The sequence below is a fragment of the Schistocerca gregaria genome, unplaced genomic scaffold (genome assembly GCF_023897955.1).
Source record: "Schistocerca gregaria isolate iqSchGreg1 unplaced genomic scaffold, iqSchGreg1.2 ptg000139l, whole genome shotgun sequence".
NCBI classification, from domain to species: Eukaryota; Metazoa; Arthropoda; class Insecta; order Orthoptera; family Acrididae; genus Schistocerca; species Schistocerca gregaria.
In genome coordinates, this window is record NW_026061718.1 from 494,316 (window position 1) to 782,673 (window position 288,358).

The following is a 288,358-nucleotide window of genomic DNA, read 5'->3' on the forward strand; positions in this document are numbered from 1 at the left end:
GAAACGGTTGTACTTATCGCCTGCAAAGCTATGTCGTGTGCTGCGGTAGGCGGAGACACTAAAGGCACCATAGTAGAACACAGATGAAGCTTCTACGTTGATGTAATAGCCGGTAAGAAGTAGTACAATTCCAGATTTAAATATCGATTATTGACTTTTTACCCTTCTTTGGTGCTTTGGACATGAGCTAGGAACTTACGGTTTTGCATAAAAGGGGGACTAACAGCCGGGTTGCAAGGGAGAATGTGAAAACTGTTCATATGTAGTAAAAACCTGAGAAATCCGTCCGTTTTCGTCATTTGTTATCGAATCGACTTAAAGCCAGATCGTCACATTTGCCGCTCTTCTGTCTGATACGAATACATTTACCGTCTGCAAAGCTATGTCGCGTGCTGCGGTATGGGGAGACACTAAAAGCACCATAGTAGAACACAGATGACGCTTCTAAGTTGATGTAATAGCCAGTAGGAAGTAGTACAATTCAAGTTTTAGGTATCGATTATTGACTTTTTACCCTTCTTTGGTGCCTTGGACATGAGCTAGGAACTTAAGATTTTGCATGAAAGGAGGACTAGCAGCAGCGTTGCATGGGAGAATGTGAAAAGTGTCATATGTAGTAAAAACCTTAGAAATCCGTCCGTTATCGTCATTTCTTATCGAATCGACTTAAAGCCATATTGTCACATTGGCCGCTTTCTCTCTGAAACGGTTGTACTTATCGACTGCAAAGCTATGTCGCGAGCTGCGGTATGCGGAGACACTAAACGCACCATAGTAGATCACACATGATGCTTCTAAGTTGATGTAATAGCCAGTAAGAAGTAGTACAATTCAAGTTTTGGGTATCGATTATTGACTTTTTACCCTTCTTTGGTGCCTTGGACATGAGCTAGGAACTTAAGATTTTGCATGAAAGGAGTACTAGCAGCCGCGTTGCATGGGAGAATGTGAAAAGTGTTCATATGTAGTAAAAACCTTAGAAATCCGTCCGTTTTCGTCATATGTTATCGAATCGACTTAAAGCCAGATTGTCACATTGTCCGCTCTTCTCTCTGAATCGGTTGTACTTAAGGTCTGCAAAGCTATGTCGAGTGCTGTGGTATGCGGAGACACTAAAAGCACCATAGTAGAACACAGATGAAGCTTCTAAGTTCGTGTAATATCCAGTAAGAAGTAGTACAATTCAAGTTTTAGGTATCGATTATTGACTTTTTAGCTGGCTTTGGAACCTTGGACATGAGCTAGGACCTTAAGATTCTGCATGAAAGTAGGACTAGCAGCCGAGTTGCACGGGAGGATGTGAAAAGTGTTCAGATGTAGGAAAAACCTGAGAAATCCGTCCGTTTTCGTAATTTGTTATCGAATCAACTTAAAGCCAGATCGTCACATTGGCCGCTCTCCTCTCTGAAACGGTTGTACTTATCGTCTGCAAAACTATGTCGCATGCTGCGGTATGCGGGGACACTAAAAGCACGATAGTAGAATACAGATGAAGCTTCTAAGTTGATGTAATAGCCAGTGGGAAGTAGTACAATGAAAGTTTTAGGTATCGATTATTGAATTTTTAGCTGGCTTTGGTGCCTTGGACATGAGCTAGGAACTTAAGCTTCTGCATGGAAGGAAGACTAGCAGCCGAGTTGAACGGGAGAATGTGAAAAGTGTTCATATGTAGTAAAAACCTGAGAAATCCGTCCGTTTTCGTCATTTGTTATCGAATCGACTTAAAGCCAGATTGTCACATTGGCTGCTCTTCTCTCTGAAACGGTTGTACTTTTCGTCTGCAAAGCTATGTCGTGTGCTGCGGTATGCGGAGACACTAAAAGCACCATAGTAGAACACAGATGATGTTTCTAAGTTGATGTAATAGCCAGTAAGAAGTAGTACAATTCAAGTTTTAGGTATCGATTATTGACTTTTTTGCTGGCTTTGGTGCCTTGGACATGAGCTAGGAACCTAAGATTTTGCGTGAAAGGAGGACTAGCAGCCGCGTTGCATGGGAGAATGTAAAAAGTGTTCAGATGTAGTATAAACGTGAGAAATCCATCCGTTTTCGTCATTTGTTATCGAATCGACTTAAAGCCAGATCGTCACATTGGCCGCTCTCCTCTCTGAAACGGTTGTACTTATCGTCTGCAAAGCTATGTCGCGTGCTGCGGTATGCGGGGACACTAAAAGCACGATTGTAGAACACAGATGAAGCTTCTAAGTTGATGTAATAGCCAGTAGGAAGTAGTACATTTCAAGTTTTATGTATCGATTATTGACTTTTTTGCTGGCTTCAGTGCCTTGGACATGAGCTAGGACCTTAAGCTTTTGCATGGAAGGAAGACTAGCAGCCGAGTTGAACGGGAGAATGTGAAAAGTGTTCAGATGTAGTATAAACGTGAGAAATCCATCCGTTTTCGTCATTTGTTATCGAATCGACTTAAAGCCAGATCGTCACATTGGCCGCTCTCCTCTCTGAAACGGTTGTACTTATCGTCTGCAAAGCTATGTCGCGTGCTGCGGTATGCGGGGACACTAAAAGCACGATTGTAGAACACAGATGAAGCTTCTAAGTTGATGTAATAGCCAGTAGGAAGTAGTACATTTCAAGTTTTATGTATCGATTATTGACTTTTTAGCTGGCTTTGGTGCCTTGGACACGAGCTAGGAACTTAAGATTTTGCATGAAAGGAGGACTAAAAGGCCCCGTTGCATGGGAGAATGTGAAAAGTGTTCATATGTAGTAAAAACCTGAGAAATCCGTCCGTTTTCGTCATTAGTTATCGAATCGACTTAAGGCCAGATCGTCACATTGGCCGCACTTATGTCTGAAACGGTTACATTTGTCGTCTGCAAAGCTATGTCGCGTGCTTTGGTATGCGGAGACACTAAAAGCACCATAGTAGAACACAGATGAAGCTTCTAAGTTGATGTAATAGCCAGTAAGAAGTAGTACAATTCAAGTTTTGGGTATCGATTATTGACTTTTTACCCTTCTTTGGTGCCTTGGACATGAGCTAGGAACTTAAGATTTTGCATGAAAGGAGTACTAGCAGCCGCGTTGCATGGGAGAATGTGAAAAGTGTTCATATGTAGTAAAAACCTTAGAAATCCGTCCGTTTTCGTCATATGTTATCGAATCGACTTAAAGCCAGATTGTCACATTGTCCGCTCTTCTCTCTGAATCGGTTGTACTTAAGGTCTGCAAAGCTATGTCGAGTGCTGTGGTATGCGGAGACACTAAAAGCACCATAGTAGAACACAGATGAAGCTTCTAAGTTCGTGTAATATCCAGTAAGAAGTAGTACAATTCAAGTTTTAGGTATCGATTATTGAATTTTTAGCTGGCTTTGGAACCTTGGACATGAGCTAGGACCTTAAGATTCTGCATGAAAGTAGGACTAGCAGCCGAGTTGCACGGGAGGATGTGAAAAGTGTTCAGATTTAGTAAAAACCTGAGAAATCCGTCCGTTTTCGTCATTTGTTATCGAATCAACTTAAAGCCAGATCGTCACATTGGCCGCTCTCCTCTCTGAAACGGTTGTACTTATCGTCTGCAAAACTATGTCGCATGCTGCGGTATGCGGGGACACTAAAACCACGATAGTAGAACACAGATGAAGCTTCTACGTTGATGTAATAGCCAGTGGGAAGTAGTACAATGAAAGTTTTAGGTATCGATTATTGAATTTTTAGCTGGCTTTGGTGCCTTGGACATGAGCTAGGACCTTAAGCTTCTGCATGGAAGGAAGACTAGCAGCCGAGTTGAACGGGAGAATGTGAAAAGTGTTCATATGTAGTAAAAACCTGAGAAATCCGTCCGTTTTCGTCATTTGTTATCGAATTGACTTAAAGCCAGATCGTCACATTGGCCGCTCTTCTCTCTGAAACGGTTGTAGTTATCGTCTGCAAAGCTATGTTACGTGATGTGGTATGCGGAGACACTAAAAGCACCGTAGTAGAACACAGATGAAGCTTCTACGTTGATGTAATAGCCAGTAAGAAGTAGTACAATTCAAGTTTTAGGTATCGATTATGGACTTTTTAGCTGGCTTTGGTGCCTTGGACATGAGCTAGGACCTTAAGATTTTGCATGAATGGGGGACTAGCAGCGGAGTGGCATGGGTTAATGTGTAAAGTGTTCATATGTAGTAAAAACCTGAGAAATCCGTCCGTTTTCGTCATTTGTTATCGAATCGACTTAAAGCCAGATTGTCACATTGGCTGCTCTTCTCTCTGAAACGGTTGTACTTTTCGTCTGCAAAGCTATGTCGTGTGCTGCGGTATGCGGAGACACTAAAAGCACCATAGTAGGACACAGATGAAGATTCTAAGTTCATGTAATATCCAGTAAGAAGTAGTACAATTCAAGTTTTAGGTATTTATTATTGACTTTTTAGCTGGCTTTGGTGTCTTGGACATGAGCTAGGACCTTAAGAATCAGCATGAACGGAGGACTAGCAGCGAAGTTGCACGGGAGATTGTGAAAAGTGTTCATATGTCGTAAAAACCCGAGAAATCCATCCGTTTTCGTCATTTGTTATCGAATCGACTTAAAGCCAGATCGTCACATTGGCCGCTTTCTCTCTGAAACGGTTGTACTTATCGACTGCAAAGCTATGTCGCGTGCTGCGGTATGCGGAGACACTAATAGCACCATAGTAGAACACAGATGATGTTTCTAAGTTGATGTAATAGCCAGTAAGAAGTAGTACAATTCAAGTTTTAGGTATCGATTATTGAGTTTTTTGCTGGCTTTGGTGCCTTGGACATGAGCTAGGAACTTAAGATTTTGCGTGAAAGGAGGACTAGCAGCCGCGTTGCATGGGAGAATGTAAAAAGTGTTCAGATGTAGTATAAACGTGAGAAATCCATCCGTTTTCGTCATTTGTTACCGAATCGACTTAAAGCCAGATCGTCACATTGGCCGCTCTCCTCTCTGAAACGGTTGTACTTATCGTCTGCAAAGCTATGTCGCGTGCTGCGGTATGCGGAGACACTAAAAGCACCATAGTAGAACACAGATGATGCTTCTAAGTTGATGTAATAGCCAGTAAGACGTGGTACAATTCATGTTTTAGGTATCGATTATTGACTATTTAGCTGGCTTTGGTGCCCTAGACACGAGCTAGGAACTTAAGATTTTGCATGATAGGAGGACTAGCAGCCGGGTTGCATGGGAGGATGTGAAAAGTGTTCATATGTAATAAAAACCTGAGAAATCCGTCCGTTTTCGTCATTTGTTATCAAATCGACTTAAAACCAGATCGTCACATTGGCCGCTCTCCTCTCTGAAACGGTTGTACTTATCGCCTGCAAAGCTATGTCACGTGCTGCGGTAGGCGGAGACACTAAAGGCACCATAGTAGAACACAGATGAATTTTCTACGTTGATGTAATAGCCAGTAAGAAGTAGTACAATTCAAGATTTAAATATCGATTATTGACTTTTTACCCTTCTTTGGTGCTTCGGACATGAGCTAGGAACTTACGGTTTTGCATGAAAGGGGGACTAACAGCCGGGTTGCAAGGGAGAATGTGAAAACTGTTCATATGTAGTAAAAACCTGAGAAATCCGTCCGTTTTCGTCATTTGTTATCGAATCGACTTAAAGCCAGATCGTCACATTTGCCGCTCTTCTGTCTGATACGATTACATTTACCGTCTGCAAAGCTATGTTGCGTGCTGCGGTATGGGGAGACACTAAAAGCACCATAGTAGAACACAGATGACGCTTCTAAGTTGATGTAATAGCCAGTAGGAAGTTGTACAATTAATGTTTTAGGTATCGATTATTGACTTTTTAGCTGGCTTTGGTGCCTTGACATGAGCTAGGACTTTAAGATTCTGCATGAAAGGAGGTTTAGCATCCGCGTTGCAGGGGAGAATGTGAAAAGTGTTCATATGTAGTAAAAACCTGAGAAATCCGTCCGTTTCGGTCATTTCTTATCGAATCGACTGAAAGCCATAATGTCACATTGGCCGCTTTCTCTCTGAAACGGTTGTACTTATCGTCTGCAAAGCTATGTCGCGAGCTGCGGTATGCGGAGACACTAAAAGCACCATAGTAGATCACAGATGATGCTTCTAAGTTGATGTAATAGCCAGTAAGAAGTAGTACAATTCAAGTTTTAGTTATCGATTATTGACTTTTTAGCTGGCTTTGGTGCCCTAGACACGAGCTAGGAACTTAAGATTTTGCATGAAAGGAGGACTAGCAGCCGCGTTGCATGGGAGAATGTGAAAAGTGTTCATATGTAGTAAAAACCTGAGAAATCCGTCCGTTTTCGTCATATGTTGTCGAATCGACTTAAGGCCAGATCGTCACATTGGCCGCACTTATGTCTGAAACGGTTATATTTGTCTTCTGCAAAGCTATGTCGCGGGGTTGAAGCTTTAGTAGTTGATGTAATAGCCAGTAAGAAGTAGTACATTCAAGTTTTGGGTATCGATTATTGACTTTTTACCCTTCTTTGGTGCTTTGGACATGAGCTAGGAACTTAAGATTTTGCATGAAAGGAGTACTAGCAGCCGCGTTGCATGGGAGAATGTGAAAAGTGTTCATATGTAGTAAAAACCTTAGAAATCCGTCCGTTTTCGTCATTCGTTATCGAATCGACTTAAAGCCAGATTGTCACATTGTCCGCTCTTCTTTCTGAAACGGTTGTACTTATCGTCTGCAAAGCTATGTCGAGTGCTGTGGTATGCGGAGACACTAAAAGCACCATTGTAGAACACAGATGAAGCTTCTAAGTTCGTGTAATATCCAGTAAGAAGTAGTACAATTCAAGTTTTAGGTATCGATTATTGACTTTTTAGCTGGCTTTAGAACCTTGGACATGAGCTAGGACCTTAAGATTCTGCATGAAAGTAGGACTAGCAGCCGAGTTGCACGGGAGGATGTGAAAAGTGTTCAGATGTAGTAAAAACTTGAGAAATCCGTCCGTTTTCGTCATTTGTTATCGAATCGACTTAAAGCCAGATCGTCACATTGGCCGCTCTCCTCTCTGAAACGGTTGTACTTATCGTCTGCAAAACTATGTCGCATGCTGCGGTATGCGGGGACACTAAAAGCACGATAGTAGAACACAGATGAAGCTTCTAAGTTGATGTAATAGCCAGTGGGAAGTAGTACAATAAAAGTTTTAGGTATCGATTATTGAATTTTTAGCTGGCTTTGGTGCCTTGGACATGAGCTAGGACCTTAAGATTCTGCATGAAAGGAGGATTAGCAGCCGTGTTGCACGGGAGAATGTGAAAAGTGTTCATATGTAGTAAAAACCTGAGAAATCCGTCCGTTTTCGTCATTTGTTATCGAATCGACTTAAAGCCAGATCGTCACATTGGCCGTTCTTCTCTCTTAAACGGTTGTACTTATCGTCTGCAAAGCTATGTCGCGTGCTGCGGTATGCGGAGACACTAAAAGCACCATAGTAGAACACAGATGATGCTTCTAAGGTGATGTAATAGCCAGTAAGACGTGGTACAATTCAATTTTTAGGTATCGATTATTGACTTTTTAGCTGGCTTTGGTGCCTATGACATGAGGTAGGAACTTAAGATTTTGCATGAAAGGAGGAATAGCAGCCACGTTGCACGTGGGAATGTGAAAAGTGTTCATATGTAGTAAAAACCTGAGAAATCCGTCCGTTTTCTTCATTTGTTATCGAATCGACTTAATGCCAGATCGTCACATTGGCTGCACTTCTGTCTGAAACGGTTACATTTGTCGTCTGCAAAACTATGCGCGTGCTGCGGTATGCGGAGACACTAAAAGCACCATAGTAGAACACAGATGACACTTCTAAGTTGATGTAATAGCCAGTAGGAAGTAGTACAATTCAAGTTTTAGGAATCGATTATTGACTTTTTACCCTTCTTTGGTGACTTTGACATGAGCTAGGAACTTACGATTTTGCATGAAAGGAGGACTAGCAGATGTGTTGCACGGGAGAATGTGAAAAGTGTTCATATGTAGTAAAAACCTGAGAAATCCGTCCGTTTTCGTCATTTGTTATCGAATCGACTTAAAGCCAGATCGTCACATTGGCCGCTCTCCTCTCTGAAACGGTTGTACTTATCGCCTGCAAAGCTATGTCGTGTGCTGCGGTAGGCGGAGACACTAAAGGCACCATAGTAGAACACAGATGAAGCTTCTACGTTGATGTAATAGCCGGTAAGAAGTAGTACAATTCAAGATTTAAATATCGATTATTGACTTTTTACCCTTCTTTGGTGCTTTGGACATGAGCTAGGAACTTACGGTTTTGCATGAAAGGGGGACTAACAGCCGGGTTGCAAGGGAGAATGTGAAAACTATTCATATGTAGTAAAAACCTGAGAAATCCGTCCGTTTTCGTCATTTGTTATCGAATCGACTTAAAGCCAGATCGTCACATTTGCCGCTCTTCTGTCTGATACGATTACATTTACCGTCTGCAAAGCTATGTCGCGTGCTGCGGTATGGGGAGACACTAAAAGCACCATAGTAGAACACAGATGACGCTTCTAAGTTGATGTAATAGCCAGTAGGAAGTTGTAAAATTAATGTTTTAGGTATCGATTATTGACTTTTTAGCTGGCTTTGGTGCCTTGACATGAGCTAGGACTTTAAGATTCTGCATGAAAGGAGGTTTAGCATCCGCGTTGCACGGGAGAATGTGAAAAGTGTTCATATGTAGTAAAAACTTGAGAAATCCGTCCGTTTCGGTCATTTGTTATCGAATCGACTTAAAGGCAGATCGTCACATTGGCCGCACTTCTGTCTGAAACGGTTACATTTATCGTCTGCAAAGCTATGTCGCGTGATGCGGTAAGCGGAGACACTAAAAGCACCATAATAGAACACAGATGTAGCTTCTAAGATGATGTAATAGCTAGTAAGAAGTAGTACAATTCAAGTTTTAGGTATCGATTATTGACTTTTTACACTTCTTTGGTGCCTTGGACATGAGCTAGGAACTTAAGATTTTGCATGAAAGGAGGACTAGCAGCAGCGTTGCATGGGAGAATGTGAAAAGTGTCATATGTAGTAAAAACCTTAGAAATCCGTCCGTTATCGTCATTTCTTATCGAATCGACTTAAAGCCATATTGTCACATTGGCCGCTTCCTCTCTGAATCGGTTGTACTTATCGTCTGCAAAGCTAAGTCGAGTGCTGTGGTATGCGGAGACACTAAAAGCACCATAGTAGAACACAGATGAAGCTTCTAAGTTCGTGTAATATCCAGTAAGAAGTAGTACAATTCAAGTTTTAGGTATCGATTATTGACTTTTTAGCTGGCTTTGGAACCTTGGACATGAGCTAGGACCTTAAGATTTTGCATGAAAGTAGGACTAGCAGCCGAGTTGCACGGGAGGATGTGAAAAGTGTTCAGATGTAGTAAAAACCTGAGAAATCCGTCCGTTTTCGTCATTTGTTATCGAATCAACTTAAAGCCAGATCGTCACATTGGCCGCTCTCCTCTCTGAAACGGTTGTACTTATCGTCTGCAAAACTATGTCGCATGCTGCGGTATGCGGGGACACTAAAAGCACGATAGTAGAACACAGATGAAGCTTCTAAGTTGATGTAATAGCCAGTGGTAAGTAGTACAATAAAAGTTTTAGGTATCGATTATTGAATTTTTAGCTGGCTTTGGTGCCTTGGACATGAGCTAGGACCTTAAGCTTCTGCATGGAAGGAAGACTAGCAGCCGAGTTGAACGGGAGAATGTGAAAAGTGTTCATATGTAGTAAAAACCTGAGAAATCCGTCCGTTTTCGTCATTTGTTATCGAATTGACTTAAAGCCAGAACGTCACATTGGCCGCTCTTCCCTCTGAAACGGTTGTAGTTATCGTCTGCAAAGCTATGTTACGTGCTGTGGTATGCGGAGACACTAAAAGCACCATAGTAGAACACAAATGAAGCTTCTACGTTGATGTAATAGCCAGTAAGAAGTAGTACAATTCAAGTTTTAGGTATCGATTATTGACTTTTTAGCTGGCTTTGGTGCCTTGGACATGAGCTAGGACCTTAAGATTCTGCATGAATGGGGGAGTAGCAGCCGAGTTGCATGGGTTAATGTGTAAAGTGTTCATATGTAGTAAAAACCTGAGAAATCCGTCCGTTTTCGTCATTTGTTATCGAATCGACTTAAAGCCAGATTGTCACATTGGCCGCTCTTCTCTCTGAAACGGTTGTAATTTTCGTCTGCAAAGCTATGTCACGTGCTGCGGTAGGCGGAGACACTAAAGACACCATAGTAGAACACATATGAAGCTTCTACGTTGATGTAATATCCAGTAAGAAGTAGTACAATTCAAGTTTTAGGTATCGATTATTGACTTTTTAGCTGGCTTTGGGGCCTTGGACATGAGCTAGGTACTTAAGATTTTGCATGAAAGGAAGACTAGCAGCCGTGTTGCACGGGAGAATGTGAAAACTGTTCATATGTAGTTAAAACCTGAGAAATGCGTCCGTTTTCGTCATTTGTTATCGAATCGACTTAAAGCCAGATCGTCACATTGGCCGCTCTTCTGTCTGAAACAATTACATTTATCGTCTGAAAAGCTATGTCGAGTCCTGCGGTAAGCGGAGACACTAAAAGCACCATAGTAGAACACAGATGACGCTTCTAAGTTGATGTAACAGCCAGTAGGAAGTAGTACAATTCAAGTTTTAGGTATCGATTATTGACTTTTTAGCTGGCTTTCGTGACTTAAACATGAGCTAGGACCTTAAGATTTTGCATGAAAGGAGGACTAGCAGCCGCGTTGCACGGGAGAATGTGAAAAGTGTTCATATGTAGTAAAAACCTGAGAAATCCGTCCGTTTTCGTCATTTGTTATCGAATCGACTTAAAGCCAGATCGTCACATTGGCCGCTCTTCTCTCTGAAACGGTTGTACTTATCGTCTGCAAAACTATGTCGCGTGCTGCGGTATGCGGAGACACAAAAAGCACCATAGTAGAACACAGATGAAGCTTCTAAGTTGATGTAATAGCCAGTAAGATGTAGTACAATTCAAGTTTTGGGTATCGATTATTGAATTTTTACCCTTCTTTGGTGCCTTGGACATGAGCTAGGAACTTAAGAATTTGCATGAAAGGAGGACTAGCAGCCGTGCTGCACGGGATAATGTGAAAACTGTTCATATGTAGTAAAAACCTGAGAAATCCGTCCGTTTTCGTCATATGTTATCGAATCGACTTAAAGCCAGATCGTCACATTGGCCGCTCTTCTGTCCGAAACGATTACATTTATCATCTGCAAAGCTATGTCGCGTGCTGCGGTATGCGGAGACACTAAAAGCACCATAGTAGATCACAGATGACACTTCTAAGTTGATGTAATAGCCAGTAGGAAGTAGTACAATTCAAGTTTTAGGAATCGATTATTGACTTTTTAGCTGGCTTTGGTGCCTTGGTCATGAGTTAGGACCTTAAGATTCTGCATGAAAGGAGGATTAGCAGCCGTGTTGCACGGGAGAATGTGAAAAGTGTTCATATGTAGTAAAAACCTGAGAAATCCGTCCGTTTTCGTCATTTGTTATCGAATCGACTTAAAGCCAGATCGTCACATTGGCCGTTCTTCTCTCTTAAACGGTTGTACTTATCGTCTGCAAAGCTATGTCGCGTGCTGCGGTATGCGGAGACACTAAAAGCACCATAGTAGAACACAGATGATGCTTCTAAGTTGATGTAATAGCCAGTAAGACGTGGTACAATTCAATTTTTAGGTATCGATTATTGACTTTTTAGCTGGCTTTGGTGCCTATGACATGAGGTAGGAACTTAAGATTTTGCATGAAAGGAGGAATAGCAGCCACGTTGCACGTGGGAATGTGAAAAGTGTTCATATGTAGTAAAAACCTGAGAAATCCGTCCGTTTTCTTCATTTGTTATCGAATCGACTTAATGCCAGATCGTCACATTGGCTGCACTTCTGTCTGAAACGGTTACATTTGTCGTCTGCAAAACTATGCGCGTGCTGCGGTATGCGGAGACACTAAAAGCACCATAGTAGAACACAGATGACACTTCTAAGTTGATGTAATAGCCAGTAGGAAGTAGTACAATTCAAGTTTTAGGAATCGATTATTGACTTTTTACCCTTCTTTGGTGACTTTGACATGAGCTAGGAACTTACGATTTTGCATGAAAGGAGGACTAGCAGATGTGTTGCACGGGAGAATGTGAAAAGTGTTCATATGTAGTAAAAACCTGAGAAATCCGTCCGTTTTCGTCATTTGTTATCGAATCGACTTAAAGCCAGATCGTCACATTGGCCGCTCTCCTCTCTGAAACGGTTGTACTTATCGCCTGCAAAGCTATGTCGTGTGCTGCGGTAGGCGGAGACACTAAAGGCACCATAGTAGAACACAGATGAAGCTTCTACGTTGATGTAATAGCCGGTAAGAAGTAGTACAATTCAAGATTTAAATATCGATTATTGACTTTTTACCCTTCTTTGGTGCTTTGGACATGAGCTAGGAACTTACGGTTTTGCATGAAAGGGGGACTAACAGCCGGGTTGCAAGGGAGAATGTGAAAACTATTCATATGTAGTAAAAACCTGAGAAATCCGTCCGTTTTCGTCATTTGTTATCGAATCGACTTAAAGCCAGATCGTCACATTTGCCGCTCTTCTGTCTGATACGATTACATTTACCGTCTGCAAAGCTATGTCGCGTGCTGCGGTATGGGGAGACACTAAAAGCACCATAGTAGAACACAGATGACGCTTCTAAGTTGATGTAATAGCCAGTAGGAAGTTGTAAAATTAATGTTTTAGGTATCGATTATTGACTTTTTAGCTGGCTTTGGTGCCTTGACATGAGCTAGGACTTTAAGATTCTGCATGAAAGGAGGTTTAGCATCCGCGTTGCACGGGAGAATGTGAAAAGTGTTCATATGTAATAAAAACCTGAGAAATCCGTCCGTTTCGGTCATTTGTTATCGAATCGACTTAAAGGCAGATCGTCACATTGGCCGCACTTCTGTCTGAAACGGTTACATTTATCGTCTGCAAAGCTATGTCGCGTGATGCGGTAAGCGGAGACACTAAAAGCACCATAATAGAACACAGATGTAGCTTCTAAGATGATGTAATAGCTAGTAAGAAGTAGTACAATTCAAGTTTTAGGTATCGATTATTGACTTTTTACACTTCTTTGGTGCCTTGGACATGAGCTAGGAACTTAAGATTTTGCATGAAAGGAGGACTAGCAGCAGCGTTGCATGGGAGAATGTGAAAAGTGTCATATGTAGTAAAAACCTTAGAAATCCGTCCGTTATCGTCATTTCTTATCGAATCGACTTAAAGCCAGATTGTCACATTGTCCGCTCTTCTCTCTGAATCGGTTGTACTTATCGTCTGCAAAGCTATGTCGCATGCTGCGGTATGCGGGGACACTAAAAGCACCATAGTAGAACACAGATGAAGCTTCTAAGTTCGTGTAATATCCAGTAAGAAGTAGTACAATTCAAGTTTTAGGTATCGATTATTGACTTTTTAGCTGGCTTTGGAACCTTGGACATGAGCTAGGACCTTAAGATTTTGCATGAAAGTAGGACTAGCAGCCGAGTTGCACGGGAGGATGTGAAAAGTGTTCAGATGTAGTAAAAACCTGAGAAATCCGTCCGTTTTCGTCATTTGTTATCGAATCAACTTAAAGCCAGATCGTCACATTGGCCGCTCTCCTCTCTGAAACGGTTGTACTTATCGTCTGCAAAACTATGTCGCATGCTGCGGTATGCGGGGACACTAAAAGCACGATAGTAGAACACAGATGAAGCTTCTAAGTTGATGTAATAGCCAGTGGTAAGTAGTACAATAAAAGTTTTAGGTATCGATTATTGAATTTTTAGCTGGCTTTGGTGCCTTGGACATGAGCTAGGACCTTAAGCTTCTGCATGGAAGGAAGACTAGCAGCCGAGTTGAACGGGAGAATGTGAAAAGTGTTCATATGTAGTAAAAACCTGAGAAATCCGTCCGTTTTCGTCATTTGTTATCGAATTGACTTAAAGCCAGAACGTCACATTGGCCGCTCTTCTCTCTGAAACGGTTGTAGTTATCGTCTGCAAAGCTATGTTACGTGCTGTGGTATGCGGAGACACTAAAAGCACCATAGTAGAACACAAATGAAGCTTCTACGTTGATGTAATAGCCAGTAAGAAGTAGTACAATTCAAGTTTTAGGTATCGATTATTGACTTTTTAGCTGGCTTTGGTGCCTTGGACATGAGCTAGGACCTTAAGATTCTGCATGAATGGGGGAGTAGCAGCCGAGTTGCATGGGTTAATGTGTAAAGTGTTCATATGTAGTAAAAACCTGAGAAATCCGTCCGTTTTCGTCATTTGTTATCGAATCGACTTAAAGCCAGATTGTCACATTGGCCGCTCTTCTCTCTGAAACGGTTGTAATTTTCGTCTGCAAAGCTATGTCACGTGCTGCGGTAGGCGGAGACACTAAAGGCACCATAGTAGAACACATATGAAGCTTCTACGTTGATGTAATAGCCAGTAAGAAGTAGTACAATTCAAGTTTTAGGTATCGATTATTGACTTTTTAGCTGGCTTTGGTGCCTTGGACATGAGCTAGGACCTTAAGATTTTGCATGAAAGGAGGACTAGCAGCAGCGTTGCATGGGAGAATGTGAATAGTGTTCATATGTAGTAAGAACCTTAGAAATCCGTCCGTTATCGTCATTTCTTATCGAATCGACTTAAAGCCAGATTGTCACATTGGCCGCTTTCTCTCTGAAACGGTTGTACTTATCGTCTGCAAAGCTATGTCGTGTGCTGCGGTATGCGGAGACACTAAAAGCACCATAGTAGGACACAGATGAAGCTTCTAAGTTCATGTAATATCCAGTAAGAAGTAGTACAATTCAAGTTTTAGGTATTTATTACTGACTTTTTAGCTGGCTTTGGTGTCTTGGACATGAGGTAGGACCTTAAGATTCTGCATGAACGGAGGACTAGCAGCGAAGTTGCACGGGAGATTGTGAAAAGTGTTCATATGTAGTAAAAACCCGAGAAATCCATCCGTTTTCGTCATTTGTTATCGAATCGACTTAAAGCCATATTGTCACATTGGCCGCTTTCTCTCTGAAACGGTTGTACTTATCGACTGCAAAGCTATGTCGCGAGCTGCGGTATGCGGAGACACTAAAAGCACCATAGTAGATCACAGATGATGCTTCTAAGTTGATGTAATAGCCAGTAAGAAGTAGTACAATTCAAGTTTTAGGTATCGATTATTGACTTTTTAGCTGGCTTTGGTGCCTTGGACACGAGCTAGGAACTTAAGATTTAGCATGAAAGGAGGACTAGCAGCCGCGTTGCATGGGAGAATGTGAAAAGTGTTCATATGTAGTAAAAACCTTAGAAATCCGTCCGTTTTCGTCATATGTTATCGAATCGACTGAAGGCCAGATCGTCACATTGGCCGCACTTATGTCTGAATCGGTTGTACTTATCGTCTGCAAAGCTATGTCGAGTGCTGTGGTATGCGGAGACACTAAAAGCACCATAGTAGAACACAGATGAAGCTTCTAAGTTCGTGTAATATCCAGTAAGAAGTAGTACAATTCAAGTTTTAGGTATCGATTATTGACTTTTTAGCTGGCTTTGGAACCTTGGACATGAGCTAGGACCTTAAGATTCTGCATGAAAGTAGGACTAGCAGCCGAGTTGCACGGGAGGATGTGAAAAGTGTTCAGATGTAGTAAAAACCTGAGAAATCCGTCCGTTTTCGTCATTTGTTATCGAATCAACTTAAAGCCAGATCGTCACATTGGCCGCTCTCCTCTCTGAAACGGTTGTACTTATCGTCTGCAAAACTATGTCGCATGCTGCGGTATGCGGGGACACTAAAAGCACGATAGTAGAACACAGATGAAGCTTCTAAGTTGATGTAATAGCCAGTGGTAAGTAGTACAATAAAAGTTTTAGGTATCGATTATTGAATTTTTAGCTGGCTTTGGTGCCTTGGACATGAGCTAGGACCTTAAGCTTCTGCATGGAAGGAAGACTAGCAGCCGAGTTGAACGGGAGAATGTGAAAAGTGTTCATATGTAGTAAAAACCTGAGAAATCCGTCCGTTTTCGTCATTTGTTATCGAATTGACTTAAAGCCAGATCGTCACATTGGCCGCTCTTCTCTCTGAAACGGTTGTAGTTATCGTCTGCAAAGCTATGTTACGTGCTGTGGTATGCGGAGACACTAAAAGCACCATAGTAGAACACAAATGAAGCTTCTACGTTGATGTAATAGCCAGTAAGAAGTAGTACAATTCAAGTTTTAGGTATCGATTATTGACTTTTTAGCTGGCTTTGGTGCCTTGGACATGAGCTAGGACCTTAAGATTCTGCATGAATGGGGGAGTAGCAGCCGAGTTGCATGGGTTAATGTGTAAAGTGTTCATATGTAGTAAAAACCTGAGAAATCCGTCCGTTTTCGTCATTTGTTATCGAATCGACTTAAAGCCAGATTGTCACATTGGCCGCTCTTCTCTCTGAAACGGTTGTAATTTTCGTCTGCAAAGCTATGTCACGTGCTGCGGTAGGCGGAGACACTAAAGGCACCATAGTAGAACACATATGAAGCTTCTACGTTGATGTAATAGCCAGTAAGAAGTAGTACAATTCAAGTTTTAGGTATCGATTATTGACTTTTTAGCTGGCTTTGGTGCCTTGGACATGAGCTAGGACCTTAAGATTTTGCATGAAAGGAGGACTAGCAGCAGCGTTGCTTGGGAGAATGTGAATAGTGTTCATATGTAGTAAGAACCTTAGAAATCCGTCCGTTATCGTCATTTCTTATCGAATCGACTTAAAGCCAGATTGTCACATTGGCCGCTTTCTCTCTGAAACGGTTGTACTTATCGTCTGCAAAGCTATGTCGTGTGCTGCGGTATGCGGAGACACTAAAAGCACCATAGTAGGACACAGATGAAGCTTCTAAGTTCATGTAATATCCAGTAAGAAGTAGTACAATTCAAGTTTTAGGTATTTATTACTGACTTTTTAGCTGGCTTTGGTGTCTTGGACATGAGCTAGGACCTTAAGATTCTGCATGAACGGAGGACTAGCAGCGAAGTTGCACGGGAGATTGTGAAAAGTGTTCATATGTAGTAAAAACCCGAGAAATCCATCCGTTTTCGTCATTTGTTATCGAATCAACTTAAAGCCAGATCGTCACATTGGCCGCTCTCCTCTCTGAAACGGTTGTACTTATCGTCTGAAAAGCTATGTCGCGTGCTGCGGTAAGCGGAGACACTAAAAGCACCATAGTAGAACACAGATGACGCTTCTAAGTTGATGTAACAGCCAGTAGGAAGTAGTACAATTCAAGTTTTAGGTATCGATTATTGACTTTTTAGCTGGCTTTCGTGACTTAAACATGAGCTAGGACCTTAAGATTTTGCATGAAAGGAGGACTAGCAGCCGCGTTGCACGGGAGAATGTGAAACGTGTTCATATGTAGTAAAAACCTGAGAAATCCGTCCGTTTTCGTCATTTGTTATCGAATCGACTTAAAGCCAGATCGTCACATTGGCCGCTCTTCTCTCTGAAACGGTTGTACTTATCGTCTGCAAAACTATGTCGCGTGCTGCGGTATGCGGAGACACAAAAAGCACCATAGTAGAACACAGATGAAGCTTCTAAGTTGATGTAATAGCCAGTAAGATGTAGTACAATTCAAGTTTTGGGTATCGATTATTGAATTTTTACCCTTCTTTGGTGCCTTGGACATGAGCTAGGAACTTAAGAATTTGCATGAAAGGAGGACTAGCAGCCGTGCTGCACGGGATAATGTGAAAACTGTTCATATGTAGTAAAAACCTGAGAAATCCGTCCGTTTTCGTCATATGTTATCGAATCGACTTAAAGCCAGATCGTCACATTGGCCGCTCTTCTGTCCGAAACGATTACATTTATCATCTGCAAAGCTATGTCGCGTGCTGCGGTATGCGGAGACACTAAAAGCACCATAGTAGATCACAGATGACACTTTTAAGTTGATGTAATAGCCAGTAGGAAGTAGTACAATTCAAGTTTTAGGAATCGATTATTGACTTTTTAGCTGGCTTTGGTGCCTTGGTCATGAGTTAGGACCTTAAGATTCTGCATGAAAGGAGGATTAGCAGCCGTGTTGCACGGGAGAATGTGAAAAGTGTTCATATGTAGTAAAAACCTGAGAAATCCGTCCGTTTTCGTCATTTGTTATCGAATCGACTTAAAGCCAGATCGTCACATTGGCCGTTCTTCTCTCTTAAACGGTTGTACTTATCGTCTGCAAAGCTATGTCGCGTGCTGAGGTATGCGGAGACACTAAAAGCACCATAGTAGAACACAGATGATGCTTCTAAGTTGATGTAATAGCCAGTAAGACGTGGTACAATTCAATTTTTAGGTATCGATTATTGACTTTTTAGCTGGCTTTGGTGCCTATGACATGAGGTAGGAACTTAAGATTTTGCATGAAAGGAGGAATAGCAGCCACGTTGCACGTGGGAATGTGAAAAGTGTTCATATGTAGTAAAAACCTGAGAAATCCGTCCGTTTTCTTCATTTGTTATCGAATCGACTTAATGCCAGATCGTCACATTGGCTGCACTTCTGTCTGAAACGGTTACATTTGTCGTCTGCAAAACTATGCGCGTGCTGCGGTATGCGGAGACACTAAAAGCACCATAGTAGAACGCAGATGACACTTCTAAGTTGATGTAATAGCCAGTAGGAAGTAGTACAATTCAAGTTTTAGGAATCGATTATTGACTTTTTACCCTTCTTTGGTGACTTTGACATGAGCTAGGAACTTACGATTTTGCATGAAAGGAGGACTAGCAGATGTGTTGCACGGGAGAATGTGAAAAGTGTTCATATGTAGTAAAAACCTGAGAAATCCGTCCGTTTTCGTCATTTGTTATCGAATCGACTTAAAGCCAGATCGTCACATTGGCCGCTCTCCTCTCTGAAACGGTTGTACTTATCGCCTGCAAAGCTATGTCGTGTGCTGCGGTAGGCGGAGACACTAAAGGCACCATAGTAGAACACAGATGAAGCTTCTACGTTGATGTAATAGCCGGTAAGAAGTAGTACAATTCAAGATTTAAATATCGATTATTGACTTTTTACCCTTCTTTGGTGCTTTGGACATGAGCTAGGAACTTACGGTTTTGCATGAAAGGGGGACTAACAGCCGGGTTGCAAGGGAGAATGTGAAAACTATTCATATGTAGTAAAAACCTGAGAAATCCGTCCGTTTTCGTCATTTGTTATCGAATCGACTTAAAGCCAGATCGTCACATTTGCCGCTCTTCTGTCTGATACGATTACATTTACCGTCTGCAAAGCTATGTCGCGTGCTGCGGTATGGGGAGACACTAAAAGCACCATAGTAGAACACAGATGACGCTTCTAAGTTGATGTAATAGCCAGTATTAAGTTGTAAAATTAATGTTTTAGGTATCTATTATTGACTTTTTAGCTGGCTTTGGTGCCTTGACATGAGCTAGGACTTTAAGATTCTGCATGAAAGGAGGTTTAGCATCCGCGTTGCACGGGAGAATGTGAAAAGTGTTCATATGTAGTAAAAACCTGAGAAATCCGTCCGTTTCGGTCATTTGTTATCGAATCGACTTAAAGGCAGATCGTCACATTGGCCGCACTTCTGTCTGAAACGGTTACATTTATCGTCTGCAAAGCTATGTCGCGTGATGCGGTAAGCGGAGACACTAAAAGCACCATAATAGAACACAGATGTAGCTTCTAAGATGATGTAATAGCTAGTAAGAAGTAGTACAATTCAAGTTTTAGGTATCGATTATTGACTTTTTACACTTCTTTGGTGCCTTGGACATGAGCTAGGAACTTAAGATTTTGCATGAAAGGAGGACTAGCAGCAGCGTTGCATGGGAGAATGTGAAAAGTGTCATATGTAGTAAAAACCTTAGAAATCCGTCCGTTATCGTCATTTCTTATCGAATCGACTTAAAGCCATATTGTCACATTGGCCGCTTTCTCTCTGAATCGGTTGTACTTATCGTCTGCAAAGCTAAGTCGAGTGCTGTGGTATGCGGAGACACTAAAAGCACCATAGTAGAACACAGATGAAGCTTCTAAGTTCGTGTAATATCCAGTAAGAAGTAGTACAATTCAAGTTTTAGGTATCGATTATTGACTTTTTAGCTGGCTTTGGAACCTTGGACATGAGCTAGGACCTTAAGATTTTGCATGAAAGTAGGACTAGCAGCCGAGTTGCACGGGAGGATGTGAAAAGTGTTCAGATGTAGTAAAAACCTGAGAAATCCGTCCGTTTTCGTCATTTGTTATCGAATCAACTTAAAGCCAGATCGTCACATTGGCCGCTCTCCTCTCTGAAACGGTTGTACTTATCGTCTGCAAAACTATGTCGCATGCTGCGGTATGCGGGGACACTAAAAGCACGATAGTAGAACACAGATGAAGCTTCTAAGTTGATGTAATAGCCAGTGGTAAGTAGTACAATAAAAGTTTTAGGTATCGATTATTGAATTTTTAGCTGGCTTTGGTGCCTTGGACATGAGCTAGGACCTTAAGCTTCTGCATGGAAGGAAGACTAGCAGCCGAGTTGAACGGGAGAATGTGAAAAGTGTTCATATGTAGTAAAAACCTGAGAAATCCGTCCGTTTTCGTCATTTGTTATCGAATTGACTTAAAGCCAGAACGTCACATTGGCCGCTCTTCTCTCTGAAACGGTTGTAGTTATCGTCTGCAAAGCTATGTTACGTGCTGTGGTATGCGGAGACACTAAAAGCACCATAGTAGAACACAAATGAAGCTTCTACGTTGATGTAATAGCCAGTAAGAAGTAGTACAATTCAAGTTTTAGGTATCGATTATTGACTTTTTAGCTGGCTTTGGTGCCTTGGACATGAGCTAGGACCTTAAGATTCTGCATGAATGGGGGAGTAGCAGCCGAGTTGCATGGGTTAATGTGTAAAGTGTTCATATGTAGTAAAAACCTGAGAAATCCGTCCGTTTTCGTCATTTGTTATCGAATCGACTTAAAGCCAGATTGTCACATTGGCCGCTCTTCTCTCTGAAACGGTTGTAATTTTCGTCTGCAAAGCTATGTCACGTGCTGCGGTAGGCGGAGACACTAAAGGCACCATAGTAGAACACATATGAAGCTTCTACGTTGATGTAATAGCCAGTAAGAAGTAGTACAATTCAAGTTTTAGGTATCGATTATTGACTTTTTAGCTGGCTTTGGTGTCTTGGACATGAGGTAGGACCTTAAGATTCTGCATGAACGGAGGACTAGCAGCGAAGTTGCACGGGAGATTGTGAAAAGTGTTCATATGTAGTAAAAACCCGAGAAATCCATCCGTTTTCGTCATTTGTTATCGAATCGACTTAAAGCCATATTGTCACATTGGCCGCTTTCTCTCTGAAACGGTTGTACTTATCGACTGCAAAGCTATGTCGCGAGCTGCGGTATGCGGAGACACTAAAAGCACCATAGTAGATCACAGATGATGCTTCTAAGTTGATGTAATAGCCAGTAAGAAGTAGTACAATTCAAGTTTTAGGTATCGATTATTGACTTTTTAGCTGGCTTTGGTGCCTTGGACACGAGCTAGGAACTTAAGATTTAGCATGAAAGGAGGACTAGCAGCCGCGTTGCATGGGAGAATGTGAAAAGTGTTCATATGTAGTAAAAACCTTAGAAATCCGTCCGTTTTCGTCATATGTTATCGAATCGACTGAAGGCCAGATCGTCACATTGGCCGCACTTATGTCTGAATCGGTTGTACTTATCGTCTGCAAAGCTATGTCGAGTGCTGTGGTATGCGGAGACACTAAAAGCACCATAGTAGAACACAGATGAAGCTTCTAAGTTCGTGTAATATCCAGTAAGAAGTAGTACAATTCAAGTTTTAGGTATCGATTATTGACTTTTTAGCTGGCTTTGGAACCTTGGACATGAGCTAGGACCTTAAGATTCTGCATGAAAGTAGGACTAGCAGCCGAGTTGCACGGGAGGATGTGAAAAGTGTTCAGATGTAGTAAAAACCTGAGAAATCCGTCCGTTTTCGTCATTTGTTATCGAATCAACTTAAAGCCAGATCGTCACATTGGCCGCTCTCCTCTCTGAAACGGTTGTACTTATCGTCTGCAAAACTATGTCGCATGCTGCGGTATGCGGGGACACTAAAAGCACGATAGTAGAACACAGATGAAGCTTCTAAGTTGATGTAATAGCCAGTGGTAAGTAGTACAATAAAAGTTTTAGGTATCGATTATTGAATTTTTAGCTGGCTTTGGTGCCTTGGACATGAGCTAGGACCTTAAGCTTCTGCATGGAAGGAAGACTAGCAGCCGAGTTGAACGGGAGAATGTGAAAAGTGTTCATATGTAGTAAAAACCTGAGAAATCCGTCCGTTTTCGTCATTTGTTATCGAATTGACTTAAAGCCAGATCGTCACATTGGCCGCTCTTCTCTCTGAAACGGTTGTAGTTATCGTCTGCAAAGCTATGTTACGTGCTGTGGTATGCGGAGACACTAAAAGCACCATAGTAGAACACAAATGAAGCTTCTACGTTGATGTAATAGCCAGTAAGAAGTAGTACAATTCAAGTTTTAGGTATCGATTATTGACTTTTTAGCTGGCTTTGGTGCCTTGGACATGAGCTAGGACCTTAAGATTTTGCATGAAAGGAGGACTAGCAGCAGCGTTGCTTGGGAGAATGTGAATAGTGTTCATATGTAGTAAGAACCTTAGAAATCCGTCCGTTATCGTCATTTCTTATCGAATCGACTTAAAGCCAGATTGTCACATTGGCCGCTTTCTCTCTGAAACGGTTGTACTTATCGTCTGCAAAGCTATGTCGTGTGCTGCGGTATGCGGAGACACTAAAAGCACCATAGTAGGACACAGATGAAGCTTCTAAGTTCATGTAATATCCAGTAAGAAGTAGTACAATTCAAGTTTTAGGTATTTATTACTGACTTTTTAGCTGGCTTTGGTGTCTTGGACATGAGCTAGGACCTTAAGATTCTGCATGAACGGAGGACTAGCAGCGAAGTTGCACGGGAGATTGTGAAAAGTGTTCATATGTAGTAAAAACCCGAGAAATCCATCCGTTTTCGTCATTTGTTATCGAATCAACTTAAAGCCAGATCGTCACATTGGCCGCTCTCCTCTCTGAAACGGTTGTACTTATCGTCTGAAAAGCTATGTCGCGTGCTGCGGTAAGCGGAGACACTAAAAGCACCATAGTAGAACACAGATGACGCTTCTAAGTTGATGTAACAGCCAGTAGGAAGTAGTACAATTCAAGTTTTAGGTATCGATTATTGACTTTTTAGCTGGCTTTCGTGACTTAAACATGAGCTAGGACCTTAAGATTTTGCATGAAAGGAGGACTAGCAGCCGCGTTGCACGGGAGAATGTGAAAAGTGTTCATATGTAGTAAAAACCTGAGAAATCCGTCCGTTTTCGTCATTTGTTATCGAATCGACTTAAAGCCAGATCGTCACATTGGCCGCTCTTCTCTCTGAAACGGTTGTACTTATCGTCTGCAAAACTATGTCGCGTGCTGCGGTATGCGGAGACACAAAAAGCACCATAGTAGAACACAGATGAAGCTTCTAAGTTGATGTAATAGCCAGTAAGATGTAGTACAATTCAAGTTTTGGGTATCGATTATTGAATTTTTACCCTTCTTTGGTGCCTTGGACATGAGCTAGGAACTTAAGAATTTGCATGAAAGGAGGACTAGCAGCCGTGCTGCACGGGATAATGTGAAAACTGTTCATATGTAGTAAAAACCTGAGAAATCCGTCCGTTTTCGTCATATGTTATCGAATCGACTTAAAGCCAGATCGTCACATTGGCCGCTCTTCTGTCCGGATCGATTACATTTATCATCTGCAAAGCTATGTCGCGTGCTGCGGTATGCGGAGACACTAAAAGCACCATAGTAGATCACAGATGACACTTCTAAGTTGATGTAATAGCCAGTAGGAAGTAGTACAATTCAAGTTTTAGGAATCGATTATTGACTTTTTAGCTGGCTTTGGTGCCTTGGTCATGAGTTAGGACCTTAAGATTCTGCATGAAAGGAGGATTAGCAGCCGTGTTGCACGGGAGAATGTGAAAAGTGTTCATATGTAGTAAAAACCTGAGAAATCCGTCCGTTTTCGTCATTTGTTATCGAATCGACTTAAAGCCAGATCGTCACATTGGCCGTTCTTCTCTCTTAAACGGTTGTACTTATCGTCTGCAAAGCTATGTCGCGTGCTGAGGTATGCGGAGACACTAAAAGCACCATAGTAGAACACAGATGATGCTTCTAAGTTGATGTAATAGCCAGTAAGACGTGGTACAATTCAATTTTTAGGTATCGATTATTGACTTTTTAGCTGGCTTTGGTGCCTATGACATGAGGTAGGAACTTAAGATTTTGCATGAAAGGAGGAATAGCAGCCACGTTGCACGTGGGAATGTGAAAAGTGTTCATATGTAGTAAAAACCTGAGAAATCCGTCCGTTTTCTTCATTTGTTATCGAATCGACTTAATGCCAGATCGTCACATTGGCTGCACTTCTGTCTGAAACGGTTACATTTGTCGTCTGCAAAACTATGCGCGTGCTGCGGTATGCGGAGACACTAAAAGCACCATAGTAGAACGCAGATGACACTTCTAAGTTGATGTAATAGCCAGTAGGAAGTAGTACAATTCAAGTTTTAGGAATCGATTATTGACTTTTTACCCTTCTTTGGTGACTTTGACATGAGCTAGGAACTTACGATTTTGCATGAAAGGAGGACTAGCAGATGTGTTGCACGGGAGAATGTGAAAAGTGTTCATATGTAGTAAAAACCTGAGAAATCCGTCCGTTTTCGTCATTTGTTATCGAATCGACTTAAAGCCAGATCGTCACATTGGCCGCTCTCCTCTCTGAAACGGTTGTACTTATCGCCTGCAAAGCTATGTCGTGTGCTGCGGTAGGCGGAGACACTAAAGGCACCATAGTAGAACACAGATGAAGCTTCTACGTTGATGTAATAGCCGGTAAGAAGTAGTACAATTCAAGATTTAAATATCGATTATTGACTTTTTACCCTTCTTTGGTGCTTTGGACATGAGCTAGGAACTTACGGTTTTGCATGAAAGGGGGACTAACAGCCGGGTTGCAAGGGAGAATGTGAAAACTATTCATATGTAGTAAAAACCTGAGAAATCCGTCCGTTTTCGTCATTTGTTATCGAATCGACTTAAAGCCAGATCGTCACATTTGCCGCTCTTCTGTCTGATACGATTACATTTACCGTCTGCAAAGCTATGTCGCGTGCTGCGGTATGGGGAGACACTAAAAGCACCATAGTAGAACACAGATGACGCTTCTAAGTTGATGTAATAGCCAGTATTAAGTTGTAAAATTAATGTTTTAGGTATCGATTATTGACTTTTTAGCTGGCTTTGGTGCCTTGACATGAGCTAGGACTTTAAGATTCTGCATGAAAGGAGGTTTAGCATCCGCGTTGCACGGGAGAATGTGAAAAGTGTTCATATGTAGTAAAAACCTGAGAAATCCGTCCGTTTCGGTCATTTGTTATCGAATCGACTTAAAGGCAGATCGTCACATTGGCCGCACTTCTGTCTGAAACGGTTACATTTATCGTCTGCAAAGCTATGTCGCGTGATGCGGTAAGCGGAGACACTAAAAGCACCATAATAGAACACAGATGTAGCTTCTAAGATGATGTAATAGCTAGTAAGAAGTAGTACAATTCAAGTTTTAGGTATCGATTATTGACTTTTTACACTTCTTTGGTGCCTTGGACATGAGCTAGGAACTTAAGATTTTGCATGAAAGGAGGACTAGCAGCAGCGTTGCATGGGAGAATGTGAAAAGTGTCATATGTAGTAAAAACCTTAGAAATCCGTCCGTTATCGTCATTTCTTATCGAATCGACTTAAAGCCATATTGTCACATTGGCCGCTTTCTCTCTGAAACGGTTGTACTTATCGACTGCAAAGCTATGTCGCGAGCTGCGGTATGCGGAGACACTAAAAGCACCATAGTAGATCACAGATGATGCTTCTAAGTTGATGTAATAGCCAGTAAGAAGTAGTACAATTCAAGTTTTAGGTATCGATTATTGACTTTTTAGCTGGCTTTGGTGCCTTGGACACGAGCTAGGAACTTAAGATTTAGCATGAAAGGAGGACTAGCAGCCGCGTTGCATGGGAGAATGTGAAAAGTGTTCATATGTAGTAAAAACCTTAGAAATCCGTCCGTTTTCGTCATATGTTATCGAATCGACTGAAGGCCAGATCGTCACATTGGCCGCACTTATGTCTGAATCGGTTGTACTTATCGTCTGCAAAGCTATGTCGAGTGCTGTGGTATGCGGAGACACTAAAAGCACCATAGTAGAACACAGATGAAGCTTCTAAGTTCGTGTAATATCCAGTAAGAAGTAGTACAATTCAAGTTTTAGGTATCGATTATTGACTTTTTAGCTGGCTTTGGAACCTTGGACATGAGCTAGGACCTTAAGATTCTGCATGAAAGTAGGACTAGCAGCCGAGTTGCACGGGAGGATGTGAAAAGTGTTCAGATGTAGTAAAAACCTGAGAAATCCGTCCGTTTTCGTCATTTGTTATCGAATCAACTTAAAGCCAGATCGTCACATTGGCCGCTCTCCTCTCTGAAACGGTTGTACTTATCGTCTGCAAAACTATGTCGCATGCTGCGGTATGCGGGGACACTAAAAGCACGATAGTAGAACACAGATGAAGCTTCTAAGTTGATGTAATAGCCAGTGGTAAGTAGTACAATAAAAGTTTTAGGTATCGATTATTGAATTTTTAGCTGGCTTTGGTGCCTTGGACATGAGCTAGGACCTTAAGCTTCTGCATGGAAGGAAGACTAGCAGCCGAGTTGAACGGGAGAATGTGAAAAGTGTTCATATGTAGTAAAAACCTGAGAAATCCGTCCGTTTTCGTCATATGTTATCGAATCGACTGAAGGCCAGATCGTCACATTGGCCGCACTTATGTCTGAATCGGTTGTACTTATCGTCTGCAAAGCTATGTCACGTGCTGCGGTAGGCGGAGACACTAAAGGCACCATAGTAGAACACATATGAAGCTTCTACGTTGATGTAATAGCCAGTAAGAAGTAGTACAATTCAAGTTTTAGGTATCGATTATTGACTTTTTAGCTGGCTTTGGTGCCTTGGACATGAGCTAGGACCTTAAGATTTTGCATGAAAGGAGGACTAGCAGCAGCGTTGCATGGGAGAATGTGAATAGTGTTCATATGTAGTAAGAACCTTAGAAATCCGTCCGTTATCGTCATTTCTTATCGAATCGACTTAAAGCCAGATTGTCACATTGGCCGCTTTCTCTCTGAAACGGTTGTACTTATCGTCTGCAAAGCTATGTCGTGTGCTACGGTATGCGGAGACACTAAAAGCACCATAGTAGGACACAGATGAAGCTTCTAAGTTCATGTAATATCCAGTAAGAAGTAGTACAATTCAAGTTTTAGGTATTTATTACTGACTTTTTAGCTGGCTTTGGTGTCTTGGACATGAGCTAGGATCTTAAGATTCTGCATGAACGGAGGACTAGCAGCGAAGTTGCACGGGAGATTGTGAAAAGTGTTCATATGTAGTAAAAACCTGAGAAATCCGTCCGTTTTCGTCATTTGTTATCGAATCGACTTAAAGCCAGATCGTCACATTGGCCGCATTCTCTCTGAAACGGTTGTACTTATCGACTGCAAAGCTATGTCGCGTGCTGCGGTATGCGGAGACACTAATAGCACCATAGTAGAACACAGATGATGCTTCTAAGTTGATGTAATAGCCAGTAAGAAGTAGTACAATTCAAGTTTTAGGTATCGATTATTGACTTTTTAGCTGGCTTTGGTGCCTAGGACATGAGCTAGGAACTTAAGATTTTGCATGAAAGGTGGACTAGCAGCCGTGTTGCACGGGAAAATGTGAAAACTGTTCATATGTAGCAAAAACCTGAGAAATCCGTCCGTTTTCGTCATTTGTTATCGAATCGACTTAAAGCCAGATCGTCACATTGGCCGCTCTTCTCTCTGAAACGGTTGTACTTATCGTCTGCAAAACTATGTCTCGTGCTGCGGTATGCGGAGACACAAAAAGCACCATAGTAGAACATAGATGAAGCTTCTAAGTTGATGTAATAGCCAGTAAGATGTAGTACAATTCAAGTTTTGGGTATCGATTATTGAATTTTTACCCTTCTTTGGTGCCTTGGACATGAGCTAGGAACTTAAGAATTTGCATGAAAGGAGGACTAGCAGCCGTGCTGCACGGGATAATGTGAAAACTGTTCATATGTAGTAAAAACCTGAGAAATCCGTCCGTTTTCGTCATATGTTATCGAATCGACTTAAAGCCAGATCGTCACATTGGCCGCTCTTCTGTCCGAAACGATTACATTTATCATCTGCAAAGCTATGTCGCGTGCTGCGGTATGCGGAGAGACTAAAAGCACCATAGTAGATCACAGATGACACTTCTAAGTTGATGTAATAGCCAGTAAGACGTGGTACAATTCAATTTTTCGGTATCGATTATTGACTTTTTAGCTGGCTTTGGTGCCTATGACATGAGGTAGGAACTTAAGATTTTGCATGAAAGGAGGAATAGCAGCCACGTTGCACGTGGGAATGTGAAAAGTGTTCATATGTAGTAAAAACCTGAGAAATCCGTCCGTTTTCTTCATTTGTTTTCGAATCGACTTAATGCCAGATCGTCACATTGGCCGCACTTCTGTCTGAAACGGTTACATTTGTCGTCTGCAAAACTATGCGCGTGCTGCGGTATGCGGAGACACTAAAAGCACCATAGTAGAACACAGATGACACTTCTAAGTTGATGTAATAGCCAGTAGGAAGTAGTACAATTCAAGTTTTAGGAATCGATTATTGACTTTTTACCCTTCTTTGGTGACTTTGACATGAGCTAGGAACTTACGATTTTGCATGAAAGGAGGACTAGCAGATGTGTTGCACGGGAGAATGTGAAAAGTGTTCATATGTAGTAAAAACCTGAGAAATCCGTCCGTTTTCGTCATTTGTTATCGAATCGACTTAAAGCCAGATCGTCACATTGGCCGCTCTCCTCTCTGAAACGGTTGTACTTATCGCCTGCAAAGCTATGTCGTGTGCTGCGGTAGGCGGAGACACTAAAGGCACCATAGTAGAACACAGATGAAGCTTCTACGTTGATGTAATAGCCGGTAAGAAGTAGTACAATTCAAGATTTAAATATCGATTATTTACTTTTTACCCTTCTTTGGTGCTTTGGACATGAGCTAGGAACTTACGGTTTTGCATGAAAGGGGGACTAACAGCCGAGTTGCAAGGGAGAATGTGAAAAGTGTCATATGTAGTAAAAACCTTAGAAATCCGTCCGTTATCGTCATTTCTTATCGAATCGACTTAAAGCCATATTGTCACATTGGCCGCTTTCTCTCTGAAACGGTTGTACTTATCGACTGCAAAGCTATGTCGCGAGCTGCGGTATGCGGAGACACTAAAAGCACCATAGTAGATCACAGATGATGCTTCTAAGTTGATGTAATAGCCAGTAAGAAGTAGTACAATTCAAGTTTTAGGTATCGATTATTGACTTTTTAGCTGGCTTTGGTGCCTTGGACACGAGCTAGGAACTTAAGATTTAGCATGAAAGGAGGACTAGCAGCCGCGTTGCATGGGAGAATGTGAAAAGTGTTCATATGTAGTAAAAACCTGAGAAATCTGTCCGTTTTCGTCATTAGTTATCGAATCGACTGAAGGCCAGATCGTCACATTGGCCGCACTTATGTCTGAAACGGTTACATATTTCGTCTGCAAAGCTATGTCGCGTGCTTTGGTATGCGGAGACACTAAAAGCACCATAGTAGAACACAGATGAAGCTTCTAAGTTGATGTAATAGCCAGTAAGAAGTAGTACAATTCAAGTTTTGGGTATCGATTATTGACTTTTTACCCTTCTTTGGTGCCTTGGACATGAGCTAGGAACTTAAGATTTTGCATGAAAGGAGTACTAGCAGCCGCGTTGCATGGGAGAATGTGAAAAGTGTTCATATGTAGTAAAAACCTTAGAAATCCGTCCGTTTTCGTCATATGTTATCGAATCGACTTAAAGCCAGATTGTCACATTGTCCGCTCTTCTCTCTGAATCGGTTGTACTTATCGTCTGCAAAGCTATGTCGAGTGCTGTGGTATGCGGAGACACTAAAAGCACCATAGTAGAACACAGATGAAGCTTCTAAGTTCGTGTAATATCCAGTAAGAAGTAGTACAATTCAAGTTTTAGGTATCGATTATTGACTTTTTAGCTGGCTTTGGAACCTTGGACATGAGCTAGGACCTTAAGATTCTGCATGAAACTAGGACTAGCAGCCGAGTTGCACGGGAGGATGTGAAAAGTGTTCAGATGTAGTAAAAACCTGAGAAATCCGTCCGTTTTCGTCATTTGTTATCGAATCAACTTAAAGCCAGATCGTCACATTGGCCGCTCTCCTCTCTGAAACGGTTGTACTTATCGTCTGCAAAACTATGTCGCATGCTGCGTTATGCGGGGACACTAAAAGCACGATAGTAGAACACAGATGAAGCTTCTAAGTTGATGTAATAGCCAGTGGTAAGTAGTACAATAAAAGTTTTAGGTATCGATTATTGAATTTTTAGCTGGCTTTGGTGCCTTGGACATGAGCTAGGACCTTAAGCTTCTGCATGGAAGGAAGACTAGCAGCCGAGTTGAACGGGAGAATGTGAAAAGTGTTCATATGTAGTAAAAACCTGAGAAATCCGTCCGTTTTCGTCATTTGTTATCGAATTGACTTAAAGCCAGATCGTCACATTGGCCGCTCTTCCCTCTGAAACGGTTGTAGTTATCGTCTGCAAAGCTATGTTACGTGCTGTGGTATGCGGAGACACTAAAAGCACCATAGTAGAATACAAATGAAGCTTCTACGTTGATGTAATAGCCAGTAAGAAGTAGTACAATTCAAGTTTTAGGTATCGATTATTGACTTTTTAGCTGGCTTTGGTGCCTTGGACATGTGCTAGGACCTTAAGATTCTGCATGAATGGGGGAGTAGCAGCCGAGTTGCATGGGTTAATGTGTAAAGTGTTCATATGTAGTAAAAACCTGAGAAATCCGTCCGTTTTCGTCATTTGTTATCGAATCGACTTAAAGCCAGATTGTCACATTGGCCGCTCTTCTCTCTGAAACGGTTGTAATTTTCGTCTGCAAAGCTATGTCACGTGCTGCGGTAGGCGGAGACACTAAAGGCACCATAGTAGAACACATATGAAGCTTCTACGTTGATGTAATAGCCAGTAAGAAGTAGTACAATTGAAGATTTAAATGTCGATTATTGACTTTTTACCTTTCTTTGGTGCACTGGACGTGAGCTAGGAACTTAAGATTTTGCATGAAAGGAGGACTAGCAGCAGCGTTGCATGGGAGAATGTGAATAGTGTTCATATGTAGTAAGAACCTTAGAAATCCGTCCGTTATCGTCATTTCTTATCGAATCGACTTAAAGCCAGATTGTCACATTGGCCGCTTTCTCTCTGAAACGGTTGTACTTATCGTCTGCAAAGCTATGTCGTGTGCTGCGGTATGCGGAGACACTAAAAGCACCATAGTAGGACACAGATGAAGCTTCTAAGTTCATGTAATATCCAGTAAGAAGTAGTACAATTCAAGTTTTAGGTATTTATTACTGACTTTTTAGCTGGCTTTGGTGTCTTGGACATGAGCTAGGACCTTAAGATTCTGCATGAACGGAGGACTAGCAGCGAAGTTGCACGGGAGATTGTGAAAAGTGTTCATATGTAGTAAAAACCCGAGAAATCCATCCGTTTTCGTCATTTGTTATCGAATCGACTTAAAGCCAGATCGTCACATTGGCCGCTTTCTCTCTGAAACGGTTGTACTTATCGACTGCAAAGCTATGTCGCGTGCTGCGGTATGCGGAGACACTAATAGCACCATAGTAGAACACAGATGATGCTTCTAAGTTGATGTAATAGCCAGTAAGAAGTAGTACAATTCAAGTTTTAGGTATCGATTATTGACTTTTTAGCTGGCTTTGGTGCCTTGTACATGAGCTAGGAACTTAAGATTTTGCGTGAAAGGAGGAATAGCAGCCGCGTTGCATGGGAGAATGTGAAAAGTGTTCAGATGTAGTATAAACGTGAGAAATCCATCCGTTTTCGTCATTTGTTATCGAATCGACTTAAAGCCAGATCGTCACATTGGCCGCTCTCCTCTCTGAAACGGTTGTACTTATCGTCTGCAAAGCTATGTCGCGTGCTGCGGTATGCGGGGACACTAAAAGCACGATTGTAGAACACAGATGAAGCTTCTAAGTTGATGTAATAGCCAGTAGGAAGTAGTACATTTCAAGTTTTAGGTATCGATTATTGACTTTTTTGCTGGCTTCAGTGCCTTGGACATGAGCTAGGACCTTAAGCTGTTGCATGGAAGGAAGACTAGCAGCCGGGTTGAACGGGAGAATGTGAAAAGTGTTCATATGTAGTAAAAACCTGAGAAATCCGTCCGTTTTCGTCATTTGTTATCGAATCGACTTAAAGCCTGATCGTCACATTGGCCGTTCTTCTCTCTGAAACGGTTGTACTTTTCGTCTGCAAAGCTATGTCACGTGCTGCGGTATCCGGAGACACTAAAAGCACCATAGTAGAACACAGATGACACTTCTAAGTTGATGTAATAGCCAGTAGGAAGTAGTACAATTGAAGTTTTTGGAATCGATTATTGACTTTTTAGCTGGCTTTGGTGCCTTTGTCATGAGTTAGGACCTTAAGATTCTGCATGAAAGGAGGATTAGCAGCCGTGTTGCACGGGAGAATGTGAAAAGTGTTCATATGTAGTAAAAACCTGAGAAATCCGTCCGTTTTCGTCATTTGTTATCGAATCGACTTAAAGCCAGATCGTCACATTGGCCGTTCTTCTCTCTTAAACGGTTGTACTTAGCGTCTGCAAAGCTATGTCGCGTGCTGCGGTATGCGGAGACACTAAAAGCACCATAGTAGAACACAGATGATGCTTCTAAGTTGATGTAATAGCCAGTAAGACGTGGTACAATTCAAGTTTTGGGTATCGATTATTGGCTTTTTACCCTTCTTTGGTGCCTTGGACATGAGCTAGGAACTTAAGATTTTGCGTGAAAGGAGTACTAGCAGCCGCGTTGCATGGGAGAATGTGAAAAGTGTTCATATGTAGTAAAAACCTTAGAAATCCGTCCGTTTTCGTCATATGTTATCGAATCGACTTAAAGCCAGATTGTCACATTGTCAGCTCTTCTCTCTGAATCGGTTGTACTTATCGTCTGCAAAGCTATGTCGAGTGCTGCGGTATGCGGGGACACTAAAAGCACGATAGTAGAATACAGATGAAGCTTCTAAGTTGATGTAATAGCCAGTGGGAAGTAGTACAATAAAAGTTTTAGGTATCGATTATTGAATTTTTAGCTGGCTTTGGTGCCTTGGACATGAGCTAGGACCTTAAGCTTCTGCATGGAAGGAAGACTAGCAGCCGAGTTGAACGGGAGAATGTGAAAAGTGTTCATATGTAGTAAAAACCTGAGAAATCCGTCCGTTTTCGTCATTTGTTATCGAATTGACTTAAAGCCAGATCGTCACATTGGCCGCTCTTCTCTCTGAAACGGTTGTAGTTATCGTCTGCAAAGCTATGTTACGTGCTGTGGTATTCGGAGACACTAAAAGCACCATAGTAGAACACAGATGAAGCTTCTACGTTGATGTAATAGCCAGTAAGAAGTAGTACAATTCAAGTTTTAGGTATCGATTATTGACTTTTTAGCTGGCTTTGGTGCCTTGGACATGAGCTAGGACCTTAAGATTCTGCATGAATGGGGGGACTAGCAGCCGAGTTGCATGGGTTAATGTGTAAAGTGTTCATATGTACTAAAAACCTTAGAAATCCGTCCGTTATCGTCATTTCTTATCGAATCGACTTAAAGCCAGATTGTCACATTGGCCGCTTTCTCTCTGAAACGGTTGTACTTATCGTCTGCAAAGCTATGTCGTGTGCTGCGGTATGCGGAGACACTAAAAGCACCATAGTAGGACACAGATGAAGCTTCTAAGTTCATGTAATATCCAGTAAGAAGTAGTACAATTCAAGTTTTAGGTATTTATTACTGCCTTTTTAGCTGGCTTTGGTGTCTTGGACATGAGCTAGGACCTTAAGATTCTGCATGAACGGAGGACTAGCAGCGAAGTTGTACGGGAGATTGTGAAAAGTGTTCATATGTAGTAAAAACCCGAGAAATCCATCCGTTTTCGTCATTTGTTATCGAATCGACTTAAAGCCAGATCGTCACATTGGCCGCTTTCTCTCTGAAACGGTTGTACTTATCGACTGCAAAGCTATGTCGCGTGCTGCGGTATGCGGAGACACAAATAGCACCATAGTAGAACACAGATGATGCTTCTAAGTTGATGTAATAGCCAGTAAGAAGTAGTACAATTCAAGCTTTAGGTATCGATTATTGACTTTTTAGCTGGCTTTGGTGCCTTGTACATGAGCTAGGAACTTAAGATTTTGCGTGAAAGGAGGAATAGCAGCCGCGTTGCATGGGAGAATGTGAAAAGTGTTCAGATGTAGTATAAACGTGAGAAATCCATCCGTTTTCGTCATTTGTTATCGAATCGACTTAAAGCCAGATCGTCACATTGGCCGCTCTCCTCTCTGAAACGGTTGTACTTATCGTCTGCAAAGTTATGTCGCGTGCTGCGGTATGCGGGGACACTAAAAGCACGATTGTAGAACACAGATGAAGCTTCTAAGTTGATGTAATAGCCAGTAGGAAGTAGTACATTTCAAGTTTTAGGTATCGATTATTGACTTTATTGCTGGCTTCAGTGCCTTGGACATGAGCTAGGACCTTAAGCTTTTGCATGGAAGGAAGACTAGCAGCCGGGTTGAACGGGAGAATGTGAAAAGTGTTCATATGTAGTAAAAACCTGAAAAATCCGTCCGTTTTCGTCATTTGTTATCGAATCGACTTACAGCCAGATCGTCACATTTGCCGCTCTTCTGTCTGATACGATTACATTTACCGTCTGCAAAGCTATGTCGCGTGCTGCAGTATGGGGAGACACTAAAAGCACCATAGTAGAACACAGATGACGCTTCTAAGTTGATGTAATAGCCAGTAGGAAGTTGTAAAATTAATGTTTTAGGTATCGATTATTGACTTTTTAGCTGGCTTTGGTGCCTTGACATGAGCTAGGACTTTAAGATTCTGCATGAAAGGAGGTTTAGCATCCGCGTTGCACGGGAGAATGTGAAAAGTGTTCATATGTAGTAAAAACCTGAGAAATCCGTCCGTTTCGGTCATTTGTTATCGAATCGACTTAAAGGCAGATCGTCACATTGGCCGCACTTCTGTCTGAAACGGTTACATTTATCGTCTGCAAAGCTATGTCGCGTGATTCGGTAAGCGGAGACACTAAAAGCACCATAGTAGAACACAGATGTAGCTTCTAAGATGATGTAATAGCTAGTAAGAAGTAGTACAATTCAAGTTTTAGGTATCGATTATTGACTTTTTACACTTCTTTGACGCCTTGGACATGAGCTAGGAACTTAAGATTTTGCATGAAAGGAGGACTAGCAGCAGCGTTGCATGGGAGAATGTGAAAAGTGTCATATGTAGTAAAAACCTTAGAAATCCGTCCGTTATCGTCATTTCTTATCGAATCGACTTAAAGCCATATTGTCACATTGGCCGCTTTCTCTCTGAAACGGTTGTACTTATCGACTGCAAAGCTATGTCGCGAGCTGCGGTATGCGGAGACACTAAAAGCACCATAGTAGATCACAGATGATGCTTCTAAGTTGATGTAATAGCCAGTAAGAAGTAGTACAATTCAAGTTTTAGGTATCGATTATTGACTTTTTAGCTGGCTTTGGTGCCTTGGACACGAGCTAGGAACTTAAGATTTAGCATGAAAGGAGGACTAGCAGCCGCGTTGCATGGGAGAATGTGAAAAGTGTTCATATGTAGTAAAAACCTGAGAAATCCGTCCGTTTTCGTCATTAGTTATCGAATCGACTTAAGGCCAGATCGTCACATTGGCCGCACTTATGTCTGAAACGGTTACATTTGTCGTCTGCAAAGCTATGTCGCGTGCTTTGGTATGCGGAGACACTAAAAGCACCATAGTAGAACAAAGATGAAGCTTCTAAGTTGATGTAATAGCCAGTAAGAAGTAGTACAATTCAAGTTTTGGGTATCGATTATTGGCTTTTTACCCTTCTTTGGTGCCTTGGACATGAGCTAGGAACTTAAGATTTTGCATGAAAGGAGTACTAGCAGCCGCGTTGCATGGGAGAATGTGAAAAGTGTTCATATGTAGTAAAAACCCGAGAAATCCATCCGTTTTCGTCATTTGTTATCTAATCGACTTAAAGCCAGATCGTCACATTGGCCGCTCTCCTCTCTGAAACGGTTGTACTTATCGTCTGCAAAGTTATGTCGCGTGCTGCGGTATGCGGGGACACTAAAAGCACGATTGTAGAACACAGATGAAGCTTCTAAGTTGATGTAATAGCCAGTAGGAAGTAGTACATTTCAAGTTTTAGGTATCGATTATTGACTTTATTGCTGGCTTCAGTGCCTTGGACATGAGCTAGGACCTTAAGCTTTTGCATGGAAGGAAGACTAGCAGCCGGGTTGAACGGGAGAATGTGAAAAGTGTTCATATGTAGTAAAAACCTGAGAAATCCGTCCGTTTTCGTCATTTGTTATCGAATCGACTTAAAGCCTGATCGTCACATTGGCCGTTCTTCTCTCTGAAACGGTTGTACTTTTCGTCTGCAAAGCTATGTCGCGTGCTGCGGTATGCGGAGACACTAAAAGCACCATAGTAGAACACAGATGATGCTTCTAAGTTGATGTAATAGCCAGTAAGACGTGGTACAATTCAAGTTATAGGTATCGATTATTGACTATTTAGCTGGCTTTGGTGCCCTAGACAGGAGCTAGGAACTTAAGATTTTGCATGATAGGAGGACTAGCAACCGGGTTGCAAGGGAGAATGTGAAAAGTGTTCATATGTAGTAAAAACCTGAAAAATCCGTCCGTTTTCGTCATTTGTTATCGAATCGACTTAAAGCCAGATCGTCACATTTGCCGCTCTTCTGTCTGATACGATTACATTTACCGTCTGCAAAGCTATGTCGCGTGCTGCAGTATGGGGAGACACTAAAAGCACCATAGTAGAACACAGATGACGCTTCTAAGTTGATGTAATAGCCAGTAGGAAGTTGTAAAATTAATGTTTTAGGTATCGATTATTGACTTTTTAGCTGGCTTTGGTGCCTTGACATGAGCTAGGACTTTAAGATTCTGCATGAAAGGAGGTTTAGCATCCGCGTTGCACGGGAGAATGTGAAAAGTGTTCATATGTAGTAAAAACCTGAGAAATCCGTCCGTTTCGGTCATTTGTTATCGAATCGACTTAAAGGCAGATCGTCACATTGGCCGCACTTCTGTCTGAAACGGTTACATTTATCGTCTGCAAAGCTATGTCGCGTGATTCGGTAAGCGGAGACACTAAAAGCACCATAGTAGAACACAGATGTAGCTTCTAAGATGATGTAATAGCTAGTAAGAAGTAGTACAATTCAAGTTTTAGGTATCGATTATTGACTTTTTACACTTCTTTGACGCCTTGGACATGAGCTAGGAACTTAAGATTTTGCATGAAAGGAGGACTAGCAGCAGCGTTGCATGGGAGAATGTGAAAAGTGTCATATGTAGTAAAAACCTTAGAAATCCGTCCGTTATCGTCATTTCTTATCGAATCGACTTAAAGCCAGATCGTCACATTGGCCGCTCTTCTCTCTGAAACGGTTGTACTTATCGTCTGCAAAGCTATGTCGCGTGCTGCGGTATGCGGAAACACTAAAAGCACCATAGTAGAACACAGATGAAGCTTCTAAGTTGATGTAATAGCCAGTAAGAAGCAGTACAATTCAAGTTTTAGGTATCGATTATTGAATTTTTACCCTTCTTTGGTGCCTTGGACATGAGCTAGGAACTTAAGAATTTGCATGAAAGGAGGACTAGCAGCCGTGTTGCACGGGATAATGTGAAAACTGTTCATATGTAGTAAAAACCTGAGAAATCCGTCCGTTTTCGTCATATGTTATCGAATCGACTTAAAGCCAGATCGTCACATTGGCCCGTCTTCTGTCCGAAACGATTACATTTATCGTCTGCAAAGATATGTAGCGTGCTGCTGTATGCGGAGACACTAAAAGCACCATAGTACAACACAGATGACGCTTCTAAGTTGATATAAAAGCCAGTAGGAAGTAGTACAATTAAAGTATTAGGAATCGATTATTGACTTTTTAGCTGGCTTTGGTGCCTTGGTCATGAGTTAGGACCTTAAGATTCTGCATGAAAGGAGGATTAGCAGCCGTGTTGCACGGGAGAATGTGAAAAGTGTTCATATGTAGTAAAAACCTGAGAAATCCGTCCGTTTTCGTCATTTGTTATCGAATCGACTTAAAGCCAGATCGTCACATTGGCCGCTCTTCTCTCTTAAACGGTTTACTTATCGTCTGCAAAGCTATGTCGCGTGCTGCGGTATGCGGAGACACTAAAAGCACCATAATAGAACACAGATGATGCTTCTAAGTTGATGTAATAGCCAGTAAGACGTGGTACAATTTAATTTTTAGGTATCGATTATTGACTTTTTAGCTGGCTTTGGTGCCTTGGACACGAGCTACGACCTTAAGATTTTGCATGAAAGGAGGACTAGCAGCCGCGTTGCATGGGAGCATGTGAAAAGTGTTCATATGTAGTAAAAACCTGAGAACTCCGTCCGTTTTCGTCATTTTTTATCGAATCGACTTAAAGCCAGATTGTCACATTGGCCGCTCTTCTGTCTGAAACGGTTACATTTATCGTCTTCAAAGCTACGTCGCGTGCTTTGGTATGCGGCGACACTAAAAGCACCATAGTAGAACACAGATGAAGCTTCTAAGTTGATGTAATTGCCAGTAGGAAGTAGTACAATTCAAGTTTTAGGTATCGATTATTGACTTTTTAGCTGGCTTTGGTGCCTAGGACATGAGCTAGGAACTTAAGATTTTGCATGAAAGGTGGACTAGCAGCCGTGTTGCACGGGAAAATGTGAAAACTGTTCATATGTAGCAAAAACCTGAGAAATCCGTCCGTTTTCGTCATTTGTTATCGAATCGACTTAAAGCCAGATCGTCACATTGGCCGCTCTTCTCTCTGAAACGGTTGTACTTATCGTCTGCAAAACTATGTCGCGTGCTGCGGTATGCGGAGACACAAAAAGCACCATAGTAGAACACAGATGAAGCTTCTAAGTTGATGTAATAGCCAGTAAGAAGTAGTACAATTCCAGTTTTGGGTATCGATTATTGAATTTTTACACTTCTTTGGTGCCTTGGACATGAGCTAGGAACTTAAGAATTTGCATGAAAGGAGCACTAGCAGCCGTGCTGCACGGGATAATGTGAAAACTGTTCATATGTAGTAAAAACCTGAGAAATCCGTCCGTTTCGTTCATTTGTTATCGAATCGACTTAAAGGCAGATCGTCACATTGGCCGCACTTCTGTCTGAAACGGTTACATTTATCGTCTGCAAAGCAATGTCGCGTGATGCGGTAAGCGGAGACACTAAAAGCACCATAATAGAACACAGATGTAGCTTCTAAGTTGATGTAATAGCCAGTAAGAAGTAGTACAATTCAAGTTTTAGGTATCGATTATTGAATTTTTAGCTGGCTTTGGAACCTTGGACATGAGCTAGGACCTTAAGATTCTGCATGAAAGTAGGACTAGCAGCCGAGTTGCACGGGAGGATGTGAAAAGTGTTCAGATGTAGTAAAAACCTGAGAAATCCGTCCGTTTTCGTCATTTGTTATCGAATCAACTTAAAGCCAGATCGTCACATTGGCCGCTCTCCTCTCTGAAACGGTTGTACTTATCGTCTGCAAAACTATGTCGCATGCTGCGGTATGCGGGGACACTAAAAGCACGATAGTAGAACACAGATGAAGCTTCTAAGTTGATGTAATAGCCAGTGGGAAGTAGTACAATAAAAGTTTTAGGTATCGATTATTGAATTTTTAGCTGGCTTTGGTGCCTTGGACATGAGCTAGGACCTTAAGCTTCTGCATGGAAGGAAGACTAGCAGCCGAGTTGAACGGGAGAATGTGAAAAGTGTTCATATGTAGTAAAAACCTGAGAAATCCGTCCGTTTTCGTCATTTGTTATCGAATCGACTTAAAGCCAGATTGTCACATTGGCCGCTCTTCTGTCTGAAACGGTTACATTTATCGTCTTCAAAGCTACGTCGCGTGCTTTGGTATGCGGCGACACTAAAAGCACCATAGTAGAACACAGATGAAGCTTCTAAGTTGATGTAATTGCCAGTAGGAAGTAGTACAATTCAAGTTTTAGGTATCGATTATTGACTATTTAGCTGGCTTTGGTGCCCTAGACAGGAGCTAGGAACTTAAGATTTTGCGTGAAAGGAGGAATAGCAGCCGCGTTGCATGGGAGAATGTGAAAAGTGTTCAGATGTAGTATAAACGTGAGAAATCCATCCGTTTTCGTCATTTGTTATCGAATCGACTTAAAGCCAGATCGTCACATTGGCCGCTCTCCTCTCTGAAACGGTTGTACTTATCGTCTGCAAAGCTATGTCGCGTGCTGCGGTATGCGGGGACACTAAAAGCACGATTGTAGAACACAGATGAAGCTTCTAAGTTGATGTAATAGCCAGTAGGAAGTAGTACATTTCAAGTTTTAGGTATCGATTATTGACTTTTTTTGCTGGCTTCAGTGCCTTGGACATGAGCTAGGACCTTAAGCTTTTGCATGGAAGGAAGACTAGCAGCCGGGTTGAACGGGAGAATGTGAAAAGTGTTCAAATGTAGTAAAAACCTGAGAAATCCGTCCGTTTTCGTCATTTGTTATCGAATCGACTTAAAGCCTGATCGTCACATTGGCCGTTCTTCTCTCTGAAACGGTTGTACTTTTCGTCTGCAAAGCTATGTCACGTGCTGCGGTATCCGGAGACACTAAAAGCACCATAGTAGAACACAGATGACACTTCTAAGTTGATGTAATAGCCAGTAGGAAGTAGTACAATTCAAGTTTTTGGAATCGATTATTGACTTTTTAGCTGGCTTTGGTGCCTTTGTCATGAGTTAGGACCTTAAGATTCTGCATGAAAGGAGGATTAGCAGCCGTGTTGCACGGGAGAATGTGAAAAGTGTTCATATGTAGTAAAAACCTGAGAAATCCGTCCGTTTTCGTCATTTGTTATCGAATCGACTTAAAGCCAGATCGTCACATTGGCCGTTCTTCTCTCTTAAACGGTTGTACTTAGCGTCTGCAAAGCTATGTCGCGTGCTGCGGTATGCGAAGACACTAAAAGCACCATAGTAGAACACAGATGATGCTTCTAAGTTGATGTAATAGCCAGTAAGACGTGGTACAATTCAAGTTTTAGGTATCGATTATTGACTATTTAGCTGGCTTTGGTGCCCTAGACAGGAGCTAGGAACTTAAGATTTTGCATGAAAGGAGGACTAGCAGCAGCGTTGCATGGGAGAATGTGAAAAGTGTCATATGTAGTCAAAACCTTAGAAATCCGTCCGTTGTCGTCATTTCTTATCGAATCGACTTAAAGCCATATTGTCACATTGGCCGCTTTCTCTCTGAAACTGTTGTACTTATCGTCTGCAAAGCTATGTCGCGAGCTGCGGTATGCGGAGACACTAAAAGCACCATAGTAGATCACAGATGATGCTTCTAAGTTGATGTAATAGCCAGTAAGAAGTAGTACAATTCAAGTTTTAGGTATCGATTATTGACTTTTTAGCTGGCTTTGGAACCTTGGACATGAGCTAGGACCTTAAGATTCTGCATGAAAGTAGGACTAGCAGCCGAGTTGCACGGGAGGATGTGAAAAGTGTTCAGATGTAGTAAAAACCTGAGAAATCCGTCCGTTTTCGTAATTTGTTATCGAATCAACTTAAAGCCAGATCGTCACATTGGCCGCTCTCCTCTCTGAAATGGTTGTACTTATCGTCTGCAAAACTATGTCGCATGCTGCGGTATGCGGGGACACTAAAAGCACGGTAGTAGAATACAGATGAAGCTTCTAAGTTGATGTAATAGCCAGTGGGAAGTAGTACAATAAAAGTTTTAGGTATCGATTATTGAATTTTTAGCTGGCTTTGGTGCCTTGGACATGAGCTAGGACCTTAAGCTTCTGCATGGAAGGAAGACTAGCAGCCGAGTTGAACGGGAGAATGTGAAAAGTGTTCATATGTAGTAAAAACCTGAGAAATCCGTCCGTTTTCGTCATTTGTTATCGAATTGACTTAAAGCCAGATCGTCACATTGGCCGCTCTTCTCTCTGAAACGGTTGTAGTTATCGTCTGCAAAGCTATGTCGTGTGCTGCGGTATGCGGAGACACTAAAAGCTCCATAGTAGGACACAGATGAAGCTTCTAAGTTCATGTAATATCCAGTAAGAAGTAGTACAATTCAAGTTTTAGGTATTTATTACTGACTTTTTAGCTGGCTTTGGTGTCTTGGACATGAGCTAGGACCTTAAGATTTTGCATGAAAGGAGGACTAGCTGCCGCGTTGCACGGTAGAATATAAAAATTGTTCATATGTAGTATAAACCTGAGAAATCCGTCCGGTTTTGGCATTTGTTATCGAATAGACTTTAAGCCAGATCGTCATATTGGCCGCTCTTCTCTCTGAAACGGTTACATTTATCGTCTGCAACGCTATGTCGCGTGCTGCGGTATGAGGAGACACTAAAAGCACCATAGTAGAACAGAGATGAAGCTTCTACGATGATGTAATAACCAGTGAGAAGTCGTACAATTCAAGTTTTAGTTATCGATTATTGACTTTTTACCCATTTTAGCTGCCTTGGATATGAGGCAGGACCTTAAAATTTTGCATGAATGGAGGACTAGCAGCCGCGTTGCATGGGAGAATGTGAATAGTGTTCATAAGCAGTAAAAACTTGAGAAATCCGTCCGTTTACGTCATTTGTTATCGAATCGACTTAAAGCCAGTTTGTCACATTGGCCGCTCTTCTCTCTGTAACGGTTACATTTATCGTCTGCAAACCTTTGTCGCGTGCTGCGGTATGCGGAGACACTAAAAGCACCATAGTAGAACACAGATGAACCTTCTAAGTTGATGTAATAGCCAGTAAGAAGAGGTACAATTCAAGTTTTGGTTATCGATTATTGACTTTTTACCTTTCTTTGGTGCCTTGGACATGAGCTAGGACGTTACGATTTTTCATGAAATGATGACTAGCAGGCGCGTTGCATGGGAGAATGTGAAAAGTGTTCATATGTAGTAAAAACCTGAGAAATCCGTCCGTTTCCGTCATTTCTTAGCGAATCGACTTAAAGCCAGATCGTCACATTGGCCGCTCTTCTCTCTGAAACGGTTACATTTATCGTCTGCAAAGCTATGTATCGTGCTGCGGTATGCGGAGACATTAAAAGCACCATAGTGGAACACAGATGAAGCTTCTAAGATGATGTAATAGCCAGTGAGAAGTAGTACATTTCAAGTTTTAGTTATCGAATATTGACTTTTTACCCTTTTTTGGTGCCTTGAACATGAGGTAGAACCTCCAAATTTTGCATGAAAGGAGGACTAGCAGCCGCGTTGCATGGGAGAATGTGAATAGTGTTCATAGTCAGTTGAAACCTGAGAAATCCGTCCGTTTTCGTCATTTGTTATCGAATAGACTTAAAGCCAGATCGTCACATTGGCCGCTGTTCTCTCTGAGACGGTTACATTTATCGTCTGCAAACCTTTGTCGCGTGCTGCGGTATGCGGAGACACTAAAAACACCATAGTAGAACACAGATAAAGCTTCGAAGATGATGTAATAGCCAGTAAGAAGTAGTACAATTCAAGTTTTAGTTATCGATTATTGACTTTTTACCTTTCTTTGGTGCCTTGGACATGGGCTAGGACCATTAGATTTTGCATGAAAGGAGGACTAGCAGCCGCGTTGCACGGTAGAATGTAAAAGTTGTTCATATGTAGTATTAACCTGAGAAATCCGTCCGTTTTTGGCATTTGTTATCGAATAGACTTTAAGTTAGATTGTCATATTGGCCGCTCTTCTCTCTGAAACGGTTACATTTATCGTCTGCAACGCTCTGTCGCGTGCTGCGGTATGCGGAAACACTAAAAGAACCATAGTAGAACACAGATGAAGCTTCTAAGGTGATGTAATTGCCAGTGAGACGTAGTACAATTCAAGTTTTAGTTATCGATTATTCACTTTTTACCCTTCTTTGGTGTCTTGGACATGACGTATGAACTTAAGATTTTGCATCAAAGGAGGACTAGCTACCGCGTTGAAAGGGAGAATGTGAAAAGTGTTCATATGTAGTATAAACCTGAGAAATCCGTCCATATTCGTCATTTGTTATCAAATCGACTTAAAGCCAGATCGTCACATCGGCCGCTCTTCTCTCTGAAACGGTTACATTTATCGTTTTCAATGCTATGTCGTGTGTTGCGGTATGCGGAGACACGAAAAACACCATAGTAGAACACAGATGAAGCTTCGAAGATGACGTAATAGCCAGTAAGAAGTAGTACAATTTAAGTTTTAGTTATCGATTATAGACTTTTTACCTTTCTTTGGTGCCTTGGACATGAGCTAGGACCTTTAGATTTTGCATGAAAGGAGGAATATCAGCCGCGTTGGACGGTAGAATGTAAAAATTGTTCATATATATTATGATCCTGAGAAATCCGTCCGGTTTTGGCATTTGTTATCGAATAGACTTTAAGCCAGATCGTCATATTGGCCTCTCTTCGGTTCCATTTATCGTCTGCAACGCTATGTCACGTGCTGCGGTATGCGGAGACACTAAAAGCACTATAGTAGAACACCGATGAAGCTTCTAAATTGCTGTAATAGCCAGTAAGAAATAGTACAATTCAAGTTTTACTTATCGATTATTGACTTTTTACCCTTCTTTGGTGCCTTGGACCTGAGCTAGGACCTTAAGATTTAGCATGAAAGGAGGACTAGCAACCGCGTTGCACGGTAGGATGTGAAACGTATTCATATGTAGTGTAAACCTGAGAAATCCGTCCGTTTTCGTCATTTGTTATCGAATCGACTTAAAGCCAGATCGTCACATTGGCCGCTCTTCTCTCTGAAACGGTTCTTTTTATCGTCTGCAAAGGTGTGTAGCGTGCTGCGGTATGAGGAGACACTAAAAGTACCATAGTATAACACAGATGAAGCTTCTACGTTGATGTAATAACCAGTAAGAAGTAGTACAATTCAAGTTTTAGGTATCGATTATTGACTTTTTAGACGGCTTTGGTGCCTTGGACATGAGCTAGGACCTTACGATTTTGAATGAAAGGAGGACTAGCAGCCGCGTTGGAAAGGAGAATGTGAAAAGTGTTCATATGCAGTAAAAACCTGAGAAATCCCTCCGTTTCCGTCATTTGTTATCGAATCGACTTAAAGCCAGATCGTCACATTGGCCGCTCTTCTCTCTGTAACGGTTACATTTATCGTTTGAAAAGCTATGTCGCGTGCTGCGGTATGCGGAGACACTAAAAGCACCATAGTAAATCACAGATGAAGCTTCTAAGTTGATGTAATAGCCAGTAAGAAGTAGTACAATTCAAGTTTTACTTATCCATTATTGATTTTTTAGCCGGCTTTGGTGTCTTGCACAAGAGCTAGGACCTTAAGATTTGGCATGAAGGGAGGTCCAACAGCCACGTTGCACGGGAGAATGTGAAAAGTCTTCATATGTAGTATAAACCTGAGAAATCCGTCCGTTTTCGTTATTTGTTATCGAATCGACTTAACGCCAGATCGTCACATTGGCCGCTCTTCTCTCTGTGACGGTTACATTTATCGTCTGCAAAGCTATGTATCGTGCTGCGGTATCCGGAGACACTGAAAGCACTATAGTAGAACACAGATGAAGCTTCTAAGTTGATGTAATAGCCAGTAAGAAGTAGTACAATTCAAGTTTTACTTATCGATTATTGACATTTTACCCTTCTTTGGTGCCTTGGACATGAGCAAGGACCTTAAGACTTAGCATGAAAATAGGACTAGCAACCGCGTTGCACGGTACAATGTAAAAACTGTTCATATGTAGTATAAACCTTAGAAATGCGTCCGGTTTGGCATTTGTTATCGAATAGACTTTAAGCCAGATTGTCATATTGGCCGCTCTTCTCTCTGAAACGGTTACATTTATCGTCTGCAACGCTATGTCGCGTGCTGCGGTATGCGGAAACACTAAAGGAACCATAGTAGAACACAGATGAAGCTTCTAAGATGATGTAATAGCCAGTGAGAAGTAGTACAATTCAAGTTTTAGTTATCGATTATTGACCTTTACACTTTTTTGGTGCCTTGGATATGAGGTAGGACCTTAAAATTTTGCATGAAAGGAGGACTAGCAGCCGCGTTGCATGGGAGAATGTGAATAGTGTTTATAAGCAGTAAAAACCTGAGAAATCCGTCCGTTTCCGTCATTTGTTATCGAATCGACTTAAAGCCAGATCGTCACATTGGCCGCTCTTCTCTCTGTAACGGTTACATTTATCGTCTGCAAAGCTATGTATAGTGCTGCGGTATGCAGAGACACTAAAAGCACCATAGTAGAACACAGATGAAGCTTCTAAGATGATGTAATAGTTAGTAAGAAGTAGTACAATTCAAGTTTTAGTTATCGATTATAGAATTATTACCCTTTTTTGGTGCCTTGGACATGATGTAGGACCTTAAAATTTTGCATGAAAGGAAGACTAACTGCCGCGTTGCATGGGAGAATGTGAATAGTGTTCATATTCCGTTGAAACCTGGGAAATCCGTCCGTTTTCGTCATTTGTTATCGAATCGACTTAAAGCCACATCGTCACAATGGCCGCTCTTCTCTCTGAAACGGTTCTTTTTATCGTCTGCAAAGGTGTGTAGCGTGCTGCGGAATGCGGAGACACTAAAAGTACCATAGTATAACACAGATGAATCTTCTAAGTTGATGTAATAACTAGTAAGAAGTAGTACAATTCAAGTTTTAGGTATCGATTATTGACTTTTTGCCCTTCTTTGGTGCCCTGGACATGAGCTAGGACCTTAAGATTTTGCATGAAAGGAGGACTAGCAGCCCCGTTGTACGTGAGAATGTGAAAAGTGTTCATATGCAGTAAAAACCTGAGAAATCCGTCCGTTTCCGTCATTTGTTATCGAATCGACTTAAAGCCAGATCGTCACATTGGCCGCTCTTCTCTCTGTAACGGTTACATTTATCGTTTGAAATGCTATGTCGCGTGCTGCGTTATGCGGAGACACTAAAAGCACCATAGTAAATCACAGATGAAGCTTCTAAGTTGATGTAATAGCCAGTAGGACGTAGTACAATTCAAGTTTTAGTTATCCATTATTGAATTTTTAGCCGGCTTTGATGTCTTGCACAAGAGCTAGGACCTTAAGATTTGGCATGAAGTGAGGTCCAACAGCCACGTTGCACGGGAGAATGTGAAAAGTGTTCATATGTAATATAAACCTGAGAAATCCGTCCGTTTTCGTTATTTGTTATCGAATCGACTTAAAGCCAGATCGCCACATTGGCGGCTCTTCTCTCTGAAACGGTTACAGTTTTCGTCTGCAAAGCTATGTCGCGTGCTGCGGTATGCGGAGGCATTAAAAACACCATAGTAGAACACAGATGAATTTTCGAAGTCGATGTAATAGCCCGTAAGAAGTAGTACAATTCAAGTTTTAGTTATCGATTATTGACTATTTACCATTCATTGGGGTCTTGGACATGACCTATGACCTTAATATTTTGCATCAAAGGAGGACTAGCAGGCGCGTTGCATGGGAGAATGTGAAAAGTGTTCATATGTAGTAAAAACCTTAGAAATCCGTCCGTTTTCGTAGTTTGTTATCGAATCGACTTGAAGCCAGATCGTAACATCGGCCGCTCTTCTCTCTGAAACGGTTACATGTATCGTCTGCAAAACTTTGTCGCGTGCTGCGGTATATACGGAGACACTAAAAGCACCATAGTATAACACAGATGAAGCTTCTAAGTTGATGTAATAGCCAGTAGGAAGTAGTACAATTCAAGTTTTAGCTATCGATTATTTACTTTTTACGCTTCTTTGGTGCCTTGGACAAGAGCTAGGACTTTAAGATTTTGCATGAAAGGAGGACTAGCAGCCGCGTTGTACGGGAGAATGTGAATAGTGTTCATATGCAGTAAAAACCTGAGAAATCCGTCCGTTTACGTCATTTCTTAGCGAATCGACTTAAAGCCAGATCGTCACATTGGCCGCTCTTCTCTCTGAAACGGTTACATTTATCGTCTGCAAAGCTATGTCGCGTGCTGCGGTATGCGGAAACATTAAAAGCACCATAGTGGAACACAGATGAAGCTTCTGTTAGTGTAATAGCCAGTAAGAAGTATTACGATTCAAGTTTCAGTTATCGATTATTGACTATTTACCCTTCACTGGTGTCTTGTACATGACCTATGACCTTAATATTTTGCATCAAAGGAGGACTAGCAGGCGCGTTGCATGGGAGAATGTGAAAAGTGTTCATATGTATTAAAAACCTTAGAAATCCGTCCGTTTTCGTAGTTTGTTATCGAATCGACTTGTAGCCAGATCGTAACAATGGCCGCTCTTCTCTCTGAAACGGTTACACGTATCGTCTGCAAACCGTTGTCGCGTGCTGCGGTATATACGGAGACACTAAAAGCACCATAGTGTAACACAGGTGAAGCTTCTAAGTTGATGTAATAGCCAGTAGGAAGTAGTACAATTCACGTTTTAGTTATCGATTATTGACTTTTTGCCCTTCTTTGGTGCCCTGGACATGAGCTAGGACCTTAAGATTTTGCATGAAAGGAGGACTAGCAGCCCCGTTGTACGGGAGAATGTGAATAGTATTCATATGCAGTAAAAACCTGAGAAATCCGGTCGTTTCCGTCATTTCTTAGAGAATCGACTTAAAGGCAGATCGTCACATTGGCCGATCTTCTCTCTGAAACGGTTACATTTATCGTCTGCAAAGCTATGTCGCGTGCTGCGGTATGCGGAAACATTAAAAGCACCATAGTAGAACACAGATGAAGCTTCTGTTAGTGTAATAGCCAGTAAGAAGTATTACGATTCAAGTTTCAGTTATCGATTATTGACTTTTTACCCTTCTTTGGTGCCTTGGACATGAGCTAGGACCTTACTATTTTGCATGAAAGGAGGACTAGTAGCCGCGTTGCAAGTTAGAATGTGAGAAGTGTTCATATGTTGTATAAACCTGAGAAATCCACCCGTTTTCGTCATTTGTTATCGAATCGACTTAAAGCCAGATCGTCACATTGGCCGCTCTTCTCTCTGAAACGGTTATATTTATCTTCTGCAAAGCTATGTCGCGTGCTGCGGTATGCGGAGACATTAAAAACACCATAGTGGAACACAGATGAAGCTTCGAAGTTGATGTAATAGCTAGTAAGTAGTAGTACAATTCAAGTTTTAGTTATCGATTATTGACTTTTTACCCTTCTTTGGTGTCTTGGACATGACCTATGACGTTATGATTCTGCATCAAAGGAGGACTAGCAAGCGCGTTGCATGGGAGAATGTGAAAAGTGTTCATATGTAGTAAAAACCTTAGAAATCCGTCCGTTTTCGTAGTTTGTTATCGAATCGACTTGAAGCCAGATCGTAACATTGGCTACTCTTCTCTCTGAAACGGTTACATGTATCATCTGCAAACCTTTGTCGCGTGCTGCGGTATATACGGAGACACTAAAAGCACCATAGTATAACACAGATGAAGCTTCTAAGTTGATGTAATAGCCAGTAGGAAGTAGTACAATTCAAGTTTTAGTTATCGATTATTGACTTTTTAACCTTCTTTGGTGCCTTGACATGAGCTAGGACCTGAAGATTTTGCATGAAAGGAGGACTAGCAGCCGCGTTGTACGGGAGAATGTGAATAGTGTTCATATGCAGTAAAAACCTGAGAAATCCGTCCGTTTCCGTCATTTCTTAGCGAATCGACTTAAAGCCAGATCGTCACATTGGCCGCTCTTCTCTCTGAAACGGTTACATTTATCGTCTGCAAAGCTATGTCGCGTACTGCGGTAAGCGGAGACACTAAAAACACCATAATAGAACACCGATGAAGCTTCTAAGTTGACGTAATAGCCAGTAAGAAGTAGTACAATTCAAGTTTTAGTTATCCATTACGGACTTTTTACCTTTCTTTGGTGCCTTGGACATGGGCTAGGACCTTTAGATTTTGCATGAGAGGAGGACTAGCAGCCGCGTTGCACGGTAGAATGTAAAAATTGTTCATATGTAGTATAAACCTGAGAATTCCGTCCGGTTTTGGCATTTGTTATCGAATAGACTTTAAGCCAGATTGTCATATTGGCTGCTCTTCTCTCTGAAACGATTACATTTATCGTCTGCAACGCTATGTCGCGTGCTGCGGTATGCGGAAACACTAAAAGAACCATAGTAGAACACAGATGAAGCTTCTAAGATGATGTAATAGCCAGTGAGAAGTAGTACAATTCAAGTTTTAGTTATCGATTATTGACTTTTACCCTTTTTTGGTGCCTTGGACATGAGATAGGACCTTAAAATTTTGCATGAAAGGAGGACTAGCAGCCGTGTTGCATATGAGAATGTGAATAGTGTTCATAAGCAGTAAAAACCTGAGAAATGCGTCCGTTTCCGTAATTTGTTATCGAATCGACTTAAAGCCAGATCGTCACATTGGCCGCTCTTCTCTCTGTAACGGTTACATTTATCGTCTGCAAAGCTATGTATCGTGCTGCGGTATGCAGAGACACTAAAAGCACCATAGTAGAACACAGATGAAGCTTCTAAGATGATGTAATAGTTAGTAAGAAGTAGTACAATTCAAGTTTTAGTTATCGATTGTAGAATTTTTACCCTTTTTTGGTGCCTTGGACATGAGGTAGGACCTTAAAATTTTGCATGAAAGGAAGACTAACAGCCGCGTTGCATGGGAGAATGTGAATAGTGTTCATATTCCGTTGAAACCTGGGAAATCCGTCCGTTTTCGTCATTTGTTATCGAATCGACTTAAAGCCACATCGTCAAAATGGCCGCTCTTCTCTCTGAAACGGTTCTTTTTATCGTCTGCAAAGGTGTGTAGCATGCTGCGGAATGCGGAGACACTAAAAGTACCATAGTATAACACAGATGAATCTTCTAAGTTGATGTAATAACCAGTAAGAAGTAGTACAATTCAAGTTTTAGTTATCCATTATTGAATTTTTAGCCGGCTTTGATGTCTTGCACAAGAGCTAGGACCTTAAGATTTGGCATGAAGGGAGGTCCAACAGCCACGTTGCACGGGAGAATGTGAAAAGTGTTCATATGTAATATAAACCTGAGAAATCCGTCCGTTTTCGTTATTTGTTATCGAACCGACTTAAAGCCAGATCGCCACATTGGCGGCTCTTCTCTCTGAAACAATTACAGTTTTCGTCTGCAAAGTTATGTCGCGTGCTGCGGTATGCGGAGGCATTAAAAACACCATAGTAGAACACAGATGAAGCTTCGAAGTCGATGGAATAGCCAGTAAGAAGTGGTACAATTCAAGTTTTAGTTATCGATTATTGACTATTTACCCTTCACTGGTGTCTTGTACATGACCTATGACCTTAATATTTAGCATCAAAGGAGGACTAGCAGGCGCGTTGCATGGGAGAATGTGAAAAGTGTTCATATGTATTAAAAACCTTAGAAATCCGTCCGTTTTCGTAGTTTGTTATCGAATCGACTTGTAGCCAGATCGTAACAATGGCCGCTCTTCTCTCTGAAACGGTTACACGTATCGTCTGCAAACCGTTGTCGCGTGCTGCGGTATAAACGGAGACACTAAAAACACCATAGTATAACACAGATGAAGCTTCTAAGTTGATGTAATAGCCAGTAGGAAGTAGTACAATTCAAGTTTTAGTTATCGATTATTGACTTTTTGCCCTTCTTTGGTGCCCTGGACATGGGCTAGGACCTTAAGATTTTGCATGAAAGGAGGACTAGCAGCCCCGTTGTACGGGAGAATGTGAATAGTGTTCATATGCAGTAAAAACCTGAGAAATCCGTCCGTTTCCGTCATTTCTTAGAGAATCGACTTAAAGGCAGATCGTCACATTGGCGCTCTTCTCTCTGAAACGGTTACATTTATCGTCTGCAAAGCTATGTCGCGTGCTGCGGTATGCGGAAACATTAAAAGCACCATAGTGGAACACAGATGAAGCTTCTGTTAGTGTAATAGCCAGTAAGAAGTATTACGATTCAAGTTTCAGTTATCGATTATTGACTTTTTACCCTTCTTTGGTGCCTTGGACATGAGCTAGGACCTTACGATTTTGCATGAAAGGAGGACTTGTAGCCGCGTTGCAAGTTAGAAAGTGAAAAGTGTTCAGATGTTGTATAAACCTGAGAAATCCGCCCGTTTTCGTCATTTGTTATCGAATCTATTTAAAGCCAGATCGTCACATTGGCCGCTCTTCTCTCTGAAACGGTTACATTTATCTTCTGCAAAGCTATGTCGCGTGCTGCGGTATGCGGAGACATTAAAAACACCATAGTGGAACACAGATGAAGCTTCGAAGTTGATGTAATAGCCAGTAAGAAGTAGTACAATTCAAGTTTTAGTTATCGATTATTGACTTTTTACCCTTCTTTGGTGCCTTGACATGAGCTAGGACCTGAAGATTTTGCATGAAAGGAGGACTAGCAGCCGCGTTGTACGGGAGAATGTGAATAGTGTTCATATGCAGTAAAAACCTGAGAAATCCGTCCGTTTCCGTCATTTCTTAGCGAATCGACTTAAAGCCAGATCGTCACATTGGGCGATCTTCTCTCTGAAACGGTTACATTTATCGTCTGCAAAGCTATGTTTCGTACTGCGGTAAGCGGAGACACTAAAAACACCATAGTAGAACACCGATGAAGCTTCTAAGTTGACGTAATAGCCAGTAAGAAGTAGTACAATTCAAGTTTTAGTTATCCATTATGGACTTTTTACCTTTCTTTGGTGCCTTGGACATGGGCTAGGACCTTTAGATTTTGCATGAGAGGAGGACTAGCAGCCGCGTTGCACGGTAGAATGTAAAAATTGTTCATATGTAGTATAAACCTGAGAATTCCGTCCGGTTTTGGCATTTGTTATCGAATAGACTTTAAGCCAGATTGTCATATTGGCTGCTCTTCTCTCTGAAACGGTTACATTTATCGTCTGCAACGCTATGTCGCGTGCTGCGGTATGCGGAAACACTAAAAGAACCATAGTAGAACACAGATGAAGCTTCTAAGATGATGTAATAGCCAGTGAGAAGTAGTACAATTCAAGTTTTAGTTATCGATTATTGACTTTTACCCTTTTTTGGTGCCTTGGACATGAGATAGGACCTTAAAATTTTGCATGAAAGGAGGACTAGCAGCCGTGTTGCATATGAGAATGTGAATAGTGTTCATAAGCAGTAAAAACCTGAGAAATGCGTCCGTTTCCGTAATTTGTTATCGAATCGACTTAAAGCCAGATCGTCACATTGGCCGCTCTTCTCTCTGTAACGGTTACATTTATCGTCTGCAAAGCTATGTATCGTGCTGCGGTATGCAGAGACACTAAAAGCACCATAGTAGAACACAGATGAAGCTTCTAAGATGATGTAATAGTTAGTAAGAAGTAGTACAATTCAAGTTTTAGTTATCGATTGTAGAATTTTTACCCTTTTTTGGTGCCTTGGACATGAGGTAGGACCTTAAAATTTTGCATGAAAGGAAGACTAACAGCCGCGTTACATGGGAGAATGTGAATAGTGTTCATATTCCGTTGAAACCTGGGAAATCCGTCCGTTTTCGTCATTTGTTAGCCACATCGTCACAATGGCCGCTCTTCTCTGTGAAACGGTTCTTTTTATCGTCTGCAAAGGTGTGTAGCGTGCTGCGGTATGCGGAGACACTAAAAGTACAATAGTATAACACAGATGAAGGTTCTAAGTTGATGTAATAGCCAGTAAAAAGTAGTACAATTCAAGTTTTAGTTATCCATTATTGAATTTTTAGCCGGCTTTGATGTCTTGCACAAGAGCTAGGACCTTAAGATTTGGCATGAAGGGAGGTCCAACAGCCACGTTGCACGGGAGAATGTGAAAAGTGTTCATATGTAATATAAACCTGAGAAATCCGTCCGTTTTCGTTATTTGTTATCGAATCGACTTAAAGCCAGATCGCCACATTGGCGGCTCTTCTCTCTGAAACGGTTACAGTTTTCGTCTGCAAAGCTATGTCGCGTGCTGCGGTATGCGGAGGCATTAAAAACACCATAGTAGAACACAGATGAATTTTCGAAGTCGATGTAATAGCCAGTAAGAAGTAGTACAATTCACGTTTTAGTTATCGATTATTGAATTTTTAGCCGGCTTTGGTGTCTTGCACAAGAGCTACGACCTTAAGATTTGGCATGAAGGGAGGTCCAACAGCCACGTTGCACGGGAGAATGTGAAAAGTTTTCATATGTAATATAAACCTGAGAAATCCGTCCGTTTTCGTTATTTGTTATCGAATCGACTTAAAGCCAGATCGTCACATTGGCCGCTCTTCTCTCTGAAACGGTTACAGTTATCGTCTGCAAAGCTATGTCGCGTGCTGCTATATACGGAGACACTAAAAGCACCATAGTAGAACAGAGATGAAGCTTCTACGATGATGTAATAGCCAGTGAGAAGTAGTACAATTCAAGTTTTAGTTATCGATTATTGACTTTTTACCCTTCTTTGGTGCCCTTGACATGAGCTAGGACCTTAAGATTTTGCATGCAAGGAGGACTAGCAGCCGCGTTGTACGGGAGAATGTGAATAGTGTTCATATGCAGTAAAAACCTGGGAAATCCGTCCGTTTCCGTCATTTCTTAGCGAATCGACTTAAAGCCAGATCGTCACATTGGCCGCTCTTCTCTCTGTAACGGTTACATTTATCGTCTGCAACGCTATGTCGCGTGCTGCGGGGTGCGGAGACACTAAAAGCGCCATAGTAGAACACAGAAAATGCTTCTAAGTTGATGTGATAGCCAGTAAGAAGGCGTACATTTCAAGTTTTAGTTAACGATTATTAATTTTTTACCCGGCTTTGGTGCCTTGGATATGAGCTAGTACCTTACGATTTTGCATGAAGAGAGGTCTAGCAGCCACGTTGCACGGGAGAATGAGAAAAGTATTAATATGTATTTAAAACGTGAGAAATCCGTCCGTTTTCGTCATTTGCTATCGAATCGACTTAATGTCAGATCTTCACATTGGCCGCTCTCTGTCTGAAATTGTGTCATTTATCGTGTGCAAAGCTATGCCGCGTGTTGAGGTATGCGGAGACACTATAAGCACCATAGTAGAACACTGAAGAAACTTCTAAGAAGATGTAATAGCCAGTAAGAAGCAGTACACTTCAAGTTTAGTCAACGATTATTGACTTTTTAGCGGGCTTTGGTGCCTTGGAGAAGAGCTAGGACCTTAAGATTTTGCATGAAAGTACGTATGAACGCCACGTTGCACGCGAGAATGTGAAAATTGTTCATATGCAGTTACCACACGAGAAATCCGCAACTATTTTTCATTTGCCATCGAATCGACTTAATGCCAGATCGTCACATTGGACGCTTTTTTCTCTGAAACAGTCACATTTTTCGTTTACAAAATTATTTCGCGTGTTGCGGTATGCGGAAAAAACTGAAAACATCATATTAGAACACAGAAGAATCCTTTGAGAAGATGTAATAGCCAGTAAGAAGCAGTACAATTCACGTTTAAGTTATCGATTATTGACTTTTTAGCCGGCTTTCTTGTCTTGGACATGAGCTAGGACCGTAAGATTTTGGATGAAGGGAGATCTAGCATCCGCTTTGCATGGGAGAATGTGAAAAGAGTTCATATGTAGTAAAAACCTGAGAAATATGCCCGTTTTCGACATTTGCTATCGAATCGACTTAATGGCAGATCGCCACATTGGTCGTTCTTCTTTCTGAAACGGTTACATAAATCTTGTGTAAAGCTAAGTTGCGTGATGCGGTATGCGGATACACTAAAGGCACCATAGTAGAACTCTTAAGAAGCTTCTAAGTTGATTTTTATGGCCAGTAAGGAGCAGTACACTTCAAGCTTTACTTAACCTTTATTGACTTTTTAGCCGGATTTGGTGCATTGGACATGAGCTAGGACCTTAAGATTTTCATGAAAGTACGTCTACACGCCCCGTTACACGGGAGAATGTGAAAAGTGTTCACATGAAGTAAAAACCTAAGAAATGCGCGTGTATTCGTCATTTGCTATTGAAATCGACTAAATGTCAGATCGTCACAGTGGCCGCTCTTCTCTCTAAAACGGTTACATTTATCGTGTGCAATGATATGTCGCTTGCCGCGGTATGTGGAGACACTAAAAGCAACATAGTATAACACTGAAGCACATTCTAAGAAGATGTAATCGCCAATAAGAAGCAGTACTATTCAAGTTTTAGTTATCGGTTATTCACTTATTTGCCGCCTTTGGTACATTGGACATGACCGACGACCTAAAGATTTTGCATGAAACGACGTCTGGAAACCACATTGCACGGGGGAATCTGGAAACTGTTCATATGTACTAAAAACTAGAGACAACCGCATGCTTTCCTCATTTGCTACCGAATCTATTTTATTGCAACATCTTCACATTGGCCGCTTTTCTCTCTGAAACAGTTACATTTATCATGTGCAAAATTATGACGTGCTTTCCGGTAAGCGGAAAAAACTATAAACATCATATTAGAACACAGAAAAAGCTTCTAAGAAGATGTAATCGCAAGTTAGAAGCAGTACTAGTCAAGATTTAGTTATCGGTTATTGACTTATTTGCCGGCTTTGGTGCACTGGACATGACCGACGACCTAAAAATTTCGCATGAAAAGACGTCTGGAAATCACATTGCGCGGGGGAATGTGAAGACTATTCATATGTAGTAAACACTTGAGAGATCCGCTCGCTTTTGTCATTTGCCATCGAATCCACTTGATGCCAGATCGTCACATTGGCCGCTTTTCTCTCTGAAACTGTTACATTCATCGTCTGCAAAGATATGTCGCTTTCCGCGGTATGTGGAGACACTAAAAGCACCATAGTATAACACAGAAGCAGATTCTAAGAAGATATAATCGCCAGTAAGAAGCAGTACTATTCAAGTTTTACTTATCGATTATTCACTTATTTGCCAGCTTTGTTGCATTGGACATGAGCTAGGACCTTAGGATTTTGCATGAAAGTACGTCTGTACTCCACGATGCACGGGAGAATGTGGAAAGTGTTCATATGTAGTAATAACCTGAGAAATCCGATCGCTTTCGTCATTTGCTATCGAAACGAATGTATTGCCAGATCTTCACATTGGCCGCTTTTCTCTCTGAAACAGTTACATTTATCGTCTGGAAATGTATATCGCGTATTGCAATATGCGGCAGAAACTGAAAACATCATATTAGAACACAAAAAAAGCTTCTAAGAAGATGTAATCGAAAGTAGCAAGCAGAACTATACTATTGACTTATTTGCCGGCTTTGGAGCATTGGGCATTAGCTAGGACCTTAAGATTTTGCATAATATTACGTCCGTACGCCACGTTGCACGCGAGAATGTGGAAAGTGTTCATATGTAGTAAAAACCTCAGAAATCCGATCGCTTTCGTCATTTGCTATCGAATCGAATTAATTGCCAGATCTTCACATTGACTGCTTTGCTCTCTGAAACGGTTACATTTATCGTCTGGAAATTTGTGTCACGTGTGTGCAATATGCGGAAAAAACTGAAAACATCATGATAGAAAACAGAAAAAGCTTCTAAGAAGATGTAAACGAAAGTAGGAAGCAGTACTATTCAAGTTTTAGCTATCGGTTATTCACTTATTTGCCGGCTTTGGTGCATTGGACATCAGTTCAAATGGCTCTGAGCACAATGGGACTCAACTACTGAGGTCATTAGTCCCCTAGAACTTAGAACTACTTAAACCTAACTCACCTAAGGTGATCACACACAACCATGCCCCAGGCAGGATTCGAACCTGCGACCTTAGCAGTCGCACGGTTGGACATGAGCTATGACCTTAAGATTTTGCATGAAAGTACGTCTGTACGCCACGTTCCACGGGAGAATGTGAAAAGTGTTCATATGTACTAAACAACATGAGAAATCCGCCCGTTTTCGACATTTGCCATTGAATCGACTTATTACCAGATCGTCATATTGGCCGCTTTTCTCTCTGAAAATGTTACATTTACTGTCTGCAAAATTATGTCGCGTGTGGCGGTATGCGGAAAAAAGCTGAAAACCTCATATTAGAACACAGAAAAAGCTTCTAAGAAGATGTAATCGCCAGTAAGGAGCAGTACTATTCAAGTTTTAGTTATCGGTTATTCACTTATTTGCCGAATTTGGTGCATTGGACTTGAGCTAGGATCTTACGATTTTGCATGAAAGTACGTCTGTACGCCCCGTTGCACGGGAGAATGTGAAAAGTGTTCATATGTAGTAACCACATGAGAAATCCGCCCGTTTTCGTCATTTGCCATCGAATCGACATAATGATAGATCGTCACACTACCCGCTTTTCTCTCTGAAACTGTTACATTCATCGTCTGCAAAGTTATGTCGCTTGCCGCGGTATGCGTAGACACTAAAAGCATCATAGTAGAACACAGAGGATGCTTCTAAGAAAATGTAATCGGCCAGTAACTAGCAGTCTTATTCAAGTTTTAGTTATCGGTTATTCACTTATTTGCCGGCTTTGCTACATTGGACATGACTGACGACCTAAAGATTTTGCATGAATCGACGTCTGGAAACCACGTTGCACTATAGAATGTGAAAAGTGTTCATATGTAGTAACCACATGAGAAATCTGCCCGTTTTCGTCATTTGCCATCGAATCGACATAATGATAGATCGTCACACTACCCGCTTTTCTCTCTGAAACGGTTACATTTATCGTCTGCAAAATTATGTCGCGTGTTGGGGTATGCGGAAAGAACTGAAAACATCATATTAGAACACAGAAATAGCTTCTAAGAAGATGTAATAGCCGATAAGAAGCAGTACTATTCAAGTATAAATATCGGTTTATTCACTTATTTGTCGGCTTTGGTGCATTGGACATGAGCTAGGATCTTAGGATTTTGCATGAAAGTACGTCTGTACGCCACGTTGGACGGGAGAATGAGAAAAGTTTTCATATGTAGTAACACCATGAGAAATTCTCCCGTTTTCGTCATTTGCCATCGAATCGATTTAGCGCCAGATCGTCATATTGGTCGCTTTTCTCTCTGAAACGGTTACATTCATCGTCTGCAAAGTTATGTCGCTTGCCGCGGTATGCGGAGACACTAAAAGCACCATAGTAGAACACAGAAGAAGCTTCTAAGAAGATGTAATCGGCCAGTAACAAGCAGTAGCAGTCAAGTTTTATTTATCGGTTATTCACTTATTTGCCGGCTTTGGTACTTTGGACATGACCGACGACCTAACGATTTTGCATGAAACGACGTCTGGAAACCACGTTGCACGGGAGAATGTGGAAACTGTTCATATGTAGTAATAACCTCAGAAATCCGCCCGCTTTCGTCATGTGCTATCGAATCGACTTTATTGCCACATCTTCACATTGGCCGCTTTTCTCTCTGAAACGGTTACATTTATCGTCTGCAAAATTATGTCGCGTTTTGTGGTATGCGGAAAAAACTGAAAACATTATATTAGAACACAGAAAAAGCTTCTAAGAAGATTTAATCGAAAGTAGGAAGCTGTACTATTCAAGTTTTAGCTATCGGTTATTCACTTATTTGCCGGCGTTGGTGCATTGGACATGACCGACGAACTTATGATTTTGCACGAAACGGCGTCTGGACACCACGTTGCACGGGAGAATGTCGAAAGTGTTCATATGTAGTAATAACCGAAAAAACGCCCGCTTCCGTCATTTGCTATCGAATCTAAATTATTGCCAGATCTTCACATTGGCCGCTTTTCTCTCTGAAACGGTTACATTTATTGTCTGTAAATCTATGTCACGTGTTGCAATATGCGGAAAAAACTGAAAACTTTATATTAGAACATAGAAAAAGGTTCTAAGAAGATGTAATCGAAAGTAGGAAGCAGTACTATTGAAGTTTTAGCTATCGGTTATTCACTTATTTGCCGGCTTTGGTTCATTGGACATGACCGACGACTTTTATGCACTCCTGGAAATTGAAATAAGAACACCGTGAATTCAATGTCCCAGGAAGAGGAAACTTTATTGACACATTCCTGGGGTCAGATACATCACATGATCACACTGACAGAACCACAGGCACATAGACACAGGTAACATAGGATGAACAATGTCGGCACTAGTACAGTGTATATCCACCTTTCGCAGCAATGCAGGCTGCTATTCTCCCATGGAGATGATCGTAGAGATGCTGGATGTAGTCCTGTTTAACGGCTTGCTATGCCATTTCCACCTGGCGCCTCAGTTGGACCAGCGTTCGTGCTGGACGTGCAGCCTGCGTGAGACGACACTTTATCCAGTCCAAACATGCTCAATGTGGGACAGATCCGGAGATCTTGCTGGCCAGGGTAGTTGACTTACAACTTCTAGAGCACGTTGGGTGGCACGGGATACATGCGGACGTGCATTGTCCTGTTGGAACAGCAAGTTCCCTTGCCGGTCTAGGAATGGTAGAACGATGGGTTCGATGATGGTTTGTATGTACCGTGCACTATTCATTGTCCCCTCGACGATCACCAGAGGTGTACGGCCAGTGTAGGAGATCGCTCCCCACACCATGATGCCGGGTGTTGGCCATGTGTGCCACGGTCGTATGCAGTCCTGATTGTGGCGCTCACCTGCACGGCGCCAAACACGCATACGACCATCATTGGCACCAAGGCAGCGACTCTCATCGCTGAAGACGACATGTCTCCATTCGTCCCTCCATTCACGCCTGTCGCGACACCACTGGAGGCGGGCTGCACGATGTTGGGGCGTGAGCGGAAGACGGCCTAACGGTGTGCGGGACCGTAGCCCAGCTTCAGTGAGACGGTTGCGAATCGTCCTCGCCGATACCCCAGGAGCAACAGTGTCCCTAATTTGCTGGGAAGTGGCCGTGCGGTCCCCTACGGCACTGCGTAGGATCCTACGGTCTTGGCGTGCATCCGTGCGTCGCTGCGGTACGGTCCCAGGTCGACGGGCACGTGCACCTTCCGCCGACCACTGGCGACAACATCGATGTACTGTGGAGACCTCACGCCCCACGTGTTGAGCAATTCGGCGGTACGTCCACCCGGCCTCCCGCATGCCCACTATACGCCCTCGCTCAAAGTCCGTCAACTGCACATACGGTTCACGTCCACGCTGTCGCGGCATGCTACCAGTGTTAAAGACTGCGATGGAGCTCCGTATGCCACGGCAAACTGGCTCACACTGAGGGCGGCGGTGCACAAATGCTGCGCAGCTAGCGCCATTCGACGGCCAACACCGCGGTTCCTGATGTATCCGCTGTGCCGTGCGCGTGATCATTGCTTGTACAGCCCTCTCGCAGTGTCCGGAGCAAGTATGGTGGGTCTGACTCACCGGTGTCAATGTGTTCTTTTTTCCATTTGCAGGAGTGTATTTTGCATGAAAGTACGTCTGTACGACACGTTGCGCGGGAGAATGTGAAAAGTGTTCATATGTAGTAACCACATGAGAAATCCGCCCGTTTTCGTCATTTGCCATCGAATCGACTTAATGCGAGATCGTCAAATTGGTCGCTTTTCTCTCTGAAACTGTTACATTCATCTTCTGCAAAGTTATGTCGCTTGCCGCGGTTTGCGTAGACACTAAAGGCATCATAGTAGAACACAGAAGAAGATTCTAAGAAGATGTAATCGGCCAGTAACAAGCAGTACTTGTCAAGTTTTAGTTATCGGTTATTCACTTATTTGCCGGCTTTGGCGCATTGGACATGAGCTGGTATCTTAAGATTTTGCATGAAAGTACGTCTGTGCACCACGTTGCACGGAAGAATGTGAAAGGTTTCATATGTAGTAACCACATGAGATATCCGCTCGTTTTTGACATTTGCCATCGAATTGACTTAATGCCAGATCCTCATATTGCCCGCTTTTCTCTCTGAAAACGTTACATTTATCGTCTGCAAAATTAAGTCGCGTGTTGCGGTATGCGGAAAAAACTGAAAACATCATATCAGAATACAGAAATAGCTTCTAAGAAAATGTAATAGCCAGTAAGAAGCAGTACTATTCAAGTTTTAGTTATCGGTTATTCCCTTAATTGCCGGCTTTGGTGCATTGAACAAGAGGTAGGACTTTACGATTTTGCACAAATGTACGTCTGTACGCCAGAATACAGCATTTTCAGTTGTCAAACGGCTTCTAATACCGAACTGTTCATTTGACAGCAAATTGTGTGATATGAAATGATCAATTAACCTTACGTGCACAGCCTTTTCGGTAACTTTTGCAAACACTGATGGCATAGAAGTAGGTATAAAATTGACTACATTATCCCTTTCTCCCTTTTCATACAGCGGCTTTACTGCTGAGTACTTTAATCGCTCAAGAAACTGACCAATTCTAAAAGAAAAATTGCAAATATGGCTAAATACAGGGCTAACATGTGCAGCACAGTACTTTAATATTCTGCTAGGCACTCCATCATATCCATGAGAGTCCTTAGTCTTCAGTGATATAGTTATTGACTCAATCTCTCTCTTGTTTGTATCACAGAGGAGTATTTCAGACGTCAATCTCAGAAAGGTATTTGCTCAGAAAATTGTATGATTTCCTGTTGAAACTAAATTTTTATTTAACTTGATTGTGACTACTTCTAACATTTTGATATAATTCGCCCTATGTTCTACATGAAATCATTATCCCACTAGTCAGCCAACTGTGCTGTCTATTACTGCTAGTACCCCATTCAGAATGTTCTAATGAAAAACAACTCTCAAAGATCATGAGAAATGTGCCATGGAAAGCATTGTATTTATCATCTGTATTATTGGCACTATAAACATCTTGCGACTCTTGTTCCTTGACAAGTTTTAAAAAACACTCTATTGCTGTTGGATTGACTTTCCTACGTTCTTTGTAACTAAATATGACATTGTGTTGAGTACAAAAACCTTTTAGTGTTAAAATTTGTGCATTATGGTCTGAACGGCCATTCACTCTTTTACTAACAGGATGCCCATTTAGTATTGAAGAACGAATAAAAATATTGTCTATGACTGTGCTACTATTCGCCTGCACCCTAGTTTGAAAAAAAAAAAAAAACACAGTTGGCATCAGATCATATGAATTTAGGAGATCTACCAACATCATTTTTCTTGGGACCGAGCGAGGTGGCGCAGTGGTTAAGGCACTGGACTCACATTCGGGAAGACGACGGTTCAGTCCCGCGTTCAGCCATCTTGATTCAGGTTTTCCGTGATTTCCCTAAATCACTCCCGGCAAATTCTGGGTTAGTTCCTCTCAAAGGGCATGACCGACTTCCTTCCCCATCCTTCCCTAATCCGATGAGACCAATGACATCGCTGTCTGGTCTCCTTCACCAAACAACACAACCCCCCTTTTTCTTGCACAATCATATACAAAATTAATATTGAAGTCCCCACATATAACTACTTTCTGGTACTTCCTACAAAGTGAATCAAGAACCCTCTCTAACTTAAGCAAAAATGCTCTGAAGTTGGAGTTAGAGGCCCTATAAACACCAGCAATTAGAAGTTGAGTTTCACTAAAATCAACAAATGCTGCACAACTTTCAAATATCTGTTCAGTGCAGTGTCGTGATAAGTCTATGGACTCAAACAACATACTTTTTTATGTACGGAGACACCTCCCCACCCCGCAAGGAACTCCTTGAGAAACAGCCAGCTAATATGTAGCCTAGTAAAGGAAGCCTATAAATTATCAGTTTATTGAAGTGGTGCTCTGATATACAAATAATTTCAGCGTTAACATCTGTTAGCAGTTCACTAACTTTATCTCTAATAACTCTTATATTCTGATGAAATATGCTAATTCCTTCTCTACTTGGAAACATTACATCCTCTGGAGGAGAGCCCTTAGAGGCACGCCGGCCGCGGTGGTCTTGCGGTTCTAGGCGATCAGTTGGTAACCGCGCGACTGCTACGGTCGCAGGTTCGAATCCTGCCTCGGGCATGGATGTGTGTGATGTCCTTAGGTTAGTTAGGTTTAATTAGTTCTAAGTTCTAGGCGACTGATGACCCCAGATGTTAATTTGCATAGTGCTCAGAGCCATTAGAACCATGTTTGAACCTTAGAGGCACTTCCTTTAAGCAGGTATAGCAATCAGCTGACTTCAGTATTAAAAAGGTGCAGCTGTAACACCAACTACTACAGGAATTTTTCCATGAGTGACACCACTACCGCCACCACCACCCACTACACTGTCACCTATAAGCTTAGGTAGCCTCTCCTTCGCATACCTATTGAGGTGCAGGCCATGCCTAGTGAAACCCCATCTACTGATAGACCCAACTGGCACCACTGAGATGTGATCCATGCCCTCTCCCATCAGTGCACCCCCCAGCCTCACAATTACGCGCCTAACAGCCGCATTAAGGTGTGGCCGATCATGATGCTGAAACAGTTGCACGAAAAGCACATTAGTGCCACCAGTTTGAGTAGCTATCTTAACCAAGTCACCACTGACATCATACCCCCTGTCCCTATTGCGACTGCTCCCAGCACCACCCACTATCACTACCTGATCCTCCTTTGTAAAATTCTTACATAACTCCCCTATGCTTTCAGCCACCTGAGCCAACCCTGCACTAGGCTTCACAATGCTTGTGACCTGGTACTCACTCCACAAAACTTCCTGCAAATGCTGGCCCACACCTCTACCCGATAACTACCTAGCAGCAGAACCTAGGCCTCCTAATTGCTGAGGACGGGTGCAAGTTACCTCCATATACAGCTACACGAGGCTCCTCTCCGCTCAACTTTGACAGTTTGTCGTATCTATTGCATGTATGCAAAGTAAAACTGTCTGACTACCTCCTTTTCCTATCTATCTTCTTGTCAACTGCCAGTTCCCATTCCCCAGCACCCTTCACCCTCCTCAACTTATCTAGTTCCACCTTTGTGCATTGTAACTGCACCTGAAGGGCACAGCTCTTACGCTCCTGCTCCTCTATTAACTTGTTTCTACTACAGATTCTACATTCCCAGGACAGGATAACCCTCAAATGACCACTGGCTTCCCCACTGCATTCCCCCCAATGAAAATACTTTGAACAAATCCCACAGCGTAATCCACTACTCACAAACCTACGACATAGCCATCACTTCTCACTCATGATAAAATTTTACAGTTACTAAAAAAAAGTATACGTCTACGTTACCAAAGTTCAGTTACAAAAGCAGCACTATTTAAGAACTAACAACTATGGTCTCGAAATTCTCTGCCTACTAAGAAAGCAGCTACTTGTATTAATACTACCTCAACACAGCCGATACCAATACCAGCAAAACTTCACAAAATTATTGGCTAAAACCAAAAAATTAAAACTAAACGCCAGTTGAAAACTAAAGCACGAAATTTACTGAACGACTTCAACACACTGAAAACTCTATAAAACACAGCGAGCGAACGATTACAAGAGTTTATTAAGTCATTATTTCGCCAAAAATGGCAAGCAACACCACTGCAATCTATTCAGTTTAATAACTGTATTACAGAGCACAAACAAGTTCGTCAGTACTTAGCTTATAACCGCTGCAGATGCAGTGCACGCCGCAAAATGTAAACACACTGATGAGGCGCGAGGCTTAGACGAACCATGAAAGCACAGTCACAAATAATAGACCACTCGAGTCAATACCACAGGAAGAAAGACTGAGATAAATGAATATCCACTAATAAGTTGCTTTTATGGCAAAAATAATAACACAAAAATCTTTAAAATACGTAAATGAAGTCTAAAATTTATAAAACATTAACAACCTATTTCAACAGCAGTGCAGCTCACGTGACGTCACACCCATGATGATCTGCCCCCCCCCCCTTCGGAAGGTGCCTATCTACCCCACCTTCGAAATATGCCTATCTATCCCCCTCAGAAGATATCTACCGAGCTACCCCTCCATGGAAGATCTCTGTCAACCTGCACGTCCCCCCCCCCCCCCCCCCCTCAGATGATGTCTGTGTACCTACCCACACCCTTGGAAGATGTCTGTCTACCTAAACCCCCCCCCCCCCCCCTCAGAATATGTATGACTACCTACCCCTCCCCTCGGAATATGAATGTCTACCTACCCCACCCCTCGGGAGATGTCTGTGTACCTACCCCTCTCAGAAGATATCTACCTACACGTCCCACATCGGAAGATTTCATTCTACCTCTCCCCCATCGAAAGCTGTCTGTCTCTCATCGCCCCACCACCTAATATGTAATTCTACCTACTTGCCTCCTTAGAAAATGTCAGTCTACGTAACTCTCCACAGGAGATGTCTGTCTACCTGCCCCCTCGGCAGATGTCTGCCTACCTCACCCCCTACATCTACATCTACATGACTACTCTGCAATTCACATTTAAGTGCTTGGCAGAGGGTTCATCGAACCACAATCATACTATCTCTCTACTATTCCACTCCCGAACAGCGAGCGGGAAAAACGAACACCTAAACCTTTCTGTTCGAGCTCTGATTTCTCTTATTTTATTTTGATGATCATTCCTACCTATGTAGGTTGGGCTCAACTAAATATTTTCGCATTCGGAAGAGAAAGTTGGTGACTGAAATTTCGTAAAAAGCTCTCGCCGCGACGAAAAACGTCTATGCTGTAATGACTTCCATCCCAACTCGTGTATCATATCTGCCACACTCTCTCCCCTATAACGCGATTATACAAAACGTAAGGAAGATGTTTGTCCACATACCTCACCCTGTGAAGATGTCTATCTACACCCCCCACAAAACTCTCTCCCCACCTCATAAGAAGTCTATCACCCTGAAAGATGTCTCTCAACCCTGCCCTCTCGGAATTTGTCTGTCTACCTATCCCAACCCCTACTCAGCCCCCCACTCGGAAGTTGTTTACCCCTGTCTCGGAAGATGTCTAGAGATCCCCAAACTTCGGTAGGTGTCTTCCAGCCCCTCAGGCGATGTCTGTCTACCTACCCCCCCCCCCCCCCCCCCTCAGAATATGTCTGTCAGCATACCAACCGCCCTGGAATTAGTCTGTCTACCTACCAACTGCCTCAGAATTTATATGTCTACCTCCCACCTCGGAAAATGTCTTCCAAACACAGTCTCAGAAAAGCCCAGTCTACCAACTGCCAAATCTCAACCCCCGGAAGATTTCTATCCAACCCCTCCACTCGGAATATGTCTATCTACCTCCACTCTCGGTAGCTGTCTACAACCCCCTCTCAGAGAATCTCTAACCCCGCTCTCATAGGATGTCTGTCTACCTACCCTCACCACCATTTGAAGATGTTTACCCCTTGGAGGATGTCTACTCCACCTGGAATATGTCTGTCTACCCACGTTGGATCATGTCTGTCTATCTACTCAGCCCCCCTGGGAAGATGTCTGTCAAACTACCAGCCCTTGGAATTTGTTTATCTATCATTACCTGCACAAAATATGTCCATCAATCTGCAATCTCCCTCTGAAGATGTCTGTCTACCTACAGCTCCCGCATGGAAGATGTCTGTCTACCTACAACCCCCTCAGAAGACGTCTGTCTACCTATCTCCACATCAGAAAATGTCCGTCTCTCATCTCCCCACCCTTGGAATATGTCTGTCTACCTACACTCCCCATCGGAAATGTCTGTCTACCTAAGCTCCCTCAAACCATGTCCGATTAGCTATCCACCCCAGAAGATGTATGTCTACCTACCCAACCATCAGAAGATGTCTGTCTACCTACCCCTCCCCCTCGGAAAATGTCTGTCTCTCATCCCCCTACCTTGAGTATATGTCTGTCTACTTACCTGCCCTCCCTTGGAAAGATCTCTGTATACCTAAACCCAGCCCTCAGAAGATGTATGACTACCTATCCCTCCTATTGGAAGATGTATGTTATTCAACCCTCTCTTTGGAATATTTCTGCCTACCTACCCTCTATCACAAAGGATGTCTGTCAGCCTACAATTCCTTACAGGTGTCTGTCTACATATCCACCCACACTCGCAAGAAGTTTGTCTACCTGCCACTCCTTAGGAAATGTCGGTCTACCAACCCCCTTAGAAGATGTCTGTCTACCTATACACCTCTGATGACGACTGTCTACCTAACCCCCTCTGTAGATGCCTGTCTACCTACCCCCTTGGAAGATGTCCATCCTCCTACAACTCTTCAGAATCTGTCTGCCTACCTACCCCCCTCTCGTAAGATATCTGTCTACATATCTCCCCCCCCCCCCCCCGCATGATCTGTCTACCTACCCCCTTCACCTGTCATAAGATGAATGTCTACCTAAACCCCTCAGAGGATGTATGCCTATCTACCCCCTTCAAATGATTCGATTTTATCCCTCCTGTGGGAGATATCTGTCTCCCTACCCCTACCTCTGAGGATATCTGTCTGCCTACCCCCCCTCTCGGAAGTTGTTAAACTACCACTCCTCTGGGAAGATATCTACTCCCACATCAGAGAATGTCCACACCCCTCTTGGAGGATGTCTGTATACCAAAACGCATACTGTGGAAGATGTCTCCCCCCCTTTGAAAGATGTCAGTCTACCATGAACACCCCTCGGAAGATGTCTGTGTACTGAACTCACCCTCAGAATATATCTCCTCCTTACCTACCCCTCCCCCCCTTGGAATATGTCTGTCTACCCACCCACTTCCCATAAGAAGATGAGTGTCGACCTTATTCCACTCAGAAGGTGTACGTCTACATGCCACCCCTCGGAACATGTCTGCCTACCTAAAACCCTCGGAGGGGTCCATCTACCTCCCATCTTGGAAGATATTTATTTACACCCCTCTTGGAAGATATCTACCCCTGTCTTGGAGGATGACTACCTCCCTCTCGGATGATGTCTACCCTCTCTCTGAAGATGTCTGTCTACATACCCCCCTCTCGAAAGATATTTCTCCTCCGTCAGATGATGTAAGTCTATCAACCCTCAAATGAAAAATGTCTGTCCTCCTAATCCCCCTCGGAAGATGTCTGTATACCTACCCACCTTTGTGTCTACGTACCCCCACTCCCATGATGGCTGTCTACCTCCCCCTTAGGTATATGTCTGTATATCTACACCCGTTCGGAAGATGTCTGTATACCAAACACCCCTCCGAAGATGACTATCTACCTACCCTGCCTCAGAAGGTGTCAGTCTACCTAACCCCTTGTCGGAAGATGTCTGTCTACCTAGACCCCACTTGGAAAATGTATGTCTATGTACACCCCTCGGAAAATGTCTGTCTCCCTACACCCCCTCAGAAGATGTGTGTCTACCTACGTGAACTTTTGTATGATGTCTACCTACGACGCCCGCACTTGGAAGATGTTTGTCTACCTACCGCACCCATTGGAATATGTCTGTCTATGTAGCCACCAACCATCGGAAGATGTATGTCCACCTACATATCGCCCTTGGAAGATGTCTGTCTACCTACACTCATCAGAAGATGTTGTCTACTTACCACCATCGGAAATTGTCTCTCTACCTATCCTCTCTTGGCAAATGTCATTCTACACCACCCCTCTGAAGAGGTCAGTTTACCTACAACCCCCCAGAAGAAGTCTGTCTAACTACCCCCCCCCCCTCTCGAAAAATGTCTATAGTCACCCTACCTCGGACAATGTCTCTCTGCCTACGCCCCATCATGGAAGATGTCAGTCTACCAACCCACCCATCAGAAGAAGGCTGTCTACTACCATCCCCTCACAGAATATGTCTGCCTACCAACCCCCTATTGGAAGATGTCTGGCTACCTACCCCACCCCACCTCTGAAGATGTCTGTCTACCAAACCTCCACTTGGAAGATGTCTGTCCTCCTACGACCCCTCAGAAGATGACAGTCTACATAACCCCTCTCAGATGTTATCTGCCTAAATACCCCTCCTCGGATGGTTTCTGTCTACCTACACCCACAACCCGTCATAATATGAATGTTTACCTAAACCCCTCAGAATCTGTATATTTATCTACCACACCTTGAATGATTTGTCTCTATCTTATCCCTATCTCGGAAGATGTCTGTCTCCCAACTCACCCCCTCTGAGGATGTCTGTATACCTACCCCCATTCTCGAAAGTTGTCTGTCTACATTCACCACACATTTGAACATATATATCTATGTACCTCCTCTCGGAAGATACCTATCTATTGCCGCCATGGAAGAAAAGTATCTCCCCCCTCTCGGAAGATGTCAATCTACCACTCCTCTCAGAAGATATACACTCCCCATCTGAGAATGTCTACATCCTCTCTCGTAGGATGTCTGTCTACCAAACTGCATCCCTTAGAAGGTGCTTCCCACCCTTTGGAAGATGTCTGTCTTCCAACACCCCCCCCCCCCTTTGGAAGATGTCTTTCTACCGCACCCAGGCTCAGAAGAGGTCTCCATACCTAACACTCCTCGGAAGATGTCTTTCTAACTACCCACCCCCATCAGAAGATGACTGTCGACGTTATCCCCCTCACAGAATGTCTAGGCCCCTCTCGGAGGATACTGTCTACCAAACTGCATCCTTTAGAAGATGTTTCCCACCCCTTGAAAGATATCTGTCTTCCAACACCCCCCTTGGAAGATGCCTGTCTACCGAATCCAGCCTCAGAAGATGTCTCCATACCTACCACCACTCTGAAGATGTCTGTCTACCCACCCACCCCCGATCAGAAGATGACTGTCGACGTTATCCCCCTCAGAAGATGTCTGTCTACATACCCTCCCTCAGAAGATGTCTGCCTAGCTAAGACTATCTCGGAAGACATCTACTCCCCCTCTCGGAGGATGACTATCTCCCTCTCGGAGGATGACTACCTCCTCTCTGAAGATGTCTGTCTAAGTACCCTCCCCTCGAAAGATGTCTCTCCCCCTCACATGATTTATGTCTACCAACTCCCACATGGAAAATGTCTGTCCTTCTAACCCCCTTGGATGATGTCTATGTACCTACCCAACTGGAAGATGGCTGTCTACCTACCACCACTTGGGACATGTCTGTCTACCTTCCCCCTAGGTATTTGTCTGTATACCTACACCCCTTCGGAAAATGTCTGTCTACCTACCCCATCACCTCAGAAGATGTAGTTCTACTTACCACACATCGGAAAGTGTCAGTCTACCTATGCCCCACCCTCAGAAACCATCTGTCTACCTTGCACCTTTGGAAGATGTCAGTTTACCAACCCCACTCAAAAGAAGTCTGCTTACCTACTCTCCCATCCAAAGATGTCTGTCTACCTACCCCCTCTCGGAAGATTTTGTCTACCCTCTCTCTGAGATGTCTTTCTACACCCCCTTGGAAGATGCCTATCTAAACCCCTGGGAAGACATCCCTCCCTCTAAAAATGCCTACCTAAACCCTTCCACATTGGAAGATGCCAATCTAGCCCCCTTCAGCTGATGCCTATCCACACCCACCTCATAAGATTATCTATCCATTACTTCCTCGGAAGAGGTGTATCTACCCCCTCAGAAGATGTGTATCTGCCCCCATCATTGGAAAATGTCTATCTACCCCCCTCAGAAGCTGTCTCTCTACCCCCCTTGGAAGATGTCTACCCCCCTTCAGAAGATTATCTACCCAGCCCAGGCGGAAAACATCTCTATCCCTCCACTCGGAAGGTGACTATCAACCAACACCTCGGAAGATGTCTATCTACCCCACCCTCAGATGACATCTACACCCACTGGAAGATACCTATCCCCACCTCAGAAGATGTCTATCCCCCAGGCGGATGTCTATAACTCACCTCATGAAAGATGCCTGTCTACCAACCCCCTCCTCTCAGAATATGTCTGTCTACCTACCCCACCCCTGTTAAGATTTCCATCTAGCCCCTCCTCTCAGAGAACATTTATCCTAGACACAGAAGATTCCTACAGCCTCCCTTCATTTGGAATGTGTCTACCGCCCATTCTGAATATGTTTGTCTACCTCCAAATTCTAGGAAGATGTCTGTATGTCTGTCTACCTCACAAACTCGGGACAAGTCTATCTATCCCCGCTATGGAAGAAATCTATCTAACCCCCTCTCGGAATATGTCTATCTACCCTCCTCGCCAAAGATATCTACACCCCATCTTCGAGGAGCTCTATCCCCCCTTCATGAAAGATGCCTGTTTATCTACCCGAACCCATCAGAAGATGTAAGTGTACATACCGTCACTCCCCACAGAAGATGTCTGTCTACTTACCGACATTTCTTGGAAGATGTCTGTCTACCAACCCCCCAAACCTTTGAACATGTCTGACTACTCACCTCCCCCCATGGAAGAATACTATCTCCACCCTCCCAGAAGATGTCAATCTACTCTCCCTCTCGAAAATATCTCTCCCCCCCCCCCAGAAAATGTCTACCTCCCTCTCAAGGGATATCTGTTTACCTATCTGGCCCCAATCGAAAAATGTCTCCCCCCTTGGAAAATGTCGGTCTACCAAGGCTCCTCCTGGAAGATCTCTGACTAAGAAACAACCCCTCAGAAGATGTCTGTCTAACTACCCCTCCTTGGAATTGTTTGTCTACCATTATCACCACAGAAGATGTCTCCCCCCCTCGGAAGATGTCTGTCTACCTACCACCCTTCAGAAGATGTCTGACCATGTACCCTGCTTCGGAATATGTCTGTCTACCTACCCCTCGCGGAAGATGTGTGTCTTCCTACCTCCCCACAGAAGATGTAGGTAAACAGATATCTTTCAAGAGGGAGTAGGTAGACAGTCATCTTACAAGGGAGTGGTATGTAGACAGAAATTACCAAGGGGTGGGGAATAATTAGACAGACTTCTTCCGAGGGGGGTAGGTATACATACATTTTCTGAGTGTTCGTAGGTAGACAATCTTCTGAGGGGGTAGGCAGAAAGGCACCTTTCGAGAGGGTTGGTAGACAGACATCTCCCATTGGTGGGTTGGTAGACAGCCATCTTCTGAGGGGCATACTTAGACAGACATCATCTAGAGGGGTAAGTAGACCAACATCTTCCAAGGGGGGTAGGTAAACAGACATCTTCTGAGGGGGTAGGTAGACAGACATCCTCGGAGGATGGGGGCGGGGGTAGGTAGATGGACTTCATCTGTGGAGGTGTGGATAAACAGACTTTCTGAGGGGTAGGTAGACAGACATTTACCGAGTTGTGTTGTAAGTAGACAGATATCTCCCAAAGGGGGGGGGGAGGTACACAGAGACTTTCCTGGTGGGTGGTTTGAGAATCTCCTGATGGGGGATTGGTAAACAGACTTCTTCTTAAGGGGGTAGGTACACAGACATCTACTGTTGGTGCGGGACAAATAGACATAATTCTTCTAAGGCTGGGGATGATAGACATCTTCCGAAGGAGGGCACGTAGACAGACATTTTCCAAGTTGGGCAGACTGACAGACATCTTCCGAGAGTAGAAAGACATAGATGTTCCAAGGGTGGTAGGTAGACAGACATCTTCTGTGGGGGAGTAGGTTGGCAGACATCATCTTAGCTTGGGTATGTAGACAGACATCTTCCAAGGGGAGGGAGTATATAGGAAGATACCTTCTGATGGGGATGATAGACATCTTATGGGAGTAGGTAAACAGACATGGTTGATAGACATATATATTCGGAGGGGGTAGTTAGACAGACATCTTCTGAGTGGTGGAAAATAGACCACTTCCAAGGGGGAGGTAGGCATCTTCCTAAGTGAGCAGGCAGGTTGCCTGACATCTTCCATGGGGTAGGTAGCCAATCATCTTCCAAAGATGGGTTGGGGAGGCAGATATATTCAATGGGGGGTAGGTAGACAGACATTTTCTGAGATGGTGGTAGATAGACATTTCTGAGTTGAGGTAGAAAGGCATCGTCCAAGGTGGGTAGATAGGAATCTTCCGTGCGTGGATGGGGTAGGTAGACAGAAATTTTCTGAAAGGGGTGTAAGTAGACTGGCATCTTCTGTACGGGGTTAGGTAGACAATCATCTTCTGAGCGGGATGGGCACACAGACCTCTTCCGGGGGGTGGGTAGAAAGACATCATCTGAGGGGGGGGGGGGGGGTTGATAGACATCTTCTGCCAGTATTAGAAAGGCATCTTTGTGGGTGGAGCGGGCAGTTAGACAGACATCTTCCAAAGGGTGGCAGGTAGAGGGACATCTAGCACACGGGAGTAGGTAGACAATCATCTTCTGAGGGGGGGGATGGGTACACTGACGTTTCTGAGGGGGGGGGGAGGTAGACAGTCATCTTTGGAGGTTGGGTATGTAGACAGACACCTTAGATAGGGGGTATAGGTAGACAGACTTCTAGTTAGGGGTTAGATAGAAATTCCTCCGAGGGGGAGGGGGGTAGATAGACAGACTTTTCCTTAGGGGGGATGGTTGGTAGTAAGACATCTTCTGAGGGGATTTAGGTAGACAGACATATTCTGAGGGCTGATAGGTAATCTTCCTATAGCAGAAGGGCAGGTAGACAAACATCTTCTGATTGTGGTTGGGAAAACTGCCATCTTCTGGGGGTATGTTGACAGAGATCTTATGATGGGGTGGTAGATGGACATCTTATGAGGGAGGTTGATAGACTTCTTCCGAGGGGGGGTTAGACTGACATCTTCTGAGGGGGGGATTGGTAGACAGACATCCTCTGATGGGTGTGTTGGTAACAGACTTCTTCTAAGGGAGGCAGTAGATAGACAGAAATCTTCTGGGGGGTGGTTAGGTAGACAGACATCTTCTGAGGATGGTAGGTAGACATACGTCTTCCGAGGATGGGGGGGGGGGGTAGGTAGATAGACATCATCTGAGGAGGTGTAGGTAGACAGAAATCTTCTGAGGGCGTAGGTAGACAGACATTTTCTGAGGGGTTTTGTAGGTAGAGAGGTATCTTCCAAGAGGGGGTAGGTAGACAGAGACCTTCCTAGAGGGTAGTTGGACAGACTTCTCCTGATGTAAAGTTGGTAAACATACTTCTTCTGAGGGGGGCTGGAAATACAGACATCTTCCGAGGGTGCGGGACAGATAGACACACATCTACTGAGCTTGGTGATGTTAGACATTTTCCAAAGGGGGTACGTTGACAGACATTTTCCGAGTTGGGCAGGTAAACATATATCTTTGAAGGGGTAGACAGACATACATCTTCCAAGGGTGGTAGATAGACATTTTCTGAGGGGGCAGTACATTGGCCGACATCTTCTGAGGAGGGGGTAGATAGACAATTTCTGAGCTGGGGTAGAAAGGCATCTTCCAAGGTGATTAGATAAGCATCTTCCATGAGTGGATGGGGTAGATAGACAGACATTTCCCGAAGTGGGGGGGGGGGGTAGGTAGTGAGACATCTTACATACAGGGGTAGGTAGACAATCATTTTCTGAGGGGATGATGGGTACAGAGACATTTTACTGGGGGTAGGTAGACAGACATCTTCAAAGGGGTAGGTAGACAGACAACTGGGGGGGGGGGGTTGTTAGACAGACATGTTCTGAGGGGTTTTTAAGTAGACAGACATCTTCTGAGCAGGGGTAGTAGACATACAGCTTCAGAGGATGAGGGATATGTAGACAGACATCTTCTAAGGTGGCGTAGGTAGAGAGACAATTAGTGAGGGGGTAGGTAGACAGACATTATCCGAGGGTGGGTTGTAGGTAGACAGAAAAAATCTGAGGGGGTGTAGTTAGACAAGTATTTTCTGAGGCTAGGGGTATGTAGACAGACATTGTCCATAGGGATAGTTAGACACACCTTCTGAGGCATGGGAAGTAGGAAGACTGATATCTCCTGAGGATGGTAGGAAGGGTGTCTCTTTCGAAGGGGGGGGGGGGGTAGTGAGAGAGACTTCTTAGGAGGTGGGGGATGTTGGTAGATAGACATGTTCTGAGGGAGGTAGGTAGATAGACATGTTCAGAGTGAGAGGTGGTAGAAAGCAATATTCAGAATGAGTGTAGGTAGACATACATATTCCGAGGGGTGGTTGGTAGGCAGACATCTTCTGAGGTGGGGTAGGTAGGCAGACATTTTCTGAATTTGGGTATGTCGACAGACATCTTCCAAGGGAAGTGAGTATGAAGGCAGATATCTTCGTGGGGGGGAGCTAGGTAGACAGACGTCTTCCGAGGGTGTTGGGTATGTAGGCATACATCTTCAAGGGCGGCAGGTAGACTGATATTTTCCAATGGGGGTCGGTAGACAAACATCTTCTGAGGTGGGGTTGCTAGACATTCATTATCTGGGGTGTAGGTAGGCTAACATTTTCGAGAGGGGTAGGACAGATATCTTTTGAGGGTGGTGTATTGGACAGACATCTTCTGAGGGGGTGTAGATAGACAACTTATGTAGGTGGTAGACAGACATCTGCTGACTGGGGGAGGGGGGGGGGGGTAGGTAGACAGACATGTTTCAAGGGTAGGGTAGTTAGATATACTACTTCTGAGGGGGGTGGTAGGTATACAGACATCTTCTGAGAGGGGACTGGTAGACATATTTTCCGTGAGGTGTTATAGGTAGACAGAAATCTTCCAAGGGGGGGTAGGTCGACTGACATTTTCTGAGGGGGCAGGTAGACAGACAACTTCTGGGGGGTAGATAGACATACATGTTCAGTTTGGGTGCATAAATAGAGACCTTCTGAGGTGGGGTAGGTTGGCAGCTATCTTATTAGTTTTGGCATGTAGAGGAAAGGGTATTGGTAGACAGGTATCTTCCGAGGTGGGTAGGTAGAATGACATTGTCTAAGGGAGTTAGGTAGACATACACATTCCACAGGCAGATAGATAGACAGACATCTTCTGAGGGGGGTTAGGTAGCCATACATCTTCCGACGGGAGAGTTGGTGGACAGACACCTTCCAAGGATGGGGGGTAGGTAGACAGATATTTTCCAAGGGAGATTTAGGTAGACAGGCATTTTACAAGGAGGGGTAGGTACACATACATCTTCCGAGGATGGTTGGGGTAGGAAGACAGACAGTGTGGGGTAGGTAGACAGACATCTTATTAGAGGGTGTATGTAGACAGACAGTTTCCGAGGGCGGGTTGTAGGTAGACAGATATCTTACAGGGGGTGGAGTAGGTAGGCACGTATTTTCCAAGTATGTAGATAGACATAGTGTCGGTGGGCAATTAGACCGATATCTCCTGAGGGAGGGTAGGTACACAGACATCTTCAGAGTGGGAGGATAGGTAGACAGACACCTTCTGAGAGTGGGATGATAGACATCTTTCCAACTGGGGTAGATAGACATTTTACGAGGGGGGGGGGGAGTAGACAGACATCCTCCAGGAGGTGGTAGACACACATATTACGAGGTGGGGGGGGGGGGGGTAGGTAGAAAGATTTCTTATAAGGGGGTAGGTAGGTAGACACCTTCTGAGGTTGAGTATGTAGACACCAAGGGTAGAGGATATGAAGACATAAATCTTCCGAGGGGGGGGGGGGGAAGGTAGACAGAAATTCTCCAACAGAGGGATGATAGACTTCTTCCGAGGGGGTAGGTATGCAGACATCGTATGAGGGGGTGTAGGAAGACATACATATACCAAGGCAGGGTAGGTAGACAAAAATCTTCTGAGGGAGGTTGGAAGATAGACTTCTTCTGAGGGGGTAATGGAATACATACATCTTCTGAGGGGGTAGGAAGACAAAGTCCTCCAAGGGGGGGGGGAGATGAACAGACATCCACCAAGGGGGTTAGATGGATGGTCATCTTCTGTTGTAGTGGGAGGGGGCAGGTAGGCTTCCATCTTCTGGGTGGTCAGTAGACAATCATCATCTGAGGTGTGGTTCAGTAGACAATCATGTTCCGAGCGGGGTAGGTAGTCAGACATCTTCCGAGGTGGGATGATAGACATCTTCCAAAGGGGTGGAAAGTAGACAGGCATTTTACAAAGTGGGGTGCAGGTGGACTGACATCTCCCATGCAGTAGGTGGAAAATCATATTCCGAGGTCGGGTTCGATATACAGACATATTCCGAGGGAGGTGGTAGGTAGACAGCCATCTTCCGAGTGGGGATACGTAGACATACTTTTGCCGAGAGGGGGTTGGGTAGACAGGCATTTACCGAGGGGGTGGGGGGTAGGTAGACAATCATCTTCTGAAGGGGGGTAGGTAGACAGACATCTCACGAGGAGGGGTGGTAGATACACAACTTTCGAGGGGCGGTAGGTAGGCAGACATTTTCTGTTGGAGGGGTAGATTGACAGGCATCTTCAGAAGTGAGGGGGTGCAGGTAGACTGAAATCTTCCGGGGGTAGGTAGACAATCATCTTCTGAGGGGTGGTGTTGGGTAGACAGACATCCTCCAGGTTTTGGTAGACATAAATATTCCAAGGTGGGCAGGTAGACAGACATTTTCTGAGGGAGGGCCAGGTTGACAGACATCTTCAAATGGTGGGTTGGTAGACACACAACTTATGAGTGGGGGCGTAGGTAGAGACACATGTCCGGAGGTGGGGTAGGTAGACAGACATCTTCCATGTGGGGTATGTAGACAGACATATTCTGACAGGGTGAGGCAGGCATATACCGCGGTTCGGTAGATACACAGGCATCTTCGAGGGGGTGCTAGGTAGACATACACCTTCTGAGGGAGGTGATAGGAAGTCATACATCTTCCAAAGCGGTTTTCTCAGTTGTCAAATGTCTTCCAAGAGGGGGGTCTGCACACATACATCCTCCAGGGATGGGAGGAGGGTTTGACAGAGATCTTCGGAGGTGGGGTAGTCAGTTACACATATTTTGAAGTGGGTGTAGGTAGGCAGTCACCTTCTAAATGGCAGTACCTAGGCAGATAGGCAGACATCTTCAGGAGGGTGGGGAGGTAGGTAGACAGACAGTTTCTGATTGTGAGAATGGTGGTGGTGGTGGTTAGTGTTTAACGTCCCGTCGACAACGAGGTCATTAGAGACGGAGCGCAAGCTCGGGTTAGGGAAGGATTGGGAAAGAAATCGGCCGTGCCCTTTCAAAGGAACCATCCCGGCATTTGCCTGAAACGATTTAGGGTAATCACGGAAAACCTAAATCAAGATGGCCGGAGACGGGATTGAACCGTCGTCCTCCCAAATGTGAGTCCAGTGTGCTAACCACTGTGCCACCTCTCTCGATGTGTGAGAATGGTAGAGAGACAGAATCCTAGGGTGGGAGATCAGAGACAGTCATATTCTGAGGGTGGGGTATGTAGACAGCCATCTTCTGAGGGGGTAGATAAGAGTCTTCTGAAGGTGATGGAGAGAGAGTCATCTTCCAAGTGCAGGTAGATAGGAATCTTCTGAGTTAGGGTAGCTTCCGAGCTAGGCGATAGATAGGCATCTTCACAGGGGGATGTTAGATTGGCATCTTATGGGGGGGCGGAGGCGAGTAGACAAACATCACCCGATAGGTGGTATGTATAGAGACATCTTCAATGGTGTAGTATGTAGGCAGACATCTTCTGAAGGGTGGGGTAGGGAGACAGACATCATCAGAGCAGTAGTAGGTAGACTGACATTTTCCGAAGGGGGTGTATGTAGACAAATATTTTCTTAGATGGAGGGTAGCTGGGCAGACATCTTCCAAGGGGTGGGGAGGGGGTAGGTAGACAGGCCTCTTCCAAAGGTGTATAGGCAGACAGACATCTTCCAAGAAGGGGTATGCAGGCAAACATCTTCTGAAGGGTGAGTTAGGGAGACAGACATCATCCACGTGCGGAGTAGGTAGAGAGTGATCTTCTGAGGGGGGGGTGGGGGATGCAGATAGAAAGACTTATTTTGAGAGGCTGGTAGGTAGGCAGACATGTTCCAAACGAGGGGGGGGGGGGGGTTAGGTAGACAGGTATCTTCCGAGGGTGTGTAGGTAGACAGTCATCTTCTGAGGGGGGGAGGGGGTGGGAAAACTGACGTTTTCCGGTTGGGGGGATAAGTAGAGAGTCATCTTCTGAGGGGGAAGTGGGTAGACACACATTTTCAGAAGGCGTGAGTAGGTAGACAGACATATTACGAGGGGGGGGGGGGGGGGCGGGTGTACGTAGACAGTCATCTTACGAGGGGGGGGGGGGGGTAAAAAGACAGGCATGTTCCAAGGTCCTCTATCAACTGCAAGACACCAGAACCGGCCTACAGTTGAATTTTCGATACCTAAAACTTGAGTAGTACTACTTCTTACCTGCCGATTGCATCAAATTAGAAGCTCCTATTTTGTTGTTTGTGGTGCCACCGCATACCTCAGCACATGACGTAAGTTTCCAGATGTATATGTAAACAGTTCCGTGAGCAAAGCTGCCACTGCGACGATCTGGCATTACGATTAGGCGCGTGAGTGCGTGTGATATCATACATTTATAGGTTTCAGATACATATTTTAACGGTTTTTGTGATAATATTTACTATATAAGATACTTATTAGTGGTTGTGACCTGATATTTGTGAGTGTTTCGTATCGAGCAACTTAACCTCTTACCTGTGTTTACATTCCGCGCTGACCAGTTGCAGCTGTAGCGGCGCATCCAAAGCTAAGTACTAATTAGTTGTTTGTTTATAGTGGTTTATTTTGGAACTTTAGTAGTCTTCAATCGGTGTTCTTGTTGTTTCCTGGTGAAATAATTTCAGAAGAAATTGTCGCGAACTGTTTTCAGTTTCGTTACTGTGCCATTAGACGTTTGATAAACTTTCTGTTTTACCTTTTGTTATATTTGCTGTTGATAAATACTGTTAATAATAGTAGTTACTTCCCTTGTACAGCAAGATTATGATTATTGTAGTCAGTTTTTTAACAGATTCTTATTGTACCAACGGAACTTAAATAAATGCGAAAGGTTTTCTTAGGTTTTTACTACACATTAACACGTTTCACATTTCCACGTGCAACGTGGCGTTCAGACCTCGTTTGATGCAAAAGCTTAAGGTCCTCGATCATGTCCAAGGCACCAAAGCCGGCTAATAAGTCGGTAATATATAACTAAAACTTGAATTGTACTGCTTCTTACTGATCGGTTACATCTTCTTAACATATTCTTCTGTCTTCTACTGCGGTGCTTTTAGTGTCTCCGCAAACCGCAGCAGGCGACATAAGTTTGCAGACTATAAATGTAACCGTCTCAGAGAGTAAAGCGGCCGATGTGACGGTCTGGCAATAAGTCGATTCGACAGCAAATGAAGAAAACGGTCAGATTTCTCAGGTTTTTACTACAAATGGACACTTTTCACATTCTCCCGCGCAACGTGGCAGACAGACCTCGTTTCAAGAACATTCTCAAGGTCACAGCTCATGTCCAAATAACCAAAGCCGGCTAATAAGTCAATAATAGATAAGTAAAATGTGAATTGTAATGCTTCGTACTGGCCGATTACATCTTCTGAGAGTCTTCTTCTGTGTTCTACTATGGTTCTTTTAGTGTCTAAGCATAGCGAAGGACACGATATAGTTTTGCAGATGATAAATATAACCATTGCAGAGAGAAAAGCGGCCAATATGACGATCTGGCATTAAGTCGATTCAATAGCAAATGACGAAAACGGTCGGATTTATCAGGTTTTCACTGCAAATGACCACTTTTCACTTTCCCCCGTGCAACGCAGGTGCTAGACCTCCTTTCATGCAAAATCGTACGGTCCTAGCTCATGTCCAAGGCACCAATGCCGTCTAAAAAGTCAATAATCAAAAACTAAAACTTGAATTGTACCGCTTGGTACTGGCTATCACATCTACTCAGAAGCTTCTTCTGTTTTCTATTACGGTGCTTTTAGTGTCCCTGCATACCGCAGCACGCGACATAGCTTTGCACCCGATAAATGTAACCGTTACAGAGAGAATACCGGCCAATATGACGATCTGGCAATAAGTCATTCGATAGCAAATGACGAAAACGTGAGGATTTCTCAGGTTTTCACTACATATGACCACTTTTCACATTCCCCCGTGCAACGCGGCTGCAATATCTCCCTTTATGCAAATTCCTAAGGTCCTAGCTTATGTCCAAGGCACCAAAGCCGTCAAAAATGTAAATAATAGATAACTAAAACTTGAATTGTACTGCTTCGTACTGGCTATCACATCAACTTAGAAGCTTCTTCTGTGTTCTATTATGGTGCTTTAGTGTCTCCACATAGCGCAGCTCGCGACATAGCTTTGCACACGACAAAAGTATCGGTTTCAGAGAGAATAGCGGTCAATATGACGATCTGGCATCAAGTCGATTCGATAGCAAATGACGAAAACGGGCGGATTTCTCAGGTTTTCACTACATATGAACACTTTTCACGTTCCCCCGTGCAACTTGGCTGCTAGCAGACCCTCAAGCAAAATCTTAAGGTCATACCTCATATTCAAGGCACCAAAGCCGTCTAAAAAGACAATAATCGATAATTTAAACTTGAATTGTACTGCTTCGTACTGGCTATCACATCAACTTTGAATATTCTTCTGTGTTCCATTATGGTGCTTTTAGTGTCTCTGCCTTCAGCAGATCGCGACATAGATTTGCACACGATAAATGTAACCGTTTCTGAGAGAAGAGCGGCCAATATGACGAACTGGCATTAAGTCGATTCAATAGCAAATGACGAAAACGGCCGGATTTCTCAGGTTTTCACAACATATGAGCACTATTCACATACCCCAGTGCAAGGCGGCTGCTAGATATCCCTTCATGCAAAATCCTAAGGTCCTAGCTCATGTCCAAGGCACCAAATCCGTCTACAAAGTCAATAATTGATAACTAAAACTTAAAATGTACTGCTTCGTAGTGGCTATCACATCAACCTAGAAGCTTTTTTTGTGTTCTGTTATGATGCTTTTAGTGTCTCCACATACCGCAGCACGCGACATAGCATTGCACACGATCAATGTAACGGTTTCAGGGAGAAGAACGGCCAATGTGGACACCGGCATTAAGTCGATTCGATAGCAAATGACGAAAACGGGCGGATTTCTCAGGTTTTCACTACATATGAACACTTTTCACGTTCCCCTGTGCAACGAGGCTGCTAGAACACCCTAAAGCAAAATCTTAGGGTCGTACCTCATATCCAAGGCACCAAAGCCGTCTAAAAAGACAATAATCGATAATTTAAACTTGAATTGTACTGCTTCGTACTAGCTATCACATCAACTTAGAACACTCTTCTGTGTTCTATTATGGTGTTTTAGTGTCTCCGCATACCGCAGCATGCGACATAGCTTTGCACACGATAAATGTATCGGTTTCAGAGAGAATAGCGGTCAATATGACGATCTGGCATTAAGTCGATTCGATAGCAAATGACGAAAACGGACAGATTTCTCAGGTTTTCACTACATATGACCACTTTTCACGTTCCCCTGTGCAACGAGGCTGCTAGAACACCCTAAAGCAAAATCTTAGGGTCGTACCTCATATCCAAGGCACCAAAGACGTCTAAAAAGACAATAATCGATAATTTAAACTTGAATTGTACTGCTTCGTACTGGCTATCACATCAGCTTAGAATCTTCTTCCTTGTTCTATTATGGTGCGTTTAGTGTCTCTGCATTCCGCAGATCGCCACATAGATTTGCACACGATAAATGTAACCGTTTCTGAGAGAAGAGCGGCCAATACGACTAACTGGCATTAAGTCGATTCAATAGCAAATGACGAAAACGGCCGGATTTCTCAGGTTTTCACAACATATGAGCACTATTCACATTCCCCCTTGCAACGCAGCTGCTATATCTCCCTTTATGCAAAATCCTAAGTTCCTAGCTCATGTCCAAGGCACCAAAGCCGTCGAAAATGTCAATAATAGATAACTAAAACTTGAATTGTACTGCTTCCTATTGGCTATCACATCAACTTAGAAGCTTCTTCTGTGTTCTATTATGGTGCTTTAGAGTCTCCACATAGCGCAGAACGCGACATAGCTATGCACACAACAAATGTAACCGTTTCAGAGAGAAGAGCGGCCAATATGACGATCTGGCAATAAGTCATTCGATGGCAAATGACGAAAACGGTCGGATTTCTCAGGTTTTCACTACATATGAACACTTTTCACGTTCGACCGTGCAACGTGGCTGCTAGAAGAACCTCAAGCAAAATCTTAAGCTCATACCTCATATCCAAGGCACCAAAGCCGTCTATAAAGACAATAATCGATAATTTAAACTTGAATTGTATTGCTTCGTACTGGCTATCACATCAACTTAGAATATTCTTCTGTGTTCCATTATTGTGCTCTTAGTGTTTCTGCCTTCCGCATATCGCGACATAGATTTGCACACGATAAATGTAACCGTTTCTGAGAGAAGAGCGGCCAATATGATGAACTGGCATTAAGTCAATTCAATAGCAAATTACGAAAACGGCCGGATTTCTCAGGTTTTCACAACATATGAGCACTATTCACATACCCCAGTGCATCGCGGCTGCTAGACATCCCTTCATGCAAAATCTTAAGGTCCTAGCTCATGTCCAAGGCACCAAATCCGTCTACAACGTAAATAATTGATAACTAAAACTTAAAATGTACTGCTTCGTACTTTCTATCACAACAACCTAGAAGCTTCTTTTGTGTTTGGTTATGGTGCTTTTAGTGTCTCCACATACCGCAGCACGCGACGTAGCATTTTACACGATTAATGTAACCGTTTCAGGGAGAAGAGCGGCCAATGTGGACACCTGGCATTAAGTCAATTCGATAGCAAATTACGAAAAAGGCCGGATTTCTCAGGTTTTCACTAAATATGAGCACTATTCACATTGTCCCGTACAACGCGGCTGCTATAGCTCCCTTTATGCAAAATCCTAAGGTCCTAGCTCATGCCCAAGGCACCAAAGCCGTCTAAAAAGGCAATAATAGATAACTAAAACTTGAATTGTACTGCTTCGTACTGGCTGTCAAATCAACTTAGGAGCTTCTTCTGTGTTCTATTATGGTGCTTTTAGTGACTTCGCATACCGCAGGGCGCGACATTGCTTTGCACACGGTAAATGTTACCGTTTCAGAGAGAATAGCGGCCAATATGACGATGTGGCGTTAAGTCGATTCGATAGCAAATAACGAAAACGGGCGGATTTGTCAGGTTTTCACTACATATGAAAACCCTTTTCACATTCCCCCGTGCAACGCGGCTGCTAGACCGACCTTCATGCAAAATCGTAAGGTCCTAGCTCATGTCCAAGGCACCAAAGCCGTCTAAAAAGTCAATAATCGATAACTAAAACTTGAATTGTACTACTTCGTACTATCTATCACATTAACTTAGAAGACTCTTCTGTGTTCTCGTATGGTGCTTTTAGTGTCTCCGCATACCGGAGCACGCGACAGAGCTTTGCACACGATAAATGTATCGGTTTCAGAGAGAATAGCGGTCACTATGACGATCTGGCATTAAGTCGATTCGATAGCAAATGACGAAAACGGGCGGATTTCTCAGGTTTTCACTACATATGAACACTTTTCACGTTCCCCTGTGCAACGAGGCTGCTAGAACACCCTAAAGCAAAATCTTAGGGTCGTACCTCATATCCAAGGCACCAAAGCCGTCTAAAAAGACAATAATCGATAATTTAAACTTGAATTGTACTGCTTCGTACTGGCTATCACATCAGCTTAGAATCTTCTTCCTTGTTCTATTATGGTGCTTTTAGTGTCTCTGCATTCCGCAGATCGCGACATAGATTTGCACACGATAAATGTAACCGTTTCTGAGAGAAGAGCGGCCAATATGACGAACTGGTATTAAGTCGATTCGATAGCAAATGACGAAAATGGGCGGATTTCTCAGGTTTTAACAACATATGAACAATTTTCACATTCCCCCGTGCTACGCGGCAGCTAGACCTCCGCTCATGCAAGGTCGTAAGGTCCTAGCTCATGTTCAAGGCACCAAAATCGTCTAAGAAGCCAATAATCGTTAACTAAAACTTGAATTGTACTGCTTCGTACTGGCTATCACATCAACTTAGAAGCTTCTTCTGTGTTCTATTATGCTGCTTTTAGTGTCTCCGCATACCGCAGCACGCGACATTGCTTTGCACACGATAAATGTATCGGTTTCAGAGAGAATAGCGGCCAATATGACGATCTGGCATTAAGTCATTCGATAGCAAATGACGAAAACGTGAGGATTTCTCAGGTTTTCACTACATATGACCACTTTTCACATTCCCCCGTGCAACGCGGCTGCTATATCTCCCTTTATGCAAAATCCTAAGTTCCTAGTTCATGTCCAAGGCACCAAAGCCGTCAAAAATGTCATTAATAGATAACTAAAACTTGAATTGTACTGCTTCCTACTGGCTATCACATCAACTTAGAAGCTTCTTCTGTGTTCTATTATGGTGCTTTAGTGTCTCCACATACCGCAGCACGCGACATATCTTTGCACAAGATAAAAGTATCGGTTTCAGAGAGAATAGCGGTCAATATGACGATCTGGCATTGAGTCGATTCGATATCAAATGACGAAAACGGGCGGATTTCTCAGGTTTTCACTACATATGAATACTTTTCACGTTCAACCGTGCAACGTGGCTGCTAGAAGACCCTCAAGCAAAATCTTAAGCTCATACCTCATATCCAAGGCACAAAAGCCGTCTAAAAAGACAATAATCGATAATTTAAACTTGAATTGTACTGCTTCGTACTATCTATCACATCAACTTAGAATATTCTTCTGTGTTCTATTATGGTGCTTTTAGTGACTTCGCATACCGCAGGACGCGACATTGCTTTGCACACGGTAAATGTAACCATTTCAGAGAGAAGAGCGGCCAATATGACGATGTGGCGTTAAGTCGATTCGATAGCAAATAACGAAAACGGGCGGATTTGTCAGGTTTTCACTACATATGAAAACCCTTTTCACATTCCCCCGTGCAACGCGGCTGCTAGACCGACCTTCATGCAACATCGTAAGGTCCTAGCTCATGTCCAAGGCACCAAAGCCGTCTAAAAAGTCAATAATCGATAACTAAAACTTGAATTGTACTGCTTCGTACTAGCTATCACATTAACTTAGAAGACCCTTCTGTGTTCTCGTATGGTGCTTTTAGTGTCTCCGCATACCGGAGCACGCGACAGAGCTTTGCACACGATAAATGTATCGGTTTCAGAGAGAATAGCGGTCACTATGACGATCTGGCATTAAGTCGATTCGATAGCAAATGACGAAAACGGGCGGATTTCTCAGGTTTTCACTACATATGAACACTTTTCACGTTCCCCTGTGCAACGAGGCTGCTAGAACACCCTAAAGCAAAATCTTAGGGTCGTACCTCATATCCAAGGCAACAAAGCCGTCTAAAAAGACAATAATCGATAATTTAAACTTGAATTGTACTGCTTCGTACTGGCTATCACATCAGCTTAGAATCTTCTTCCTTGTTCTATTATGGTGCTTTTAGTGTCTCTGCATTCCGCAGATCGCGACATAGATTTGCACACGATAAATGTAACCGTTTCTGAGAGAAGAGCGGCCAATATGACGAACTGGTATTAAGTCGATTCGATAGCAAATGACGAAAATGGGCGGATTTCTCAGGTTTTAAAAACATATGAACAATTTTCACATTCCCCCGTGCTACGCGGCTGCTAGACCTCCGCTCATGCAAGGTCGTAAGGTCCTAGCTCATGTTCAAGGCACCAAAATCGTCTAAGAAGCCAATAATCGTTAACTAAAACTTGAATTGTACTGCTTCGTACTGGCTATCACATCAACTTAGAAGCTTCTTCTGTGCTCTATTATGCTGCTTTTAGTGTCTCCGCATACCGCAGCACGCGACATTGCTTTGCACACGATAAATGTAAGCGTTTCAGAGAGAAGAGCGGCCAATATGACGATCTGGCATTAAGTCATTCGATAGTAAATGACGAAAACGTGAGGATGTCTCAGGTGTTCACTACATATGACCACTTTTCACATTCCCCCTTGCAAAGCGGCTGCTATATATCACTTTATGCAAAATCCTAAGGTCCTAGCTCATGCCCAAGGCACCAAAGCCGTCTAAAAAGTCAATAATAGATAACTAAAACTTGAATTGTACTGCTTCGTACTGACTATCACATCAGCTTAGAAGCTTCTTCTGTGTTCTATTATGGTGCTTTAGTGTCTCCACATAGCGCAGCTCGCGACATAGGTATGCGTGCATCAAATGTAACCGTTTCAGAGAGAAGAGCGGCCAATATGACGATCTGGCAATAAGTCATTCGATAGCAAATGACGAAAACGTGAGGATTTCTCAGGTTTTCACTACATATGACCACTTTTCACATTCCCCCGTGCAACGCGGCTGCTATATCTCCCTTTATGCAAAATCCTAAGTTCCTAGCTCATGTCCAAGGCACCAAAGCCGTCAAAAATGTCATTAATAGATAACTAAAACTTGAATTGTACTGCTTCCTGCTGGCTATCACATCAACTTAGAACCTTCTTCTGTGTTCTATTATGGTGCTTTAGTGTCTCCACATAGCGCAGCACGCGACATAGCTATGCACACAACAAATGTAACCGTTTCAGAGAGAAGAGCGGCTAATATGAAGATCTGGCATTAAGTCGATTCGATATCAAATGACGAAAACGGTCGGATTTCTCAGGTTTTCACTACATATGAACACTTTTCACGTTCAACCGTTAACGTGGCTGCTAGAAGACCCTCAAGCAAAATCTTAAGCTCATACCTCATATCCAAGGCACAAAAGCCGTCTAAAAAGACAATAATCGATAATTTAAACTTGAATTGTACTGCTTCGTACTGGCTATCACATCAACTTAGAATATTCTTCTGTGTTCCATTATTGTGCTTTTAGTGTCTCTGCCTTCCGCATATCGCGACATAGATTTGCAACCGATAAATGTAACCGTTTCTGAGAAAAGAGCAGCCAATATGATGAACTGGCATTAAGTCAATTCAATAGCAAATTACGAAAACGGCCGGATTTCTCAGGTTTTCACAACATATGAGCACTATTCACATACCCCAGTGCAACGCGGCTGCTAGACATCCCTTCATGCAAAATCTTAAGGTCCTAGCTCATGCCAAGGCACCAAATCCGTCTACAAAGTCAATAATTGATAACTAAAACTTAAAATGTACTGCTTCGTACCGGCTATCACAACAACCTAGAAGCTTCTTTTGTGTTTGGTTATGGTGGTTTTAGTGTCTCCACATACCGCAGCACGCGACATAGCATTGCAAACGATTAATGTAACCGTTTCAGGGAGAAGAGCGGACAATGTGGACACCTGGCATTAAGTCAATTCGATAGCAAATTACGAAAAAGGCCGGATTTCTCAGGTTTTCACTAAATATGAGCACTATTCACATTGTCCCGTACAACGCGGCTGCTATATCTCCCTTTATGCAAAATCCTAAGGTCCTAGCTCATGCCCAAGGCACCAAAGACGTCTAAAAAGGCAATAATAGATAACTAAAACTTGAATTGTACTGCTTCGTACTGGCTGTCACATCAACTTAGGAGCTTCTTCTGTGTTCTATTATGGTGCATTTAGTGACTTCGCATACCGCAGGACGCGACATAGCTTTGCACACGGTAAATGTAACCGTTTCAGAGAGAATAGCGGCCAATATGACGATGTGGCGTTAAGTCGATTCGATAGCAAATAACGAAAACGGGCGGATTTCTCAGGTGTTCACCACATATGAACACTTTTCACATTCCCCCGTGCAACGCGGCTGCTAGACCGACCTTCATGCAACATCGTAAGGTCCTAGCTCATGTCCAAGGCACCAAAGCCGTCTAAGAAGTCAATAATCGATAACTAAAACTTGAATTGTACTGCTTCGTACTAGCTCTCACATCAACTTAGAAGACTCTTCTGTGTTCTCGTATGGTGCTATTAGTGTCTCCGCATACCGCAGCACGCGACATAGCTTTGCACACGATAAATGTATCGGTTTCAGAGAGAATAGCGGTCACTATGACGATCTGGCATTAAGTCGATTCGATAGCAAATGACGAAAACGGGCGGATTTCTCAGGTTTTCACTACATATGAACACTTTTCACATTCCCCCGTGCGACGCGGCTGCTAGACCTCCGCTCATGCAAGGTCGTAAGGTCCTAGCTCATGTTCAAGGCACAAAAATCGTCTAAGAAGCCAATAATCGTTAACTAAAACTTGAATTGTACTGCTTCGTACTGGCTATCACATCAACTTAGAAGTATCTTCTGTGTTCTATTATGCTGCTTTTAGTGTCTCCGCATACCGCAGCACGCGACATTGCTTTGCACACGATAAATGTATCGGTTTCAGAGAGAATAGCGGTCAATATGACGATCTGGTATTTAGTCGATTCGATAGCAAATGACGAAAACGGGCTGATTTCTCAGGTTTTCACAACATATGAGCACTATTCACATACCCCAGTGCAACGCGGCTGCTAGACATCCCTTCATGCAAAATCTTAAGGTCCTAGCTCATGTCCAAAGCACCAAATCCGTCTACAAAGTTAATAATTGATAACTAAAATTTAAAATGTACTGCTTCGTACTGGCTATACATCAACCTAGAAGCTTCATTTGTGTTCTCTTACGGTGCTTTTAGTGTCTCCACATACCGCAGCACGCGACATAGCATTGCACACGATTAATGTAACCGTTTCAGAGAGAAGAGTGGCCAATATGCCGATCTGGCATTAAGTCGATTCGATAGCAAATGACGAAAACGGGCGGATTTCTCAGGTTTTCACTACATATGAACACTTTTCACGTTCAACCGTGCAACGCGGCTGCTAGAAGACCCTCAAGCAAAATCTTAAGCTCATACCTCATATCCAAGGCACAAAAGCCGTCTAAAAAGACAATAATCGATAATTTAAACTTGAATTGTACTGCTTCGTACTGGCTATCATATCAACTTAGAATATTCTTCTGTGTTCCATTATTGTGCTTTTAGTGTCTCTGCCTTCCGCATATCGCGACATAGATTTGCACACGATAAATGTAACCGTTTCTGAGAGAAGAGCGGCCAATATGATGAACTGGCATTAAGTCAATTCAATAGCAAATTACGAAAACGGCCGGATTTCTCAGGTTTTGACTAAATATGAGCACTATTCACATTGTCCCGTACAACGCGGCTGCTATATCTCCCTTTATGCAAAATCCTAAGGTCCTAGCTCATGTCCAAGGCACCAAAGCCGTCTAAAAAGTCAATAATCGATAACTAAAACTTGAATTGTACTGCTTCATACTAGCTATCACATCAACTTAGAAGACTCTTCTGTGTTCTATTATGGTGCTTTTAGTGTCTCCGCATACCGCAGCACGCGACATAGCTTTGCACACGATAAATGTATCGGTTTCAGAGAGAATAGCGGTCAATATGACGATCTGGCATTACGTCGATTCGATAGCAAATGACGAAAAAGGCCGGATTTCTCAGGTTTTCACTAAATATGAGCACTATGCACATTCTCCCGTGTAACACGGCTGCTAGACCTCCCTTCATGGAAAATCTTAAGGACCTACCTCTTGTCCAAGGCACCAAAGCCGTCTAAAATGGCAATAATCGACAACTAAAACATGAATTGTACTGCTTCGTACTGGCTATCACATCAACTTAGAATCTTCTTCCTTGTTCTATTATGGTGCTTTTAGTGTCTCCGTATACCGCAGCACGCGACGTAGCATTGAACACGATAAATGTAACCGTTTCAGAGAGAAGAGTGGCCAATATGCCGATGTGGCATTACGTCGATTCGATAGCAAATGACGAAAACGGGCGGATTTCTCAGGTTTCCACTACATATGAACACTTTTCACATTCCCCCGTGCAACGCGGCTACTAGACCTCCCTTCATGCAAAATCTTAAGGTCCTAGCTCATGTCCAAGGCACCAAAGCCGTCTAAAAAGTCAATAATCGAAAACTAAAACTTGAATTGTACTGCTTCGTACTAGCTATCACATCAACTTAGAAGACTCTTCTGTGTTCTAATATGGTGCTTTTAGTGTCTCCGCATACCGCAGCACGCGACATAGCTTTGCACACGATAAACGTATCGGTTTCAGAGAGAATAGCGGTCAATATGACGATCTGGCATTAAGTCGATTCGATAGCAAATGACGAAAACGGGCGGATTTCTCAGGTTTTCACTACATATGAACACTTTTCACGTTCTCCCGTTAATCGTGGCTGCTAGAACACCCTCAAGTAAAATCTTAAGGTCATACCTCATATCCAAGACACCAAAGACGTCTAAAAAGACAATAATCGATAATTTAAACTTGAATTGTACTCCATCGTACTGGCTATCACATTAACTTAGAATATTCTTCTGTGTTACATTATGGTGGTTTTAGTGTCTCTGCATTCCGCAGATCGCGACATAGATTTGCACACGATAAATGTAACCGTTTCTGAGAGAAGGGCAGCCAATATGACGAACTTGCATTAAGTCGATTCGATAGCAAATGACGAAAACGGGCGGATTTCTCAGGTTTCCACTACATATGAACACTTTACACATTCCCCCGTGCAACGCGACTGCTAGACCTCCCTTCATGCAAAATCTTAAGGTTTCAGCTCATGTCCAAGGCACCAAAGCCGTCTAAAAAGTCAATAATCGATAACTAAAACTTGAATTGTACTGCTACGTACTGGCTATCACATCAACTTAGAAGCTTCTTCTGTGTTGTATTATGGTGCTTTTAGTGTCTCCGCATACCGCATCACGCGACATTGCTCTGCACACGATAAATGTAAGCGTTTCAGAGAGAAGAGCGGCCAATATGACGATCTGGCATTAAGTCGATTCAATAGCAAATGACGAAAACGGCTGGATTTCTCAGGTGTTCACCACATATGAGCACTTTTCACATTCCCCCGTGCAACGCGGCTGCTAGACCGACCTTCATGCAAAATCGTAAGGTCCTAGCTCATGTCCAAGGCACCAAAGCCGTCTAAAAAGTCAATAATCGATAACTAAAACTTGAATTGTACTGCTTCGTACTAGCTATCACATCAACTTAGAAGACTCTTCTGTGTTCTCGTATGGTGCTATTAGTGTCTCCGCATACCGCAGCACGCGACATAGCTTTGCACACGATAAATGTATCGGTTTCAGAGAGAATAGCGGTCACTATGACGATCTGGCATTAAGTCGATTCGATAGCAAATGACGAAAACGGGCGGATTTCTCAGGTTTTCACTACATATGAACACTTTTCACATTCCCCCGTGCGACGCGGCTGCTAGACCTCCGCTCATGCAAGGTCGTAAGGTCCTAGCTCATGTTCAAGGCACAAAAATCGTCTAAGAAGCCAATAATCGTTAACTAAAACTTGATTGTACTGCTTCGTACTGGCTATCACATCAACTTAGAAGTATCTTCTGTGTTCTATTATGCTGCTTTTAGTGTCTCCGCATACCGCAGCACGCGACATTGCTTTGCACACGATAAATGTATCGGTTTCAGAGAGAATAGCGGTCAATATGACGATCTGGTATTTAGTCGATTCGATAGCAAATGACGAAAACGGGCTGATTTCTCAGGTTTTCACAACATATGAGCACTATTCACATACCCCAGTGCAACGCGGCTGCTAGACAGCCCTTCATGCAAAATCTTAAGGTCCTAGCTCATGTCCAAAGCACCAAATCCGTCTACAAAGTTAATAATTGATAACTAAAACTTAAAATGTACTGCTTCGTACTGGCTATCACATCAACCTAGAAGCTTCATTTGTGTTCTGTTATGGTGCTTTTAGTGTCTCCACATACCGCAGCACGCGACATAGCATTGCACACGATTAATGTAACCGTTTCAGAGAGAAGAGTGGCCAATATGGCGATCTGGCATTAAGTCGATTCGATAGCAAATGACGAAAACGGGCGGATTTCTCAGGTTTCCACTACATATGAACACTTTTCACATTCCCCCGTGCAACGCGGCTTCTAGACCTCCCTTCATGCAAAATCTTAAGGTCCTAGCTCATGTCCAAGGCACCAAAGCCGTCTAAAAAGTCAATAATCGAAAACTAAAACTTGAATTGTACTGCTTCCTACTGGCAATCACATCAACTTAGAATATTCTTCTGTGTTCCATTATTGTGCTCTTAGTGTCTCTGTGGCCAAGATAGATACGAAGCCCACACCTACTACAGTAGTACAAGTTTATATGCCAACTAGCTCTGCAGATGATGAAGAAATTGAAGAAATGTACGATGAAATAAAAGAAATTATGCAGATAGTGAAGGGAGACGAAAATTTAATAGTAATGGGTGACTGGAATTCGAGTGTAGGAAAAGGGAGAGAAGGAAACATAGTAGGTGAATATGGATTGGGGCTAAGAAATGAAAGAGGAAGCCGCCTAGTAGAATTTTGCACAGAGCACAACTTAATCATAGCTAACACTTGGTTTAAGAATCATGAAAGAAGGTTGTATACGTGGAAGAACCCTGGAGATACTAAAAGGTATCAGATAGATTATATAATGGTAAGACAGAGATTTAGGAACCAGGTTTTAAGTTGTAAGACATTTCCAGGGGCAGATGTGGACTCTGACCACAATCTATTGGTTATGACCTGTAGATTAAAACTGAAGAAACTGCAAAAATGTGTTAAATTAAGGAGATGGGACCTGGATAAACTGAAAGAACCAGAGGTTGTACTGAGTTTCAGGGAGAGGATAAGGGAACAATTGACAGGGATAGGGGAAAGAAATACAGTAGAAGAAGAATGGGTAGCTCTGAGGAATGAAGTAGTGAAGGCAGCAGAGGATAAAGTAGGTAAAAAGACGAGGGCTGCTAGAAATCCTTGGGTAACAGAAGAAATATTGAATTTAATTGATGAAAGGAGAAAATATAAAAATGCAGTAAATAATGAAGCAGGCAAAAAGGAATACAAACGTCTCAAAAATGAGATCGACAGGAAGTGCAAAATGGCTAAACAGGGATGGCTAGAGGACAAATGTAAGGATGTAGAAGCTTATCTCACTAGGGGTAAGATAGATACTGCCTACAGGAAAATTAAAGAGACCTTTGGAGAGAAGAGAACCATGTGTATGAATATCAAGAGCTCAGATGGCAACCCAGTTCTAAGCAAAGAAGGGAAGGCAGAAAGGTGGAAGGAGTATATAGAAGGTTTATACAAGGGCGATGTACTTGAGGACAATATTATGGAAATGAAAGAGGATGTAGATGAAGACGAAATGGGAGATACGATACTGCGTGAAGAGTTTGACAGAGCACTGAAAGACCTGAGTCGAAACAAGGCCCCCGGAGTAGACAACATTCCATTAGAACTACTGACGGCCTTGGGAGAACCAGTCCTGACAAAACTCTACCAGCTGGTGAGCAAGATGTATGAGACAGGCGAAATACCCTCAGACTTCAAGAAGAATATAATAATTCCAATCCCAAAGAAAGCAGGTGCTGACAGATGTGAAAATTACAGAACTATCAGTTTAATAAGCCACGGCTGCAAAATACTAACGCGAATTCTTTACAGACGAATGGAAAAACTGGTAGATGCAGACCTCGGGGAGGATCAGTTTGGATTCCGTCGAAATGTTGGAACACGTGAGGCAATACTGACCTTACGACTTATCTTAGAAGAAAGATTAAGAAAAGGCAAACCTACGTTTCTAGCATTTGTAGACTTAGAGAAAGCTTTTGACAATGTTGACTGGAATACTCTTTTTCAAATTCTAAAGGTGGCAGGGGTAAAATACAGGGAGCGAAAGGCTATTTATAATTTGTACAGAAACCAGATGGCAGTAATAAGAGTCGAGGGGCATGAAAGGGAAGCAGTGGTTGGGAAAGGAGTGAGACAGGGTTGTAGCCTCTCCCCGATGTTATTCAATCTGTATATTGAGCAAGCAGTAAAGGAAACAAAAGAAAAATTTGGAGTAGGTATTAAAATTCATGGAGACGAAGTAAAAACTTTGAGGTTCGCCGATGACATTGTAATTCTGTCAGAGACGGCAAAGGACTTGGAAGAGCAGTTGAACGGAATGGACAGTGTCTTGAAAGGAGGATATAAGATGAACATTAACAAAAGCAAAACGAGGATAATGGAATGTAGTCAAATTAAATCGGGTGATGCTGAGGGAATTAGATTAGGAAATGAGACACTTAAAGTAGTAAAGGAGTTTTGCTATTTGGGGAGTAAAATAACTGATGATGGTCGAAGTAGAGAGGAAATAAAATGTAGACTGGCAATGGCAAGGAAAGCGTTTCTGAAGAAGAGAAATTTGTTAACATCGAATATAGATTTATGTATCAGGAAGTCGTTTCTGAAAGTATTTGTTTGGAGTGTAGCCATGTATGGAAGTGAAACATGGACGATAACTAGTTTGGACAAGAAGAGAATAGAAGCTTTCGAAATGTGGTGCTACAGAAGAATACTGAAGATAAGGTGGATAGATCACGTAACTAATGAGGAGGTATTGAATAGGATTGGGGAGAAGAGAAGTTTGTGGCACAACTTGACTAGAAGAAGGGATCGGTTGGTAGGACATGTTTTGAGGCATCAAGGGATCACAAATTTAGCATTGGAGGGCACCGTGGAGGGTAAAAATCGTAGAGGGAGACCGAGAGATCAGTACACTAAGCAGATTCAGAAGGACGTAGGTTGCAGTAGGTACTGGGAGATGAAGCAGCTTGCACAGGATAGAGTAGCATGGAGAGCTGCATCAAACCAGTCTCAGGACTGAAGACAACAACAACAGTGTCTCTGCCTTCCGCATATCGCGACATAGATTTGCACACGATAAATGTAACCGTTTCTGAGAGAAGAGCGGCCAATATGATGAACTGGCATTAAGTCAATTCAATAGCAAATTACGAAAACGGCCGGTTTTCTCAGGTTTTCACAACATATGAGCACTATTCACATACCCCAGTGCAACACGGCTGCTAGACATCCCTTCATGCAAAATCTTAAGGTCCTAGCTCATGTCCAAGGCACCAAAGCCGTCTAAAAAGTCAATAATCGATAACTAAAACTTGAATTGTACTGCTTCGTACTAGCTATCACATCAACTTAGAAGACTCTTCTGTGTTCTCGTATGGTGCTTTTAGTGTCTCCGCATACCGCAGCACGCGACATAGCTTTGCACACGATAAATGTATCGGTTTCAGACAGAATAGCGGTCACTATGACGATCTGGCATTAAGTCGATTCGATAGCAAATGACGAAAACGGGCGGATTTCTCAGGTTTTCACTACATATGAACACTTTTCACATTCCCCCGTGCAACGCGGCTGCTAGACCTCCGCTCATGCAAGGTCGTAAGGTCCTAGCTCATGTTCAAGGCACAAAAATCGTCTAAGAAGCCAATAATCGTTAACTAAAACTTGAATTGTACTGCTTCGTACTGGCTATCACATCAACTTAGAAGTATCTTCTGTGTTCTATTATGCTGCTTTTAGTGTCTCCGCATACCGCAGCACGCGACATTGCTTTGCACACGATAAATGTAAGCGTTTCAGAAAGAAGAGCGGCCAATATGACGATCTGGCATTAAGTCATTCGATAGTAAATCACGAAAACGGTCGGATTTCTCAGGTTTTCACTGCATATGAACACTTTTTACATTCCGCCTCGCAGCGCGGCTGCTAGACCTCCTTTCATGCAAAATCGTAAGGTCCTAGCTCATGTCCAAGACACCAAAGACGTCTAAAAAGACAATAATCGATAATTTAAACTTGAATTGTACTCCATCGTACTGGCTATCACATTAACTTAGAATATTCTTGTGTGTTACATTATGGTGGTTTTAGTGTCTCTGCATTCCGCAGATCGCGACATAGATTTGCACACGATAAATGTAACCGTTTCTGAGAGAAGAGCGGCCAATATGACGAACTTGCATTAAGTCGATTCGATAGCAAATGACGAAAACGGGCGGATTTCTCAGGTTTCCACTACATATGAACACTTTTCACATTCCCCCGTGCAACGCGACTGCTAGACCTCCCTTCATGCAAAATCGTAAGGTCCCAGCTCATGTCCAAGGCACCAAAGCCGTCAAAAAGTCAATAATCGATAACTAAAACTTGAATTGTACTGCTTCGTACTAGCTATCACATCAACTTAGAAGACTCTTCTGTGTTCTATTATGGTGCTTTTAGTGTCTCCGCATACCGCAGCACGCGACATAGCTTTGCACACGATAAATGTAAGCGTTTCAGAGAGAAGAGCGGCCAATATGACGATCTGGCATTAAGTCATTCGATTGTAAATGACGAAAACGTGAGGATTTCTCAGGTGTTCACCACATATGAGCACTTTTGACATTCCCCCTTGCAACGCGGCTGCTATATCTCCCTTTATGCAAAATCCTAAGGTCCTAGCTCATGCCCAAGGCACCAAAGCCGTCTAAAAAGTCAGTAATAGATAACTAAAACTTGAATTGTACTGCTTCGTACTGGCTATCACATCAACTTAGAATATTCTTCTGTGTTCCATTATGGTGCTTTTAGTGTCTCTGCCTTCCGCAGATCGCGATATAGATTTGCACACGATAAAAGTAACCGTTTCTGAGAGAAGAGCGGCCAATATGGAGAACTGGCATTAAGTCGATTCAATAGCAAATGACGAAAACGGCCGGATTTCTCAGGTTTTCACAACATATGAGCACTATTCACATACCCCAGTGCAAAGCGGCTGCTAGACCTCCCTTCATGGAAAATCTTAAGAACCTACCTCATGTCCAAGGCACCAAAGCCGTCTAAAAAGTCAATAATCGATAACTAAAACTTGAATTGTACTGCTTCGTACTTGCTATCACATCAACTTAGAAGACTCTTCTGTGTTCCATTATGGTGCTTTTAGTGTCTCCGCATACCGCAGCACGCGACATAGCTTTGCACACGATAAATGTATCGGTTTCAGAGAGAATAGCGGTCAATATGACGATCTGGCATTAAGTCGATTCGATAGCAAATGACGAAAACGGGCGGATTTCTCAGGTTTTCACTACATATGAACACTTTTCACGTTCCCCCGTGCAACGTGGCTGCTAGAACACCCTCAAGTAATATCTTAAGGTCATACCTCATATCCAAGGCACCAAAGCCGTCTAAAAAGACAATAATCGATAATATAAACTTGAATTGTACTGCATCGTACTGGCTATCACATCAACTTAGAATATTCTTCTGTGTTACATTATGGTGCTTTTAGTGTCTCTGCATTCCGCAGATCGCTACATAGATTTGCACACGATAAATGTAACCGTTTCTGAGAGAAGAGCGGCCAATATGACGAACTGGCATTAAGTCGATTCGATAGCAAATGACGAAAACGGGCGGATTTCTCAGGTTTCCACTACATATGAACACTTTTCACATTCCCCCGTGCAACGCGGCTGCTAGACCTCCCTTCATGCAAAATCTTAAGGTCCTAGCTCATGTCCAAGGCACCAAAGCCGTCTAAAAAGTCAATAATCGATAACTAAAACTTGAATTGCACTGCTTCGTACTAGCTATCACATCAACTTAGAAGACTCTTCTGTGTTCTATTATGGTGCTTTTAGTGTCTCCGCATACCGCAGCACGCGACATAGCTTTGCACACGATAAATGTATCGGTTTCAGAGAGAATAGCGGTCAATATGACGATCTGGCATTACGTCGATTCGATAGCAAATGACGAAAAAGGCCGGATTTCTCAGGTTTTCACTAAATATGAGCACTATGCACATTCTCCCGTGTAACACGGCTGCTAGACCTCCCTTCATGGAAAATCTTAAGGACCTACCTCTTGTCCAAGGCACCAAAGCCGTCTAAAATGGCAATAACCGACAACTAAAACATGAATTGTACTGCTTCGTACTGGCTATCACATCAACTTAGAATCTTCTTCCTTGTTCTATTATGGTGCTTTTAGTGTCTCCGTATACCGCAGCACGCGACGTAGCATTGAACACGATAAATGTAACCGTTTCAGAGAGAAGAGTGGCCATTATGCCGATGTGGCATTAAGTCGATTCGATAGCAAATGACGAAAACGGGCGGATTTCTCAGGTTTCCACTACATATGAACACTTTTCACATTCCCCCGTGCAACGCGGCTACTAGACCTCCCTTCATGCAAAATCTTAAGGTCCTAGCTCATGTCCAAGGCACCAAAGCCGTCTAAAAAGTCAATAATCGAAAACTAAAACTTGAATTGTACTGCTTCGTACTAGCTATCACGTCAACTTAGAAGACTCTTCTGTGTTCTAATATGGTGCTTTTAGTGACTCCGCATACCGCAGCACGCGACATAGCTTTGCACACGATAAATGTATCGGTTTCAGAGAGAATAGCGGTCAATATGACGATCTGGCATTAAGTCGATTCGATAGCAAATGACGAAAACGGGCGGATTTCTCAGGTTTTCACTACATATGAACACTTTTCACGTTCCCCCGTTAATCGTGGCTGCTAGAACACCCTCAAGTAAAATCTTAAGGTCATACCTCATATCCAAGACACCAAAGACGTCTAAAAAGACAATAATCGATAATTTAAACTTGAATTGTACTCCATCATACTGGCTATCACTTTAACTTAGAATGTTCTTCTGTGTTGCATTATGGTGGTTTTAGTGTCTCTGCATTCCGCAGATCGCGACATAGATTTGCACACGATAAATGTAACTGTTTCTGAGAGAAGAGCAGCCAATATGACGAACTTGCATTAAGTCGATTCGATAGCAAATGACGAAAACGGGCGGATTTCTCAGGTTTCCACTACATATGAACACTTTTCACATTCCCCCGTGCAACGCGACTGCTAGACCTCCCTTCATGCAAAATCGTAAGGTCCCAGCTCATGTCCAAGGCACCAAAGCCGTCAAAAAGTCAATAATCGATAACTAAAACTTGAATTGTACTGCTTCGTACTAGCTATCACATCAACTTAGAAGACTCTTCTGTGTTCTATTATGGTGCTTTTAGTGTCTCCGCATACCGCAGCACGCGACATAGCTTTGCACACGATAAATGTATCGGTTTCAGAGAGAATAGCGGTCAATATGACGATCTGGCATTAAGTCGATTCGATAGCAAATGACGAAAACGGGCGGATTTCTCAGGTTTTCACTACATACGAACACTTTTCACGTTCCCCCGTGCAACGTGGCTGCTAGAACACCCTCAAGTAAAATCTTAAGGTTATACCTCATATAAAAGGCACCAAAGACGTCTAAAAAGACAATAATCGATAATTTAAAACTTGAATTGTACTGCATCGTACTGGCTATCACATCCACTTAGAAGCTTCATCTGTGTTCTACTATGGTGCTTTTAGTGTCTCTGCATTCCGCAGATCGCGACATAGATTTGCACACGATAAAAGTCACCGTTTCTGAGAGAAGAGCGGCCAATATGACGAACTGGCATTAAGTCGATTCGATAGCAAATGACGAAAATGGGCGGATTTCTCAGGTTTTCACAACATATGAACAATTTTCACATTCCCCCGTGCAACGCGGCTGCTAGCCCTCCGCTCATGCAAGGTCGTAAGGTCCTAGCTCATGTTCAAAGCACCAAAATCGTCTAAGAAGCCAATAATCGTTAACTAAAACTTGAATTGTACTGCTACGTACTGGCTATCACATCAACTTAGAAGCTTCTTCTGTGTTGTATTATGGTGCTTTTAGTGTCTCCGCATACCGCACCACGCGACATTGCTTTGCACACGATGAATGTAAGCGTTTCAGAGAGAAGAGCGGCCAATATGACGATCTGGCATTAAGTCATTCGATTGTAAATGACGAAAACGTGAGGATTTCTCAGGTGTTCACCACATATGAGCACTTTTGACATTCCCCCTTGCAACGCGGCTGCTATATCTCCCTTTATGCAAAATCCTAAGGTCCTAGCTCATGCCCAAAGCACCAAAGCCGTCTAAAAAGTCAATAATAGATAACTAAAACTTGAATTGTACTGCTTCGTACTGGCTATCACATCAACTTAGAATATTCTTCTGTGTTCCATTATGGTGCTTTTAGTGTCTCTGCCTTCCGCAGATCGCGATATAGATTTGCACACCATAAAAGTAACCGTTTCTGATAGAAGAGCGGCCAATATGACGAACTGGCATTAAGTCGATTCAATAGCAAATGACGAAAACGGCCGGATTTCTCAGGTGTTCACCACATATGAGCACTTTTCACATTCTCCCGTGCAACACGGCTGCTAGACCTCCCTTCATGGAAAATCTTAAGAACCTACCTCATGTCCAAGGCACCAAAGCCGTCTAAAATGGCAATAATCGACAACTAAAACATGAATTGTACTGCTTCGTACTGGCTATCACATCAACTTAGAATCTTCTTCCTTGTTCTATTATGGTGCTTTTAGTGTCTCCGTATACCGCAGCACGCGACGTAGCATTGAACACGATAAATGTAACCGTTTCAGAGAGAAGAGTGGCCAATATACCGATCTGGCATTAAGTCGATTCGATAGCAAATGACGAAAACGGGCGTATTTCTCAGGTTTCCACTACATATGAACACTTTTCACATTCCCCCGTGCAACGCGGCTTCTAGACCTCCCTTCATGCAAAATCTTAAGGTCCTAGCTCATGTCCAAGGCACCAAATCCGTCTAAAAAGTCAATAATCGAAAACTAAAACTTGAATTGTACTGCTTCGTACTAGCTATCACATCAACTTAGAAGACTCTTCTGTGTTCTAATATGGTGCTTTTAGTGTCTCCGCATACCGCAGCACGCGACATAGCTTTGCACACGATAAATGTAACCGTTTCTGAGAGAAGAGCAGCCAATATGAGGAACTTGCATTAAGTCGATTCGATAGCAAATGACGAAAACGGGCGGATTTCTCAGGTTTCCACTACATATGAACACTTTACACATTCCCCCGTGCAACGCGACTGCTAGACCTCCCTTCATGCAAAATCTTAAGGTCCCAGCTCATATCCAAGACACCAAAGACGTCTAAAAAGACAATAATCGATAATTTAAACTTGAATTGTACTCCATCGTACTGGCTATCACATTAACTTAGAATATTCTTGTGTGTTACATTATGGTGGTTTTAGTGTCTCTGCATTCCGCAGATCGCGACATAGATTTGCACACGATAAATGTAACCGTTTCTGAGAGAAGAGCGGCCAATATGACGAACTTGCATTAAGTCGATTCGATTGCAAATGACGAAAACGGGCGGATTTCTCAGGTTTCCACTACATATGAACACTTTTCACATTCCCCCGTGCAACGCGACTGCTAGACCTCCCTTCATGCAAAATCGTAAGGTCCCAGCTCATGTCCAAGGCACCAAAGCCGTCAAAAAGTCAATAATCGATAACTAAAACTTGAATTGTACTGCTTCGTACTAGCTATCACATCAACTTAGAAGACTCTTCTGTGTTCTATTATGGTGCTTTTAGTGTCTCCGCATACCGCAGCACGCGACATAGCTTTGCACACGATAAATGTATCGGTTTCAGAGAGAATAGCGGTCAATATGACGATCTGGCATTAAGTCGATTCGATAGCAAATGACGAAAACGGGCGGATTTCTCAGGTTTTCACTACATACGAACACTTTTCACGTTCCCCCGTGCAACGTGGCTGCTAGAACACCCTCAAGTAAAATCTTAAGGTTATACCTCATATAAAAGGCACCAAAGACGTCTAAAAAGACAATAATCGATAATTTAAAACTTGAATTGTACTGCATCGTACTGGCTATCACAACCACTTAGAAGCTTCATCTGTGTTCTACTATGGTGCTTTTAGTGTCTCTGCATTCCGCAGATCGCGACATAGATTTGCACACGATAAAAGTCACCGTTTCTGAGAGAAGAGCGGCCATTATGACGAACTGGCATTAAGTCGATTCGATAGCAAATGACGAAAATGGGCGGATTTCTCAGGTTTTCACAACATATGAACAATTTTCACATTCCCCCGTGCAACGCGGCTGCTAGCCCTCCGCTCATGCAAGGTCGTAAGGTCCTAGCTCATGTTCAAGGCACCAAAATCGTCTAAGAAGCTAATAATCGTTAACTAAAACTTGAATTGTACTGCTACGTACTGGCTATCACATCAACTTAGAATATTCTTCTGTGTTGTATTATGGTGCTTTTAGTGTCTCCGCATACCGCAGCACGCGACATTGCTTTGCACACGATAAATGTAAGCGTTTCAGAGAGAAGAGCGGCCAACATGACGATCTGGCATTAAGTCATTCGATTGTAAATGACGAAAACGTGAGGATTTCTCAGGTGTTCACCACATATGAGCACTTTTGACATTCCCCCTTGCAACGCGGCTGCTATATCTCCCTTTATGCAAAATCCTAAGGTCCTAGCTCATGCCCAAGGCACCAAAGCCGTCTAAAAAGTCAGTAATAGATAACTAAAACTTGAATTGTACTGCTTCGTACTGGCTATCACATCAACTTCGAATATTCTTCTGTGTTCCATTATGGTGCTTTTAGTGTCTCTGCCTTCCGCAGATCGCGATATAGATTTGCACACGATAAAAGTAACCGTTTCTGAGAGAAGAGCGGCCAATATGACGAACTGGCATTAAGTAGATTCAATAGCAAATGACGAAAACGGCCGGATTTCTCAGGTTTTCACAACATATGAGCACTATTCACATACCCCAGTGCAAAGCGGCTGCTAGACCTCCCTTCACGGAAAATCTTAAGAACCTACCTCATATCCAAGGCACCAAAGCCGTCTAAAAAGGCAATAATCGATAACTGAAACTTGAATTGTACTGCTTCGTACTTGCTATCACATCAACTTAGAAGACTCTTCTGTGTTCTATTATGGTGCTTTTAGTGTCTCCGCATACCGCAGCACGCGACATAGCTTTGCACACGATAAATGTATCGGTTTCAGAGAGAATAGCGGTCAATATGACGATCTGGCATTAAGTCGATTCGATAGCAAATGACGAAAACGGGCGGATTTCTCAGGTTTTCACTACATATGAACACTTTTCACGTTCCCCCGTGCAACGTGGCTGCTAGAACACCCTCAAGTAATATCTTAAGGACATACCACATATCCAAGGCACCAAAGCCGTCTAAAAAGACAATAATCGATAATATAAACTTGAATTGTACTGCATCGTACTGGCTATCACATCAACTTAGAATATTCTTCTGTGTTACATTATGGTGCTTTTAGTGTCTTTGCATTCCGCAGATCGCTACATAGATTTGCACACGATAAATGTAACCGTTTCTGAGAGAAGAGCGGCCAATATGACGAACTGGCATTAAGTCGATTCGATAGCAAATGACGAAAACGGGCGGATTTCTCAGGTTTCCACTACATATGAACACTTTAACACATTCCCCCGTGCAACGCGGCTGCTAGACCTCCCTTCATGCAAAATCTTAAGGTCCTAGCTCATGTCCAAGGCACCAAAGCCGTCTAAAAAGTCAATAATCGATAACTAAAACTTGAATTGTACTGCTTCGTACTAGCTATCACATCAACTTAGAAGACTCTTCTGTGTTCTATTATGGTGCTTTTAGTGTCTCCGCATACCGCAGCACGCGACATAGCTTTGCACACGATAAATGTATCGGTTTCAGAGAGAATAGCGGTCAATATGACGATCTGGCATTAAGTCGATTCGATAGCAAATGACGAAAACGGGCGGATTTCTCAGGTTTTCACTACATACGAACACTTTTCACGTTCCCCCGTGCAACGTGGCTGCTAGAACACCCTCAAGTAAAATCTTAAGGTTATACCTCATATAAAAGGCACCAAAGACGTCTAAAAAGACAATAATCGATAATTTAAAACTTGAATTGTACTGCATCGTACTGGCTATCACATCCACTTAGAAGCTTCATCTGTGTTCTACTATGGTGCTTTTAGTGTCTCTGCATTCCGCAGATCGCGACATAGATTTGCACACGATAAAAGTCACCGTTTCTGAGAGAAGAGCGGCCAATATGACGAACTGGCATTAAGTCGATTCGATAGCAAATGACGAAAATGGGCGGATTTCTCAGGTTTTCACTACATACGAACACTTTTCACGTTCCCCCGTGCAACGTGGCTGCTAGAACACCCTCAAGTAAAATCTTAAGGTTATACCTCATATAAAAGGCACCAAAGACGTCTAAAAAGACAATAATCGATAATTTAAAACTTGAATTGTACTGCATCGTACTGGCTATCACATCCACTTAGAATATTCTTCTGTGTTCCATTATGGTGCTTTTAGTGTCTCTGCCTTCCGCAGATCGCGATATAGATTTGCACACGATAAAAGTAACCGTTTCTGGGAGAAGAGCGGCCAATATGACGAACTGGCATTAAGTCGATTCAATAGCAAATGACGAAAACGGCCGGATTTCTCAGGTTTTCACAACATATGAGCACTATTCACATACCCCAGTGCAAAGCGGCTGCTAGACCTCCCTTCACGGAAAATCTTAAGAACCTACCTCATGTCCAAGGCACCAAAGCCGTCTAAAAAGGCAATAATCGATAACTAAAACTTGAATTGTACTGCTTCGTACTTGCTATCACATCAACTTAGAATATTCTTCTGTGTTACATTATGGTGCTTTTAGTGTCTCTGCATTCCGCAGATCGCGACATAGCTTTGCACACGATAAATGTATCGGTTTCAGAGAGAATAGCGGTCAATATGACGATCTGGCATTAAGTCGATTCGATAGCAAATGACGAAAACGGGCGGATTTCTCAGGTTTTCACTACATATGAACACTTTTCACGTTCCCCCGTGCAACGTGGCTGCTAGAACACCCTCAAGTAATATCTTAAGGACATACCACATATCCAAGGCACCAAAGCCGTCTAAAAAGACAATAATCGATAATATAAACTTGAATTGTACTGCATCGTACTGGCTATCACATCAACTTAGAATATTCTTCTGTGTTACATTATGGTGCTTTTAGTGTCTTTGCATTCCGCAGATCGCTACATAGATTTGCACACGATAAATGTAACCGTTTCTGAGAGAAGAGCGGCCAATATGACGAACTGGCATTAAGTCGATTCGATAGCAAATGACGAAAACGGGCGGATTTCTCAGGTTTCCACTACATATGAACACTTTAACACATTCCCCCGTGCAACGCGGCTGCTAGACCTCCCTTCATGCAAAATCTTAAGGTCCTAGCTCATGTCCAAGGCACCAAAGCCGTCTAAAAAGTCAATAATCGATAACTAAAACTTGAATTGTACTGCTTCGTACTAGCTATCACATCAACTTAGAAGACTCTTCTGTGTTCTATTATGGTGCTTTTAGTGTCTCCGCATACCGCAGCACGCGACATAGCTTTGCACACGATAAATGTATCGGTTTCAGAGAGAATAGCGGTCAATATGACGATCTGGCATTAAGTCGATTCGATAGCAAATGACGAAAACGGGCGGATTTCTCAGGTTTTCACTACATACGAACACTTTTCACGTTCCCCCGTGCAACGTGGCTGCTAGAACACCCTCAAGTAAAATCTTAAGGTTATACCTCATATAAAAGGCACCAAAGACGTCTAAAAAGACAATAATCGATAATTTAAAACTTGAATTGTACTGCATCGTACTGGCTATCACATCCACTTAGAAGCTTCATCTGTGTTCTACTATGGTGCTTTTAGTGTCTCTGCATTCCGCAGATCGCGACATAGATTTGCACACGATAAAAGTCACCGTTTCTGAGAGAAGAGCGGCCAATATGACGAACTGGCATTAAGTCGATTCGATAGCAAATGACGAAAATGGGCGGATTTCTCAGGTTTTCACAACATATGAACAATTTTCACATTCCCCCGTGCAACGCGGCTGCTAGCCCTCCGCTCATGCAAGGTCGTAAGGTCCTAGCTCATGTTCAAGGCACCAAAATCGACTAAGAAGCTAATAATCGTTAACTAAAACTTGAATTGTACTGCTACGTACTGGCTATCACATCAACTTAGAAGCTTCTTCTGTGTTATATTATGGTGCTTTTAGTGTCTCCGCATACCGCAGCACGCGACATTGCTTTGCACACGATAAATGTAAGCGTTTCAGAGAGAAGAGCGGCCAACATGACGATCTGGCATTAAGTCATTCGATTGTAAATGACGAAAACGTGAGGATTTCTCAGGTGTTCACCACATATGAGCACTTTTGACATTCCCCCTTGCAACGCGGCTGCTATATCTCCCTTTATGCAAAATCCTAAGGTCCTAGCTCATGCCCAAGGCACCAAAGCCGTCTAAAAAGTCAGTAATAGATAACTAAAACTTGAATTGTACTGCTTCGTACTGGCTGTCACATCAACTTCGAATATTCTTCTGTGTTCCATTATGGTGCTTTTAGTGTCTCTGCCTTCCGCAGATCGCGATATAGATTTGCACACGATAAAAGTAACCGTTTCTGAGAGAAGAGCGGCCAATATGACGAACTGGCATTAAGTCGATTCAATAGCAAATGACGAAAACGGCCGGATTTCTCAGGTTTTCACAACATATGAGCACTATTCACATACCCCAGTGCAAAGCGGCTGCTAGACCTCCCTTCACGGAAAATCTTAAGAACCTACCTCATGTCCAAGGCACCAAAGCCGTCTAAAAAGGCAATAATCGATAACTAAAACTTGAATTGTACTGCTTCGTACTTGCTATCACATCAACTTAGAATATTCTTCTGTGTTACATTATGGTGCTTTTAGTGTCTCTGCATTCCGCAGATCGCGACATAGCTTTGCACACGATAAATGTATCGGTTTCAGAGAGAATAGCGGTCAATATGACGATCTGGCATTAAGTCGATTCGATAGCAAATGACGAAAACGGGCGGATTTCTCAGGTTTTCACTACATATGAACACTTTTCACGTTCCCCCGTTAATCGTGGCTGCTAGAACACCCTCAAGTAAAATCTTAAGGTCATACCTCATATCCAAGACACCAAAGACGTCTAAAAAGACAATAATCGATAATTTAAACTTGAATTGTACTCCATCGTACTGGCTATCACATTAACTTAGAATATTCTTCTGTGTTACATTATGGCGGTTTTAGTGTCTCTGCTTCCGCAGATCGCGACATAGATTTGCACACGATAAATGTAACTGTTTCTGAGAGAAGAGCAGCCAATATGACGAACTTGCATTAAGTCGATTCGATAGAAAATGACGAAAACGGGCGGATTTCTCAGGTTTCCACTACATATGAACACTTTTCACATTCCCCCGTGCAACGCGGCTGCTAGACCTCCCTTCATGCAAAATCTTAAGGTCCTAGCTCATGTCCAAGGCACCAAAGCAGTCTAAAAAGTCAATAATCGATAACTAAAACTTGAATTGTACTGCCTTGTACTAGCTATCACATCAACTTACAAGACTCTTCTGTGTTCTATTATGGTGCTTTTAGTGTCTCCGCATACCGCAGCACGCGACATAGCTTTGCACACGATAAATGTATCGGTTTCAGAGAGAATAGCGGTCAATATGACGATCTGGCATTACGTCGATTCGACAGCAAATGACGAAAACGGGAGGATTTCTCAGGTTTTCACTACATATGAACACTTTTCACGTTCCCCCGTGCAACGTGGCTGCTAGAACACCCTCAAGTAAAATCTTAAGGTCATACCTCATATCCAAGGCACCAAAGACGTCTAAAAAGACAATAATCGATAATTTAAATTTGAATTGTACTGCATCGTACTGGCTATCACATCAACTTAGAATATTCTTCTGTGTTCCATTATGGTGCTTGTAGTGTCTCTGCCTTCTTCAGATCGCGACATAGATTTGCACACGATAAATGTAACCATTTCTGAGAGAAGAGCGGCCAATATGACGAACTGGCATGAAGTCGATTCAATAGCAAATGACGAAAACGGCCGGATTTCTCAGGTTTTCACAACATATGAGCACTATTCACATACCCCAGTGCAACGCGCCTGCTAGACATCCCTTCATGCAAAATCTTAAGGTCCTAGCTCATGTCCACGGCACCAAATCCGTCTACAAAGTCAATAATTGATAACTAAAACTTAAAATGTACTGCTTCGTACTGGCTATCACATCAACCTAGAAGCTTCATTTGTGTTCTATTATGGTGCTTTTAGTGTCTCCGCATACCGCAGCTCGCGACATAGCTATGCACACAACAAATGTAACCGTTTCAGAGAGAAGAGCGGCCAATATGACGATCTGGCATTAAGTCGATTCGATATCAAATGACGAAAACGGTCGGATTTATCAGGTTTTCACTGCATATGAACACTTTTCACTTTCCCCCGTGCAACGAAGGTGCTAGACCTCCTTTCATGCAAAATCGTAAGGTCCTAGCTCGTGTCCAAGGCACCAAAGCCGTCAAAAAAGCCAATAATAGATAACTAAAACTTGAATTGTACTGCTTCGTACTGGCTATCACATCAACTTAGAATATTCTTCTGTGTTCCATTATGGTGCTTGTAGTGTCTCTGCCTTCTTCAGATCGCGACATAGATTTGCACACGATAAATGTAACCGTTTCTGAGAGAAGGGCGGCCAATATGACGAACTGGCATTAAGTCGATTCAATAGCAAATGACGAAAACGGCCGGATTTCTCAGGTTTTCACAACATATGAGCACTATTCACATACCCCAGTGCAACGCGCCTGCTAGACATCCCTTCATGCAAAATCTTAAGGTCCTAGCTCATGTCCACGGCACCAAATCCGTCTACAAAGTCAATAATTGATAACTAAAACTTAAAATGTACTGCTTCGTACTGGCTATCACATCAACCTAGAAGCTTCATCTGTGTTCTATTATGGTACTTTTAGTGTCTCGGCATACCGCAGCTCGCGACATAGCTATGCACACAACAAATGTAACCGTTCCAGAGAGAAGAGCGGCCAATATGACGATCTGGCATTAAGTCGATTCGATATCAAATGACGAAAACGGTCGGATTTATCAGGTTTTCACTGCATATGAACACTTTTTACTTTCCCCCGTGCAACGCAGGTGCTAGACATCCTTTAATGCAAAATCGTAAGGTCCTAGCTCATGTCCAAGGCACCAAAGCCGTCTAAAAAGTCAATAATCAAAAACTAAAACTTGAATTAAACTGCTTCGTACTCTTTATCACATCTACTTAGAAGCTTCTTCTGTGTTGTATTATGGTGCTTATAGTGTCCCCGCATACCGCAGCACGCGACATAGCTTAGCACCCGATAAACGTAACCGTTACAGAGAGAATACCGGCCAATATGACGATCTGGCGTTAAGTCGATTCGATAGCAAATGACGAAAGCGGTCGGATTTCTTAGGTTTTCACTACATATGAACGCTTGTCACATTCCCCCGTGCAACGCGGCTGCTAGACCGCCGTTCATGCAAAATCGTAAGGTCCTAGCTCCGGTCCAAGGCATCAAAGCCGTCTAAAAAATCAATAATCGAATACTAAAACTTGAATTGAACTGCTTCCTACTAGTTATCACGTCAACTTAGAAGCTTCTTCCTTTTTATATTATGGTGCTTTTAGTGTCTCCGCATACCGCATCACGCGACATAGCTTTCACACGGTAAATGTATCGGTTTCAGGGAGAATAACCCCATGAACCATTGACCTTGCCGTTGGTGGGGTGGCTTGCGTGCCTCAGCGATACAGATGGCCGTACCGTAGGTGCAACCACAACGGAGGGGTATCTGTTGAGAGGCCTGGCAAACGTGTGGTTCCTGAAGAGGGGCAGCAGCCTTTTCAGTAGTTGCAGGGGCAACAGTCTGGATGATTGACTGATCTGGCCTTGCAACATTAACCAAAACGGCCTTGCTGTGCTGGTACTGCGAACGGCTGAAAGCAAGGGGAAACTACAGCCGTAATTTTTCCCGAGGACTTGCAGCTTTACTGTATGATTAAATGATGATGGCATCCTCTTGGGTAAAATATTCCGGAGGTAAAATAGTCCCCCATTCGGATCTCCGGGCGGGGACTACTCAGGAGGATGTCGTTATCAGGAGAAAGAAAACTGGCGTTCTACGGATCGGAGCGTGGAATGTCAGATCCCTTAATCGGGCAGGTAGGTTAGAAAATTTAAAAAGGGAAATGGATAGGTTAAAGTTAGATATAGTGGGAATTAGTGAAGTTCGGTGTCAGGAGGAACAAGACTTCTGGTCAGGTGACTACAGGGTTATAAACACAAAATCAAATAGGGGTAATGCAGGAGTAGGTTTAATAATGAATAGGAAAATAGGAATGCGGGTAAGCTACTACAAACAGCATAGTGAACGCATTATTGTGGCCAAGATAGATACGAAGCCCACACCTACTACAGTAGTACAAGTTTATATGCCAACTAGCTCTGCAGATGATGAAGAAATTGAAGAAATGTACGATGAAATAAAAGAAATTATTCAGATAGTGAAGGGAAACGAAAATTTAATAGTAATGGGTGACTGGAATTCGAGTGTAGGAAAAGGGAGAGAAGGAAACATAGTAGGTGAATATGGATTGGGGCTAAGAAATGAAAGAGGAAGCCGCCTAGTAGAATTTTGCACAGAGCACAACTTAATCATAGCTAACACTTGGTTTAAGAATCATGAAAGAAGGTTGTATACGTGGAAGAACCCTGGAGATACTAAAAGGTATCAGATAGATTATATAATGGTAAGACAGAGATTTAGGAACCAGGTTTTAAGTTGTAAGACATTTCCAGGGGCAGATGTGGACTCTGACCACAATCTATTGGTTATGACCTGTAGATTAAAACTGAAGAAACTGCAAAAATGTGGGAAATTAAGGAGATGGGACCTGGATAAACTGAAAGAACCAGAGGTTGTACAGAGTTTCAGGGAGAGGATAAGGGAACAATTGACAGGAATAGGGGAAAGAAATACAGTAGAAGAAGAATGGGTAGCTCTGAGGGATGAAGTAGTGAAGGCAGCAGAGGATAAAGTAGGTACAAAGACGAGGGCTGCTAGAAATCCTTGGGTAACAGAAGAAATATTGAATTTAATTGATGAAAGGAGAAAATATAAAAATGCAGTAAATGAAGCAGGCAAAAAGGAATACAAACGTCTCAAAAATGAGATCGACAGGAAGTGCAAAATGGCTAAACAGGGATGGCTAGAGGACAAATGTAAGGATGTAGAAGCTTATCTCACTAGGGGTAAGATAGATACTGCCTACAGGAAAATTAAAGAGACCTTTGGAGAGAAGAGAACCATGTGTATGAATATCAAGAGCTCAGATGGCAACCCAGTTCTAAGCAAAGAAGGGAAGGCAGAAAGGTGGAAGGAGTATATAGAAGGTTTATACAAGGGCGATGTACTTGAGGACAATATTATGGAAATGGAAGAGGATGTAGATGAAGACGAAATGGGAGATACGATACTGCTTGAAGAGTTTGACAGAGCACTGAAAGACCTGAGTCGAAACAAGGCCCCCGGAGTAGACAACATTCCATTAGAACTACTGACGGCCTTGGGAGAACCAGTCCTGACAAAACTCTACCAGCTGGTGAGCAAGATGTATGAGACAGGCGAAATACCCTCAGACTTCAAGAAGAATATAATAATTCCAATCCCAAAGAAAGCAGGTGCAGACAGATGTGAAAATTACCGAACTATCAGTTTAATAAGCCACGGCTGCAAAATACTAACGCGAATTCTTTACAGACGAATGGAAAAACTGGTAGATGCAGACCTCGGGGAGGATCAGTTTGGATTCCGTCGAAATGTTGGAACACGTGAGGCAATACTGACCTTACGACTTATCTTAGAAGAAAGATTAAGAAAAGGCAAACCTACGTTTCTAGCATTTGTAGACTTAGAGAAAGCTTTTGACAATGTTGACTGGAATACTCTTTTTCAAATTCTAAAGGTGGCAGGGGTAAAATACAGGGAGCGAAAGGCTATTTATAATTTGTACAGAAACCAGATGGCAGTAATAAGAGTCGAGGGGCATGAAAGGGAAGCAGTGGTTGGGAAAGGAGTGAGACAGGGTTGTAGCCTCTCCCCGATGTTATTCAATCTGTATATTGAGCAAGCAGTAAAGGAAACAAAAGAAAAATTTGGAGTAGGTATTAAAATTCATGGAGACGAAGTAAAAACTTTGAGGTTCGCCGATGACATTGTAATTCTGTCAGAGACGGCAAAGGACTTGGAAGAGCAGTTGAACGGAATGGACAGTGTCTTGAAAGGAGGATATAAGATGAACGTTAACAAAAGCAAAACGAGGATAATGGAATGTAGTCAAATTAAATCGGGTGATGCTGAGGGAATTAGATTAGGAAATGAGACACTTAAAGTAGTAAAGGAGTTTTGCTATTTAGGAAGTAAAATAACTGATGATGGTCGAAGTAGAGAGGATATAAAATGTAGACTGGCAATGGCAAGGAAAGCGTTTCTGAAGAAGAGAAATTTGTTAACATCGAATATAGATTTATGTATCAGGAAGTCGTTTCTGAAAGTATTTGTTTGGAGTGTAGCCATGTATGGAAGTGAAACATGGACGATAACTAGTTTGGACAAGAAGAGAATAGAAGCTTTCGAAATGTGGTGCTACAGAAGAATACTGAAGATAAGGTGGATAGATCACGTAACTAATGAGGAGGTATTGAATAGGATTGGGGAGAAGAGAAGTTTGTGGCACAACTTGACTAGAAGAAGGGATCGGTTGGTAGGACATGTTTTGAGGCATCAAGGGATCACAAATTTAGCATTGGAGGGCACCGTGGAGGGTAAAAATCGTAGAGGGAGACCGAGAGATCAGTACACTAAGCAGATTCAGAAGGATGTAGGTTGCAGTAGGTACTGGGAGATGAAGCAGCTTGCACAGGATAGAGTAGCATGGAGAGCTGCATCAAACCAGTCTCAGGACTGAAGACAACAACAACAGCGGTCAATATGATGATCTGGCATTAAGTCGATTCGATAGCAAATGCCGAAAACGGGCGGATTTCTCAGGTTTTCACTACATATCATTACTTTTCACGTTCCCCCGTGCAACGTGGCTGCTAGAACACCCTCAAGCAAATTCTTAAGGTCATACCTCATATCCAAGGCACCAAAGCCGTCTAAAAAGACAATAATCGATAATTTAAACTTGAATTGTACTGCTTCGTACTGGTTATCACATCAACTTAGAATATTCTTCTGTTTTCCATTATGGTGCTTTTAGTGTCTCTGCATTCCGCAGATGGCGACATAGATTTGCACACGATAAATGTAACCGTTTCTGAGAGAAGAGCGGCCAATATGACGAACTGGCATTAAGTCGATTCAATAGCAAATGTCGAAAACGGACGGATTTCTCAGGTTTTCACAACATATGAGCACTATTTACATAAGCCAGTGCAACGCGGCTGCTAGACATCCCTTCATGCAAAATGTTAAGGTCCTAGCTCATGTCCAAGGCACCAAAGCCGACTAAAAAGTCAATAATCGATAACTAAAACTTGAATTGTACTGCATCGTACTAGCTATCACGTCAACTTAGATGACTCTTCTGTGTTCTATTATGGTGCTTTTAGTGTCTCAGCATACCGCAGCACGCGACATAGCTTTGCACACGATAAATGTATCGGTTTCAGAGAGAATAGCGGTCAATATGACAATTTGGCATTAAGTCGATTCGACAGCAAATGACGAAAATGGGCGGATTTTTCAGGTTTTCACAACATATGAACAATTCTCACATTCCCCAGTGCAACGCGGCTGCTAGACCTCCGCTCATGCAAGGTCGTAAGGTCCTAGCTCATGTTCAAGGCACCAAAATCGTCTAAGAAGCCAATAATCATTAACTAAAACTTGAATAGTACTGCTTCGTACTGGCTATCACATCAGCTTAGAAGCTTCTTCTGTGTTCTATTATGGTGCTTTAGTGCCTCCACATACCGCAGCACGCGACATAGCTTTGCACCCGATAAATGTAACCTTTACAGAGAGAATACCGACTAATATGACGATCTGGCGTTAAGTCGATTCGGTAGCAAATGACGAAACCGGTCGGATTTCTCAGGTTTCCACTACATATGAACGCTTGTCATATTTCCCTGTGCAACGCGGCTGCTAGACCTCCGTTCATGCAAAATCTTAAGGTCCTAGCTCCTGTCAAGGCACCAAAGCCGTCTAAAAAATCAATAATCGTTTACTAAAACTTGAATTGTACCGCTTCCTACTAGCTATCACATCAACTTAGAAGCTTCTTCCTTGTTCTATTATGGTGCGTTTAGTGTCTCTGCATACCGCATCACGCGACATAGAATTGAACACGACTAATGTAACCGTTTCAGAGAGAAGAGTGGCCAATATGCCGATCTGGCATTAAGTCGATTCGATAGCAAATGACGAAAACGGGCGGATTTCTCAGGTTTTCACTACATATGAACACTTTTCACATTCCCCCGTGCAACGCGGCTGCTAGACCTCCGCTCATGCAAGGTCGTAAGGTCCTAGCTCATGTTCAAGGCACCAAAATCGTCTAAGAAGCCAATAATCGTTAACTAAAACTTGAATTGTACTGCTTCGTACTGGCTATCACATCAGCTTAGAAGCTTCTTCTGTGTTCTGTTGTGGTGCTTTAGTGTCTCCACATAGCGGAGCTCGCGACATAGCTATGCACACATCAAATGTAACCGTTTCAGAGAGAAGAGCGGCCAATTTGACGATCTGGCATTAAGTCGATTCGATAGCAAATGACGAAAACACGCGGATTTCTCTGGTTTTCACTACATATGAACTGTTTTCACGTTCCCCCGTGCAACATGGCTGCCAGAACACCCTCAAGCAAAATCTTAAGGTCATACCTCATATCCAAGGCACCAAAGCCGTCTAAAAAGACAATAATCGATAATTTAAACTTGAATTGTACTGCTTCGTTCTGGCTATCACATCAACTTAGGAGCTTCTTCTGTGTTCTATTATGGTGCTTTTAGTGACTTCGCATAGCGCAGGACGCGACATAGCTTTGCGCACGGTAAATGTAACCGTTTCAGAGAGAATAGCGGCCAATATGACGATGTGGCGTTAAGTCGATTCGATAGCAAATGACGAAAACGGGCGGATTCCTCAGGTTTTCACTACATATGAACACTTTGCACGTTCCCCCGTGCAACGTGGCTGCTAGAACACCCTAAAGCAAAATCTTAAGGTCATACCTCATATCCAAGGCACCAAAGCCATCTAAAAAGACAATAATTGATAATTTAAACTTGAATTGTACTGCTTCGTACTGGCTATCACATCAACTTAGAATATTCTTCTGTGTTCAATTATGGTGCTTTTAGTGTCTCTGCATTCCGCAGATCGCGACATAGATTTGCACACGTAAATGTAACCGTTTCTGAGAGAAGAGCGGCCAATACGACGAACTGGTATTAGGTCGATTCGATAGCAAAAGACGAAAATGGGATGATTTCTCAGGTTTTCACAACATATGAACAATTCTCACATTCCCCCGTGCAACGGGGCTGCTAGACCTCCGCTCATGCAAGGTCGTAAGGTCCTAGCTCATGTTCAAGGAACCAAAATCGTCTAAGAAGCCAATAATCGTTAACTAAAACTTGAATTGTACTGCTTCGTACTGGCTATCATATCAACTTAGAAGCTTCTTCTGTGTTCTATTATGGTGCTTTTAGTGTCTCCGCATACCGCAGCACGCGAAATTGCTTTGCACACGATAAATGTAAGCGTTTCAGAGAGAAGAGCGGCCAATATGTCGATCTGGCATTAAGTCATTCGATAGTAAATGACGAAAACGTGAGGATTTCTCAGGTGTTCACTACATATGACCACTTTTCACATTCCCCCTTGCAACGTGGCTGCTATATCTCCCTTTATGAGAAATCCTAAGGTCCTAGCTCATGCCCAAGGCACCAAAGCCGTCTAAAAAGTCAATAATAGATAACTAAAACTTGAATTGTACTGCTTCGTACTGGCTATCACATCAGCTTAGAAGCTTCTTCTGTGTTCTATTATGGTGCTTTAATGTCTCCACATAGCGCAGCTCGCGACATAGCTGTGCACACATCAAATGTGACCGTTTCAGAGAGAAGAGCGGCCAATATGACTATCTGGCATTAAGTCATTCGATAGCAAATGACGAAAACGTAAGGATTTCTCAGGTTTTCACTAGATATGACCACTTTTCACATTCCCCCGTGAACGCGGCTGCTATATCTCCCTTTATGCAAAATCATAAGGTCCTAACTCATGTCCAAGGCACCAAAGCCGTCAAAAAAGTCAATAATAGATAACTAAAACTTGAATTGTACTGCTTCGTACTGGCTATCACATCAACTTAGAAGCTTCTTCTGTGTTCTATTATGGTGCTTTTAGTGTCTCCACATACCGCAGCTCGCGACATAGCTATGCACACAACAAATGTAATCGTTTGAGAGAAAAGAGCGGCCAATATGACGATCTGGCATTAAGTCGAATCGATATCAAATAACGAAAACGGTCGGATTTATCAGGTTTTCACTGCATATGAACACTTTTCACTTTCCCCCGTGCAACGCAGGTGCTAGACCCCCTTTCATGCAAAATCGTAAGGTCCTAGCACATGTTCAAGGCACCAAAGCCGTCTAAAAAGTCAATAATCAAAAACTAAAACTTGAATTGTACCGGTTGGTACCTACTATCACATCTACTCAGAAGCTTCTTCTGTTTTGTATTACGGTGCTTTTAGTGTCCCAGCAAACCGCAGCCCGCGACATAGCTTTGCACCCGATAAATGTAACCGTTACAGAGAGAATACCGGCCAATATGACGATCTGCGTTAAGTCGATTCGATAGCAAATGACGAGAACGGTCGAATTTCTCAGGTTTTCACTGCATATGAACACTTTTTTAATTCCCCCTCGCAACGCGGCTGCTAGACCTCCGTTCATGCAAAATCATACGGTCCTAGCTCCTGTCCAAGGCACCAAAGCCGTCTAAAAAATCAATAATCGATTACTAAAACTTGAATTGTACTGCTTCCTACCAGCTATCACATCAACTTAGAAGTTTCTTCCTTGTTCTATTATGGTGCTTTTAGTGTCTCCGCATACCGCATCACGCGACATAGCTTTGACACACGGTAAATGTATCGGTATCAGAGAGAATAGCGGTCAATATGACGATCTGGCATTAAGTCGATTCGATAGCAAATGACGAAAATGGGCGGATTTCTCAGGTTTTCACTACATATGAACACTTTTCACGTTCCCCCGTGCAACGTGGCTGCTAGAACACCCTCAAGCAAAATCTTAAGGTCATACCTCATATCCAAGGCACCAAAGCAGTCTAAAAAGACAATAATCGATAATTTAAACTTGAATTGTACTGCTTCGTACTGGCTACCACATCAACTTAGAATATTCCTCTGGGTTCCATTATGGTGCTTTTAGTGTCTCTGCATTCCGCAGATCGCGACATAGATTTGCACACGATAAATGTAACCGTTTCTGAGAGAAGAGCGGCCAATATGACAAACTGGCATTAAGTCGATTCGATAGCAAATGACGAAAATGGGCGGATTTCTCAGGTTTTCACAACATATGAACAATTTTCACATTCCCCCGTGCAACGCGGCTGCTAGACCTCCGCTCATGCAAGGTCGTAAAGTCCTAGGTCATGTTTAAGGCACCAAAATCGTCTAAGAAGCCAATAATCGTTAACTAAAACTTGAATTGTACTGTTTCGTACTGGCTATCACATCAACTTAGAAGCTTCTTCTGTGTTCCATTATGGTGCTTTTAGTGTCTCTGCATTCCGCAGATCGCGACATAGATTTGCACACGATAAATGTAACCGTTTCTGAGAGAAGAGCGGCCAATATGACGAACTGGCATTAAGTCGATTTAATAGCAAATGACGAAAACGGGCGGATTTCTCAGGTTTTCACAACATATGAGCACTATTCACATACCCCAGTGCAACGCGGCTGCTAGACATCACTTCATGCAAAATCTTAAGGTCCTAGCTCATGTCCAAGGCAAAAAATCCGTCTACAAAGTCAATAAATGATAACGAAAACTTAAAATGTGCTGCTTCGTACTGGCTATCACATCAACATAGAAGCTTCTTTTGTGTTCCGTTATGGTGCTTTTAGTGTCTCCACATAGCGCAGCACGCGACATAGCATTGCACACAATTAATGTAACCGTTTCATGGAGAAGAGCGGCCAATATGACGATCTGGCATTAAGTCATTCGATAGCAAATGACGAAAACGTGAGGATTTCTTAGGTTTTCACTACATATTACCACTTTTCGCATTCCTCCGTGCAACGCTGCTGCTATATCTCCCTTTATGCAAAATCCTAAGGTCCTAGCTCATGTCCAAGGCACCAAAGCCGTCAAAAAAGTCAATAATAGATAATTAAAACTTGAATTGTACTGCTTCGTACTGGCTATCACATCAACTTAGAAGCTTCTTCTGTGTTGTATTATGGTGCTTTTAGTGTAGGCGCATACCACAGCACGCGACATAGCTTTGCACCCGATAAATGTAACCGTTACAGAGAGAATACCGGCCAAAATGACGATCTGGCGTTTAGTCGATTCGATAGCAAATGAAGAAAACGGCGGATTTCTCAGGTTTTCACTACATATGAACACTATTCACATTCCCCCGTGCAACGCGGCTGCTAGAACTCCTTCCATGTAAAATCGTAAGGTCCAATCTCTAGTCCAAGGCACCAAAGCCGTCTAAAAGTCAATAATCGATAGGTAAAACGTGAATTGTACTGCTTCCAACTGGCTATCACATCAACTTAGAAGCTTCATCTGTGTTCTACTATGGTGCTTTTAGTGTCTCCGAATACCGCAGTACGCGACATAGCTTTGCAGACGATAAATGTAACCGTTTCAGACAGAAGAGCGGCGAATGTGACGTTCTGGCTTTAAGTCGATTCGATAACAAATGACGAAGACGGACGGATTTCTCAGGTTTTTACTACATGTGAACCCTTTTCACATTCTCCCGTGGAACTCGGCTGCTAGTCCTCCTTTAATGCAGAATCGTAAGGTCCTAACTCATGTCTAAGGTACCAAAGCCAGCTAAAAAGTCAATAATCAATAACTAAAACTTGAATTGTACTACTTCTTACCAGCTATTACATCAACTTAGAAGCTTCATCTGTGTTCTACTATGTTGCGTTTTGTGTCTCCGCATAACGCAGCACGCGACATAGCTTTGCAGACGATAAGTACAACCGTTTCAGAGAGAAGAGCTTTTAATGTGAAAATCTGGCTTTAAGTCGATTCGATAACAAATGACGAAGTCGGACGGATTTCTCAGGTTTTTACCACATATGAACACTTTTCACATTCTCCCGTGGAACTCGGCTGCTAGTTCTCCTTTAATGCAGAATCGTAAGGTCCTAACTCATGTCTAAGGTACCAAAGCCAGCTAAAAAGTCAATAATCAATAACTAAAACTCGAATTGTACTACTTCTTACCAGCTATTACATCAACTTAGAAGCTTCATCTGTGTTCTACTATGTTGCGTTTTGTGTCTCCGCATAACGCAGCACGCGACATAGCTTTGCAGACGATAAGTACTTCCGTTTCAGAGAGAAGAGCGGCCAATATGACGATCTGGCTTTAAGTCGATTCGATAACAAATGGCGAAAAAGGACGCATTTGTCAGGTTTATACTACATATGAACACTTTTCACATTCTCCCGTGCAACGCGGGTGCTAGTCCTCTTTTCATGCAAAATCTTTAGGTCGTAACTAATGTCCAAGGCACGAGAAAGGGTAAAAAGTCAGTAATCGATACCTAAAACTTGAATTGCACTTCTTCTTACTGGCTATTACATCAACATAGAAGCTTCATCTGTGTTCTACTATGGTGCTTTTAGTGTCTCCGCATACCGCAGAACGCGACATAGCTTTGCAGACGATAAATGTAACCGTTTCAGACAGAAGAGCGCCCAATATGACGAGCTGGCATTAATTTGATTCGATAACAAATGACGAAAACGCACGGATTTCTCAGGTTTTTACTACATATGAACCCTTTTCACATTCTCCCATGCAACGCGGCTGCTAGTCCTCCTTTCATGCAAAATCTTAAGTTCCTAGCTCATGTCCAAGGCACCAAAGAAGTGTAAAAAGTCAATAATCGATACCTAAAACTTGAATTGTACTACTTCTTACTGGCTATTACATCCTCTTAGATGCTTCATCGGTGTTCTACTATGGCGCTTTTAGTGTCTCCGCATATCGCAGCACGCGACATAGCCTTGCAGACGATAAGTACTTCCGTTTCAGACAGAAGAGCGGCCAATGTGACGATCTTGCTTTAGGGCGATTCGATAACAAATGACGAAAACGGACGGATTTCTCAGGTTTTTACTACATATGAACACTTTTCACATTCTCCCGTACAACGCGGCTGCTAGTTGTCCTTTCATGCTAATTCTTAAGGTCCTAGCCCATGTCCAAGGCACCAAAGAAGGGTAAAAAGTCAATAATCGATACCTAAAACTTGAATTGTACGACTTCTTACTGGCTATTACATCCACTTAGATGCTTCATCGGTGTTCTACTATGGCGCTTTTAGTATCTCCGCATATCGCAGCACGCGACATAGCCTTGCAGACGATAAGTACTTCCGTTTCAGACAGAAGAGCGGCCAATGTGACGATCTCGCTTTAGGGCGATTCGATAACAAATGACGAAAACGGACGCATTTCTCAGATTTATACTACATATGAACACTTTTCGCATTCTACCGTGCAACGCGGGTGCTAGTCCTCCTTTCATGCAAAATCTTTAGGTTCTAGCTCATGTCCAAGGCACGAAAGAAGGGTAAAAAGTCAATAATCGATGCCTAAAACTGGAATTGTACTAATTCTTACTGGCTATTACATCAACTTAGAAGCTTCATCTGTGTTCTACTATGGTGCTTTTAGTGTCTCCGCATTCCGCAGCACGCGACATACATTTGCAGACGATAAGTACAACCGTTTCAGAGAGAAGAGCGGCCAATGTAACGATCTGGCTTTAAGCCGATTCGATAACAAATGACGAAAACGTACGGATTTCTCAGGTTTTTACTACATATGAACACTTTTCACATTCTAACGTGCAACGCGGCTGCTAGTCCTCCTTTCATGCAAAATCTAAAGTTCCTAGCTCATGTCCAAGGCACCAAAGAAGGGTAAAAAGTAAATAATCGATACCTAAAACTTCAATTGTACTACTTCTTACTAGCTATTGCATACTCTTAGAAGCTTCATCTGTGTTCTGCTATGGTGCTTTTAGTGTCTCCGCATACCGCAGCACGCGACATAGCATTGAAGACGATAAATGTAACCGTTTCAGACAGAAGAGCGGCCAATGTGACGATCTGGCTTTAAGTCTATTCAATATTAAATGACGAAATCGGACGGATTCCTGGGTTTTTACTACATATGAAGACTTTTTACACTCTCCCGTGCAACTCGGCTGCTAGTCCTCCTTTCATGCAGAAACGTAAGGTCCTACCTCATGTCTAAGGCACCAAAAAAACTAAAAAGTCAATAATCGATACCTATAACTTGAATTGTACTACTTCTTACTGGCAATTACATCAACTTAGAAGCTTCATCTGTGTTCTACTATGGAGCTTTTAGTGTCTCCGCATACCGCAGCACGCGACATAGCTTTGCAGACGATAAATGTAACCGATTCAGATAGAAGACCGGCCAATGTGACAATCTGGCTTTAAGTCGATTCGAGAACAAATGACGAAATCGTACGTATTTCTCAGGTTTTTAGTACATATGTACACTTCTCACATTCCCCCGTGCAACTCGGTTGCTAGTCCTCCTTTCATGCAGAATCGTAAGGTCCTAGCTCATGTCCAAGGCACCAAAGCCCGCTAAAGAGTCAATAATCGATACCTAACACTTGACTTGTACTACTTCTTAATGGCTATTACATCAACTTACAAGCTTCATCTGTGTTCTACTATGGTGCTTTTAGTGTCTCCGCATAACGCAGCACGCGACATAGCTTTGCAGACGATAAATGTAACCGTTTCAGACAGAAGAGCGGCCAATGTGACAATCTGGCTTTAAGTCAATTCGATAACAAAAGACGAAAACGGACGGATTTCTCAAATTTTTACTACATATGAACACTTTTTACATTCTCCCATGCAACGCGCCTGCTAGTCCTCCTTTCATGCTAAATCTTAAGGTCCTAGCTCATGTCCAAGGCACGAAAGAAGGGTAAAAAGTCAATAAAGGACACCTAAAACTTGAATTGTACTACTTCTTACTGGCTATTACATAACTTTGAAGCTTTATCTGTGTTCTACCATGGTGCTTTTAGTCTCTCGGCATACCGCAGCACGCGACATAGCTTTGCAGACGATAAGTACAACCGTTTCAGAGAGAAGAGCGGCCAATGTGACGACCTCGGTTTAAGTCGATGCGATAACAAATGACGAATACGGACGGATTTCTCAGGTTCTTCCTACATGAGAACACTTTTCACATTTTACCGTGCAACTCGGCTGCTAGTCCTTTTCTAATGCAGAATCTAAAAGGTCGTAGCTCATGTCCAAGTTACCAAAGCCAGCTAAAAAGTCAATTATCGATACCTAAAACTTGAATTGTACTACTTCTTACTTTCTATTACATCAACTTAGAAGCTTCATCTGTGTTCTACTATGGTGCTTTTAGTGTTTCCGCATACCGCAGCACGCGATATAGCTTTGCAAACGATAAATGTAACCGTTTCAGACAGAAGAGCGGCCAATGTGACGATCTAGCTTTAAGTCGATTCGATAACAAATGACGAAAACGGACGGATTTCTCAGGTTTTTACTACATATGAACACATTTCACATTCTCCGTGCAACGCGGCTGCTAGTCCTCCTTTCATGCAATTTCTTAAGGTCCTAGCCCATGTCCATGACACCAAAGAAGGGAAAAAAGGCAATAATCCATAACTACAACTTGAATTGTACTACTTCTTACTGGCTATTAAATCAACTTAGAAGTTTCACCTGTGTTCTACTATGGTACTTTTAGTGTCTCTGCATAACGCAGCACGCGATATAGCTTTGCAGACGATAAATGTAACCGTTTCAGACAGAAGAGCGGCCAATGTGACGATCTGGCTTTTAGTCGATTTTATAACAAATGACGAAAACTGACGTATTTCTCAGGTTTTTAGTACATATGTACACTTCTCACATTCCCCCGTGCAACTCGGTTGCTAGTCCTCTTTTCATGCAGAATCTTAAGGTCCTAGCTCATGTCCAAGGCACCAAAGCCCCCTAGTAAGTCAATAATCGATACCTAACACTTGAATTGTACTACTTCTTACTGCTTATTACATCAACTTAGAAGTTTCACCTGTGTTCTACTATGGTACTTTTAGTGTCTCCGCATACCGCAGCACGCGACATAGCTTTGCAGAAAATAAATGTAACCGTTTCAGACAGAAGAGCGGCCAATGTGACGATCTGGCTTTAAGTCAATTCGATAACAAATGACGAAAACGGACGGATTTCTCAGGTTTTTACTACATATGTACACTTTTTACATTCTCCCATTCAAGGCGGCTGCTAGTTCTCCTTTCATGCAAAATCTTAAGTGCCTAGCTCATGTCCAAGGCATCAAAGACGGGTAAAAAGGCAATAATCGATAACTAAAACTTGAATTGTACTACTTCTTACTGCTTATTACATCAACTTAGAAGCTTCATCTGTGTTCTACTATGTTGCTTTTAGTGTCTCTGCATACCGCAGCACGCGACATAGCTCTGCAGACGATAAATGTAACCGTTTCAGACAGAAGAGCGGCCAATGTGACGTTCTGGCCTTAGGGCGATTCGATAACAAATGACGAAAACGGACGGATTTCTCAGGTTTTTACAACATATGAACACTTTTCACATTCTCCCGTGCAACGCGGTGCTAGTTCTCCTTTCATGCAAATTCTTAAGGTCCTAGTCCATGTCCATGACACCAAAGAAGGGTAAAAAGGCAATAATCCATAACTACAACTTGAATTGTACTACTTCTTACTGGCTATTACATCAACTTAGAAGTTTCACCTGTGTTCTACTATGGTACGTTTAGTGTCTCTCCATAACGCAGCACGCGATATAGCATTGCAGACGATAAATGTAACCGTTTCAGACAGAAGAGCGGCCAATGTGACGATCTGGCTTTTAGTCGATTTTATAACAAATGACGAAAACTGACGTATTTCTCAGGTTTTTAGTACATATGTACACTTCTCACATTCCCCCGTGCAACTCGGTTGCTAGTCCTCTTTTCATGCAGAATCTTAAGGTCCTAGCTCATGTCCAAGGCACCAAAGCCCCCTAGAAAGTCAATAATCGATACCTAACACTTGTATTGTACTACTTCTTACTGGGTATTACATTCAATTAGAAGCTTCATCTGTGTTCTACTATGGTGCCTTTAGTGTCTCCGCATACCGCAGCACGCGACATAGCCTTGCAGACGATAAATACTTCCGTTTCAGACAGAAGAGCGGCCAATGTGACGATCTGGCTTTAGGGCGATTCCATAACAAATGACGAAAACGGACGCATTTCTCAGATTTATACTACATATGAACACTTTTCACATTCTCCCGTGCAACGCGGCTGCTACTCCTCCTTTCGTGCAGAATCTTACGTCCCTAGCTCATGTCCAAGGCACCAAAGAAGGGTAAAAAGGCAATAATCGATAACTAAAATTTGAATTGTACAACTTCTTAATGGCTATTACATCAACTTAGAAGCTTCATCTGTGTTCTACTATGGTGCTTTTAGTGTCTCCGCATAACGCAGCACGCGACATAGCTTTGCAAACGATAAATGTAACCGTTTCAGACAGAAGAGCGGCCAATGTGACGATCTGGCTTTAAGTCGATTCGATAAGTAAATACGAAAACGGACGGATTTCTCAGCTTTTAATACATATGAACACTTTTTACATTCTACCATGCAACGCGGCTGCTAGTCCTCCTTTCATGCAAAACCTTAAGTTCCTATCTCATGTCCAAGGAACCAAAGCCCGCTAAAAAGGCAATAATAGATACCTAAAACTTGAATTGTACTACTTCTTACTGGCTATTACATCAACTTAGGAGCTTCATCTGTGTTCTACTATGGTACTTTTAGTGTCTCCGCATAACGCAGCACGCGACATAGCTTTGCAAACGATAAATGTTACCGTTTCAGATAGAAGAGCGGCCAATGTGACGATCTGGCTTTAAGTCAATTCGATAACAAATGACGAAAACGGACGGATTTCTCAAGTTTTTACTACATATGAACACTTTTTACATTCTCCCATTCAACGCGGCTGCTAGTCCTCCTTTCATGCAAAATCTTAAGTTCCTAGCTCATGTCCAAGGCACCAAAGAAGGGTAAAAAGGCAATAATCGATAACTAAAACTTGAATTGTACTACTTCTTACTGCTTATTACATCAACTTAGAAGCTTCATCTGTGTTCTACTATGTTGCTTTTAGTGTCTCTGCATACCGCAGCACGCGACATAGCTCTGCAGACGATAAATGTAACCGTTTCAGACAGAAGAGCGGCCAATGTGACGATCTGTCCTTAGGGTTATTAGATAACAAATGACGAAAACGGACGGATTTCTCAGGTTTTTACTACGTATGAACACTTTTCACATTCTCCCGTGCAACGCGGCTGCTACTCCTCCTTTCATGCAGAATCTTAAGTTCCTAGCTCATGTCCAAGGCAGCAAAGAAGGGCAAAAAGTCAATAATCGATACCTAAAAGTTGAATTGTACTACATCTTACTAGCTATTGCATACACTTAGAAGCTTCATCTGTGTTCTACTATGGTGCCTTTTGTGTCTCCGCATAACGCAGCACGCGACATAGCTTTGCAGACGATAAATGTAACCGTTTCAGACAGAAGAGCGGCCAATGTGACGATCTGGCTTTAAGTCGATTCGATAACTAAATACGAAAACGGACGGATTTCTCAGGTTTTAATACATATGAACACTTTTTACACTCTACCATGCAACGCGGCTGCTAGTCCTCCTTTCGTGCAAAATCTTAAGTTCCTATCTCATGTCCAAGGAACCAAAGCCCGCTAAAAAGTCAATAATAGATACCAAAAACTTGAATTGTACTTCTTCTTACTGGCTATTACATCAACTTAGAAGCTTCATCTGTGTTCTACTATGGTGTTTTTATTGTCTTCGCATACCGCAGCACGCGACATAGCTTTGCAGGCGTTAGGTATAACGGTTTCAGAGAGAAGAGCGGCCAATGTGACGATCTTGCTTTAAGTCGATTCGATAACAAATGACGAACACGGACGGATTTCTGAAGTTTTTACTACATATGAACACTTTTCACATTCTCCCGCGCAACTCGGCTGCTAGTCCTCCTTTCATGCAGAATCGTAAGGTCCTAGCTCATGTCCAAGGCACCAACGCCAGCTAAAAAGTTAATTATCGACACCTAAAACTTGAATTGTACTACTTCTTACTGGCTATTACATCAACTTAGAAGCTTCATCTGTGTTCTACTATGGTGCTTTTAGTGTCTCCGCATACCGCAGCACGCGACATAGCATTGAAGACGACAAATGTAACCGTTTCAGACAGAAGAGCGGCCAATGTGACAATCTGGCTTTAAGTCAATTCGATAACAAATGACGAAAACGGACGGATTTCTCAAATTTTTAATACATATGAACACTTTTTACATTCTCCCATGCAACGCGGATGCTAGTCCTACATTCATGCAACATCTTAAGTTCCTAGCTGATGTCCAAGGCACCAAAGCCCGCTAAAAAGTCAATAATCGATACCTAAAACTTGAATTGTACTACTTCGTACTGGCTCTTACATCAACTTAGAAGCTTCATCTGTGTTCTACCATGGTGCTTTTAGTCTCTCGGCATACCGCAGCACGCGACATACCTTTGCTGACGATAAGTACAACCGTTTCAGAGAGAAGAGTTGCCAATGCGACGATCTGGGTTTAAGTCGATGCGATAACAAATGACGAAAACGGACGGATTTCTCAGGTTTATACTACAAATGAACACTTTTCACATTCTCCCATGCAACGCGGCTGCTAGTCCACCTTCGATGCAAAATCTTAAGGTCCTAGCTCATGTCCAAGGCACCAAAGAAGTGTAAAAAGTCAATAATCGATAAATAAACTTGAATTGTACTACTTCTTTCAGGCTATTACATCAACTTAGAAGCTTCATCTGTGTTCTACTATGGTGCTTTTAGTGTCTCCGCATACCGCAGCACGCGACATAGCATTGAAGACGATAAATGTAACCGTTTCAGACAGAAGAGCGGCCAATGTGACAATCTGGCTTTAAGTCAATTCGATAACAAATGACGAAAACGGACGTATTTCTCAAATTTTTACTACATATGAACACATTTTACATTCTCCCATGCAACGCGGCTGCTAGTCCTCCTTTCATGCAAAATTTTAAGATCCTAGCTCATGTCCAAGGCACCAAAGCCCGCTAAAAAGTCAATAATCGATACCTAAAACTTGAATTGTACTACTTCGTACTGGCTATTACATCAACTTAGAAGCTTCATCTGAGTTCTACCATGGTGCTTTTAGTCTCTCGGCATACCGCAGCACGCGACATAGCTTTGCTGACGATAAGTACAACCGTTTCAGAGAGAAGAGTGGCCAATGCGACGACCTGGGTTTAAGTCGATGCGATAACAAATGACGAAAACGGACGGATTTCTCAGGTTTATACTGCAAATGAACACTTTTCGCATTCTCCAGTGCAACGCGGGTGCTAGTCCTTCTTTCATGCAAAATCTTTAGGTCCTAGCTCATGTCCAAGGCACCAAGGAAGGCTAAAAAGTCAATAATCGATACCTAAAACTTGAAATGTACTACTTCTTACTAGGTATTACATACACCTAGAAGCTTCATCAATGTTCTACTATGGTGCTTTTTGTGTCTACGAATACGCAGCAAGCGATATAGCTTTGCAGACGATAAATGTAACCGTTTCAGACAGAAGAGCGGCCAATGTGACGATCTGGCTTTAGGGCGATTCGATAACAAATGACGAAAACGGACGCATTTCTCAGATTTATACTACATATGAACACTTTTCACATTCTCCCGTGCAACGCGGCTGCTACTCCTCCTTTCATGCAGAATCTTAAGTTCCTAGCTCATGTCCAAGGCAGCAAAGAAGGGCAAAAAGTCAATAATCGATACCTAAAAGTTGAATTGTACTACATCTTACTAGCTATTGCATACACTTAGAAGCTTCATCTGTGTTCTACTATGGTGCCTTTTGTGTCTCCGCATAACGCAGCACGCGACATACCTTTGCTGACGATAAGTACAACCGTTTCAGAGAGAAGAGTTGCCAATGCGACGATCTGGGTTTAAGTCGATGCGATAACAAATGACGAAAACGGACGGATTTCTCAGGTTTATACTACAAATGAACACTTTTCACATTCTCCCATGCAACGCGGCTGCTAGTCCACCTTCGATGCAAAATCTTAAGGTCCTAGCTCATGTCCAAGGCACCAAAGAAGTGTAAAAAGTCAATAATCGATAATTAAACTTGAATTGTACTACTTCTTTCTGGCTATTACATCAACTTAGAAGCTTCATCTGTGTTCTACTATGGTGCTTTTAGTGTCTCCGCATACCGCAGCACGCGACATAGCATTGAAGACGATAAATGTAACCGTTTCAGACAGAAGAGCGGCCAATGTGACGATCTGGCTACAAGTCGATTCGATAACAAATGACGAAAACGGACGGATTTCTCGGTTTTTACTACATATGAACACTTTTCACATTCTCCCGTGCAACGCGGCTGCTAGTCCTCCTTTCATGCAAAATCTTAAGTTCCTAGCTCATCTCCAAGGCACCAAAGAAGGGTAAAAAATCAATAATCGATAACTAAAACTTGAAATGTACTACTTCTTACTGGCTATTACATCAACTTAGAAGCTTCATCTGTGTTCTACTATGTTGCTTTTAGTGTCTCTGCATACCGCAGCACGCGACATAGCTTTGCAGACGATAAGTACAACCGTTTCAGAGAGAGGAGCGGCTAATGTGATGATCTGGGTTTAAGTCGATGCGATAACAAATGAGGAAAACGGACGGATTTCTCAGGTTTTTACTACATATGAACACTTTTCACATTCTCCCGGGCAACGCGGCTTCTATTTCTCCTTTCATGCAAATTCTTAAGGTCCTAGCCCATGTCCAGGACACCAAAGAAGGGTAAAAAGTCAATAATCCATAATTACAACTTGAATTGTACTACTTCTTACTGGCTATTACATCAACTTAGAAGTTTCACCTGTGTTCTACTATGGTACTTTTGGTGTCTCTGCATAACGCAGCACGCGACTTAGCTTTGCAGACGATAAATGTAACCGTCTCAGACAGAAGAGCGGCCAATGTGTCGATCTGGCTTTTAGTCGATTTGATAACAAATGACGAAAACAGACGGATTTCTCAGGTTTTTACTACATATGAACACTTTTCACATTCTCCCGTGCAACGCTGCTGCTAGTCCTCCCTTCATGCAAAAGCTTAAGTTCCTAGCTCATGTCCAAGGCACCAAAGAAGGGTAAAAGGGCAATAATCGATAACTAAAACTTGAATTGTACTACTTCTTACTGGCTATTACATCAACTTAGAAGCTTCATCTGTTTTCTACTATGTTGCCTTTAGTGTCTCAGCATACCGCAGCACGCGACAAAGCTTTGCAGACGATAAGTACAAGCATTTCAAAGAGAAGCGTGGTCAATGTGACGATCTGGGTTTAAGTCGATGCGATAACAAATGACGAAAACGGAAGGATTTCTCAGGTTTTTACTACATATGAACACTTTTCACATTCTCCCGTGCAACGCGGGTGCTGGTTCTACTTTGATGCAAAATCTTTAGGTCCTAGCTCATGTCCAAGGCACGTAAGAAGGGTAAAAAGTCAATAATCGATACCTAAAACTTGAATTGAACTAATTCTTACTGGATATTACATCAACTTAGAAGCTTCATCTGTGTTCTACTATGGTGATTTTAGTGCCTGCGCATACCGCAGCACGCGACATAGCTTTGCAGACGATATTTACAACGGTTTCAGAGAGAAGAGCTGCCAATGTGACGATCTGGCTTTAAGTCGATTCGATAACAAATGACGAAAACGGACGGATTTCTCAGGTTTTTTCTACATATGAAGACTTTTCACATTCTCCCGTGCAACGCGGCAGCTAGTCCTCCTTTCATGCAAAATCTTAAGTTCCTAGCTCATGTCCAAAGCACCAAAGAAGTCTAAAAAGTCAATAATCGATACCTAAAACTTGAATTGTACTACTTCTTACTAGCTAATATATCAACTTAGACGCTTCATCTGTGTTCCACTATGGTGGTTTTTGTGTCTCCACATAACGCAGCACGTGACATAGCTTTGCAGGCGATAAATGTAACCGTTTCAGACAGAAGAGCGGCCAATGTGTCGATCTGGCTTTAAGTCAATTCGATAACAAATGACGAAAACGCACGGATTTCTCAGATTTATACTACATATGAACACTTTTCGCATTCTCCCGTGCAACGCGGGTGCTAGTCCTCCTTTCATGCAAAATCTTTAGGTCCTAGCTCATGTCCAAGGCACCAAAGAAGGCTTAAAAGGCAATAATCGATACCTAAAACTTGAATTGTACTACTTCTTACTGGCTATTACATCCACTTAGAAGCTTCATCTGTGTTCTACTATGGTGCTTTTAGTGTCTCCGCATACCGCAGCACGCGACATAGCTTTGCAGACGATAAGTACAACAGTTTCAGAGAGAAGAGCGGCCAATGTGACGATCTGGGTTTAAGTCGATGCGATAACAAATGACGAAAACGGACGGATTTCTCAGGTTTTTACTACATATGAACACTTTTCACATTCTCCCGGGCAACGCGGCTGCTAGTCCTCATTTCATGCAAAATCTTAAGTTCCTAGCCCATGTCCAAGACACCAAAGGAGGGTAAAAAGTCAATAATCCATAACTACAACTTGAATTGTACTACTTCTTACTGGCTATTACATCAACTTAGAAGTTTCACCTGTGTTCTACTATGGTACTTTTAGTGTCTCTGCATAATGCAGCACGCGACATAGCTTTGCAGACGACAAATGTAACAGTTTCAGACAGAAGAGCGGCCAATGTGACGATCTGGCTTTTTGTCGATTTGATAACAAATGACGAAAAAGGACGGATTTCTCAGGTTTTTACTACATATGAACACTTTGCACATTCTCCCGTGCAACGCAGCTGCTAGCCCTCCTTTGATGCAAATTCTTAAGATCCTAGCTCATGTCCATGGCACCAAAGAAGGGTAAAAAGTCTATAATCGATACCTAAAACTTGAATTGTACTACTTCTTACTGGCTATTACATCCACTTAGAAGCTTCATCTGTGTTCTACTATAATGCTTTTAGTGTCTCCGCATACCGCAGCACGCGACATAGCCTTGCAGACGATAAGTACTTCCGTTGCAGACAGAAGAGCGGCCAATGTGACGATCTTGCTTTAGGGCGATTCGATAACAAATGACGAAATCGGACGCATTTCTCAGATTTATACTACATATGAACACTTTTTGCATTCTCCCGTGCAACGCGGCTGCTAGTCCTCCTTTGATGCAAATTCTTATGGTCCTAGCCCATGTCCAAGACACCAAAGAAGGGTAAAAACTCAATAATCCATAACTACAACTTGAATTGTACTACTTCTTACTGGCTATTACATCAACATAGAAGTTTCACCTGTGTTCTACTATGGTGCTTTAAGTGTCCCTGCATACCGCAACACGCGACATAGCTTTGCAGACGATAAATGTAACCGTTTCAGACAGAAGAGCGGCCAATGTGACGATCTGGCTTTTAGTCGATTTGATAACAAATGGCGAAAACGGACGGATATCTCAGGTTTTTACTACATATGAACACTTTTCACATTCTCCCGTGCAACGCGGCTGCTAGCCCTCCTTTGATGCAAATTCTTAAGGTCCTAGCTCATGTCCAAGGCACCAAAGAAGGGTAAAAAGTCAATAATCGATACCTAAAACTTGAATTGTACTACTTCTTACTGGCTATTACATCCACTTAGAAGCTTCATCTGTGTTCTACTATGGTACTTTTAGTGTCTCTGCATAACGCAGCACGCGACATAGCTTTGCAGACGATAAATGTAACCGTTTCAGACAGAAGAGCGGCCAATGTGACGATCTGTCTTTTAGTCGATTTGATAACAAATGAAGAAAACAGACGGATTTCTCAGTTTTTTACTACATATTAACACTTTTCACATTCTCCCGTGCAACGCGGGTGCTAGTCCTCCATTCATGCAAAATCTTTCGGTCCTAGCTCATGTCCAAGGCACGAAAGAAGGGTAAAAAGTCAATAATCGATACCTAAAACTTCAATTGTACTTCTTCTTACTGGCTATTACATCAACTTAGAAGCTTCATCTGTGTTCTACTATGGTGATTTTAGTGTCTGCGCATACCGCAGCACACGACATAGCTTTGCAGACGATAAGTACAACCGTTTCAGAGAGAAGAGCGGCCAATGTGACGTTCCGATTTTAAGTCGATTCTATAACAAATGACGAAAACAAACGGATTTCTCAGGTTTTTACTACATATGAACACTTTTCACATTCTCCCGCGCAACTCGGCTGCTAGTCCTCCTTTCATGCAGGATCTTAAGGTCCTAGCTAATGTCCAAGGCACCATAGCCAGCTAAAAAGTCAAATATCGATACCTAAAACTTGAATTGTACTACTTCTTACTGGCTATTACATCAACTTAGAAGCTTCATCTGTGTTCTACTACATCTACATCTACATCCGTACTCCGCAAGCCACCTGACGGTGTGTGGCGGAGGGTACCCTGAGTACCTCTATCGGTTCTCCCTTCTATTCCAGTCTCGTATTGTACGTGGAAAGAAGGACTGTCGGTATGCTTCTGTGTGGGCTCTAATCTCTCTGATTTTATCCTCATGGTCTCTTCGCGAGATATACGTAGGAGGGAGCAATATACTGCTTGACTCTTCGGTGAAGGTATGTTCTCGAAACTTCAACAAAAGCCCGTACCGAGCTACTGAGCGTCTCTCCTGCAGAGTCTTCCACTGGAGTTTATCTATCATCTCCGTAACGCTTTCGCAATTACTAAATGATCCTGTAACGAAGCGCGCTGCTCTCCGTTGGATCTTCTCTATCTCTTCTATCAACCCTACCTGGTGCGGATCCCACACTGCTGAGCAGTATTCAAGCATTGGGCGAACAAGCGTACTGTAACCTACTTCCTTTGTTGTCGGATTGCATTTCCTTAGGATTCTTCCAATGAATCTCAGTCTGGCATCTGCTTTACCGACGATCAACTTTATATGATCATTCCATTTTAAATCACTCCTAATGCGTACTCCCAGATAATTTATGGAATTAACTGCTTCCAGTTGCTGACCTGCTATTTTGTAGCTAAATGATAAGGGACCTATCTTTCTATGTATTCGCATCACATTACACTTCGCTACATTGAGATTCAATTGCCATTCCGTGCACCATGCGTCAATTCGCTGCAGATCCTCCTGCATTTCAGTACAATTTTCCATTGTTGCAACCTCTCGATACACCACAGCATCATCTGCAAAAAGCCTCAGTGAACTTCCGATGTCATCCACCAGGTCATTTATGTATATTGTGAATAGCAACGGTCCTATGACACTCCCCTGCGGCACACCTGAAATCACTCTTACTTCGGAAGACTTCTCTCCATTGAGAATGACGTGCTGCGTTCTGTTATCTAGGAACTCCTCAATCCAATCACACAATTGATCTGATAGTCCGTATGCTCTTACTTTGTTCATTAAACGACTATGGGGAACTGTGTCAAACGCCTTGCGGAAGTCAAGAAACACGGCATCTACCTGTGAACCCGTGTCTAAGGCCCTCTGAGTCTCGTGGACGAATAGCGCGAGCTGGGTTTCACACGATCGTCTTTTTCGAAACCCATGCTGATTCCTACAGAGTAGATTTCTAGTCTCCAGAAAAGACATTATACTCGAACATAATACGTGTTCCAAAATTCTACAACTGATCGACGTTAGAGATATAGGTCTATAGTTCTGCACATCTGTTCGACGTCCCTTCTTGAGAACGGGGATGACCTGTGCCCTTTTCCAATCCTTTGGAACGCTTCGCTCTTCTAGAGACCTACGGTACACCGCTGCAAGAAGGGGGGCAAGTTCCTTCGCGTACTCTGTGTAAAATCGAACTGGTATCCCATCAGGACCAGCGGCCTTTCCTCTTTTGAGCGATTTTAATTGTTTCTCTATCCCTCTGTCGTCTACTTCGATATCTACCATTTTGTCAACTGTGCGACAATCTAGAGAAGGAAGCACAGTGCAGTCTTCCTCTGTGAAACAGCTTTGGAAGAAGACATTTAATAATTCGGCCTTTAGTCTGTCATCCTCTGTTTCAGTACCATTTTGGTCACAGAGTGTCTGGACATTTTGTTTTGATCCACCTACCGCTTTGACATAGGACCAAAATTTCTTAGGATTTTCTGCCAAGTCAGTACATAGAACGTTACTTTCGAATTCATTGAAAGCCTCTCGCATAGCCCTCCTCACACTACATTTCGCTTCGCGTAATTTTTGTTTGTCTGCAAGGCTTTGGCTATGTTTATGTTTGCTGTGAAGTTCCCTTTGCTTCCGCAGCAGTTTTCTAACTCGGTTGTTGTACCACGGTGGCTCTTTTCCATCTCTTACGATCTTGCTTGGCACATACTCATGTAACGCATATTGTATCATGGTTTTGAACTTTGTCCACTGATCCTCAACACTATCTGCACTTGAGACAAAACTTTTGTGTTGAGCCGTCAGGTACTCTGTAATCTGCTTTTTGTCACTTTTGCTAAACAGAAAAATCTTCCTACCTTTTTTAATATTTCTATTTACGGCTGAAATCATCGACGCAGTAACCGCTTTATGATCGCTGATTCCCTGTTCTGCATTAACTGATTCAAATAGTTCGGGTCTGTTTGTCACCAGAAGGTCTAATATATTATCGCCACGAGTCGGTTTTCTGTTTAACTGCTCAAGGTAGTTTTCAGATAAAGCACTTAAAAATATTTCACTGGATTCTTTGTCCCTGCCACCCGTTATGAACGTTTGAGTCTCCCAGTCTATATCCGGCAAATTAAAATCTCCACCCAGAACTATAACATGGTGGGGAAATCTACTCGAAATATTTTCCAAATTATTCTTCAGGTGCTGAGCCACAACAGCTGCTGAGCCCGGGGGCCTATAGAGACATCCAATTACCATGTCTGAGCCTGCTTTAACCGTGACCTTCGCCCAAATCATTTCACAATTCGAATCTCCGTCAATTTCCTTCGATACTATTGCACTTCTTATCGCTATAAACACGCCTCCCCCTTCACTGTCCAGCCTATCTCTGCGGTATACATTCCAATCAGAGTTTAGGATTTCATTACTGTTTACGTCTGGTTTCAGCCAACTTTCTGTTCCTAGTACTATATGGGCGTTGTGACCGTTTATTAATGAGAGCAGTTCTGGGACCTTTCTATAGACGCTTCTGCAGTTTACTATTAGCACATTAATATTGTTATTCCTTGTTGCATTTTGCCTACTCCTGCCTTGCCGCGTCTCAGGAGGCGTCTTGTCGGGCCTAGGGAGGGAATTCTCTAACCTAAAAAAACCCATGTGCACTCCACACGTACTCCGCTACCCTCGTAGCCGCTTCCGGCGTGTAGTGCACGCCTGACCTATTCAGGGGGACCCTACATTTCTCCACCCGATAGCGGAGGTCGAGAAATTTGCACCCCAGCTCTCCGCAGAATCGTCTGAGCCTCTGGTTTAAGCCTTCCACTCGGCTCCAAACCAGAGGACCGCGATCGGTTCTCGGAACGATACTACAAATAGTTAGCTCTGATTCCACCCCGCGAGCGAGGCTTTCCACCTTCACCAACTCCGCCAACCGCCTGTACGAACTGAGGATGACCTCTGAACCCAGACGGCAAGAGTCATTGGTGCCGACATGAGCAACAATTTGCAGTCGGGTGCACCCAGTGCTCTCTATCGCCGCCGGTAGGGCCTCCTCCACATCTCGGATGAGACCCCCCGGCAAGCAGACAGAGTGAACACTGGCCTTCTTCCCCGACCTTTCCGCTATTTTCCTAAGGGGCTCCATCACCCGCCTAACGTTGGAGCTCCCAATAACTAATAAACCCCTCCCACCGTGTGCCTGCTCGGACCTTGCTGAAGGAGCAGCCACATGTCCACTCACAGGCAGAGCGGGCGATGCCACACGGCCAGCCTCCACATTGACCCTCCGCCTCGTGCGCCGCGAACGCCGCTGAACCCGCCACTCCCCTTGGGGAGAGGGTGGCCCAACCGCGCCCGGTACCAGCGAAGATGTCTCGACAGCAGGGACAGTGGGTGAAGCATGTAACACCTGGGGTGTACCTTGCGACGCACCAGACTCCCCACTGCCGCTACACTCCGAGGCAGCAGCCTGAAGACGGCTGACCGCGGCCATCAACACCCTCAGCTGTTCGCGAAGAGTGGCCAGCTCCTCCTGCGTCCGTACACAGCAGCCACACATCCTAGCCATCCTAAGAAATCAATTTACTATAGAGTGTTAATCAGCTTTTAACTAGACTGCTAATTCACTAAAGGCGGTTGATTATTGACTAAACTGTGATTGCTAACCACTTCTTGTAGAAACAAGGAAAATAGCACTACCTGTCTCTGGACGGTATTGAAAACAAACACTAGCACTACGAGCACTATGGCTGACTAAAGGGACTCTCTGACTGTATTCGAAACACACACGAGATCTATGGAACACTTAATAGCACTCTACTATTAAAGCTTCCTAAAAGCAAAAACACGCAGAAGAAGTGACAAGTAAGAAAAATACAGATAATACTTAAATTAAGGTAGCTCGCTGCACAGCAGACGTGAAGCAGACGGCGGTTAGGGCGACACTGACACTACTGGCACTATGGCTGACTAAAGGGACTCTGACTGTATTCAAAACAAACACGAGATCTATGGAACACTTAATAGCACTCTACTATTAAAGCTTCCTAAAAGCAAAAACACGCAGAAGAAGAAGTGACAAGTAAGAAAAATACAGATAATACTTAAATTAAGGTAGCTCGCTGCACAGCAGACGTGAAGCAGACGGCGGTTAGGGCGACACCGACACTACTGGCACTATGGCTGACTAAAGGGACTCTGACTGTATTCAAGACAAACACGAGATCTATGGAACACTTAATAGCACTCTACTATTAAAGCTTCCTAAAAGCAAAAACACGCAGAAGAAGAAGTGACAAGTAAGAAAAATACAGATAATACTTAAATTAAGGTAGCTCGCTGCACAGCAGACGTGAAGCAGACGGCGGTTAGGGCGACACTGACACTACTGGCACTATGGCTGATTAAAGGGACTCTGACTGTATTCAAAACAAACACGAGATCTATGGAACACTTAATAGCACTCTACTATTAAAGCTTCCTAAAAGCAAAAACACGCAGAAGAAGAAGTGACAAGTAAGAAAAATACAGATAATACTTAAATTAAGGTAGCTCGCTGCACAGCAGACGTGAAGCAGACGGCAGTTAGGGCGACACCGACACTACTGGCACTATGGCTGACTAAAGGGACTCTGACTGTATTCAAGACAAACACGAGATCTATGGAACACTTAATAGCACTCTACTATTAAAGCTTCCTAAAAGCAAAAACACGCAGAAGAAGTGACAAGTAAGAAAAATACAGATAATACTTAAATTAAGGTAGCTCGCTGCACAGCAGACGTGAAGCAGACGGCGGTTAGGGCGACACTGACACTACTGGCACTATGGCTGACTAAAGGGACTCTCTCTGACTGTATTCAAAACAAACACGAGATCTATGGAACACTTAATAGCACTCTACTATTAAAGCTTCCTAAAAGCAAAAACACGCAGAAGAAGAAGTGACAAGTAAGAAAAATACAGATAATACTTAAATTAAGGTAGCTCGCTGCACAGCAGACGTGAAGCAGACGGCGGTTAGGGCGACACTGACACTACTGGCACTATGGCTGACTAAAGGGACTCTGACTGTATTCAAAACAAACACGAGATCTATGGAACACTTAATAGCACTCTACTATTAAAGCTTCCTAAAAGCAAAAACACGCAGAAGAAGAAGTGACAAGTAAGAAAAATACAGATAATACTTAAATTAAGGTAGCTCGCTGCACAGCAGACGTGAAGCAGACGGCTTTTAGTGTCTTTGCATACCGCAGCACGCGACATAGCTTTGCAGACGATAAGTACAACAGTTTCAGAGAGAAGAGCGGCCAATGTGACGATCTGGGTTTAAGTCGATGCGATAACAAATGACGAAAACGGACGGATTTCTCAGGTTTTTACTACATATGAACACTTTTCACATTCTCCCGGGCAACGCGGCTTCCAGTTCTCCTTTCATGCAAATTCTTAAGGTCCTAGCCCATGTCCAAGACACCAAAGGAGGGTAAAAAGTCAATAATCCATAACTACAACTTGAATTGTACTACTTCTTACTGGCTATTACATCAACTTAGAAGTTTCACCTGTGTTCTACTATGGTACTTTTAGTGTCTCTGCATAATGCAGCACGCGACATAGCTTTGCAGACGACAAATGTAACCGTTTCAGACAGAAGAGCGGCCAATGTGACGATCTGGCTTTTTGTCGATTTGATAACAAATGACGAAAAAGGACGGATTTCTCAGGTTTTTACTACATATGAACACTTTGCACATTCTCCCGTGCAACGCAGCTGCTAGCCCTCCTTTGATGCAAATTCTTAAGGTCCTAGCTCATGTCCATGGCACTAAAGAAGAGTAAAAAGTCAATAATCGATACCTAAAACTTGAATTGTACTACTTCTTACTGGATATTACATCCACTTAGAAGCTTCATCTGTGTTCTACTATGGTGCTTTTAGTGTCTCCGCATACCGCAGCACGCGACATAGCCTTGCAGACGATAAGTACTTCCGTTTCAGACAGAAGAGCGGCCAATGTGACGATCTGGCTTCAGGGCGATTCGATAACAAATGACGAAATCGGACGCATTTCTCAGATTTATACTACATATGAACACTTTTCGCATTCTCCCGTGCAACGCGGCTGCTAGTCCTCCTTTGATGCAAATTCTTAAGGTTCTAGCCCATGTCCAAGACACCAAAGAAGGGTAAAAACTCAATAATCCATAACTACAACTTGAATTGTACTACTTCTTACTGGCCATTGCATCAACTTAGAAGTTTCACCTGTGTTCTACTATGGTGCTTTAAGTGTCCCTGCATACCGCAACACGCGACATAGCTTTGCAGACGATAAATGTAACCGTTTCAGACAGAAGAGCGGCCAATGTGACGATCTGGCTTTTAGTCGATTTGATAACAAATGGCGAAAACAGACGGATTTCTCAGGTTTTTACTACATATTAACACTTTTCACATTCTCCCGTGCAACGCGGGTGCTGGTCCTCCATTCATGCAAAATCTTTCGGTCCTAGTTCATGTCCAAGGCACGAAAGAAGGGTAAAATGTCAATAATCGATACCTAAAACTGGAATTTTACTAATTCTTACTGGCTATTACATCAACTTAGAAGCTTCATCTGTGTTCTACTACGGTGCTTTTAGTGTCTCCGCATTCCGCAGCACGCGACGTAGCTTTACAGACGATAAGTACAACCGTTTCAGAGAGAAGAGCGGCCAATGTAACGATCTGGCTTTAAGCCGATTCGATAACAAATGACGAAAACGTACGGATTTCTCAGGTTTATACTACATATGAACACTTTTCACATTCTCCCGTGCAACGCGTCTGCTAGCCCTCCTTTGATGCAAATTCTTAAGGTCCTACCTCATGTCCTAGGCACCAAAGAAGGGTAAAAAGTCAATAATCGATACCTAAAACTTCAATTGTACTTCTTCTTACTGGCTATTACATCAACTTAGAAGCTTCATCTGTGTTCTACTATGGTGATTTTAGTGTCTGCGCATACCGCAGCACGCGACATAGCTTTGCAGACGATAAGTACAACCGTTTCAGAGAGAAGAGCGGCCAATGCGACGATCTGGGTTTAAGTCGATGCGATAACAAATGACGAAAACGGACGGATTTCTCAGGTTTATACTACAAATGAACACTTTTCACATTCTCCCTTGCAACGCGGCTGCTAGTCCACCTTCGATGCAAAATCTTAAGGTCCTACCTCATGTCTATGGCACCAAGGAAGGCTAAAAAGTCAATAATCGATACCTAAAACTTGAATTGTACTACTTCTTACTAGGTATTACATACACCTAGAAGCTTCATCAGTGTTCTACTATGGTGCTTTTTGTGTCTCCGCATACCGCAGCAAGCGATATAGCTTTGAAGACGATAAATGTAACCGTTTCAGACAGAAGAGCGGCCAATGTGACGATCTGGCTTCAAGTCGATTCGATAACAAATGACGAAAACGGACGGATTTCTCAGGTTTTTACTACATATGAACACTTTTCACATTCTCCCGTGCAACGCGGCTGCTAGGCCTCCTTTCATGCAAAATCTTAAGTTCCTAGCTCATGTCCAAGGCACCAAAGAAGGGTAAAAAGGCAATAATCGATAACTAAAACTTGAATTGTACTACTTCTTACTGGCTATTACATCAACTTAGAAGCTTCATCTGTGTTCTACTATAATGCTTTTAGTGTCTCCGCATACCGCAGCATCCGACATTGCTTTGCAGACGATAAATGTAACCGTTTCAGACAGAAGAGCGGCCAATGTGACGATCTGGCTTTTAGTCGATTTGATAACAAATGACAAAAACGGACGGATTTCTCAGGTTTTTACTACATATGAACACTTTTCACATTCTCCCGTGCAACGCGGCTGCTAACCCTCCTTTGATGCAAATTCGTAAGGTCCTACCTCATGTCTATGGCACCAAAGAAGGCTAAAAAGTCAATAATCGATACCTAAAACTTGAATTGTACTACTTCTTACTGGCTATTACATCCACTTAGAAGCTTCATCTGTGTTCTACTATAATGCTTTTAGTGTCTCCGCATACCGCAGCACGCGACATAGCTTTGCAGACGAAAATTACAACGGTTTCAGAAAGAAGAGCAGCCAATGTGACGATCTGGCTTTGTCGATTCGATAACAAATGACGAAAACGGACGGATTTCTCAGGTTTTTACTACATATGAACACTTTTCACATTCTCCCGCGCAACTCGGCTGCTAGTCCTCCTTTCATGCAGAATCTTAAGGTCCTAGCTAATGTCCAAGGCACCATAGCCAGCTAAAAAGTCAAATATCGATACCTAAAACTTGAATTGTACTGCTTCTTACTGGCTATTACATCAACTTAGAAGCTTCATCTGTGTTCTACTATGGTGCATTTAGTGTCTCCGCATACCGCAGCACGCGACATGGCATTGAAGACGATAAATGTAACCGATTGAGACAGAAGAGCGGCCAACGTGACGATCTGGCTTTAAGTCTATTCGATAACAAATGACGAAATCGGACAGATTTCTCAGGTTTTTACTACAAATGAACACTTTTCACATTCTCCCGTGCAACTCGGCTGCTAGTCTTCCTTTCATGCAGAATCTTAAGAACCCAGCTCATGTCCAAGGCACCAAAGCCCGTTAAAAATGCAATAATCGATACCTAACACTTGAATTGTACTACTTCTTACTGGCTATTACATCAACTTAGAAACTTAATCTGTGTTCTACTATGGTTATTTTAGTGTCTCTGCATTCCGCAGCACGCGACATAGCTTTGCAGACGATAAGTACAACCGTTTCAGACAGAAGAGCGGCCAATGTGACAAACTGGCTTTAAGTCGATTCGATAACATATGACGAAAACGGACGGATTTCTCAGGGTTTTACAACATATGAACACTTTTCACATTTTCCCGTGCAACGCGGCTGCTAGTCCTCCTTTCATGCAAAATCTTAAGTTCCTAGCTCATGTCCAAGGCACCAAAGCCCGCTAAAAAGTCAATAATCGATACCTAAAACTTGAATTGTACTACTTCTTACTGGCTATTACATCAACTTAGAAGCTTCATCTGTGTTCTACCATGGTGCTTTTAGTCTCTCGGCATACCGCAGCACGCGACATAGCTTTGCAGACGATAAGTACAACCGTTTCAGAGATAAGAGCGGCCAATGTGACGATCTGGGTTTAAGTCGATGCAATAACAAATGACGAAAACGGACGGATTGTCAGGTTTTTGCTACATATGAACACTTTTCACATTCTCCCGGGCAACGCGGCTACTAGTTCTCCTTTCATGCAAATTCTTAAGGTCCTAGCCCATGTCCAAGACACCAAAGAAGGGTAAAAAGTCAATAACCCGTAACTACAACTGGAATTGTAATACTTCTTACTGGCTATTACATCAACTTTGAAGTTTCACCTGTGTTCTACTATGGTACTTTTAGTGTCTCTGCATAACGCAGCACGCGACATAGCTTTGCAGACGATAAATGTAACCGTTTCAGACAGAAGAGCGGCCAATGTGACGATCTGGCTTTTAGTCGATTTGATAACAAATGACGAAAACGGACGGATTTCTCAGGTTTTTACTACATATGAACACTTTTCACATTCTCCCGTGCAACGCGGCTCCCAGTTCTACTTTCTTGCAAATTCTTAAGGTCCTAGCCGATGTCCAAGACACCAAAGGAGGGTAAAAAGTCAATAATCCATAACTACAGCTTGAATTGTACTACTTCTTACTGGCTATTACATCAACTTAGAAGTTTCACCTGTGTTCTACTATGGTACTTTTAGTGTCTCTGCATACTGCAGCACGCGACATAGCTTTGCAGACGATAAATGTAACAGTTTCAGACAGAAGAGCGGCCAATGTGACGATCTGGCTTTTTGTCGATTTGATAACAAATGACGAAAAAGGACAGATTTCTCAGGTTATTACTACATATGAACACTTTGCACATTCTCCCGTGCAACGCAGCTGCTAGCCCTCCTTTGATGCAAATTCTTAAGGTCCTAGCTCATGTCCATGGCACCAAAGAAGGGTAAAAAGTCAATAATCGATACCTAAAACTTGAATTGTACTACTTCTTACTGGCTATTACATCCACTTAGAAGCTTCATCTGTGTTCTACTACGGTGCTTTTAGTGTCTCCGCATACCGCAGCACGCGACATAGCCTTGCAGACGATAAGTACTTCCGTTTCAGACAGAAGAGCGGCCAATGTGACGATCTGGCTTTAGGGCGATTCGATAACAAATGACGAAATCGGACGCATTTCTCAGATTTATACTACATATGAACACTTTTCGCATTCTCCCGTGCACGCGGCTGCTAGTCCTCCTTTGATGCAAATTCTTAAGGTCCTAGCCCATGTCCAAGACACCAAAGAAGGGTAAAAAGTCAATAATCCATAACTACAACTTGAATTGTACTACTTCTTACTGGCTATTGCATCAACTTAGAAGTTTCACCTGTGTTGTACTATGGTGCTTTAAGTGTCCCTGCATACCGCAACACGCGACATAGCTTTGCAGACGATAAATGTAACCGTTTCAGACAGAAGAGTGGCCAATGTGACGATCTGGCTTTTAGTCGATTTGATAACAAATGAAGAAAACGGACGGATTTCTCAGGTTTTTACTACATATGAACACTTTTCACATTCTCCCGTGCAACGCGGTTGCTAGTCCTCCATTCATGCAAAATCTTTAGGTCCTAGCCCATGTCATATACACGAAAGGAGGGTTAAATGTCAATAATCGATACCTAAAACTTGAATTTTACTAATTCTTACTGGCTATTACATCAACTTAGAAGCTTCATCTGTGTTCTACTACGGTGCTTTTAGTGTCTCTGCATACCGCAGCACGCGACATAGCCTTGCAGACGATAAGTACAACCGTTTCAGACAGAAGAGCGGCCAATGTGACGATCTGGCTTTAGGGCGATTCGATAACAAATGACGAAAACGGACGCATTTCTCAGATTTATACTACATATGAACACTTTTCGCATTCTCCCGTGCAACGCGGGTGCTAGTTCTCCTTTCATGCAAATTCTTAAGGTCCTAGCCCATGTCCAAGACACCAAAGAAGGGTAAAAAGTCAATAATCGATACCTAAAACTTGAATTGTGCTACTCTTACTGGCTATTACATCAACTTAGAAGCTTCATCTGTGTTATACTATGGTGCTTTTAGTGTCTCCGCATTCCGCAGCACACAACATAGCTTTGCAGACGATAAGTTGAACCGTTTCAGAGAGAAGAGCGGCCAATGTGGCGATCTGGCTTTAGGGCGATTCGTTAACAAATGACGAAAACGGACGGATTTCTCACGTTTTTACTACATATGAACACTTTTCACATTCTCCCGTGCAACGCGGCTGCTAGTCCTCCTTTCATGCAAAATCTTAAGTTCCTAGATCATGTCCAAGGCACCAATGAAGGGTAAAAAGTCAATAATCGATACCTAAAACTTGAATTGTACTCCTTCTTACTGGCTATTACATCAACAGAGAAGCTTCAGCTGTGTTCTACTATGGGGCTTTTAGTGTCTCCGCATACCGCAGAACACGATATGTCTTTGCAGACGATAAATGTAACCTTTTCAGACAGAAGAGCGGCCAATGTGACGATCTGGCTTTAAGTCGATTCGATAACAAATGACGAAAACGGTTGGATTTCTCAGTTTTTTACTACATATGAAATCTTTTCACGTTCTCCCGTGCAACGCGGCTGCTAGTCCTCCTTTCATGCAAAATCTTAAGTTCCTAGCTCATGTCCAAGGCACCAAAGATGTGTAAAAGTCAATAATCGATACCTAAAACTTGAATTGTACTACTTCTTACTGGCTATTACATCAACTTAGAGGCTTCATCTGTGTTCTACCATGGTGCTTTTAGTCTCTCGGCTTGCCGCAGCACGCGACATAGCTTTGCATACGATAAGTATAACCGTTTCAGAGAGAATAGCGGCCAATGTGACGATCTGGCTTTAGGGCGATTCGATAACAAATGACGAAAACGGACGGATTTCTCAGATTAATACTACTAATGAACACTTTTTACATTCTCCCATGCAACGTGGCTGCTAGTCCTCCTTTCATGCAAAATCTTAAGTTCCTAGTTCATGTCCAAGGCACTAAAGAAGTGCAAAAAGTCAATAATCGATACCTAAAACTTGAATTGTACTACTTCTTACTGGCTATTACATCAACTTAGAAGCTTCATCTGTGTTCTACTATGTTGCTTTTAGTGTCACTGCATACCGCAGCACGCGACATAGCTTTTGCAGACGATAAATGTAACCATTTCAGACAGAAGGGCGGCCAATGTGACGATCTGGCTTTAGGGCGATTCAATAACAAATGTCGAAAACGGACGGATTTCTCAGGTTTTTACTACATATGAACACTTTTCACATTCTCCCGTGCAACGCGGCTGCTAGTCCTCCTTTGATGCAAATTGTTAAGGTCTTAGCTCATGTCCAAGGCACCAAAAAAGGGTAAAAAGTCAATAATCGATACCTAAAACTTGAAATGTACTACTTCTTACTGGCTATTACATCAACTTAGAAGCTTCATATATATTCTACTATGGTGCTTTTAGTGTCTCCGCATTCCGCAGCACGCGACATAGCCTTGCAGACGATAAGTACTTCCGTTTCAGACAGAAGAGCGGCCAATGTGATGATCTGGCTTTAGGGCGATTCGATAACAAATGACGAAAACGGACGGATTTCTCAGATTAATACTACTAATGAACACTTTTTACATTCTCCCATGCAACGTGGCTGCTAGTCCTCCTTTCATGCAAAATCTTAAGTTCCTAGCTCATGTCCAGGGCACCAAAGCCAGCTAAAAATCAATAATCGATACCTAAAACTTGAATTGTACTACTTCTTACTGGCTATTACATCAATTTGAAAGCTTCATCTGTGTTCTACTATGGTGCTTTTAGTGTCTCCGCATACCGCAGCACGCGACATAGCATTGAAGATGATAAACGTAACCGTTTCAGACAGAAGAGCGGCCAATGTGACGATCTTGCTTTAAGTCGATTCGATAACAAATGACGAAATCGGACGGATTTGTCAGGTTTTTATTACGTATGAACACTTTTCACATTCCCCCATGCAACTCGGCTGCTAGTCGTCCTTTCACGCAGAATCTTAAGGTCCTAGCTCATGTCCAGGGCACCAAAGCCAGCTAAAAAGTCAATAATAGATACCTAAAACTTGAATTGTACTACTTCTTACTGGCTATTACATCAATTTGAAAGCTTCATCTGTGTTCTACTATGGTGCTTTTAGTGTCTCCGCATACCGCAGCACTCGACATAGCTTTGCAGACGATAAGTAAAACCGTTTCAGAGAGAAGAGCGGCCAATGTGACGATCCGGCTTTAAGTCGATTCGATAACAAATGAGGAAAACGGACGGGTTTCTCTGGTTTTCACTACATATGAACAATTTTCACATTTTCCCGTGCAACGTGGCTGCTAGTCCTCCTTTCATGCAGAATCTTAAGGGCCTAGCTCATGTCCAAGGCACCAAAGAAGGGTAAAAAGTCAATAATCGATACCTAAAACTTGAATTGTACTATTTCTTACTGGCTATTACATCCACTTAGAAGCTTCATCTGTGTTCTACTATGGTGCTTTTAGTGTCTCCGCATACCGCAGCACGCGACATAGCCTTTCAGACGATAAGTACTTCCGTTTCAGACAGAAGAGCGGCCAATGTGACGATCTGGCTTTAGGGCGATTCGATAACAAATGACGAAAACGGACGCATTTCTCAGATTAATACTACATATGAACACTTTTTACATTCTCCCGTGCAACGCGGCTGCTAGTCCTCCTTTCATGCAAAATCTTAAGTTCCTAGCTCATGTCCAACGAACCAAATCCCGCTAAACAGTCAATAACCGATATCTAAAACTTGAATTGTACTACTTCTTACTGGCTATTACATCAACTTAGAAGCTTCATCTGTGTTCTACTATGGTGCTTTTAGTGTCTCCGCATTCCGCAGCACGCGACATAGCATTGAAGACGATAAATGTAACCGTTTCAGACAGAAGAGCGGCCAAAGTGACGATCTTGCTTTAAGTCGATTCGAAAACAAATGACGAAATCGGACGTATTTCTCAGGTTTTTAGTACATGTGTACACTTCTCACATTACCCCGTGCAACTCGGAGGCTAGTCCTCCTTTCATGCAGAATCTTAAGGTCCTAGCTCATGTCCAAGGCACCATAGCCAGCTAAAAAGTCAATAATCGATACCTAAAACTTGAATTGTACTACTTGTTACTGGCTATTACATCAACGTAGAAGCTTCATCTGTGTTCTACTAAGGTGCTTTTAATGTCTCCGCATATCGCAGCACACAAAATAGCTTTGCAGACGATAAGTACAACCGTTTCAGTGAGAAGAGCGGCCAATGTGACGATCTGGCTTTAAGTCTATTCGATAACAAATGACGAACACGGACGGATTTCTCAGGTTTTTACTACATATGAACACTTTTCACCTTCTCACGTTCTACGCTGCTGCTAGTCCTCCTTTCATGCAAAATCTTATGTTCCTAGCTCATGTCCAAGGCACCAAAGCAGGGTAAAAAGTCAGTAATCGATACCTAAAACTTGAATTGTACTTCTTCTTACTTGCTTTAACATCAACTTAGAAGATTCCTCTGTGTTCAACTATGGTGCTTTTAGTGTCTCCGCATACCGCAGCACGCAACATAACTTTGCAGACGATAAGTACACCCGTTTCAGAGAGAAGAGCGGCCAATGTGACGATCTGGCTTTAAGTCGATTTGATAACAAATGACGAAAACGAACGGATTTCGCAGGTTTTTACTACATATGAACACTTTTCACATTCTCCCGTGCAACGCGGCTGCTAGTCCTCCTTTCATGCGAAATCTTAAGTTCCTAGCTCATGTCCAAGGCACCAAAGAAGTGTGTAAAGTCAATAATCGATACCTAAAACTTGAATTGTACTACTTCTTACTGGCTATTACATCAAGTTTGAGGCTTCACCTGTGTTCTACCATGGTGCTTTTAGTCTCTCGGCATACCGCAGCACGCGACATAGCTTTGCAGACGATAAGTACAACCGATTCAGAGAGAAGAGCGGCCAATGTGACGATCTGGGTTTAAGTCGATGCGATAACAAATGACGAAAACGGACGGATGATTCAGGTTTTTAATACATGAGAACACTTTTCACATTCTCAGGTGCAACTCGGCTGCTAGTCCTCCTTTAATGCAGAATCTTAAGGTCCTAGCTCATGTCCAAGGCACCAAAGCCAGCTAAGAAGTGAATAATCGGTACCTAAAACTTGAATTGGGTTACTTCTTACTGGCTATTACATCAACTTAGAAGCTTCATCTGTGTTCTACTATGGTGCTTTTGGTGTCTCCGCATACCGCAGCACGCGATATAGCTTTGCAGATGATAAATGTAACCGTTTCAGACAGAAGAGCGGCCAATGTGACGAACTGGCTTTAAGTAGATTCGATAACAAATGACGAAAACGGACGGATTTCTTAGGTTTTTACTACATATGAACACTTCTCACATTCTCCCGTGCAACGCGGCTGCTAGTCCTCCTTTAATGCCAAATCTTAAGGTCCTAGCTCATGTCCAAGGCACCAAAGCCCGCTAAAAAGTCAATAATCGATACCTAAAACTTGAAATGTACTACTTCTTACTGGCTATTACATCAACGTAGAAGCTTCATCTCTGTTCTACTATGGTGCTTTTGGTGTCTCCGCATACCGCAGCACGCGATATAGCTTTGCAGACGATAAGTGTAACCGTTTCAGACAGAAGAGCGGCCAATGTGACGAACTGGCTTTAAGTAGATTCGATAACAAATGACGAAAACGGACGGATTTCTCAGGTTTTTACTACATATGAACACTTTTCACATTCTCCCGTGCAACGGGGCTGCTAGTCCTCCTTTCATGCAAAATCTTAAGTTCCTAGCTCATGTCCAAGTCACCAAAGAAGTGTAAAAAGTCAATAATCGATACCTAAAACTTGAATAGTACTACTTCTTACTGGCTATTACATCAACTTAGAGGCTTCATCGGTGTTCTACCATGGTGCTTTTAGGCTCTCGGCATACCGCAGCACGCGACATAGCTTTGCAGACGATAAGTACAGCCGTTTCAGAGAGAAGAGCGGCAATGTGACGGTCTGGGTTTAAGTCGATGCGATAACAAATGACGAAAACGGACGGATTTCTCAGGTTTTTAATACATGAGAACACTTCTCACATTCTCCCGTGCAACTCGGCTGCTAGTCCTCCTTTCATGCAGAATCTTAATGTCCTAGCTCATGTCCAATGCACCAAAGTCAGGTAAAAAGTGAATAATTGGTACCTAAAACTTGAATTGTACTACTTCTTACTGGCTATTACATCAACTTAGAGGCTTCATCTGTGTTCTACCATGGTGCTTTTAGTCTCTCGGCATACCGCAGCACGCGACATAGCTTTGCAGACGATAAGTACCACCGTTTCAGAGAGAAGAGCGGCCAATGTGACGATCTGGGTTTAAGTCGATGCGATAACAAATGACGAAAACGGACGGATTTCTCAGGTTTTTAATACATGAGAACACTTTTCACATTTTCCCGTGCAACTCGGCATGTAGTCCTCCTTTAATGCAGAATCTTAAGGTCCTAGCTCATGTCCAATGCACCAAAGCCAGCTAAAAAGTGAATAATCGGTACCTAAAACTTGAATTGTACTTCTTCTTACTGGCTATTACATCAATTTAGAAGCTTCCTTTTGTGTTCTAGTATGGTGCTTTTGGTGTCTCCGCATACCGCAGCACGCGATATAGCTTTGCAGACGACAAATGTAACCGTTTCAGACAGAAGAGCGGCCAATGTGACGAACTGGCTTTAAGTAGATAAGATAACAAATGACGAAAACTGACGGATTTCTCAGGTTATTGCTACATATGAACACTTTTCACATTCTCCCGTGCAACGCGGCTGCTAGTCCTCCTTTGATGCAAATTCTTATTGTCCTAACTCATGTCCAAGGCACCAAAGAAGGGTAAAAAGTCAATAATCGATACCTAAAACTTGAAATGTACTACTACTTACTGGCTATTACATCCACTTAGAAGCTTCATCTGTGTTCTACTATGTTGCTTTTTGTGTCTCCGTATAACGCAGCACGCGACATAGCTTTGCAGACGATAAATGTAACCGTTTCAGACAGAAGAGCGTCCAATGTGAAGATCTGGCTTTAAGTCGATTCGATAACTAATGACGAAAACTGACGGATTTCTCAGGGTTATACTACATATGAACACTTTTTGCATTCTCCCATGCAACGCGGCTGCTAGTCCTCCTTTCATGCAAATTCTTAAGTTCCTAGCTCATGTCCAAGGCACCAAAGCCCGCTAAAAAGTCAATAATCGATACCTAAAACTTGAATTGTACTACTTCTTACTGGCTATTACATCAACTTAGAAGCTTCATCTGTGTTCTACTATGGTGCTTTTAGTGTCTCCGCATACCGCCGCACTCTCTATAGCTTTGCAGACGACAGGTACAACGGTTTCAGAGAGAAGAGCGGCCAATGTGACGATCTGGCTTTAAGTCGATTCGATAACAAAAGACGAAAACGGAAGGATTTCTCAGGTTTTTACTACATATGAACACTTTTCACATTCTCCCGTGCAACGCGGCTGCTAGTCCTCCTTTCAATGCAAAATCTTAAGTTCCTAGCCCATGTCCAAGGCACCAAAGAAGGGTAAAAAGTCAATAATCGATACCTAAAACTTGAATTGTACTACTTCTTACTGGCTATTACATCAACTTAGAAGCTTCATCTGTGTTCTACTATGGTGCTTTTAGTGTCTCCACATACCGCAGCACGCGACATAGCTTTGCAGATGATAAATGTAATCGTTTCAGACAGAAGATTGGCCAATGTGACGAACTGGCTTTAAGTCGATTCGAAAACAAATGAGGAAAACGGACGGATTTCTCAGGTTTTTACTACATATGAAAACTTTTCACATTCTCCCGTGCAACGCGGCTGCTAGTCCTCCTTTGATGCAAATTCTTAAGGTCCTAGCTCATGTCCAAGGCACCAAAGAAGGGCAAAAAGTCAATAATCGATACCTAAAACTTGAAATGTACTACTTCTTACTGGCTATTACATCCACTTAGAAGCTTCATCTGTGTTCTACTATGGTGCTTTTTGTGTCTCCATATAACGCAGCACGCGACATAGCTTTGCAGACGATAAATGTAACCGTTTCAGACACAAGAGCGGCCAATGTGACGATCTGGCTTTAAGTCGATTCGATAACTAATGACCAAAACTGACGGATTTCTCAGGTTTTTACTACATATGAGCACTTTTTGCATTCTCCCATGCAACGCGGCTGCTAGTCCTCCTTTCATGCAAAATCTTAAGTTCCTAGCTCATGTCCAAAACACCAAAGCCCGCTAAAAAGTCAATAATCGATACCTAAAACTTGAATTGTACTACTTCTTACTGGCTATTACATCAACTTAGAAGCTTCATCTGTGTTCTACTATGGTGCTTTTAGTGTCTCCGCATACCGCCGCACGCGACATAGCTTTGCAGACGATAGGTACAACGGTTTCAGAGAGAAGAGCGGCCAATGTGACGATCTGGCTTCAAGTCGATTCGATAACAAAAGATGAAAACGGACGGATTTCTCAGGTTTTTACTACATATGAACACTTTTCACATTCTCCCGTGCAACTCGGCTGATTGTCCTTCTTTCATGCAGAACCTTAAAGTCCTAGCTCATGTCCAAGGCACCAAAGAAGGGTAAAAAGTCAATAATCGATACATAAAACTTGAATTGTACCACTTCTTACTGGCTATTACATCCTCTTAGAAGCTTCATCTGAGTTGTACTATGGTGCTTTTAGTGTCTCTGCATACCGCAGCACGTGACATAGCTTTGCAGACGATAAGTAGTTCCGTTTCAGACAGAAGAGCAGCCAATGTGACGATCTGGCTTTAAGTCGATTCGATAACAAATGACAAAAACGGACGGATTTCTCAGGTTTATACTACATATGAACACTTTTCACATTCTACCTTGCATCGCGGCTGCTAGTCCACCGTTGATGCAAAATCTTAAGGTCCTACCTCATGTCCAAGGCACCAAAGCCAGCTAAAAAGTCAATAATTGATACTTAAAACTTGAATTGTACTACTACCTACTGGCTATGACATCAACTTAGAAGCATCATCTGTGTTCTACTATGGTGCTTTTAGTGTCTCAGCATACCGCAGCACGCGACGTAGCTTTGCTGTCGGTAAGTATAACCGTGTCAGAGAGAAGAGCGGCCAATGTAACGATCTGGCTTTAAGTCGATTCGAAAACAAAGACGAAAACGGACGGATTTCTCAAGTTTTTACTACATATGGACACATTTCACAATCTCCCGTGCAACTCGGCTGCTAGTCCTCCGTTCATGCAGAATCTTTAGATCCTAGCTTATGTCCAAGGCACCAAAGAAGGGTAAGAAGTCAATAATCGATACCTAAAACTTGAATTGTACTACTTCTTATGGGCTATTACATCAACTTAGAAGCTTCATCTGTGTTCTACTATGGTGCTTTTAGTGTCTCCACATACCGCAGCACGCGACATAGCTTTGCAGACGACAGATGTAACCGTTTCAGACAGAAGTGCGGCCAATGTGACGATCTGGCTTTAAGTCGATTCGATAACAAATGACGAAAACGGACGGATTTCTCAGGTTTTTACTACATATGAACACTTTTCACATTCTCCCGTGAAACGCGGCTGCTAGTGCTCCTTTGATGCAAATTCTTAAGGTCCTAGCTCATGTCCAAGGCACCAAAGAAGGGTAAAAAGTCAATAATCGATACCTAAAACTTGAAATGTACTACTTCTTACTGGCTATTACATCCACTTAGAAGCTTCATCTGTGTTCTACTATGGTGCTTTTTGTGTCTCCGTATAACGCAGCACGCGACATAGCTTTGCAGACGATACATGTAACCGTTTCAAAACACAAGAGCGGCCAATGTGAAGATCTGGCTTTAAGTCGATTCGATAACTAATGACGAAAACTGACGGATTTCTCAGGTTTTTACTGCATATGAACACTTTTTGCATTCTCCCATGCGACGCGGCAGCTAGTCCTCCTTTCATGCAAAATCTTAAGTTCCTAACTGATGTCCAAGGCACCAAAGCCCGCTAAAAAGTCAATAATCGATACCTAAAACTTGAATTGTACTACTTCTTACTGGCTATTACATCAACTTAGAAGCTTCATCTGTGTTCTACTATGGTGCTTTTAGTGTCTCCTCATACCGCCGCACGCGACATAGCTTTGCAGACGACAGGTACAACGGTGTCAGAGAGAAGAGCGGCCAATGTGACGATCTCGCTTTAAGTCGATTCGATAACAAAAGACGAAAACGGAAGGATTTCTCAGGTTTTTACTACATATGAACACTTTTCACATTCTCCCGTGCAATTCGGCTGCTAGTTCTTCTTTCATGCAGAATCTTAAGGTCCTAGCTCATGTCCAAGGCACCTAAGCCAGCTAAAAGGTCAATAATCGATACCTAAAACTTGAATTGTACTGCTTCTTACTGGCCATTACAACAACTGAGAAGCTTCATCTGTGTTCTACTATGGTGCTTTTAGTGTCTCCGCATATCGCAGCACGCGACATAGGTTTGCAGACGATAAGTACAACCATTACAGAGAGAAGAGCGGCCAATGTGACGATCTGGCTTTAAGTCTATTCGATAACAAATGACGAAAACGGACGGATTTCTGAGGTTTGTACTACATATGAACACTTTTCACATTCTCACGTGCAACCCTGCTGCTAGTCCTCATTTCATGCAAAATCTTAAGATCCTAGCTCATGTCCAAGGCAACAAAGTTTGGTAAAAAGTCATTAATCGATACCTAAAACTTGAATTGTACTACTTCTTACTGGCTATTACATCAACTTAGAAGCTTCCTCTGTGTTCTACTATTGTGCTTTTATTGTCTCCGCATACCGCAGCACGCAACATAACTTTGCAGACGATAAGTACACCCGTTTCAGAGAGAAGAGCGGCCAATGTGACGATCTGGCTTTAAGTCGATTCGATAACAAATGACGAAAAGGGACGGATTTCTCAGGTTTTTACTACATATGAACACTTTTCACATTCTCCCGTGCAACGCGGCTGCTAGTCCTCCTTTCATGCAAAATCTTAAGTTCTTAGCTCATGTCCAAGGCACCAAAGAAGGGTAAAAAGTCACAAATCGATAACTAAAACTTGAATTGTACTCATTCTTACTGGCTATTACATCTACTTAAAAGCTTCATCTGTGTTGTACTACGGTGCTTTTAGTGTCTCCGCATACCGCAGCACGCGACATAGCTTTGCAGACGATAAGTAAAAACATTTCAGAGAGAAGAGCGGCCAATGTGACGATCTGGCTTTAAGTCGATTCGATAACAAATGAGGAAAACGGACGGATTTCTCGGGTTTCTATTACATATGAACACTTTTCACATTCCCCGTGCAACGCGGCTGCTAGTCCTCCTTTCATGCAGAATCTTAAAGTCCTACCTCATGTCCAAGGCACCAAAGCCAGCTAAAAAGTCAATAATCGATGCTTAAAACTTGAATTGTATTACTTCCTACTGGTTTAAGACATCATCTTAGACGCTTCATCTGTGTTCTACTATGGTGCTTTTAGTGTCTCCGCATACCGCAGCACGCGACATAGCATTGAAGACGATAAATGTAACCGTTTCATACAGAAGGGCGGCCAATGTGGCGATCTGGCTTTAAGTCGATTCGATAACTAATGACGAAAACGGACGGATTTCTCAGGTTTTTACTACATATGAACACTTTTTGCATTCTCCCATGCAACGTGGCTGCTAGTCCTCCTTTCATGCAAAATCTTAAGTTCCTAGCTCATGTCCAAGGCAACAAATCCCGCTAAAAAGTCAATAATCGATACCTAAAACTTGAATTGTACTACTTCTTACTGGCTATTACATCAACTTAGAGGTTTCATCTGTGTTCTACCATGGTGCTTTTAGTCTCTCGGCATACCGCAGCACGCGACATAGCTTTGCAGACGATAAGTACAACCGTTTCAGAGAGAAGAGCGGCCAATGTGACGATCTTTGTTTAAGTCGATGCGATAACAAATGACGAAAACGGACGGATTTCTCAGGTTTTTAATACATGAGAACACTTATCACATTCTCCCGTGCAACTCGGCTGCTAGTCCTTCTTTAATGCAGAATCTTAAGGTCCTAGCTCATGTCCAAATTACCAAAGCCAGTTAAAAGGTCAATAATCGATACCTAAAACTTGAACTGTACTGCTTCTTACTGGCCATTACATCAACTTAGAAGCTTCATCTGTGTTCTACTATGGTGCTTTTAGTTTCTCCGCATACCGCAGCACGCGACATAGCATTGAAGACGATAAATGTAACCGTTTCATACAGAAGAGCGGCCAATGTGACGATCTGGCTTTAACTCGATTCGATAACAAATGACGAAATCGGACGGATTTCTCAGGTTTTTACTACGTATGAACACTTTTCTCATTCTCCCGTGCAACGCGGCTGCTAGTCCTCCTTACATGCAGAATCTTAAGGTCCTAGCTCATGTCCAAGGCACCAAAGCCAGCTAAAAAGTCAATAATCGATACCTAAAACTTGAACTGTACTACTTCTTACTGGCTATTACATCAACGTAGAAGCTTCATCTGTGTTCTACTATGGATGCGTTTAGTGTCTCCGCATACCGCAGCACGCGACATAGGTTTGCAGACGATAAGTACAACCATTACAGAGAGAAGAACGGCCAATGTGACGATCTGGCATTAAGGCGATTCGAAAACAAATGACGAAAACGGACGGATTTCTCACGTTTTTACTACATATGAACACTTTTCACATTCTCCCGTACAACGCGGCTGCTAGTCCTCCTTTCAATGCAAAATCTTAAGTTCCTAGCTCATGTCCAAGGCACCAAAGAAGGGTAAAAGGTCACAAATCGATACTTAAAACTTGAATTGTACTCATTCTTACTGGCTATTACATCAACTTAAAAGCTTCATCTGTGTTCTACTATGGTGCTTTTAGTGTCTCCGCATACCGCAGCACGCGACATAGCTTTGCAGACGATAAGTAAAAACATTTCAGAGAGAAGAGCGGCCACTGTGACGATCTGGCTTTAAGTCGATTCGATAACAAATGAGGAAAACGGACGGATTTCTCGGGTTTTTACTACATATGAACACTTTTCACATTCTTCCGTGCAACGCGGCTGCTAGTCCTCCGTTAATGCAAAATCTTAAGTTCCTAGCTCATGTCCCAGGCACCAAAGAAGGGTAAAAAGTCACAAATCGATACCTAAAACTTGAATTGTACTAATTCTTACTGGCTATTACAGCAACTTAGAAGCTTCATCTGTGTTCTACTATGGTGCTTTTATTGTCTCCGCATACCGCAGCACGAGACATAGCTTCGCAGACGATAAATGTAACCGTTTCAGACAGAAGTGCGGCCAATGTGACGATCTGGCTTTAAGTCGATTCGATAACAAATGACGAAATCGGACGGATTTCTAAGGTTTTTACTACATATGAACACTTTTCACATTCTCCCGTGCAACTCAGCTGCTAGTCCTCCTTTCATGCAGAATCTTAAGGTCCTAGCTCTTGTCCAAGGCACCAAAGAAGGGTAAAATGTCAATAATTGATACCTAAAACTTGAAATGTGCTACTTCTTACTGGCTATTACATCCACTTAGAAGCTTTATCTGTGTTCTACTATAAATGTAACCATTTCAGACACAAGAGCGGCCAATGTGACGATCTGGCTTTTAGTCGATTCGATAACAAATGACGAAAATGGACGGATTTCTCAGGTTTTTACTACATATGAACACTTTTCACATTCTCCCGTGCATCGCGGCTGCTAGTCCTCCTTTGATGCAAATTCTTAAGGTCCTAGCTCATGTCCAAGGCACCAAAGAAGGGCAAAAAGTCAATAATCGATACCTAAAACTTGAAATGTACTACTTCTTACTGGCTATTACATCCACTTAGAAGCTTCATCTGTGTTCTACTATGGTGCTTTTTGTGTCTCCATATAACGCAGCACGCGACATAGCTTTGCAGACGATAAATGTAACCGTTTCAGACAGAAGAGCGGCCAATGTGACGATCTGGCTTTAAGTCGATTCGATAACAAAAGACGAAAACGGACGGATTTCTCAGGTTTGTACTACATATGAACACTTTTCACATTCTCCCGTGCAACTCGGCTGATAGTCCTTCTTTCATGCAGAATCTTAAGGTCATAGCTCATGTCCAAGGCACCAAAGCCAGCCAAAAAGTCAATAATCGATACCTAAAAATTGAATTGTACTACTTCTTACTGGCTATTACATCAACTTAGAAGCATCATCTGCTTTCTACTATGGTGCTTTTAGTGTCTCCGCATACGGCAGCACGTGACATAGCTTTGCAGACGATAAGTACAACCGTTTCAGAGAGAAGAGCGGCCAATGTGACGATCTGGCTTTAAGTCGATTCGATAACAAATGACGAAAACGGACGGATTTCTCAGGTTTTTACTACATATGAACACTTTTCACATTCTCCCGTGCAACGCGGCTGCTAGTCCTCCTTTGATGCAAATTCTTAAGATCCTAGCTCATGTCCAAGGCACCAAAGAAGGGTAAAAAGTCAATAATCGATACCTAAAACTTGAAATGTACTACTTCTTACTGGCTATTACATCCACTTATAAGCTTCATCTGTGTTCTACTATAAATGTAACCGTTTCAGACACAAGAGTGGCCAATGTGACGATCTGGCTTTTAGTCGATTTCATAACAAATGACGAGAACGGACGGATTTCTCATGTTTTTACTACATATGAACACTTTTCAAATTGTCCCGTGCAACGCGGCTGCTAGTCTTCCTTTGACGCAAATTCTTGAGGTCCTAGCTCATGTCCAAGGCACCAAAGAAGGGTAAAAAGTCAATCATCGATACCTAAAACTTGAAATGTACTACTTCTTACTTTCTATTACATCAACTTAGAAGCTTCATCTGTGTTCTACTATGGTGCTTTTAGTGTCTCCGCATACCGCAGCACACGAAATAGCATTGAAGACGATAAATGTAACCGTTCCATACAGAAGAGCGGCCAATGTGACAATCTGGCTTTAAGTCGATTCGATAACAAATGACGAAATCGGACGGATTTCTCAGCTTTTTAGTACGTATGAACACTTTTCACATTCTCCCGTGCAACGCGGCTGCTAGTCCTCCTTTCATTCTGAATCTTAAGGTCCTAGCTCATGTCCAAGGCACCAAAGCCAGCTAAAAAGTCAATAATCGATACCTAAAAATTGAATTGAACTACTTCTTACTGGCTATTACATCAACTTAGAAGCATCATCTGCGTTCTACTATGGTGCTTTTAGTGTCTCCGCATACCGTAGCACGCGACATAGCTTTGCAGACGGTAAGTACTTCCGTTTCAGACAGAAAAGCCTCGAATGTGACGATATGGCTTTAAGTCGATTCGATAACAAATGACGAAAACGGACGGATTTCTCCGGTTTATACTACATATGAACACTTTTCACATTCTACCTTGCATCGCGGCTGCTAGTCCACCTTTGATGCAAAATCTTAAGGTCCTACCTCAGGTCCAACGCAGCAAAGCCAGCTAAAAAGTCAATAATCGATACTTAAAACTTGAATTGTACTACTTCTTACTGGCTATTACATCCAGTTAGAAGCTTCATCTGTGTTCTACTATGGTGCTTTTTGTGTCTCCATATAACGCAGCACGCGACATAGCTTTGCAGACGATAAATGTAACCGTTTCAGACAGAAGAGCGGCCAATGTGACGATCTGGCATTAAGTCGATTCGATAACAAATGACGAAAATGGACGGATTTCTCAGGTTTTTACTACATATGAACACTTTTCAAATTCTCCCGTGCAACGCGGCTGCTAGTCCTCCTTTGATGCAAATTCTTAAGGTCCTAGCTCATGTCCAAGGCACCAAAGAAGGGCAAAAAGTCAATAATCGATACATAAAACTTGAAATGTACTACTTCTTACTGGCTATTACATCCACTTAGAAGCTTCAACTGTGTTCTACTATGGTGCTTTTTGTGTCTCCATATAACGCAGCACGCGACATAGCTTTGCAGACGATAAATGTAACCGTTTCAGACAGAAGAGCGGCCAATGTGACGATCTGGCTTTAAGTCGATTCGATAACAAAAGACGAAAACGGACGGATTTCCCAGGTTTTTACTACATATGAACACTTTTCACATTCTCCCGTGTACTCGGCTGATAGTCCTTCTTTCATGCAGAATCTTAAGGTCCTAGCTCATGTCCAAGGCACCAAAGCCAGCTAAAAAGTCAATAATCGATACCTAAAACTTGAATTGTACTACTGCTTACTGGCTATTACATCAACTTAGAAGCTTCATCTGTGTTCTACTATGGTGCTTTTAGTGTCTCCGCTTACCGCCGCACGCGACATAGCTTTGCAGACGATAGGTACAACGGTTTCAGAGAGAAGAGCGGCCAATGTGACGATCTGGCTTCAAGTCGATTCGATAACAAAAGACGAAAACGGACGGATTTCTCAGGTTTGTACTACATATGAACACTTTTCACATTCTCTCGTGCAACTCGGCTAATAGTCCTCCTTTCATGCAGAATCTTAAGGTCCTAGCTCATGTCCAAGGCACCAAAGCCAGCTAAAAAGTCAATAATCGATACCTATAAATTGAATTGTACTACTTCTTACTGGCTATTACATCAACTTAGAAGCATCATCTGCGTTCTACTATGGTGCTTTTAGTGTCTCCGCATACGGCAGCACGTGACATAGTTTTGCAGACGATAAGTACAACCGTTTCAGAGAGAAGAGCGGCCAATGTGACGATCTGGCTTTAAGTCGATTCGATAACAAATGACGAAAACGGACGGATTTCTCAGGTTTTTACTACATATGAACACTTTTCACATTCTACCGTGCAACGCGGCTGCTAGTCCTCCTTTGATGCAAATTCTTAGGGTCCTAGCTCATGTCCAAGGCACCAAAGAAGGGTAAAAAGTCAATAATCGATACCTAAAACTTGAAATGTACTACTTCTTACTGGCTATTACATCCACTTATAAGTTTCATCTGTGTTCTACTATAAATGTAACCGTTTCAGACACAAGAGTGGACAATGTGACGATCTGGCTTTTAGTCGATTTCATAACAAATGACGAGAACGGACGGATTTCTCATGTTTTTACTACATATGAACACTTTTCACATTCTCCCGTGCAACGCGGCTGCTAGTCCTCCTTTCATGCAAAATCGTAAGGTCCTAGCTCATGTCCAAGGCACCAAAGCCTGCTAAAAAGTCAATAATCGATACCTAAAACTTGAATTGTACTACTTCTTACTGGCTATTACATCAACGTAGAAGCTTCATCTGTGTTCTACTATGGTGCTTTTAGTGTCTCCGCATACCGCAGCACGCGACATAGGTTTGCAGACGATAAGTACAACCATTTCAGAGAGAAGAGCGGCCAATGTGACGATCTGGCTTTAAGTCGATTCGAAAACAAATGACGAAAACGGACGGATTTCTCAGGTTTATACTACATATGAACACTTTTCACATTCTCCCGTGCAACGCGGCTGCTAGTCCCCCTTTCAGTGCAAAATCTTAAGTTCCTAGCTCATGTCCAAGGCACCAAAGAAGGGTAAAAAGTCAATAATCGATACCTAAAACTTGAATTGTGCTACTGTTACTGGCTATTACATCAACTTAGAAGCTTCATCTGTGTTATACTATGGTGCTTTTAGTGTCTCCGCATTCCGCAGCACACAACATAGCTTTGCAGACGATACGTTCAACCGTTTCAGAGAGAAGAGCGGCCAAAGTGACGATCTGGCTTTAAGTCTATTCGATAACAAATGACGAACACGGACGGATTTCTGAGGTTTTTACTACATATGATCACTTTTCACATTCTCACATGCAACGCTGCTGCTAGTCCTCATTTCATGCAAAATCTTAAGTTCCTAGCTCATGTCTAAGGCACCAAAGAAGGGTAAAAAGGCAGTAATCGATACCTAAAACTTGAATTGTACTACTTCTTACTGGCTATTACATAAACTTAGAAGCTTCCTCTGTGTTCTACTATTGTGCTTTTAGCGTCTCCGCATACCGCAGCACGCAACATAACTTTGCAGACGATAAGTACAACTGTTTCAGAGAGAAGAGTGGCCAATGTGACGATCTGGCTTTAAGTCGATTCGATAACAAATGACGAAAACGGACGGATTTCTAAGGTTTTTACTACATATGAACACTTTTCACATTCTCACGTGCAACACAGCTGCTAGTCCTCCTTTCATTCTGAATCTTAAGGTCCTAGCTCATGTCCAAGGCACCAAAGCCAGCTAAAAAGTCAATAATCGATACCTAAAAGTTGAATTGTACTACTTCTTACTGGCTATTACATCAACTTAGAAGCATCATCTGCGTTCTACTATGGTGCTTTTAGTGTCTCCGCATACCGCAGCACGCGACATAGCTTTGCAGACGGTAAGTACTTCCGTTTCAGACAGAAAAGCCTCGAATGTGACGATATGGCTTTAAGTCGATTCGATAACAAATGACGAAAACGGACGGATTTCTCCGGTTTATACTACATATGAACACTTTTTACATTCTACCTTGCATCGCGGCTGCTAGTCCACCTTTGATGCAAAATCTTAAGGTCCTACCTCATGTCCAAGGCACCAAAGCCAGCTAAAAAGTCAATAATCAATACTTAAAACTTGAATTGTACTACTTCTTACTGGCTATTACATCAACGTAGAAGCTTCATCTGTGTTCTACTATGGTGCTTTTAGTGTCTCCACATACCGCAGCACGCGACATAGCTTTGCAGACGACAGATGTAACCGTTTCAGACAGAAGTGCGGCCAATGTGACGATCTGGCTTTAAGTCGATTCGATAACAAATGACGAAAACGGACGGATTTCTCAGGTTTTTACTACATATGAACACTTTTCACATTCTCCCGTGAAACGCGGCTGCTAGTGCTCCTTTGATGCAAATTCTTAAGGTCCTAGCTCATGTCCAAGGCACCAAAGAAGGGTAAAAAGTCAATAATCGATACCTAAAACTTGAAATGTACTACTTCTTACTGGCTATTACATCCACTTAGAAGCTTCATCTGTGTTCTACTATGGTGCTTTTTGTGTCTCCGTATAACGCAGCACGCGACATAGCTTTGCAGACGATACATGTAACCGTTTCAGACACAAGAGCGGCCAATGTGAAGATCTGGCTTTAAGTCGATTCGATAACTAATGACGAAAACTGACGGATTTCTCAGGTTTTTACTGCATATGAACACTTTTTGCATTCTCCCATGCGACGCGGCAGCTAGTCCTCCTTTCATGCAAAATCTTAAGTTCCTAACTGATGTCCAAGGCACCAAAGCCCGCTAAAAAGTCAATAATCGATACCTAAAACTTGAATTGTACTACTTCTTACTGGCTATTACATCAACTTAGAAGCTTCATCTGTGTTCTACTATGGTGCTTTTAGTGTCTCCGCATACCGCCGCACGCGACATAGCTTTGCAGACGACAGGTACAACGGTGTCAGAGAGAAGAGCGGCCAATGTGACGATCTCGCTTTAAGTCGATTCGATAACAAAAGACGAAAACGGAAGGATTTCTCAGGTTTTTACTACATATGAACACTTTTCACATTCTCCCGTGCAATTCGGCTGCTAGTTCTTCTTTCATGCAGAATCTTAAGGTCCTAGCTCATGTCCAAGGCACCTAAGCCAGCTAAAAGGTCAATAATCGATACCTAAAACTTGAATTGTACTGCTTCTTACTGGCCATTACAACAACTGAGAAGCTTCATCTGTGTTCTACTATGGTGCTTTTAGTGTCTCCGCATACTGCAGCACGCGACATAGGTTTGCAGACGATAAGTACAACCATTACAGAGAGAAGAGCGGCCAATGTGACGATCTGGCTTTAAGTCTATTCGATAACAAATGACGAAAACGGACGGATTTCTGAGGTTTGTACTACATATGAACACTTTTCACATTCTCACGTGCAACCCTGCTGCTAGTCCTCATTTCATGCAAAATCTTAAGATCCTAGCTCATGTCCAAGGCAACAAAGTTTGGTAAAAAGTCATTAATCGATACCTAAAACTTGAATTGTACTACTTCTTACTGGCTATTACATCAACTTAGAAGCTTCCTCTGTGTTCTACTATTGTGCTTTTATTGTCTCCGCATACCGCAGCACGCAACATAACTTTGCAGACGATAAGTACACCCGTTTCAGAGAGAAGAGCGGCCAATGTGACGATCTGGCTTTAAGTCGATTCGATAACAAATGACGAAAAGGGACGGATTTCTCAGGTTTTTACTACATATGAACACTTTTCACATTCTCCCGTGCAACGCGGCTGCTAGTCCTCCTTTCATGCAAAATCTTAAGTTCTTAGCTCATGTCCAAGGCACCAAAGAAGGGTAAAAAGTCACAAATCGATACCTAAAACTTGAATTGTACTCATTCTTACTGGCTATTACATCAACTTAAAAGCTTCATCTGTGTTGTACTACGGTGCTTTTAGTGTCTCCGCATACCGCAGCACGCGACATAGCTTTGCAGACGATAAGTAAAAACATTTCAGAGAGAAGAGCGGCCAATGTGACGATCTGGCTTTAAGTCGATTCGATAACAAATGAGGAAAACGGACGGATTTCTCGGGTTTTTACTACATATGAACACTTTTCACATTCCCCGTGCAACGCGGCTGCTAGTCCTCCTTTCATGCAGAATCTTAAAGTCCTAGCTCATGTCCAAGGCACCAAAGCCAGCTAAAAAGTCAATAATCGATGCTTAAAACTTGAATTGTATTACTTCCTACTGGTTTAAGACATCATCTTAGACGCTTCATCTGTGTTCTACTATGGTGCTTTTAGTGTCTCCGCATACCGCAGCACGCGACATAGCATTGAAGACGATAAATGTAACCGTTTCATACAGAAGGGCGGCCAATGTGACGATCTGGCTTTAAGTCGATTCGATAACTAATGACGAAAACGGACGGATTTCTCAGGTTTTTACTACATATGAACACTTTTTGCATTCTCCCATGCAACGTGGCTGCTAGTCCTCCTTTCATGCAAAATCTTAAGTTCCTAGCTCATGTCCAAGGCACCAAATCCCGCTAAAAAGTCAATAATCGATACCTAAAACTTGAATTGTACTACTTCTTACTGGCTATTACATCAACTTAGAGGTTTCATCTGTGTTCTACCATGGTGCTTTTAGTCTCTCGGCATACCGCAGCACGCGACATAGCTTTGCAGACGATAAGTACAACCGTTTCAGAGAGAAGAGCGGCCAATGTGACGATCTTTGTTTAAGTCGATGCGATAACAAATGACGAAAACGGACGGATTTCTCAGGTTTTTAATACATGAGAACACTTATCACATTCTCCCGTGCAACTCGGCTGCTAGTCCTTCTTTAATGCAGAATCTTAAGGTCCTAGCTCATGTCCAAATTACCAAAGCCAGCTAAAAGGTCAATAATCGATACCTAAAACTTGAACTGTACTGCTTCTTACTGGCCATTACATCAACTTAGAAGCTTCATCTGTGTTCTACTATGGTGCTTTTAGTTTCTCCGCATACCGCAGCACGCGACATAGCATTGAAGACGATAAATGTAACCGTTTCATACAGAAGAGCGGCCAATGTGACGATCTGGCTTTAACTCGATTCGATAACAAATGACGAAATCGGACGGATTTCTCAGGTTTTTACTACGTATGAACACTTTTCTCATTCTCCCGTGCAACGCGGCTGCTAGTCCTCCTTACATGCAGAATCTTAAGGTCCTAGCTCATGTCCAAGGCACCAAAGCCAGCTAAAAAGTCAATAATCGATACCTAAAACTTGAATTGTACTACTTCTTACTGGCTATTACATCAACGTAGAAGCTTCATCTGTGTTCTACTATGGATGCGTTTAGTGTCTCCGCATACCGCAGCACGCGACATAGGTTTGCAGACGATAAGTACAACCATTACAGAGAGAAGAGCGGCCAATGTGACGATCTGGCATTAAGTCGATTCGAAAACAAATGACGAAAACGGACGGATTTCTCACGTTTTTACTACATATGAACACTTTTCACATTCTCCCGTGCAACGCGGCTGCTAGTCCTCCTTTCAATGCAAAATCTTAAGTTCCTAGGTCATGTCCAAGGCACCAAAGAAGGGTAAAAAGTCAATAATCGATACCTAAAACTTGAATTGTACTACTACTTACTGGCTATTACATCAACTTAGAAGCTTCATCTGTGGTCTACTATGGTGCTTTTAGTGTCTCCGCATTCCGCAGCACACAACATAGCTTTGCAGACGATAAGTACAACCGTTTCAGAGAGAAGAGCGGCCAATGTGACGATCTGGCTTTAAGTCTATTCGATAACAAATGACGAACACGGACGGATTTCTGAGGTTTTTACTACATATGAACACTTTTCACATTCTCACGTGCAACGCTGCTGCTAGTCCTCATTTCATGCAAAATCTTAAGTTCCTAGCTCATGTCCAAGGCACCAAAGATGGGTAAAAAGTCAGTAATCGATACTTAAAACTTGTATTGTACTACTTCTTACTGGCTATTACATCAACTTAGTAGCTTCCTCTGTGTTCTACTATTGTGCTTTTAGTGTCTCCGCATACCGCAGCACGCAACATAACTATGCAGACGATAAGTACACCCGTTTCAGAGAGAAGAGCGGCCAATGTGACGATCTGGCTTTAAGTCGATTCGATAACAAATGACGAAAAGGGACGGATTTCTCAGGTTTTTACTACATATGAACACTTTTCACATTCTCCCGTGCAACGCGGCTGCTAGTCCTCCTTTCATGCAAAATCTTAAGTTCCTAGCTCATGTCCAAGGCACCAAAGAAGGGTAAAAGGTCACAAATCGATACTTAAAACTTGAATTGTACTCATTCTTACTGGCTATTACATCAACTTAAAAGCTTCATCTGTTTCTACTATGGTGCTTTTAGTGTCTCCGCATACCGCAGCACGCGACATAGCTTTGCAGACGATAAGTAAAAACATTTCAGAGAGAAGAGCGGCCACTGTGACGATCTGGCTTTAAGTTGATTCGATAACAAATGAAGAAAACGGACGGATTTCTCGGGTTTTTACTACATATGAACACTTTTCACATTCTTCCGTGCAACGCGGCTGCTAGTCCTCCGTTAATGCAAAATCTTAAGTTCCTAGCTCATGTCCCAGGCACCAAAGGAGGGTAAAAAGTCACAAATCGGTACCTAAAACTTGAATTGTACTAATTCTTACTGGCTATTACAGCAACTTAGAAGCTTCATCTGTGTTCTACTATGGTGCTTTTATTGTCTCCGCATACCGCAGCACGCGACATAGCTTCGCAGACGATAAATGTAACCGTTTCAGACAGAAGTGCGGCCAATGTGACGATCTGGGTTTAATTCGATTCGATAACAAATGACGAAAAAGGACGGATTTCTAAGGTTTTTACTACATATGAACACTTTTCACATTCTCCCGTGCAACTCAGCTGCTAGTCCTCCTTTCATGCAGAATCTTAAGGTCCTAGCTCATGGCCAAGGCACCAAAGCCAGCTAAAAAGTTAATAATCGATACCTAAAAATTGAATTGTACTACTTCTTACTGGCTATTACATCAACTTAGAAGCATCATCTGCGTTCTACTATGGTGCTTTTAGTGTCTCCGCATACCGCAGCACGTGACATAGCGTTGCAGACGATAAGTACAACCGTTTCAGAGAAAAGAGCGGCCAATGTGACGATATGGCTTTAATTCGATTCGATAACAAATGACGAAAACGGACGGATTTCTAAGGTTTTTACTACATATGAACACTTTTCACATTCTCCCGTGCAACTCAGCTGCTAGTCCTCCTTTCATGCAGAATCTTAAGGTCCTAGCTCTTGTCCAAGGCACCAAAGAAGGGTAAAATGTCAATAATTGATACCTAAAACTTGAAATGTGCTACTTCTTACTGGCTATTACATCCACTTAGAAGCTTTATCTGTGTTCTACTATAATTGTAACCATTTCAGACACAAGAGCGGCCAATGTGACGATCTGGCTTTTAGTCAATTCGATAACAAATGACGAAAATGGACGGATTTCTCAGGTTTTTACTACATATGAACACTTTTCACATTCTCCCGTGCAACGCGGCTGCTAGTCCTCCTTTGATGCAAATTCTTAAGGTCCTAGCTCATGTCCAAGGCACCAAAGAAGGGCAAAAAGTCAATAATCGATACCTAAAACTTGAAATGTACTACTTCTTACTGGCTATTACATCCACTTAGAAGCTTCATCTGTGTTCTACTATGGTGCTTTTTGTGTCTCCATATAACGCAGCACGCGACATAGCTTTGCAGACGATAAATGTAACCGTTTCAGACAGAAGAGCGGCCAATGTGACGATCTGGCTTTAAGTCGATTCGATAACAAAAGACGAAAACGGACGGATTTCTCAGGTTTTTACTACATATGAACACTTTTCACATTCTCCCGTGCAACTCGGCTGATAGTCCTTCTTTCATGCAGAATCTTAAGGTCCTAGCTCATGTCCAAGGCACCAAAGCCAGCCAAAAAGTCAATAATCGATACCTAAAAATTGAAATGTACTACTTCTTACTGGCTATTACATCAACTTAGAAGCATCATCTGCGTTCTACTATGGTGCTTTTAGTGTCTCCGCATACCGCAGCACGTGACATAGCTTTGCAGACGATAAGTACAACGGTTTCAGAGAGAAGAGCGGCCAATGTGACGATCTGGCTTCAAGTCGATTCGATAACAAAAGACGAAAACGGACGGATTTCTCAGGTTTGTACTACATATGAACACTTTTCACATTCTCCCGTGCAACTCGGCTGATAGTCCTTCTTTCATGCAGAATCTTAAGGTCATAGCTCATGCCCAAGGCACCAAAGCCAGCCAAAAAGTCAATAATCGATACCTAAAAATTGAATTGTACTACTTCTTACTGGCTATTACATCAACTTAGAAGCATCATCTGCTTTCTACTATGGTGCTTTTAGTGTCTCCGCATACGGCAGCACGTGACATAGCTTTGCAGACGATAAGTACAACCGTTTCAGAGAGAAGAGCGGCCAATGTGACGATCTGGCTTTAAGTCGATTCGATAACAAATGACGAAAACGGACGGATTTCTCAGGTTTTTACTACATATGAACACTTTTCACATTCTCCCGTGCAACGCGGCTGCTAGTCCTCCTTTGATGCAAATTCTTAAGATCCTAGCTCATGTCCAAGGCACCAAAGAAGGGTAAAAAGTCAATAATCGATACCTAAAACTTGTAATGTACTACTTCTTACTGGCTATTACATCCACTTATAAGCTTCATCTGTGTTCTACTATAAATGTAACCGTTTCAGACACAAGAGTGGCCAATGTGACGATCTGGCTTTTAGTCGATTTCATAACAAATGACGAGAACGGACGGATTTCTCATGTTTTTACTACATATGAACACTTTTCACATTGTCCCGTGCAACGCGGCTGCTAGTCTTCCTTTGACGCAAATTCTTGAGGTCCTAGCTCATGTCCAAGGCACCAAAGAAGGGTAAAAAGTCAATCATCGATACCTAAAACTTGAAATGTACTACTTCTTACTTTCAATTACATCAACTTAGAAGCTTCATCTGTGTTCTACTATGGTGCTTTTAGTGTCTCCGCATACCGCAGCACACGAAATAGCATTGAAGACGATAAATGTAACCGTTCCATACAGAAGAGCGGCCAATGTGACAATCTGGCTTTAAGTCGATTCGATAACAAGTGACGAAATCGGACGGATTTCTCAGCTTTTTAGTACGTATGAACACTTTTCACATTCTCCCGTGCAACGCGGCTGCTAGTCCTCCTTTCATTCTGAATCTTAAGGTCCTAGCTCATGTCCAAGGCACCAAAGCCAGCTAAAAAGTCAATAATCGATACCTAAAAATTGAATTGTACTACTTCTTACTGGCTATTACATCAACTTAGAAGCATCATCTGCGTTCTACTATGGTGCTTTTAGTGTCTCCGCATACCGCAGCACGCGACATAGCTTTGCAGACGGTAAGTACTTCCGTTTCAGACAGAAAAGCCTCGAATGTGACGATATGGCTTTAAGTCGATTCGATAACAAATGACGAAAACGGACGGATTTCTCCGGTTTATACTACATATGAACACTTTTCACATTCTACCTTGCATCGCGGCTGCTAGTCCACCTTTGATGCAAAATCTTAAGGTCCTACCTCAGGTCCAAGGCACCAAAGCCAGCTAAAAAGTCAATAATCGATACTTAAAACTTGAATTGTACTACTTCTTACTGGCTATTACATCCAGTTAGAAGCTTCATCTGTGTTCTACTATGGTGCTTTTTGTGTCTCCATATAACGCAGCACGCGACATAGCTTTGCAGACGATAAATGTAACCGTTTCAGACAGAAGAGCGGCCAATGTGACGATCTGGCATTAAGTCGATTCGATAACAAATGACGAAAATGGACGGATTTCTCAGGTTTTTACTACATATGAACACTTTTCAAATTCTCCCGTGCAACGCGGCTGCTAGTCCTCCTTTGATGCAAATTCTTAAGGTCCTAGCTCATGTCCAAGGCACCAAAGAAGGGCAAAAAGTCAATAATCGATACCTAAAACTTGAAATGTACTACTTCTTACTGGCTATTACATCCACTTAGAAGCTTCAACTGTGTTCTACTATGGTGCTTTTTGTGTCTCCATATAACGCAGCACGCGACATAGCTTTGCAGACGATAAATGTAACCGTTTCAGACAGAAGAGCGGCCAATGTGACGATCTGGCTTTAAGTCGATTCGATAACAAAAGACGAAAACGGACGGATTTCCCAGGTTTTTACTACATATGAACACTTTTCACATTCTCCCGTGTACTCGGCTGATAGTCCTTCTTTCATGCAGAATCTTAAGGTCCTAGCTCATGACCAAGGCACCAAAGCCAGCTAAAAAGTCAATAATCGATACCTAAAACTTGAATTGTACTACTTCTTACTGGCTATTACATCAACTTAGAAGCTTCATCTGTGTTCTACTATGGTGCTTTTAGTGTCTCCGCTTACCGCCGCACGCGACATAGCTTTGCAGACGATAGGTACAACGGTTTCAGAGAGAAGAGCGGCCAATGTGACGATCTGGCTTCAAGTCGATTCGATAACAAAAGACGAAAACGGACGGATTTCTCAGGTTTGTACTACATATGAACACTTTTCACATTCTCTCGTGCAACTCGGCTAATAGTCCTCCTTTCATGCAGAATCTTAAGGTCCTAGCTCATGTCCAAGGCACCAAAGCCAGCTAAAAAGTCAATAATCGATACCTAAAAATTGAATTGTACTACTTCTTACTGGCTATTACATCAACTTAGAAGCATCATCTGCGTTCTACTATGGTGCTTTTAGTGTCTCCGCATACGGCAGCACGTGACATAGCTTTGCAGACGATAAGTACAACCGTTTCAGAGAGAAGTGCGGCCAATGTGACGATCTGGCTTTAAGTCGATTCGATAACAAATGACGAAAACGGACGGATTTCTCAGGTTTTTACTACATATGAACACTTTTCACATTCTACCGTGCAACGCGGCTGCTAGTCCTCCTTTGATGCAAATTCTTAAGGTCCTAGCTCATGTCCAAGGCACCAAAGAAGGGTAAAAAGTCAATAATCGATACCTAAAACTTGAAATGTACTACTTCTTACTGGCTATTACATCCACTTATAAGTTTCATCTGTGTTCTACTATAAATGTAACCGTTTCAGACACAAGAGTGGCCAATGTGACGATCTGGCTTTTAGTCGATTTCATAACAAATGACGAGAACGGACGGATTTCTCATGTTTTTACTACATATGAACACTTTTCACATTCTCCCGTGCAACGCGGCTGCTAGTCCTCCTTTCATGCAAAATCGTAAGGTCCTAGCCCATGTCCAAGGCACCAAAGCCTGCTAAAAAGTCAATAATCGATACCTAAAACTTGAATTGTACTACTTCTTACTGGCTATTACATCAACGTAGAAGCTTCATCTGTGTTCTACTATGGTGCTTTTAGTGTCTCCGCATACCGCAGCACGCGACATAGGTTTGCAGACGATAAGTACAACCATTTCAGAGAGAAGAGCGGCCAATGTGACGATCTGGCTTTAAGTCGATTCGAAAACAAATGACGAAAACGGACGGATTTCTCAGGTTTATACTACATATGAACACTTTTCACATTCTCCCGTGCAACGCGGCTGCTAGTCCCCCTTTCAGTGCAAAATCTTAAGTTCCTAGCTCATGTCCAAGGCACCAAAGAAGGGTAAAAAGTCAATAATCGATACCTAAAACTTGAATTGTGCTACTGTTCTGGCTATTACATCAACTTAGAAGCTTCATCTGTGTTATACTATGGTGCTTTTAGTGTCTCCGCATTCCGCAGCACACAACATAGCTTTGCAGACGATACGTTCAACCGTTTCAGAGAGAAGAGCGGCCAAAGTGACGATCTGGCTTTAAGTCTATTCGATAACAAATGACGAACACGGACGGATTTCTGATGTTTTTACTACATATGATCACTTTTCACATTCTCACATGAACCCTGCTGCTAGTCCTCATTTCATGCAAAATCTTAAGTTCCTAGCTCATGTCTAAGGCACCAAAGAAGGGTAAAATGCAGTAATCGATACCTAAAACTTGAATTGTACTACTTCTTACTGGCTATTACATAAACTTAGAAGCTTCCTCTGTGTTCTACTATTGTGCTTTTAGCGTCTCCGCATACCGCAGCACGCAACATAACTTTGCAGACGATAAGTACAACTGTTTCAGAGAGAAGAGTGGCCAATGTGACGATCTGGCTTTAAGTCGATTCGATAACAAATGACGAAAACGGACGGATTTCTAAGGTCTTTACTACATATGAACACTTTTCACATTCTCACGTGCAACACAGCTGCTAGTCCTCCTTTCATTCTGAATCTTACGGTCCTAGCTCATGTCCAAGGCACCAAAGCCAGCTAAAAAGTCAATAATCGATACCTAAAAATTGAATTGTACTACTTCTTACTGGCTATTACATCAACTTAGAAGCATCATCTGCGTTCTACTATGGTGCTTTTAGTGTCTCCGCATACCGCAGCACGCGACATAGCTTTGCAGACGGTAAGTACTTCCGTTTCAGACAGAAAAGCCTCGAATGTGACGATATGGCTTTAAGTCGATTCGATAACAAATGACGAAAACGGACGGATTTCTCCGGTTTATACTACATATGAACACTTTTTACATTCTACCTTGCATCGCGGCTGCTAGTCCACCTTTGATGCAAAATCTTAAGGTCCTACCTCATGTCCAAGGCACCAAAGCCAGCTAAAAAGTCAATAATCAATACTTAAAACTTGAATTGTACTACTTCTTACTGGCTATTAGATCCAGTTAGAAGCTTCATCTGTGTTCTACTATGGTGCTTTTTGTGTCTCCATATAACGCAGCACGCGACATAGCTTTGCAGACGATAAATGTAACCGTTTCCGACAGAAGAGCGGCCAATGTGACGATCTGGCTTCAAGTCGATTCGATAACAAATGACGAAAATGGACGGATTTCTCAGGTTTTTACTACATATGAACACTTTTCAAATTCTCCCGTGCAACGCGGCTGCTAGTCCTCCTTTGATGCAAATTCTTAAGGTCCTAGCTCATGTCCAAGGCACCAAAGAAGGGCAAAAAGTCAATAATCGATACCTAAAACTTGAAATGTACTACTTCTTACTGGCTATTACATCAACGTAGAAGCTTCATCTGTGTTCTACTATGGTGCTTTTAGTGTCTCCGCATACCGCAGCACGCGACATAGGTTTGCAGACGATAAGTACAACCATTTCAGAGAGAAGAGCAGCCAATCTGACGATCTGGCTTTAAGTCGATTCGAAAACCAATGACGAAAACGGACGGATTTCTCAGGTTTTTACTACATATGAACACTTTTCACATTCTCCCGTGCAACGCGGCTGCTAGTCCCCCTTTCAGTGCAAAATCTTAAGTTCCTAGCTCATGTCCAAGGCACCAAAGAAGGGTAAAAAGTCAATAATCGATACCTAAAACTTGAATTGTGCTACTCTTACTGGCTATTACATCAACTTAGAAGCTTCATCTGTGTTATACTATGGTGCTTTTAGTGTCTCGGCATTCCGCAGCACACAACATAGCTTTGCAGACGATACGTTCAACCGTTTCAGAGAGAAGAGCGGCCAAAGTGACGATCTGGCTTTAAGTCTATTCGATAACAAATGACGAACACGGACGGATTTCTGATGTTTTTACTACATATGAACACTTTTCACATTCTCACATGCAACGCTGCTGCTAGTCCTCATTTCATGCAATATCTTAAGTTCCTAGCTCATGTCTAAGGCACCAAAGAAGGGTAAAAAGTCAGTAATCGATACCTAAAACTTGAATTGTACTACTTCTTACTGGCTATTACATAAACTTAGAAGCTTCCTCTGTGTTCTACTATTGTGCTTTTAGCGTCTCCGCATACCGCAGCACGCAACATAACTTTGCAGACGATAAGTACACCTGTTTCAGAGAGAAGAGCGGCCAATGTGACGATCTGGCTTTAAGTCGATTCGATAACAAATGACGAAAACGGACGGATTTCTAAGGTTTTTACTACATATGAACACTTTTCACATTCTCACGTGCAACACAGCTGCTAGTCCTCCTTTCATTCTGAATCTTAAGGTCCTAGCTCATGTCCAAGGCACCAAAGCCAGCTAAAAAGTCAATAATCGATACCTAAAAATTGAATTGTACTACTTCTTACTGGCTATTACATCAACTTAGAAGCATCATCTGCGTTCTACTATGGTGCTTTTAGTGTCTCCGCATACCGCAGCAAGCGACATAGCTTTGCAGACGGTAAGTACTTCCGTTTCAGACAGAAAAGCCTCGAATGTGACGATATGGCTTTAAGTCGATTCGATAACAAATGACGAAAACGGACGGATTTCTCCGGTTTATACTACATATGAACACTTTTTACATTCTACCTTGCATCGCGGCTGCTAGTCCACCTTTGATGCAAAATCTTAAGGTCCTACCTCATGTCCAAGGCACCAAAGCCAGCTAAAAAGTCAATAATCGATACTTAAAACTTGAATTGTACTACTTCTTACTGGCTATTACATCCAGTTAGAAGCTTCATCTGTGTTCTACTATGGTGCTTTTTGTGTCTCCATATAACGCAGCACGCGACATAGCTTTGCAGGCGATAAATGTAACCGTTTCAGACAGAAGAGCGGCCAATGTGACGATCTGGCTTTAAGTCGATTCGATAACAAATGACGAAAATGGACGGATTTCTCAGGTTTTTACTACATATGAACACTTTTCAAATTCTCCTGTGCAACGCGGCTGCTAGTCCTCCTTTGATGCAAATTCTTAAGTTCCTAGCTCATGTCCAAGGCACCAAAGAAGGGCAAAATGTCAATAATCGATACCTAAAACTTGAAATGTACTACTTCTTACTGGCTATTACATCCACTTAGAAGCTTCATCTGTGTTCTACTATGGTGCTTTTTGTGTCTCCATATAACGCAGCACGCGACATAGCTTTGCAGACGATAAATGTAACCGTTTCAGACAGAAGAGCGGCCAATGTGACGATCTGGCTTTAAGTCGATTCGATAACAAAAGACGAAAACGGACGGATTTCTCAGGTTTTTACTACATATGAACACTTTTCACATTCTCCCGTGCAACTGGGCTGATAGTCCTTCTTTCATGCAGAATCGTAAGGTCCTAGCTCATGTCCAAGGCAACAAAGCCAGCTAAAAAGTCTATAATCGATACCTAAAACTTGAATTGTACTAGTTCTTACTGGCTATTACATCAACTTAGAAGCTTCATCTGTGTTCTACTATGGTGCTTTTAGTGTCTCCGCATACCGCCGCACGCGACATAGCTTTGCAGACGATAGGTACCACGGTTTCAGAGAGAAGAGCAGCCAATGTGACGATCTGGCTTCAAGTCGATTCGATAACAAAAGACGAAAACGGACGGATTTCTCAGGTTTGTACTACATATGAACACTTTTCACATTCTCCCGTGCAACTCGGCTGATAGTCCTTCTTTCATGCAGAATCTTAAGGTCCTAGCTCATGTCCAAGGCACCAAAGCCAGCTAAAAAGTCAATAATCGATACCTAAAAATTGAATTGTACTACTTCTTACTGGCTATTACATCAACTTAGAAGCATCATCTGCGTTCTACTATGGTGCTTTTAGTGTCTCCGCATACCGCAGCACGCGACATAGCTTTGCAGACGATAAGTACAACCGTTTCAGAGAGAAGAGCGGCCAATGTGACAATCTGGCTTTAAGTCGATTCGATAACAAATGACGAAAACGGACGGATTTCTATGGTTTTTACCACATATGAACACTTTTCACATTCTGCCGTGCAACTCGGGTGTTAGTCCTCCTTTCATGCAGAATCTTAAGGTCCTAGCACATGTCCAAGGCCCCAAAGCCAGCTAAAAAGTCAATAATCGATACCTAGAACTTGAATTGTTCTACTTCTTACTTGCTATTACATCAACATAGAAACTTCATCTGTGTTCTACTATGGTGCTTTTAGTGTCTCCGCATCTCGCAGCACGCGACATAGGTTTGCAGACGATACGTACAACCGTTTCAGACAGAAGAGCGGCCAATATGACGATCTGGCTTTAAGTCGATTCGAAAACAAATGACGAAAACTGACGGATTTCTCTGGTTTTTACTACATATGAACACTTTTCACATTCTAGCGTGTAACTCGGCTGCTAGTCCTCCTTTCATGCAGAATCTTATAGTCCTAGCTCATGTCCAAGGCACCAAAGCCAGCTAAAAAGTCAATAATCGATACCTAAAGCTTGGATTGTACTACTTCATACTGGCTATTACATCAACTTAGAAGCTTCATCTGTGTTATACGATGGTGCTTTTAGTGTCTCCACATACCGCATCACGCGAAATAGCTTTGCAGATAATAAATGTAATCATTTCAGACAGAAGAACTGCCAATGTGATGATCTGGCTTTAAGTCGATTCGATAACAAAAGAGGAAAAGGGACGGATTTCTCTGGTTCTCACTACATATGAACACTTTTCACATTCTCCCGTGCAACGCGGCTGCTAGTCCACCTTTCATGCAGAATCTTAAGGCCCTAGCTCATGTCCAAGGCACCAAAGCAAAGTAAAGAGTCAATAATCGATACCTAAAACTTGAATTGTACTACTTCTTTCTGGCTATGACATCAACTTATAAGCATCATCTGTGTTCTACTATGTTGCTTTTAGTGTCTCCACATACCGCAGCACGCGACATAGCTTTGCAGACGATAAGTACAACCGTTTCAGAGAGAAGAGCGGCCAATGTGACGATATGGCTTTAAGTCGATTCGATAACAAATGACGAAAACGGACGGATTTCTCAGGTTTTTACTACATATGAACACTTTTCACATTGTCCCGTGCAACTCGGCTGCTAGTTCTAATTTCATGCAGTATCTTAAGGTCCTACCTCATGTCCAAGGCACCAAAGCCAGGTAAAAAGTCAATAATCGATACCTAAAACTCTAATTGTACTACTTCTTACTGGCTATTACATCAACTTAGAAGCATCATCTGTGTTCTACTATGGGGCTTTTAGTGTCTCATCATACCGCAGCACGCGACATAGCTTTGCAGACGATAAGTACAACCGTTTAAGAGAGAAGAGCGGCCAATTTGACGATCAGGCTTTAAGTCGATTCGAAAACAAAGACGAAAACGGACGAATTTCTCAGGTTTTTTACTACATATGGTCACTTTTCACAATCTTCCGTGCAACTCGGCTGCTAGTCCTCCGTTCATGCAGAATCGTAAGGTCCTAGCTCATTTCCAAGGCACCAAAGATAGCTGAAAAGTCAATAATCGATACCTAAAACTAGAATAGTACTACTTCTTACTGGCTATTACATCAACTTAGAAGCTTCATCTGTGTTCTACTATGGTGCTTTTAGTGTCTACGCATACCGCAGCAATCGACATAGCTTTGCAGACGATAAGTACAACAGGTTCAGAGATAAGAGCGGCCAATGTGACCATCTGGCTTTAAATCGATTCGATAACAAATGACGAAAACGGACGGATTTCTCAGGTTTTTTACTACATATGAACACATTTCGCATTGTCCCGTGCAACTCGGCTGCTAGTTCTAATTTCATGCAGTATCTTAAGGTACTACCTCATGTCCAAGGCACCAAAGCCAGGTAAAAAGTCAATAATCGATACCTAAAACTTTAATTGTACTACTTCTTACTGGCTATTACATCAACTTAGAAGCATCATCTGTGTTCTACTATGGTGCTTTTAGTGTCTCCTCATACCGCAGCACGCGACATAGCTTTGCAGACGATAAGTACAACCGTTTCAGAGAGAAGAGCGGGCAATGTGACGATCTGGCTTTAAGTCGATTCGGTAACAAATGAAGAAAACGGACGGAATTCTCAGGTTTTTACTACATATGAACACTTTTCACATTCTCCCGTGCAACGCGGCTGCTAGTCGTCCGTTCATCCAGAATCTTAAGCTCCTAGCTCATGTCCAAGGCACCAAAGGTAGCTAAAAAGTCAATAATCAATAACTAAAACTAGAATTGTACTACTTCTTACTGGCTATTACATCAACTTAGAAGCTTCATCTGTGTTCTACTATGGTGCTTTTAGTGTCTCCGCATACCGCAGCACGCGACATAGCTTTGCAGACGATAAGTACAACCGTTTCAGAGAGAAGAGCGGCCAATGTGACGATCTGGCTTTAAGTCGATTCGATAACAAAAGACGATAACGGACGGTATTCTCAGGTTTTTACTACATATGAACACTTTTCACATTCTCCCGTGCAATTTGGCTGCTAGTCCTCCTTTCATGCAGAATCTTAAGGTCCTAGCTCATGTCCAAGGCACCAAAGCCAGCTAAAAATTCAATAATCGAAACCTAAAACTTGAATTGTACTACTTCTTACTTCCTATTACATCAAGTTAGAAGCTTCATCTGTGTTCCACTATGGTGGTTTTAGTGTCTCCACATACCGCAGCATGCGACATGGCTTTGCAGACGATAAATGTAATCGTTTCAGACAGAAGAGCGGCCAATGTGACGATCTGGCTTTAAGTCGATTCCATAACAAGTGACGAAAACGGATTGCTTTCCCAGGTTTTTACTACATATGAACACTTTTCACATTCTCCCCTGCCACTTGGCTGCTAGTCCTCCGTTCATGCAAAATCTTAAGTTCCTTGATCATGTCCAAGGCACCAATGAAGGATAAAAAGTCAATAATCGATACCTAAAACTTGAATTGTACTACTTCTTACTGGCTATTACATCAACATAGAAGCTTCATCTGTGTTCTAGTATGGTGCTTTTAGTGTCTCCGCATACCGCAGCACGCGACATAGCTTCGCTGACGATAAATGTAAACGATTCAGACAGAAGAGCGGCCAATGTGACGAACTGGCTTTAAGTCGATTCGATAACAAATGACGAAAACGGACGTATTTCTCAGGTTTTTCCTACATATGAACACTTTTCACATTCTCTCGTGTAAATCGGCTGCTAGTCCTCCTTTCATGCAGAATCTTAAGGTCCTAGCTCATGTCCAAGGCACCGAAGTCAGCTAAAAAGTCAATAATCGATACCAAAAACTTGAATTGTACTGCTTCTTACTGGCTATTACATCAACCTAGAAGCTTCATCTGTGTTCTACAATGGTGCTTTTAGTGTCTCCAAATACCGCAGCACGCGACATAGCTTTGCAGACGATAAATGTAATCGTTTCAGACAGAAGAGCGGCCAATGTGACGATCTGGCTTTAAGTCGATTCGATAACAAATGACGAAAACGGACGGATTTCTCGGGTTTTTACTACATGTGAACACTTTTCACATTCTCCCGTGCAACACGGCTGCTAGTACTAATTTCATGCAAAATCTTAAGTTCCTAGCTCATGTCCAAGGCACCAAAGAATGGTAAAAAGTCAATAATCGATAACTAAAACTTGAATTGCACTACTTCTTACTGGCTATTACATCAACTTAGAAGCTTCATCTGTGTTCTACTATGGTATTTTTAGTGTCTACACATACCGCAGCACGCGACATAGGTTTGCAGACTATAAGCACAACTGTTTCAGAGTTAAGAGCGGCCAATGGGACGATCTGGCTTTAAATCGATTCGATAACAAATGACGAAAACGGACGGATTTCTCAGGTTTTTACTACATATGAACACTTTTCACATTCTCCCGTGCAACTCAGCTGCTAGTCCACCTTTCATGCAGAATCTTAAGGTCCCAGCTCATGTCCAAGGCACCAAAGCCAAGTAAAAAGTCAATAATCGATACCTAAAACTTGAATTGTACTACTTCTTACTGGCTATGACATCAACTTATAAGCAACATCTGTGTTCTACTATGGTGCTTTTAGTGTCTCCACATACCGCAGCACGCGACATAGCTTTGCAGACGATAAGTACAACCGTTTCAGAGAGAAGAGCGGCCAATGTGACGATCTGGCTTTAAATCGATTCGATAACAAATGACGAAAACGGACGGAATTCTATGGTTTTTACTACATATGAACACTTTTCACAATCTCCCGTGCAACTCGGCTGCTATTCCTCCTTTCATGCAGAATCTTAAGGTCCTAGCTCATGTCCAAGGCACCAAAGCCAGGTAAAAAGTCAATAATCTAAACCTAAAACTTGAATTCTACTACTTCTTACTTCCTATTACATCAAGTTAGAAGCTTCATCTGTGTTCTACTATGGTGGTTATAGTGTCTCCACATACCGCAGCATGCGACATAGCTTTGCAGACGATAAATGTAATCGTTTCAGACAGAAGAGCGGCCAATGTGACGATCTCGCTTTAAGTCGATTCCATAACAAATGACGAAAACGGAGGGATTTCTCAGGTTTTTACTACATGTGAACACTTTTCACATTCTCCCGGACAACACGGCTGCTAGTACTCCTTTCATGCAAAATCTTAAGTTCCTAGCTCATGTCCAAGGCACCAAAGAATGGCAAAAAGTCAATAATCGATACCTAAAACTTGAATTGCACTACTTCTTACTGGCTATTACATCAACTTAGAAGCTTCATCTGTGTTCTACTATGGTATTTTTAGTGTCTACGCATACCGCAGCACGCGACATAGGTTTGCAGACTATAAGCACAACTGTTTCAGAGATAAGAGCGGCCAATGGGACGATCTGGCTTTAAGTCGATTCTATAACAAAAGACGATAACGGACGGTATTCTCAGATTTTTACTACATATGAACACTTTTCACATTCTCCCGTGCAATTCGGCTGCTAGTCCTCCTTTCATGCAGAATCTTAAGGTCCTAGCTCATGTCCAAGGCACCAAAGCCAGGTAAAAAGTCAATAATCTAAACCTAAAACTTGAATTGTACTACTTCTTACTGGCTATTACATCAACTTAGAAGCTTCATCTGTGTTCTACTATTGTGCTTTTAGTGTCTCCGCATACCGCAGCACGCGACATAGCTTTGCAGACGATAAGTACAACCGTTTAGAGAGAAGAGCGGTCAATGTGACGATCTGGCTTTAAGTCGATTCGATAACAAATGACGAAAACGGACGGATTTCTCAGGTTTTTACTACATATGATCACTTTTCACATTCCCCCGTGCAACTCGGCTGCTAGTCCTCCTTTCATGCAGAATCTTAAGGTCCTAGCTCAAGTCCAAGGCACCAAAGGCAGGTAAAAAGTCAATAATCGATACCTAAAACTTTAATTGCACTACTTCTTACTGGCTATGATATCATCTTGGAAGCATCATCTGTGTTCTACTATGGTGCTTTTAGTGTCTCCGCATACCGCAGCACGCGACATAGCTTTGCAGACTATAAGTACAACCGTTTCAGGGTGAAGAGCGGCCAATGTGACGATCTGGCTCTAAGTCGATTCGATAACAAATGACGAAAACGGAGGGATTTCTCAGGTTTTTACTACATATGAACACTTTTCACATTCTCCCCTGCAACTTGGCTGCTAGTCCTCCTTTCATGCAAAATCTTAAGTTCCTAGCTCATGTCCAAGGCACCAATGAAGGGTAAAAAGTCAATAATCGATACCTAAAACTTGAATTTTACTACTTCTTACTCGCTATTACATCAACTTGGAAGCTTCATCTGTGTTCTACTATGGTGCTTTTAGTGTCTCCGCTTACCGCAGCACGTGACCTAGCTTTGACGACGATAAGTACAACCGTTTCAGGGTGAAGAGCGGCCAATGTGACGATCTGGCTCTAAGTCGATTCGATAACAAATGACGAAAACGGACGGATTTCTCGGGTTTTTACTACATGTGAACACTTTTCACATTCTCCCGTGCAACACGGCTGCTAGTACTAATTTCATGCAAAATCTTAAGTTCCTAGCTCATGTCCAAGGCACCAAAGAATGGTAAAAAGTCCATAATCGATACCTAAAACTTGAATTTCACTACTTCTTACTGGCTATTACATCAACTTAGAAGCTTCATCTGTGTTCTACTATGGTATTTTTAGTGTCTACGCATACCGCAGCACGCGACATAGGTTTGCAGACTATAAGCACAACTGTTTCAGAGATAAGATCGGCCAATGGGACGATCTGGCTTTAAATCGATTCGATAACAAATGACGAAAACGGACGGATTTCTCAGGTTTTTACTACATATGAACACTTTTCACATTCTCCCGTGCAACTCGGCTGCTAGTCCACCTTTCATGCAGAATCTTAAGGTCCTAGCTCATGTCCAAGGCACCAAAGCCAAGTAAAAAGTCAATAATCGATACCTAAAACTTGAATTGTACTACTTCTTACTGGCTATGACATCAACTTATAAGCATCATCTGTGTTCTACTATGGTGCTTTTAGTGTCTCCACATACCGCAGCACGCTACATAGCTTTGCAGACGATAAGTACAACCGTTTCAGAGAGAAGAGCGGCCAATGTGACGATCTGGCTTTTAGTCGATTCGATAACAAATGACAAAAACGGACGGATTTCTCAGGTTTTTACTACATATGAACACTTTTCACATTCTACCGTGCAACTCGGCTGCTAGTCCTCCTTTCATGCAGAATCTTAAGGTCCTGGCTCATGTCCAAGGCACCAAAACCAGGTAAAAAGTCAATAATCGATACCTAAAACTTTAATTGTACTACTTCTAACTGGCTATGACATCAACTTAGAAGCATCATCTGTGTTCTACTATGGTGCTTTTAGTGTCTCCACATACCGCAGCACGCGACATAGCTTTGCAGACGATAAGTACAAACGTTTCAGAGAGAAGAGCGGCCAATGTGACGATCTGGCTTTAAGTCGATTCTATAACAAAAGACGATAACGGACGGTATTCTCAGATTTTTACTACAGGTGAACACTTTTCACATTCTCCCGTGCAATTCGGCTGCTAGTGCTCCTTTCATGCAGAATCTTAAGGTCCTAGCTCATGTCCAAGGCACCAAAGCCAGGTAAAAAGTCAATAATCTAAACCTAAAACTTGAATTGTACTACTTATTACTGGCTATTACATCAACATAGAAGCTTCATCTGTGTTCTACTATGGTGCTTCTAGTGTCTCCGCATACCGCAGCACGCGACATAGCTTTGCAGACTATAAGTACAACCGTTTCAGGGTGAAGAGCGGCCAATGTGACGATCTGGCTCTAAGTCGATTCGATAACAAATGACGAAAACGGACTGATTTCTCGGGTTTTTACTACATATGAACACTTTTCACAATCTCCCGTGCAACTCGGCTGCTATTCCTCCTTTCATGCAGAATCTTAAGGTCCTAGCTCATGTCCAAGGCACCAAAGCCAGCTAAAAAGTCAATAATCGATACCTAAAACTTGAATTGTACTACCTCTTACTGGCTATTGCATCAACCTAGAAGCTTCATCTGTGTTCTACTATGGTGCTTTTAGTGTCTCCGCATACCGCAGCACGCGACATAGCTTTGCAGACTATAAGTAGAACCGTTTCAGAGAAAAAGTGGCCAATGTGACGATCTGGCTTTAAATCGATTCGATATCAAATGACGAAAACAGACGGATTTCCCAGGTTTTTACTACATATGAACACTTTTCACATTCTCCCGTGCAACTCGGCTGCTAGTCCTCCTTTCATGCAGAATCTTAAGGTCCTGGCTCATGTCCAAGGCACCAAAACCAGGTAAAAAGTCAATAATCGATACCTAAAACTTGAATTGTACTACTTCTAACTGGCTATGACATCATCTTAGACGCATCATCTGTGTTTCAATATGGTGCTTTTAGTGTCTCCAAATATCGCAGCACGCGACATAGCTTTGCAGACGATAAATGTAATCGTTTCAGACAGAAGAGCGGCCAATGTGACGATCTGGCTTTAAGTCGATTCGATAACAAATGACGAAAACGGACGGATTTCTCGGGTTTTTACTACATGTGAACACTTTTCACATTCTCCCGGACAACACGGCTGCTAGTACTCCTTTCATGCAAAATCTTAAGTTCCTAGCTCATGGCCAAGGCACCAAAGAATGGTAAAAAGTCAATAATCGATACCTAAAACTTGAATTGCACTATTTCTTACTGGCTATTACATCAACTTAGAAGCTTAATCTGTGTTCTATTTGGTATTTTTAGTGTCTACGCATACCGCAGCACGCGACATAGGTTTGCAGACTATAAGCACAACTGTTTCAGAGATAAGAGCGGCCAATGGGACGATCTGGCTTTAAGTCGATTCGATAACAAATGAAGAAAACGGACGGAATTCTCAGGTTTTTACTACATATGAACACTTTTCACCATCTATCGTGCAACTCGGCTGCTAGTCCTCCGTTCATCCAGAATCTTAAGCTCCTAGCTCATGTCCAAACACCAAAGGTAACTAAAAAGTCAATAATCAATACCTAAAACTAGAATTGTACTACTTCTTACTGGCTATTACATCAACTTAGAAGCTTCATCTGTGTTCTACTATGGTGCTTTTAGTGTCTCCGCATACCGCAGCACGCGACATAGCTTTGCAGACCGTAAGTACAACCGTTTCAGAGAGAAGAGCGGCCAATGTGACGATCTGGCTTTAAGTCGATTCCATAACAAAAGACGATAACGGACGGTATTCTGAGATTTTTACTACATATGAACACTTTTCACATTCTCCCGTGCAATTCGGCTGGTAGTCCTCCTTTCATGCAGAATCTTAAGGTCCTAGCCCATGTTCAAGGCACCAAAGCCAGGTAAAAAGTCAATAATCTAAACCTAAAACTTGAATTGTACTACTTCTTACTTCCTATTACATGAAGTTAGAAGCTTCATCTGTGTTCTACTATGGTGGTTATAGTGTCTCCACATACCGCAGCATGCGACATAGCTTTGCAGACGATAAATGTAATCGTTTCAGACAGAAGAGCGGCCAATGTGACGATCTCGCTTTAAGTCGATTCCATAACAAATGACGAAAACGGAGGGATTTCTCAGGTTTTTACTACATATGAACACTTTTCACATTCTCCCCTGCAACTTGGCTGCTGGTCCTCCTTTCATGCAAAATCTTAAGTTCCTAGCCCATGTCCAAGGCACCAATGAAGGGTAAAAAGTCAATAATCTAAACCTAAAACTTGAGTTGTACTACTTCTTACTGGCTATTACATCAACATAGAAGCTTCATCTGTGTTCTACTATGGTGCTTTTAGTGTCTCCGCATACCGCAGCACGCGACATAGCTTTGCAGACAATAAGTACAACCGTTTCAGAGATAAGAGCAGCCAATGTGACGATCTGGCTTTAAGTCGATTCGATTACAAATGACGAAAACGGACGGATTTCTCAGGTTTTTACTACATATGATCACTCTTCACATTCTACCGTGCAACTCGCCTGCTAGTCCTCTTTCATGCAGAGTCTTAAGGTATTAGCTCATGTCCAAGGCACCAAAGCCAGCTAAAAAGTCTATAATCGGTACCTAAAACTTGAATTGTACTACTTCTAACTGGCTATGACATCAACTTAGAAACATCATCTGTGATCTACTATGGTGCTTTTAGTGTCTCCACATACCGCAGCACGCGACTAGCTTTGCAGACGATAAGTACAACCGTTTCAGAGAGAAGAGCGGCCAATGTGACGACCTGGCTTTAAGTCGATTCGATAACAAATGACGAAAACGGACGGATTTCTCGGGTTTTTACTACATGTGAACACTTTTCACATTCTCCCGGACAACACGGCTGCTAATACTCCTTTCATGCAAAATCTTAAGTTCCTAGCTCATGTCCAAGGCACCAAAGAATGGTAAAAAGTCAATAATCGATAACTAAAACTTGAATTGCACTACTTCTTACTGGCTATTACATCAACTTAGAAGCTTCATCTGTGTTCTACTATGGTATTTTTAGTGTCTACACATACCGCAGCACGCGACATAGGTTTGCAGACTATAAGCACAACTGTTTCAGAGTTAAGAGCGGCCAATGGGACGATCTGGCTTTAAATCGATTCGATAACAAATGACGAAAACGGACGGATTTCTCAGGTTTATACTACATATGAACACTTTTCACATTCTCCCGTGCAACTCAGCTGCTAGTCCACCTTTCATGCAGAATCTTAAGGTCCCAGCTCATGTCCAAGGCACCAAAGCCAAGTAAAAAGTCAATAATCGATACCTAAAACTTGAATTGTACTACTTCTTACTGGCTATGACATCAACTTATAAGCAACATCTGTGTTCTACTATGGTGCTTTTAGTGTCTCCACATACCGCAGCACGCGACATAGCTTTGCAGACGATAAGTACAACCGTTTCAGAGAGAAGAGCGGCCAATGTGACGATCTGGCTTTAAATCGATTCGATAACAAATGACGAAAACGGACGGATTTCTATGGTTTTTACTACATATGAACACTTTTCACAATCTCCCGTGCAACTCGGCTGCTATTCCTCCTTTCATGCAGAATCTTAAGGTCCTAGCTCATGTCCAAGGCACCAAAGCCAGGTAAAAAGTCAATAATCTAAACCTAAAACTTGAATTCTACCACTTCTTACTTCCTATTACATCAAGTTAGAAGCTTCATCTGTGTTCTACTATGGTGGTTATAGTGTCTCCACATACCGCAGCATGCGACATAGCTTTGCAGACGATAAATGTAATCGTTTCAGACAGAAGAGCGGCCAATGTGACGATCTCGCTTTAAGTCGATTCCATAACAAATGACGAAAACGGAGGGATTTCTCAGGTTTTTACTACATGTGAACACTTTTCACATTCTCCCGGACAACACGGCTGCTAGTACTCCTTTCATGCAAAATCTTAAGTTCCTAGCTCATGTCCAAGGCACCAAAGAATGGCAAAAAGTCAATAATCGATACCTAAAACTTGAATTGCACTACTTCTTACTGGCTATTACATCAACTTAGAAGCTTCATCTGTGTTCTACTATGGTATTTTTAGTGTCTACGCATACCGCAGCACGCGACATAGGTTTGCAGACTATAAGCACAACTGTTTCAGAGATAAGAGCGGCCAATGGGACGATCTGGCTTTAAGTCGATTCTATAACAAAAGACGATAACGGACGGTATTCTCAGATTTTTACTACATATGAACACTTTTCACATTCTCCCGTGCAATTCGGCTGCTAGTCCTCCTTTCATGCAGAATCTTAAGGTCCTAGCTCATGTCCAAGGCACCAAAGCCAGGTAAAAAGTCAATAATCTAAACCTAAAACTTGAATTGTACTACCTCTTACTGGCTATTACATCAACTTAGAAGCTTCATCTGTGTTCTACTATTGTGCTTTTAGTGTCTCCGCATACCGCAGCACGCGACATAGCTTTGCAGACGATAAGTACAACCGTTTAGAGAGAAGAGCGGTCAATGTGACGATCTGGCTTTAAGTCGATTCGATAACAAATGACGAAAACGGACGGATTTCTCAGGTTTTTACTACATGTGATCACTTTTCACATTCCCCCGTGCAACTCGGCTGCTAGTCCTCCTTTCATGCAGAATCTTAAGGTCCTAGCTCAAGTCCAAGGCACCAAAGGCAGGTAAAAAGTCAATAATCGATACCTAAAACTTTAATTGCACTACTTCTTACTGGCTATGATATCATCTTGGAAGCATCATCTGTGTTCTACTATGGTGCTATTAGTGTCTCCGCATACCGCAGCACGCGACATAGCTTTGCAGACGATAAGTACAACCGTTTCAGGGTGAAGAGCGGCCAATGTGACGATCTGGCTCTAAGTCGATTCGATAACAAATGACGAAAACGGACGGAATTCTATGGTTTTTACTACATATGAACACTTTTCACAATCTCCCGTGCAACTCGGCTGCTATTCCTCCTTTCATGCAGAATCTTAAGGTCCTAGCTCATGTCCAAGGCACCAAAGCCAGGTAAAAAGTCAATAATCTAAACCTAAAACTTGAATTGTACTACTTCTTACTTCCTATTACATCAAGTTAGAAGCTTCATCTGTGTTCTACTATGGTGGTTATAGTGTCTCCACATACCGCAGCATGCGACATAGCTTTGCAGACGATAAATGTAATCGTTTCAGACAGAAGAGCGGCCAATGTGACGATCTCGCTTTAAGTCGATTCCATAACAAATGACGAAAACGGAGGGATTTCTCAGGTTTTTACTACATATGAACACTTTTCACATTCTCCCCTGCAACTTGGCTGCTAGTCCTCCTTTCATGCAAAATCTTAAGTTCCTAGCTCATGTCCAAGGCACCAATGAAGGGTAAAAAGTCAATAATCGATACCTAAAACTTGAATTGTACTACTTCTTACTCGCTATTACATCAACTTGGAAGCTTCATCTGTGTTCTACTATGGTGCTTTTAGTGTCTCCGCTTACCGCAGCACGTGACCTAGCTTTGACGACGATAAGTACAACCGTTTCAGGGTGAAGAGCGGCCAATGTGACGATCTGGCTCTAAGTCGATTCGATAACAAATGACGAAAACGGACTGATTTCTATGGTTTTTTCTACATATGAACACTTTTCACAATCTCCCGTGCAACTCGGCTGCTATTCCTCCTTTCATGCAGAATCTTAAGGTCCTAGCTCATGTCCAAGGCACCAAAGCCAGGTAAAAAGTCAATAATCTATACCTAAAACTTGAATTGTACTACTTCTTACTTCCTATTACATCAAGTTAGAAGCTTCATCTGTTTTCTACTATGGTGGTTATAGTGTCTCCACATACCGCAGCATGCGACATAGCTTTGCAGACGATAAATGTAATCGTTTCAGACAGAAGAGCGGCCAATGTGACGATCTCGCTTTAAGTCGATTCCATAACAAATGACGAAAACGGAGGGATTTCTCAGGTTTTTACCACATATGAACACTTTCCACATTCTCCCCTGCAACTTGGCTGCTAGTCCTCCTTTCATGCAAAATCTTAAGTTCCTAGCTCATGTCCAAGGCACCAATGAAGGGTAAAAAGTCAATAATCGATACCTAAAACTTGAATTGTACTACTTCTTACTGGCTATTACATGAACATAGAAGCTTCATCTGTGTTCTACTATGGTGCTTTTAGTGTCTCCGCATACCGCAGCACGCGACATAGCTTTGCAGACAATAAGTACAACCGTTTCAGAGATAAGAGCGGCCAATGTGACGATCTGGCTCTAAGTCGATTCGATTACAAATGACGAAAACGGACGGATTTCTCAGGTTTTTACTACATATGATCACTTTTCACATTCTACCGTGCAACTCGCCTGCTAGTCCTCTTTCATGCAGAGTCTTAAGGTATTAGCTCATGTCCAAGGCACCAAAGCCAGTTAAAGAGTCTATAATCGGTACCTAAAACGTGAATTGTACTACTTCTTACTCGCTATTACATCAACTTAGAAGCTTCATCTGTTTTCTACTATGGTGCTTTTAGTGTCTCCGCTTACCGCAGCACGTGACCTAGCTTTGACGACGATAAGTACAACCGTTTCAGAGAGAAAGCGGCCAATGTGACGATCTGGCTTTAAATCGATTCGATAACAAATGACGAAAACAGACGGATTTCTCAGGTTTTTACTACATATGAACACTTTTCACATTCTTCCGTTCAACTCGGCTGCTAGTCCTCCTTTCATGCAGAATCTTAAGGCCCTGGCTCATGTCCAAGGCACCAAAACCAGGTAAAAAGTCAATAATCGATACCTAAAACTTGAATTGTACTACATCTAACTGGCTATGACATCAACTTAGAAGCATCATCTGTGTTCTACTATGGTGCTTTTAGTGTCTCCACATACCGCAGCACGCGACATAGCTTTGCAGACGATAAGTACAACCGTTTCAGAGAGAAGAGCGGCCAATGTGACGACCTGGCTTTAAGTCATTTCGATAACAAATGACGAAAACGGACGGATTTCTATGGTTTTAACTACATATGAACACTTTTCACATTCTCCCGTGCAACTCGGCTGCTAGTCCTCCTTTCATGCAGAATCTTGAGGTCCTAGCTCATGTCCAAGACACCAAAGCCAGCTAAAAAGTCAATAATCGATACTTAAAACTTGAATTGTACTACCTCTTACTGGCTATTACATCAACCTAGAAGCTTCATCTGTGTTCTACTATGGTGCTTTTAGTGTCTCCAAATATCGCAGCACGCGACATAGCTTTGCAGACGATAAATGTAATCGTTTCAGACAGAAGAGCGGCCAATGTGAAGATCTGGCTTTAAGTCGATTCGATAACAAATGACGAAAACGGACGGATTTCTCGGGTTTAGTACATGTGAACACTTTTCACATTCTCCCGTGCAACACGGCTGCTAGTACTCCTTTCATGCAAAATCTTAAGTTCCTAGCTCATGTTCAAGGCACCAAAGAATGGTAAAAAGTCAATAATCGATACCTAAAACTTGATTTGTACTACTTCTTACTGGCTATTACATCAACATAGAAGCTTCATCTGTGTTCTACTATGGTGCTTTTAGTGTCTCCGCATACCGCAGCACGCGACATAGCTTTGCAGACAATAAGTACAACCGTTTCAGAGATAAGAGCGGCCAATGTGACGATCTGGCTTTAAGTCGATTCGATTACAAATGACGAAAACTTACGGATTTCTCAGGTTTTTACTACATATGATCACTTTTCACATTCTACCGTGCAACTCGCCTGCTAGTCCTCTTTCATGCAGAGTCTTAAGGTATTAGCTCATGTCCAAGGCACCAAAGCCAGCTAAATGGTCTATAATCGGTACCTAAAACTTGAATTGTACTACTTCTTACTCGCTATTACATCCACTTAGAAGCTTCATCTGTGTTCTACTATGGTGCTTTTAGTGTCTCCGCATATTGCAGCACGCGACATAGCTTTGCAGACGATAAATGTAATCGTTTCAGACAGAAGAGCGGCCAATGTGAAGATGTGGCTTTAAGTCGATTCGATAACAAATGACGAAAACGGACGGATTTCTCGGGTTTTTACTACATGTGAACACTTTTCACATTCTCCCGTGCAACACGGCTGCTAGTACTCCTTTCATGCAAAATCTTAAGTTCCTAGCTCATGTTCAAGGCACCAAAGAATGGTAAAAAGTCAATAATCGATACCTAAAACTTGAATTGTACTACTTCTTACTGGCTATTACATCAACATAGAAGCTTCATCTGTGTTCTACTATGGTGCTTTTAGTGTCTCCGCATACCGCAGCACGCGACATACCTTTGCAGACGATAAGTACAACCGTTTCAGAGATAAGAGCGGCCAATGTGACGATCTGGCTTTAAGTCAATTCGATTACAAATGACGAAAACTTACGGATTTCTCAGGTTTTTACTACATATGATCACTTTTCACATTCTACCGTGCAACTCGCCTGCTAGTCCTCTTTCATGCTGAGTCTTAAGGTATTAGCTCATGTCCAAGGCACCAAAGCCAGCTAAATAGTCTATAATCGGTACCTAAAACTTGAATTGTACTACTTCTTACTCGCTATTACATCAACTTAGAAGCTTCATCTGTGTTCTACTATGGTGCTTTTAGTGTCTCCGCTTACCGCAGTACGTGACCTAGCTTTGAAGACGATAAGTACAACCGTTTCAAAGAGAAAGCGGCCAATGTGACGATCTGGCTTTAAATCGATTCGATAACAAATGACGAAAACAGACGGATTTCTCAGGTTTTTACTACATGTGAACACTTTTCACATTCTCCCGTGCAACTCGGCTGCTAGTCCTCCTTTCATGCAGAATCTTAAGGTCCTGGCTCATGTCCAAGGCACCAAAACCAGGTAAAAAGTCAATAATCGATACCTAAAACTTGAATTGTACTACTTCTAACTGGCTATGACATCAACTTAGAAGCATCATCTGTGTTCTACTATGGTGCTTTTGGTGTCTCCACATACCGCAGCACGCGACATAGCTTTGCAGACGATAAGTACAACCGTTTCAGAGAGAAGAGCGGCCAATGTGACGACCTGGCTTTAAGTCAATTCGATTACAAATGACGAAAACGGACGGATTTCTATGGTTTTAACTACATATGAACACTTTTCACATTCTCCCGTGCAACTCGGCTGCTAGTCCTCCTTTCATGCAGAATCTTAAGGTCCTAGCTCATGTCCAAGTTAGCAAAGCCAGCTAAAAAGTCAATAATCGAAACCTAAAACTTGAATTGTACTACTTCTTACTGGCTATTACATCAACTTAGAAGCTTCATCTGTGTTCTACTATTGTGCTTTTAGTGTCTCCGCATACCGCAGCACGCGACATAGCTTTGCAGAAGATAAATGTAATCGTTTCAGACAGAAGAGCGGCCAATGTGAAGATCTGGCTTTAAGTCGATTCGATAACAAATGACGAAAACGGACGGATTTCTCGGGTTTTTACTACATGTGAACACTTTTCACATTCTCACGTGCAACACGGCTGCTAGTACTCCTTTCATGCAAAATCTTAAGTTCCTAGCTCATGTTCAAGGCACCAAAGAATGGTAAAAAGTCAATAATCGATACCTAAAACTTGAATTGTACTACTTCTTACTGGCTATTACATCAACATAGAAGCTTCATCTGTGTTCTACTATGGTGCTTTTAGTGTCTCCGCATTCCGCAGCACGCGACATAGCTTTGCAGACAATAAGTACAACCGTTTCAGAGATAAGAGCGGCCAATGTGACGATCTGGCTTTAAGTCGATTCGATTACAAATGACGAAAACTTACGGATTTCTCAGGTTTTTACTACATATGATCACTTTTCACATTCTACCGTGCAACTCGCCTGCTAGTCCTCTTTCATGCAGAGTCTTAAGGTATTAGCTCATGTCCAAGGCACCAAAGCCAGCTAAAAAGTCAATAATCGATACCTAAAACTTGAATTGTACTACCTCTTACTGGCTATTACATCAACCTAGAAGCTTCATCTGTGTTCTACTATGGTGCTTTTAGTGTCTCCACATACCGCAGCACGCGACATAGCTTTGCAGACGATAAGTACAACCGTTTCAGAGAGAAGAGCGGCCAATGTGACGACCTGGCTTTAAGTCATTTCGATAATAAATGACGAAAACGGACGGATTTCTATGGTTTTAACTACATATGAACACTTTTCACATTCTCCCGTGCAACTCGCCTGCTAGTCCTCCTTTCATGCAGAATCTTAAGGTCCTAGCTCATGTCCAAGGCACCAAAGCCAGCTAAAAAGTCAATAATCGATACCTAAAACTTGAATTGTACTACCTCTTACTGGCTATTACATCAACCTAGAAGCTTCATCTGTGTTCTACTATGGTGCATTTAGTGTCTCCAAATATCGCAGCACGCGACATAGCTTTGCAGACGATAAATGTAATCGTTTCAGACAGAAGAGCGGCCAATGTGACGATCTGGCTTTAAGTCGATTCGATAACAAATGACGAAAACTTACGGATTTCTCAGGTTTTTACTACATATGATCACTTTTCACATTCTAACGTGCAACTCGCCTGCTAGTCCTCTTTCATGCAGAGTCTTAAGGTATTAGCTCATGTCCAAGGCACCAAAGCCAGCTAAAAAGTCTATAATCGGTACCTAAAACTTGAATTGTACTACATCTTACTCGCTATTACATCAACTTAGAAGCTTCATCTGTGTTCTACTATGGTGCTCTTAGTGTCTCCGCTTACCGCAGCACGTGACCTAGCTTTGAAGACGATAAGTACAACCGTTTCAAAGAGAAAGCGGCCAATGTGAAGATCTGGCTTTAAGTCGATTCGATAAGAAATGACGAAAACGGACGGATTTCTCAGGTTTTTACTACATATGAACACTTTTCACATTCTCCCGTGCAACTCGGCTGCTAGTCCTCCTTTCATGCAGAATCTTAAGGTCCTAGCTCATGTCCAAGGCACCAAAGCCAGCTAAAAAGTCAATAATCGATACCTAAAATTTGAATTGTACTACCTCTTACTGGCAATTACATCAACCTAGAAGCTTCATCTGTGTTCTACTATGGTGCTTTTAGTGTCTCCAAATATCGCAGCACGCGACATAGCTTAGCAGACGATAAATGTAATCGTTTCAGACAGAAGAGCGGCCAATGTGACGATCTGGCTTTAAGTCGATTCGATAACAAATGACGAAAACGGACGGATTTCTAGGGTTTTTACTAGATGTGAACACGTTTCACATTCTCCCGGACAACACGGCTGCTAGTACTCCTTTCATGCAAAATCTTAAGTTCCTAGCTCATGTCCAAGGCACCAAAGAATGGTAAAACGTCAATAATCGATACCTAAAACTTGAATTGCACTACTTCTTACTGGCTATTACATCAACTTAGAACCTTCATCTGTGTTCTACTATGGTATTTTTAGTGTCTACGCATACCGCAGCACGCGACATAGGTTTGCAGACTATAAGCACAACTGTTTCAGAGATAAGAGCGGCCAATGGGACGATCTATCTTTAAGTCGATTCGATAACAAATGACGAAAACGGACGGATTTCTCAGGTTTTTACTACATATGAACACTTTTCACATTCCCCCGTGCAACTCGGCTGCTAGTCCTCCTTTCTTGCAGAATCTTAAGGTCCTAGCTCATGTCCAAGGTAGCAAAGCCAGCTAAAAAGTCAATAATCGAAACCTAAAACTTGAATTTTACTACTTCTTACTGGCTATTACATCAACTTAGAAGCTTCATCTGTGTTCTACTATGGTGCTTTTAGTGTCTCCACATACCGCAGCACGCGACATAGCTTTGCAGACGATAAGTACAACCGTTTCAGAGAGAAGAGCGGCCAATGTGACGACCTGGCTTTAAGTCGATTCGATAACAAATGACGAAAACGGACGGATTTCTATGGTTTTAACTACATATGAACACTTTTCACATTCTCCCGTGCAACTCGGCTGCTAGTCTTCCTTTCATGCAGAATCTTAAGTGCCTAGCTCATGTCCAAGGCACCATAGCCAGCTAAAAAGTCAATAATCGATACCTAAAACTTGAATTGTACTACCTCTTACTGGCTATTACATCAACCTAGAAGCTTCATCTGTGTTCTACTATGGTGCTTTTAGTGTCTCCAAATACCGCAGCACGCGACATAGCTTTGCAGACGATAAATGTAATCATTTCAGACAGAAGAGCGGCCAATGTGACGATCTGGCTTTATGTCGATTCGTTAACAAATGACGAAAACAGACGGATTTCTCAGGTTTTTACTACATATGAACAGTTTTCACATTCTCCCGTGCAACTCGGCTTCTAGTTCTCCGTTCATGCAGAATCTTAAGTTCCTAGCACAATTTTAAGGCACCAAAGCCAGCTAAAAAGTCAATAATCTATACCTAAAACTTGAATTGTACTACTTCTTACTGGCTATTACATCAACTTAGAGGCTTCATCTGTGTTCTACTATGGTATTTTTAATGTCTACGCATACCGCAGCACGCGACATAGGTTTGCAGACTATAAGCACAACTGTTTCAGAGATAAGAGCGGCCAATGGGACGATCTGGCTTTAAGTCGATTCGATAACAAATGACGAAAACGGACGGATTTCTATAGTTTTAACTACATATGAACACTTTTCACATTCTCCCGTGCAACTCGGCTGCTAGTCTTCCTTTCATGCAAAATCTTAAGTTCCTAGCTCATGTTCAAGGCACCAAAGAATGGTAAAAAGTCAATAATCGATACCTAAAACTTTAATTGTACTACTTCTTACTGGCTTTTATATCAACTTAGTAGCTTCATCTGTGTTCTACTATGGTGCTTTTAGTGTCTACGCATACCGCAGCACGCGACATAGGTTTGCAGACGATAAGTACAACCGTTTCAGAGAGAAGAGCGGCCAATGTGACGATCTGGCTTTAAGTCGATTCGATGACAAATGACGAAAACGGACGGATTTCTATGGTTTTTACTACTTATGAACACTTTCCACATTCTCCCGTGCAACTCGGCTGCTAGTCCTCCTTTCATGGAGAATCTTAAGGATCTAGCTCATGTCCAAGGCACCAAATCCAGCTAAAAAGTCAATAATCGATACCTAAAACTTGAATTGTACTACTTCTTACTGGCTATTACATCAACCTAGAAGCTTCATCTGTGTTCTACTATGGTGCTTTTAGTGTCTCCAAATACCGCAGCACGCGACATAGCTTTGCAGACGATAAATGTAATCGTTTCAGACACAAGAGCAGCCAATGTGACGATCTGGCTTTAAGTCGATTCGATAACAAATGACGAAAACGGACGGATTTCTCAGGTTTTTACTACATATGAACACTTTTCACATTCTCCCGTGCAACACGGCTGCTAGTACTCCTTTCATGCAATATCTTAAGTTCCTAGCTCATGTCCAAGGCACCAAAGAATGGTAAAAAGTCAATAATCGATACCTAAAACTTGAATTGTACTACTTCTTACTGGCTATTACATCAACTTAGCAGCTTCATCTGTGTTCTACTATGGTGCTTTTAGTGTCTACGCATACCGCAGCACGCGACATAGCTTTGCAGACTATAAGTACAACTGTTTCAGATATAAGAGCGGCCAATGTGACGATCTGGCTTTAAGTCGATTCGTTAACAAATGACGAAAACGGGCGGATTTCACAGGTTTTTACTACATATGAACACTTTTCACATTCCCCCGTGCAACTCGGCTGCTAGTCCTCCTTTCATGCAGAACCTTAAGGTCCTAGCTCATGTCCAAGGTACCAAAGCCACCTAAAAAGTCAATAATCGCTACCTAACACTTGAATTTTAATACTTCTTACTCGCTATTACATCAACGTAGAAGCTTCATCTGCGTTCTACTATGGTGCTTTTAGTGTCTCCCCATACCGCAGCACGCGACATAGCTTTGCAGACGTTAAGTACAAGAGCGGCCAATGTGACGATCTGGCTTTAAGTCGATTCGATTACAAATGACGAAAACGGACGGTATTCTCAGGTTTTTACTACATATGAACACTTTTCACATTCCCCCGTGCAACTCGGCTGCTAGTCCTCCTTTCATGCAGAATCTTAAGTACCTAGCTCTAGTCCAAGGCACCAAAGCCACCTAAAAAGTCAATAATCGAAACCTAAAACTTGAATTGTACTACTTCTTTCCTCCGATTACATCAACTTAGAAGCTTCATCTGTGTTCTACTATGGTGCTTTTAGTGTCTCCACATACCGCAGCACGCGACATAGCTTTGCAGACGATAAATGTAATCGTTTCAGACCTAAGAGCGGCCAATGTGGCGATCTGGCTTTAAGTCGATTCGATAACAAATGACGAAAACAGACGGATTTCTCAGGTTTTTACTACATATGAACAGTTTTCACATTCTCCCGTGCAATTCGGCTTCTAGTCCTCCGTTCATGCAGAATCTTAAGTTCCTAGCTCATTTTTAAGGCACCAAAGCCAGCTAAAAAGTCAATAATCTATACCTAAAACTTGAATTGTACTATTTCTTACTGACTATTACATCAACTTAGAAGCTTCATCTGTGTTCTACTATGGTGCTTTTAGTGTCTCCGCTTACCGCAGCGCGTGACATAGCTTTGCAGACGATAAGTACAACCGTTTCAGAGAGAAAGCGGCCAATTTGACGATCTGGCTTTAAATCGATTCGATAACAAATGACGAAAACGGACGGTATTCTCAGGTTTTTACTACATATGAACACATTTCACATTCTCCCGTGCAACTCGGCTGCTAGTCCTCCTTTCTTGCAGAATCTTAAGGTCCTAGTTCATGTCCAAGGCACCAAAGCCAGCAAAAAAGTCAATAATCGATCCCTAAAACTGGAATTGTACTACTTCCTACTGGCTATTACATCAACTTAGAAGCGTCAGCTGTGCCCTACTATGGTGCTTTTAGTGTCTCCGCTTACCGCACACGCGACATAGCTTAGTAGACGATAAATGTAATCGTTTCAGACACAAGAGCAGCCAATGTGACGATCTGGCTTTAAGTCGATTCGATAACAAATGACGAAAACGGACGGATTTCTCAGGTTTTTACTACATATGAACACTTTTCACATTCTCCCGTGCAACACGGCTGCTAGTACTCCTTTCATGCAATATCTTAAGTTCCTAGCTCATGTCCAAGGCACCAAAGAATGGTAAAAAGTCAATAATCGATACCTAAAACTTGAATTGTACTACTTCTTACTGGCTATTACATCAACTTAGCAGCTTCATCTGTGTTCTACTATGGTGCTTTTAGTGTCTACGCATACCGCAGCACGCGACATAGCTTTGCAGACTATAAGTACAACTGTTTCAGATATAAGAGCGGCCAATGTGACGATCTGGCTTTAAGTCGATTCGATAACAAATGACGAAAACGGACGGATTTCTCAGGTTTTTACTACATATGACCACTGTTCAAGATCTATCGTGCAACTCGGCTGCTAGTCCTCATGTCATGCAGAATCTTAAGGTCCTAGCTCATCTCCAAGGTACCAAAGCCAGCTAAATGGTCAATAATCGAAACCTAAAACTTGAATTGTACTACTTCTTACTGGCTATTACTTCAACTTAGAAGCTTCATCTGTGTTCTACTATGTTGCTTTTAGTGCCTCCGCATACCGCAGGACGCGACATAGCTTTGCGGACGATAAGTACAACCGTTTCAGAGAGAAGAGCGTCCAATGTGACGATCTGGCTTTAAGTCGATTCGAGAACAATAGACGAAAACGGACGGTATTCTCAGGTTTTTACTACATATGAACACTTTTCACATTCCTCCGTGCAACTCGGCTGCTAGTCCTCTTTCATGCAGAATCTTAAGTACCTAGCTCATGTCCAAGGCACAAAAGCCAACTAAAAAGTCAATAATCGAAACATAAAACTTGAATTCTTCTACTTCTTTCTTCCTATTACATCAACTTAGAAGCTTCATCTGTGTTCTACTATGGTGCTTTTAGTGTCTCCACATACCGCAGCACGCGACATAGCTTTGCAGACGATAAATGTAATCGTTTCAGACCGAAGAGCGGCCAAGTTGACGATCTGGCTTTAAGTCGATTCGATAACAAATGACGAAAACAGACGGATTTCTCAGGTTTTTACTACATATGAACAGTTTTCACATTCTCCCGTGCAATTCGGCTTCTAGTCCTCCGTTCATGCAGAACCTTAATTTCCTAGCTCATTTTTAAGGCACCACAGCCAGCTAAAAAGTCAATAATCTATACCTAAAACTTGAATTGTACTATTTCTTACTGACTATTACATCAACTTAGAAGCTTCATCTGTGTTCTACTATGGTGCTTTTAGTGTCTCCGCTTACCGCAGCACGTGACATTGCTTTGCAGACTAAAAGTACAACCGTTTCAGAGAGAAAGCGGCCAATGTGACGATCTGGGTTTAAGTCGATTCGATAACAAATGACGAAAACGGACGGATTTCTCAGGTTTTTACTACATATGATCACTTTTCACATTCTACCATGCAACTCGGCTGCTAGTCCTCCTTTCATGCAGAATCTTAAGGTCCTGGCTCATGTCCAAAGCACCAAAACCAGGTAAAAATTCAATAATCGATACCTAAAACTTGAATTGTACTACCTCTTACTGGCTATTACATCAACCTAGAAGCTTCATCTGTGTTCTACTATGGTGCTTTTAGTGTCTCCAAATATCGCAGCACGCGACATAGCTTTGCAGACGATAAATGTAATCGTTTCAGACAGAAGAGCGGCCAATGTGACGATCTGGCTTTACGTCAATTCGATAACAAATGACGAAAACGGACGGATTTCTCGGGTTTTTACTACATATGAACACTTTTCAAGATCTATCGTGCAACTCGGCTGCTAGTCCTCCTGTCATGCAGAATCTTAAGGTCCTAGCTCATCTCCAAGGTACCAAAGCCAGCTAAATGGTCAATAATCGAAACCTAAAACTTGAATTGTACTACTTCTTACTGGCTATTACATCAACTTAGAAGCTTCATCTGTGTTCTACTATGGTGCTTTTAATGCCTCCGCATACCGCAGCACGCGACATAGCTTTGCAGACGATAAGTACAAACGTTTAGAGAGAAGAGCGGCCAATGTGACGAACTGGCTTTAAGTCGATTCGATAACAAATGACGAAAACGGACGGATTTCTCAGGTTTTTACTACATATGATCACTTTTCACATTCTCCCCTGCAACTCGGCTGCGAGTCCTCTTTCATGCAGAGTCTTAAGCTATTATCTCATGTCCAAGGCACCAAAGCCAGCTAAAAAGTCAATAATTGGTACATAAAACTTGAATTGTACTACTTCTTACTCGCTATTACATAAACTTAGAAGCTTCATCTGTGTTCTACTATGGTGCTTTTAGTGTCTCCACATACCGCAGCACACGACATAGCTTTGCAGACGATAAGTACAACCGTTTCAGAGAGAAGAGCGGCCAATGTGACGATCTGGGTTTAAGTCGATTCGATAACAAATGACGAAAACGGACGGATTTATCAGGTTTTTACTACATATGAACACTTTTCACATTCTCCCGTGCAGCTCGGATGCTAGTACTCCTTTCATGCAACATCTTAAGTTCGTAGCTCATGTCCAAGGCACCAAAGAATGGTAAAAAGTCGATAATCGATACCTAAAACTTGAATTGTACTACTTCTTACTGGCTATTACATCAACTTAGAAGCTTCATCTGTGTTCTACTATGGTGCTTTTAGTGTCTACGCTTACCGCAGCACGCGACATAGCTTTGCAGACTATAAGTACAACTGTTTCAGAGATAAGAGCGGCCAATGTGACGATCTGGCTTTAAGACGATTCGATAACAAATGACGAAAACGGACGGATTTCTCAGGTTTTTACTACATATGAACACTTTTCACATTCCACCGTGCAACTCGGCTGCTAGTCCTCCTTTCATGCAGAATCTTAAGGTCCTAGCCCATGTCCAAGATTCCAAAGCCAGCTAAAAAGTCAATAATCTATACCTAAAACTAGAATTGTACTACTTCTTACTGGCTAATACTTCAACTTAGAAGCTTCATCTGTGTTCTACTATTTTGCTTTTAGTGTCTCCGCATACCGCAACACACGACATAGCTTTGCAGACGATAAGTACAACCGTTTCAGAGAGAAGAGCGGCCAATGTGACAATCTGGCTTTAAGTCGATTCGATAACAAATGACGAAAACGGACGGAATTCTCAGGTTTTTACTACATATGAACACTTTTCACATTGTCCCGTGCAACTCGGCTGCTAGTCCTGTTTCATGCAGAGTCTTAAGGTATTAGCTCATGTCCAAGGCACCAAAGACAGTTAAAAGTCAATAATCGGTACCTAAAACTTGAATTGTACTACTTCTTACTCGCTATTACATCAACTTAGAAGCTTAATCTGTGTTCTACTATGGTGCTTTTAGTGTCTCCACATACCGCAGCACACGACATAGCTTTGCAGACGATAAGTACAACCGTTTAAGAGAGAAGAGCGGACAATGTGACGACCTGGGATTAAGTCGACTCGATAACACATGAAGAAAACGGACGGATTTCTCAGGTTTTTACTACATATGAACACTTTTCACATTCTCCCGTGCAACTCGGCTGCTAGTACTCCGTTCATGCAGAATCATAAGTTCGTAGCTCATTTTTAAGGCACCAAAGGGAGCTAAAAAGTCAAAAATCTATACCTAAAACTTGAAGTCTACTACTTCTTACTGGCTATTACATCAACTTAGAAGCTTCATCTGTGTTCTACTATGGTGCTTTTAGTGTCTCCGCTTACCGCAGCACGTGACATAGCTTTGCAAACGATAAGTACAACCGTTTCAGAGAGACAGCGGCCAATGTGACGATCTGGATTAAAATCGATTCGATAACAAATGACGCAAACGGACGGATATCTAAGGTTTTTACTACATATGAACACTTTTCACATTCTCCCGTGCAACTCGGCTGCTAGTCCTCCTTTCATGCAGAATCTTAAGGTCCTAGCTCATGTCCAAGGCACCAAAGCCAGCTAAAAAGTCAATAATCGGTACCCATCACTAGAATGTACTACTTCTTACTGGCTATTACATCAACTTAGAAGCATCATCTGTGTTCTACTATGGTGCTTCTAGTGTCTCCCCATACCGCAGCACGCGACATAGCTTTGCAGACGATAAGTACAACCGTTTCAGGGAGAAGAGCGGCCAATGTGACGATCTGGCTTTAAGTCGATTCGATAACAAATGACGAAAACGGACGGATTTCTCAGGTTTTTACTACATATGAACACTTTTCAAAATGTATCGTGCAACTCCGCTGCTAGTCCTCCGTTCATGCAGAATCTTAAGGTCCTAGCTCATGTCCAAGGCACCAAAGATAGCTAAAAAGTCAATAATCGGTACCTATCACTAGAATTGTACTACTTCTTACTGGCTATTACATCAACTTAGAAGCTTCATCTGTGTTCTACTATGGTGCTTTTAGTGTCTACGCATACCGCAGCACGCGACATAGCTTTGCAGACTATAAGTACAACTGTTTCAGAGATAAGAGCGGCCAATTGGACGATCTGGCTTTAAGTCGATTCGATAACAAATGACGAAAACGGACGGATTTCTCAGGTTTTTACTACATATGAACACTTTTCACATTCCCCCGTGCAACTCGGCTGCTAGTCCTCCTTTCATGCAGAATCTTAAGGTCCTAGCCCATGTCCAAGATTCCAAAGCCAGCTAAAAAGTCAATAATCTATACTCAAAACTAGAATTGTACTACTTCTTACTGGCTATTACTTCAACTTAGAAGCTTCATCTGTGTTCTACTATTTTGCTTTTAGTGTCTCCGCATACCGCAGCACACGACATAGCTTTGCAGACGATAAGTACAACCGTTTCAGAGAGAAGAGCGGCCAATGTGACAATCTGGCTTTAAGTCGATTCGATAACAAATGACGAAAACGGACGGAATTCTCATGTTTTTAGTACATATGAACACTTTTTACATTGTCCCGTGCAACTCGGCTGCTAGTCCTCTTTCATGCAGAGTCTTAAGGTATTAGCTCATGTCCAAGGCACCAAAGACAGTTAAAAGTCAATAATCGGTACCTAAAACTTGAATTGTACTACTTCTTACTCGCTATTACATCAACTTAGAAGCTTAATCTGTGTTCTACTATGGTGCTTTTAGTGTCTCCACATACCGCAGCACACGACATATCTTTGCAGACGATAAGTACAACCGTTTAAGAGAGAAGAGCGGACAATGTGACGACCTGGGTTTAAGTCGACTCGATAACACATGAAGAAAACGGACGGATTTCTCAGGTTTTTACTACATATGAACACTTTTCACATTCTCCCGTGCAACTCGGCTGCTAGTACTCCGTTCATGCAGAATCATAAGTTCGTAGCTCATTTTTAAGGCACCAAAGGGAGCTAAAAAGTCAAAAATCTATACCTAAAACTTGAAGTGTACTACTTCTTACTGGCTATTACATCAACTTAGAAGCTTCATCTGTGTTCTACTATTGTGCTTTTAGTGTCTCCGCTTACCGCAGCACGTGACATAGCTTTGCAGACGATAAGTACAACCGTTTCAGAGAGACAGCGGCCAATGTGACGATCTGGATTAAAATCGATTCGATAACAAATGACGCAAACGGACGGATTTCTAAGGTTTTTACTACATATGAACACTTTTCACATTCTCCCGTGCAACTCGGCTGCTAGTCCTCCTTTCATGCAGAATCTTAAGGTCCTAGCTCATGTCCAAGGCACCAAAGCCAGCTAAAAAGTCAATAATCGGTACCTATCACTAGAATTGTACTACTTCTTACTGGCTATTACATCAACTTAGAAGCATCATCTGTGTTATACTATGGTGCTTTTAGTGTCTCCCCATACCGCAGCACGCGACATAGCTTTGCAGACGATAAGTACAACCGTTTCAGGGAGAAGAGCGGCCAATGTGACGATCTGGCTTTAAGTCGATTCGTTAACAAATGACGAAAACGGACGGATTTCTCAGGTTTTTACTACATATGAACACTTTTCAAAATGTATCGTGCAACTCCGCTGCTAGTCCTCCGTTCATGCAGAATCTTAAGGTCCTAGCTCATGTCCAAGGCACCAAAGATAGCTAAAAAGTCAATAATCGGTACCTATCACTAGAATTGTACTACTTCCTACTGGCTATTACATCAACTTAGAAGCTTCATCTGTGTTCTACTATGGTGCTTTTAGTGTCTCCGTATACCGCAGCACGCGACATAGCTTTGCAGACGATAAATGTAATCGTTTCAGACAGAAGAGCGGCCAATGTGACGATCTGGCTTTAAGTCGATTCGATAACAAATGACGAAAACGGACGGATTTCTCGGGTTTTTACTTCGTGTGAACACTTTTCACATTCTCTCGTGCAACTCGGCTTCTAGTCCTCCGTTCATGCAGAATCTTAAGTTCCTAGCTCATTTTTAAGGCAAAAAACCAGCTAAAAAGTCAATAATCTATACTTAAAACTTCAATTGTACTACTTCTTACTGACTATTACATCAACTTAGAAGCTTCTGTGTTCTACTATGGTGCTTTTAGTGTCTCCGCTTACCGCAGCACGTGACATTAGCTTTGCAGACGATAAGTACAACCGTTTCAGAGAGAAGAGCGGCCAATGTGACGATCTGGCTTTAAGTCGATTCGATAACAAATGACGAAAATGGACGGATTTCTCAGGTTTTTACTACATATGAACACTTTTCAAAATCTATCGTGCAACTCGGCTGCTAGTCCTCCGTTAATGCAGAATCTTAAGGTCCTAGCTCATGTCCAAGGCACCAAAGATAGCTAAAAAGTCAATAATCGGTACCTAAAACTTGAATTGTACTACTTCTTACTGACTATTACATTAACTTAGAAGCTTCATCAGTGTTCTACTATGGTGCTTTTAGCGTCTCCACATACCGCAGCACGCGACATAGCTTTGCGGACGATAAGTACAACCGTTTCAGAGAGAAGAGCGGCCAATGTGACGATCTGGCTTTAAGTCGATTCGATAACAAATGAAGAAAACGGACGGATTTCTCAGGTTTTTACTACATATGATCACTTTTCACATACTACCGTGCAACTCGGCTGCTAGTCCTCTTTCATGCAGAGTCTTAAGGTATTAGCTCATGTCCAAGGCACCAAAGCCAGCTAAAAAGTCAATAATCGGTACCTAAAACTTGAATAGTACTACGCCTTACTCGCTATTACATCAACTTAAAGGCTTCATCTGTGTTCTACTATAGTGCTTTTAGTGTCTCCCCATACCGCAGCACGCGACATAGCTTTGCAGACGATAAATGTAATCGTTTCAGACAGAAGAGCGGCCAATGTGACGATCTGGCTTTAAGTCGATTCGATAACAAATTACGAAAACGGAAGGATTTCTCGGGTTTTTACTACATGTGAACACTTTTCACATTCTCCCGTGCAACACGGCTGCTAGTACTCCTTTCATGCAAAATCTTAAGTTCCTAGCTCATGTCCAAGGCACCAAAGAATGGTAAAAAGGCAATAAATGATACTTATAACTTGAATTGTACTACTCCTTACTGGCTATTACATCAACTTAGAAGCTTCATCTGTGTACTACTATGGTGCTTTTAGTGTCTACACATACCGCAGCACACGACATAGCTTTGCAGACGATAAGTACAATCGTTTCAGAGAGAAGAGCGGCCAATGTGACGATCTGGCTTTAAGTCGATTCGATAACAAATGACGAAAACGGACGGATATCTCAGGTTTTTACTACATATGATCACTTTTCACATACTACCGTGCAACTCGGCTGCTAGTCCTCTTTCATGCAGAGTCTTAAGGTATTAGCTCATGTCCAAGGCACCAAAGCCAGCTAAAAAGTCAAAAATCGGTACCTAAAACTTGAATTGTACTACTCCTTACTCGCTATTACATCAACGGAGAAGCTTCATCAGTGTTCTACTATTGTGCTTTTAAATTCTCCGCATACCGCAGCACGCGACATAGCTTTGCAGACGATAAATGTAATCGTTTCAGACAGAAGAGCGGCCAATGTGACGATCTGGCTTTAAGTCGATTCGATAACAAATGACGAAAACGGACGGATTTCTCGGGTTTTTACTTCATGTGAACACTTTTCACATTCTCTCGTGCAACTCGGCTTCTAGTCCTCCGTTCATGCAGAATCTTAAGTTCCTAGCTCATTTTTAAGGCAAAAAACCAGCTAAAAAGTCAATAATCTATACTTAAAACTTCAATTGTACCACTTCTTACTGACTATTACATCAACTTAGAAGCTTCTGTGTTCTACTATGGTGCTTTTAGTGTCTCCGCTTACCGCAGCACGTGACATTAGCTTTGCAGACGATAAGTACAACCGTTTCAGAGAGAAGAGCGGCCAATGTGACGATCTGGCTTTAAGTCGATTCGATAACAAATGACGAAAATGGACGGATTTCTCAGGTTTTTACTACATATGAACACTTTTCAAAATCAATCGTGCAACTCGGCTGCTAGTCCTCCGTTAATGCAGAATCTTAAGGTCCTAGCTCATGTCCAAGGCACCAAAGATAGCTAAAAAGTCAATAATCGGTACCTAAAACTTGAATTGTACTACTTCTTACTGACTATTACATTAACTTAGAAGCTTCATCAGTGTTCTACTATGGTGCTTTTAGCGTCTCCACATACCGCAGCACGCGACATAGCTTTGCGGACGATAAGTACAACCGTTTCAGAGAGAAGAGCGGCCAATGTGACGATCTGGCTTTAAGTCGATTCGATAACAAATGACGAAAACGGACGGATTTCTCAGGTTTTTACTACATATGATCACTTTTCACATACTACCGTGCAACTCGGCTGCTAGTCCTCTTTCATGCAGAGTCTTAAGGTATTAGCTCATGTCCAAGGCACCAAAGCCAGCTAAAAAGTCAATAATCGGTACCTAAAACTTGAATAGTACTACGCCTTACTCGCTATTACATCAACTTAAAGGCTTCATCTGTGTTCTACTATAGTGCTTTTAGTGTCTCCCCATAACGCAGCACGCGACATAGCTTTGCAGACGATAAGTACAACCGTTTCAGAGAGAAGAGCGGCCAATGTGACGATCTGGCTTTAAGTCGAATCGATAACAAATGACGAAAACGGACGGATTTCTCGGGTTTTTACTACATGTGAACACTTTTCACATTCTCCCGTGCAACAGGGCTGCTAGTACTCCTTTCATGCAAAATCTTAAGTTCCTAGCTCATATCCAAGGCACCAAAGAATGGTAAAAAGTCAATAATCGATACCTAAAACTTGAATTGCACTACTTCTTACTGGCTATGATTTCAACTTGGAAGCATCATCTATTTTCTACTATGGTGCTTTTAGTGTCCGCATACAGCAGCACGCGACATAGCTTTGCAGACGATAAATGTAATCGTTTCAGACAGAAGAGCGGCCAATGTGACGATCTGGCTTTAAGTCGATTCGATAACAAATGACGAAAACGGACGGATTTCTCAGGTTTTTACTACTTATGATCACTTTTCACATTCCCCCGTGCAACTCGGCTGCTAGTCCTCCTTTCATGCAGAATCTTAAGGTCCTAGCTCAAGTCCAAGGCACCAAAGGCAGGTAAAAAGTCAATAATCGATACCTAAAACTTTAATTGCACTACTTCTTACTGGCTATGATATCATCTTGGAAGCATCATCTGTGTTCTACTATGGTGCTTTTAGTGTCCGCATACAGCAGCACGCGACATAGCTTCGGAGACGATAAGTACAACCGTTACAGAGAGAAGAGCGGCCAATGTAACGATCTGGCTTTAAGTCGATTCCATAACAAATGACGAAAACGGACGGATTTCTCAGGTTTTTACTACATATGAACACTTTTCACATTCCCCCGTGCAACTCGGCCGCTAGTCCTCCTTTCATGCAGAATCTTAAGGTCCTAGCTCATGTCCAAGGTACCAAAGCCAGCTAAAAAGTCAATATTCGATACCTAAAACTTGAATTGTACTGCTTCTTACTGGCTATTACATCAACTTATAAGCTTCATCTGTGTTCTACTATTGTGCTTTTAGTGTCTCCGCATACCGCAGCACGCGACATAGCTTTTCAGACGATAAGTACAACCGTTTAGAGAGAAGAGCGGCCAATGTGACGATCTGGCTTTAAGTCGATTCGATAACAAATGACGAAAACGGACGGATTTCTCAGGTTTTTACTACATATGATCACTTTTCACATTCTACTGTGCAACTCGGCTCCTAGTCCTCCTTCATGCAGAGTCTTAAGGTATTAGCTCATATCCAAGGCACCAAAGCCAACTAAAAAGTCTATAATCGGTACCTAAAACTTGAATTGTACTACTTGTTACTCGCTATTACATCAACTTAGAAGCTTCATCTGTGTTCTACTATGGTGCTTTTAGTGTCTCTGCACACCGCAGCACGCGACATTGCTTTGCAGACGATAAGTACAACCGTTTCAGAGAGAAGAGCAGCCAATGTGACGATCTGGCTTTAAGTCGATTCGATAACAAATGACGCAAACGGACGGATTTCTCAGGTTTTTACTACATATGAACACTTTTCACATTGTCCTGTGCAACTCGGCTGCTAGTTCTCTTTTCATGCAGAATCTTAAGGTCCTATCTCATGTCCAAGGCGGCAAAGCCAGCTAAAAAGTCAATAACCAATTCCTAAAACTAGAATTGTACTAATTGTTACTGGCTATTACATCAACTTAGAAGCATCATCTGTGTTCTACTATGGTGCTTTTAGTGTCTCCCCATACCGCAACACGCGACATAGCTTTGCAGACATTAAGTACTACCGTTTCAGGGAGAAGAGCGACCAATGTGACGATCTGGCTTTAAGTCGATTCGATAACAAATGACGAAAACGGACGGATTTCCCGGGTTTTTACTACATATGAACACTTTTCAAAATCTATCGTGCAACTCGGCTGCTAGTCCTCCGTTCATGCAGAATCTTAAGGTCCTTCTCATGTCCAAGGCACCAAAGATAGCTAAAAAGTCAATAATCGATACCTAAAACTAGAATTGTACTACTTCTTACTGGCTATTACATCAACTTTGAAGCTTCATCTGTGTTCTACTATGGTGCTTTTAGTGTCCGCATACAGCAGCACGCGACATAGCTTTGCAGACGATAAATGTAATCGTTTCAGACAGAAGAGCGGCCAATGTGACGATCTGGCTTTAAGTCGATTCGATAACAAATTACGAAAACGGACGGATTTCTCGGGTTTTTACTACATATGAACACTTTTCACATTCTCCCGTGCAACACGGCTGCTAGTACTCCTTTCATGCAAAATCTTAAGTTCCTAGCTCATGTCCAAGGCACCAAAGAATGGTAAAAAGGCAATAAATGATACCTAAAACTTGAATTGTACTACTTCTTACTGGCTATTACATCAACTTAGAAGCTTCATCTGTGTTCTACTATGGTGCTTTTAGTGTCTCCCCATACCGCAGCACGCGACATAGCTTTGCAGACGATAAGTACAACCGTTTCAGGGAGAAGAGCGGCCAATGTGACGATCTGGCTTTAAGTCGATTCGATAACAAATGACGAAAACGGACGGATTTCTCAGGTTTTTACTACATATGAACACCTTTCAAAATGTATCGTGCAACTCCGCTGCTAGTCCTCCGTTCATGCAGAATCTTAAGGTCCTAGCTCATGTCCAAGGCACCAAAGATAGCTAAAAAGTCAATAATCGGTACCTATCACTAGAATTGTACTACTTCTTACTGGCTATTACATCAACTTAGAAGCTTCATCTGTGTTCTACTATGGTGCTTTTAGTGTCTCCGTATACCGCAGGACGCGACATAGCTTTGCAGACGATAAGTACAACCGTTTCAGAGAGAAGAGCGGCCAATGTGACGATCTGGCTTTAAGTCGATTCGATAACAAAGACGAAAACGGACGGTATTCTAAGGTTTTTACTACATATGAAAACTTTTCAAAATCTACCGTGCAACTCGGCTGCTAGTCCTCTTTCATGCAGAGTCTTAAGGTATTAGCTCATGTCCAAGGCACCAAAGCCAGCTAAAAAGTCAATAATCGGTACCTAAAACTAGAATTGTACTACTCCTTACTCGATATTACATCAACTTAGAAGCTTCATCTGTGTTCTACTATGGTGCTTTTAGTGTCTCCGTATACCGCAGGACGCGACATAGCTTTGCAGACGATAAGTACAACCGTTTCAGAGAGAAGAGCGGCCAATGTGACGATCTGGCTTTAAGTCGATTCGATAACAAAGACGAAAACGGACGGTAATCTCAGGTTTTTACTACATATGAAAACTTTTCAAAATCTACCGTGCAACTCGGCTGCTAGTCCTCTTTCATGCAGAGTCTTAAGGTATTAGCTCATGTCCAAGGCACCAAAGCCAGCTAAAAAGTCAATAATCGGTACCTAAAACTAGAATTGTACTACTCCTTACTCGATATTACATCAACTTAGAAGCTTCATCTGTGTTCTACTATGGTGCTTTTAGTGCCTCCGCATACCGCAGCACGCGACATAGCTTTGCAGACGATAAGTACAAGAGCGGCCAATGTGACGATCTGGCTTTAAGTCGATTCGATAACAAATGACGAAAACGGACGGATTTCACAGGTTTTTACTACATATGAACACTTTTCAAAATCTACCGTGCAACTCGGCTGCTAGTCCTCTTTCATGCAGAGTCTTAAGGTATTAGCTCATGTCCAAGGCACCAAAGCCTGCTAAAAAGTCAATAATCGGTACCTAAAACTAGAATTGTACTACTCCTTACTCGATATTACATCAACTTAGAAGCTTCATCTGTGTTCTACTATGGTGCTTTTAGTGTCTCCACATACCGCAGCACACGACATAGCTTTGCAGACGATAAGTACAATCGTTTCAGAGAGAAGAGCGGCCAATGTGACGATCTGGCTTTAAGTCGATTCGATAACAAATGACGAAAACGGACGGATATCTCAGGTTTTTACTACATATGATCACTTTTCACATACTACCGTGCAACTCGGCTGCTAGTCCTCTTTCATGCAGAGTCTTAAGGTATTAGCTCATGTCCAAGGCACCAAAGCCAGCTAAAAAATCAATAATCGGTACCTAAAACTTGAATTGTACTACTCCTTACTCGCTATTACATCAACGGAGAAGCTTCATCAGTGTTCTACTATTGTGCTTTTAAATTCTCCGCATACCGCAGCACGCGACATAGCTTTGCAGACGATAAATGTAATCGTTTCAGACAGAAGAGCGGCCAATGTGACGATCTGGCTTTAAGTCGATTCGATAACAAATGACGAAAACGGACGGATTTCTCGGGTTTTTACTTCATGTGAACAATTTTCACATTCTCTCGTGCAACTCGGCTTCTAGTCCTCCGTTCATGCAGAATCTTAAGTTCCTAGCTCATTTTTAAGGCAAAAAACCAGCTAAAAAGTCAATAATCTATACTTAAAACTTCAATTGTACTACTTCTTACTGACTATTACATCAACTTAGAAGCTTCTGTGTTCTACTATGGTGCTTTTAGTGTCTCCGCTTACCGCAGCACGTGACATTAGCTTTGCAGACGATAAGTACAACCGTTTCAGAGAGAAGAGCGGCCAATGTGACGATCTGGCTTTAAGTCGATTCGATAACAAATGACGAAAACGGACGGATTTCTCAGGTTTTTACTACATATGAACACTTTTCACATTCCCCCGTGCAACTCGGCAGCTAGTCCTCCTTTCATGCAGAATCTTAAGGTCCTAGCTCATGTCCAAGGTACCAAAGCAAGCTAAAAAGTCAATAATCGAAACCTAAAACTTGAATTGTACTACTTCCTACTGGCTATTACATCAACTTAGAAGCTTCATCTGTGTTCTACTATTGTGCTTTTAGTGTCTCCGCATACCGCAGCACGCGACATAGCTTTGCAGACGATAAGTACAACCGTTTAGAGAGAAGAGCGGCCAATGTGACGATCTGGCTTTAAGTCGATTCGATAACAAATGACGCAAACGGACGGATTTCTAAGGTTTTTACTACATATGAACACTTTTCACATTCTCCCGTGCAACTCGGCTGCTAGTCCTCCTTTCATGCAGAATCTTAAGGTCCTAGCTCATGTCCAAGGCACCAAAGCCAGCTAAAAAGTCAATAATCGGTACCTATCACTAGAATTGTACTACTTCTTACTGGCTATTACATCAACTTAGAAGCATCATCTGTGTTCTACTATGGTGCTTTTAGTGTCTCTCCATACCGCAGCACGCGACATAGCTTTGCAGACGATAAGTACAACCGTTTCAGGGAGAAGAGCGGCCAATGTGACGATCTGGCTTTAAGTCGATTCGATAACAAATGACGAAAACGGACGGATTTCTCAGGTTTTTACTACATATGAACACTTTTCAAAATGTATCGTGCAACTCCGCTGCTAGTCCTCCGTTCATGCAGAATCTTAAGGTCCTAGCTCATGTCCAAGGCACCAAAGATAGCTAAAAAGTCAATAATCGGTACCTATCACTAGAATTGTACTATTTCTTACTGGCTATTACATCAACTTAGAAGCTTCATCTGTGTTCTACTATGGTGCTTTTAGTGTCTCCGTATACCGCAGGACGCGACATAGCTTTGCAGACGATAAGTACAACCGTTTCAGAGAGAAGAGCGGCCAATGTGACGATCTGGCTTTAAGTCGATTCGATAACAAAGACGAAAACGGACGGTATTCTCAGGTTTTTACTACATATGAAAACTTTTCACATTCTCCGTGCAACTCGGCTGCTAGTCCTCCTTTCATGCAGAATCTTAAGGTCCTAGCTCATGTCCAAGGCACCAAAGATAGCTAAAAACTCAATAATCGATACCTAAAACTTGAATTGTACTACTTCTTACTCGCTATTACATCAACTTAGAAGCTTCATCTGTGTTCTACTATGGTGCTTTTAGTGCCTCCGCATACCGCAGCAGGCGACATAGCTTTGCAGACGATAAGTACAAGAGCGGCCAATGTGACGATCTGGCTTTAAGTCGATTCGATAACAAATGACGAAAACGGACGGATTTCACAGGTTTTTACTACATATGAACACTTTTCAAAATCTACCGTGCAACTCGGCTGCTAGTCCTCTTTCATCCAGAGTCTTAAGGTATTAGCTCATGTCCAAGGCACCAAAGCCAGCTAAAAAGTCAATAATCGGTACCTAAAACTAGAATTGTACTACTCCTTACTCGATATTACATCAACTTAGAAGCTTCATCTGTGTTCTACTATGGTGCTTTTAGTGTCTCCACATACCGCAGCACACGACATAGCTTTGCAGACGATAAGTACAATCGTTTCAGAGAGAAGAGTGGCCAATGTGACGATCTGGCTTTAAGTTGATTTGATAACAAATGACGAAAACGGACTGATTTCTCAGGTTTTTACTACATATGAACACTTTTCACATTCTCCCGTGCAGCGCGGCTGCTAGTCCTCCTTTCACGCAAAATCTTAAGTTCCTAGCTCATGTCCAAGGCACCAAAGAAGGGAAAAAAGTAAATAATCGATACCTAAAACTTGAATTTTACAACTTCTTACTTTCTATTACATCAACTTTGAAGCTTCATCTGTGTTCTACTATGGTGCCTTTAGTGCCTCCGCATACCGCAGCACGCGATATAGCTTTGCAGACGATAAATGTAACCGTTTCAGACAGGAGAGCGGCCAATGTGACGATCTGGCTTTAAGTCGATTCGATAACAAATGACGAAAACGGACGGATTTCTCAGGTTTTTACTACATATGAACACTTTTCACATTCTCCCGTGAAACACGGCTGCTAGTCCTCCTTTCATGCAAAAAGTTCCTAACTCATTTCTATGGCACCAAAGAAGGGTAAAAAGTCAATAATCGATAACTGAAACTTGAATTGTACTACTTCTTACTGGCTATTACATCAATTTAGAAGCTTCATATGTGTTCTACTATGGTGTTTTTAGCGTCTCCACATACCGCAGTACGTGACATAGCTTTGCAGACGATAAATGTAAGCGTTTCAGACAGAAGTGCGGCCAATGTGACGATCTGGCTTTATATCGATTCGATAACAAATGACGAAAACGGACGGATTTCTCAGGTTTATACTACATATGAACACTTTTCACATTTTCCCGTTCAACGCGGCTGCTAGTCCTCCTTTCACGCAAAATCTTAAGGTCCTAGCTCATGTCCAAGGCGCCAGAGAAGTTTAAAAAGACAATAATCGATACCTAAAACTTGAATCGTACTACTTCTTCCTGGCTATTACATCAACTTAGAAGCTTCATCTGTGTTCTACTATGGTGCTTTAAGTGTCTACGCGTTCCGCAGCACGCGACATAGCTTTGCAGACGATAAGTACAACCGTTTCAGACAGAAGTGCGGCCAATGTGACGATCTGGCTTTAATTTGATTCGATAACAATTGACGAAAACGGACCGATTTCTCAGTTTTTACTACATATGAACACTTTTCACATTCTCCCGTGCAACGCGGCTGCTAGTCCTCCTTTCACGCAAAATCTTAAGGTCCTAGCTCATGTCCAAGGCGCCAGAGAAGTTTAAAAAGACAATAATCGATACCTAAAACTTGAATTGTACTACTTCCTACTGGCTATTACATCAACTTAGAAGCTTCATCTGTGTTCTACTATGGTGCTTTTAGTGTCTCGGCATACCGCAGCACGCGACATAGCATTGCAGACGATAAATGTAACCGTTTCAGACAGGAGAGCGGCCAATGTGACGATCTGGCTTTAAGTCGATTCGATAACAAATGACGAAAACGGACGGATTTCTCAGGTTTTTACTACATATGAACGCTTTTCACATTCTCCCGTGAAACACGGCTGCTAGTCCTCCTTTCATGCAAAATCTTAAGTTCCTAACTCATTTCTATGGCACCAAAGGAGGGTAAAAAGTCAATAATCGATAACTAAAACTTGAATTGTACTACTTCTTACTGGCTATTACATCAATTTAGAAGCTTCATCTTTGTTCTACTATGGTGTTTTTAGCGACTCCACATACCGCAGTACGTGACATAGCTTTGCAGACGATAAATGTAAGCGTTTCAGACAGAAGTGCGGCCAATGTGACGATCTGGCTTTATATCGATTCGATAACAAATGACGAAAACGGACGGATTTCTCAGCTTTATACTACATATGAACACTTTTCACATTTTCCCGTTCAACGCGGCTGCTAGTCCTCCTTTCATGCAAAATCTTAAGGTCCTAGCACATATCCAATGCACCAAAGCAGGGTAAAAAGTCAATAATCGATAACTAAAACTTGAATTGTACTACTTCTTACTGGCTATTACGTCAACTTAGAAGCTTCATCTGTGTTCTACTATGGTTCTTTTAGTGTCTCGGCATACCGCAGCACGCGACATAGCATTGCAGACGATAAGTACAACCGTTTCAGAGAGAAGAGCGGCTAATGTGACGAACTGGCTTTAAGTCGATTAGATAACAAATGACGAAAACGGACGGATTTCTCAGGTTTTTACAACATATGAACACTTTTCCATTCTCCCGTGCAACACGGCTGTTAGATCTCCTTTCATGCAAAATCTTAAGTTCCTAGCTCATGTCCAAGGCACCAAAGAAGGGTAAAAAGTCAATAATCGATACCTAAAACTTGAATTGTACTACTTCTTACTGGCTATTACATCAACTTAGAAGCTTCATCTGTGTTCTACTATGGTGCTTTTAGTGTCTCGGCATACCGCAGCACGCGACATAGCTTTGCAGACGATAAGTACAAACGTTTCAGAGAGAAGAGCGTCCAATGTGACGATCTGGCTTTAAGTCGATTCGATAACAAATGACGAAAACGGACGGATTGCTCAGGTTTTTACCATATATGAACACTTTTCACATTCTCCGTACAACGCGGCTGCTAGTTCTCCTTTCATGCAGAATCTTAAGTTCCTAGCTCATGTCCAAGGCACCAAAGAAGGGTAAAAAGTCAATAATCGATACCTAAAACTTGAATTGTACTACTTCTTACTGGCAATTACATCAACTTAGGAGCTTCATCTGTGTTCTACTATGGTGCTTTTAGTGTCTCCGCATACCACAGCACGCGACATAGCTTTGCGGACGATAAATGTAACCGTTTCAGTCATAAGGGCGACCATTGTGACGATCTGGCTTTAAGTCGATTCGATAACAAATGACGAAAACGGACGGATTTCTCAGGTTTTTATTACATATGAACACTTTTCACATTCTTCCGTGCAACGGGGCTGCTAGTCCTCCTTTCATGCAAAATCTTAAGTTCCTAGCTCATGTCCAAGGCCCCAAAGAAGCGTAAAAAGTCAGTAATCGATAACTAAAACTTGAATTGTACTACTTCTTACTGGCTATTACATCAACTTAGAAGCTTCATCTGTGTTCTACGATGGTGCTTTTTGTGTCTCCGCATACGGCCGCACGCGACATAGCTTTGTAGACGATAAATGTAACCGTTTCAGACACAAGTGCGGCCAATGTGACGATCTGGCTTTAAGTTGATTCGATAACAATTGACGAAAACGGACCGATTTCTCAGTTTTTACTACATATGAACACTTTTCAAATTCTCCCGTGCAACGCGGCTGCTAGTCCTCCTTTCACGCAAAATCTTAAGGTCCTAGCTCATGTCAAAGGCGCAAGAGAAGGTTAAAAAGACAATAACCGATACCTTAACTTGAATTGTACTACTTCTTACTGGCTATTACATCAACTTAGAAGCTTCATCTGTGTTCCACTATGGTGCTTTTAGTGTCTCCGCATACCGCAGCACGTGACATAGCTTTCCAGACGATAAGTACAACCGTTTCAGAGAGTAAACGGTCAATGTGAAGTTCTAGCTTTAAATCGATTCGATAACAAATGATGAAAACGGACGGATTTCTCAGGTTTTTACTACATATGAACACTTTTCACATTCTCCCGTGCAACGCGGCTGCTAGTTCTCCTTTCATGCAAAATCTTTAGTTCCTACCTCATGTCCAAGGCACCAAAGAAGGGTAAAAAGTAAATAATCGATACCTAAAACTTGAATTGTACAACTTCTTACTGGCTATTACATCAAATTTGAAGCTTCATCTGTGTTCTACTATGGTGCTTTTAGTGTCTCTACATACCGCAGTAGGCGACATAGCTTTGCAGAAGATAAGTACAACCGTTTCAGGAGAAGAGCGGCCAATGTGACGATCTGGCTTTAAGTTGATTTGATAACAAATGACGAAAACGGACTGATTTCTCAGGTTTTTACTACATATGAACACTTTTCACATTCTCCCGTGCAGCGCGGCTGCTAGTCCTCCTTTCACGCAAAATCTTAAGTTCCTAGCTCATGTCCAAGGCACCAAAGAAGGGAAAAAAGTAAATAATCGATACCTAAAACTTGAATTGTATGACTTGTTACTTTCTATTACATCAACTTTGAAGCTTCATCTGTGTTCTACTATGGTGCTTTTAGTGCCTCCGCATACCGCAGCACGCGATATAGCTTTGCAGACGATAAATGTAACCGTTTCAGACAGGAGAGCGGCCAATGTGACGATCTGGCTTTAAGTCGATTCGATAACAAATGACGAAAACGGACGGATTTCTCAGGTTTTTACTACATATGAACACTTTTCACATTCTCCCGTGAAACACGGCTGCTAGTCCTCCTTTCATGCAAAAAGTTCCTAACTCATTTCTATGGCACCAAAGAAGGGTAAAAAGTCAATAATCGATAACTGAAACTTGAATTGTACTACTTCTTACTGGCTATTACATCAATTTAGAAGCTTCATATGTGTTCTACTATGGTGTTTTTAGCGTCTCCACATACCGCAGTACGTGACATAGCTTTGCAGACGATAAATGTAAGCGTTTCAGACAGAAGTGCGGCCAATGTGACGATCTGGCTTTATATCGATTCGATAACAAATGACGAAAACGGACGGATTTCTCAGGTTTATACTACATATGAACACTTTTCACATTTTCCCGTTCAACGCGGCTGCTAGTCCTCCTTTCACGCAAAATCTTAAGGTCCTAGCTCATGTCCAAGGCGCCAGAGAAGTTTAAAAAGACAATAATCGATACCTAAACCTTGAATCGTACTACTTCTTCCTGGCTATTACATCAACTTAGAAGCTTCATCTGTGTTCTACTATGGTGCTTTAAGTGTCTACGCGTTCCGCAGCACGCGACATAGCTTTGCAGACGATAAGTACAACCGTTTCAGACAGAAGTGCGGCCAACGTGACGATCTGGCTTTAATTTGATTCGATAACAATTGACGAAAACGGACCGATTTCTCAGTTTTTACTACATATGAACACTTTTCACATTCTCCCGTGCAACGCGGCTGCTAGTCCTCCTTTCACGCAAAATCTTAAGGTCCTAGCTCATGTCCAAGGCGCCAGAGAAGTTTAAAAAGACAATAATCGATACCTAAAACTTGAATTGTACTACTTCCTACTGGCTATTACATCAACTTAGAAGCTTCATCTGTGTTCTACTATGGTGCTTTTAGTGTCTCGGCATACCGCAGCACGCGACATAGCATTGCAGACGATAAATGTAACCGTTTCAGACAGGAGAGCGGCCAATGTGACGATCTGGCTTTAAGTCGATTCGATAACAAATGACGAAAACGGACGGATTTCTCAGGTTTTTACTACATATGAACGCTTTTCACATTCTCCCGTGAAACACGGCTGCTAGTCCTCCTTTCATGCAAAATCTTAAGTTCCTAACTCATTTCTATGGCACCAAAGGAGGGTAAAAAGTCAATAATCGATAACTAAAACTTGAATTGTACTACTTCTTACTGGCTATTACATCAATTTAGAAGCTTCATCTTTGTTCTACTATGGTGTTTTTAGCGACTCCACATACCGCAGTACGTGACATAGCTTTGCAGACGATAAATGTAAGCGTTTCAGACAGAAGTGCGGCCAATGTGACGATCTGGCTTTATATCGATTCGATAACAAATGACGAAAACGGACGGATTTCTCAGCTTTATACTACATATGAACACTTTTCACATTTTCCCGTTCAACGCGGCTGCTAGTCCTCCTTTCATGCAAAATCTTAAGGTCCTAGCACATATCCAATGCACCAAAGCAGGGTAAAAAGTTCAATAATCGATAACTAAAACTTGAATTGTACTACTTCTTACTGGCTATTACGTCAACTTAGAAGCTTCATCTGTGTTCTACTATGGTTCGTTTAGTGTCTCCGCATACCGCAGCACGCGACATAGCTTTGCAGACGATAGGTACAACCGTTTCAGAGAGAAGAGCGGCTAATGTGACGAACTGGCTTTAAGTCGATTAGATAACAAATGACGAAAACGGACGGATTTCTCAGGTTTTTACAACATATGAACACTTTTCCATTCTCCCGTGCAACACGGCTGTTAGATCTCCTTTCATGCAAAATCTTAAGTTCCTAGCTCATGTCCAAGGCACCAAAGAAGGGTAAAAAGTCAATAATCGATACCTAAAACTTGAATTGTACTACTTCTTACTGGCTATTACATCAACTTAGAAGCTTCATCTGTGTTGTACTATGGTGCTTTTAGTGTCTCGGCATACCGCAGCACGCGACATAGCTTTGCAGACGATAAGTACAAACGTTTCAGAGAGAAGAGCGTCCAATGTGACGATCTGGCTTTAAGTCGATTCGATAACAAATGACGAAAACGGACGGATTGCTCAGGTTTTTACCATATATGAACACTTTTCACATTCTCCGTACAACGCGGCTGCTAGTTCTCCTTTCATGCAGAATCTTAAGTTCCTAGCTCATGTCCAAGGCACCAAAGAAGGGTAAAAAGTCAATAATCGATACCTAAAACTTGAATTGTACTACTTCTAACTGGCAATTACATCAACTTAGGAGCTTCATCTGTGTTCTACTATGGTGCTTTTAGTGTCTCCGCATACCACAGCACGCGACATAGCTTTGCGGACGATAAATGTAACCGTTTCAGTCATAAGGGCGACCATTGTGACGTTCTGGCTTTAAGTCGATTCGATAACAAATGACGAAAACGGACGGATTTCTCAGGTTTTTATTACATATGAACACTTTTCACATTCTTCCGTGCAACGGGGCTGCTAGTCCTCCTTTCATGCAAAATCTTAAGTTCCTAGCTCATGTCCAAGGCCCCAAAGAAGCGTAAAAAGTCAGTAATCGATAACTAAAACTTGAATTGTACTACTTCTTACTGGCTATTACATCAACTTAGAAGCTTCATCTGTGTTCTACGATGGTGCTTTTTGTGTCTCCGCATACGGCCGCACGCGACATAGCTTTGTAGACGATAAATGTAACCGTTTCAGACACAAGTGCGGCCAATGTGACGATCTGGCTTTAAGTTGATTCGATAACAATTGACGAAAACGGACCGATTTCTCAGTTTTTACTACATATGAACACTTTTCAAATTCTCCCGTGCAACGCGGCTGCTAGTCCTCCTTTCACGCAAAATCTTAAGGTCCTAGCTCATGTCAAAGGCGCAAGAGAAGGTTAAAAAGACAATAATCGATACCTAAAACTTGAATTGTACTACTTCTTCCTGGCTATTACATCAACTTAGAAGCTTCATCTGTGTTCTACTATGGTGCTTTTAGTGTCTCCTCATACCGCAGCACGCGACATAGCTTTGCAGACGATAAGTACAACCGTTTCAGAGAGAAGAGCGGCCAATGTGTCGATCTGGCTTTAAGTCGATTCGATAACAAATGACGAAAACGGACGGATTTCTCAGGTTTTTACAACATATGAACACTTTTCACATTCTCCCGTGCAACGCGGATGCTTGTTCTCCTTTCATGCAAAACCTTAAGTTGCTAGCTCATGTCCAAGGCACCAAAGAAGGGTAAAAAGTCAATTATCGATACCTAAAACTTAAATTGTACTACATCTTACTGGCAATTACATCAACTCAGAAGCTTCATCTGTGTTCTACTATGGTGCTTTTAGTGTCTCGGCATACCGCAGCACGCGCATAACATTGCAGACGATAAATGTAACCGTTTCCAAATGATGTGCGGCCAATGTGACAATCTGGCTATAAGTCGATTCGATAGCAAAAGACGAAAGCGGACGGATTTCTCAGGTTTTTACTACATATGAACACTTTTCACATTCTTTCGTGCAACGCGGCTGCTAGCCCTCCTTTCATGCAAAATCTTAAGTTCTTAGCTCATGTCCAACGCACCAAAGAGTGGTAAAAAGTCAATAATCGATACCTAAAACTTGAACTGTATGACTTCTTACCGGCTATTACATCAACTTAGGAGCTTCATCTGTGTTCTACGTTGGTGCTTTTTGTGTCTCCACATACCGCCGCAAGCGACATAGCTTTGTAGACGATAAATGTAACAGTATCAGACAGAAGTGCGGCCAATGTGACGATCTGGCTTTAAGTTGATTTGATAACAAATGACGAAAACGGACCGATTTCCCAGGTTTTTACTACATATGAACACTTTTCACATTCTCCCGTGCAGCGCGGCTGCTAGTCCTAGTTTCACGCAAAATCTTAAGGTCATAGCTCATGTCCAAGGCGCCAAAGAAATTTAAAAAGACAATAATCGATACCTAAATCTTGAATCGTACTACTTCTTCCTGGCTATTACATCAACTTAGAAGCTTCATCTGTGTTCTACTATGGTGCTTTTAGTGTCTCGGCATACCGCAGCACGCGACATAGCTTTGCAGACGACAAGTACAACCGTTTCAGAGAGAAGAGCGGCCAATGTGATGATCTGGCTTTAAGTCGATTCGATATCAAATGACGAAAACGGACGGATTTCTCAGGTTTTTACTACATATGAACACTTTTCACATTCTCCCGTGCAACGCGGCTGCTAGTTCTCCTTTCATGCAAAATCTTAAGTTCCTAGCTCATGTCCAAGGCACGAAAGGAGGGTAAAAAGTCAATAATCGATACCTAAAACTTGAATTGTACTACTTCCTACTGGCTATTACATCAACTTTGAAACTTCATCTGTGTTCTACTATGTTGCTTTTAGTGTCTCCGCATACCGCAGCACGCGGCATAGCTTTGCAGACTATAAATGTAACCGTTTCAGACAGGAGAGCGGCCAATGTGACGATCTGGCTTTAAGTCGATTCGATAACAAATGACGAAAACGGACGGATTTCTCAGGTTTTTACTACATATGAACACTTTTCACATTCTCCCGTGAAACACGGCTGCCAGTCCTCTTTTCATGCAAAATCTTAAGTTCCTAGCTCATGTCTAAGGCACCAAAGAAGGGTAAAAAGTCAATAATCGATACCTAAAACTTGAATTGTACTACTTCTTACTGGCTATTACATCAACTTAGAAGCTTCATCTGTGTTCTACTATGGTGCTTTTAGTGTCTCGGCATACCGCAGAACGCGACATAGCTTTGCAGACGATAAGTACAAACGTTTCAGAGAGAAGAGCGTCCAATGTGACGATCTGGCTTTAAGTCGCTTCGATAACAAATGACGAATACTGACGGATTTCTCAGGTTTTTATTACATATGAACACTTTTCACATTCGTCCGTGCAACGGGGCTGCTGGTCCTCCTTTCATGCAAAATCTTAAGTTCCTAGCTCATGTCCAAGGCCCCAAAGAAAGGTAAAAAGTCAGTAATCGATAACTAAAACTTGAATTCTACTACTTCTTACTGGCTATTACATCAACTTAGAAGCTTCATCTGTGTTCTACGATGGTGCTTTTTGTGTCTCCCCATACCGCAGCACGGGTCATAGCTTTGTAGACGATAAATGTAAACGTTTCAGACAGAAATGCGGCCAATGTGACTATCTGGCTTTAAGTCGATTCGATAACAAATGACGAAAACGGACGGATTTCTCAGGTTTTTATTACATATGAACACTTTTCACATTCGTCCGTGCAACGGGGCTGCTAGTCCTCCTTTCATGCAAAATCTTAAGTTCCTAGCTCATGTCCAAGGCCCCTAAAGAAGGGTAAAAAGTCAGTAATCGATAATTAATCTTGAATTGTACTAGTTCTTACTGGCTATTACATCAACTTAGAAGCTTCATCTGTGTTCTACTATGGTGCTTTTAGTGTCTCCGCATACCGCAGGACGCGACATACCTTTGCAGACGACAAGTACAACCGATTCAGAGAGAAGAGCGGCCAATGTGACGATCTGGCTTTAAGTCGATTCGATAACAAATGACGAAAACGGACGGATTTCTCAGGTTTTTACTACATATGAACACTTTTCACATTCTCCCGTGCAACGCTGCTGCTAGTTCTCCTTTCATGCAAAATCTTAAGTTCCTAGCTCATGTCCAAGGCACCAAAGAAGGGTAAAAAGTAAATAATCGATACCTAAAACTTGAATTGTACTACATCTTACTGGCTATTACATCACCTTAGAAGCTTCATCTGTGTTCTACTATGGTGCTTTTAGTGTCTCGGCATACCGCAGCACGCGACATAGCTTTGCAGACGATAATTACAACCGTCTCAGGGAGAAGAGCGTCCAATGTGACGATCTGGCTTTAAGTCGATTCGATAACAAATGACGAAAACGGACGGATTTCTCAGGTTTTTACTACATATGAGCACATTTCACATTCTCCCGTACAACGCGGCTACTAGTTCTCCTTTCATGCAAAATCTTAAGTTCCTAGCTCATGTCCAAGGCACCAAAGAAGGGTAAAAAGTAAATAATCGATACCTAAAACTTGAATTGTACAACTTCATACTTTCTATTACATCAACTTTGAAACTTCATCTGTGTTCTACTATGGTGCTTTTAGTGTCTCCGCATACCGCAGCACGCGGCATAGCTTTGCAGACTATAAATGTAACCATTTCAGACAGGAGAGCGGCCAATGTGACGATCTGGCTTTAAGTCGATTCGATAACAAATGACGAAAACGGACGGATTTCCCAGGTTTTTACTACATATGAACACTTTTCACATTCTCCCGTGAAACACGGCTGCCAGTCCTCCTTTCATGCAAAATCTTAAGTTCCTAGCTCATGTCTAAGGCACCAAAGAAGGGTAAAAAGTCAATAATCTATAACTATAACTTGAATTGTACTACTTCTTACTGGCTATTACATCAATTTAGAAGCTTCATCTGTGTTCTACAATGGTGCTTTTAGCGTCTCCACATACCGCAGTACGTGACATAGCTTTGCAGACGATAAATGTAAGCGTTTCAGACAGAAGTGCGGCCAATGTGACGATCTGGATTTATATCGATTCGATAACAAATGACGAAAACGGACGGATTTCTCATCTTTATACTGCATATGAACACTTTTCACATTTTCCCGTTCAACGCGGCTGCTAGTCCTCCTTTCATGCAAAATCTTAAGGTCCTAGCACATATCCAATGCACCAAAGCCGGGTCAAAAGTCAATAATCGATAACTAAAACTTGAATTGTACTACTTCTTACTGGCTATTACATCAACTTAGAAGCTTCATCTGTGTTCTACTATGGTGCTTTTGGTGTATCGGCATACCGCAGCACGCGACATAGCTTTGCAGACGATAAATGTAACCGTTTCCAAATGAAGTGCGACCAAAGTTACGATCTGGCTATAAGTCGATTCGATAACAAATGGCGAAAACGGACGGATTTCTCAGGTTTTTACTTTATATTAACACTTTTCACATTCTCCCTTGCAACTCGGCTGCTAGTCCTCCTTTCATGCAGAATATTGAGGTCCTAGCTCATGTCCAAGGCTCCAAAGCCAGCTAAAAAGTCAATAATCGATACCTAAAACTTGAATTGTACTACTTATTATTGGCTATTACATCAACTTACAAGCTTCATCTGTGTTCTACTATGGTGCTTTTAGTGTCTCCGCATACCGCACCACGCGACATAGCTTTGCAGACGATAAGTACAACCGTTTCAGAGAGAAGAGCGGCCAATGTGAAGAACTGGCTTTAAGTCGATTAGTTAACAAATGACGTAAACGGACGGATTTCTCAGGTTTTTACTACATATGAACACTTTTCACATTCTCCCGTGCAACGCGGCTGCTAGATCTCCTTTCTTGCAAAATCTTAAGTTCCTAGCTCATGTCCAAGGCACCAAAGAAGGGTAAAAAGTCAATAATCGATACCTAAAACTTGAATTGTACTACTTCTTACTGGCTATTACATCAACTTAGAAGCTTCATCTGTGTTCTACTATGGTGCTTTTAGTGTCTCGGCATACCGCAGAACGCGACATAGCTTTGCAGACGATAAGTACAAACGTTTCAGAGAGAAGAGCGTCCAATGTGACGATCTGGCTTTAAGTCGCTTCGATAACAAATGACGAATACTGACGGATTTCTCAGGTTTTTATTACATATGAACACTTTTCACATTCGTCCGTGCAACGGGGCTGCTGGTCCTCCTTTCATGCAAAATCTTAAGTTCCTAGCTCATGTCCAAGGCCCCAAAGAAAGGTAAAAAGTCAGTAATCGATAACTAAAACTTGAATTCTACTACTTCTTACTGGCTATTACATCAACTTAGAAGCTTCATCTGTGTTCTACGATGGTGCTTTTTGTGTCTCCCCATACCGCCGCACGCGACATAGCTTTGTAGACGATAAATGTAAACGTTTCAGACAGAAGTGCGGCCAATGTGACGATCTGCTTTAAGTTGATTCGATAAAAATTGACGAAAACGGACCGATTTCTCAGTTTTTACTACATATGAACACTTTTCACATTCTCCCGTGCAACGCGGCTGCTAGTCCTCCTTTCACGCAAAATCGTAAGGTCCTAGCTCATGTCCAAGGCGCCAGAGAAGTTTAAAAAGACAATAATCGATACCTAAAACTTGAATTGTACTACTTCTTACTGGCTATTACATCAACTTAGAAGCTTCATCTGTGTTCTACTATGGTGCTTTTGGTGTCTCGGCATACCGCAGCACGCCACATAGCTTTGCAGACGATAAATGTAACCGTTTCCAAATGAAGTGCGGCCAATGTGACGATCTGGCTATAAGTCGATTCGATAACAAATGACGAAAACGGACGGATTTCTCAGGTTTTTACTATATATGAACACTTTTCACATTCTCCCTTTCAACTCGGCTGCTAGTCCTCCTTCCATCCAGAATCTTGAGGTCCTAACTCATGTCCAAGGCTCCAAAGCCAGCTAAAAAGTCAATAATCGATACCTAAAACTTGAATTGTACTACTTATTATTGGCTATTACATCAACTTAGAAGCTTCATCTGTGTTCTACTATGGTGCTTTTAGTGTCTCCGCATATCGCAGGACGCGGCATAGCTTTGCAGACGATAAATGTAACCGTTTCCAAATGAAGTGCGGCCAATGTGACGATCTGGCTATAAGTCGATTCGATAGCAAAAGACGAAAACGGACGGATTTCTCAGGTTTTTACTACATATGAACACTTTTCACATTCTCCCGTGCAACGCGGCTGCTAGACCTCCTTTCATGCAAAATCTTAAGTTCCTAGCTCAAGTCCAAGGCACCAAAGAATGGTAAAAAGTCAATAATCGATACCTAAAACTTGAACTGTATGACTTCTTACTGGCTATTACATCAACTTAGAAGCTTCATCTGTGTTCTACGTTGGTGCTTTTTGCGTCTCCACATACCGCCGCACGTGACATAGCTTTGTAGACGATAAATGTAACCGTTTCACACAGAAGTGCGGCCAATGTGACGATCTGGCTTTAAGTTGATTTGATAACAAATGACGAAAACGGACCGATTTCCCAGGTTTTTACTACATATGAACACTTTTCACATTCTCCCGTGCAGCGCGGCTGCTAGTCCTAGTTTCACGCAAAATCTTAAGGTCATAGCTCATGTCCAAGGCGCCAAAGAAATTTAAAAAGACAATAATCGATACCTAAATCTTGAATCGTACTACTTCTTCCTGGCTATTACATCAACTTAGAAGCTTCATCTGTGTTCTACTATGGTGCTTTTAGTGTCTCGGCATACCGCAGCACGCGACATAGCTTTGCAGACGACAAGTACAACCGTTTCAGAGAGAAGAGCGGCCAATGTGATGATCTGGCTTTAAGTCGATTCGATATCAAATGACGAAAACGGACGGATTTCTCAGGTTTTTACTACATATGAACACTTTTCACATTCTCCCGTGCAACGCGGCTGCTAGTTCTCCTTTCATGCAAAATCTTAAGTTCCTAGCTCATGTCCAAGGCACGAAAGGAGGGTAAAAAGTCAATAATCGATACCTAAAACTTGAATTGTACTACTTCCTACTGGCTATTACATCAACTTTGAAACTTCATCTGTGTTCTACTATGTTGCTTTTAGTGTCTCCGCATACCGCAGCACGCGGCATAGCTTTGCAGACTATAAATGTAACCGTTTCAGACAGGAGAGCGGCCAATGTGACGATCTGGCTTTAAGTCGATTCGATAACAAATGACGAAAACGGACGGATTTCTCAGGTTTTTACTACATATGAACACTTTTCACATTCTCCCGTGAAACACGGCTGCCAGTCCTCTTTTCATGCAAAATCTTAAGTTCCTAGCTCATGTCTAAGGCACCAAAGAAGGGTAAAAAGTCAATAATCGATACCTAAAACTTGAATTGTACTACTTCTTACTGGCTATTACATCAACTTAGAAGCTTCATCTGTGTTCTACTATGGTGCTTTTAGTGTCTCGGCATACCGCAGAACGCGACATAGCTTTGCAGACGATAAGTACAAACGTTTCAGAGAGAAGAGCGTCCAATGTGACGATCTGGCTTTAAGTCGCTTCGATAACAAATGACGAATACTGACGGATTTCTCAGGTTTTTATTACATATGAACACTTTTCACATTCGTCCGTGCAACGGGGCTGCTGGTCCTCCTTTCATGCAAAATCTTAAGTTCCTAGCTCATGTCCAAGGCCCCAAAGAAAGGTAAAAAGTCAGTAATCGATAACTAAAACTTGAATTCTACTACTTCTTACTGGCTATTACATCAACTTAGAAGCTTCATCTGTGTTCTACGATGGTGCTTTTTGTGTCTCCCCATACCGCAGCACGGGTCATAGCTTTGTAGACGATAAATGTAAACGTTTCAGACAGAAATGCGGCCAATGTGACTATCTGGCTTTAAGTCGATTCGATAACAAATGACGAAAACGGACGGATTTCTCAGGTTTTTATTACATATGAACACTTTTCACATTCGTCCGTGCAACGGGGCTGCTAGTCCTCCTTTCATGCAAAATCTTAAGTTCCTAGCTCATGTCCAAGGCCCCTAAAGAAGGGTAAAAAGTCAGTAATCGATAATTAATCTTGAATTGTACTAGTTCTTACTGGCTATTACATCAACTTAGAAGCTTCATCTGTGTTCTACTATGGTGCTTTTAGTGTCTCCGCATACCGCAGGACGCGACATACCTTTGCAGACGACAAGTACAACCGATTCAGAGAGAAGAGCGGCCAATGTGACGATCTGGCTTTAAGTCGATTCGATAACAAATGACGAAAACGGACGGATTTCTCAGGTTTTTACTACATATGAACACTTTTCACATTCTCCCGTGCAACGCTGCTGCTAGTTCTCCTTTCATGCAAAATCTTAAGTTCCTAGCTCATGTCCAAGGCACCAAAGAAGGGTAAAAAGTAAATAATCGATACCTAAAACTTGAATTGTACTACATCTTACTGGCTATTACATCACCTTAGAAGCTTCATCTGTGTTCTACTATGGTGCTTTTAGTGTCTCGGCATACCGCAGCACGCGACATAGCTTTGCAGACGATAATTACAACCGTCTCAGGGAGAAGAGCGTCCAATGTGACGATCTGGCTTTAAGTCGATTCGATAACAAATGACGAAAACGGACGGATTTCTCAGGTTTTTACTACATATGAGCACATTTCACATTCTCGTACAACGCGGCTACTAGTTCTCCTTTCATGCAAAATCTTAAGTTCCTAGCTCATGTCCAAGGCACCAAAGAAGGGTAAAAAGTAAATAATCGATACCTAAAACTTGAATTGTACAACTTCATACTTTCTATTACATCAACTTTGAAACTTCATCTGTGTTCTACTATGGTGCTTTTAGTGTCTCCGCATACCGCAGCACGCGGCATAGCTTTGCAGACTATAAATGTAACCATTTCAGACAGGAGAGCGGCCAATGTGACGATCTGGCTTTAAGTCGATTCGATAACAAATGACGAAAACGGACGGATTTCCCAGGTTTTTACTACATATGAACACTTTTCACATTCTCCCGTGAAACACGGCTGCCAGTCCTCCTTTCATGCAAAATCTTAAGTTCCTAGCTCATGTCTAAGGCACCAAAGAAGGGTAAAAAGTCAATAATCTATAACTATAACTTGAATTGTACTACTTCTTACTGGCTATTACATCAATTTAGAAGCTTCATCTGTGTTCTACAATGGTGCTTTTAGCGTCTCCACATACCGCAGTACGTGACATAGCTTTGCAGACGATAAATGTAAGCGTTTCAGACAGAAGTGCGGCCAATGTGACGATCTGGATTTATATCGATTCGATAACAAATGACGAAAACGGACGGATTTCTCATCTTTATACTGCATATGAACACTTTTCACATTTTCCCGTTCAACGCGGCTGCTAGTCCTCCTTTCATGCAAAATCTTAAGGTCCTAGCACATATCCAATGCACCAAAGCCGGGTCAAAAGTCAATAATCGATAACTAAAACTTGAATTGTACTACTTCTTACTGGCTATTACATCAACTTAGAAGCTTCATCTGTGTTCTACTATGGTGCTTTTGGTGTATCGGCATACCGCAGCACGCGACATAGCTTTGCAGACGATAAATGTAACCGTTTCCAAATGAAGTGCGACCAAAGTTACGATCTGGCTATAAGTCGATTCGATAACAAATGGCGAAAACGGACGGATTTCTCAGGTTTTTACTTTATATTAACACTTTTCACATTCTCCCTTGCAACTCGGCTGCTAGTCCTCCTTTCATGCAGAATATTGAGGTCCTAGCTCATGTCCAAGGCTCCAAAGCCAGCTAAAAAGTCAATAATCGATACCTAAAACTTGAATTGTACTACTTATTATTGGCTATTACATCAACTTACAAGCTTCATCTGTGTTCTACTATGGTGCTTTTAGTGTCTCCGCATACCGCACCACGCGACATAGCTTTGCAGACGATAAGTACAACCGTTTCAGAGAGAAGAGCGGCCAATGTGAAGAACTGGCTTTAAGTCGATTAGTTAACAAATGACGTAAACGGACGGATTTCTCAGGTTTTTACTACATATGAACACTTTTCACATTCTCCCGTGCAACGCGGCTGCTAGATCTCCTTTCTTGCAAAATCTTAAGTTCCTAGCTCATGTCCAAGGCACCAAAGAAGGGTAAAAAGTCAATAATCGATACCTAAAACTTGAATTGTACTACTTCTTACTGGCTATTACATCAACTTAGAAGCTTCATCTGTGTTCTACTATGGTGCTTTTAGTGTCTCGGCATACCGCAGAACGCGACATAGCTTTGCAGACGATAAGTACAAACGTTTCAGAGAGAAGAGCGTCCAATGTGACGATCTGGCTTTAAGTCGCTTCGATAACAAATGACGAATACTGACGGATTTCTCAGGTTTTTATTACATATGAACACTTTTCACATTCGTCCGTGCAACGGGGCTGCTGGTCCTCCTTTCATGCAAAATCTTAAGTTCCTAGCTCATGTCCAAGGCCCCAAAGAAAGGTAAAAAGTCAGTAATCGATAACTAAAACTTGAATTCTACTACTTCTTACTGGCTATTACATCAACTTAGAAGCTTCATCTGTGTTCTACGATGGTGCTTTTTGTGTCTCCCCATACCGCCGCACGCGACATATCTTTGTAGACGATAAATGTAAACGTTTCAGACAGAAGTGCGGCCAATGTGACGATCTGCTTTAAGTTGATTCGATAAAAATTGACGAAAACGGACCGATTTCTCAGTTTTTACTACATATGAACACTTTTCACATTCTCCCGTGCAACGCGGCTGCTAGTCCTCCTTTCACGCAAAATCGTAAGGTCCTAGCTCATGTCCAAGGCGCCAGAGAAGTTTAAAAAGACAATAATCGATACCTAAAACTTGAATTGTACTACTTCTTACTGGCTATTACATCAACTTAGAAGCTTCATCTGTGTTCTACTATGGTGCTTTTGGTGTCTCGGCATACCGCAGCACGCCACATAGCTTTGCAGACGATAAATGTAACCGTTTCCAAATGAAGTGCGGCCAATGTGACGATCTGGCTATAAGTCGATTCGATAACAAATGACGAAAACGGACGGATTTCTCAGGTTTTTACTATATATGAACACTTTTCACATTCTCCCTTTCAACTCGGCTGCTAGTCCTCCTTCCATCCAGAATCTTGAGGTCCTAACTCATGTCCAAGGCTCCAAAGCCAGCTAAAAAGTCAATAATCGATACCTAAAACTTGAATCGTACTACTTCTTCCTGGCTATTACATCAACTTAGAAGCTTCATCTGTGTTCTACTATGGTGCTTTTAGTGTCTCGGCATACCGCAGCACGCGACATAGCTTTGCAGACGACAAGTACAACCGTTTCAGAGAGAAGAGCGGCCAATGTGATGATCTGGCTTTAAGTCGATTCGATATCAAATGACGAAAACGGACGGATTTCTCAGGTTTTTACTACATATGAACACTTTTCACATTCTCCCGTGCAACGCGGCTGCTAGTTCTCCTTTCATGCAAAATCTTAAGTTCCTAGCTCATGTCCAAGGCACGAAAGGAGGGTAAAAAGTCAATAATCGATACCTAAAACTTGAATTGTACTACTTCCTACTGGCTATTACATCAACTTTGAAACTTCATCTGTGTTCTACTATGTTGCTTTTAGTGTCTCCGCATACCGCAGCACGCGGCATAGCTTTGCAGACTATAAATGTAACCGTTTCAGACAGGAGAGCGGCCAATGTGACGATCTGGCTTTAAGTCGATTCGATAACAAATGACGAAAACGGACGGATTTCTCAGGTTTTTACTACATATGAACACTTTTCACATTCTCCCGTGAAACACGGCTGCCAGTCCTCTTTTCATGCAAAATCTTAAGTTCCTAGCTCATGTCTAAGGCACCAAAGAAGGGTAAAAAGTCAATAATCGATACCTAAAACTTGAATTGTACTACTTCTTACTGGCTATTACATCAACTTAGAAGCTTCATCTGTGTTCTACTATGGTGCTTTTAGTGTCTCGGCATACCGCAGAACGCGACATAGCTTTGCAGACGATAAGTACAAACGTTTCAGAGAGAAGAGCGTCCAATGTGACGATCTGGCTTTAAGTCGCTTCGATAACAAATGACGAATACTGACGGATTTCTCAGGTTTTTATTACATATGAACACTTTTCACATTCGTCCGTGCAACGGGGCTGCTGGTCCTCCTTTCATGCAAAATCTTAAGTTCCTAGCTCATGTCCAAGGCCCCAAAGAAAGGTAAAAAGTCAGTAATCGATAACTAAAACTTGAATTCTACTACTTCTTACTGGCTATTACATCAACTTAGAAGCTTCATCTGTGTTCTACGATGGTGCTTTTTGTGTCTCCCCATACCGCAGCACGGGTCATAGCTTTGTAGACGATAAATGTAAACGTTTCAGACAGAAATGCGGCCAATGTGACTATCTGGCTTTAAGTCGATTCGATAACAAATGACGAAAACGGACGGATTTCTCAGGTTTTTATTACATATGAACACTTTTCACATTCGTCCGTGCAACGGGGCTGCTAGTCCTCCTTTCATGCAAAATCTTAAGTTCCTAGCTCATGTCCAAGGCCCCTAAAGAAGGGTAAAAAGTCAGTAATCGATAATTAATCTTGAATTGTACTAGTTCTTACTGGCTGTTACATCAACTTAGAAGCTTCATCTGTGTTCTACTATGGTGCTTTTAGTGTCTCCGCATACCGCAGGACGCGACATACCTTTGCAGACGACAAGTACAACCGATTCAGAGAGAAGAGCGGCCAATGTGACGATCTGGCTTTAAGTCGATTCGATAACAAATGACGAAAACGGACGGATTTCTCAGGTTTTTACTACATATGAACACTTTTCACATTCTCCCGTGCAACGCTGCTGCTAGTTCTCCTTTCATGCAAAATCTTAAGTTCCTAGCTCATGTCCAAGGCACCAAAGAAGGGTAAAAAGTAAATAATCGATACCTAAAACTTGAATTGTACTACATCTTACTGGCTATTACATCACCTTAGAAGCTTCATCTGTGTTCTACTATGGTGCTTTTAGTGTCTCGGCATACCGCAGCACGCGACATAGCTTTGCAGACGATAATTACAACCGTCTCAGGGAGAAGAGCGTCCAATGTGACGATCTGGCTTTAAGTCGATTCGATAACAAATGACGAAAACGGACGGATTTCTCAGGTTTTTACTACATATGAGCACATTTCACATTCTCCCGTACAACGCGGCTACTAGTTCTCCTTTCATGCAAAATCTTAAGTTCCTAGCTCATGTCCAAGGCACCAAAGAAGGGTAAAAAGTAAATAATCGATACCTAAAACTTGAATTGTACAACTTCATACTTTCTATTACATCAACTTTGAAACTTCATCTGTGTTCTACTATGGTGCTTTTAGTGTCTCCGCATACCGCAGCACGCGGCATAGCTTTGCAGACTATAAATGTAACCATTTCAGACAGGAGAGCGGCCAATGTGACGATCTGGCTTTAAGTCGATTCGATAACAAATGACGAAAACGGACGGATTTCCCAGGTTTTTACTACATATGAACACTTTTCACATTCTCCCGTGAAACACGGCTGCCAGTCCTCCTTTCATGCAAAATCTTAAGTTCCTAGCTCATGTCTAAGGCACCAAAGAAGGGTAAAAAGTCAATAATCTATAACTATAACTTGAATTGTACTACTTCTTACTGGCTATTACATCAATTTAGAAGCTTCATCTGTGTTCTACAATGGTGCTTTTAGCGTCTCCACATACCGCAGTACGTGACATAGCTTTGCAGACGATAAATGTAAGCGTTTCAGACAGAAGTGCGGCCAATGTGACGATCTGGATTTATATCGATTCGATAACAAATGACGAAAACGGACGGATTTCTCATCTTTATACTGCATATGAACACTTTTCACATTTTCCCGTTCAACGCGGCTGCTAGTCCTCCTTTCATGCAAAATCTTAAGGTCCTAGCACATATCCAATGCACCAAAGCCGGGTCAAAAGTCAATAATCGATAACTAAAACTTGAATTGTACTACTTCTTACTGGCTATTACATCAACTTAGAAGCTTCATCTGTGTTCTACTATGGTGCTTTTGGTGTATCGGCATACCGCAGCACGCGACATAGCTTTGCAGACGATAAATGTAACCGTTTCCAAATGAAGTGCGACCAAAGTTACGATCTGGCTATAAGTCGATTCGATAACAAATGGCGAAAACGGACGGATTTCTCAGGTTTTTACTTTATATTAACACTTTTCACATTCTCCCTTGCAACTCGGCTGCTAGTCCTCCTTTCATGCAGAATATTGAGGTCCTAGCTCATGTCCAAGGCTCCAAAGCCAGCTAAAAAGTCAATAATCGATACCTAAAACTTGAATTGTACTACTTATTATTGGCTATTACATCAACTTACAAGCTTCATCTGTGTTCTACTATGGTGCTTTTAGTGTCTCCGCATACCGCACCACGCGACATAGCTTTGCAGACGATAAGTACAACCGTTTCAGAGAGAAGAGCGGCCAATGTGAAGAACTGGCTTTAAGTCGATTAGTTAACAAATGACGTAAACGGACGGATTTCTCAGGTTTTTACTACATATGAACACTTTTCACATTCTCCCGTGCAACGCGGCTGCTAGATCTCCTTTCTTGCAAAATCTTAAGTTCCTAGCTCATGTCCAAGGCACCAAAGAAGGGTAAAAAGTCAATAATCGATACCTAAAACTTGAATTGTACTACTTCTTACTGGCTATTACATCAACTTAGAAGCTTCATCTGTGTTCTACTATGGTGCTTTTAGTGTCTCGGCATACCGCAGAACGCGACATAGCTTTGCAGACGATAAGTACAAACGTTTCAGAGAGAAGAGCGTCCAATGTGACGATCTGGCTTTAAGTCGCTTCGATAACAAATGACGAATACTGACGGATTTCTCAGGTTTTTATTACATATGAACACTTTTCACATTCGTCCGTGCAACGGGGCTGCTGGTCCTCCTTTCATGCAAAATCTTAAGTTCCTAGCTCATGTCCAAGGCCCCAAAGAAAGGTAAAAAGTCAGTAATCGATAACTAAAACTTGAATTCTACTACTTCTTACTGGCTATTACATCAACTTAGAAGCTTCATCTGTGTTCTACGATGGTGCTTTTTGTGTCTCCCCATACCGCCGCACGCGACATAGCTTTGTAGACGATAAATGTAAACGTTTCAGACAGAAGTGCGGCCAATGTGACGATCTGCTTTAAGTTGATTCGATAAAAATTGACGAAAACGGACCGATTTCTCAGTTTTTACTACATATGAACACTTTTCACATTCTCCCGTGCAACGCGGCTGCTAGTCCTCCTTTCACGCAAAATCGTAAGGTCCTAGCTCATGTCCAAGGCGCCAGAGAAGTTTAAAAAGACAATAATCGATACCTAAAACTTGAATTGTACTACTTCTTACTGGCTATTACATCAACTTAGAAGCTTCATCTGTGTTCTACTATGGTGCTTTTGGTGTCTCGGCATACCGCAGCACGCCACATAGCTTTGCAGACGATAAATGTAACCGTTTCCAAATGAAGTGCGGCCAATGTGACGATCTGGCTATAAGTCGATTCGATAACAAATGACGAAAACGGACGGATTTCTCAGGTTTTTACTATATATGAACACTTTTCACATTCTCCCTTTCAACTCGGCTGCTAGTCCTCCTTCCATCCAGAATCTTGAGGTCCTAACTCATGTCCAAGGCTCCAAAGCCAGCTAAAAAGTCAATAATCGATACCTAAAACTTGAATTGTACTACTTATTATTGGCTATTACATCAACTTAGAAGCTTCATCTGTGTTCTACTATGGTGCTTTTAGTGTCTCCGCATATCGCAGGACGCGGCATAGCTTTGCAGACGATAAATGTAACCGTTTCCAAATGAAGTGCGGCCAATGTGACGATCTGGCTATAAGTCGATTCGATAGCAAAAGACGAAAACGGACGGATTTCTCAGGTTTTTACTACATATGAACACTTTTCACATTCTCCCGTGCAACGCGGCTGCTAGACCTCCTTTCATGCAAAATCTTAAGTTCCTAGCTCATGTCCAAGGCACCAAAGAATGGTAAAAAGTCAATAATCGATACCTAAAACTTGAACTGTATGACTTCTTACTGGCTATTACATCAACTTAGAAGCTTCATCTGTGTTCTACGTTGGTGCTTTTTGCGTCTCCACATACCGCCGCACGTGACATAGCTTTGTAGACGATAAATGTAACCGTTTCACACAGAAGTGCGGCCAATGTGACGATCTGGCTTTAAGTTGATTCCATAACAATTGACGAAAACGGACCGATTTCTCAGGTTTTTACTACATATGAACACTTTTCACATTCTCTCGTGCAGCGCGGCTGCTAGTCCTCCTTTCACGCAAAATCTTAAGGTCCTAGCTCATGTCCAAGGCGCCAAAGAAGTTTAAAAAGACAATAATCGATACCTAAAACTTGATCGTACTACTTCTTCCTGGCTATTACATCAACTTAGAAGCTTCATCTGTGTTCTACTATGGTGCTTTTAGTGTCTCGGCATACCGCAGCACGCGACATAGCTTTGCAGACGATAAGTACAAACGTTTCAGAGAGAAGAGCGTCCAATGTGACGATCTGGCTTTAAGTCGATTCGATAACAAATGACGAAAACGGACGGATTTCTCAGGTTTTAACTACATATGAACACTTTTCACATTCTCCCGTGCAACGCAGCTGCTAGTCCTCCTTTCATGCAAAATCTTAAGTTCCTAGCTCATGTCCAAGGCACAAAGAAGGGTAAAAAGTCAATAATCGATACCTAAAATTTGAATTGTACTACTTCTTACTGGCAATTACATCAACTTAGGAGCTTCATCTGTGTTCTACTATGGTGCTTTTAGTGTCTCCGCATACCGCAGCACGGGTCATAGCTTTGTAGACGATAAATGTAAACGTTTCAGACAGAAATGCGGCCAATGTGACTATCTGGCTTTAAGTCGATTCGATAACAAATGACGAAAACGGACGGATTTCTCAGGTTTTTATTACATATGAACACTTTTCACATTCGTCCGTGCAACGGGGCTGCTGGTCCTCCTTTCATGCAAAATCTTAAGTTCCTAGCTCATGTCCAAGGCCCCAAAGAAGGGTAAAAAGTCAGTAATCGATAACTAAAACTTGAATTGTACTACTTCTTACTGGCTATTACATCAACTTAGAAGCTTCATCTGTGTTCTACGATGGTGCTTTTTGTGTCTCCGCATACCGCCGCACGCGACATAGCTTTCTAGACGATAATTGTAAACGTTTCAGACAGAAGTGCGGCCAATGTGACGATCTGCTTTAAGTTGATTCGATAAAAATTGACGAAAACGGACCGATTTCACAGTTTTTACTACATATGAACACTTTTCACATTCTCCCGTGCAACGCGGCTGCTAGTCCTCCTTTCACGCAAAATCTTAAGGTCCTAGCTCATGTCCAAGGCGCCAGAGAAGTTTGAAAAGACAATAATCGATACCTAAAACTTGAATTGTACTACTTCTTACTGGCTATTACATCAACTTAGAAGCTTCATCTGTGTTCTACTATGGTGATTTTAGTGTCTCCGCATACCGCAGCACGCGGCATAGCTTTGCAGACGATAAATGTAACCGTTTCCAAATGAAGTGCGGCCAATGTGACGATCTGGCTATAAGTCGATTCGATAGCAAAAGACGAAAACGGACGGATTTCTCAGGTTTTTACTACATATGAACACTTTTCACATTCTCCCGTGCAACGCGGCTACAAGCCCTCCTTTCATGCAAAATCTTAAGTTCCTAGCTCATGTCCAAGGCACCAAAGAATGGTAAAAAGTCAATAATCGTTACCTAAAACTTGAACTGTATGACTTCTTACTGGCTATTACATCAACTTTGCAGCTTCATCTGTGTTCTACGTTGGTGCTTTTTGCGTCTCCACATACCGCCGCACGTGACATAGCTTTGTAGACGATAAATGTAACAGTTTCAGACAGAAGTGCGGCCAATGTGACGATCTGGCTTTAAGTTGATTTGATAACAAATGACGAAAACGGATCGATTTCTCAGGTTTTTACTACATATGAACACTTTTCACATTCTCTCGTGCAGCGCGGCTGCTAGTCCTCCTTTCACGCAAAATCTTAAGATCCTAGCTCATGTCCAAGGCGCCAAAGAAGTTTAAAAAGACAATAATCGATACCTAAAACTTGAATCGTACTACTTCTTCCTGGCTATTACATCAACTTAGAAGCTTCATCTATGTTCTACTATGGTGCTTTTAGTGTCTCGGCATAACGCAGCACGCGACATAGCTTTGCAGACGACAAGTACAACCGTTTCAGAGAGAAGAGCGGCCAATGTGATGATCTGGGTTTAAGTCGATTCGATAACAAATGACGAAAACGGACGGATTTCTCAAGTTTTTACTACATATGAACACTTTTCACATTCTCCCGTGCAACGCGGCTGCTAGTTCACCTTTCATGCAAAACCTTAAGTTCCCAGCTCATGTCCAAGGCACGAAAGAAGGGTAAAAAGTCAATAATCGATACCTAAAACTTGAATTGTACTACTTCTTACTCGCTATTACATCAACTTAGAAGCTTCATCTGTGTTCTACTATGATGCAGTTAGTGTCTCGGCATACCGCAGCACGCGACATAGCTTTGCAAACGATAAATGTAACCGTTTCCAAATGAAGTGCGGCCAATGTGACGATCTGGCTATAAGCCGATTCGATAACAAATGACGAAAACGGACGGATTTCTCAGGTTTTTACTACATATGAACACTTTTCACATTCTCCCGTGCAACGCAGCTGCTAGTCCTCCTTTCATGCAAAATCTTAAGTTCCTAGCTCATGTCCAAGACACCAATGAAGGGTAAAAAGTCAATAATCAATACCTAAAACTTGAATTGTACTACTTCTTACTGGCTATTACGTCAACTTAGAAGCTTCATCTGTGTTGTACTATGGTGCTTTTAGTGTCTCCGCATACCGCAGCACGCGACATACCTTTGCAGACGATAAGTACAAATGTTTCAGAGAGAAGAGCGGCCAATGTGACGATCTGGCTTTAAGTCGATTCGATAACAAATGACGAAAACGGACGGATTTCTCAGGTTTTTACTACATATGAACACTTTTCACATTCTCCCGTGCAACGCGGCTGCTAGTCCTCCTTTCATGCAAAATCTTAAGTTCCTAGCTCATGTCCAAGGCACAAAGAAGGGTAAAAAGTCAATAATCGATACCTAAAATTTGAATTGTACTACTTCTTACTGGCAATTACATCAACTTAAGAGCTTCATCTGTGTTCTACTATGGTGCTTTTAGTGTCTCCGCATACCGCAGCACGGGTCATAGCTTTGCAGACGATAAATGTAAACGTTTCAGACAGAAATGCGGCCAATGTGACTATCTGGCTTTAAGTCGATTCGATAACAAATGACGAAAACTGACGGATTTCTCAGGTTTTTATTCCATATGAACAACTTTCACATTCTCCCTTGCAATGCGGCTGCTAGTCCTCCTTTCATGCAAAATCTAAAGTTCCCAGCTCATGTCCTAGGCAACAAAGAAGGGTAAAAAGTCAATTATCGATACCTAAAACTTGAATTGTACTACTTCTTACTGGCTATTACATTATCTTAGAAGATTCATCTGTGTTCTACTATGGTGCTTTTAGTGTCTCGGCATAACGCAGAACGCGACATAGCTTTGCAGACGATAAGTACAAACGTTTCAGTGAGAAGAGCGTCCAATGTGACGATCTGGCTTTAAGTCGATTCGATAACAAATGACGAAAACTGACGGATTTCTCAGGTTTTTACTACATATGAACACTTTTCACATTCTCCCGTGCAACGCGGCTGCTAGTTCTCCTTTCATGCAAAATCTTAAGTTCCTAGCTCATGTCCAAGGCACGAAAGAAGGGTAAAAAGTCAATAATCGATACCTAAAACTTGAATTGTACTACTTCTTACTGGCTATTACATCAACTTAGGAGCTTCATCTGTGTTCTACTATGGTGCTTTTAGTGTCTCGGCATACCGCAGCACGCGACATAGCTTTGCAAACGATAATTGTAACCGTTTCCAAATGAAGTGCGGCCAATGTGACGATCTGGCTATTAGCCGATTCGATAACAAATAACGAAAATGGACGGATTTCTCAGGTTTTTACTACATATGAAAACTTATCACATTCTTCCGTGCAACGCGGCTGCTAGTTCTCCTTTCATGCAAAATCTTAAGTTCCTAGCTCATGTGCAAGGCACCAAAGAATGGTAAAAAGTCAATAATCGATACCTAAAACTTGAATTGTACTACTTATTATTGGCTATTACATCAACTTAGAAGCTTCATCTGTCTTCTACTATGGTGCTTTTAGTGTCTCCGCATACCGCAGCACGCGACATAGCTTTGCAGACGATAAGTACAACCGTTTCAGAGAGAAGAGCGGCCAATGTGACGAACTGGCTTTAAGTCGATTAGATAAAAATGACGAAAACGGACGGATTTCTCAGGTTTTTACTACATATGAACACTTTTCACATTCTCCCGTGCAACGCGGCTGCTAGATCTCCTTTCATGCAAAATCTTAAGTTCCTAGCTCATGTCCAAGGCACCAAAGAAGGGTAAAAAGTCATTAATCGATACCTAAAACTTGAATTGTACTACTTCTTACTGGCTATTACATCAACTTAGAAGCTTCATCTGTGTTCTACTATGGTGCTTTTAGTGTCTCGGCATACCGCAGAACGCGACATAGCTTTGCAGACGATAAGTACAAACGTTTCAGAGAGAAGAGCGTCCAATGTGACGATCTGGCTTTAAGTCGCTTCGATAACAAATGACGAAAACGGACGGATTTCTCAGGTTTTTATTACATATGAACACTTTTCACATTCGTCCGTGCAACGGGGCTGCTAGTCCTCCTTTCATGCAAAATCTTAAGTTCCTAACTCATGTCCAAGGCCCCAAAGAAGGGTAAAAAGTCAGTAATCGATAACTAAAACTTGAATTGTACTACTTCTTACTGGCTATTACATCAACTTAGAAGCTTCATCTGTGTTCTACGATGGTGCTTTTTGTGTCTCCGCATACCGCCGCACGCGACATAGCTTTGTAGAAGATAAATGTAAACGTTTCAGACAGAAGTGCGGCCAATGTGACGATCTGCTTTAAGTTGATTCGATAAAAATTGACGAAAACGGACCGATTTCACAGTTTTTACTACATATGAACACTTTTCACATTCTCCCGTGCAACGCGGCTGCTAGTCCTCCTTTCACGCAAAACCTTAAGGTCCTAGCTCATATCCAAGGCGCCAGAGAAGTTTGAAAAGACAATAATCGATACCTAAAACTTGAATTGTACTACTTCTTACTGGCTATTACATCAACTTAGAAGCTTCATCTGTGTTCTACTATGGTGATTTTAGTGTCTCCGCATACCGCAGCACGCGGCATAGCTTTGCAGACGATAAATGTAACCGTTTCCAAATGAAGTGCGGCCAATGTGACGATCTGGCTATAAGTCGATTCGATAGCAAAAGACGAAAACGGACGGATTTCTCAGGTTTTTACTACATATGAACACTTTTCACATTCTCCCGTGCAACGCGGCTACAAGCCCTCCTTTCATGCAAAATCTTAAGTTCCTAGCTCATGTCCAAGGCACCAAAGAATGGTAAAAAGTCAATAATCGATACCTAAAACTTGAACTGTATGACTTCTTACTGGCTATTACATCAACTTTGCAGCTTCATCTGTGTTCTACGTTGGTGCTTTTTGCGTCTCCACATACCGCCGCACGTGACATAGCTTTGTAGACGATAAATGTAACAGTTTCAGACAGAAGTGCGGCCAATGTGACGATCTGGCTTTAAGTTGATTTGATAACAAATGACGAAAACGGATCGATTTCTCAGGTTTTTACTACATATGAACACTTTTCACATTCTCTCGTGCAGCGCGGCTGCTAGTCCTCCTTTCACGCAAAATCTTAAGATCCTAGCTCATGTCCAAGGCGCCAAAGAAGTTTAAAAAGACAATAATCGATACCTAAAACTTGAATCGTACTACTTCTTCCTGGCTATTACATCAACTTAGAAGCTTCATCTGTGTTCTACTATGGTGCTTTTAGTGTCTCGGCATAACGCAGCACGCGACATAGCTTTGCAGACGACAAGTACAACCGTTTCAGAGAGAAGAGCGGCCAATGTGATGATCTGGGTTTAAGTCGATTCGATAACAAATGACGAAAACGGACGGATTTCTCAAGTTTTTACTACATATGAACACTTTTCACATTCTCCCGTGCAACGCGGCAGCTAGTTCACCTTTCATGCAAAACCTTAAGTTCCCAGCTCATGTCCAAGGCACGAAAGAAGGGTAAAAAGTCAATAATCGATACCTAAAACTTGAATTGTACTACTTCTTACTCGCTATTACATCAACTTAGAAGCTTCATCTGTGTTCTACTATGATGCAGTTAGTGTCTCGGCATACCGCAGCACGCGACATAGCTTTGCAAACGATAAATGTAACCGTTTCCAAATGAAGTGCGGCCAATGTGACGATCTGGCTATAAGCCGATTCGATAACAAATGACGAAAACGGACGGATTTCTCAGGTTTTTACTACATATGAACACTTTTCACATTCTCCCGTGCAACGCAGCTGCTAGTCCTCCTTTCATGCAAAATCTTAAGTTCCTAGCTCATGTCCAAGACACCAATGAAGGGTAAAAAGTCAATAATCAATACCTAAAACTTGAATTGTACTACTTCTTACTGGCTATTACGTCAACTTAGAAGCTTCATCTGTGTTGTACTATGGTGCTTTTAGTGTCTCCGCATACCGCAGCACGCGACATACCTTTGCAGACGATAAGTACAAATGTTTCAGAGAGAAGAGCGGCCAATGTGACGATCTGGCTTTAAGTCGATTCGATAACAAATGACGAAAACGGACGGATTTCTCAGGTTTTTACTACATATGAACACTTTTCACATTCTCCCGTGCAACGCGGCTGCTAGTCCTCCTTTCATGCAAAATCTTAAGTTCCTAGCTCATGTCCAAGGCACAAAGAAGGGTAAAAAGTCAATAATCGATACCTAAAATTTGAATTGTACTACTTCTTACTGGCAATTACATCAACTTAGGAGCTTCATCTGTGTTCAACTATGGTGCTTTTAGTGTCTCCGCATACCGCAGCACGGGTCATAGCTTTGCAGACGATAAATGTAAACGTTTCAGACAGAAATGCGGCCAATGTGACTATCTGGCTTTAAGTCGATTCGATAACAAATGACGAAAACTGACGGATTTCTCAGGTTTTTATTCCATATGAACAACTTTCACATTCTCCCTTGCAATGCGGCTGCTAGTCCTCCTTTCATGCAAAATCTAAAGTTCCCAGCTCATGTCCTAGGCAACAAAGAAGGGTAAAAAGTCAATTATCGATACCTAAAACTTGAATTGTACTACTTCTTACTGGCTATTACATTATCTTAGAAGATTCATCTGTGTTCTACTATGGTGCTTTTAGTGTCTCGGCATAACGCAGAACGCGACATAGCTTTGCAGACGATAAGTACAAACGTTTCAGTGAGAAGAGCGTCCAATGTGACGATCTGGCTTTAAGTCGATTCGATAACAAATGACGAAAACTGACGGATTTCTCAGGTTTTTACTACATATGAACACTTTTCACATTCTCCCGTGCAACGCGGCTGCTAGTTCTCCTTTCATGCAAAATCTTAAGTTCCTAGCTCATGTCCAAGGCACGAAAGAAGGGTAAAAAGTCAATAATCGATACCTAAAACTTGAATTGTACTACTTCTTACTGGCTATTACATCAACTTAGGAGCTTCATCTGTGTTCTACTATGGTGCTTTTAGTGTCTCGGCATACCGCAGCACGCGACATAGCTTTGCAAACGATAATTGTAACCGTTTCCAAATGAAGTGCGGCCAATGTGACGATCTAGCTATTAGCCGATTCGATAACAAATAACGAAAATGGACGGATTTCTCAGGTTTTTACTACATATGAACACTTATCACATTCTTCCGTGCAACGCGGCTGCTAGTTCTCCTTTCATGCAAAATCTTAAGTTCCTAGCTCATGTGCAAGGCACCAAAGAATGGTAAAAAGTCAATAATCGATACCTAAAACTTGAATTGTACTACTTATTATTGGCTATTACATCAACTTAGAAGCTTCATCTGTCTTCTACTATGGTGCTTTTAGTGTCTCCGCATACCGCAGCACGCGACATAGCTTTGCAGACGATAAGTACAACCGTTTCAGAGAGAAGAGCGGCCAATGTGACGAACTGGCTTTAAGTCGATTAGATAAAAATGACGAAAACGGACGGATTTCTCAGGTTTTTACTACATATGAACACTTTTCACATTCTCCCGTGCAACGCGGCTGCTAGATCTCCTTTCATGCAAAATCTTAAGTTCCTAGCTCATGTCCAAGGCACCAAAGAAGGGTAAAAAGTCATTAATCGATACCTAAAACTTGAATTGTACTACTTCTTACTGGCTATTACATCAACTTAGAAGCTTCATCTGTGTTCTACTATGGTGCTTTTAGTGTCTCGGCATACCGCAGAACGCGACATAGCTTTGCAGACGATAAGTACAAACGTTTCAGAGAGAAGAGCGTCCAATGTGACGATCTGGCTTTAAGTCGCTTCGATAACAAATGACGAAAACGGACGGATTTCTCAGGTTTTTATTACATATGAACACTTTTCACATTCGTCCGTGCAACGGGGCTGCTAGTCCTCCTTTCATGCAAAATCTTAAGTTCCTAACTCATGTCCAAGGCCCCAAAGAAGGGTAAAAAGTCAGTAATCGATAACTAAAACTTGAATTGTACTACTTCTTACTGGCTATTACATCAACTTAGAAGCTTCATCTGTGTTCTACGATGGTGCTTTTTGTGTCTCCGCATACCGCCGCACGCGACATAGCTTTGTAGAAGATAAATGTAAACGTTTCAGACAGAAGTGCGGCCAATGTGACGATCTGCTTTAAGTTGATTCGATAACAATTGACGAAAACGGACCGATTTCTCAGTTTTTACTACATATGAACAATTTTCACATTCTCCCGTGCAACGCGGCTGCTAGTCCTCCTTTCACGCAAAATCTTAAGGTCCTAGCTCATGTCCAAGGCGCCAGAGAAGTTTAAAAAGACAATAATCGATACCTAAAACTTGAATTGTACTACTTCTTACTGGCTATTACATCAACTTTGAAGCTTCATCTGTGTTCTACTATGGTGCTTTTGGTGTCTCGGCATACCGCAGCACGCGACATAGCTTTGCAGACGATAAATGTAACCGTTTCCAAATGAAGTGCGGCCAATGTGACGATCTGGCTATAAGTCGATTCGATAACAAATGACGGAAACGGACGTATTTCTCAGGTTTTTACTATATATGAACACTTTTCACATTCTCCCTTGCAACTCGGCTGCTAGTCCTCCTTTCATGCAGAATCTTGAGGTCCTAGTTCGTGTCCAAGTCTCCAAAGCCATCTAAAAAGTCAATAATCGATACCTAAAACTTGAATTGTACTACTTATTATTGGCTATTACATCAACTTAGAAGCTTCATCTGTGTTCTACTATGGTGCTTTTAGTGTCTCCGCATACCGCAGCACGCGGCATAGCTTTGCAGACGATAAATGTAACCGTTACCAAATGAAGTGCGGCCAATGTGACGATCTGGCTATAAGTCGATTCGATAGCAAAAGACGAAAATGGACGGATTTCTCAGGTTTTTACTACATATGAACACTTTTCACATTCTCCCGTGAAACGCGGCTGCTAGCCCTCCTTTCATGCAAAATCTTAAGTTCCTAGCTCATGTCCAAGGCACCAAAGAAGGGTAAAAAGTCAATTATCGATACCTAAAACTTGAATTGTACTACTTCTTACTGGCAATTACATCAACTTAGAAGCTTCATCTGTGTTGTACTATGGTGCTTTTAGTGTCCCCGCATACCGCAATACGCGACATAGCTTTGCAGACGATAAGTACAACCGTTTCAGAGAGAAGATCGGCCAATGTGACGATCTGGCTTTAAGTCGATTCGATAACAAATGACGAAAACGGACGGATTTCTCAGGTTTTTACTACATATGAACACTTTTCACATTCTCCCGTGCAACGCGGCTGCTAGTTCTCCTTTCATGCAAAATCTTAAGTTCCTAGCTCATGTCCAAGGCACCAAAGAAGGGTAAAAAGTCAATTATCGATACCTAAAACTTGAATTGTACTACTTCTTACTGGCAATTACATCAACTTAGAAGCTTCATCTGTATTCTACTATGGTGCTTTTAGTGTCTCCGCATACCGCAGCACGCGACATAGCTTTGCAGACGATAAGTACAACCGTTTCAGAGAGAAGAGCGGCCAATGTGACGATCTGGCTTTAAGTCGATTCGATAACAAATGACGAAAACGGACGGATTTCTCAGGTTTTTAATACATATGAACACTTTTCACATTCTCCCGTGCAACGCGGCTGCTAGATCTCCTTTCATGCAAATTCTTAAGTTCCTACCTCATGTCCAAGGCACCAAAGAAGGGTAAAAAGTCAATAATCGATACCTAAAACTTGAATTGTATTACTTCTTCCTGGCTATTACATCAACTTAGAAGCTTCATCTGTGTTCTACTATGGTGCTTTTAGTATCTCGTCATACCGCAGCACGCGACATAGCTTTGCAGACGATAAGTACAAACGTTTCAGAGAGAAGAGCGTCCAATGTGACGATCTGGCTTTAAGTCGATTCGATAACAAATGACGAAAACGGACGGATTTCTCAGGTTTTTACTACATATGAACACTTTTCACATTATCCGTATAACGCGGCTGCTAGTTCTCCTTTCATGAAAAATCTTAAGTTCCTAGCTCATGTCCAAGGCACAAAGAAGGGTAAAAAGTCAATAATCGATACCTAAAATTTGAATTGTACTACTTCTTACTGGCAATTACATCAACTTAGGAGCTTCATCTGTTTTCCACTATGGTGCTTTTAGTGTCTCCACATACCGCAGCACGTGTCATAGCTTTGCAGACGATAAATGTAAACTTTTCAGACAGAAATGCGGCCAATGTGACTATCTGGCTTTAAGTCGATTCGATAACAAATGACGAAAACGGACGGATTTCTTAGGTTTTTATTACATATGAAAACCTTTCACATTCTCCCTTGCAACGCGGCTGCTAGCCCTCCTTTCATGCAAAATCTTTAGTTCCTAGCTCATGTCCAAGGCACCAAAGAAGTGTAAAAAGTCAATAATCGATACCTAAAACTTGAATTGTACTACTTCTTACTGGCTATTACATCAACTTAGAAGCTTCATCTGTGTTCTACTATGGTGCTTTTGGTGTCTCGGCATACCGCAGCACGCGACATAGCTTTGCAGACGATAAATGTAACCGTTTCCAAATGAAGTGCGGCCAATGGGACGATCTGGCTATAAGTCGATTCGATAACAAATGACGAAAACGGACGGATTTCTCAGGTTTTTACTACATATGAACACTTTTCACATTCTCCCGTGCAACGCGGCTGCTAGTTCTCCTTTCATGCAAAATCTTAAGTTCCTAGCTCATGTCCAAGGCACGAAAGGAGGGTAAAAAGTCAATAATCGATACCTAAAACTTGAATTGTACTACTTCCTACTGGCTATTACATCAACTTAGAAGCTTCATCTGTGTTCTACTATGGTGCTTTTAGTGTCTCGGCATACCGCAGCACGCGACATAGCTTTGCAGACGATAATTACAACCGTTTCAGGGAGAAGAGCGGCCAATGTGACGATCTGGCTTTAAGTCGATTCGATAACAAATGACGAAAACGGACGGATTTCTCAGGTTTTTACTACATATGAACACATTTCACATTCTCCCGTACAACGCGGCTGCTAGTTCTCCTTTCATGCAAAATCTTAAGTTCCTAGGTCATGTCCAAGCCACCATAGAAGGGTAAAAAGTCAATAATCGATACCTAAAACTTGAATTGTACTACTTATTATTGGCTACTACATCAACTTAGGAGCTTCATCTGTGTTCTACTATGGTGCTTTTAGTGTCTCCGCATACCGCAGCACGGGTCATAGCCTTCCAGACGATAAATGTAAACGTTTCAGACAGAAATGCGGCCAATGTGACTATCTGGCTTTAAGTCGATTCGATAACAAATGACGAAAACGGACGTATTTCTTAGGTTTTTATTACATATGAACACCTTTCACATTCTCCCTTGCAACGCGGCAGCTAGTCCTCCTTTTATGCAAAATCTTTAGTTCCTAGCTCATGTCCAAGGCACCAAAGAAGTGTAAAAAGTCAATAATCGATACCTAAAACTTGAATTGTACTACTTCTTACTGGCTATTACATCAACTTAGAAGCTTCATCTGTGTTCTACTATGGTGCTTTTGGTGTCTCGGCATACCGCAGCACGCGACATAGCTTTGCAGACGATAAATGTAACCGTTTCCAAATGAAGTGCGGCCAATGTGACGATCTGGCTATAAGTCGATTCGATAACAAATGACGAAAACGGACGTATTTCTCAGGTTTTTACTATATATGAACACTTTTCACATTCTCCCTTGCAACTCGGCTGCTAGTCCTCCTTTCATGCAGAATCTTGAGGTCCTAGTTCATGTCCAAGTCTCCAAAGCCATCTAAAAAGTCAATAATCGATACCTAAAACTTGAATTGTACTACTTATTATTGGCTATTACATCAACTTAGAAGCTTCATCTGTGTTCTACTATGGTGCTTTTAGTGTCTCCGCATACCGCAGCACGCGGCATAGCTTTGCAGACGATAAATGTAACCGTTTCCAAATGAAGTGCGGCCAATGTGACGATCTGGCTATAAGTCGATTCGATAGCAAAAGACGAAAATGGACGGATTTCTCAGGTTTTTACTACATATGAACACTTTTCACATTCTCCCGTGAAACGCGGCTGCTAGCCCTCCTTTCATGCAAAATCTTAAGTTCCTAGCTCATGTCCAAGGCACCAAAGAAGGGTAAAAAGTCAATTATCGATACCTAAAACTTGAATTGTACTACTTCTTACTGGCAATTACATCAACTTAGAAGCTTCATCTGTGTTGTACTATGGTGCTTTTAGTGTCTCCGCATACCGCAATACGCGACATAGCTTTGCAGACGATAAGTACAACCGTTTCAGAGAGAAGATCGGCCAATGTGACGATCTGGCTTTAAGTCGATTCGATAACAAATGACGAAAACGGACGTATTTCTTAGGTTTTTATTACATATGAACACCTTTCACATTCTCCCTTGCAACGCGGCAGCTAGTCCTCCTTTTATGCAAAATCTTTAGTTCCTAGCTCATGTGCAAGGCACCAAAGAATGGTAAAAAGTCAATAATCGATACCTAAAACTTGAATTGTACTACTTATTATTGGCTATTACATCAACTTAGAAGCTTCATCTGTCTTCTACTATGGTGCTTTTAGTGTCTCCGCATACCGCAGGACGCGACATAGCTTTGCAGACGATAAGTACAACCGTTTCAGAGAGAAGAGCGGCCAATGTGACAAACTGGCTTTAAGTCGATTAGATAAAAATGACGAAAACGGACGGATTTCTCAGGTTTTTATTACATATGAACACTTTTCACATTCTCCCGTGCAACGCGGCTGCTAGATCTCCTTTCATGCAAAATCTTAAGTTCCTAGCTCATGTCCAAGGCACCAAAGAAGGGTAAAAAGTCATTAATCGATACCTAAAACTTGAATTGTACTACTTCTTACTGGCTATTACATCAACTTAGAAGCTTCATCTGTGTTCTACTATGGTGCTTTTAGTGTCTCGGCATACCGCAGAACGCGACATAGCTTTGCAGACGATAAGTACAAACGTTTCAGAGAGAGGAGCGTCCAATGTGACGATCTGGCTTTAAGTCGCTTCGATAACAAATGACGAAAACGGACGGATTTCTCAGGTTTTTATTACATATGAACACTTTTCACATTCGTCCGTGCAACGGGGCTGCTAGTCCTCCTTTCATGCAAAATCTTAAGTTCCTAACTCATGTCCATGACACCAAAGAAGGGTAAAAAGTCAGTAATCGATAACTAAAACTTGAATTGTACTACTTCTTACTGGCTATTACATCAACTTAGAAGCTTCATCTGTGTTCTACGATGGTGCTTTTTGTGTCTCCGCATACCGCCGCACGCGACATAGCTTTGTAGAAGATAAATGTAAACGTTTCAGACAGAAGTGCGGCCAATGTGACGATCTGCTTTAAGTTGATTCGATAACAATTGACGAAAACGGACCGATTTCTCAGTTTTTACTACATATGAACAATTTTCACATTCTCCCGTGCAACGCGGCTGCTAGTTCTCCTTTCATGCAAAATCTTAAGTTCCTAGCTCATGTCCAAGGCACCAAAGAAGGGTAAAAAGTCAATTATCGATACCTAAAACTTGAATTGTACTACTTCTTACTGCCAATTACATCAACTTAGAAGCTTCATCTGTATTCTACTATGGTGCTTTTAGGGTCTCCGCATACCGCAGCACGCGACATAGCTTTGCAGACGATAAGTACAACCGTTTCAGAGAGAAGAGCGGCCAATGTGACGATCTGGCTTTAAGTCGATTCGATAACAAATGACGAAAACGGACGGATTTCTCAGGTTTTTACTACATATGAACACTTTTCACATTCTCCCGTGCAACGCGGCTGCTAGATCTCCTTTCATGCAAATTCTTAAGTTCCTAGCTCATGTCCAAGGCACCAAAGAAGGGTAAAAAGTCAATAATCGATACCTAAAACTTGAATTGTATTACTTCTTCCTGGCTATTACATCAACTTAGAAGCTTCATCTGTGTTCTACTATGGTGCTTTTAGTATCTCGTCATACCGCAGCACGCGACATAGCTTTGCAGACGATAAGTACAAACGTTTCAGAGAGAAGAGCGTCCAATGTGACGATCTGGCTTTAAGTCGATTCGATAACAAATGACGAAAACGGACGGATTTCTCAGGTTTTTACTACATATGAACACTTTTCACATTATCCGTATAACGCGGCTGCTAGTTCTCCTTTCATGAAAAATCTTAAGTTCCTAGCTCATGTCCAAGGCACAAAGAAGGGTAAAAAGTCAATAATCGATACCTAAAACTTGAATTGTACTACTTCCTACTGGCTATTACATCAACTTAGAAGCTTCATCTGTGTTCTACTATGGTGCTTTTAGTGTCTCCACATACCGCAGCACGGGTCATAGCTTTGCAGACGATAAATGTAAACGTTTCAGACAGAAATGCGGCCAATGTGACTATCTGGCTTTAAGTCGATTCGATAACAAATGACGAAAACGGACGGATTTCTCAGGTTTTTACTACATATGAACACATTTCACATTCTCCCGTACAACGCGGCTGCTAGTTCTCCTTTCATGCAAAATCTTAAGTTCCTAGGTCATGTCCAAGCCACCATAGAAGGGTAAAAAGTCAATAATCGATACCTAAAACTTGAATTGTACTACTTATTATTGGCTATTACATCAACTTAGGAGCTTCATCTGTGTTCTACTATGGTGCTTTTAGTGTCTCCGCATACCGCAGCACGGGTCATAGCCTTCCAGACGATAAATGTAAACGTTTCAGACAGAAATGCGGCCAATGTGACTATCTGGCTTTAAGTCGATTCGATAACAAATGACGAAAACGGACGTATTTCTTAGGTTTTTATTACATATGAACACCTTTCACATTCTCCCTTGCAACGCGGCAGCTAGTCCTCCTTTTATGCAAAATCTTTAGTTCCTAGCTCATGTCCAAGGCACCAAAGAAGTGTAAAAAGTCAATAATCGATACCTAAAACTTGAATTGTACTACTTCTTACTGGCTATTACATCAACTTAGAAGCTTCATCTGTGTTCTACTATGGTGCTTTTGGTGTCTCGGCATACCGCAGCACGCGACATAGCTTTGCAGACGATAAATGTAACCGTTTCCAAATGAAGTGCGGCCAATGTGACGATCTGGCTATAAGTCGATTCGATAACAAATGACGAAAACGGACGTATTTCTCAGGTTTTTACTATATATGAACACTTTTCACATTCTCCCTTGCAACTCGGCTGCTAGTCCTCCTTTCATGCAGAATCTTGAGGTCCTAGCTCATGTCCAAGGCTCCAAAGCCAGCTAAAAAGTCAATAATCGATACCTAAAACTTGAATTGTACTACTTATTATTGGCTATTACATCAACTTAGAAGCTTCATCTGTGTTCTACTATGGTGCTTTTAGTGTCTCCGCATACCGCAGCACGCGACATAGCTTTGCAGACGATAATTACAACCGTTTCAGAGAGAAGAGCGGCCAATGTGACGATCTGGTTTTAAGTCGATTCGATAACAAATGACGAAAACGGACGGATTTCTCAGGTTTTTACTACATATGAACACATTTCACATTCTCCCGTACAACGCGGCTGCTAGTTCTCCTTTCATGCAAAATCTTAAGTTCCTAGCTCATGAGCAAGGCACCAAAGAAGGGTAAAAAGTCAATAATCGATACCTAAAATTTGAATTGTACTACTTCTTACTGGCAATTACATCAACATAGGAGCTTCATCTGTGTTCTACTATGGTGCTTTTAGTGTCTCCGCATACCGCAGCACGGGTCATAGCTTTGCAGACGATAAATGTAAACGTTTCAGACAGAAATGCGGCCAATGTGACTATCTGGCTTTAAGTCGATTCGACAACAAATGACGAAAACGGACGTATTTCTTAGGTTTTTACTACATATGAACACTTTTCACATTATCCGTATAACGCGGCTGCTAGTTCTCCTTTCATGAAAAATCTTAAGTTCCTAGCTCATGTCCAAGGCACAAAGAAGGGTAAAAAGTCAATAATCGATACCTAAAATTTGAATTGTACTACTTCCTACTGGCAATTACATCAACTTAGGAGCTTCATCTGTTTTCCACTATGGTGCTTTTAGTGTCTCCACATACCGCAGCACGGGTCATAGCTTTGCAGACGATAAATGTAAACGTTTCAGACAGAAATGCGGCCAATGTGACTATCTGGCTTTAAGTCGATTCGATAACAAATGACAAAAACGGACGGATTTCTTAGGTTTTTATTACATATGAAAACCTTTCACATTCTCCCTTGCAACGCGGCTGCTAGCCCTCCTTTCATGCAAAATCTTTAGTTCCTAGCTCATGTCCAAGGCACCAAAGAAGTGTAAAAAGTCAATAATCGATACCTAAAACTTGAATTGTACTACTTCTTACTGGCTATTACATCAACTTAGAAGCTTCATCTGTGTTCTACTATGGTGCTTTTGGTGTCTCGGCATACCGCAGCACGCGACATAGCTTTGCAGACGATAAATGTAACCGTTTCCAAATGAAGTGCGGCCAATGTGACGATCTGGCTATAAGTCGATTCGATAACAAATGACGAAAACGGACGGATTTCTCAGGTTTTTACTACATATGAACACTTTTCACATTCTCCCGTGCAACGCGGCTGCTAGTTCTCCTTTCATGCAAAATCTTAAGTTCCTAGCTCATGTCCAAGGCACGAAAGGAGGGTAAAAAGTCAATAATCGATACCTAAAACTTGAATTGTACTACTTCCTACTGGCTATTACATCAACTTAGAAGCTTCATCTGTGTTCTACTATGGTGCTTTTAGTGTCTCGGCATACCGCAGCACGCGACATAGCTTTGCAGACGATAATTACAACCGTTTCAGGGAGAAGAGCGGCCAATGTGACGATCTGGCTTTAAGTCGATTCGATAACAAATGACGAAAACGGACGGATTTCTCAGGTTTTTACTACATATGAACACATTTCACATTCTCCCGTACAACGCGGCTGCTAGTTCTCCTTTCATGCAAAATCTTAAGTTCCTAGGTCATGTCCAAGCCACCATAGAAGGGTAAAAAGTCAATAATCGATACCTAAAACTTGAATTGTACTACTTATTATTGGCTATTACATCAACTTAGGAGCTTCATCTGTGTTCTACTATGGTGCTTTTAGTGTCTCCGCATACCGCAGCACGGGTCATAGCCTTCCAGACGATAAATGTAAACGTTTCAGACAGAAATGCGGCCAATGTGACTATCTGGCTTTAAGTCGATTCGATAACAAATGACGAAAACGGACGTATTTCTTAGGTTTTTATTACATATGAACACCTTTCACATTCTCCCTTGCAACGCGGCAGCTAGTCCTCCTTTTATGCAAAATCTTTAGTTCCTAGCTCATGTCCAAGGCACCAAAGAAGTGTAAAAAGTCAATAATCGATACCTAAAACTTGAATTGTACTACTTCTTACTGGCTATTACATCAACTTAGAAGCTTCATCTGTGTTCTACTATGGTGCTTTTGGTGTCTCGGCATACCGCAGCACGCGACATAGCTTTGCAGACGATAAATGTAACCGTTTCCAAATGAAGTGCGGCCAATGTGACGATCTGGCTATAAGTCGATTCGATAACAAATGACGAAAACGGACGTATTTCTCAGGTTTTTACTATATATGAACACTTTTCACATTCTCCCTTGCAACTCGGCTGCTAGTCCTCCTTTCATGCAGAATCTTGAGGTCCTAGTTCATGTCCAAGTCTCCAAAGCCATCTAAAAAGTCAATAATCGATACCTAAAACTTGAATTGTACTACTTATTATTGGCTATTACATCAACTTAGAAGCTTCATCTGTGTTCTACTATGGTGCTTTTAGTGTCTCCGCATACCGCAGCACGGGTCATAGCTTTGCAGACGATAAATGTAAACGTTTCAGACAGAAATGCGGCCAATGTGACTATCTGGCTTTAAGTCGATTCGATAACAAATGACGAAAACTGACGGATTTCTCAGGTTTTTATTCCATATGAACAACTTTCACATTCTCCCTTGCAATGCGGCTGCTAGTCCTCCTTTCATGCAAAATCTAAAGTTCCCAGCTCATGTCCTAGGCAACAAAGAAGGGTAAAAAGTCAATAATCGATACCTAAAATTTGAATTGTACTACTTCTTACTGGCAATTACATCAACATAGGAGCTTCATCTGTGTTCTACTATGGTGCTTTTAGTGTCTCCGCATACCGCAGCACGGGTCATAGCTTTGCAGACGATAAATGTAAACGTTTCAGACAGAAATGCGGCCAATGTGACTATCTGGCTTTAAGTCGATTCGATAACAAATGACGAAAACGGACGTATTTCTTAGGTTTTTATTACATATGAACACCTTTCACATTCTCCCTTGACACGCGGCTCCTAGTCCTCCTTTCATGCAAAATCTTAAGTTCCTAGCTCATGTCCAAGGCACCAAAGAAGGGTAAAAAGTCAATTATCGATACCTAAAACTTGAATTGTACTACTTCTTACTGGCAATTACATCAACTTAGAAGCTTCATCTGTGTTCTACTATGGTGCTTTTAGTGTATCGGCATACCGCAGCACGCGACATAGCTTTGCAAACGATAAATGTAACCGTTTCCAAATGAAGTGCGGCCAATGTGACGATCTGGCTATAAGCCGATTCGATAAAAAATGACGAAAACGGACGGATTTCTCAGGTTTTTACTATATATGAACACTTTTCACATTCTCCCTTGCAACTCGGCTGCTAGTCCTCCTTTCATGCAGAATCTTGAGGTCCTAGCTCATGTCCAAGACACCAATGAAGGGTAAAAAGTCAATAGTCGATACCTAAAACTTGAATTGTACTACTTCTTACTGGCTATTACATCAACTTAGAAGCTTCATCTGTGTTCTACTATGGTGCTTTTAGTGTCTCCGCATACCGCAGCACGCGACATACCTTTGCAGACGATAAGTACAACCGTTTCAGAGAGAAGAGCGGCCAATGTGACGATCTGGCTTTAAGTCGATTCGATAACAAATGACGAAAACGGACGGATTTCTCAGGTTTTTACTACATATGAACACTTTTCACATTCTCCCGTGCAACGCGGCTGCTAGATCTCCTTTCATGCAAAATCTTAAGTTCCTAGCTCATGTCCAAGGCACCAAAGAAGGGTAAAAAGTCAATAATCGATACCTAAAACCTGAATTGTACTACTTCTTCCTGGCTATTACATCAACTTAGAAGCTTCATCTGTGTTCTACTATGGTGCTTTTAGTGTCTCGTCATACCGCAGCGCGCGACATAGCTTTGCAGACGATAAGTACAAACGTTTCAGAGAGAAGAGCGTCCAATGTGACGATCTGGCTTTAAGTCGATTCGATAACAAATGACGAAAACGGACGGATTTCTCAGGTTTTTACTACATATGAACACTTTTCACATTATCCGTACAACGCGGCTGCTAGTTCTCCTTTCATGCAAAATCTTAAGTTCCTAGTTCATGTCCAAGGCACAAAGAAGGGTAAAATGTCAATAGCCTATACCTAAAATTTGGATTGTACTACTTCTTACTGGCAATTACATCAACTTAGGAGCTTCATCTGTGTTCTACTATGGTGCTTTTAGTGTCTCCGCATACCGCAGCACGGGTCATAGCTTTGCAGACGATAAATGTAACCGTTTCCAAATGAAGTGCGGCCAATGTGACGATCTGGCTATAAGTCGATTCGATAACAAATGACGAAAACGGACGGATTTCTCAGGTTTTTACTATATATGAACACTTTTCACATTCTCCCGTGCAAAGCGGCTGCTAGATCTCCTTTCATGCAAAATCTTAAGTTCCTAGCTCATGTCCAAGGCACCAAAGAAGGGTAAAAAGTCAATAATCGATAATTAAACTTGAATTGTACTACTTCTTCCTGGCTATTACATCAACTTAGAAGCTTCATCTGTGTTCTGCTATGGTGCTTTTAGTGTCTCGGCATACCGCAGCACGCGACATAGCTTTGCAGACGATAAGTACAACCGTTTCAGAGAAAAGAGCGGCCAATGTGACGATCTGGCTTTAAGTCGATTCGATAACAAATGACGAAAACGGACGGATTTCTCAGGTTTTTACTACATATGAACACATTTCACATTCTCCCGTACAACGCGGCTGCTAGTTCTCCTTTCATGCAAAATCTTAAGTTCCTAGCTCATGTCCAAGGCACCAAAGAAGGGTAAAAAGTCAATAATCGATACCTAAAACTTGAATTGTACTTCTTCTTACTGGCTATTACAACTACTTAGGAGCTTCATCTGTGTTCTACTATGGTGCTTTTAGTGTCTCGGCATACCGCAGCACGCGACATAGCTTTGCAAACGATAAATGTAACCGTTTCCAAATGAAGTGCGGCGAATGTGACGATCTGGCTATAAGCCGCTTGGATAACAAATGACGAAAACGGACGGATTTCTCAGGTTTTTACTACATATGAACACTTTTCACATTCTCCCGTGCAACGCAGCTGCTAGTCCTCCTTTCATGCAAAATCGTAAGTTCCTAGCTCATGTCCAAGACACCAATGAAGGGTAAAATGTCAATAATCAATACCTAAAACTTGAATTGTACTACTTCTTACTGGCTATTACATCAACTTAGAAGCTTCATCTGTGTTCTACTATGGTGCTTTTAGTGTCTCCGCATACCGCAGCACGGGTCATAGCTTTGCAGACGATAAATGTAAACGTTTCAGACAGAAATGCGGCCATTGTGACTATCTGGCTTTAAGTCGATTCGATAACAAATGACGAAAGCGGACGGATTTCTAAGGTTTTTATTACATATGAACACCTTTCACATTCTCCCTTGCAACGCGGCTGCTAGTCCTCCTTTTATGCAAAATCTTTAGTTCCTAGCTCATGTCCAAGGCACCAAAGAAGTGTAAAAAGTCAATAATCTATACCTAAAACTTGAATTGTACTACTTCTTACTGGCTATTACATCAACTTAGAAGCTTCATCTGTGTTCTACTATGGTGCTTTTGGTGTCTCGGCATACCGCAGCACGCGACATAGCTTTGCAGACGATAAATGTAACCGTTTCCAAATGAAGTGCGGCCAATGTGACGATCTGGCTATAAGTCGATTCGATAACAAATGACGAAAACGGACGGATTTCTTAGGTTTTTACTATATATGAACACTTTTCACATTCTCCCTTGCAACTCGGCTGCTAGTCCTCCTTTCATGCAGAATCTTGAGGTCCTAGCTCATGTCCAAGGCTCCAAAGCCAGCTAAAAAGTCAATAATCGATACCTAAAACTTGAATTGTACTACTTATTATTGGCTATTACATCAACTTAGAAGCTTCATCTGTGTTCTACTATGGTGCTTTTAGTGTCTCGGCATACCGCAGCACGCGACATAGCATTGCAGACGATAATTACAACCGTTTCAGAGAGAAGAGCGGCCAATGTGACGATCTGGCTTTAAGTCGATTCGATAACAAATGACGAAAACGGACGGATTTCTCAGGTTTTTAGTACATATGAACACATTTCACATTCTCCCGTACAACGCGGCTGCTAGTTCTCCTTTCATGCAAAATCTTAAGTTCCTAGGTCATGTCCAAGCCACCATAGAAGGGTAAAAAGTCAATAATCGATACCTAAAACTTGAATTGTACTACTTATTATTGGCTATTACATCAACTTAGGAGCTTCATCTGTGTTCTACTATGGTGCTTTTAGTGTCTCCGCATACCGCAGCACGGGTCATAGCCTTCCAGACGATAAATGTAAACGTTTCAGACAGAAATGCGGCCAATGTGACTATCTGGCTTTAAGTCGATTCGATAACAAATGACGAAAACGGACGTATTTCTTAGGTTTTTATTACATATGAACACCTTTCACATTCTCCCTTGCAACGCGGCTGCTAGTCCTCCTTTCATGCAAAATCTTAAGTTCCTAGCTCATGTCCAAGGCACCAAAGAAGGGTAAAAAGCCAATTATCGATACCTAAAACTTGAATTGTACTACTTCTTACTGGCAATTACGTCAACTTAGAAGCTTCATCTGTGTTCTACTATGGTGCTTTTAGTGTCTCCGCACACCGCAGTACGCGACATAGCTTTGCAGACGATAAGTACAGCCGTTTCAGAGAGAAGAGCGGCCAATTTGACGATCTGGTTTTAAGTCCATTCGATAACAAATGACGAAAACGGACGGATTTCTCAGGTTTTTACTACATATGAACACTTTTCACATTCTCCCGTGCAACGCGGCTGCTAGATCTCCTTTCATGCAAAATCTTAAGTTCCTAGCTCATGTCCAAGGCACAAAAGAAGGGTAAAAAGTCAATAATCGATACCTAAAACTTGAATTGTACTACTTCTTGCTGGCTATTACATCAACTTAGAAGCTTCATCTGTGTTCTACTATGGTGCTTTTAGTGTCTCGTCATACCGCAGCACGCGACATAGCTTTGCAGACGATAAGTACAAACGTTTCAGAGAGAAGAGCGTCCAATGTGACGATCTGGCTTTAAGTCGATTCGATAACAAATGACAAAAACGGACGGATTTCTCAGGTTTTTACTACATATGAACACTTTTCACATTATCCGTACAACGCGGCTGCTAGTTCTCCTTTCATGCAAAATCTTAAGTTCCTAGCTCATGTCCAAGGCACAAAGAAGGGTAAAAAGTCAATAATCGATACCTAAAATTTGAGTTGTACTACTTCTTACTGGCAATTACATCAACTTAGGAGCATCATCTGTGTTCTACTATGGTGCTTTTAGTGTCTCCGCATACCGCAGCACGGGTCATAGCTTTGCAGACGATAAATGTAAACGTTTCAGACAGAAATGCGGCCAATGTGACTATCTGGCTTTAAGTCGATTCGATAACAAATGACGAAAACGGACGGATTTCTTAGGGTTTTATTACATATGAACACCTTTCACATTCTCCCTTGCAACGCGGCTGCTAGTCCTCCTTTCATGCAAAATCTTAAGTTCCTAGCTCATGTCCAAGGCACCAAAGAAGGGTAAAAGTCAATTATCGATACCTAAAACTTGAATTGTACTACTTCTTACTGGCAATTACATCAACTTAGAAGCTTCATCTGTGTTCTACTATGGTGCTTTTAGTGTCTCGGCATACCGCAGCACGCGACATAGCTTTGCAGACGATAAATGTAAACGTTTCAGACAGAAATGCGGCCAATGTGACTATCTGGCTTTAAGTCGATTCGATAACAAATGACGAAAACGGACGGATTTCTTAGGTTTTTATTACATATGAACACCTTTCACATTCTCCCTTGCAACGCGGCTGCTAGTCCTCCTTTCATGCAAAATCTTAAGTTCCTAGCTCATGTCCAAGGCACCAAAGAAGGGTAAAAGTCAATTATCGATACCTAAAACTTGAATTGTACTACTTCTTACTGGCTATTACATCAACTTAGAAGCTTCAACTGTGTTCTACTATGGTGCTTTTAGTGTCTCCGCATACCGCAGCACGCGATATAGCTTTGCAGACGATAAATGTAAACGTTTCAGTGAGAAGTGCGACCATTGTGACGATCTGGCTTTAAGTCGATTCGATAACAAATGACGAAAACGAACGGATTTCTCAGGTTTTTATTACATATGAAAACTTTTCACATTCTTCCGTGCAACGGGGCTGCTAGTCCTCCTTTCATGCAAAATCTTAAGTTCCTAGCTCATGTCAAAGACCCAAAGAAGGGTAAAAAGTCAGTAATCGATCATTAAACTTGAATTGTACCACTTCTTACTGGCTATTACATCAACTTAGAAGCTTCATCTGTGTTCTACTATGGTGCTTTTAGTGTCTCCGCATACAGCAGCACGCGACAAAGCTTTGTAGACGATAAATGTAACAGTTTCAAACAGAAGTGCGGCCAATGTGACGATCTGGCTTTAAGTTGATTTGATAACAAATGACTAAAACGAACCGATTTCTCCGTTTTTACTACATATGAACACTTTTCACCTTCTCCCGTGCAGCGCGGCTGCTAGTCCTCCTTTCACGCAAAATCTTAAGGTCCTAGCTCATGTCCAAGGCGCCTAAGAAGTTTAAAAAGACAATAATCGATACCTAAAACTTGAATCGTACTACTTCTTCCTGGCTATTACATCAACTTAGAAGCTTCATCTGTGTTCTACTATGGTGCTTTTAGTGTCTCGGCATACCGCAGCGCGAAACATAGCTTTGCAGACGACAAGTACAACCAATTCAGAGAGAAGAGCGGCCAATGTGACGATCTGGCTTTAAGTCGATTCGATAACAAATGACGAAAACGGACGGATTTCTCAGGTTTTTACTACATCTGAACACTTTTCACATTCTCCGTACAACTCGGCTGCTAGTCCTCCTTTCATGCAAAATCTTAAGTTCCTAGCTAATGTCCAAATCAGCAAAGAAGGGTAAAAAGTCAATAATCGATACCTAAAACTTGAATTGTACTACATCTTACTGGCAATTACATCAACTTAGAAGCTTCATCTGTGTTCTACTATGGTGCTTTTAATGTCTCGGCATACCGCAGCACGCGGCATAGCTTTGCAGACGATAAATGTAACCGTTTCCAAATGAAGTGCGGCCAATGTGACGATCTGGCTATAAGTCGATTCGATAACAAATGACGAAAACGGACGGATTTCTCAGGTATTTATTACATATGAACACTTTTCACATTCTTCCGTGCAAGGGGGCTGCTAGTCCTCCTTTCATGCAAAATCTTAAGTTCCTAGCTCATGTCCAAGGCCCCAAAGAAGGCGAAAAAGTCAATTATCGATAACTAAAACTTGAATTGTACTACTTCTTACTGGCTATTACATCAACTTAGAAGCTTCATCTGTGTTCTACGTTTGTGATATTTGTGTCTCCGCATACCGCCGCACGCGACATAGCTTTGTAGACGATAAATGTAACCGTTTCAGACAGAAGTGCGGACAATGTGACGATCTGGCTTTAAGTTGATTCGATAACAATTGACGAAAACGGACCGATTTCTCAGTTTTTACTACTTATGAACACTTTTCACATTCTCCCGTGCAACGCGGCTGCTAGTCCTCCTTTCACGCAAAATCTTAAGGTCCTAGCTCATGTCCAAGGCGCCACAGAAATTTAAAAAGACAATAATCGATACCTAAAACTTGAATTGTACTACTTTTTCCTGGCTATTACATCAACTTAGAAGCTTCATCTGTGTTCTACTATGGTGCTTTTAGTGTCTCCGCATACCGCAGCACGCGACATAGCTTTGCAGACGATAAGTACAACCGTTTCAGAGAGAAGAACGGCCAATGTGACGATCTGGCTTTAAGTCGATTCTATAACAAATGACGAAAACGGACGGATTTCTCAGGTTTTTACTACATATGAACACTTTTCACATTCTCCCGTGCAACGCGGCATCTAGTCCTCTTTTCATGCAAAATCTTAAGTTCCTAGCTCAAGTCCAAGACACCAATGAAGGGTAAAATGTCAATAATCGATACCTAAAACTTGAATTGTATGACTTCTTACTGGCTATTACATCAACTTAGAAGCTTCAACTGTGTTCTACTATGGTGCTTTTAGTGTCTCCGCATACCGCAGCACGCGATATAGCTTTGCAGACGATAAATGTAAACGTTTCAGTCAGAAGTGCGACCAATGTGACGATCTGGTTTTAAGTCGATTCGATAACAAATGACGAAAACTGGCGGATTTCTCAGGTTTTTATTACATATGAACACTTTTCACATTCTTCCGTGCAACGGGGCTGCTAGTCCTCCTTTCATGCAAAATCATAAGTTCCTAGCTCATGTCCAAGGCCCCAAAGAAGGGTAAAAAGTCAGTAAACGATCATTAAACTTGAATAGTACTACTTCTTACTGGCTATTACATCAACTTAGAAGCTTCATCTGTGTTCTACTATGGTGCTTTTAGTGTCTCCGCATACAGCAGCACGCGTCATAGCTTTGCAGACGATAAGTACAATCGTTTCAGAGAGAAGAGCGGCCAATGTGGCGATCTGGCTTTAAGTCGATTCGATAACAAATGACGAAAACGGACGGATTTCTCAGGTTTTTACTACATATGAACACTTTTCACATTCTCCCGTGCAACACGGCTGCTAGTTCTCCTTTCATGCAAAATCTTAAGTTCCTAGCTCATGTCCAAGGCACCAAAGAAGGGTAAAAAGTCAATAATCGATACATAAAACTTGAATTGTACTAAATGTTACTGGCTATTACATCACCTTAGAAGCTTCATCTGTGTTCCACTATGGTGCTTCTAGCGTCTCGGCATACCGCAGTACGCGGCATAGCTTTGCAGACGATAAATGTAAACGTTTCAGACAGATGTGCGGCCAATGTGACTATCTGGCTTTAAGTCGATTCGATAACAAATGACGAAACCGGACGGATTTCTTAGGTTTTTATTACATATGAACACCTTTCACATTCTCCCTTGCAACGCGGCTGCTAGTCCTCCTTTCATGCAAAATCTTGAGTTCCTAGCTCATGTCCAAGGCACCAAAGAAGGGTAAAAAGTCAATAATCGATACCTAAAACTTGAATTGTATGACTTCTTACTGGCTATTACATCAACTTAGAAGCTTCAACTGTGTTCTACTATGGTGCTTTTAGTGTCTCCGCATACCGCAGCACGCTATATAGCTTTGCAGACGATAAATGTAACCGTTTCAGTCAGAAGTTAGACCATTGTGACGATCTGGCTTTAAGTCGATTCGATAACAAATGACGAAAACGGACGTATTTCTCAGGTTTTTATTACATAAGAACACTTTTCACATTCTTCCGTGCAACGGTGCTGCTAGTCCTCCTTTCATGCAAAATCTTAAGTTCCTAGCTCATGTCCAAAGCCCCAAAGAAGGGTAAAAAGTCAGTAATCGATAATTAAACTTGAATTGTACTACTTCTTACTGGCTATTACATCAACTTTGAAGCTTCATCTGTGTTCTACTATGGTGCTTTTAGTGTCTCCGCATACCGCAGCACGCGTCATAGCTTTGCAGACGATAAATGTAAACGTTTCAGACAGAAGTGCGGCCAATGTGACTATCTGGCTTTAAGTCGATTCGATAACAAATGACGAAAACGGACGGATTTCTTAGGTTTTTATTACATATGAACACCTTTCACATTCTCCCTTGCAACGCGGCTACTAGTCCTCCTTTCATGCAAAATCTTGAGTTCCTAGCTCATGTCCAAGGCACCAAAGAAGGGTAAAAAGTCAATTATCGATACCTAAAACTTGAATTGTACTACTTCTTACTGGCAATTACACCAACTTAGAAGCTTCATCTGTGTTCTACTATGGTGCTTTTAGTGTCTCCGCATACCGCAGCACGCGACATAGCTTTGCAGACGATAACTACAACCGTTTCAGAGAGAAGAGCGGCCAATGTGACGACCTGGCTTTAAGTCGATTCGATAACAAATGACGAAAACGGACGGATTTCTCAGGTTTTTACTACATATGAACACCTTTCACATTCTCCCGTGCAACGCGGCTGCTAGTTCCCCTTTCATGCAAAATCTTAAGTTCCTAGCTCATGTCCAAGGCACCAAAGAAGGGTAAAAAGTCAATAATCGATACCTAAAACTTGAATTGTACTACATCTTACTGGCTATTACATCAACTTAGAAGCTTCATCTGTGTTCTACTATGGTGCTGTTAGTGGCTCGGCATACCGCAGCACGCGGCATAGCTTTGCAGACGATAAATGTAACCGTTTCCAAATGAAGTGCGGCCAATGTGACGATCTGGCTATAAGTCGATTCGATAGCAAAAGACGAAAACGGACGGATTTCTCAGGTTTTTACTACATATGAACACTTTTCACATTCTCCCGTGCAACGCGGCTGCTAGATCTCCTTTCATGCAAAATCTTAAGTTCCTAGCTCATGTCCAAGGCACCAAAGAAGGGTAAAAAGTCAATACTCGATACCTAAAACTTGAATTGTACTACTTCTTACTGGCTATTACATCAACTTAGAAGCTTCATCTGCGTTCTAGGTTGGTGCTTTTTGTGTCTCCACATACCGCCGCACGCGTCATAGCTTTGCAGACGATAAATGTAAACGTTTCAGACAGAAGTGCGGCCAATATGACTATCTGGCTTTAAGTCGATTCGATAACAAATGACGGAAACGGACGGATTTCTTAGGTTTTTATTACATATGAACACCTTTCACATTCTCCCTTGCAACGCGGCTGCTAGTCCTCCTTTCATGCAAAATCTTGAGTTCCTAGCTCATGTCCAAGGCACCAAAGAAGGGTAAAAAGTCAATTATCGATACCTAAAACTTGAATTGTACTACTTCTTACTGGCAATTACATCAACTTAGAAGCTTCATCTGTGTTGTACTATGGTGCTTTTAGTGTCTCCGCATACCGCAATACGCGACATAGCTTTGCAGACGATAAGTACAACCGTTTCAGAGAGAAGAGCGGCCAATGTGACGATCTGGCTTTAAGTTGATTCGATAACAAATGACGAAAACGGACGGATTTCTCAGGTTTTTACTACATATGAACACTTTTCACATTCTCCCGTGCAACGCGGCTGCTAGTTCTCCTTTCATGCAAAATCTTAAGTTCCTAGCTCATGTCCAAGGCACCAAAGAAGGGTAAAAAGTCAATTATCGATACCTAAAACTTGAATTGTACTACTTCTTACTGGCAATTACATCAACTTAGAAGCTTCATCTGTATTCTACTATGGTGCTTTTAGTGTCTCGGCATACCGCAGCACGCGACATATTTTTGCAAACGATAAATGTAACCGTTTCCAAATGAAGTGCGGCCAATATGACGATCTGGCTATAAGCCGATTCGATAACAAATGACGAAAACGGACGGATTTCTCAGGTTTTTACTACATATGAACACCTTTCACATTCTCCCGTGCAACGCAGCTGCTAGTCCTCCTTTCATGCAAAATCTTAAGTTCCTAGCTCATGTCCAAGACACCAATGAAGGGTAAAAAGTCAATAATCGATACCTAAAACTTGAATTGTATGACTTCTTACTGGCTATTACATCAACTTAGAAGCTTCAACTGTGTTCTACTATGGTGCTTTTAGTGTCTCCGCATACCGCAGCACGCGATATAGCTTTGCAGACGATAAATGTAACCGTTTCAGTCAGAAGTTAGACCATTGTGACGATCTGGCTTTAAGTCGATTCGATAACAAATGACGAAAACGGACGGATTTCTCAGGTTTTTATTACATATGAACACTTTTCACATTCTTCCGTGCAACGGGGCTGCTAGTCCTCCTTTCATGCAAAATCTTAAGTTCCTAGCTCATGTCCAAGGCCCCAAAGAAGGGTAAAAAGTCAGTAATCGATAATTAAACTTGAATTGTACTACTTTTTACTGGCTATTACATCAACTTTGAAGCTTCATCTGTGTTCTACTATGGTGCTTTTAGTGTCTCCGCATACCGCAGCACGCGTCATAGCTTTGCAGACGATAAATGTAAACGTTTCAGACAGAAGTGCGGCCAATGTGACTATCTGGCTTTAAGTCGATTCGATTACAAATGACGAAAACGGACAGATTTCTCAGGTTTTTACTACATATTAACACTTTTCACATTCTCCGTACAACGCGGCTGCTAGTTCTCCTTTCATGCAAAATCTTAAGTTCCTAGCTCATGTCCAAGGCACCAAAGAAGGGTAAAAAGTCAATAATCGATACCTAAAACTTGAATTGTACTACTTCTTACTGGCAATTACATCAACTTAGAAGCTTCATCTGTGTTCTAGGTTGGTGCTTTTTGTGTCTCCACATACCGCCGCACGCGTCATAGCTTTGCAGACGATAAATGTAAACGTTTCAGACAGAAGTGCGGCCAATATGACTATCTGGCTTTAAGTCGATTCGATAACAAATGACGGAAACGGACGGATTTCTTAGGTTTTTATTACATATGAACACCTTTCACATTCTCCCTTGCAACGCGGCTGCTAGTCCTCCTTTCATGCAAAATCTTGAGTTCCTAGCTCATGTCCAAGGCACCAAAGAAGGGTAAAAAGTCAATTATCGATACCTAAAACTTGAATTGTACTACTTCTTACTGGCAATTACATCGACTTAGAAGCTTAATCTGTGTTGTACTATGGTGCTTTTAGTGTCTCCGCATACCGCAATACGCGACATAGCTTTGCAGACGATAAGTACAACCGTTTCAGAGAGAAGAGCGGCCAATGTGACGATCTGGCTTTAAGTCGATTCGATAACAAATGACGAAAACGGACGGATTTCTCAGGTTTTTACTACATATGAACACTTTTCACATTCTCCCGTGCAACGCGGCTGCTAGTTCTCCTTTCATGCAAAATCTTAAGTTCCTAGCTCATGTCCAAGGCACCAAAGAAGGGTAAAAAGTCAATAATCGATACCTAAAACTTGAATTGTACTACATCTTATTGGCTATTACATCAACTTAGAAGCTTCATCTGTGTTCTACTATGGTGCTTTTAGTGGCTCGGCATACCGCAGCACGCGGCATAGCTTTGCAGACGATAAATGTAACCGTTTCCAAATGAAGTGCGGCCAGTGTGACGATCTGGCTATAAGTCGATTCGATATCAGAAGACGAAAACGGACGGATTTCTCAGGTTTTTACTACATATGAACACTTTTCACATTCTCCCGTGCAACCCAGCTGCTAGCCCTCCTTTCATGCAAAATCTTAAGTTCCTAGCTCATGTCCAAGGCACCAAAGAAGGGTAAAAAGTAAATAATCGATACCTAAAACTTGAATTGTACTACTTCTTACTGGCTATTACATCAACTTAGAAGCGTCAACTGTGTTCTACTATGGTGCTTTTAGTGTCTCCGCATACCGCAGCACGCGATATAGCTTTGCAGACGATAAATGTAACCGTTTTAGTCAGAAGTGCGACCATTGTGACGATCTGGCTTTAAGTCGATTCGATAAAAAATGACGAAAACGGACAGATTTCTCAGGTTTTTACTACATATGAACACATTCACATTCTCCGTACAACGCGGCTGCTAGTTCTCCTTTCATGCAAAATCTTAAGTTCCTAGCTCATGTCCAAGGCACCAAAGAAGGGTAAAAAGTCAATAATCGATACCTAAAACTTGAATTGTACTACTTCTTACTGGCAATTACATCAACTTACGAGCTTCATCTGTGTTCTACTATGTTGCTTTTAGTGTCTCCGCATACCGCAGCACGCGTCATAGCTTTGCAGACGATAAATGTAAACGTTTCAGACAGAAGTGCGGCCAATGTGACTATCTGGCTTTAAGTCGATTCGATAACAAGTGACGAATACGGACGGATTTCTTAGGTTTTTATTACATATGAACACCTTTCACGTTCTCCCTTGCAACGCGGCTGCTAGTCCTCCTTTCATGCAAAATCTTGAGTTCCTATCTCATGTCCAAGGCACCAAAGAAGGGTAAAAAGTCAATTCTCGATACCTAAAACTAGAATTGTACTACTTCTTACTGGCAATTACATCAACTTAGAAGCTTCATCTGTGTTCTACTATGGTGCTTTTAGTGTCTCCGCATACCGCAGCACGCGACATAGCTTTGCAGACGATAAGTACAACCGTTTCAGAGAGAAGAGCGGCCAATGTGACGATCTGGCTTTAAGTCGATTCGATAACAAATGACGAAAGCGGACGGATTTCTCAGGTTTTTACTACATATGAAAACTTTTCACATTCTCCCGTGCAACGCGGCTGCTAGTTCTCCTTTCATGCAAAATCTTAAGTTCCTAGCTCATGTCCAAGGCACCAAAGAAGGGTAAAAAGTCAATAATCGATACCTAAAACTTGAATTGTACTACATCTTACTGGCTATTACATCAACTTAGAAGCTTCATCTGTGTTCTACTATGGTGCTTTTAGTGGCTCGGCATACCGCAGCACGCGGCATAGCTTTGCAGACGATAAATGTAACCGTTTCCAAATGAAGTGCGGCCAATGTGACGATCTGGCTATAAGTCGATTCGATAGCAAAAGACGAAAAGGGACGGATTTCTCAGGTTTTTACTACATATGAACACTTTTCACATTCTCCCGTGCAACGCGGCTGCTAGCCCTCCTTTCATGCAAAATCTTAAGTTCCTAGCTCATGTCCAAGGCACCAAAGAAGGGTAAAAAGTCAATAATCGATACCTAAAACTTGAATTGTATGACTTCTTACTGGCTATTACATCAACTTAGAAGCTTCATCTGTGTTCTAGGTTGGTGCTTTTTATGTCTCCACATACCGCCGCACGCGACATAGCTTTGTAGACGATAAATGTAACAGTTTCAGACAGAAGTGCGGCCAATGTCACGATCTGGCTTTAAGTTGATTTGATAACAAATGACGAAAACGGACCGATTTCTCCGTTTTTACTACATATGAACACTTTTCACATTCTCCCGTGCAGCGCGGCTGCTAGTCCTCCTTTCACGCAAAATCTTAAGGTCCTAGCTCATGTCCAAGGCGCCAAAGAAGTTTAAAAAGACAATAATCGATACCTAAAACTTGAATCGTACTACTTCTTCCTGGCTATTACATCAACTTAGAAGCTTCATCTGTGTTCTACTATGGTGCTTTTAGTGTCTCCGCATACCGCAGCACGCAACATAGCTTTGCAGACGACAAGTACAACCGTTTCAGAGAGAAGAGCGGCCAATGTGACGATCTGGCTTTAAGTCGATTCGATAACAAATGACGAAAACGGACGGATTTCTCAGGTTTTTACTACATATGAACACTTTTCACTTTCTCCCGTGCAACGCGGCTGCTAGTTCTCCTTTCATGCAAAATCTTAAGTTCCTAGCTCATGTCCAAGGCACGAAAGAAGGGTAAAAAGTCAATAATCGATACCTAAAACTTAAATTGTACTACTTCCTACTGGCTATTACATCAACTTAGAAGCTTCATCTGTGTTCTACTATGGTGCTTTTAGTGTCTCGGCATACCGCAGCACGCGACATAGCTTTGCAGACGATAAGTACAACCGTTTCAGAGAGAAGAGCGGCCAATGTGACGTTCTGGCTTTAAGTCGATTCGATAACAAATGACGAAAACGGACGGATTTCTCAGGTTTTTACTACATATTAACACTTTTCACATTCTCCCGTGCAACGCAGCTGCTAGTCCACCTTTCATGCAAAATCTTAAGTTCCTAGCTCATGTCCAAGACACCAATGAAGGGTAAAAAGTCAATAATCGATACCTAAAACTTGAATTGTACTACTTCTTACTGGCTATTACATCAACTTAGAAGCTTAATCTGTGTTCTACTATGGTGCTTATAGTGTCTCCGCATACCGCAGCACGCGACATAGCTTTGCAGACGATAAATGTAACCGTTTCAGTCAGAAGTGCGACCATTGTGACGATCTGGCTTTACGTCGATTCGATAACAAATGACGAAAACGGACGGATTTCTCAGGTTTTTATTACATATGAACACTTTTCACATTCTTCCGTGCAACGGGGCTGCTAGTCCTCCTTTCATGAAAAATCTTAAGTTCCTAGCTCATGTCCAAGGCCCCTAAAGAAGGGTAAAAAGTCAGTAATCGATAATTAATCTTGAATTGTACTACTTCCTACTGGCTATTACATCAACTTAGAAGCTTCATCTGTGTTCTACTATGGTGCTTTTAGTGTCTCCGCATACCGCAGCACGCGACATAGCCTTGTAGACGATAAGTACAACCGATTCAGAGAGAAGAGCGGCCAATGTGACGATCTGGCTTTAAGTCGATTCGATAACAAATGACGAAAACGGACGGATTTCTCAGGTTTTTACTACATATGAACACTTTTCACATTCTCCCGTACAACGCTGCTGCTAGTTCTCCTTTCATGCAAAATCTTAAGTTCCTAGCTCATGTCCAAGGCACCAAAGAAGGGTAAAAAGTAAATAATCGATACCTAAAACTTGAATTGTACTACATCTTACTGGCTATTACATCACCTTAGAAGCTTCATCTGTGTTCTACTATGGTGCTTTTAGTGTCTCGGCATACCGCAGCACGCGGCATAGCTTTGCAGACGATAAATGTAAACGTTTCAGACAGAAGTGCGGCCAATGTGACTATCTGGCTTTAAGTCGATTCGATAATAAATGACGAAAACGGACGGATTTCTTAGGTTTTTATTACATATGAACACCTTTCACATTCTCCCTTGCAACGCGGCTGATAGTCCTTCTTTCATGCAAAATCTTGAGTTCCTAGCTCATGTCCAAGGCACCAAAGAAGGGTAAAAAGTCAATTATCGATACCTAAAACTTGAATTGTACTACTTCTTACTGGCTATTACATCAACTTAGGAGCTTCATCTGTGTTCTACTATGGTGCTTTTAGTGTCTCGGCATACTGCAGCACGCGACATAATTTGCAAACGATAAATGTAACCGTTTCCAAATGAAGTGCGGCCAATATGACGATCTGGCTATAAGCCGATTCGATAACAAATGACGAAAACGGACGGATTTCTCAGGTTTTTACTACATATGAACACTTTTCACATTCTCCCGTGCAACGCAGCTGCTAGTCCTCCTTTCATGCAAAATCTTAAGTTCCTAGCTCATGTCCAAGACACCAATGAAGGGTAAAAAGCCAATAATCGATACCTAAAACTTGAATTGCATGACTTCTTACTGGCTATTACATCAACTTAGAAGCTTCAACTGTGTTCTACTATGGTGCTTTTAGTGTCTCCGCATACCGCAGCACGCGACATAGCTTTGCAGACGATAAATGTAACCGTTTCAGTCAGAAGTGCGACCATTGTGACGATCTGGCTTTACGTCGATTCGATAACAAATGACGAAAACGGACGGTTTTCTAAGGTTTTTGTTACATATGAACACTTTTCACATTATTCCATGCAACGGGGCTGCTAGTCCTCTTTTCATGCAAAATCTTAAGTTCCTAGCTCTTGTCCAAAGCCCCTAAAGAAGGGTAAAAAGTCAGTAATCGATAATTAATCTTGAATTGTACTACTTCTTACTGGCTATTACATCAACTTAGAAGTTTCATCTGTGTTCTACTATGGTGCTTTTAGTGTCTCCGCATACCGCAGCACGCGTCATAGCTTTGCAGACGATAAATGTAAACGTTTCAGACAGAAGTGCGGCCAATGTGACTATCTGGCTTTAAGTCGATTCGATTACAAATGACGAAAACGGACAGATTTCTCAGGTTTTTACTACATATTAACACTTTTCACATTCTCCGTACAACGCGGCTGCTAGTTCTCCTTTCATGCAAAATCTTAAGTTCCTAGCTCATGTCCAAGGCACCAAACAAGGGTAAAAAGTCAATAATCGATACCTAAAACTTGAATTGTACTACATCTTACTGGCTATTACATCACCTTAGAAGCTTCATCTGTGTTCTACTATGGTGCTTTTAGTGTCTCGGCATACCGCAGCACGCGGCATAGCTTTGCAGGCGATAAATGTAAACGTTTCAGACAGAAGTGCGGCCAATGTGACTATCTGGCTTTAAGTCGATTCGATAACAAATGACGAAAACGGACGGATTTCTCAGGTTTTTACTACATATGAACACTTTTCACATTCTCCCGTGCAACGCAGCTGCTAGTCCTCCTTTCATGCAAAATCTTAAGTTCCTAGCTCATGTCCAAGACACCAATGAAGGGTAAAAAGTCAATTATCGATACCTAAAACTTGAATTGTATGACTTCTTACTGGCTATTACATCAACTTAGAAGCTTCAACTGTGTTCTACTATGGTGCTTTTAGTGTCTCCGCATACCGCAGCACGCGATATAGCTTTGCAGACGATAAATGTAACCGTTTCAGTCAGAAGTGCGACCATTGTGACGATCTGGCTTTAAGTCGATTCGATAACAAATGACGAAAACGGACAGATTTCTCAGGTTTTTACTACATATGAACACATTCACATTCTCCGTACAACGCGGCTGCTAGTTCTCCTTTCATGCAAAATCTTAAGTTCCTAGGTCATGTCCAAGGCACCAAAGAAGGGTAAAAAGTCAATAATCGATACCTAAAACTTGAATTGTACTACATCTTACTGGCAATTACATCAACTTACGAGCTTCATCTGTGTTCTACTATGGTGCTTTTAGTGTCTCCGCATACCGCAGCACGCGTCATAGCTTTGCAGACGATAAATGTAAACGTTTCAGACAGAAGTGCGGCCAATGTGACTATCTGGCTTTAAGTCGATTCGATAACAAATGACGAATACGGACGGATTTCTTAGGTTTTTATTACATATGAACACCTTTCACGTTCTCCCTTGCAACGCGCCTGCTAGTCCTCCTTTCATGCAAAATCTTGAGTTCCTATCTCATGTCCAAGGCACCAAAGAATGGTAAAAAGTCAATTCTCGATACCTAAAACTAGAATTGTACTACTTCTTATTGGCAATTACATCAACTTAGAAGCTTCATCTGTGTTCTACTATGGTGCTTTTAGTGTCTCCGCATACCGCAGCACGCGACATAGCTTTGCAGACGATAAGTACAACCGTTTCAGAGAGAAGAGCGGCCAATGTGACGATCTGGCTTTAAGTCGATTCGATAACAAATGACGAAAGCGGACGGATTTCTCAGGTTTTTACTACATATGAAAACTTTTCACATTCTCCCGTGCAACGCGGCTGCTAGTTCTCCTTTCATGCAAAATCTTAAGTTCCTAGCTCATGTCCAAGGCACCAAAGAAGGGTAAAAAGTCAATAATCGATACCTAAAACTTGAATTGTACTACATCTTACTGGCTATTACATCAACTTAGAAGCTTCATCTGTGTTCTACTATGGTGCTTTTAGTGGCTCGGCATACCGCAGCACGCGGCATAGCTTTGCAGACGATAAATGTAACCGTTTCCAAATGAAGTGCGGCCAATGTGACGATCTGGCTATAAGTCGATTCGATAGCAAAAGACGAAAAGGGACGGATATCTCAGGTTTTTACTACATATGAACACTTTTCACATTCTCCCGTGCAACGCGGCTGCTAGCCCTCCTTTCATGCAAAATCTTAAGTTCCTAGCTCATGTCCAAGGCACCAAAGAAGGGTAAAAAGTCAATAATCGATACCTAAAACTTGAATTGTATGACTTCTTACTGGCTATTACATCAACTTAGAAGCTTCATCTGTGTTCTAGGTTGGTGCTTTTTATGTCTCCACATACCGCCGCACGCGACATAGCTTTGTAGACGATAAATGTAACAGTTTCAGACAGAAGTGCGGCCAATGTCACGATCTGGCTTTAAGTTGATTTGATAACAAATGACGAAAACGGACCGATTTCTCCGTTTTTACTACATATGAACACTTTTCACATTCTCCCGTGCAGCGCGGCTGCTAGTCCTCCTTTCACGCAAAATCTTAAGGTCCTAGCTCATGTCCAAGGCGCCAAAGAAGTTTAAAAAGACAATAATCGATACCTAAAACTTGAATCGTACTACTTCTTCCTGGCTATTACATCAACTTAGAAGCTTCATCTGTGTTCTACTATGGTGCTTTTAGTGTCTCCGCATACCGCAGCACGCAACATAGCTTTGCAGACGACAAGTACAACCGTTTCAGAGAGAAGAGCGGCCAATGTGACGATCTGGCTTTAAGTCGATTCGATAACAAATGACGAAAACGGACGGATTTCTCAGGTTTTTACTACATATGAACACTTTTCACTTTCTCCCGTGCAACGCGGCTGCTAGTTCTCCTTTCATGCAAAATCTTAAGTTCCTAGCTCATGTCCAAGGCACGAAAGAAGGGTAAAAAGTCAATAATCGATACCTAAAACTTAAATTGTACTACTTCCTACTGGCTATTACATCAACTTAGAAGCTTCATCTGTGTTCTACTATGGTGCTTTTAGTGTCTCGGCATACCGCAGCACGCGACATAGCTTTGCAGACGATAAGTACAACCGTTTCAGAGAGAAGAGCGGCCAATGTGACGTTCTGGCTTTAAGTCGATTCGATAACAAATGACGAAAACGGACGGATTTCTCAGGTTTTTACTACATATTAACACTTTTCACATTCTCCCGTGCAACGCAGCTGCTAGTCCACCTTTCATGCAAAATCTTAAGTTCCTAGCTCATGTCCAAGACACCAATGAAGGGTAAAAAGTCAATAATCGATACCTAAAACTTGAATTGTACTACTTCTTACTGGCTATTTCATCAACTTAGAAGCTTAATCTGTGTTCTACTATGGTGCTTATAGTTTCTCCGCATACCGCAGCACGCGACATAGCTTTGCAGACGATAAATGTAACCGTTTCAGTCAGAAGTGCGACCATTGTGACGATCTGGCTTTACGTCGATTCGATAACAAATGACGAAAACGGACGGATTTCTCAGGTTTTTATTACATATGAACACTTTTCACATTCTTCCGTGCAACGGGGCTGCTAGTCCTCCTTTCATGCAAAATCTTAAGTTCCTAGCTCATGTCCAAGACCCCTAAAGAAGGGTAAAAAGTCAGTAATCGATAATTAATCTTGAATTGTACTACTTCCTACTGGCTATTACATCAACTTAGAAGCTTCATCTGTGCTCTACTATGGTGCTTTTAGTGTCTCCGCATACCGCAGCACGCGACATAGCCTTGTAGACGATAAGTACAACCGATTCAGAGAGAAGAGCGGCCAATGTGACGATCTGGCTTTAAGTCGATTCGATAACAAATGACGAAAACGGACGGATTTCTCAGGTTTTTACTACATATGAACACTTTTCACATTCTCCCGTGCAACGCTGCTGCTAGTTCTCCTTTCATGCAAAATCTTAAGTTCCTAGCTCATGTCCAAGGCACCAAAGAAGGGTAAAAAGTAAATAATCGATACCTAAAACTTGAATTGTACTACATCTTACTGGCTATTACATCACCTTAGAAGCTTCATCTGTGTTCTACTATGGTGCTTTTAGTGTCTCGGCATACCGCAGCACGCGGCATAGCTTTGCAGACGATAAATGTAAACGTTTCAGACAGAAGTGCGGCCAATGTGACTATCTGGCTTTAAGTCGATTCGATAATAAATGACGAAAACGGACGGATTTCTTAGGTTTTTATTACATATGAACACCTTTCACATTCTCCCTTGCAACGCGGCTGATAGTCCTTCTTTCATGCAAAATCTTGAGTTCCTAGCTCATGTCCAAGGCACCAAAGAAGGGTAAAAAGTCAATTATCGATACCTAAAACTTGAATTGTACTACTTCTTACTGGCTATTACATCAACTTAGGAGCTTCATCTGTGTTCTACTATGGTGCTTTTAGTGTCTCGGCATACTGCAGCACGCGACATAATTTGCAAACGATAAATGTAACCGTTTCCAAATGAAGTGCGGCCCATATGACGATCTGGCTATAAGCCGATTCGATAACAAATGACGAAAACGGACGGATTTCTCAGGTTTTTACTACATATGAACACTTTTCACATTCTCCCGTGCAACGCAGCTGCTAGTCCTCCTTTCATGCAAAATCTTAAGTTCCTAGCTCATGTCCAAGACACCAATGAAGGGTAAAAAGCCAATAATCGATACCTAAAACTTGAATTGCATGACTTCTTACTGGCTATTACATCAACTTAGAAGCTTCAACTGTGTTCTACTATGGTGCTTTTAGTGTCTCCGCATACCGCAGCACGCGACATAGCTTTGCAGACGATAAATGTAACCGTTTCAGTCAGAAGTGCGACCATTGTGACGATCTGGCTTTACGTCGATTCGATAACAAATGACGAAAACGGACGGTTTTCTAAGGTTTTTGTTACATATGAACACTTTTCACATTCTTCCGTGCAACGGGGCTGCTAGTCCTCTTTTCATGCAAAATCTTAAGTTCCTAGCTCTTGTCCAAAGCCCCTAAAGAAGGGTAAAAAGTCAGTAATCGATAATTAATCTTGAATTGTACTACTTCTTACTGGCTATTACATCAACTTAGAAGTTTCATCTGTGTTCTACTATGGTGCTTTTAGTGTCTCCGCATACCGCAGCACGCGTCATAGCTTTGCAGACGATAAATGTAAACGTTTCAGACAGAAGTGCGGCCAATGTGACTATCTGGCTTTAAGTCGATTCGATTACAAATGACGAAAACGGACAGATTTCTCAGGTTTTTACTACATATTAACACTTTTCACATTCTCCGTACAACGCGGCTGCTAGTTCTCCTTTCATGCAAAATCTTAAGTTCCTAGCTCATGTCCAAGGCACCAAAGAAGGGTAAAAAGTCAATAATCGATACCTAAAACTTGAATTGTACTACATCTTACTGGCTATTACATCACCTTAGAAGCTTCATCTGTGTTCTACTATGGTGCTTTTAGTGTCTCGGCATACCGCAGCACGCGGCATAGCTTTGCAGGCGATAAATGTAAACGTTTCAGACAGAAGTGCGGCCAATGTGACTATCTGGCTTTAAGTCGATTCGATAACAAATGACGAAAACGGACGGATTTCTCAGGTTTTTACTACATATGAACACTTTTCACATTCTCCCGTGCAACGCAGCTGCTAGTCCTCCTTTCATGCAAAATCTTAAGTTCCTAGCTCATGTCCAAGACACCAATGAAGGGTAAAAAGTCAATTATCGATACCTAAAACTTGAATTGTATGACTTCTTACTGGCTTTTACATCAACTTAGAAGCTTCAACTGTGTTCTACTATGGTGCTTTTAGTGTCTCCGCATACCGCAGCACGCGATATAGCTTTGCAGACGATAAATGTAACCGTTTCAGTCAGAAGTGCGACCATTGTGACGATCTGGCTTTAAGTCGATTCGATAACAAATGACGAAAACGGACGGATTTCTCAGGTTTTTATTACATATGAACACTTTTCACATTCTTCCGTGCAACGGGGCTGCTAGTCCTCCTTTCATGCAAAATCTTAAGTTCCTAGCTCATGTCCAAGGCTCCAAAGAAGGGTAAAAAGTCAGTAATCGATAATTAAACTTGTATTGTACTACTTCTTACTGGCCATTACATCAACCTTGAAGTTCATCTGTGTTCTACTATGGTGCTTTTAGTGTCTCCGCATACCGCAGCACGCGTCATAGCTTTGCAAACGATAAATGTAAACGTTTCAGAGAGAAGTGCGGCCAATGTGACTATCTGGCTTTAAGTCGATTCGAGAACAAATGACGAAAACGGATGGATTTCTCAGGTTTTTACTACATATGAACACTTTTCACATTCTCCGTACAACGCGGCTGCTAGTTCTCCTTTCATGCAATATCTTAAGGTCCTAGCTCATGTTCAAGGCACCAAAGAAGGGTAAAAAGTCAATAATCGATACCGAAAACTTGAATTGTACTACTTCTTACTGGCAATTACATCAACTTACGAGCTTCATCTGTGTTCTACTATGGTGCTTTTAGTGTCTCCGCATACCGCAGCACGCGTCATAGCTTTGCAGACGATAAATGTAAACGTTTCAGACAGAAGTGCGGCCAATGTGACTACCTGGCTTTAAGTCGATTCGATAACAAATGACGAAAACGGATGGATTTCTTAGGTTTTTATTACATATGAACACCTTTCACATTCTCCCTTGCAACGCGGCTGCTAGTCCTCCTTTCATGCAAAATCTTGAGTTCCTAGCTCATGTCCAAGGCTTCAAAGAAGGGTAAAAAGTCAATTATCGATACCTAAAACTTGAATTGTACTACTTCTTACTGGCAATTACATCAACTTAGAAGCTTCATCTGTGTTCTACTATGGTGCTTTTAGTGTCTCCGCATACCGCAGCACGCGACATAGCTTTGCAGACGATAAATGTAACCGTTTCAGCGAGAAGAGCGGCCAATGTGACGATCTGGCTTTAAGTCGATTCGATAACAAATGACGAAAACGGACGGATTTCTCAGGTTTTTATTACATATGAACACTTTTCACATTCTCCCGTGCAACGCGGCTGCTAGTTCTCCTTTCATGCAAAATCTTAAGTTCCTAGCTCATGTCCAAGGCACCAAAGAAGGGTAAAAAGTCAATAATCGATACCTAAAACTTGAATTGTACTACATCTTATTGGCTATTACATCAACTTAGAAGCTTCATCTGTGTTCTACTATGGTGCTTTTAGTGGCTCGGCATACCGCAGCACGCGGCATAGCTTTGCAGACGATAAGTACAACCGTTTCAGAGAGAAGAGCGGCCAATGTGACGATCTGGCTTTAAGTCGATTCGATAACAAATGACGAAAACGGACGGATTTCTCAGGTTTTTACTACATATGAACACTTTTCACATTCTCCCGTGCAACGCGGCTGCTAGTTCTCCTTTCATGCAAAATCTTAAGTTCCTAGCTCATGTCCACGGCACCAAAGAAGGGTAAAAAGTCAATAATCGATACCTAAAACTTGAATTGTACTACATCTTATTGGCTATTACATCAACTTAGAAGCTTCATCTGTGTTCTATTATGGTGCTTTTAGTGGCTCGGCATACCGCAGCACGCGGCATAGCTTTGCAGACGATAAATGTAACCGTTTCCAAATGAAGTGCGGCCAGTGTGACGATCTGGCTATAAGTCGATTCGATAGCAGAAGACGAAAACGGACGGATTTCTCAGGTTTTTACTACATATGAACACTTTTCACATTCTCCCGTGCAACCCAGCTGCTAGCCCTCCTTTCATGCAAAATCTTAAGTTCCTAGCTCATGTCCAAGGCACCAAAGAAGGGTAAAAAGTAAATAATCGATACCTAAAACTTGAATTGTACTACTTCTTACTTGCTATTACATCAACTTAGAAGCGTCAACTGTGTTCTACTATGGTGCTTTTAGTGTCTCCGCATACCGCAGCACGCGATATAGCTTTGCAGACGATAAATGTAACCGTTTCAGTCAGAAGTGCGACCATTGTGACGATCTGGCTTTAAGTCGATTCGATAACAAATGACGAAAACGGACAGATTTCTCAGGTTTTTACTACATATGAACACATTCACATTCTCCGTACAACGCGGCTGCTAGTTCTCCTTTCATGCAAAATCTTAAGTTCCTAGCTCATGTCCAAGGCACCAAAGAAGGGTAAAAAGTCAATAATCGATACCTAAAACTTGAATTGTACTACTTCATACTGGCTATTACATTAACTTAGAAGCTTCATCTGTGTTCTACTATGGTGCTTTTAGTGTCTCGGCATACCGCAGCACGCGACATAGCTTTGCAGAAGATAAGTACAACCGTTTCAGAGAGAAGAGCGGCCAATGTGACTTCTGGCTTTAAGTCGATTCGATAACAAATGACGAAAACGGACGGATTTCTCAGGTTTTTACTACATATGAACACATTTCACATTCTCCCGAACAACGCGGCTGCTAGTTCTCCTTTCATGCAAAATCTTAAGTTCCTAACTCATGCCCAAGCCATCAAAGAAGGGTAAAAAGTCAATAATCGATACCTAAAACTTGAATTGTACTACTTCTTACTGGCTATTACATCAACTTAGGAGCTTCATCTGTGTTCTACTATGGTGCTTTTAGTGTCTCGGCATACCGCAGCACGCGACATAGCTTTGCAAACGATAAATGTAACCGTTTCCAAATGAAGTGCGGCCAATGTGACGATCTGGCTATAAGCCGATTCGATAACAAATAACGAGAACGGACGGATTTCTCAGGTTTTTACTACATATGAACACTTTTCACATTCTCCCGTGCAACGCAGCTGCTAGTCCTCCTTTCATGCAAAATCTTAAGTTCCAAGCTCATGTCCAAGACACCAATGAAGGGTAAAAAGTCAATAATCGATACCTAAAACTTGAATTTTACTACTTCTTACTGGCTATTACATCAACTTAGAAGCTTCATCTGTGTTCTACTATGGTGCTTTTAGTGTCTCCGCATACCGCAGCACGCGACATAGCTTTGCAGACGATAAATGTAACCGTTTCAGTCAGAACTGCGACCATTGTGACGATCTGGCTTTAAGTCGATTCGATAACAAATGACGAAAACGGACGGATTTTTCAGGTTTTTACTACATATGAACACTTTTCACATTCTTCCGTGCAACGCGGCTGCTAGTTCTCCTTTCATGCAAAATCTTAAGTTCCTAGCTCATGTGCAAGGCACCAAACAATGGTAAAAAGTCAATAATCGATACCTAAAACTTGAATTGTACTACTTCTTACTGGCTATTACATCAACTTAGAAGCTTCATCTGTGTTCTACGATGGTGTTTTTTGTGTCTCCGCATACCGCCGCACGCGACATAGCTTTGTAGACGGTAAATGTAACCGTTTCAGACGGAAGTGCGGCCAATGTGACGATCTGGCTTTAAATCGATTCGAGAACAAATGACGAAAACGGATGGATTTCTCAGGTTTTTACTACATATGAACACTTTTCACATTCTCCTGTGCAACGCGGCTGCTAGATCTACTTTCATGCAATATCTTAAGTTCCTAGCTCATGTCCAAGGCACCAAAGAAGTGTAAAAAGTCAATAATCGATACCTAAAACTTGAATTGTACTACTTCTTACTGGCTATTACATCAACTTAGAAGCTTCATCTGTGTTCTACTATAGTGCTTTTATAGTCTCCGCATATCGCAGTACGCGACATAGCTTTTTTCACGATAAAAGTAACCGTTTCAGAGAGAAGAGCGGCCAATGTGTCGATCTGACATTAAACCGATTCGATAGCATATAATGAAAACTGGCGGATTTCTTGGAATTTTACTTCATATGAACGCTTTTCACATTCTCGCGTGAAACGTGGCTGCTGTTCCTCTCTGCATGTAAAATCTTAAGGTCATAGCACATATCCAAGGCACCAAAGAAGGCTAAAAAATTATAAAAATCGATAACTAAACTTGAATTTTACTGCTTCTTACTGGCTATTACATGAACTTAGAAGCTTCTCCTGTGTTCTACTATGGTGATTTTAGAGTCTCCGCATATCGCAGCCCGCGACATAGCTTTGCACACGATAAATGTAACCGTTTCAGAAGGAAGAGCGGCCAATGTGACGATCTGACATTTAGTCGATTCGATAGCAAATGATGAAAACGGGCGGATATCTGAGGTTTTTACTACATATAAACACTTTTCACATTGTCCCGTGCTACATGGCTGCTAGTCCTCCCTGCATGCATAATCGTAAGGTTATAGCTCATATCCAAGGCACCAAAGCCGGCTAAGAAGTCAAAAATCGATAACTGAACTTGATTTGTACTGCTTCTTACTGGCTATTACATCAACTTAGAATCTTCTTCTGTGTTCTACTATAGTGCTTTTATAGTCTCCGCATATCGCAGCACGCGACATAGCATTTTTCACGATAAATGTAACCGTTTCAGTGAGAAGCGCGGCCAATGTGTCTATCTGACATTAAGTCGACATGATAGCAAATGACGAAAACTGGCGGACTTCTTAGGTTTTTACTACATATGAGCACTTTTCACATTCTCCCGTGGAACGTGGCTGCTAGTCCTCCCTTCTTGCAACAACTTAAGGTCCTATCGCATGTCCAAGGCACAAAAGCCGGCTAAAATGTCAAAAATCGATAACTAAAATTGAATTGTACTGCTTCCTACTGGCTATTGCATCAACTTAGAATCTTCTTCTGTGTTCTACTATGGTGCTTTTAGTGTCTCCGCATATCGCAGGACGCGACATAGCTTTATTCACGATAAATGTTACCGTTTCAGAGAGAAGAGCGGCCAATGTGACGATCTGACATTAAGTCGATTCGATAGCAAATGACGAAAACGGTCGAATTTCTGAGGTTTTTACTACATATAAACACTTTTCACATTCTGCCGTGCAACGTGGCTACTAGACCTGTCTGCATGCAAAATCTTAAGGTCCTAGCTCATGTCCAAGACACCAAAGCCGGCTAAAAAGTCAATAATCGATAACTAAACTTGAGTTGTACTGCTTCTTACTGGCTATTACAACAACTTAGAAGATTCTTCTGCGCTCTACTGTTGTGCTTTTAGTGTCGCAGCATATCGCAGCACGCCACATAGCTTTGCACACGATAAATGTAACCGTTTTAGAGAGAAGAGTGGCCAATGTGAAGATCTGACATTAAGTCGATTCAATAGCAAATGACGAAAACGGGCGGATTTGTTAGGTTTTTACAACATATGAACACTTTTCTCATTGTCCCGTGCAACGTGGCTGCTAGACCTGTCTGCATGCAAAATCTTAAGGTCCTAGCTCATGTCCAAGACACCAAAGCCGGCTAAAAAGTCAATAATCGATAACTAAATCTTGAATTGTACTGCTTATTACTGGCTGTTACATCAAATTAAAAGCTTCTTCTTTGTTCTACTATGGTGCTTTAGTGTCTCCACATACCGTAGCACGCGACATAGCTTTTCAAACGATAAATGTTACCGTTTCAGAGAGAAGAGCGGCCAATGTGTCGATCTGGCATTAAGTCGACTTGATAGCAAATGACGAAAACGGGCAGATTTCTTAGTTTTTAACTACATTTTAACACTTTTCACATTCTCTCGTGCAACGTGGCTGCTTGACCTCCCTTCATGCCAAATCTTAAGGTCGTAGCTCATGTGCAAGGCACCAAAGCCGTCTAAAAAGTCAATAATCGATAACTAAACTTGAATTGTACTGTTTCTTACTGGCCGATTACATCAACTTAGAGCCGGCCGCGATGGTCTAGAAGTTCAGGCGCTCAGTCCGGAACCGCGGGACTGGTATGCTCGCAGGTTCGAATCGGCATGGATGTGTTAGATGTCCTTAGGTTAATTAGGTTTAAGGAGTTCTACGCTCTAGGGGACTGATGATAACAGATGTTAAGTCCCATAGTGCTCAGAGCCATTTGAACCAATAACTTAGAAGCTTCTTCTGTGTTCTATGGTGTTGCTATTAGTGCCTCCGCATGCCGCAGCCCGCGACATAAGTTTCCAAACGATAAATGTAACTGTTTTATAGAGAAAAGCATCCAATGTGACTATCTGTCATTACGTCGATTCGACGGCAATTGACGAAAACGGGACGATTTCTTAGGTTTTTACAACACATGAACACTTTTTCAATTCTCTCGTGTAACGTGTCTTCCAGACTTCGTTTCATGCCAAATCTTAAGGTCGTCGGACATGTCTGAGGCACCAACGCCGGATAATAAGTCAATAATCGATTACTAAAACTTGAATTTTACTGCTTCTTACTGGATGATTACATCAACTTATAAGCTTCTTCTGAGTTTTACTGTGTTGCTATTAGTGCCTCCGCATACTGCAGCACAGAATATAAGTTTGCAGATGATGAAGGTGACCGCTTCACAGAGAAATTTCAAATTCTGTGTCTGTGTCTATTGCCTGCTCATATTGTTTAAAGCAGGTTGCTCTATATGCCCAGTGGATCTGATTCCCTTGATACCCATTCAAAACAAACTCGGAATGGGAAAGACCAAGCTCTGCTTATACTTATAGCCTGGGAAGTTGACATATCTTAGACAGTAAAATATGATGGTTAAAGATGTCCACTGAGTATTCCCATATACACTGAAGTTAGCTTTGAACAACAAATTATTAATTGGCCACTTACTCTTGACTCAATAGCTACTAAGATCTTTCACTGGTGAAGGAGGTGACGACGTTGTTATGTCCATTAGAGGCTTCTGTAGTTTGCTGAAAATGATGTGATACAATTGTGCCTTGTGATTTTCTGTGGAGTTCCAGAGTAAGTTCTATACTGGTGCAGGACATTCATTCCTGCTGTTCTCATTCGGGGCAATCCTGGATTCTGAATCTCAAGCACCAGAGGATTATAAACAGTAATGCAACCTCTGTCTTCCTGGCTGTGCACTATTTCAAAGTGCTCTGGTTGACAGTCTCTTCTCATTGTGCAGTGCTTGTAGATTATTGTAAATGGATTATCTGAAATATTTAGAACATCTCATTCTAAACTTTCTAAAGCACGAAACTTTTCTGTCATGACCACTTTTTGTGTGAAGTGATAAATACCAGGAATTTGGTTGCATTTAGAGAACCTAATGGTGACTGACATTAGTGTCTGTGTAAATTAATGGAACTGGATTTTTCCTGAGGTCGGCAGTTTTCCGAAGGTCGGCGTTTTTCCCAAGGTCGTCGTTTTTCCCAAGGTCGGCGTTTTTCCCCGAGGTCGGCGTGTTTCCCCGAGGTCGGCGTTTTTCCCCGAGGTCGGCGTTTTTTTCCCAACGGCGGTGTTTTTCCCCGATGTCGGCGTTTTTCCACGATGACGTCGTTTTTCCCCAAGGTCGGTGTTCTACCCCGAGGTCGGCGTTTTTCCCCGATGTCGGCGTTTTTTCCCGAGGTCTGCGTTTTTGCCCCGAGGATTAGAGATTTTTTTCCCATGGTCTAGAAATCTATCGATATATTAAAAATCCAAAGTATTTTCATGTATGTAGACTATACTGATATGTCATGTCATCTTGAAACATATATCCGACCTCTAGATAACGGTATTTATCAAGATAGCGATATATTTCATTATATCTATTTATTTCGAGAATCGTTTTCTTAGGGGTACAGATTTATTTCGAGACGTCCATACTTTTCCCACTATCGATTCAATTCGATATATCGACTTACGTAGATGCACACATTATATCATGATGTCGATTTATTTCGAGATATCTATCTATATTGAGGAGACTATTTATTTCGAGGTATCGATTGATTTAGAGTATCTGTTTATATGAGATATCGATTTATTTTGGTATACCGACACAATTCGTGTTCTCCATATATTTCAAGGTATCGATATATTTCCATGTATTAGTGTACTTCAGATATCGATTCCTTTCGAGATATCGATATATTTTAAGAAACCTCTATATCTCAAGTAATCCATAAATTTCTAGATATCGTATTTTTAGAGATATCTTTATATTACGAGGTACCAATATATTTCAGGATATCGATATATTCGTA